We start from the raw sequence: 232,747 nt of genomic DNA, 5'->3' as shown, positions 1-232,747 counted from the left end.
CCCTGGATCCTGCACCCCTGGATCCTGCACGCCGGGGTGTCCCTGCACCCCTGGATCCTGCACCCCGGGGTCCCTGCACCCCTGAATCCTGCACCCCTGGGGTCCCTGCTCCCCTGGATCCTGCACCCCTGGATCCTGCACCCCGGGGTGTCCCTGCCCCCCTGGATCCTGCCCCAGCCGCGGCCGCTCTGTGCCACCCTGGCCCCCGCCGCGGCGCTGGGGCCGGGCCTCCCCCTGCGGCTTGTTTACCTGCTTTTTTTCCCTTTCCGCGAGGGAAGGGAGAGGGCGAGTCCTGGCAGCGCGGAGCCGCCAGCCCCGGCCAAGAATCCGCCGGGATGAGCTGGGGCTGCTGCTCTTCCCCTCGGAGCCACAAATCCGCAGGCTGCGCGGCCAGAGGATCTCCCGCCCCGGCCCCCGGCCCCCCGGGGCTCACCGGCGTGGGGGCACCCCGGCCCCCCACCCTGCCCCACTCCCCGGGGGCCGCGCCGGGCCCTTGGCCGCGGCTGCCTGCGGGGACGGTGGTCCCAGCCGAGGCTCCCGGCACGGCAGCGCGCTGGAGCCATTCTGCAGCTGGGGAAACTGAGGCACGGCCGCAGGGGGACGCCGAGCCCCCACCGAGCTGGGACAGACCCCTGCCCTCCGCACCGGGGGGGGGTCCCGACCCGGGGGGGGGGTGCCCTGAGCGGGGGGCTCGGCTGGGGCTGGCGGCCCCCCCGGGCAGGGCAGCGCGCCCAGGCGGGGGGGGGCGAAACCCGTTCCCGGAAAAGGCCCGGCGAGGAGGTAAACACCGGCCAGGCCGGGAGTAAAAATAAACCCTGGTGCGGGCGGGCGCCTGGGCACGTGGCCTGGCAGCGCGGCACCGCCTCGAGCGGGCCCGGGGCACCCCCCCCCCCCGCCACTGCTTCGGAGCTGCACCCCGGGGCCCGGCCGGGGCCGGGGGCTCTGATGCAGCCGGGGGCTGCAGCGGGGGGGGCACAGCCTGGCCCAGGGCCACGTGCAGCCCCCGCCGCTCCCAGGGCGACGCTGGCCCAAGGACGCGGGCACGTGACGGGCCCGAAGCGCCCCAGCCGCGCTGCATCGGCAAGCAGGCGCCGCGGGGACGTGGGCAGCGCTGTGCATGGGGGGGTCCCGCATCCGTGGGTCGCATCCCCACAAGCCCCGCTGCAGCGTGGCGTCCCTGCGGCACGGTGCCTCCCGCCCCCGGGAACCGCGGTGCCCACGTCCGCCGGGAGCAGCCGCGGAGGCCCAAGCGGCACCGGCGCGGTGCAATGGCCGGCGGTGCAGGGAGCGGTGCTGCCGCGGGGTGACGGGTGTCCCCGCGCCCCGGCATCCCCGCGTGCCCCGGCGGCACACTGCGCCCGTGCCGGCACCGCCCTGGCTGTGGTGGCTCTGCCGGGGCGGGAGCAGGGGATGCCCCGGCCCGGAACAGATCCGGCACGGCCCTGCCCGCAGGGAGCCCGGCGCTGAGCACCTCGGTGCCCCGGGCCACCTCCTCCCGCTTGGCCCCCACGGCGTGCGCCGCGCTGGCCTGGCACCGTGGGTGCCCACCCGGCACCGCGTCACCCCACAGCCAGTGGGGCAGGGTGTCCCCGGGGCTTTGCAGCGCCCGTGTCATGCCGAGTGCCCCCAGTGCCGGGCACCGTGCCGGGGTGTCCCTGGAGCTGCGCGGTGCCCTCCGCAGCTGCCGCCGGTGCCTGGGGACCCCCGGGGGCCATGCAATGCCCTCCCGGGTGTCCCTGGTCCTTGGGAACCACCGGGGACCGTGCAGTGCCGCCTGGGTGCCCCCGGTGACAGGCACGGTGCAGCGCCGGTGCACCCCGGGGACCGTGCAATGCCCTCCCGGGTGTCCCTGGTCCTTGGGGACCCCCGGGGACCGTGCAGTGCCCCCTCGGGTGCCCCCGGTGACAGGCACGGTGCAGCGCCGGTGCACCCCGGGGACCGTGCAATGCCCTCCCGGGTGTCCCTGGTCCTTGGGGACCCCCGGGGACCGTGCAGTGCCCTCCCGGAGCAACCCCGGTGCCGGGCACGGTGCAGCGCCGGTGCACCCCGGGGACCGTGCAGTGCCCTCCCGGAGCAACCCCGGTGCTTGGGGACCCCCGGGGACCGTGCAGTGCCCTCCCGGAGCAACCCCGCTGCTTGGGGACCCCCGGGGACCGTGCAGTGCCCTCCCGGAGCAACCCCGGTGCCAGGCACGGTGCAGCGCCGGTGCACCCCGGGGACCGTGCAATGCCCTCCCGCGTGTCCCCGGTGCTTGGGGACCCCCGGGGACCGTGCAATGCCCTCCGGGGCGCCCCCGGCGCCGGGCCCGGCGCAGCGCCGGGGCTGCCGGTGCGGCGGGGCGGCGGGCGGGGGGCGCGGCGCCGCGGGGCCGGGCGGCGGGGCCGCCGGCGGAAAGTGTGTCACTGGGGCACGAGGCTCTCCCCGGGCATCACATGGGGGAGGCGGCGGCGCCGCGTGCGGCCCAGTGCGCAGCCGCGGCCGGTGCCGGGCGGGCGGCGGGGCGGGCGGCGGGCGCACAACAGCCCTGCCGGGCGGCGGCGCGGACGGCACCGCTGCGCTGCGCTGCGCTGCCGGTTTTGCACGGCGCAGTTTTTGCACAGCCCGGTTTTTGCACGGCGCAGGTTTTGCACGACCCGTTTTTTTGCACGGTCCGGTTTTTGCACGGCGCGGCGTAGCACGGCGCGGCTCGGTGCCCGGTGCGCGGAGCCGCGGCAGCCGGCTGCCAGCCCCACGATGGCCGCCCCCGACACCGGCAGCACAGGTCAGTGCCCCGCCGCAGCCCCCCGCCCCCCCCGGGACGGTCCCCGCGCCGGCACCGGCCGCCGGCGCCCGCCGGAGCGCGGCCGCGGTCTGCGCGCCGGGGCCCGGGGGGGTGGAGGGGTCCGGAGAGCGGAGCGGGGAGGGCTGCGCGCCGGGCACGGAGCGCCCTCGCACCGGGACCGGGCGGTGCTGCACAGCGGGGTAAGGGTCCGCGCGCCGGGACCGGGGGTCGCGGACACCGGGGCGGGGGGGGGGGGGGTGAGCCCGGGCACGGGGGCGGGGAGGGATGCGCGGCGGGACACCGGGGAGCCCGGACACCGCGACGGAGGAGGGGATGCAGCCGGGACCGGGGAGTGCCGGACACCGGGGCAGGGCGGGGAGATGCACGGCGGAACCGGGGAGTCCCGGCACCGGGGTGAGCGCGGACACGGGGGCGGGGGGGGGGGGCTGCACCGGGGAGCCCCGGGCAGGGAGGGGGCTGTGTGCGGGCGCGCACCGCCGGGGGGGTCACGCGCGCCGGCCCCGACGGGGGGGGGAGGCCCGGGGGGGGCCCCGGGGCCGCCCCGGCGCGGCCCCCCCCGTCACGTGGCCCCTCCCCGGCGCTGCCACGTGCGGAGTTTGTTTTCCCCGCAGCCCCGCCCCGCCCCCGCCCATTGGTCGCCGGCGCCTCATTACCTCGTCGCTCCCCCCTCCCTCCCCGCGCGACGTCACACCCGGAAGCGGGGACGCCGCGTTCCACTCGCCCTTTTAAACAGCGGCGAGGGGGGGGGAGGGGGGCGGGGGAGAGGGGGCGGGGCGTGGTGACGCCATCGCCGCGGCAACGGGCCCCCGGGGCGGGGGGGGGCGAGGGCGGGCCCGGTCGGCCAATGGGGCGCGGGGGGCGGGGCAAAGCGTGCGGGGCGGGCCCGGGGGCGGCCACGTGCGGCCCGAGCACGTGGCGCGGCGGCGTGAGGCCGCGGAGCGGGGGGGGGCGACCCGAGCCGGGCCCGGCGCCTCCAGCGCTGCGTCGGGCGCCGGGGCCGCCGCTTCACGGGGCCCCCCGGGCTTCAGGGACCCTCCCGGGTCCCGGGGGGGCTGGGGCCGGGGATCCCCCCCCCAAGGGGGTCCCGGTGTTTCGGGGACCCCCTGGGGTTCCGGTGTACTGGGGCTGGGACCCCCCCCCCCGCCGGCTCCCGGTGTTTCAGGGACCCCCGGGGATCCTGGTGTGCTGGGGCCGAGACCCCCCCCCCGGGGTCCCGGTGTTTCGGGGATGTCCCGGGGCACTGGGGCCGGGGATCCCCCCCCCCCCCCGGCATCCCGGTGTTTCAGGGATCCCCCGGGCTCCCGGTGCGCTGGGCCTGGGGATTCCCCCCCCCCCCGGTTCCCGGTGCCTTGGACCCCTCCCGGGTGCTGCCGCTCTGGGGTCCCCCCGAAGTGCCGGTGCTTTGCCCAGGGTCCCCGGGAGCCGCTCGCCCTCCCTGGCACGGTCGGGGTCTGCTGCCCCCCCCAGCCCCCCCGGTGCAGGGGGGGTGACGTGCCCTGGCCCCGGGGGGGGTGCGGGACCCACTGCCCCCGTTCGGTGACCCCCGGGGAGGGTGAGGGTGACTCCCGGCTCCGCGGCAGCGGTGCCCCGTGGGGCGGCCGGCACATGGCCCTGGCCAGCCCGCCCGCGGGCCCGGCGCCCGGCACGTGTCCGGCGCTGAGTCAGCCGGCAGCCGCGGCCCGGGCGGCCCAGGCTCGGGGAGGGGGGGCCCACGGCGCCCTGACCCCCCCCCCCCCCGCGGCCTCGCTCCATCGCTCCGGGGTCGGGGACGCGGAGCCCCCTGCCCGCTCGGGGGGGGCCAGGCCGCGTGCGGGCGCATCCCGCCTCCGCGTCCCGCGTTCCTGCCCGGGGCGTGCCGGGGCCCGGTGCCACGCGGGGCCGCGTGCACGGGGGAGCTGAGGCCGGGCGCCGCTCGCCGCACGGGTGACCGTTGCCGTGCCCGCAGGCGGCGTGATCAGCTACGTGGGCTCCAGCGGCGCCTCGCCCAGCCGCGCCAGCCCCGTCTCCCTGGGCAGCGACAGCTCCGGCGGCGGCTCCCAGCCCTTCCCCACCTACTTCCCGCCGTCGCCCACCGGCTCGCTGCAGGACGCCCGCGGCTTCGGCGCCCTGGGCCCCCGCGAGGACGGCTCCCCTTCCTCCTCCTCCTCCTCCTCCTCCTCCTCCTCCTCCTCCTCCTCCTCGTACGGCTCCACGGGCGGCTTCCCCGCGGCACTGCCGGACGAGCGCCGCCGCGGCTCCCCCAGCAAGGCCGGCGGCTCCATCACAAGTGAGTGGGGGGGGTCGGGCGGGGGGGGCTGGGTCCCACCCCCCCCCGACCCCCCCTCACCGCCATCTCCCCGCAGAGCTCAACGGCATGGTGCTGCTGTGCAAGGTGTGCGGCGACATCGCCTCCGGCTTCCACTACGGCGTGCACGCCTGCGAGGGCTGCAAGGTAGCGGGGGTGCCGGGGGGGCGCGGGGGGGCCGCGGCGCCCCTCGGCCCCCCCCTCACCCCGGCCTCCCCGCAGGGCTTCTTCCGCCGCAGCATCCAGCAGAACATCCAGTACAAGAAGTGCCTCAAGAACGAGAACTGCTCCATCGTCCGCATCAACCGCAACCGCTGCCAGCAGTGCCGCTTCAAGAAGTGCCTGCTGGTGGGCATGTCCCGCGACGGTGAGCCTCCCCCGGCCCCCCCCCGCCGCCGGGGCCCCCGGCCGTGCTCGGTGCTGCACGTGCCCCAGGACCAGGCCCCCCGCTCGCACTCGCATGCTTGCATGCTGTGTGTGTTTCCTTGCACACTTGCATGCTGTGTGTGTTTCCTTGCACACTTGCATGCTGTGCATACTTCCTTGCACACTTGCATGCTGTGCACACATCCTTGCATGCTGTGCATGCTTGCACCCATCCTTGCACACTTGCACGCTATGCATGCTTGCTCACTTCCTTGCACACTTGCACACGTGCATGCTTGCTTGCCCACTTCCTTGCACACTGCGCACTTCCTTGCACACTCGCATGCTGTGCATGCTTGCTTGCACGCTGTGCACCCCCCCCCCAGACCCCTCCCTCGCGCTCGGGGCTGCACACACCCTCCCGGGCGGGATGGGGGATGCGGCCGCGCTCCGGGGACCCCCGGACCCGTGTCCCGCGGGCCCGGGGGGGCCGTCGCCCGGAGGCGCTGACGCCCGTGTCCCCCCCGCAGCGGTGCGCTTCGGGCGCATCCCCAAGCGGGAGAAGCAGCGGATGCTGGCGGAGATGCAGAGCGCCATGAGCGGCCTGGGCAGCGCCCCGCCGAGCGCCGGCGAGGGGCTGGGGCCCGCCGGGGGCCGCGCGCCGCCCCCCGGCCCCCCGCCGCCCGCCCCCCCCGCCTGCTTCTCCCAGTTCCCCCAGCAGCTGACGCCGCCGCGGTCGCCCAGCCCCGGGGGGGCCACCGAGGACGTCATCGCCCAGGTGGCCAGGGCGCACAAGGAGATCTTCGTCTACGCCCACGACAAGCTGGGCCCCCCCCCGGCCTGCGACGGCGGCCTCCCGCGCTGGGACGGGCCCCCCGCCGCCCCCCCGGCCTGGCCGCCCGGCCCCCCCGCGCCGCGGCTCTGCCCCGCCGCCGGCCCGCCGCCCCCGCCGCCCCCGCCGCCGGGCTGCCCCTGGCCCCGCCGCCCCGCCGCGCTGCTGCCGGTGAGCGCCAGCCCCCACCGCCTCATTACAGCCGCTCCTCGCCCCGCGGCGGGCGGCCGACGCGGCCCCCCCGGCTCGCGGCACCCCGGCTCACGGCCCCCCCCCCGGTCCCGCAGGCCTGCCCCATGAACACGCGCCCGCCCGGGCGCAGCGGGCGCACGGGGCAGGAGATCTGGGAGGACTTCTCCCTGAGCTTCACGCCGGCCGTCCGCGAGGTGGTGGAGTTCGCCAAGCACATTCCCGGCTTCCAGGCCCTCTCCCAGCACGACCAGGTCACCCTGCTCAAGGCCGGCACCTTCGAGGTGGGTCTGGGGGCGGCTGAGACGCGGGGGGGTGGCGGGGGGCTGCCAGGGTGGCACGGCGCGGTGCAGCCCAGCATTGCACGGTGCAACGCAGCACGGCACGGCACAGCATGGTGCACCACGGCATCACACAGCACGGCACAGCGTGGCACGGCGTGGCACGGCGCAGTGCAGTGCAGCACAGCGTGGCGTGGCGCAGCACAACGTGGCACTACGCAGCACAGCATGGCACCCTGTGGCATGGCACGGCCCGGTGCAGCACAGCACAGTACAGCATGGCACAGAGTGGCACAGCACAGTGCAGCATGGCACGGCACGGCACGGCACGGCATTGCACGATGCAGCGTGGCACAGTGCAGCGCAGCATTGCATGACATAGCCTGGCATGGCACAGCACAGTGCAGCGTTGTACAATGTAGCCTGGCACGGTGCAGCGCAGCGCTGCATGGCACAGCATTGCACAGCGCAGCCCGGCACGGTGCAACCCAGCGTGGCACGGTGTGTCATGGTGCAGCCCAGCACGGTGCAGCCCAGCGTGGCACGATGCAGCATTGCATGATGCAGCCCAGCACGGTGCAGCCCAGCGTGGCACGGAGCAGCATTGCACGGTGCAACATTGCACGGTGCAGCCCGGCGCAGCGCGGTGCAGCCCGGCCGGGACGGCAGCCCGTGACACGCCGTGTCGCGCAGGTGCTGATGGTGCGCTTCGCCTCGCTGTTCAACGTGAAGGAGCAGACGGTGACGTTCATGAGCCGCACGAAGTACAGCCTGGAGGAGCTCTGGGGCATGGGCATGGGCGACCTGCTCAGCTCCATGTTCGAGTTCAGCGAGAAGCTCAGCGCCCTGCAGCTCAGCGACGAGGAGCTGGGGCTCTTCACCGCCGTGGTGCTGGTGTCGGCAGGTGGGGCGGGCGCGGGGGCGCGGGGGGCCGGGGGGCCGGGGGCGGCCGCCTCACGGCCCCCTCCCCGCAGACCGCTCGGGCATGGAGGACGCGGCGTCGGTGGAGCAGCTGCAGGAGACGCTGATCCGCGCCCTGCGCGCGCTGGTGCTCAAGACGCGCCCGGCCGAGACATCGCGCTTCACCAAGCTGCTGCTCAAGCTGCCGGACCTGCGCACCCTCAACAACCTCCATTCCGAGAAGCTGCTCTCCTTCCGCATCGACGCCCAGTAGCCCCCGGACGCCGGGGCCCCCCGCACCACCCCCCCCCCAGGACCCTGCACGCAGCGCCGTGGCGCCCGGACACATGCACGGGGCACCCGGGCACCCACGGGGCGCCCGGACACATGCACGGGGCGCCCGGACACATGCACGGGGTGCCGCCGCGCTCGCGGGGCCGCCCGGACGCCTGGGCCCCTTGGCTCAGCTGGCGGCACCCGGGGGGGGGGACCCGGCGGCGCCCCCCCGACCAGCGGTGGAAAGCAGAGGCCGGAGGCCAGCCGAGCTGTGTGGGTGGGTTTGGTTTTTTTTTTTTCATCATATATTTATTACATAAATATATAGTAAAATAGACCAGCAACAATTACCATAAAAATATCTTTCTTTAAAATCCTGACCAAAACACAAAAGGGTTTAAAATCGCACGTCACAGACTTGTGATTGTCACGTAAATCAGCAGCGCCTGCCCCGGCCCCCCCCGGCCCCCCCCGGCCTCGTGGGGGCCCCGGCGGCCCCGGCCGGCTACATTCAGCGACTCCCTGCCAGGCCCCCGCGCGGGACGGGGGCGATGCATAGAACTGGGCCCCCCCGCGCCGTGCCGCGCCGCGCACCCCCGGCCCCCGCCGAGGCGGGAGCCGGCGCCGGGAGCCTTGAGGTATGTGCCGGGGGCGCGGGGCGGCCCCCCCCGGGGCCGGCGCTGGACGTGCGACGGCGAGACGGAGACGAGACGAGACGGAGCGGCGCCGGGCGCGCGGGCGAGCGGCGTGCGTGCGAGTGCGTGCTCACGAGCGCGGGGCGAGCGGGGACGCCAGCGGGGACACGGCGGGGGGGGGACCGGGCTGCGCCCCCCGGGACGAGCCGCCCCACGGCGCCGCGCTGCCCTGGGGGGGGCCGGGGGCACGTGCGCTGCTTAAGACACGTCCCGCGACGGCTCTCCTGCCCCGAGCCCCGGCACGGCCGCGGAGCCGCGAGCGCAGCCGGTGCACGGGCACTGCAAGTGCATTGCACCGGCACTGCACCAACACTGCACGTGCATTGCACCAGCACTGCACCGGCACTGCGCATGCACTGCACCGGCACTGCAGTAACATTGCAGGGCACTGCACCAGCTCTGCACCAGCAATACACACGCATTGCACCGGCACTGCACCAGCTTTGCACCGGCACTGCGCGTGCATTGCACAGGCATCACGCGCATCGCACGGGCATCGTGCACGCTGCCGGCTCCGGCCCCGCAGCCCCCAAGGCACCGTGTTAAGGCCTGGCGCGGGGCTCACGTGCAGCACCGAGCGCCGGGCCGGGGAGGCGCCGGGATGCGCGCGAGGGCGGGCGACGGTGCTGCCCGGTGCACGGCCCGCGGCGCCCGGGGCGAGAGCTTAAGACATTTTGCACCGCGCGGGAGCCGAGGGCACCGTCCCCCCCCCCAGGCCGCGGCGGCACCGGCTGCCACCACCCGCAGCCCCTGCGATGCCCCCCCGGCCCCCGACTGGCCCCGGGGCCGCGAGCGCCGCCGCCGCCAGGCGAGGAAGTGTTTCACGTTGGGATTTCTGCTTTTAAACGACCCGTAAAAAGATTTTTTTTAATTACAAAAATTATATATTTTATAGATATTTTTTATATATATATATATATGCATGTATATATATATATATATATATATTAGCTTAGATCGGCTCTGCCCGCCTGCCTCCTCGCCCGCCCGGTCGCGCCCGGCCCCCGCCCTCGGCCGCCCGCCTGAGGTAAGAAGAAAATTCACAAACCTAAATCGGGGGAGAAAGGTGACAACGGCGCGGCGGGGCCCCGGCAGCCCCCCGGTGCAGCCCCCCCGGTGCAGCCCCCGGCGCGGGGCAGTAGTGCAGTGCGGCCGGGGCGCCCGCCCGCCCGGCGCCTCGGGGCCATTGCAACTTTTGACGGAAAACAGAACAAATAAAACGACGACGACGAGAAGAAAAAAAAAAAAAACATAACGAAAAACAACGGAAAAAGGTGTGTGTTGGGGGGGGTTGGGGGGGGCGGCCGCAGCGGGGCCCCGCAGCCCCCGACGCGCCCCGGCCGCCGGCGCTTGGCACAAAATCGCCTCCTCTCAGCCCCAAAAACGACAGAGAAACCAAAGCCCCGAAACGCAGCGGCTTGCGGGGCAGCACCGCGCGGCCGAGAGGTAGAGGGCGAAGCGGAGACGCGGCGTGGGGGGGGTCCCGGTCCCCGCGGGACGGGGCCGCATCCCCCCACGCATGGCAGTGCCGGAGGTGCCCCGGCACCGTGCAACGCCCTGGCACGGTGCAACGGCACGGTGCAACACCCTGGCACAGTGCAACACCCCGGCACGGTGCAACACCCCGGCACGGTGCAACACCCCGGCACGGTGCAGCGGCATGATGCAATGGCACGGTGCAACGCTGCGGCACCCTGGCACAATGCAACGCCCCGGTGCAACCCCGCGGTACCCCGGCACAGTGCAACGCCCTGGCACTGTGCAACGCCCTGGCGCGATGCAACGGCACGGTGCAACCCCGGGGCGTCCCGGCACGCTGCAACGCCCTGGCACCCCACACGCTGCAACACTGGGGCGCCCGGCCCCGGCCCCCCGCGGCAGCCGGGCGCCCCTGCACCCCGGGTGCCCGGTCCCCGCCGCCGTGCCCCCCGCGCGCTGCCGCCGGGCCAAAAGTGCATGCGGCCGCAGCAGCGCCCGCCGCCCGGGCAGCATCTCCCTGTGCAGCCCCGGAGCCCCGTCCTCCTCTCTCCTCTCCTCTCTCCTTCCAAAGTGCAGTTAGTTTAATATTTTAGCCTCTCAGGGAGGGAAATAAATGCTTAAAAAATAATAATCTAAGAAGAGAAGAACAATAAAGGAAACGCTCGACCGTCGGGGCCCTTCCCTGTGCAAACAAACAAAATTCGTCAAGTCCTGGGGCGAGGGAGGTGCCGGCGCGGGGGGGGCCGGCGCAGGGGGGGCCGCGGGGATGCCGGGGCCCGGGCGCGCGAGGCGGCATCGGCGGCGGCGGCATCGTCCCCCCCCCGCGCAGCACCGCCCGCCGGGGCCGCGGGGAGGGGAGCGGGCAGCAAGCGCGGCGCGGGCGCCTACACCTCCTGGTCCTCGAAGACCTCGAGGAAGAGCGGGGGGAAGAGCTCGGTGGGGCACTCCACCTTCATGTGCAGGAAGCGGCTGGCGTGGCAGGCCCCGATCATGCGCAGATCCGTCACCTTCATCAGCAGCTTGGGCCAGAAGTGGGGAATGTTGTGTTTGCGGTAGTTGATGTAGTGCTCGAACGCCAGCAGGTAGGTCTCCTGGCACTTCTCGATCTTGTCCACGCAGATCAGCCCCGTGCGGTCTGCGGGCGCAGGCACGGGTGTCCGCGGGGGACGGGCCCCCCCGGCACCTCCTCGGTGGCCCCCGGCGCCGCGCGGCCGCCTGCGCAGCCGGGTGCCACCCTGGATGTCCCCGTCCATCTCCCCAGCCATGGGTATCCGGGTGCCACCCTGGATGTCCCCGTCCATCTCCCCAGCCATGGGCATCAGCATGTCACCCTGCATGTCCCCATCCATCTCCCCAGCCATGGGCATCAGCATGTCACCCTGGACGTCCCCATCCATCTCCCCAGCCATGGGTATCCGGGTGCCACCCTGCATGTCCCCGTCCATCTCCCCAGCCATGGGCATCAGCATGTCACCCTGGACGTCCCCATCCATCTCCCCAGCCATGGGTATCCGGGTGCCACCCTGGATGTCCCCGTCCATCTCCCCAGCCATGGGCATCAGCATGTCACCCTGGACGTCCCCGTCCATCTCCCCAGCCATGGGTATCCGGGTGCCACCCTGGATGTCCCCATCCATCTCCCCAGCCATGGGCATCAGCATGTCACCCTGGACGTCCCCATCCATCTCCCCAGCCATGGGTATCCGGGTGCCACCCTGGATGTCCCCATCCATCTCCCCAGCCATGGGCATCAGCATGTCACCCTGGACGTCCCCATCCATCTCCCCGGCCATGGGCATCAGCATGTCACCCTGGACGTCCCCGTCCATCTCCCCGGCCATGGGCATCAGCATGTCACCCTGCATGTCCCCATCCAGCTCCCCGGCCATGGACATCAGGGTGCCCACGCCGGGATCTCCCGCCCTCGCACAGCCCCCAGGGCCTGGAGCAGCAAAGCACCCGGCCCCACGTGTCCCAGGGCTCTGGGTGCCCGCCCCACATCCCCCACATCCCCCCCCCATACCCAGCACGGCTCCCCAGGGTGCCCACCCCACATCCCTGGCACGGCTCCCCAGGGATCCAGGCACTGGGGTGCCCGCCCCGTATCCCCCCATACCCAGCACAGCTCCCCAGGGATCCAGGCTCCAGGGTGCCCGCCCCACATCCCCCATAGCCCAGCACGGCTGCTCCAAGGTGCCTGCCCCACATCCCCCCCATCCCCAGCACGGCTCCCCAGGGCGCCCGTCCCACATCCCTGGTGCTACCCCTAACCCTAACCCCGGCGCCCGCCCCACATCCCCGGCACAGCTCCCCGTGCCCGGTGCCAGCCCGGTGCCCGGTGCCCGGTGCGCGGCGCGGTCACCTGAGGACATGAGCAGCACGGCCTGGAGCAGGGCCACCTCGGTGTCGTCCAGGTTGAAGGCAGAGAGGGACTTGCCCAGGTCGAAGATGGCGTCGGAGACGACGCCGAGGCCGCCGTTCTTGAGCTGCTCCCGCTTGACGGCCATCTCCCCGCTGAGCGTCAGCGTCTCGCTCTCGGGGTCGTAGCGCACGGCCGCCCGCAGCGACATGATCTCCATGCAGCAGCCCTTCAGCAGGATGATCTGGTCTTCGCAAGGCAGCTGCGGCACAGGCGTCAGGCGGCGGCCCCCCCGGCGGCCCCCCCGCCCCCGGGAGCCCCCCTACCTCCGAGAACATGGGCAGCTTTTTGGCAAAGTCCACCACGCGGGTGATGGCCGGGGTGATGATTTTTGTAAACTCGCTGAACGCCTCCAGGTCGACTTTGTCCCCGTCGGGCATGGAGGCCATGGGCGACTGGCCGATGTCCTCGGGCTGCCGTGCGCGGAGCGGGCGGCCGTGAGCCCCGGCGCGGGGAACCGAGGCACCGCGGCCCCAACGTGGGGGAAACCGAAGCATCGTGGTCCCAGGGCCCCCAGGGCAGGGGAAACCAAGGCACGGGGGAAACTGAGGCACGGCAGCCCCGTGCCGCCTGCCGCAGGGGACCCGGGCGTCCTGGGCACAGGGCAGCAGCCAGGAGAGGGAGCCGTGTGCCCGGCGGCGCAGCGGGCACGGACGGACGGACAACGCGGGGACAGCCGGACGCGACGGCGGCCACCCCACGGCACGGCAGTCCCCTTCGGTCACCGCTCGCCCCACACCCCTCGCCGGTGGGCAGCATCTCCGACGCGTGGGCAGAGCGGTGCCCCCCGCATGCACCGAGTGTGCCAGGGCTCAGCCCCGCCGGGACCCCCCCTTGCCCCCCGCCAGCCCCTCACCAGGAATTTCCGCTTCTGCTTCCAGTGGCTGCCCTGGGCGTTGGTGCTGCGGTGTGCCTCCGTCACCACGTGGATGAGCTCCCACTCCTCGGCGCTGGGCTCCGGCCGGTGCTGCAGCGACTTGATCATCTCCTCCTTGCGCCGCCGCTCCCGGTTCTCCTCGATCAGCTTCCGCTTGGCTACGCGCTTCGAGTCGTCCAGCACCACTGCGCCGCGCCGGGCTGGCTCTCAGCGCCACTGCCGCCCCACGGCACCGCCGGCCCCATGGCTCCCCACCGCCCCACGGCCCCCCGCCCCACGGCCCCCCGCCAGCCCCACGGCACCACTAGCCACCTCGATCGGCCCCATGGCACTGCTGGGCACCCCAGCTGGCCCCACGGCATCACTAGCCACCCTGGTCACCTCGATTGGCCCCATGGCACTGCTGGGCACCCCAGCTGGCCCCACAGCACCGCTAGCCACCCCAGCCACCCTGCCCAGCCCCATGGCACTGCTGGGCACCATGTCTACCCTGCCCAGCCCCATGGCACCACTAGCCACCACGTCCACCCCTCCCTGCCCCATGGCACCACTAGCCACCATGTCTACCCTGCCCAGCCCCATGGCACCACTAGCCACCATGTCCACCCCTCCCGGCCCCAATGCACCTCCAGCCACCCCGCCGGCCCCAGGGCTGTGCCGGCAGCCCCATCCCGTCCCATCCCGTCCCGCCCCGGGGCGCCGGGCACTCACGGTCCATGGCCATGCCCACGGAGATGCACTTCTTGAAGCGGCAGAGCTGGCACTGGTTGCGGGTGATCTTGTCGATGACGCAGCAGCCATCGTACTTGCAGGAGTAGGTGGGGTGCAGGTTCTTCTGGATGGTCCGCCGGAAAAAGCCCTGCGGAGCGGGGAGGGCGCCGAGCCCGGTGAGCCCCCAGCGAGCCCCCTCGGCCCCCCCGGCCCCCCCGGCGCGGCGCGCTCACCTTGCAGCCCTCGCAGGTGATGCAGCGGTAGTGGTAGCCCGTGGCCTTGTCCCCGCACACCACGCACTGTTCATCTTTGTCCAGGTAACTAGGGATGTACCCTGGGGGGCCAGCGCGTCAGGCCCCCGCGCCCCGGCTTCCCTCCGCCGAGGGGCCGCCCCGGCGCTGCCCCGCTGCCGGCACGCGAAGGGTTAACGCCCCGGGGCCGAGGGGGGGCCGCCCGGTGCCCCCCAGGGATAAAGCCCCCATTATCCGGGCCGGACCCGGCAGCGCCGGCCGCCGCCGCACAATGGCCCAGTGTCGCCGCCGCGGGGAAACCGAGGCACGGAGCGCCCGCGCGTGCCTGCACCCGGGGGCCCGGGCTCCCAGGCCCCCCCCGGCCACGGGGAGGGCCCAGGCGTCCGGGTTCCCATGCCCCCCCCCCCCCGGCACAGCCAGGAGCCCCGGGGTGCCGGATGCAGGGGGGGGGCCCGGACGCCTGGGCTCTCCCCCAGCCCTGGGAGGGGAGGGGAGCGGCCGGGGCGGGGGAGGGGAGGGGCCCGGACGCCGGGGTCCCACCAGCGGCCCCTCCTCCCGCCCGGCGCCGCCGCGGCCGCTCCCCGCCGGGGAATGGGGCAGGGCCGGGTGCCCGGCGCGGCGCTGGGGGCTGCGCGGGGTCCGCGCCCCACGGGACGGCGCGGCGTGGGTGCCTGGGTGCTGCCGGCACCCGCAGCCCCCCCGACCCACATGGGACCCAGGCGCCAGGCAGGGACGTGGGGTGCCCGGGGGACCCAGCAGGGACGTGGGGTGCCCGGGGGACCCCGGGGTGCCCAGCGGGGCGGGTGCGGGGCGCGTACCTGACATGCTGCTCTTCACCAAACATTGGCTGCTCTTTCTTTTGCGCTTGCCATCCAGCCACCTGCGGCAGACGCGCCGTGAGCCGGGGCCCCGCGGCCCCATGCGCCCCACGGCCCCATGCGCCCCACAGCCCCATGCGCCCCACGGCCCCATGCACCCCACGGCCCCATGCACCCCACGGCCCTGCACCCCATGTCCCTGTGCACCCCGCGTCCCGGTGTACTCCGTGTCCCCTCACCCTGTGCACCCCGGGTCCCCGTGCACCCATGGCACCCCGCGTCCCTGCAGCCCATTTCCCCGCGCACCCCATGCGACCAGGTCCCTGCACCCCGTGTCCCCGGGGCTCGTCAGTGGCCACGACCGGGCTCCCCCTGCCCTGTGTGTGCGGGGGTGTGCAGGGGTGCTGCATGGGTGCTGCAGGGGTGCAGGGGTGTGTGCAGGAATGCTGCAGGGGTGCTGCAGGGGTGCACAGAGGTGCTGCGGGGGTGCTGCAGGAATGCTGCAGGGGTGCACAGAGGTGCTGCAGGGCTGTGCAGGGGTGCATGGGGGTGTGCAGGAATGCTGCAGGGGTGCTGCAGGGGTGCACAGAGGTGCTGCAGGGGCGCTGCAGGGGTGCGCGGGCCCCCGGCCGGGGCTGGCAACACGTGTGCAGGGGACACGCGTGGCCCCCCCGGGATCGGGCCCCCCCCCCGACCGCCCCCGGCATCCGGGGGGGATGGGCGAGGGGTGGGGGAGGGGAGGGGAAGCGGTGGGGGAGGGGCGGCAGCGGGGGAGGGGCGGTGGGGGAGGGGACGGGAAGGCGGTGGGGGAGGGGCTCATTTGCAGTCAAAGACAAAATGTCCTTTTGGCTCACGGGGAAGTGACATCACGGGGGCTCGGCCAATGGGCGCGGGCGGGGGTCCGCGCCGCGTCGCACGGCACCGGCCCATTGGCGGCGGCGGCCGGCCCGGACGCCTGGGCCCCCCCGGGCCCCCGGGCGCCCAAGGTGACCCCGGCCGGGCCCCCGGGCACGTGCGTCGCCGGGCAGCGCTCCCGAAATAGCCCCGGCGCTGGCGGGGCGCCCGCGGGGCCGGGCAGGGGAGGCCCCGGCCGCCCGGCACCGCGGCGGGAGCCGGCGCTTGCACGGGCACGCACGGGGCACGCACGGGGCACGCACATGCACGGGGCATGCACACGCGTGCACGGGGCACACATGCATGGGCACGCACACACACGGGGCACGCGCATGCACGGGGCATGCACACGCGTGCACGGGGCATGGCCTTGCATGGGTTGCACACATGCACGGGGCACGCACACGCACGGGCCCGGCGCATGCACATGCACAGGGCGTGTACGCACATGCATGGGGCATGGGCTCGCATGGGGCACGCACATGTGTGCATGGGGCATGGGTGTGCACTGGCTGCAGGCCTGCCCGGGCCGCGAGCATGTGCGGGGCACGCAAGGGGCACGGGGCACACGCGGGGCACGGGCACGCTCGGGGCACGGGCACGCTTGGGGCAGGGGCTCGCATGGGGCGTGCGCAGGGCACCCGTGGAGCACAGGCAGGCGTGGGGCACGCACGGGGCACGCATGGGGCACGGGCTGCGGGCACGCATGGGGCATGCAGGGTTGCAGGTGTGCACGCAGCACCGCAGCACGCAGGGTTGCAGGTGTGCACGCAGCAATGCAGCGCGGCCGTGCACAGGACATGGGTGGCACGGGCCAGGAACACGCCGGGGGCTCGGCGGGGTGCGGGGGGGCTCAGGGGGGGGGGCTCGGCTCACCGGGTGTCCTCTGGCTCCGACAGCGGGTCCAGGGTGCTGGGCTTCTGTTCCATTCACCGCAAGTCCATCAAGGAGCGCCCAGCACCGTGCGGGGCTGCGCCGCCGGCGGGGGCCGCGGCGGGGGCTACGACGCGCGCCCCATGGCGCCCGCCTCAGTGCTCGGCTCCGCGCAGCATCCCGCGGCCCAGCCTGCGGGGGGGGGGGGGGGCGCGGGGGCCGCTCAGCGCCGCGGGCCCGGCCGAGACCCGGCGCGCTCGGTGCACGCGTGGCCGGCGGGGGGGTACTTACGGCGGCGGGGGGCGCCGGGGGGGCGCGGGCGGGCGGCGGTGCCGGCTGGCGGGGTCTCCTGCGGCAGAGAGGCGGCGGTGGGCTGGGGGAAACTGAGGCACGGGGCGGCCGCAGCCCATTTTGGGGGGGGGGGCCTGGTCCGTGGCGGGGGTGGCCGCAGCCCCCAGCCCCCCGCGCCGTGCCCGGCCCCCGGCTGCTCCGGCTGCGCGCGGGGCCGGGCAGAAAGTAGGTCACGTTTGTCTTGGCCGCGGCAGGAATTCCTCCGGCGGATTTAAAGCGCGGCGGCGGCGAGGGGCAGCGCTCGGCGGGCACCCCTGCCCGCGCCGGGCCCCACGGCACCGCACCGCGCCGCGGGGCTCCCCCCCCGCCCCCCCGCCCGCCCCCCTGGCCCCCCGCCAGGCAGGGAAGCCTGGCAGCACCATGGGGCTGCCCCAGGGCCGTGCCAGCACGGCTGCGCCAAGGCTGCAGCACCCGCCGGGGCACCGCCGTGCCCGTGCGACGCACGAGGGGTTTTGCACAAGGGGCTTTGCACAAGGGGCTTTGCACGAGGCTTTTTGCACAAGGGGCTTTGCACAAGGCCTTGCACGAGGGATTTTGCACAAGAGGATTTGCACGAGGCCTTGCACGAGGGGTTTTGCACGAGGGGTTTTGCACGAGGGCAATCCGCAGCGCAGCACCCCGCCGCCCGCCCGTGCCAGCGAGGCGCACCGTGCATGCACGTGCACGCCGGCAGCCCCGGCACCGCCCGGACGCCTGGGCCCCCTCCACAGGCCCCCCCCCCCCGCAGGCCCGTCCCCGGGGGCCGCGGCTCCCTGGGCGCGCTCCAGGCCGGGCTTTGGGGCCGGCCGCGGGCGGTACCTATAGCGGCGGCGCAGCGCGGCCGGGGGCTGCAGCAAATGTTTGTTCCATATGGGAACGGCGCGCGGAGACTTCCAAGTATAGGCACTGGCGGGGCGCCAGGGCCAAGCGCGGGCCCGCCGCCCCGCGGGCACCCAGCCCCTCCGGCGCCCCCCCACCCGGCCCTGCTCCCCCCCCCGCAGAGCCCCGACCCGCTCGGCACACGCGTGGGGCTGGCGGTGCCCGGGGAGGCGCAGCATGCCGCGAGAGCCCCGGGGGCCCGGCCGCCCCACGGCGCAGGCATGGTGTGGGGCACGGCGTGGGGCACGGCAGCACCGCGCCGGCGGCAGGACGGGGCGGCGGTGACGGCGGGCAGGTCACGGCGATCGAGGAATCCCGCGGGCGCAGGGCAGACGGACGCGGCGCCGCTCCCGCTCCTGCTCCTCCTCCTCCCCGGCACGCCGCCGGCCCCGTGCCACCCGCACCGTCTCCCGCTGCCTGCGGGCAGCAGAAGGGGCCACGTGCAATGAGTCCCATCGGGTCTCAGCCTCCACGGCGCTCCCCGAGCTGCCACCGTGCGCGGCGATGCCAGGCGCCACCAGCCCCGGCGCTCGGGGGGGTCGGTGTCACCGCGGCCCGGCTGCCCCAGGGCAGGAGCACAGCGGCCCGGTGCGGCACCGTGAGACCCCGGCCCCGCGCCCCCCCCGGCCCCGCTCCCAGCGCCCTTTCTGCTGAGTCGGGCGGTTGCAGGAGCTGCATAACAACCCGGGGGCAAAGTCCAGGGCCGGGCGGGTGGCGGGAGCCGGGCGGCGCGGGGGGCACGGCACGGCAGCACCCGCACGCCCGGCCCTGCGGCACCCCGGCCAGATGGGCTGCGGGGGTCCCGGCGTCCCCCCCCCGGCCCAGCTGCTCGCCAGGAGGGCGCTGAGGGCCTAAGCGCTTTAGCCAAGGTGCCAATTAGCGTGATTAGCGCGGGGCTGGGGGAAGGGCGCACGGCCAGGCCCTGCCGCCCGCCCGGGCACCACCGGGGCCGCCGGCTGCGGGGGGACGCGGGGCCGGGGCTGCACCCCCGGCTCGGCAGCTGCAGCTGCAACATCTGGCGGAGCAAAGGGCCGCGGGGGCCCGGCGGGACGGGCAAGGGGCACCCGCTGTGGCGCCCGGCCCAGGTCACCGAGCTGCACCACGTGCACCCTGCGTGCCCTGCTCTGCGCGGTGCAATGCACCCGGCAGCGCCTGGCGCTGGGCCTGCGTCCCCGTGCAGCGCGATGCACCCGGTAGCACCCGGCGCGGTGCATGCAGCCCGGTGCAATGCACCTCACAGTGCCTGGTGCCGTGTGCGTGTCCCGGCGCGGTGCAATGCACCAGTGGAGCCCGGCGCTGCGCCTCCGTCCCGGCGCGCTGCAACGTGCCTGCGTCCCGGCACAATGCACCCGTGCAGCCCGGCACGCTGCAACGTGCCTGCGCCCAACACAATGCACCCGTGCAGCCCGGCGCGCTGCAACGTGCCTGCGTCCCCGCACAATGCACCCGTGCAGTCCGGCGCGCTGCAACGTGCCTGCGTCCCCGCACAATGCACCCGTGCAGCCCGGCGCTGCGCCTGCGTCCCGGCACAATGCACCCGTGCAGCCTGGCACGCTGCAACATGCCTGCACCCCAGCACAATGCACCCATGCAGCCCGGCGTGCTGCAACATGCCTGCGTCCCGGCACAATGCACCCATGCAGCCCAGCACTGCGCCTGCGTCGCGGCACAATGCACCCATGCAGCCCGGCACTGCGCCTGCGTCCCGGCACAGTGCAATGCACTGGTGGTGCCTGGCGCAGTCTGCGCATCCCGGCGCGGTGCAGTGCACTCGGCTGCGCCCGGCACTGTGCACGCGTCCTGGCACGGTGCAATGCACCCGGCGCTGCCTGGCACCGAGCGCATGTCCCGGTGCAACGCACCGGCGGTGCCCAGCCCCATGCACGCGTCCTCGTGCAACGCACCAGCGGTGCCCGGCGCTGCACGTGCATCCCGGCGCGGTGCAACGCACTCGGCAGTGCCCAACGCAGCGCGTGCGTCCCGGCGCGGTGCCCGTGCCCGGCGGTGCCCGGCCGGCACCGGGGCACCCGTGGCCGCGGGGCCGCGCGGCTGCGCGTGACTCAAGGCCGCAGGAATCCCAGGCATGCGGCGGCAGCTGGGCAGCCCGCGCCGGGGGATGCCATGCGCCTGACATCAGGGCCGGGGCGACCCCGGGGCACCCCGCGCGCTGCCGGCACCCCACGGCCGGGGGCCCATCCTACCGCGAGCCCGGTGGCGCCGGCCAGAGCCATCGCGCCCGGCCGCTCCTGCGCGGTGCCGCAGCCGGACGCCAGGTCCCGCGCGCTGCCAGCCGCTCCGGGTCGGCCTCGGTTTCCCCATCCCGCCGGGCGCTGCCGGAGGCGCCGAGGGGAAGCGAGCGGCGCCGGGCGGGCGCAGGGGCGAGAGCCCCCCCGCCGTTGCCCTCCGACGCCGACGCAGCAGGATGCGGCCGGGCCCCGTGCCGGATGCCCGTGCCCTCCGCGGGCACCGCAGCCCGCGTCACCCCGCCGGCCGCAGCGGCGCCGCGCGGGACCCCGGCTCGGCCGGACGTGTCACGAGCGCGCGCAGGCTCGGCTCGGCTGGCCGGCGCACCCATGGGTGCCGGGGCCCCCGTGCCGGCGGGTGCCGGGAGCCGCAGGGCGCCAGGGAGCTATTCTCAGCGCGCCGGGGGGAGGGGGAGCCTGGCGAGCCGAGCGGGACGTTGCTAAATCGGGGAGAGGCGCGGGGGCTCCGGGCTGCGCGGGGGGGGGCCCAGCCCCGGGGGCCCCCGCTGCCCCGCTGCACCCGCCCCGGCGGCTCCCGGCTCCCTCGACCCCAGCGTCCCGCCTGCGCCCTCCCCGCAGCACCCTGCCCTCCTCCTCCTCCTCTTCCTCGCGCCCGCCGGAGGGCCCAGGCGTCCCGGCCCCGCCTCCCGCACTGACGGCATTAAACACACACCCCGCGCCCCACGGCGGCCGGGGGTCCCGGGGGGCCGGCCCCATCCCCGCGGCCGCCCCGTCCGTCCCGTCCCGTCCGGCGCGGGCGGCTCCGGGCTTTGCCGGCAGCCGCGGGGAAGCGCGTGGCGGAGCGGGGAGGGGGCCGCGGCCCCCCGGGCAGGGCCGGGCCCGGGCGCCCGCCGCCACGCAGCGCCCCGCGAGTGCACGCCGGGGACGCCGGCCGCGGTGGCACGGGGACGCCGGGCCTTGGCGTGAGTCCGGCCCTGCGCCGGGGCCTGGCCCGCGGTGCAGCCTCAGGGGTGCTGAGCGCCCCATAACCGGGCTGGGCACCCCATAACCGGGCTGGGCACCCCACAACCACGCCGGGTGCCCCATAACCACGCCGGGTGCCCCACAGCCGTGCCGGGCACCACCGGGGCCTCGCAGGCGCCATGCACGCTCCATGCACGCCCGGCACCGGGCTGCACCGCCGGCGCGCTGCAAAGGTCACGGCGGCAGCGGCGCGGGGGTCCGGCCGTGCCCCGGCAGGTGCCCGTGCCACGGTGCACGCGCGCGTGCGAGGCCCCGCGCCGGCCGCACATGCAGCCGCACGGGAGGGCTGCTCCGCGCGGTGCCAAGCCGTGCCGCGCCATGCCAAGCCGTGCCGTGCCGTGCCGTGCCACGCCGTGCCGGCGGCTCCTGCCGCGCTCCCCACCCTGCGCCCAGACCCCCGGGCGCAGCGGCAGGCGGCAGCGCCGGAGCCTCCCGCAAACTGGTTCCACCGGGGCCTGGCGGCGGCGGCGGCGGCGGGAGGGAGGTGGCGGCGAGGCCGGGCGCGCGGCTGGCACCGCCAAAGGTCGCGCTGGGTGAGGCGCCCGGTCCCCCCCCCCAGTGCCACCGCTGTGGGCCCCCGCGGGGGTCGCGGCACCGCCGCCGAGGGGCCGCCCGGCCCGGCCCGACGCTGCCCTGGTGCCGCCGTGCCGGGCACCTCGGGTGACCTTGGCGTCCCGCCGCCGCTGCCTCAGTTTCCCCCACCGGCGAGCGGGGTCCCGCCGCCGTCCGGGGCCTCGACGGGGCGGCGGTGACGCGGCCCCCCCGGGGGACACCGCTGTCCCCGTGGGGGGGCGGAGGGGGGGGGCCAGGCCGCGCCACACCCCTCGCCCGGTCGGCGGGGCCCCGCGGCGGGCAGCGAGCGCGGGCCCCCCCCCCCCGCCCCCGGGGATGCCCCCGGCCCGGCCTCGCCCCCGCCGCGGCCCGGAGCAGCAAAACAAACAAAAAAACCCGGCGCTTTCCTTCCAGGGCGCAAAAAAAAAAATAAAAAAAAAAAATTAAACGCATTCCTGGCGCCGCCTGCCAAGAGCGGGGCCGGGGCGGGGACGGCCACGGGGCACGGCCGCCGCTCCGCCGCCGCGCTGGGCCCCGCCGCGCCGCTCCCACGGCCCCGCCGCCCCCCGCCGCCGCCGCCGCGGCCCCCCCCGCCCCCCGCCCGCGTTTTTCCAGGAAAATATTCCCCCGTCTTTTTTCTTTTTTTTTTTTTTTTCCGCCCCCCCCCTCCTCCCGCCGCTCCGCACCCGGGACCCCCCTCCGCACCCCGGGGCCCCCCCGCGCCCGCCCCTGCACCGCGCCCCCCCCCCCCGCATTGCAAGCACCGAATTGCGCCCGGGCTCAGCGCCGCGCGCCCGTGGAGGCGGGGGGGGGGCCGGGCCCGCGGTAAACAACGGGGGCGGCGCGGGGGGGGCCGGGGGGGCCGCTCGGCCGTACCTGGGCGGCGGCGGCGGCGCGGGCCGGGGGGCGCGGAGCGGCGCGGAGCGGAGCGGGGCGCGGAGCCGAGCGGAGCCGAGCGGGGCGCAGCGGCGGCGGCGGCGGCGGCCGACGGCGCCTGGCTCCTCCCCCGGCCCCGCCGCCGCCCGCCCGCTCCGCCGCGCCCGCAGCCCCCTCCGCCGGCCGCCGCCGCTCCCTGCACCCGCCGCCGCCGCGCGCCCCCGCCCCGCGCGCCCCCGCGCCCCCCCCCACCCCCCGCCGCCGCCGCCGGGCGCGCCCTCGGGGCCCCGCCCCCCCCCCCCGCCGCCGCCGCTCCCGGACCCCCCCCCGGACCCCCCCGCGGAGGCAGCCGGGGGCAGCGCGCCGGGATGGGGCCCGTGGGGGGAAAGCGGTGGGGCGGGGGGCAACGAGGGGGGGGACCACGGGGGGACACGGGGGGACACGGGGGGGCGTGGACGGGGATCATGAGGGGACGGGGATGGTGCCCGTGGCGGGACAAGGATGGAGCCCGAGGAGGGATGGGGACAGTGGGCACGGGGGGACGGGGACAGTGGCCACGGGGGGACGGGGATGGTGGGGACGGTGACCATGGGGGGACGGTGACGGTGACCATGGGAGGACAAGCATGGAGCCCGAGGAGGGACGGGGACGGTGCCCAAGGAGGGAGGGGGACGGGGGCCATGGGGATGAGGACGGTGCCCACGGGAGGACAAGGGCAATGCTCCAGGGCGGATGGGGACGGTGCCCATGGGGGGACAAGGACGGTGCCCAAGGGAGGGACAAGGACGGTGCCCAAGGGGGGACAGGGATGGAGCCCGAGAGGAGACGAGGACGGTGCCCAAGGGAGGGACAAGGACGGTGCCCACGGGGGGACGGGGACGGTGCCCACGGGGGGATGAGGATGGTGCCCATGGGGGGACAAGGACTGAACCCCCGCAGGGACGGGGACGGTGCCCAACGGGGACGGAGCCGCAAGAAGCCGCGAGGCCGCGACGTCTGGGGCGGGTGGAGGTGCCGGGGCTGGGCCGCGCTGCCCCCCATGCCAGCCCCACGGCGTCCCCGGGGGACGGGGCGCGCGGCACCCGAGGCCGCGCAGGAACCCCGGGGACGTGGGCGAGCGAAGCGGGGCGAGCGCCTGGCCCCACGGCCGCGCACCCATGGGTGCCACCGGGGCAGGGCCCAGACCCACAGCGCCAGCTCCCCCCCAACCTGGCTCTGCCGGGGGACAGAGACCTCGCCATGGGGCAGGCGCCCCGCCGTGGGGCAGGGGGACATGAGGGTCCATGGGGCAGGCGCCCCGCCGTGGGGCAGGGGGACATGAGGGTCCATGGGGCCGGCGCCCCGCCGTGGGGCAGGCCATGGGGCCGGGGATGGTGGGGTGCTCTTGGGCCCGGGGGGGCCGGGGCTGGGGGGAGCCCTGGGGTGCAATAGGGGGCTGCCCCCCCGCAGCCCCCCAGCCGGCCTTTCCCACCCCACCTCTTTCCCAGCAGGCCTTGCGCTGCCCCCCCCACCCCCCCGGACTACAACTCCCATCATGCCCGGCTCTTAAAGGGCCAGCGCCCCGCTCCCGCGGCGGGGGCTGCGGCCGCCCCGGCGGGGATGCTCGGGGGCCGCGGCCCCGGCGGGACCCCTGGATCTCCGCGGGGTGCCGGGGGGGTGCCGGGGGATCCCGGGAGCCTCCCAGCGCCGCGGCCCGGCGCTTCCCGGCTTGCCAAGGCAGCGCGGTGGTACCCGCGGGACGGGTGTAGCCCTGCAGGGACGGGGACACCCAGGGACAGCCATAGCCGGGCATGGGGGCACTCAGGGGACGAGAGCACCCAGGGGGTGGGGGCGCCCAGGGGATGGCCGTACCCGCGGGAGGGGGCACCCAGGGGAGGGGGGCACCCAGGGGACAGCGGTACCCAGGGGGTGGCGGTATCCAAGGGACGGGGGGGCCCAGAGCATCGGGGTTCCCGTGGGACGGCGGTGTCTGGGGCACGGTGTTACCCAGGGGACGGCTGTACCCAAGGGATGGTGGTACCCAGGGGATGGCGGTACCCGGGGATGGTGGTACCCAGGGATGGTGGTACTCAAGGGACGGTGGTACCCAAGGGACGGTGGTACCCAGGCAGTGGCAGTACACGAGGGACGGTGGTACCCAGGGGATGGGGGTATCTGGGCACAGTGGTACCCAAGGCACGACGGTACCCAGGGCACGGGGTAACCAGGACATGGTAGTGCCCAGGAGAGGGTGGTACCCGGAGCGTGGTGGCACCCAGGGCACGGTGGTACCCAGGGGATGGTGGTACCCAGAGGAGGGTGGTACCCGGGTCACGGTGGTACCCAGGGGATGGTGGTACCCAGGGCCGGTGGTACCCGGGGGATGGGGTGCCAGGGCATGGCGGTGCCCAGGGCAGACCCCCGCACCCGGGGACACGCCGCCCCTGCCCGGGCTCGGTCCCGGCCCCCGGCGGGTGCCCATCACCGCGGCTCCTGGCCCCGGCCGCGGCCCCACCCCCGGCCGGCGGCGCGCGGAGCCAGCGTGGCAGGGGAAGGGGCGGCCGCGCGCCCGCCCGGCCCCGGCCCCCTGCCCTGCCTGTACTGTACACTTTATCCTCGGCAAACACGCGGCGGCGGCGGCCCTTCCCCGCCGTCTGCCCGCGATAAGGACGCGGCCAGGGCTGAGCTCATCCTGCCCCGGGGCCGGCCCGGCCCGGCCGCCTCAGCAGAACGCCGTGTCCCCGCGTCCCCCCGCCAACCGGGGGTCGCCAGGCCCCGCCACGGGGAAACTGAGGCAGGCGGGAGCCTGCGCTTCGCCCCGGCGCGGCGGAGCACCGGGCGCCCCGAGCCCCACGCGCGCCGCTCGCCCCACGCCGCGGGCCCGGTTGCAGCACCCGGGGGCGGCGGCGGGGGCCGGGGGGCCGCGGTGGGGCCGCGTCGCGCTCCCGGCGAGATGCAGTCGGCCGGAACGAGCTCATTAAGATTCATCCCGCCGCTCTGCGGCGCGGAGCCGCTATATATAGCCCGGGCCCGGCGGCGCGGCCGCGGGGATGGGGCAACGGGCCGCGGGCGCTACGAGCCCCGGGGCCCCCGCCGGGGCCCTGCCTCCCTCCCGCATCGCCCCGGGGTGCCGCCGCCTCCGGGGCCCGGCCGCCTCGGGAAGAGGCGATGCCGAAGGGATGCCGCGGTTTGCGGGAGCCGCGCGGGAACCGGGCTGGTGCCACCGCGAAGGGACCCGGGCCGGGCGCGGTGGCCCCCGGCGGGAGCGTCCCCCGTCTCCGGGCTGGCCGCCACCGCCGCCTTCCCGCTGGGAACTCATCATGGGAATAAAATCCTTCACACCCAATAAAATACCAGCAGGCAGACGCGGGCGGGTGGGAACCGGCCCTGGCTGCCCCCCCCGCTCGGAGCGGGGATGAGCGCGCCGCGGAGGGGGGCCGGGACGCCTGGGCCCCCGGCGGGCAGGGCGGCCCCCCCGGCCGCGGGGCGCTGGGAACGGCCGCGGCCCCTTCCGGCAGCCCCGGCCCCGGGGGGCTGGCGGCAGCTGGGCCGGGGCGCCCTGCCAAGCCGGGCCGCCGCGCCGGAGCTCGGCGAGGCCGCGGCGCCTTCCCGGGCGCCGGCCGCCCCCGCGCCGGGCGGGGGGCTCCGCTCCCAGCCGGGGGCCCATTGCGGGCCCCCCCCGCGCTGCCGCCCCATCGTGCTGCCCCCCGGAGCCCAGCGGGACGGTTCGGGGCAGCCGAGGGCGCGTCGCGGGCCTGCGGCCGGGGGTCTCGCCGCCGGGGGGGCCGGTGTCGGCCTCGCCGTGCCCCCGCTCCCCTCCCCGCCGGGGCCCGGGCCTCGAAGCGGCGGCCGCCGGTGTCCGGTTACCCCTCGCCAGCTGCCGGGGACCGTCCCCCCGCCGCGGCACAGGAAATCCGTCCTCATGAATAGGGGCCGGGCCCCCCCCGGCCGCGGCCCCCGCCGCCTGCCAGCGGCTCCCCGCTAATCCCGGCTGCGGCGCGGGGGATTTGCGCCGCCCGCGCCCCGGCCCCGGAACGATTAACGCGGGCATTAAGGGGCCTCGGAGACCCCCGGGGGAGCCGGGGGGGGGCGGCGGGGGGGCGCTGCCACGCCGCGGGGCTCCCACCCGCGCCGTCTCCCATGGGGCGCCCGCGTGCTCCCTCGTCCCGTGGGCCCCCCCGCCTTCCCTCCCGTGGGGGCTCCCCCCGCGGCCTCCCACGCCCCCCCCGCGGCCGCCCCGGCGCCCTTCAGCACCTCGGACAGCGGCGTGGGGCCGGGGGGGGGGCGGTGCCGCCCGTGGGCGGCCACGCGCGGCCGCGGCCCCGCGGGGGGGCGGGAGGGCGGGGGGAGCCGGGTCCTGCCGCGCCCCGCGGGGCCGCGCCGCCGGCAGCGCCCCGCCGCGTGCACGCGCCCCCCCCCCGCAGCCCCGCCCGCGCGCGCCCCCGCCCACGCGCGGCGACCCTGCGCATGCGCTGCCACGCGCGGGCACGCGCCTCCACACACCCCCCTCCCCGCCCCGCGCCCGGCCGTGCGCGCGCCTGCCCCGCCACGCACACGCGTGTCAGCACACGCGCGTGCACGCCCACGCTCCCCCCGGGGCGCGCACACACGCGGGTGCACACACGCGTTTGCACGCGTGTTTCTGCAAACGGGAGTCTGAGCGCACGCACTTGCACGCATTCGCGCGTAGGCGTTTGCACACACGTGTTTGCACGCGCGCACGTGCACGCGTATCTTTGCACCCGCATTTGCGCGCAGACCCGGCTTTGCGCGCACGTGTTGCACACTCGCCCCTGCACCGTATTTCCGCACGCCTTTTTGCACGCGTGTTTGCACGCGCGTGCTCGCGCACACGCATCTGCACGGCGCCCTTGGCGCGCACAGCCCCCCCCGCCCTCGAACTACACCTCCCGGCAGGCCCCGCGCCGCGCCGCGCCGCGCCGCCCAATCAGCGCGCGGCTTGCTGCCGAGTGCCAACATGGCGGTGCCCAGGCGCTGAGGGCCGCGCGGCGGGGCCGCGGCGTCGCTGGGCGCAGGGGAGGGGCGCCGGGGGGGCCGGAGCCGGGCCGGGGGGGCCCCGCGGGAGCCATGAAGGTGGTGAACCTGAAGCAGGCCATCCTGCAGGCCTGGAAGGAGCGCTGGAGCGACTTCCAGTGGGCCGTGAACATGAAGCGCTTCTTCCCGCGCGGCGCCACCTGGGACATCCTCAACCTGGCAGGTGAGGGGGGCCGCCCGCCTCGGCCCCCCCGCGGGCCTGAACACCCCCCCCCCATCAGACTCCCTTTTCCTGCCCCCCTTCAAGGGCGTTTGGCACGGACCTGCCCAGCGCCGGTGCCCGCTGCGCTGCGCCGGTTTAAAGATTTGCCAGGCTTTTGTGCCAATTATAGAAACTTGTTGCTAGGATGTTTTTTTTTTCCCCCTCCCCGTGCGGCGAGCGCGTGTTTGCGAGACCTGGGTAAATAAACACGAAGCGCTGCTCGGGGATTGCTGTCGCAGGGGATTTACAGGGAAACGGTCCGGAGGCAGGTGGGGACGTGCTTGCCCTGCACCGAGCGGACCTTGTCCCCGCTGACCCCTTTCCCTCGCTCTGTCCTACCGCCGCGTTTTCCAGCAGCCTCTGGCCCAGCCCCAGCTCCCGAGGGCAGGTTCAGCCCCCGCCGGGGGGGCTCCATGCAGGGCCCCGAGGCCCCCAGCGCTCGAGGAGGAGGCTGCGGGCACCCTGGGGAGGCAGCTCTGTCCGGGGCGGCTGGCGCGGGAGCGGGGCGCTGCGGGGAGGCTCGGGGCTGAGGGTGGTTCGGGGGCTGCTCCTGCTGCTGTCCGGCCGCTTCCTGGGCCCCCCCGGTGCCTGTTTCCAGCCCTTGGCCCGTCTTGCCCAGGCAGAATCGGCCCCTGCTCGGCTTGCTGAAGCGGCAGGGCCTGTGGGGCTCGGCGTGGGCCTGCCTGCGTGTCCCTGGGAGCAGGGCGGCTGCTTTCCGCCAACTAAAGCCCGGTCAAAGGGTTAGAGATAATCGGTACCTGTGTTCACAGAAACGGTAGCTTCTCCCAAGCAGCTATTAGCGCCTCGGCTGAAGGAAAGGCTCGTCAGCCCGGCCTGCGCTGGAGGGCAGCCGCCCCGCGAGGAGGAGGAGGAGGAGGGGGAGGGAGCCGGCTCTGCTGGGCCCCGCTGCTTCAGGCACTGCTCGCGGGGGGGTGTTGGCGCTGCTCGGCCTCGCTGGGCAGCGCGAGGGTTGCGTGAGGTTGTGAGCGTGCAGGGAGGCTGTTCCCGGAGTCTGCCACGGCTGTGACAGCCGCCGTGTTCATGGCGCTACCTCCTCTCCGAGCCCCTCTCGCCGCAGCCCTAGCGCGGAGCCGTTTCCAGCTCGCGCGTTTCGGGTTCAGACTACAAAGGAGACGAATCTGGCACGAGCTGCCAGAATCACGGCGGTGCCCAGCAAATCTGCGCTGACACGTCTGCAGTGGGTAGCAGCATGTGGCTGGCTCGTGTTGACACTGCCTGATTAGATGGGGATGGGAAGGGGGACGGCTGCCATCAGCCTGCTGTCTTGGAGCTGCGATGCTTTTGGACGGGGTCTGAGTCTCCGCTCGAGATCCCGGGCGCCTTTTGCCTCCGTGGCTGTGATCAGCCGCGGCCGCCCCTTGTTTCCTTCGGGGAGACGGTTCCCTAAGCGGCCGCTTCCCCTCTCGCGTCTGGGCGCGTTGACCTACTTGCAGCCCGTGCCGCAGCCCGGGGCCTGCTTTTGCGAGGTGGTTCCTGCGCTCTGCCATAGTTCAAATGGTCAATTAAAGGCTTGGCTGAGCAGATAGGCCGGGCAGAGCCCCTCCGGCTCCCGAGGCCGGCGCTGGCAGGCAGCCAGCGGGAGGGAGCACCCGCCGTGCCGAGCTGATCTCAGCAGAGGGGCTCTGCCTCCAGCTCAGCCCCAGGTGCCAGAGCAAAAGCCGCTCGGCGGTGGGTGCCAGAGCCTCCTGGGCAGCACGTGGGAGGAGGGGAACGTGTTTGGAGAGCATCAGGTGCCGTTTGGGGCCTGGGGGCCCTGGGAGAGCTAAGTTAGCAGGAGGCTGCTTGTGCTTCCTCAATTATTTAGTAGCTTTTGCCGCTGGGATGAGAAAGTTAGGGGATTCAGTTAATTTCGGGGAAGTTCTGTGCAAGGTCTTTGTGGTTAGCGCAATTTGCCTTTGCCACCTTCCCTGGGGGATGAGATAAAAAAATGAGAATGCTCTGTGTGTGTGCGTGTGTGTATTTGTGTGTTCATGTCCCCACGTCTTGTATTTGCTGACCTGGGACCTCCTGGCCCCTCTCCTTTGCTTGCAGAGGCTCTTCTCGAGCAGGCTATGATCGGGCCGTCGCCGAACCCTCTCATCTTGTCCTACCTGAAATACGCTATCAGTTCCCAGGTAATAACACTCGCTGCGGACGCTGCGGGGTGTCGCCTTGCGGCCCCGAGTAGCAGGTGGGCAATGAAACCGCGGTGTGGAGCTGGTGGCGGCCAGGCACCCCAAATCTCCGCCTGTGCCTCGGAGGCATCGTGTCTCCCCCCGGCCGGGGCGGGGGGTGGAGGGCTGCGGGCTTGGCGCGCACCCAAAGCAGGGATCTGTCCGTAAATGGTGTCCGTCCGCTGCCCGGCTGCACACGGGCAGGGCGGAAATCCTCTCCGCAGTCGCTGTGAGCCCCACGCTTTCTGAGCGTAGCGTTTAATACTGTTTAAAGTTTGTGTGAAACAAATCAGCGATCACCTAAAAATGTCCGTTTGGATCTGTGCCGGGTCAGTGCCCCGGCCCCGTCTGCGGTGACAGGCAGCGGGGCCGTGCCCTGACCTTGCCGCTCCTCAGCAGCGGGCGCCGCGCTTGCAAACATCACCTACTGACACGCTGCTCTGCCGGCTTTGTTTTGGTTTGTGTTTTGTTCTCAGATGGTGTCTTATTCCACGGTACTGACGGCCATCAGCAAGGTACGGCTCTGACAGCTGCTGCGCGAGGTTTTCTCTCTACCTGTGCTCCACATATCCGTTTCCCTCCCCAGAACTCTCTCTGAATATAGGTCAAGTGGAAAATGACGTCCTCTGCTGAGTCAGCAGCGGCTGGCCAGCGCAGATTAGCGATGAGCCCTTCCGCGTCCTGCTGGGGACGGGCTGCCGCCGTGCCGGACGGCGTCCCGCTCCCGTTCGGGGACGGTCACGCTCCGTGCCGTGCGTGCTGTGGGCGTGAAAGCCTCGTCCCCCCGTCGTGTGGGGCCCGGCAGGCTCCTACCCCGCAGCATCGCGCGTGTAAACCGCAGCCCGGCTGCCGGAAACCACATCCCTCCGCGGCCGGTGGCGCCGCGGGAATCCGGAGCTGGTTGTGGAAAAGCCGCCCTGCTCCCGCGGGAACGCTGCCAGTGCCGGGCCGTGTATCCGCGTCTGCCCGCCCAGCTCGACGGGCCGGATTCCCGCGGGCGCTCGGCATCCCTGCGTCTCCCCGGCTGGGGACGCGTCCTCCGTAGCCGGCGGCAGAGCTGCCCGCGTGTGCCACCGGGGCACGGCACGGGCGCTCTGAAGGGAGCGAGTGGCCCCTCGCGCGTTGCATCAGGCCCCCCGTCCTCCTCGGGCGATAGCTGTATCAGGGCGACCTCTGATTCGGAGCGAGAGGAATTCTTCCCTCCCACCTCCGTGTGTTTACCGGGGCTGGGAACGGAAGGGGGCCGGTAGCGCGGGGGACCAGCGCTGTTTCGGGGCGCTGCAGGCAGGCTGAGCGCGGCACGCCGGCCTCGGGCCCTCAGGGAGCCGTGCTGTGAGCTGCCGCTGAGCCCGCGGGGACGGGGAGCCTCAGCGCCGAGCCGGGGTGGTCGCCGAGCTCCCGGGGGGAAGAGCTAGTGCGGGGCTGGCTGCGGCGGGCACGCTCCGAACGGGGCGGATGGAGAGCTGACCTTGACAGCCGAGGTTTCCTCCTTCAGATCAGCGTGGGCCGCGAGGAGACCCGCGGGCTAGCTCCGGCCCGGCGGGGTGGCCCCATCTGCTCCGCAGCCCTCCCCGTCGAGGAGGCGGGCAGCGACGCTTCTGCTGCCCACCGCCCGCGGCCCCGCGGCCAGCCGGGCTGTCGGCGTGCGCGGCTGCTGCCAGCCTCGCCGAGCCGGGGGTGGGCACGCGGCCTGGCGCCCGGCCACCGCCCTGTCAACGCGGCCCGCGGGGCCGAGAGGGGCCCGAAAGCTGAGCTTTGGCCCCCGCGGCCGCCTCTCTGGTTCAGAGAACCCAGCCCTGTCCCCGCTGCCGTGGCCCGGTTGCCTGCCGCGACCCCGGGAGGGCCCGGCCCGGCCCTCGGACAGCCCCGACCTACTTCCCGCTCGAGTGGCTGCTGGGCGGCTGCCAGGGCAGTGGTGTCCTGCGGCCGGTAGTGCCTGGCCCAGCCCTTCGGGAAGGGGGTTTTGCTTGTTTTTGGAGCTGCCAGAGCCTGGTAACCCCCGTCTGAAACCCCTCCTTGTTCCCCTGCTGTAGTTTGACGACTTCTCCCGAGACCTGTGCGTCCAGTCGCTGCTGGAGATCATGGACATGTTCTGCGATCGCCTCAGGTACGGTGCGGCCCGCTCCAGCCCTGCCGCCTCGTCTCCGGGCTGCGTCGGTACCGGGAGACCAAAGCTCAGGCGGGGCGAGCAGGCGCTGCCGAGCCCGAGGTGCTCGCTCCGGCGGGGGGAGGCAGGTTCTCCCTCCGGCTCCGTGTTTGTTCCCGTGCCGCTGGGCCCCCTCCGGCTGCCCTGGGTGGGAGATGCCACGCGAGTGCCAGGACAGGCAAAGCAGAGGGCTGGGGAGCCCCAGACCCCGTCAGCTTCATTTGAAGCTGCAAAAAACGCAGCCGTTCTGCTGTACGAGCTTCCCGGGGGTATTCCCGCCAGCTCAGGTAGATAGCGGTGGGCATAAGCCCAGTGTCCTGAGGGTTTCTGTCCCCTCCGTGTGTTTCGGTTCTCGTGTGTGGCCTCTCCGGCTTCCCAGGACCGGGGCTACGTGTTCCCGTCTGCCAGCGCGCAGTCCTGCCCGGACTGCCCCAGGCGCTCCAAGCAGCTGCCTTGTTTTGCTTCGTGCTCTTCCGCTGGTGTCGCTGGACCCAGGGGAGCCCAGACAATTCAGGCCACAAAACCTTTTTTAGAAAGCCCAGAAATCTTCCTGTTAACCCCTGATGGCCTCCTCTGGAAGGCTGGAGCGGGGAGCACGCAGGGGGCAAGCAGGAGGAAGGCCGGAGGTAGCAGCTCTTCAATTACATGAAATGGAGCAGCAGCAATGAATATGTATCAGTCACAGATGTTGACAAGGAGCTGTTGCTGGCCAACTGCAGAGCCGGCCACTTAATCCAGTCCCTGCCTAATCTGATCCTGCGCTTAATTTGATCAAAACTTCTGGCCCCCATGATTTGTGCATCAGGAGGGGAAAGCATTCACCTCTCGCAGCACATTGATCAATGCTGAGCCTCTCTTAGCAAGATAATTTGATTAGAGGCTTGGAAAGTTTCCCTGTAGATGAGTGGCCAGAGAGGAGTCTGCGCTGGGAAGACTTGATTTGCGTTGGTGCTGGGGGGTGTTTGTGGGCTGAGCAGATTGAGGCATGCGGCAGAGGAGCCGGGAGCCGGCAGGCGCGCTTGGCGGGCGCGTGGGACGTGGGTTTGGTTCCCCGGGCTGCCGTCTCCGTGCCTCGGTTTCCCCTGCGTAAAACGGGGGCGATAGCCCAGCCCGTGGCGAGTGCAGTGCCGTCCTCTCCCCTCGCAGCTGCCACGGCAAGGCCGAGGAGTGCATCGGCCTCTGCCGCGCCCTGATGAGTGCCCTCAACTGGCTCCTGCGCTGCGCGGCCTTCTACGCCGAGAAGGTGAAGGAGACGCTGGAGCAGGTGGCAGCTGAGAGCCAGCTGAAGATGTGTCTGGAGCGACTGGAGAAGATGCTCAGCAGCACCAAGAACCGGGCCCTGATCCACATCGCGAAGCTGGAGGAGACGTGTATGTCGCTGCCCCTGCCCCGGCCTCGCGGCCGTGCCCTGTCCTTCAGCACGTGCAGCTCGTGGCAGCTGCCAGCGCCGCCTCCTAGTCGCTGCTGGCCTCGGGGAGATGTCACGGCCACCTCTCCCTTCCCCCTGCCCAGATCCTGCCGCATTGTTCCTGCGGCTCCAAGCCCATCCATCTTCCAGCCCCGTTGCTGTAACCATCTCCTCCTTGGCTCCGTGCCACCCTCTGCCCCCTCCCTTTCACGCTGCCCTTGGAAGAGGAGCAGAATTAATGCGAAGGCTGCGTGAGCTGTTCCTGGGCGCGGAGCGGAGCCTGCGCTCCACCAGCCTTCCTGGCACAGCCCCGCGCCCTCGGTCGGTCCGTGGGCCTCGCCAGAAGGCCGTGCCAGGCCGAGCCCGGAGCAGGAGCTGCTTGGTGGCGTGCACACCCTCGGTTGGGGTTGCAGAGGCGCCCTGGGAAGCTGGGCACCCCGCGGCTACGAAGATGCAACAGGAGCTGACGTCCTCTCGCTGCGAGGCCTGGCGAGGAGCCCCGGCCTCGGCAGGCGCTCTGTGCCGCTGCGGCCCTTTGAGCCAGCCGGCCTGGCCCTCGGCGTGTTGCTGTCCCCCCCCAAAAGCCTGTCCTCCCTCCCCAGCCTCGTGGAGTGCCGTGGAGCAGTCCCTCGTCAAGCTGGGGGAGAACCTGAGCGGCCTCAGCACCTCCCCGCTGCGAAGCCAGGCTGACGACTGCGTCTCCCTCATCAAGAGGTAGCTGCCCGCCACTGTCTTCGCGCGCTCCGAGGGTAGAGTGGGTCGGAGCCCTGCTCCGGGGCCCGAGAGTCTCCTGCTGCCTCCGCGCTGGCTCCCTGCTTTCCTGCCCTTCCCGGCTCTGCCCCCGGAGCTGGCTGTGGGGTGGGAGGGGGACAGGGCTGGCAGTGACCTGCTGCGAGGCGGTCTCACCCGGGGATTGCTCCGCCGGCGGCCCTGGGCCCTCGCTGTCCATCCCAGCCCTCGTCTGCAGGGACACGCTGGGCTGCTCTGGTGCGGCCAGAGCCGCCGTCCCTCTCCTGGGTCCCCCCGGGAGGCGCTTCCAGGGCCCAGGCGGGGACCCGGCCAGGCCCCAAAGACTGCGGAGCCCGAGGAGGACGATCCCTGGCTACGAGCTGTCCTGCCCGGGAGCGGCTGGCGGAGGCAGGACGGCAGAGATCTGGGGCCTGGCTGGGAAGGGAGGATGGGACGGGCGGAGCAAGAGTGCGTCCCTGCAACGCTCCCGTGACCCCGTGCTGTCGTCTCCTGCCCAGCATCCCCACCATGCTCTCAGTCCACACCGAGCAGCTGAACAAGACCGGCTTCCCCACTGTGCATGCCGTGGTGCTGCTGGAGGGCACCATGAACCTCACGGGAGAGACCCAGCCGCTGGTGGAGCAGCTGATGATGGTGAAGAGGATGCAGGTACAAAAGTGGCACCTTGTTGTCCTGCTCCGGGTGGCCTGGGGGATGTGGGACCAGGGCCTCGCTGCAGCTCTGCGCGTTGTGTGATCCTGGTTCGTGGATGTGGGCAGAGCCGCTGGGAGCAGCACAAGCCTGTTGGCACAGGGGAAACTTGTCCTTGTGGTTGGTCCTTGCAGGGGGTTCAGGGCTTGGCTGTGGTTGGGGGAGTCACTTTATTGCTCTTCTGGCACTTGGAGGCCGGGGAGGGTTGGACCCCGTGGTGCCCTCACGCAGGGTCCTCTCTGTGCCCTGCAGCGCATCCCCTCCCCGCTCTTCGTGCTGGAGATCTGGAAGGCCTGTTTCGTGGGCCTCATCGAGTCCCCCGAGGGCACGGAGGAGCTGAAGTGGACGGCCTTCACCTTCCTGAAGGTAGGCCCCGGCCCCCCGCGAGGTGGTGGTGCTCCAGCCCGGGGCCTCTCGCTGCCTTTTCCCCCATGCCCCGGTCCCCGCTGAGTGCCAGAGCCTGGCAGGGCAATTAGTTCTGCTCTGCTGCCGCGTGCCCCTCGGGGCCCTCCTCGCGCCCCATCTGGACGGCGTGTGAGATGGAGGAGCCTCCAGGCAGCCGTCCCGCAACCTGCTGAGCATCAGCTTTGCTGTCTGGGATGTCTTTTCAGCCCAGCCCCACTTTGTTCTGCAGAGTGGCTTTCCTGGGACGTCGTGGGGGGCATCATGGCCTTTGGAGGAAGCCACAGCAGCCTTTGGGCCTACGCTCACAACGGCTCAGCCGTGGGCAGCCCCGGAGCAGTCTGCTTTGCTGCTCGTCTCAGGCCTGAAATTACACCCAGACCCCTTTTGTCTGGCACAAAGACGTGCTCTGTCCTGAGCCGGGCTCTGCGGCTGTAGGCCCCTGCCCGGCTGTGCCTTGCTACTCCTTGCCGTGGTTGAAGGACCCTCCGGAGGGGAAGTGGTGGGACAAAGCACACGGTTGCTTGTGGAATGCTCCTTCCTCTGGGCTGGGAGCGCAACTGGTGACTGCAGGAGTTCTGCGCTTGGGCTCCCGCTGCCTGTGTTGCGGGGGGATCCCGACTGCAGAGGTGGGTCTGCCGGGTCAGTCACGTCTGTGCCCTGCTTCTTTCAGATCCCCCAGGTCCTGGTCAAGCTCAAGAAGTATCCCCAAGGGGAGAAGGTGAGCGGCAAGGGCTGCTGGCTGGAGCTGTTTGCAGTGTTGTAGGCACAAGTGAATCGTGTTTGTCACGGTGGTGCTGGTGTCTTGCCAAAGCTGCATGGGGGCGGCTGGGGCAGGGAATGGTCTGTGTCCCAGCAACCTTCTTTTAACGGGCGGGATGGAGCGGGAGGGAAAGGTGGGCTTGTGTCAGCTCCCGCAGCAGCTGCTCCCAGCTGAGTGCTCAGCTTTGTGCCCGGCAGGACTTCACCGAGGATGTGAACTGCGCCTTTGAGTTCCTGCTGAAGCTGACCCCGCTGCTCGACAAAGCAGATCAGCGATGCAAGTGAGCACCACCGTGCCCACGGCCGACCCGCCGCGCCACGAGCCCCCGGCGGCACCGCGGCCGGTCCGCGCCGCAGGGACCCCCGACCTCTGCGGAGAGCCGGCGCCGCTCGGGACGGGCGCTGTCCCTCGGCCTGACGCTCTCCCGTCTGTTCCAGCTGCGACTGCACGAGTCTGCTGCTGCAGGAGTGCGGCAAGCAGGGGCTGCTCTCGGAGGCCAACATGACCAACCTGATTGCCAAGCGGTACAGCCCCCTCGCCGGCCGGGTAACCGGGGGGGTTGGGGTGCCGCGTCTCGCTGCTGGGATGTGCTGGCCCGGAGGGACGAGGCTTTGCTTACAGTGATGAACGGAGTGTGGCAAAGTGTCCCCGGAGGGGCAGCCGGCGGTGCCCTACGGTGGCAGCCTGGGCTCTTGGGGAGGAAGAGGAGGCAGCGGGTGCTGGTTCCCTTGGGGATGGAGGTGCCGTGGCCCTGGTGGTGGAGGTTTGGGAGGTGGCCGAGCCCCGGGGGGGAGAGCGGAAGGGGTGAGGAGCCCCTGCTCACGGCACCCACCTCGCACATCCCCCAGGACGGCAGACAGAGAACACGCCCCGCGCTTGAAATCGGCGGAGAACGCCAACATCCAGCCCAACCCCGGGCTCATCCTGAGAGCCGAGCCGACTGTCACCAACATCCTAAAGGCGAGTCTCCCCGCGCCCCGGCGCTGGGCGGGCTGGCGGCTCCCTCCCTGTCCCCGAGCCGCGCGGGTCCGTGCTCGCAGGGGCCCCGTGGGATGTTGCTGGCAGCCGACCAGCACTGCCCCCGTGTCCGCAGTTTCGCTGCTGCTCTGTAATACGCGTTTCCTCTGATTTTCCTTCCCTGTTTTTTTGGTAGACCATGGATGCGGATCACTCCAAATCCCCCGAGGGCTTGCTGGGGGTCTTGGGCCACATGCTGTCTGGGAAGAGCCTGGATCTGCTGCTGGCAGCGGCAGCGGCAACGGGCAAGCTGAAATCCTTTGCTCGGAAATTCATCAAGTGAGTGTGCACCAGGTGATGCCGTCCCCGGGGGCCAGCGGGACCGGCGCGGGGCGGGTGCCGGTGCAGCACGGGATCCAGCAGAGCCCCGGGGCTGCACCCGCCGCAGCCTCCCCCGCGCTCCCGTGCGAGCGGCGCAGAGCATCCGAACGGATCGGGTTGCTTTTGAGGGTTGCGTGCCAAGCGCACCAGCACGGTCTCGGATCCGGGGCACTCGCTGTATGTGCGTGTGCGTGTGTGCGCGCCTGTAGTCCCCAGATGCCTGTGGCCTGGTTACGGCTCACGTACCAGCACGCACGGGAGCGGCGCGGTGTGCTGCTTCGAGCACGGAGGCCTGGGGCAGCTCACGCTGTGCGGGCCGAGCCGGGTGCCCGGCTGTGCGGCAGGCCATGGCGCGGCCTGGGGGTTTGCTCTGGGGGGGCTTTGCGCTGTGGCGGTACGAAGAGACGGTCACGCGAGAAAATCCCCGCACGGAGCTGGCCCTGCGAGAGGCCCGTGCTCGGCGCTGGAGCAGTTGGGTGAGGGGGAAAAGGAGTGTTGCTGGACCTGTTTTGCTGCCGGGGAGCAGAGGCCGAGGGGGGAGGCAGCTCGTTCCCGCTGTGCTGCAGGGCGTTGGCTGGGCCCGGTTCGGTCCCCTGCCCTCCCTGCTCCCTCCCTGCTGCCGGGCCTGCGCGGAGCTGGGACGGCGGTGCCCTGGGGGGAGGCAGGAGGGGGGGGCGTGGGCAGGGGCAGCTCCTCCGCTGTCTTGGGGATGGGAAGAGGCCTCTGTTTTGCCACGGCAGCGATGGTAATGCTTCACCGCGGCTCTCTCTGCTCCCTCCAGGCTGAACGAGTTCACGAAGCACATCAGCGGAGAAGGCTGTAAGTGCGCGCGGGTCTGCGCTGGCGGGTTTGAGCTGCGCCTCCCCCGCTGCCGCGGGCCGGGACGCTGCGCGGGGCCCCGAGGGCGGCTGGCGGCGGGGAGAGCCGGGCTGGCCGCGACGCCAGAGCGAGAGCTGCTCCGTGCTGCTCGAGGCCGGGGGCTACCCAGCGCGTGGGCACGTGGTGGGGGCCGGCAGGGATCTGGGCCCCCAGGGACCCGCTGCCGTCGTGCCTGGCGTGTGCACGTCCGTCCCCAGTGCCCCCCCCTGCCCAGCCCAGCCCAGCCCAGCCCGCGGGGCCTCTCAAGGGCGGCCCTGCCCCGGCTCCCTCCCCGGAGGGGGTGATGTGTCAGCACAGAGCCCGAGATAAGGATTCTGACGGCGGCGTTTGCGTGTGATTAAACATGCCAAGTGCTCTGACCTTCCGCAGCGCGGGGGGAGCCCCGGGCCGGGCCCAGGCTGCTGGACGGGAAGCCAAAGCCGCTTTGGGGGCCTGGGCTGGGGCAGACTGGGGTGAGGGAGGCCCTCGGCACGTCCCCTGCGCCCCTGGCTCGCACACAAGCACTTTTGGGGGGTTTGGGGTCAGGAAAACGCTCGTGAGCAAGCAGGGTCCCGGCCCCCAGCTCCCGGGGCTCCCGCCTGCCTCCCCTGGGCCAGGGCTGGGGGTCCCTGACGCCTTTGTTTCTCTTCCCCCAGCCAAAGCCGCCTCGGTGCGAGCCCTGCTCTTCGACATCTCTTTCCTCATGCTGTGCCACGTGGCCCAGACCTACGGCTCGGAGGTATGACGTGCCTTCCCCTGCGGCGGGCACAGGGCGGGAGCGAGACCCTGATCCCGGCTGCCGGGCAGGGAGGGGACTCTGACCTTGCAGAGCGGCGTGCTGCAGCCTGCCAGCCTCCTCTAGCGGCCGGACCGCCCCGCCGGCGGGGACCCTGCCGCTGCCACCGCTGCCGCTGGCCCTGGGCCCTGGCTCCGAGGCCTCACGGGCCCCGCAGCCGCCCCTCCAGCGGTGCTCTGCCACGTGGGGTGAAGCACCCCGCGTGTTTCCCCTGTACAGCTAGAAATGGGCCCCCGCAGGGCCTGTCCGCGCAAGGCGAGGGAGCAGGGATGGCTGCAGCCTTCCTGGGGGCTTTTGCTTGCTCTCCTACTTTCTCTGCCCCATTCGGGGCCGCGCACGGAGCGGTGTGCAGCGACATGGCGTTGGTGGGAACGCTGCTCACGTGCCCCCTCGGGGGCTGGCCTGGCCGGCTCCGATCTCCGCAGGCTCTTCCCAGCCTTGCGCTCCGGTCCCGCGCGGTTTGGGTGTAGGTAGAGGCCAGTGTTTGCTGGCCGGGGGGCCCACGCAGCCGGGGCTGAGCGTCGGCCCTCCCTCCCGAAAGGAGGAACTTGCAGCTCCGCTCAGGAAGAGGCACTTCAGCTGCATGAAAATTTTCCAGGTTTCGACATCTGTGTGTGTGCTGGGAGGCAAAACGATACCAAAACACCGGCAATGCCGAGAGGGAGCGAAACGTGGCGGGGACCTGCCCGCCCGGCCCGGGAGGTGGGAGGGGGGGGCTGGCGCGGCGTGGCTGGGGACGGCTCGGAGCCAGGCGTGCTCGGGGCTGTCTGGGGAGGTCTCGGCCCCCAGCCCGGCCCAGAGAGACTTTCCTGACCAGCTGTTGCTGAACAGATGTGCAAAACATTTCGCTTTTGACAAAAATAGCGTCCCTTGGGTCACGGGGGGCTGAAGGGAGGAAGCGGCGTGCGGGATTCCCAGCCCGTGTCCCCCTTGGGACCCTTCCCAGCTGGCTAGCAGCTGGGCTGCACGCCCCAGCCCCGGGCTGCACCCCATCCCCGCGGAGCTGTGGGCCGGCCGGCCCCGCTGCCGGGGAGCCTGGGCACGGCTCTGCCCCCCGCCACGGCGTCCGGCACGGGGCACGGCAGAGAAGGGCTTCCTGGCCCCACAGCGGCGGGCGAAGGGCGAGGGGCCCTTTCCGGGCAGGACACGGTGACCTGCTGGGCGCTCGCGGCCCCTCGGGGCTGGCCCTGTCCCCGCGTCCCCCGAGGGCGCCCGGTGCAGCCGGCCGAAGTCGGAGCGCTGCTCCGAGACAGGCTGTGCCCCCCCGGGGAGTCCCGGGGGAGAGGGGCAAACCACAGCCCTGGAGGCTGGAAACCAGTGCCTTACTGGGGAGGGACCAGTGCCTTACTGGGCGGCTGAGCAGGGCCGGGGATCGGCCTCCCCGCGCAGGCCACGGGGCGGCGCTGTTCCCCCAGCCATGAGCCCCCTTGGGTGGGGGGCAGGCGCGGGGGGTCCCCGGACAGGGCGCCCGTGGGTGCGGCGCCCACCCCGCCTCGGGCTCCCCCCCAGGTGATCCTGTCGGAGTCGAGCCCGGCGGGCGAGGTGCCCTTCTTCGAGACCTGGATGCTGACCTGCATGCCCGAGGAGGGCAAGATCCTCAACCCCGACCACCCCTGCTTCCGCCCCGACTCCACCAAGGTGGAGTCCCTGGTCGCCCTCCTCAACAACTCCTCCGAGATGAAGCTGGTGTAAGAGCCCGGGGGCTCCCTGCGCGCCTGGCCCTGCTGGGCCGGGGCCATCCCGGGGCTGGGGAGAGCAGCCATGCTGTCTCCCCGGGCCCGCGGCCGCTCTGAGCCACTGTCTGAGCCTCTCTGCCTCTCTTCTGTCCGGCAGGCAGATGAAGTGGCACGAGGCCTGTCTGAGCATCTCGGCTGCCATCCTGGAGATCCTCAACGCCTGGGAGAACAGCGTGCTCACCTTCGAGTCCATCCAGGTGGGCCTGCGGGAGGACGGCACGGGGCAGAGCGGGGCACTGGCGTGCGTTGTGCCCCGAGGAGGGGCCGCGCCGGCAGGGTCCAGGCTTGAACGGGGCTGGGGTCCCCCATCCTCCTGCCCCAAACGCCGCTGCAGAGCTTGCTGGCTGCTTCACAGCTTGCATTTCCCCTAGAAAATCACGGACAACATCAAGGGGAAGGTGTGCAGCATGGCGGTGTGCGCGGTGGCCTGGCTGGTGGCCCACGTCCGCATGCTGGGCTTGGACGAGCGGGAGAAGTCGCTGCAGATGATCCGGCAGCTGGCGACGCCCCTGTACGGCGAGAACACGCTGCAGTTCTACAACGAGCGGTGAGGCCCGGCGCCGCGGTGCCCCGTGCCGCGGCCTTTCCTGCCCTCCTCCGCCTCCCAGGGCCTGCGTGACCCCTTCCTCTCTGCCGCAGCGTGGTGATCATGAGCTCCATCCTGGAGCACATGTGCGCTGACGTCCTGCAGCAGACGGCCACGCAGATCAAGTTCCCCTCCACGGGCATGGACACCATCCCCTACTGGAACCTCCTGCCCCCCAAGAAGCCCATCAAGGAGGTGCTGACGAGCGTGTTCACCAAGGTGCTGGAGAAGGGCTGGGTCGACAGCCGCTCCATCCACATCTTCGACACCCTGCTGCACATGGGGGGCGTCTACTGGTTCTGCAACAACCTGGTCAAGGTACAGGGTGGAGGAGGCTGCGCTGGGCCGCGGAGGGAGGTGGCCGCGACCCCCCCGGCGCTGCAGCTGAGTCGAGCCCGTGAGTGCCGAGACTCGCCCAGGCTGTTAGTGCGTCCCTCCTGCCAGGGCTGGAGTGGGGCCCGGGAGCGCTGGCGGTGGCTAGGCTGGGTCCGCTGCGACGGTCCCAGGCGCTGGAGAGGAGCGGGGCAGGCCCAGCCGTGCCCGCGCGTCCCTCAGCCTGGCCCTGTGCCCCCCAGGAGCTGCTGAAGGAGACGCGGAAGGAGCACACGCTGCGGGCCGTGGAGCTGCTCTATGCCATCTTCTGCCTGGACATGCAGCAGCTGACGCTGACCCTGCTGGGCCACATCCTGCCCAACCTGCTCACCGATTCCTCCAAGTGGCACACGCTCATGGACCCGCCGGGCAAGGCCCTGGCCAAGTAAGGCCCCCGTCCTGCGGTACGTGGCCTTTGGGGCGGCGGTCCTGCTTGCGGAGCTGGGGGCTGAGGGGCGGCTGGGGCGTCCCGGGCCGGGGCCCGGCAGCCCGGCTCCTGCACAGCGGACGCGCTGGTGTCCCGGGCCCCGTTCCCTGCTGGCTGTCACCTCTCGCTGAGGAGGGACCTGCCACGTCCCGTCCCTGCGCGTGCTCCGGGCTTCGCCGCCTTTCCGCAAAGCCAGCTGAGCTCCCGCGCCACGGCCGCGATGCGGGTGGGCTGACGGCACCGCCGCAGCTCCCCTCCCTCACCGTCGCTAGGCTCTCCGTCTGGTGCGCCCTGAGCTCCTACTCCTCCCACAACAAGGGCCAGGCGTCTGCCAGGCAGAAGAAGAGGCACCGGGAGGACATCGAGGTGTGTCTGGCGCGGCGGGGGGGGCGGTCGGAGGTGCTCTGCCTGCCCAGATGGGCAGCGTTCGCGGGAGGCGGCAGGGTTGAACCGGCTGGCGGGGGGGGAGCTGAGGCCGGACTCCCCGCCCGGTCTCCCTGGGCTGCCCGGCGTGCGGTCCCTCAAACTCCCCCGGGGAAGAGGGAACGTAAGGAGAGGGAGCGCGGCGGGGGTGGCCCGGGCTGAGTCACCGTGGTGTGACCAGAGATCCCGGTCCTGGGCCGTGGCACCGCGCGGAGCCCGCGGCGGGCTGTGCGCCTCGGGGGCCCTGGGGCACCCTTGGAGGAGGCTGGTGGGGCTGATCCCCCTCTGCCCCCAGGACTACATCAGCCTCTTCCCGCTGGACGACACGCAGCCCTCCAAGCTCATGCGCCTGCTGAGCTCCAACGAGGAAGACGCCAACATCCTCTCCAGCCCCAGTAAGTGCAGGCGTGGAGGGCTGCTCCGGGGAAGGCGCAGTCCTGCTCGCCGCGCGCTTGTGGGTGTGAAACGTGTGTCAGCACAGAAAACACTTCTCTCCCTGAGCCGACCAAGTGCTGCTGGCTGTCGGGTGTAGCTGGAGGGCTCTCCGCTCCCCTCCGTGCGGCTTCGCCGTTCCAGGCCCGGGCGCGAGTGTCGCGTGTGGCACCGGCAGGCAGGCAGCGCTGGCGCGGAGCTCAGCGCTTGCTTTAGCAGCCCTGGGAAACGGCGCGTGTCCGACCATCCCTGTGCCGTGGGTGCTCGGAGACCCGCGGTGGCCTTTGACGGTGACAGGGTGTTTTGAGAAGACTTAGCTCAAGCGAGAGTGTTGCTGGGTTCTCGTGGAGCTTTTGCACTGAGAAAAAGGTGATTTTTTTTGTTTCCATGATGAAAAGGACTTTAGGAAGGGTGATGAGGTTACATCTCCCCTCCCTGGCGTTGCCACCTAAGGCAGTGCCTGGTGTACAAGGGGCTCGGGGAGGTTTTGTTCGAGCCCTGTCACTCACGGCCACTCCATGCGGGACCGGAGAGCTGTTGTGCCGTCACCAGCCCAGTCAGGGCTGGAGGTGACGATCCTGATGTATCTCTGATTAAATCCTGAAATTCCAGTGGTGTTAATAAGGCAGCAAACGGAGCTGATGAGTCTCTGAAGTCACGTCTCCGCGTTGCCAGAGCGCGGATGCTTCGGGTTGCAACAGCGCTGGCAGGAAGTGCGGCGTGGGGTGCTTGGCCCTCTCCTGCCATGGGGGATGCGATGCAGTGAGCTGTTGCAGCTCCAAAATATGTTTGGACTCCTGGGCAGTGAGTCAAGATGCTCCTTGGTCATCGTTTCTTCCAATACCCCTACTTGAACTTGTTCTTTATTAGACAGTTCTGAACATATCCATCAACCTGTGGTTTTTGTTGGTTTCATTACTGTTGAAATTTGGGGGTTTCCCTTTATTTCACTATCTTTTTTTAACTGTTGGTGCAGTTTCCACCTCTTTCCAGTGACATTCAGGACTTTTTTGGTTGGTCTGCTGAAGCGATTTGGAAATCCTGCTTCCTGCACTAGCCATGTAACTCAGTAATTCCATGAGAAAAAGTGGGGGAGGACTTTCTTTTTTTAGCGAGCATCCCCAGAGCGGCACAAGGTGGGTCCTGCTGATTTTAGTAGCTCTGTAGGGTGAGTCCGTACAGGAGGCCTCCCCGGCCCGTTGGATAGGAGATGGCACCAGCTCCTCTCCTCCGGGAGCTCCCGGGACAAGGCGGTGTCCCTCAGGCTAAGATATATTCCCCCTCCCGGCCTTCCCAAGGTCCGCTACTAGTCCCCTGGTCACGTCTTGGCTCTGGTAGCTAAATCCTTCCCCGAGAGTGACTTCCCAGTGCTGCTGTGCAGCTGTTGAACATCTGGCTCGCCCCGCCCGGCCGGCTCCGCTATAAGCAGCATGCATAGTGCATATAGACTGTGCGTTGCTTCAGCTTGGCGGAGCGCTATTCGCTTCCGCTCTCGATCGTGACATTGCGTTAGCCGCTCGTGCCCTTGCGGCATGTCAGTAACGAGTCACTGTTACAATTAAAGCCAAATGCAGAGTAGCAGGGAGATGTGCTCACAGTGTCTCACCGATGCCTGTCCCTCGGAGAAGTCATTAGACTTGGTCAGACTCATAGTTTTGTGCAAGAGCGAAGCCCAGTGACACATCCGCGGAGCAGCAGCGGCATGTGCAGCCCTCTCCGTCATGCCGCGGGCTGGCGTGCGTAGGCCTGTCCCGCGCTGCCAGGGCTGCTCGCTCGCGCCCCGGCTGAGAGGGACGGTGACAAATGCGGAGACTATTTGCATGCTGCGTGTGCCTGGCGTGTCCAAGCAGCGAGGATGGTGCTCGTTCGGGGTGGCTGGGCGTGGGGGGCGCCGGGGACCGTGCTCCAAACCTCTCCGTCCCCTCCTGGAGCCCGGGAGAGCTCCAAGGGCCGGCGTTGGCCAGGGTGGGCACGTTGGCGCGACTGAGGGGGGCCGTTGCAGCCTGGGCCAGCCTGATGCATGTTTTCCTCCCCGTCAGATCGCTCCATGAGCAGTTCGCTCTCCGCCTCCCAGCTGCACACCGTCAGCATGAGGGACCCGCTGAACAGAGTGCTAGGTAACGGCGGGGCCACCGGCTGCTCCCTCGTGGGCTGCGTGGGGTGACTGACCCCCATCCGTGGGCTCGCAGCCCTCGGCCAGCGTGGGGAGCTTGGCGTGGGTGATGGACGTGACTGGGGAAACGCAGACCCTCCAGCCCTGCAGAGCCACGGGTGGGGACTGCAGTCGCCAGGGCACCCTGCGCAGGGGCTTGGGCCGCCCTCAGCCCGGAGGGCTCACCCCAGCCTGCCCCGTCTTCCCTGAGCTGGCCTGGTTTCTCACGTTTCCCCGTCTCCGCAGCAAACCTCTTCCTGCTCATCTCCTCCATCCTGGGGGCCAAGACGGCCGGCACCCACACCCAGTTTGTGCAGTGGTTCATGGAGGAGTGCGTGGACTGCCTGGAGCAGGGCAGCCGCGGCAGCATCCTCCAGTTCATGCCCTTCACCATGGTGAGTCCCGCGGCTGAGCCGCAGCCGCAGCGAGACCCTTCTCCCCTTGCCGGCGCTGCTGGCGCAGGGTGGAGGCAGGGTGGAGGCAGGGTGGAGGCAGGCGTTGCAGGGGGACAACGGGACGGCCCCCCGGGAAGCTGCCCCTCTCACAACGGCAGCTTGGGGCTGGGGGAGCGTACGCGGTGCTCCGTTAACAGGACTAGCGCCGGGGCAGGGGAGCACTGGGGATAACTCGGAGATGCTGGTTTGGCGCGATGGGGTCCCGGAGCAGACCAGGGCTGCGCCGTTCCTCCTCTGGCTCCTTGGTTCTCCCGTGGTTCAGTGCTGGGTGCTGACTGAGTTTCAGCCCCAGCTCTGCCCCCAGCTCCCTGTGGCCCCGGGCCCTGCCTACGCCCAGGGATTGCCCCAGCGTTGCGGTCTGCGGGACGCTTGCAGCGAGGTGGTATTTCAGGCTCGGGTTGCTGTGGTCTCGCTTCCCAGCCCCCTCAGGCATCCTCCACCCCTGCTCCGTGTCCCGCTGCTGCCTCCGCTCTCTCCAGGGTTGCCGTGAGTCAGCCGTTTCCTCTCTCCGGGCAGGTTTCGGAGCTGGTGAAAGTATCCACCATGTCCAGTCCCAAAATTGTCCTGGCCATCACCGATCTCAGCCTGCCGCTGGGTCGCCGCGTCGCCGCGAAGGCCATCGCCGCCTTGTGAGCACGGCTCCTATCCCCCACCTCGTGCTGGGCACTCGGACGCTGAGACCAACCGGCTGCTTTCTTTTTTCTAATGAATTCAGTCCTTTCCTAGAGCCAGGCTTTGCCTCGTTTCTGTCAGACAGGCCTGAGCCAGAGCCCTGGTTTTCTGCTTTTCAGGGGTGCCTGGGGCACAGGGTCGAGGAGGGGACAGATGATTCACGGGCAGAGGCCGGAGCGGCGGATAAAACTTGTGATGATTCAGCTGCAGCCTCCGACTCTGGCGGTCCCGGCGCCGCCCCGGGCCAGGAGGGAGCGGGCAGGCCGGGACGATGGGTCCGGGATGCTCCCGCAGCAGCGCCGGCCCTCCTGCTTCCCGCGGTGAGCCGGGGCCTTTCGTTTAATCCAAGCTCCAGCAGGAAGGGAGATGGGGGCCTGGACGAGGGCAGGGGGCTGCAGCGCTCGCCCGAGGGCTCGAACCCACCCGCCCCGGCCCAGCGCGGGAGGGCGGCGCGGTGCCCGGAGCCGAGTGTGCCCGGGGGCAGCGGGGCTGCGCGGCTGGGTGGAGCAGCGATGCTTCCCTGCCCGGCTGTAAAATACAAGCGAATTCATGCTGGAAATTCCTCCACGTGAGCGTGAGCTCGCGCTGCGCCCCTGGCCGCAGGCACGGCACGGCACGGCACGGCGGCCGGTGAGTAACGGGCCCCGGCACCCTGCGCCGCGCCGGCCGCTGCTGGGAGCGGCTCCTCCGCGGGGCCGAGCCGGCGGCCGGTCAGCTGCTTCTGCGGTGAATCCGCCTGCCGCTGTCACGAACCCCTTCGCCGAGGGGGCGGCACCGCCGGGGCGGCTTCCCCTCCGCTCCTTTCATTTGCACTTTCGGCTTGACTCATGAGATGGGAAGCGGTGCCGGGCGCTGGGTAACGCCGTACCTGCCTTACGCTGCTGCGTCCCCGGAGCCGGGCTGTGGCTCCCGCCCCAGTGCGGGATGGCGGGACCCCGGCATGGGCCGGCGGGACCCCGGCGCTCTCCCCCGTGTCCGCAGCGGGGCCGGGCCAGCGGCGGCGGGGGGAAAGGTGGCAGGATGGTGACACGGGGCCCCCCTGCTCCCGTGTCCCCCGGTGCGAGCGGGGCCGGCCCCAGGCCCCGGCACCCAGGGGCGGCTCTTTCCCGTTAACTCGGAGCAAAGAGCAGCGCTGGGTGCCCGCGGCCTTCCCCGCTCTGTCAATATTTGCCTGCGGGGCCGCGCGGCTGCCCGGGGCTCGGCGGTGGCCCAGCGCTGGCGCCCGCCGCTTCGCCTTCCTGGAAGGGGCTGGAGCGGGAGCAGGGGGGTTCCTGTAAGCGCTGATAAGCCGGGGCAGGAAGGCACAGTGCTTCCCGCCGCCGGTTCTTGGGAAAGCCGGCACACGGAGGGAGCCCGTCAAAGCAAACACGGGCAGCGGCTTCCCCGCGGCGGCCCTATCCCGGGATGGGGCGGCGGGGGGGCTCCGGCCCCCTCCGGGCTCGGGAACCGGGACGGGGGGATGCGGGAGAAGGGGCCCGGCAGCACCCGCCGCGGTCACAGGACCCGCGAGCAGGACCGGCGGGAGGAAGCACAGGCTGCTGCAACCCCGGGAGCGCGGGGACAGGCCGCCGCGGCCAAACCACGCCGTTCCCGTGGCGCGGGCATGGGGAGGAGGCCGGGGGCCGCCCGCGTGGGCTCGCTGGGGGCTGGCACAGTGGCTGCCCGGGCACCTCCGTTCCTCCGCCTCGGTTTCCCCGCTGCCACGAGGCTCCGGGAGGTCCCGGGATGCGGCATCACCGGCCTCATCCCTGGGCAGCTCCGGGGCAAAATCCCCTTGCGGCGGGAGCGAAAGAGGAATTGCCGGGGCCGGCGGTGCTGGTGCGTCACTGCCCATCAGCTCATCACAGGTTGGGAAGCGGAGGAGGCCGGGGGCCGGGGCCGGCCTGCACCGAGCTCCGAGCGCTCGTCACCCCCGTGCTCCCGCTCCTGGCGCGGGATGGCTCCGCGGGCGAAGCCAGGCGCCCCGGGCGTGGAGCTGCCGCCGGCTCCGGCGCTTTCGAGGAACCGGCGCTTGCCCAAGCGACGCCGCGGGCGGGAGGAAGCTGCCGCCCCCGTGCCGCGGGCAGCCCCGGCCCTCGCAGGGCTCAGCCCCGGCGGCCCCTTCGCCCCCGGCCGCGCGCGCCAAGGCGACGGGAATGCAACCAGCCCAGGCTCTGGAGCAAAAATAGAGTTTATTTCCGTTTTTCTCGTGTATAAAAAAGACCGTGCGGTTGTCTGGGGCTAACCCAGCTGCAGTAATAAATACCAGTGCAAAACACACCGCGAGGCAGCCCCGGCGGGGGCGCGGGGCCGGGAGTGCGGGGCCCAGCTGCACCGGGCTCGGGGGGGCCGGGCAGCAGGGAGATGCCCCCCGGCCCCGGAGCCAGGTGCGAATAAGTTAAATGCAATAAATACCGGGAGTTTCGCTGCGGAGGGGGCCGGAGAGGCAGTGCCGGTGGGGCACCCCGGGAAGAGCCGCCGGCCTCCCCTCCCGCCTGCTCCGTACCTAGTGGCTAATAAATATTAATTAATGTAAATACGCATAATAGAAATAACACCCGTCAAATCCATCCCCGGAGGGCGGTAGCCGGGGCAGGGAGACGCTGCTCCGAAGCGCCGTCCTCCGCGGCCGGCGGTGGATCCCGGCGCGGCCGGGGGAAACTGAGGCACGCGCTGCCCACGGCGCCGCGCCTGAACCTCGTAGCAGAGATACGCTTTTGTTTAAATATTAAACAAGGCTGATGCTGCGCACGGGTACCCGCGCGCGGATGCCACCCCTTGCCGGACCCGGGCCACATTAAATAGCGATAAATATTAAATAAGCGGGCAGGCCGGGCGCTGCCGGGGCGGGCGGCGGGGGCTGCGGGCGTCAGCGCCGTGCCAGGTGCCGCAGCGCCCGGTACGCCGTCTCCAGGAACCGCTGGAAGTTGGCCAGGATGAAGAAGCCGCCGACCTGGTGGTGGAAGCGGGAGGAGAAGGCGGGCAGGGCGCCGCGGCCCTCGGCGGGGTACGTCACCGTGGCCAGGCCCAGGTCCTCCATCTAGAGCCGGGCAGAGGGGACGCGTCAGAGCGGTCCCGGGATGGAGGCGTCCGGGGAGCTGCTGAGAGCTGCCTGGGGATGCGGTGCCACCGGGCTGCAGAGCCCCGCGTCCTCCCCGCGGTGCCACCAAGCTGCAGAGCCCCACGTCCTCCCCATGGTGCCACCAAAGCTGCAGAGCCCTGCATCCTGCCCGTGGTGCCACCAAAGCTGCAGAGCCCCACGTCCTCCCCATGGTGCCACCAGGCTGCAGAGCCCTGCATCCTGCCCGTGGTGCCACCAAAGCTGCAGAGCCCCGCGTCCTTCCATGGTGCCACCAAGCTGCAGAGCCCCGTGTCCTCCCCGCGGTGCCACCAAGCTGCAGAGCCCCGCGTCCTCCCCGCGGTGCCACCAAAGCTGCAGAGCCCTGCGTCCTTCCATGGTGCCACCAAGCTGCAGAGCCCCACGTCCTCCCCGCGGTGCCACCAAGCTGCAGAGCCCCGTGTCCCCACCCTGGTGCCACCAAGCTGCAGAGCCCCGCGTCCCCCCCGCGGCTCCTCACCTGCTGCTGGATGTTGGAGGAGAGGTTGGCGGCGTCGAGCTGCAGCTGCTCCACGAGGCCGGTGTGGGCGGGCAGCAGCTCCAGGACGGAGGCCAGGGAGCCGTGGTAGTGCAGGAGCCCCGCGCAGATCTGGCTGAAGCAGGCTTCCTGCGGGGGCACGCGGGGTCAGCAGGGCCCGGCTGCGATGCCGGCCGGGGGCCGCGTTCGGCTCGGGGCGGCCGGCGGCAGCGGCGAAGCCGCTGGGCAGGGCTGAGCCCGGCCAGCTCGTGACACAGGTGGGCCCGGCGCACACTCACCGCCTGGAAGCTCCGGCTGTGGCACTGCTCCAGGGGGGCCTGGGCGATGCCCAGGTGCTGCCGCACCAGCAGCAGCTCTTCCTCCTCGCACAGCTGGAAGGTGTCGCACTGCGGACGGGGGGGACAGCGTCAGGGCGGCCGGCGCGTGCGGGACCCCCCGCGCCCCCCCTCGCCGCTCCGCCGCCCTCCCCTCCCAGATCAGCGTGGGCAGGGGAAGGTCACCTTATCTGTGCCCGCGTGGTGCCGGGCCCCGGCGTCCCCGCGCACGGGAGCCCCGCGGCCGCACTCACCACGGCGCGCTGCAGCGCGGCCACGTCGCCCCGGAGCTTGCGGGTGAACTCGAGGTTCTTGCGCAGGAAGAGCTGGAAGTCCTGGTCGCCCGAGAACTCGGGCAGAGGCGCCGCGCGCAGCGCCGGGCACAGCACCGCGCCCAGCACCACCGCCAGCACCGCTGCGGGCAGAGAGGAGGCTCAGCGCCCGCCCGGGCTCGGCCCCGCCGCGCGGCCCCCCGCCCCACTGCCCCCCGCCCCGCTCCGGGGCCTCCCCCGGGGCGGCAGCACCCGAGGGACAGGGCGGAGGTGCCCCGGGAGGGGGGTGAGTGCCATGGGCGGCAGAGCCCCGCGGGGCGCTGGGCTGGGCGCTGGGGTGCTGCCGGTGCGCTGGGTGCTTTGGACCCGGGGATGATTTGGGTGCAGGGGGTGCTCTGGGTGCAGGGTGCTGGGGTGCTCTGCAGTCCTGGGTGCAGGGTGCTGGGGTGCTCTGGGTGCAGGGTCCTCTGGGTCCTGGGTGCAGGGTGCTGGGTGCTGGGGTGCTTTGGGTGCAAGGTGCTGGGGTGCTCTGGGTCCTGGGTGCAGGGTACTGCGGTGCTCTGAGTGCAGGGTGCTCTGGGTGCTGGGGTGCTCTGAGTGCAGGGTGCTCTGGGTGCAGGGTGCTCAGGTGCTGGGTGCAGGGTGCTCTGGGTCCTGGGGTGCTCCGAGTGCAGGGTGCTGGGTGCAGGGTGCTCTGGGTGTGGGTGCTCTGGGTGCTCGGGGTGCCGGGTGCTCTGGGTGCAGGGGATACTCACGGGTGAGGGAGCACATGGCGGCGCAGGTCTCGGTGTCTCGTCCTCTCCGCAAGCGCCGCGGGCCCGGCACAGCTGGCTCCCGCCCTGGCTCTGCGCGGCCTCATCGATTAGGGCATTTTATAGACGGCGCCGGGGATTCACACGGATGTGGCAACAGTGCCGATTGCCTCATTGTCTTAATCACCGATATGCAAATCCGGGCGCTGGGCGCTCCCGGCTGCTGGCCCAAGGCACCGTGCGCGGGGGGCTTTCCTGGCGCCGTGGGCCGGGTGCCCCTCCGTGCCGCAGGCACCCGCCGGCAGAGCCCCGGTGCTCCGGGCCGCGGCCGGCCGGCGCTTGGTGACTGATTAACCCGCTCGCGGCGTCGCTGGCCCGCGGGAGCTGGAGCTGGAGCTGAGCCGGCGGCTTGGCACGGCCTCGCCACCTGCCTCGTGCAGCCCCTCGCCCGCGTGGCCGCTGCTCCGGCGCACCCGAGCCCCTCACCCTGGCGTCGGGGCGGGTGCAGCGCTGAGCACCGGCCGCGTGCCGGCCCGAGCCCCGCGCTGGCCCTGGAGGGGCCGTCCCCGCTGGCCCTTCGCGGAAGCGGCTGCCAGGGAAGCCCCGGGCGGGCGGCTGCGGCCCGGAGGGGACCCGGCTGCTCCCTGCCCTCTGCCGCCCCGGGGCTCTGACGTGGGATTTTGGCTCCGGCCGGGTCCCACAAGTGCTTCCAGTGTTATTTGCTGTCTCGGTGCCAGCTCGGAGCTGGCTGCCGCCCAGCACGGGCCAGCCGGGACGCGGGGAGGCACCGGCTCCGCGGCGGCCCGGGACCTGGGAAAGGGGCTGGCAGGGTCACGGCAGGATCGACCCGGGGTTTGGGGGGCCTCACTCCTGCGCCACTGACCCCCCGCAGGGCCCTCGGTCACATCACTTCCCTCCCAAAGGCCACGCGGGATGGGAAGCCCCGGCCTCACACGTCACAGCCCTCGCTGCCCACGCTGGGCTGGGCCGGCTCGTGGGCCCCCCTGCCACCAGCGTGCAGCCCCCGGGCCACTCCCGAGCCCCTGGAGCCGCTCCGGCCTCCGGCTGGGTGAAAGGAAACACCTGGAGATGCGCAGCTCAGCTGTGAGCACCACCTGGGGCCTTGCCAGGCACGAGACAGGTGTTAACTCTGAAACCTAATGATGACTTTCCCCTCCCAGGACCTGGAAGTACTACTCATTCTGCCCTCAGGCTGGGTGAAAGGACTGCAGCAGTGGAGCCTGTTTGTGGGATTTCCTGGGAGAAATTTTCCTCTCCTGGCACTGCCTTCACCCTCCCCGGAGCCAGGGGCAGGCAGGGCCCATCCAGACCAGGGCGGCCATGGAAGGGGGTTCGTGTGACCCGCTGGCGCGCTCCTGGGATCGCCCTTTTCTCCGGAGCTGAGCAGAGCTGCCGTCTCAGCAGGTTGGTGCTTTCAGGAATCGGGGCTGGTGCAGGAGGGGAGGGGGTGAATCAGTGCCGAGCGGGGCCGAAAGCCCGTGTCGGCTTTCTGAGGAAGGAAGTGGTGTCCGAACCCGAAACTTGTGGGCGGCGAGGCGCGGGCGGGAGCGCTGGGCCAGCACAATTCGCCCCGGGCCGGAGCTGCCGCGGCAGGGCCGTGGGGACTGCCCCGGGCACCCACCCTGCTGCGGTTCTGCCTCGTGGCCTCCTTCCTCCCGCGGCCTCGCCCTGGGGACCCTCCGGCCCTCCTGCCCATCCGCGTGGAGGCTGCCGCTTCCGGGGTGTCCCGCGCCCCGGAGCCGGCGGCCGCATCGGGCCGGGGCTGCCCCTTCTCTGCTCCGGCCCGGCGGCAGGGTCCGACCCGCGGCTCCGCCGACGTCCCCGGGGGACAGACGAGCCGTATCCGTCGCGCTGGGGCTGCCCCGCTCCCGACCCGTGTGGCCCTTGGCCGCCAGCCCAGCTCGGAGCTCGGGAAGATTCCCGGATTTCCCCAGAGGATGAGCCCAGCTGGGCCCAGGTGTCCCCAGCGCGGCGGGGCTGGATCAGGCACGTGGACGTGACCCCCTTGGAGGGACGGGGCAGGTCCTGGGGGTCTCTTGCCCTCGCGCCGGTGGCAGGGGCAGCCCCCGGGTCTTTCCCGGCAGGCCAGGAGGGGGATGCGGGGCTGAGCCCCTTCCCGCGGCCTTGCCATGTACGTGGGCCGCCGTAACGCTGCTGATCCCGGTAATTCCTGCCCCAGCCTTTGTTTGCAGCCGCAGAACAAAGCGGCTTTTGGGAAACAGGATCGCGGCGGTTGGTGTCTGTCAGCGCAGCGGTGGCACTCCCAGCACCAGCCCCGCTGCGGGCACCTCGGCTCAGCCCCGGGACTGGGCGCTGGGTGCCACCCGCGTGGGTCCCCGTCCCCACCTCCCCGGCCTGTCCCAGCACAGCCGGGACGTGTCCGCAGCAGGCGCTGCAGCCCCCGGGGTCGGATCCTGCTGGGCCCAGCTGCGCCTCGGCCGCACACCCCTCAGCTTAGCCCCGGGGTCGGTGCGGGTTGGAGCCGAGCCCAGCTCCTGCCTGGGGCCCTGGAGAGGGGAGCGGGGTCCCGGCGGAGCTCCAGGCTCCCTCCGTGCAGCCCAACACCGCTCTTCCAGGCCTCCAGCAGCTCCAGCCGGCCCCGTGCTCACTCACGGATGCGACAACGAACCCACACCAGAACAAGGGAGGGTGGTGTTTTTCCAACTTTTATTTTAAAAGTCATAATTGAAGCTTAACAAAGTCTGACCCCATTATTGTTGTGAGAGCCGGGGGTGACTGTGGTCCCCGTGGAGCCCTACCACCGACCCCCGCCCGCCCTGGCCCCGCTTCCCGTGGAGCTCCCAATTCATGGGCCCTCGCGTGCCTCGGTGTGGGGCTCAGCAACGACTTCGACCACAAGCAACCTTAAAAGAACAGTTGTTTACTGGGGAGGGGGGTCCCCTCCGTGGGTGGCGAGGGCGATGGGGGAGCAGGGCCTGTGGCTGCGGGCCGGGGAACCCTGTGTCCCCCTCCCCCGGTACAGACATGCAGGTATTTATAAAAGAAAGGCAGATCGGGGACCGGGGCCGTGTGAGGCAGCTCTGCTCAGACAGCATCTTCCCTAGGGACAAATAAAAAAGTACAGCCAGGCCAGAGGGTCACGGGAAACCATCATCATCATCCTCTGCCATCTCCTTCGCAAACTCCAGGTCCTGCTGCTCGCGCTCCCGGCGCTCCTGGAAAGCAAAGGCAGAAGTTGGTGGCAATCGAGGGACAGGATCCGGGTCCTTCCGGGGGCCTTGGTGCCTGCTGGGCTGCAGCACGAGCAAGCGTCCTGCCAGCACGCGGCCGGCTGAGCCGGAGCACAGCAGAGGCACGGGGGAGATCTCACCTCTGCAGATTCCAAGTCCTTGTTGTAAGATTTGGGTGGGAACCTCATGGCCTGGAAAAACAAGGGAGAGAAGAAGCTGTGAGCAGAGGCCTCGACTCTGTCCCCTGTTCCCTTCTGCCAGTCAGAAAGCCACCGTGTTCCAGCCAGCTCTGTCCCAGCCTTAGCTGGAACCACCTTCTCCATCAGGGCTGAACCCGGAAGGCAGTGAGACGCCCCGGCTGGTTCTGAGCGGCTGATGGAGACCTGTTCCCTCCAGCTCTGCAGAGAAGCCCCGTGGGTCCCCCTGAACACGCCTGCAGCCTCCCAGGGCGATTCCTCACTCGGCAGGACGATCCCAGCGGCACGCGCTGTCCCAGCCAGACCCCCCCCCCATGCGAGGTGCCCGTGCTGCCGCGCTCACCTTGACGGACATGTTGTGGATGTCGAGGCAGAAGGAGATGCGCTGGTGGAACGCCAGCTGGGGCTCCCGGGTCGAGTAGATGTCGATCATTTCCTTGGACTGGACGTAGCCCTTCTCGTGGTTAATGCTGGCCTCGATCACGCCGTCCCGGATGGCCTGCAAGCCGGAGGGCGTGTGGTCAGAGCACCCGCTGTCGCCAAGGGCTGAGGCAGCAGTTTAGTGAAGGGAGTTGGCTGCTGCGACAGGAGCGCTGGGCTCAGGACACAGCACTCAGTGACAGGATGTGGTGACCTAAGTGTCCCCAGGAAGGGAGCGCTGCAGAGACGGGGCAGAAGCAGCCTGGCAGCAGTGCGAGGCCAGCCGCGAGAACCAGGAGCTGCAGACAGGTGCCAGGACCCGCAAGCCGTATGGTCACATGAGATTTCACGTGCAGCTACCTTGGCAACGATGAACTCTGCATCCTCCGGGCTGTCTAGCTGCAGCTTCTGCGCAATATCAGCCAGGGAAATGCGAGAGTAGGAGAGGCTGATCATACGGACACCTGAGACGAGGACAACGAGAGCTGAGCCCTCTCTCGCCAGGCAGCCGCAGTCCCAGGTGCGCAAGGTGACACCCAGCTGCCTGCCAAGCCCGTGGCACCAGCCGCGACGCAGCCCCCAAACACCACAGCGGCGACCTCCTACCTGTCTTGATGACGTTGTGCCTCAAGCGAATGATCAGGGTGTAGGTGCCGTCGGCCTGGAACTTGTCCCCAAACTGATCAAGGACCTGGTTGAACTTGGCCAGGTTCCCAGTCCGGACGGCTGGAGCAGGCAGATGAGGGAGGAGAGAATGTGTAAATCAGGGAAGGATCTAGGGCCGAGGTGCCGGCGGGAATGCGAGACAGGGCCCAACTCCCAGGCCTGCCATCCATTCCTCCTCCGGGCTGAGGAGGACCCAGGTGTCCTGCGCCCGGCTGCTCAACAGCCTTTCGGGGACTGCGGACTCGCGCTTCAGACTGGCACCGAGAGGAGTCTGGCAGCTGGGTCCCTTTGAGGCAAGAGGGGAGAAACCCCCATTGCTCATCCCCCCCCCCCCCGAGGCGTCCCACTCCCCCGAAGCACAGGACATTGTGCCAGGACACGGCAGTGCCGCGGCTCCGCGAGGAACTGCGCGTGGGCAGGAACGGCCCGTCGTACCCTGAGTCAGGAGGAAGTAGGGCATGAGCGAGCGCTTGAGGGAGGGCTGTCTGAACTGGAGCCTGTCCGGGATCTCCCCCAGCAGCAGTTCCACCACGATGAGCAGCTTGTGCACCTTGAGCAGAAAGAGGCTGTGAGTCTCCGGAGAGACCAGGCCGGGGCTAAACCCCGCAGACAGCTTCTCCACAGGCGCAGAAGGGAGGAGGACCAGCAAGGTGCCGAGACCTGCCCTGCCGCAGCCCCGATCCAGAACGAAGGAGGAGCCGCCACCCCGAGCGCTTGCGCGCTTCCCGTGCTCACTCACCGTCTGTTTGAAGCCAACAGCCGTGTGCTGCGGTGCCTTCCGCAGGGCGTTCGTCATGGTCCTCCGCGCCTCCGAGTACTCCAGCTGAATGGCCTTGATGCGCCCTGGGAGAGGGAGAGGGTTCACATGGGGCAGGAGGCATTTGGAAAAGCCACTGAGTGAATCCAATCGGACCCACCTGGCCGGTCCTTCAAATCCAGACTTGAAGACCCAACGCCCACCGCTCAAACAGACTCCCCGGGGACTAAAGACCCGAATCTCAGACTGCCAGTGGCGTGCGGGACCCTCCGCGTCTCACCTGTGTAATAGAGGTACCGTGCCCACTCGTTGTTGTTGGCCTGCTCGGGAAACACGGACTTGGAGACGAGCTTTTCTGCTTGGTCGTAGAGGTTGTAGTGAAGGTAGTTCCTCAGCAGCAGGTTCAGGAGGGTGGCCTGCCCGTCCGCGTCGTGGCGCAGCGTGGCTGTCCGCAGCCGGGCGTGCAGGAAGCTTCAGGGAAGGGAAAGAGCGTGTCAGGGAGGGAAAAGAGCCAGGCTCAGGGAGAGCCTGCGCACAGGACCACCGTGGAGGGCCGATCCTACCTCCTGACCACGTCAAGTTTATTCAGGAACTCATAGATGCGTGAGTGGTAATAGTAACATTTAGCCACCACCAGGTCAAGGGCACGGCGATTTTGGGAACTGATCTTCTGCATCAGGTCGTCAGACACTTTCTGGGCCTGCAGGAGGGGAACAGAGACCAGAACAGATGAGCTGCTGCCCAGGAGAAGTGGGAGACGGACAGGGTTGTGGGACTGCCCTTGGCTGAGAGCCGCAGCGGTGAGGGCTAACGCTGGAGGCTGCCTTCTGGCAGAGCCCCCCAAATGAGGCTGAGAGGAGGGGGAAATTGTGGGGCAAGGAGGCAGGCCGGCCACCAAGGCTCTCCAGGCCTGGCCTGGCGCAGGAGTGCCACGCGAAGAGCTCAGGTTTAGAGCGGGCAGCAAGGCAGCCTGGGGCATCTCACCTCGGGGTATCGCTTGCTGTTCATCAGGTAGATTACAAGGAGCAGCTGGAGGTAGGTCTCCACTTCTGGCAAGAGAGGGGCTGAGGCCGCCTTCCCCGTCCGCGGGCGAAACTGCAGCTCTGCTTCCGTGTCCATGGACTGCGGAGAGAAACATGCTGGGCCCTGGCTCAGCCTGCCGCCACCCCCCTCACCAAGGAGGGGTCTCCTCGTGCCCCCGTCGGCGGGACGCGCCCCGAGCGAGGCCGGTCCCCGGGCCTGCGGTCCCCAGCGGCTCTGCGGAGGGTGCGACGCCGCGGCCGGCCAGGGCTGCTGGCAGCACAGCTCCATCCCTGCTTGGGCCTGTGGTGCCCCGTCCCATCTCACGCCTGCTCCTGACCAGCCAGGCTGCGTCTCAAACGCCCCCGAGCCCTCGCTGGTCCCGACAGCCTCTCGCCCCACAGCAGCACCCCGGACGCTCCCCACTGCAGCCCCTCTGCAGCCAGCTGCCTGCCCCGTCCCCATGGCCTTACCTCCTCCAGGAAGCCGAGGAGGAAGTCCCGCGTGGTGCTGTTGGAGGTGAAGAAGCCGTTGATGGCTTTGTGGAGCACGTTGGAGTTCAGTCGGCGGGAGGTGGAGGGCAGAGCCCGCAAGGCACGCAGGACGTAGCGCGGCTCCTTCCCTGACACCGCCTTCTCAAGCTGCTTCACGTGCTCTTTGATATCTGCAGGAGCAGAGCGGATGTGGCATTGGCACGCGGCCTCCCAGAGCAAAGCTGGATCCCAGGATCCCACCAGATCAGGGGGCTGCTCCATTCTGCTGCTACTGGCTCCATCCATCTCCGCTCTCTTTGGATGCGCTTCCGGGAGAGGCCCCGGGTGCGCAGCCTCTGTGTCCCGAGCAGCCTGGGCTGACTCTGCTCTGAGCAGGAGCCTGGACACCTCCAGAGGCCCCTTCCCACCTGAATCATCCTTTGATCCATGGGCTCCATCCCTGCTTTGCAGTCCACCCCCCCCCAGGCATCCACCACAGGTTTCCCCAACTTCTCCTGCCATTGTCTGTCTCTCATTGCAGCCCCTCATAGGGGACACCCCCCCCCCCAAAATCCTCCCTAGCTCCTTTTCCCTTACAGCGATCCCCTCACCTATTCCCCATAGCTCCCTTCCCCCACAGAGGCCCCTGGTTCCCCTCCCCTCATAGTAACCCCCCCCCACATGCACCCTGCCCCACGTCCCCTCCCTCACAAGCACTCCCCCACCATGCTTCCCTACACTGATCCCCCCCAGGACTCCCTAAAGCTCCTCCTAGTTCCCTTCCTCCCACCGGAGCCCCCCTACAACCGCCCTCTCCTACACAGACCTCTCCCCAACTACCTCTCCCTACGAGCACCCCCCACAGCTCCCCTGTCACCCAGGCAGACTCTCTCCAGCTACCTCCCCCCTCAGAAACCCTCCTAGTTATCCTCCTTCTCCCCAAAGGCCCCCCCCAGCTAGTTCCCCCCTTGGAGACTCTCCTAGTTATCCTCCTTCCCCACAGAGACCCCCCCAGCTACCTTCCCCCCTCAGATATCCCCCTGGTTTCCCCCCCCCAGCCACCTCTCCTCGCACAGACCCCCCCCCGTTCCTCTCCGCTGCACCGGGCCCCCCTCACAGCTGCCCCCCCCCTCACCCTCCAGCGTGACGGCGTCGAGCTCGCGCTGCGGCTGCCGGTCCCCGGCCGCCTCGGCCGTCGTCGTCGCCGCCGCCTCCTCCTGCATCTCCACGTCGGGGGGGGCGGGCGGCGGCCCGTCGGGGGGCGCCTTGGCCTTGTCGCCGCGGCGGCGGGACGCGCCCTCCTGCTTCATGGCCGGGCCGGCCGTGACACTGCAGCAACCGCGGGGCACGCCGGGAGTCGGCCAGGCGCGGCCAGCCGCGCGCCCACCGCCGCCGCCAGGCCCGCGCGGCCGAGCGCCGAGCAAGCGAACGCCCGCCTCGCTCAGGCGTTCCCGGCAGCCGCTCGCTCCGCTCCTTCCGCCCTCTCGCTCGGGTGTTTCCGGCAGCCGCTCGGGTATTTCCGGCAGCCGCTCGGGTGATTTACGCCCGCCATTTGGCGCATGCGCGCGTTTCCCGCCTGCCGCGCTGAGGCGAGGCGCGAGGATCGTTAGCTCCGGGCGGCGGCAGTTAGGCCCGGTCCGCCCGCCCGCGGCCTTCCCCCGCCCGGGAGACCCCTCTGTGCCCGTGCCTGTCCCTCTGAGTGGGCTCGGGGCCCGGAGCTTGGGCTCTGCTGCCTCGGCCCGGGCTCCTGTGAAGCGTGCGGCCTTGGCCCCCTTGGCCGCCCAGGTAAGAGTTCTGGCATAGCTGGGTTTCAGTCACCTTGAACGGTGTTACATATGTGAATAAAAAGCTGCCTTTAAGAATGTCTGGATACTCGATAAGAAATACTTCTCTTTATTTCTGTCACAGTAGGCAGAGCATTTGTTATGCCTGCTCTAAAAGAGTTAAAAACACAACCAATTTCACATTTGTTTTCTGAATTTTATAGCAAGGTGGGGGCAAGCCAGCTGTGCAGCCCACTGTTACTTATTGAGTTCTCTAATGACCGTATAAAAACAATTTTCTAGTTTCTCTAACATGGAGGTGGTGGATCATGATGGAGGAGGTTGTTCAAGAGCTGCATGGTCACAGCACATAACTACCTAATAGTGGTGGGAACTAGTTTTGTTTGCCCCAGAACTGTTTAGCAGGCCGGGTCTAGCCTGTGAGCTGTCCATTGCACAGCCCTTGCTTCAAGAATACATGTGATGACACTAAAAAGTGTGGTATTGGAGTAGTAGGAGAACACCCATTTTTGGGCAGAGATGGCATCTAAGATCTACTCTAGCACAAACTATCTGCTGGTAAAAGAAAATCTGTGACAGGCTATAATATATAGAAGGTTACATTGATATCTCTGTATTTAGAATATCTTTACTGCTAGGGAAAAAGGTTATCTGCATGATTGTGAAGAGAATTAGTGATGCAGTATTTGCTGAAGAAGATAGATTAAAGTGGCCTGCAGAATCTCTGCTGATACGATTAGAGGAGGAGGAATGGGACAGCATAACTTTACTATTGTACTTCTGGGATCTGTGACTTCTTTTTATCCTAAAGTGTTTAAAGTAGATGAATGGATCCTTCCTTTGTGGTGGTTGTAGAAACAAATATACTTTCTTTGATATCTGACCTGTCTAATGTTTTCTGATAACTTTAAAACTCATCCTATGAGTAGGTAACCATATCTGCTTGAATACTGGTCACAATTCTTTGCCTGATTTAGCCCAGGAGTTGTAGGGGGACTGCTGAATGTATTCTAAAACTGTCATAATCTATTCTTCTGCAGCACTCATGGGATGTGTGGTGAAGATATCATTTTAACAGATAGTGCAACTTTAAAATGCTTTGAGATCTTGCAATTCTCAAAGTTCTGTTGATTTTCTAATATCTACCACTTAGTGACTCACACGGGAATTGCAAGTGTGACCTGGATTTCACCTTCAAGTATAAGCAAACTGCTCCTGATGTATTCCTTTGCCTCTGGTTGATTGCATCAGAAGCTATGTGCTGATGTTTCCTAGTAAAACTAGGATCATATAATGTGCAACTGGCAGGTTTGAGAATCTTTAGCTAGTGAATTTTTTCAGTTGGCACTATGCAATCAATGGGAAATTAATTCTGAGATTTGGTTTTGGGCTTCTATAAGCAGATATGTTGCTTTAGGACTCTGCTTTTCCCACTCATTTATAAGCAGGACTGAGTGCTTATAAAGAATGTCTCACACAGATAGGAGTGAAGCTTGGAGAGAGAAAGTATCTTGCAGAAACAAACTTTCAAATATATCTTCAAGCCATTCCCTTTAAATCATTCCTAACCGGAAGAAAAGTGTAGTCTAGTCTAATTTACTCAGAAGATCTAGCACATACAAAGATGCATACAGGGCTGCTAGGGATGAGAAGGCTTCCTGCTTACATTCAGCAGATCCATTTTTCTGAATCTTCACTCCACTCATCTCTAACATTACAGTGGTTAATTTTTGTTCCTTCTCTTGTGAGAAAGAGAGCAGACTGGCATCCACGCTGAAACACCCTTCCGTATTTTGTATGTCGTATTCCAAGATGCTCTTGACCTTTACAACAACAAAATCAGCGAAGTCAGTATTTTAAAACTCCCGTCAGTGCTGCAGTAAGGCTGCGCCACCCCTCACTGGAAGTCACTAAGTGAATAAATGATGCTTTGACTTGTGAAGTGCTTTAACATCTTACAGGCTCACTGAATAATACACATTTATGCATAGCACTTTTCACCCGGAAAGAATATCATACTCATGTACTCAATTTTCAGTTTCTTGTGAATTAGTTATGTCCAAGAAATCAAAATGGTACTGTGCTTGTAAATCTGGAGCCTGAGAAACCAACAAATTCCGCAGCAGCATTCTCTCTCCCCTAACTGCTGGTCAAGGGGATGCTTACAACTCTGGTCAACTCAAATGACAAAGTACTTTTCTTTTCCAGAAAGAGAGAGAGAGTATACCAGAAAATGATACTCAGCTGCATCCAGTTGAGTATTTATTATATCTGCAAAATAGATGTTAGAAAACTTAGGCCTTCTTGTGTTGTGTGGTTTCTCTCAAAGTGAGTGTTTTGATCCCTGCCAAGTTTGAAGCCTGTAGTAATTCTTCCTTTCCTTCTTCCCAGTGTTACCTTAAGTTGTGATACTGCTACTTATACCATAATCTAAATGTTGCTTGAAATAAAGTTTAAAAAAAACAAAAAAACCCCAAACCCTTCATTTTGGGACAAGTAGATGATGTGTGGTTTCTCACCAGCTTAAGCTGTTGGGACACAATCTTCTCTTCCAAAGACTCCAGCAATAGCAGCAGCTGATCCTCTGTTAATTCTAGAGAATTAAAACAGGTTTATAGCCCCCCCCTCAAAAAAAAAAGAAAATCAAACAACCAAAAAAAAAAAACCTACCACCCCCCCACCAAACAACCAAAAAACAAGCAAAAAACCCCACTGATCTGTTTCAGAGACAATTGGCAAGATAATGAACATCAACTGTCAGCATGGAACACCTGTTTGATCAAAAGTTCTTCAGACATTTTATACTAAATTAATCATGCAGTCTCCCTGCAGACTGCATGAACATAGTATTTTAATTTACAGATTATGATAACATTGAGTAGTAGAGATCATGGGGATGAGAGAGTTGAGGGAGTGTTCAAACCATGTCTTGTGGCAACTGTAGGAAAAGAACCCTAGTATTGGTACTCTTGTTTCTCTAATGTAATCTTGCCACCTTTACCTACGTTTTAATTCAAATTTAAGTCCTCCTTTGTTTTGTTCAAGGATCCCTTTGTATACCCGATAATTCAGTATAATGCTCCTAGCAGTTACTGCACTGTGACCCTCAAACTGTTGCTAAACAGCAGCTGTGATGGAGAGGTCTGTGCCCTCATCAAAACCTTCTTCAGTTTCCAGAATCTAAGAAATGATTTTCGGTAGGTTCTCTGCAAGTTTTTCGTATTCTATTAGCCTTTCAGACAGGAATGCTTTCAGAATATTTTGATAATACTAGATTTCTCCACTAGAATGACCAGAAAACCTTACCGTCCAAAGCATAAAGGGTGTAGTTAATTGCTTTTGCAAGCTTAAGGAGGAGGTCTCTCGGAGAATCCTGTAAACTGTGCAGCAGGTCTTTTAAGTCTGGGCTCTCTGTTTTCAGTTCACAATTATCAGTTTCTTCAAGAACAGCTTCCATCTTGGCGGGGGGGGATCAGAGAAAGAAATTTCAGGATTTAAGAGAAGAGGCTGCTGACAGTGCATTGCAATGTAACTACAGAAGCAGACATATGAACAGTCAGGTAATACGGATTTCCTCTCCCGAAGCTGTTTATGAGGCTCTAATTGAGGCTTTAGTGAAGTATGGCATTCACACATTAAATACAGAATACTGTATTTAAATGATTTGTTGATACCTTCAGATAAAAAACTTTTGTGTTCTTAAAAAAAAAAAAAATCTGTAAAAGCTGAGATGAGAGGGGCTTGCTAAGCTATGTTGAGGACATATTTCCCCAGACCACTCTGTCCTGAGCACCTTCTCTCTCTCTTTGTGTGGTGATAAAGACCAGATGAACGTGCTGAGGAGTAATTTGGATTGATAGTCATGGCATAGGAGATGACCCTTGGGGCAGATGTATGACAGTGGAAGTCTTTATACCTATAAATTCTGTCAGTGAGATCAACTTTGCTTACTTTCTGGGTCAGTTCTTGAAAGAGGTTTCTGTTTCTCATCACAGCTTTGATGGATTTTAAAAATGTGTTGTACAGATCCACAGACAACATGGAGAAAATTTGGTATTTTGCTTTAACTTCCTTCTCTAGCGCTCCTAATTTTCCATGTAAGAAGCCTGAAAACCAGAAAAGAGTTAAAATATATCACTTTTAAGCTAAGGAATGCTACAGTAGGTCCACTGGCATCCCTAAAATTACAAATTGAAACATTTAGATTAATATTTTTGAAAGTAAATAATAGGTAACTTGAGTATACTTCCTTATGGACAGTTGTCATGGCCCACAGTAAATGCATTGCTTTTGGTGGTTTGTGTTTATCTTGAGAAATTTCAGCTTAGCCAAATAGGATAAAAGTAATGCAAATGAAAGTATTAAAATACATTGCTTGCCATCAGATACAAATGTTTGTACGTTATCTTCTGGGAAGTGGTAAATATCTGCAAGAGAATAAAAAGGGAATTGTTAATTTAGAAAATACTTAGTGGAATAGTTACTTTTTTTAAGTCTGAAGATGTTAGTATCTCAGTTATGAATTTTCCTGTGCTAATTGTAGGTCAGACAGTGATATTATTTCCACTGTTCTCCAATGCATGTGTCTTCTGTGCATTCATTTCAGAACTTGGTTAAATTTGTCATTCTCGGACCTCATTCTCTTTTTCCATGTGCTTTATGTCAGGATGTGTATCTGCCCAGATGTGTATTTAAAATATGAGCAAATTAAAATGACAACTTATATTCAGCAATTCAGAGGATAGGGGGCAAACCAAAATGTGAATCCTGCAGCAGGTTTCACGGATGTTCATCCTTTCTTTCTCTGCCTGTCCAGCACTAGCTGGTCTTCCTGTTGAAGGTTCAGCTACCCTGTTTTCTCCCAAGCTATTTTATCCTATAAGAAAAGAAGAACTTTTTCCCTCTACAGTCTTTCAGCAGGAGTTGTCTTTGCAGTTCATGAAATCTATAGTTGAGATTTTCTTACAAGTTTGTTTCCTTGCAAAAAAAGCATGACTGCACCTCTTTCCCAAGTAGCTCTTTTAACTTACTATGTAGTGTCTCTTCCCACTTGATTTCTGCAATTAATATTGCATATGCTCATTTTATTTCAAATGCACTAAGGGGGGCCATTAGGCTGAATAATATTTTAGGAAATGTTTTTGCTCTGCTGCATTGTTTCCTGGATGGAAGGGTTGGAAGTTCCTGAAAGCTACTTACCCCATGATCCATCATCAATAGTCAGCTGCATTGTTCTGAATGCTATGGTGCAGCCTTTGGGTATAGTTATGCTTTCTTTGCAGCTTCTGGTGCCCTGATCAACGAAAAATGTGTTACTAGACCTGAATGGCATGCGGATGGTCTAAAAGGACTGGCTCCAGAAGTTAGAGACAAATCAAACCTCTGCGCTGAACTTGGCATAAAGCTGGGCCATGAAGCTCCCTTCGGTCTTGTTGGTTTCCTTATAGTTGGTCTCCTCTGAGGTTTGTATTGATTCATAAACCAAATACAAATTCTGTTGCTTTTTCTTTAATTGTGCAATGAAGGAGTGATTCATATTGAATTTTCTGAAGGAGAAAAAGGATACAATATCTCTGCTAATTGCTCTTATTCTGTGAGTTATACCAAAAATATCTGTAGCTTGTTTAGAGACAAAGGCCTTGCTTGTGTCCATTCTCCCGTTATGTGAGTGTACATAAATGTCACAATGTGTAAGGGGCTTCTGGGGGGAAAAAAGGTGGCAGAAAATGGGCTGCAATTTCTGCTGTCCACAGTGCATTTCCCTTCTGCATCTGACAGGGATGCAGAGGGGAAGAAGTGGCAGAGGAGGCCATGTTCTGGCAGGCCACATAGGTGGCGTGTCCTGATTTGTATGTTCCTTTCCAGGTATAAAACATGGGAAAAGATGGCTTGACTCACATTGAGGTGTTTCCACTTTCTTAAGAACAAAAGAATCTATAAGCACTACAAACCTATGTAAGGAGTCTTTACCACCTCTTTCCAGTCCTCAAGAAGTATGCATAGTTAGGGAAAACGCGTGGTCTCAGGCTTTAATCTTGTTTTTGGCTGTTGAAAACAAATCGTGTGATCTGGCGTAAGGTAAAAGAGTATGACCAAAGCGTGCATTCTCCATTCCTGTCTGCCTTACCTTTCTGTTTTTAGTGACTCAAGTTTTGCTACTGGTATGTACTTTTTTTCCAGCTTGATGGACCCCTCTTTGGACCAGCGGGTAGATCCATATACTTCTGTGTTTGCAGATTTAACAGGGAGGTGAAGTTTCCCTTCAACTTTGCCATCAACGTGGTGTGTGAATGTAACTTGGCTTGAATCTTGAACATCTTCAGTGGGAATGAGGAACTCTGAAATAATTTGATGTGTTTGCTTAAACATAATTACACAGACTCAGTAGTATGACTCATGCACACAAGAAAGACGGAACATGGTAGCCACTGAGGGAAAACAGGATGATCCAAATGTTTTGTCTATGGAAATTGTAAACTTAAGAATGATGAATCTGGACATTACCTGCACTTGTTTTGTCTCCTCCAAGTAGCAACACATCATAGAGACTATACTCTGTTCTTCGGTAGCCTGGAGTTGGGTGGAATATGGTTTTTTCTTTTCTCCTAACAAGGCAGTAGGGTCTGAAATGTTCTTGGTCTAAGATACTGTAAACTGGAATCAGTTCTCCTTTTGAATCCATCTGCTTTGCTATGGATCGAGTAACTTTTTTAAACATTCTGCTGCAGCTTGATAAAACTTTGAACCGAAAGGAAGTGTGCTTGTGCCTTGGGGAAGAGGTAAAGACAAATTAAGCAATAGTACTTGAAATATGAATAGGAGGTTGTAGCAAGATATCTGCCACCTTTAATTATTGAGGACATTTCAGAAAGGATAATATCCCAAAAGCCCACATTTCTACAAGGACGCAATCTATCCAAGATTATTTACAGGGAAGTTCTTGGAGAACTAGGAATAGGAGTCATAGCTTACAAATTAAGCTTGTTCAGGCTTATCCCATTTTGCCTTTTAATTTCCAGTCTTCAGGTACGCCTGTTTGTAGACTGAGAACATAGTTACTAGTTTCTGAGGCTACTGATCTTCAGCACTGGAATCTGTTACTACAGTTTCAATTAAGACATGTTATTTGTTTCTTATACCAGCACACACCAGAGTAGTTTCCATTACTAGAACTAGACATGGCTACTTAGCCTAATATATCAATTACTGTTGTCTTAATGTGTTCACCTCATTTAACATTAAAAAAAGAAGTTTGAGCAATTTCCTGCCACAATGAACTAGCAGTTTGCAGTTCCTGTTCAAGTACTTCTTCTGCATTTTACCCCCTTATATCTTGAGGCCTGACAGATAAGTGGTTTATTTGGAAATGACAATGCTAAAGCAGTAGAAAAATGATTTTGTTGAAGTCTTGCAGTGAGAAAGTGAAAGCGTTGAGAGGAGAATAATGACTTACAAGGAAAGGTAGGACAGCTTGTTCTATGCCAAAACATTCCTCAGCATTTTGGGTGCATTTCATCTGTGTCTGCACCAACTCCTCCTCCCCCAGAACATATGCATTCCAGCACAGCTACTTGGATATGTTCTAGTTCTCTACCTATATTTCCCTCCCGCCCCTGAAAGTTGTATGTTTGAGAGGCAGAAAGGCAAACACCGCACGCCAGACAGGTACCGTTGCAGCTTGTTGTTACTCTAACCTTTCACTTTTGTTTCTTTATCCATCCAGCAATATCTGTAAGGCATGATGAAGAAAATCTTTGATTTACAAATTGAAAAGGTTATGGTGCTCACTGAGGAGAAAAGTGTGCAGGCTTTCCCCCCTCATCTGTACCCTATCAAATTTCCTTAGAGGAAGGAAGAGAAGCTGATCCCCGTTTATAGTTCAGATTAGCAATTCCTCCTATATTGGGGGGGGACAGAAATCATTCTTCCCTTTGCCTTGCTTAATGTCCCTCAGCGGTCTGAAAAAACAAACTTGCTAAGTTTGATTCTTTCAAATTTGTAAAGACTGACACATCACAAAGGATGGAATATTGTATGAAATGGAGGGGGGGAGAAATAGCCCTACACTATTCTGTGTTTAATGTGGGATCATTTTAGTAGCATGTAGAGGACTCATTCTCTTGGCAGACTTCAAAAAAGATAAAACTAAGAAGCTACTCTTAACAGACAGTTTGCTCTACCCCTCTCCCGCACTGAAAGCTCTTAAAAATTTACTTGCCTGTTTACAGTGTGAAGTGGCTTCTCTTCTCATCTACTGATCGGTGTGAATGTGTTTGCAATCTGTCGTGCTTCATAAGTGGTATTGCGTCTTTAAAGCAGCAGGGGTGGGGAAATACTTCAGACATCCGGAAGTATGAGCTGTAGTAGGGCAGTCGGCTATTGTTTACATAATTCTTTCTCCAGAAAGTTATTTGTCATCAATGTGTGGTGGTCTGTTGTGATCTGTTACAGTGGGTGTGGATAACCTTAAGTTGTTCTGCAGATTCATTCTTCTTATATTGTAAGATCAGTTTCATTTCTAATCTAGTTTTAATTTTCAGTTGTATTACACTTTTTTTTTTATCTGTTAGGATGAGGAATAGTGCATTATGGTTTTGGAGCATTTCACTGAAGCCATCAGAGGGAAATAACTAGGTGTGGTGTAGACAAGAGGGCAATGATTATTTTACTGGGAGCACTTTTATTAACTAGCTGCCTTATGTTGTTAATCACTGAATTTAAATCTGTGGACAGTGTATGTGTGTTACAGGTATGAGTGCTGTCATAAACTACTTCTTGGGATTTTCTGTAAGATTTTATATAACTTCCACAGTTTGCTTTTAAAAGCCTGAACAGCAGGTGTGCAAGAAGGGCACTGAGGCCAAAGCACTCTGCATGCGTGTCTTTTACGCTTGTCTGTGTTTCCAGGTGAGCAGTGGTGCACACACATCTCCACGCGTTGTGCTCCATTGCAGTAGGCAGAAGGTTTGTGCAGTTCCCTGGTGTAATACGCGGTTGGGGGATTCGTGCAGTGGGCTGCAAGCTTTCTGCTTTACTGCAGCCTAGGATTTGGTGGGCTTGCGGTTGCCACGTAGTGTTATTCATCTGCCGCTCCTGTTTAACAGCAGAACCTGTCCATACAAAATTCAGGGAACCAAATACAATTTTTACATGAATACTTACTTTATTAGTTTCTCTTAGAATACTGTACAAAGGAGTAATAAAAATATTCACACTTTATTTTAGAAAGTTCTCTAGATGAGACTTTTGTATACACAGCAAAAAGAAGGGCTACTGGAAAAAAACCCTAAAACTATGTACAATGTGAGAATGTTCCATAAAAAACTAATTTAGCTTGCTTAAATTGATCCAGGGAGGATACATACACACACACTCACATGCTTAAAATATATATTATGGGCAATGATAAAGCAATGTAAATTGCAACAGGAAATATTAACATGTTAACAATGGCAACCCAGCTGCTGTCCCTCTTTCAAGGGCCAGTACCATACTTTTATTAATTAAAAAAAAAAAAAAAGTTTTAAGTACTCTGGAATTAGGTAGCCCTGTATCTCAGGGTATTTTTTTTTTCCTCCTCTTTTAAAGGCTTTCTCCTGCAAAGAGTCGGGCTCCATGACATCCTGTTGGCTATATTAAATGAATTGCAAGACAGGATCCCTAATTCAGAAACATCAAGCTGGTAGTACTTGATTGTTTTGTGACTTTTCCTGGTGCAATGATTTCTGTACTTTTTGAGTAAGTACATGGTCTTAACAATGGCTTAGAGCAGTTTTTGCCCACAACAAGATCAGGCAAAGGGATGGCTTTTGCCAGTGCCTGTGAACTCATCTAGTGGTGCTTTTCAAAACCTTTTCCCCTTCTCCATCCACAGCAAAACAAAAATGAAAAGCATTTTAGGTACATACTTGTCCATTCTTTGTTTCTCAGTCACACAATGGAATCTACCTTTAATTCTCCAGCTGAAGTTTACCCTAGTCACTATGCAGGGAGCCAGTAAAAGGCTTAGAGGAAAATGTCACATGTGTTGTGATCAAAATCCTGTTTAAAATCAGTAACAATCAACTCTCTCCTTCATGCAGGTACTTGGAGAAAGTCCTGTGGTCTAAAAGAACTAATGGACTGTCTTCTCACTCACATTCTCGTTCTCTATGCAAAAGGTAGGCTTCACCCTTGTATCACTGCTATGCTAGCTGCAAATACACTGCTGTCTGAAAACCCCTCACCCTGTCTATGTTACCCTGATGTCCCTTTTCTCTGAAGTGACTTATCCCATAGGAGTTTTAGTGTTTTGATTATCTTCTTTAACTTTTTCGTGTCCAGGATTAGCCTTCCAGGACTAAACTCTTGCTTCTATAAAACAAACAGAAATAAAACAGAAGTTGCTTTGGTGCAGAGTTCCAGGAGACCCAAAACTCCATCCATTATTTTCACACTGTTGCAGTGGAGATGGTTAACAAGAAATTGGGTCAGGTACAACTTGCTCCTGTGACACTGACAGGGAGGAGCCAGCCACAAAACTTGTGTATGAAGGTGGCTCAACCAGCAGTACCAAAGCTGTTTGACTTAAACCTAGTTTAGGTACACCTAACAAGTAGCAATTGCAACTGTGGCTTAATTAAAATTAATCTGTGGCTTGTTTTATATTTTTTTATTAATTCTCATACTTACCCTGAAGATGGCATTTTAAGGAAGATACTATCAGATCAATAATTGTTCAAGTAACTATTAATCTTATCTAAATACTTAACATACTACATAATTAATATAAAATATTTCTTCAGTTTTTACTCACTTTTTTTCCATATTTCTCCTGTTTTCATTTATATTTCACTTGATTGGATTAACTGTATGAGTCCAAGTTAACTTTCAGATATTCCATGGCAAAAATGCTGTGCCTATGTTGTGAAGACTGTAATTTGCCATGTAACTCCAAATACATATGTGTAATGGCTATTTTAATTCATTTCAGTGTGAACAAAGTAAATCAGAAAAATTTGCTATTATAATTAAGGTTTTGTCTAACAAGAAATTTTAGGCTTTAAAAACTGCTCTTTTGAGAAGCTTGTAATGCCATTTTATTCTGTATTGTTTGGCAGTTAATCTTTAATTCAACAAAATGGAATCAAATGTCCATAGTGTCAGTTAAGAGTACAAATAATGTATGTTCAGATCGGCAGCTGCTGTAACATCAAGGCCTTCAATGAAGCTGTATTTCATTACGAAAATCTGACCCCTAACTTCTGTTTATATTTCTGCTAAAGATGTCAAAATTGCTCTGATTCTGTGTAATGTGCATGTACTTACAGAAATAGTCAATACATTTGTCTATTGGAATAATGTTTTTAAGCAAAAGCATCCTTGGTAAATCAACTGTATTTGTTGCAGATAAGTGGATGTTTTTTGCCCCCTCACATTCTACCTAAATAACTAAACTGTGCTCTTTCCTCTGGAGGAGACTCGCCAATAGCATGCGCATTCCGCGTGCCGTCAGACATTCAGGTTTGTTAAGCACCATACAGTCTACATCCTGTTAAGAGCAGGCCCTACAAATGTGAGGGTAGCAGTCCTTCTGCAGGCATTCAAGACATTAAAATGACTGAGAAATCAACAGTATCAAAGATACTCAGCTGATTGAAGAACTAGCTCTAATTTGAAAACTATTTTATTTCAAAAGTCATTGTCTAGTAGCTTAAAGAGTATATTAGCTTTAGGGTATATAGTACCTCAGCTAAAGCAGCAATCTCTATGTCATGGTGGTTAAAAGTTTTAAGAAAAAAACAAAAGAAAAATCAAATAAATTAGACATCTGTCAAACTCTGTTGCTGGAGAACAGCACTCAAGTATCAAGCCAGACTCTTTTCTGTCTATCTTCTCAAGAGCTTCCTTTTCACTTAGAATATTTCCATTTCAAACACATTAGATAATGCTTCTCTAGGCATTACCACAGCCCTCTGAGATACATTAAATGTTTTTTCCCCTTTCTCCGCAGCAGTCTGATAGTAAATCTGAGACAGAGAAATAAAACAGCTTGCCCAAAATTATGCATGGAGTATTACTAGACCGCTTATGCAAACTTGAGGTTCTTCTATCTCTGTCCTATGCTGAGACCATCAAACAGAAGTCATCAATATCCACTCTATTACCCACTGACCTCTAAGGCTATACTTGGCTAATGCAGGAACAAAAATACCATATTTAAAATGTTTATATTGTTGTCAAAAATGTGAGATAATATAAGCACTAAGACAACAAAAATACAGGCTTTCAGGGGAAGCATGAGGAAAAACACATTTCAACCAGCACACAACCCAAAATAAAAACCTACTGCTTTGTGAACAGCAGAAAGACCCCTCAACTAGGAGATCTAAACCTGCAAACCTATTTTATTTAGGTGGATAATTTTATGGGGAAAAAGCTCAATCCTGTTTCTATACTAAATCATCAGTTATCTTCAGTGACCCATTACATCCTTCTGTTGGTCAATTCGGTTAGCTGTCTGCTGCTGGTGCTGCTTGTTAGTACAGCTGTCTTACAGCTCCCTTACTCAGTTTCCAAGGTCATTCGAGGGCCAGGGGATGCTGCTGCAGTATTTGGGCAAGACACTACATAGAGGTGAGGGACAGACTTCCAGGCTAAGTCAGAAATCAAACACTTTTCCTGGTGTGAAGTGAGATGCAGAGTTAAGTCCACAGCTAACTGGAGAACAGGCAGATGTCAGCAGAATGTACACAGACTTGGGAGACCGAGTTGCTGGTTGGAGGAGAAAAATTCTAGTCACAGCCACTAACTGCCTGTATCCAGCAGCCGTCTGTCTCATTTGGCCTGTACCTGTCAGTCTTCACTTTCTTGCATCCTCATACGACCCCCATGTACCAAATAGCTCAGTGACATTTCTAGTCAATCATTAAAATAACTTGCACCCTGACTCTTGATCCAGATGCTCTACTGAGCACTGCCTGAGTGCTCAGTGTGTGCTTTAAAATGGGTTGTTTGGGGTGGGGAGCAAAGTTACTTGGATTCTGGTATGAGCTGAAAATAACTAGCATGATTTGGGATTTGATTAGGACTTTTCCCCTGAACCACCTGAATGGTACCATAGAGAGCTGAAAGCTCTGTCAAATTGCAGGTCACTCCTTCCTGTATTCTTTCCAGTAAAAGAATTTCCTTTCTCAGCGGGATAAAGGATTTAAAAATAAAAATCTGTCATTCTCTTCTCCCCCACTCCTCGTCCAATATGAAACCCATACCCTAAAACAATCAAGTATTGGGAAAGTCTGGCTGCATCCCTTTGAATGTTCCCAAATATCATTTAAAGCACCTAGCTTCAGAAAGGGAAATATATTTTAAAGTGCATTTACCACAGTAATAGTACCAGCACTAGAAGCTTTTCCCCCTCGTCCCCATGCTTTTCATTCTATGTCTGGGATAGATGAAAACCTCCCCAGGATTCATCCTCTTTGTACCTTGAAGTCTCAGTGTATCTGCATCTACTTAATGACACTGGAATAAGAGAAATCCAGCATCATGTATCCTGCTCCGCACTAAACTCTACTCTGGAGCTTGTTTAGATTTATTGGGCATGAGGATCCAGCATGCGGTATACGTCTATTGGATACTGCATTTAAATAGCCGCCGTGAAACTATATCCCAGTGTGCATGAGGGTGAAGGAACAGGACTAAAGAGAAGGAATTTCCCCCTCTTCCCTGCTCCTCTTCAATTCACTCCATCCAAGCAGTTCAGTACTTGTTGATCCCAAAGATCCGGACTCCATGAAACTGGGGCAGTTTGGGGATCAGGACACTCATAAGGGAGATGGTGTTGATTATGAAGTGTATCCGGTCATACTTTGTGTAAAAGCTGGTTAGAAAATACCTGGAAAGGAGGGGAACAAAAAGAGGACGTTGAATTACAGCACCTACAGTATCGGTCTTCCTCACGGCTCCCAGGAGCACAAAGATGCCTTCAAATAAATGATCAGTTACGGCTTCCCTCGCTCCTTGGATGAATCACCCTACAAAAGCTGACCGCCTATATGGATGCAATAACTAGCTTAGGAACAGGGAAAGAAGACCTTGGATTTGACAAACCACAAATTTGGGGGCAAAAACAGTGCTCGTTAATTTCCTTTCTCCTGTTTTCTCTCTCGAACATGGGAAGAATAGCTTCCAACTGTCCACCCAGCCTCTTCAGTACCCTTCTTTAAAAACAGCCTGATACTCTTTCCTGTGCTGTTGAGCCCAAAGAACAGACAGTATCATGTAGAAACCAGACAGGCCAAGATCACTTGTCATTGTAGTGATTGCATTTTTTTTTTCCTTCAGGTTCTCCATTCTTTCATATACCTGATTTCTTAAGCCTGTATCTGACCTCTTCTGGGACAAGACACATGTTTTTGTTCTGTTCCTGTTCAGCAGCTGTTATCGTAGGATCCTAGTCCACAACAGGCTCTTAACGATTATCATAGTCTATAAAAACAAGTTCACTAATAGCCCAGCAATGCACAGGATACTGGACCTTAGAACAGCATAGGTCTATACTGATCTATTTAGAAGTACTTTATGAGCATTAACTCAGGTTGCAGAGGACCCCAAAGCAAGCTGGAGACTGTTCTCCAAAACATTTAGCCTCAGACTGGCCAAGAGTAGTACTGGTGTAAGCATGTTTGCTACAGCCTACTGCTAAATACATCTGTTAGTATATTGCTTTAAAAGCAGAACTGGGGAAGGGAGCGGAAAAGAGTTGATTTTCTTTTGAGGGTGCTGGAGTGTTTTGTTTTCCCAAGACAGCGTCTTCAGTACAGGCATGTGAGACAGCTCAACCGCCCTGCAGTACTCACAGTACGATGGGCATGATGGTCAGGAACTTGCGCGACGCTGTGAACTGCACGCCGTAGTCCATCTGCTCCCAGTGCGTGAGCAGCCGCGCCTTCCCCTGGTCGGGCGTCTCGAAGGGCGTCCCTTTCACCGTGTGCAGGAAGATGTACATGCTCTGCGGCAGATACAAAGGCAGCCTGAAGCGCACCGCCAGCGAGAGTTCACCCTCAGCCAGAACAGCGCGGCCTTGGAGAGGGGTCAGGCTGGCAGCTTGCACCAGCGCGCGGGTCCGCTAGAGGGACGCGTCGCCGCCGCGGAAAGCGTCCTTCCCCCGAGAGCGGCTGCTGGAGCCCCAGGGCTGCGGGGAAGGACTGCTGGCTGCTCGCTCAGACCTAGCTGTTAGCACTGGAGGCCTCTCAGTCAGCTCCTGGGCATAAACCAAGAAGGTGGTTGCAGCATTACAGCGTTTGGGTCTCTGGGATCAGGGTATTAGCACACATTCGTTGTACCATGCAACAGCAATGCTAAAGGCTTTTTAAAAGTGCTGGTAGACCTGTAGGCAAGAAGGGTCTGTTCCTGCTCTGATTACAAGTTAACTTCTTCAACTGGAACATGAGTTACAGATAAGCAGCAAGTGTCTGGCTAAGTTAGGCAGGTCTTTTAAATGTAGTTATTGCTGGCCTTTTAAACTCCTTCCTGGTCCTAGGACAGGCACAAGGTGGGGGGAAGGAGGGGGCAGAGGAGAGAAGGGGAAGGGAGGAGAAGGGGATCTGCATGAAAAGCAGGCAGTATTTGTGCTGAACTCAGCCCCCAGCAGCTCCAGTTGGGTTTTTGTTTGTTTTTGTTTTTTGCTAGAGACCTGGATAACGTAAGCATGAGGGTCCCCAGTAAGGGAGGCATTTCTGACTCCTGAATAGTCTCAGCCTGAGATGCTGTTTAAAATAAAGGATACAAAATCGATTGCTGCATCTCTGTGAAGTAATCTGGCTCTCCTGCTGGAGGGCGAATCGCTGCCTAGAGGTCTGCTCTCGGCTCGGGGACACAAGCATGCTGAGACTTGCACAGGGGGATGGCAGAGGCATGGAAGTGAGCCATTAGTCAGATCGTGGTTTTCCTCTGCTCCCTAGGAAAGGTTTTACTGAGCGGCTGCAGCTTTTCCAGGGGACAGCAGAGGACATCACTGTATAAACAGAGCAGCTGCTGGCACCACGGATAGCCTTGGTACGCTGCGTCCTGGCTGCAGCACGCACATGCCAGGGTCTGCTGTGCATACCTGTGCACATCTGAATGTTCATTTAGCAGGTACCTGATCCTTAGAAGAAGTGAATCTGTTCCTGAACCAATCTCTTTCACTTTAAGATGAACAAATCGGTTTGGTTTTTAATTTTTTTTTTTTTACTCTAATGAGCCCAATTCAGTCTTATTGTATCAACCAAAGTGAAAACTGTCATGCTAGCTTCTGTGGCCTGTAAAATCTATTCCTCTGCTAAGGTGGACACAGCAAAGGGATCTACCCTGCAGGCAAATCAGTTCAGTGTCCCCTCTGAGCAGCCTCACCAGATGTTTGGTGTCTCATCAGCACCTGGGCTGATTTAAATATATGACAAAGGTGCAGTCTGAGGGCTGGAGGTTGAGTAAGTCACCCCACGTCTTTGGAAATGCAGAAAAAGGAATTGCTTCAACAGGAATCAGTCTTACTGGATCTCTCACAAGGACAGCTGGTGCTGAGAGACCCACCTCTGCCTGCCCCAGGAAATCGAGCCAACCGTGCTGTTCCTTACCATGTTGTGAATGATGTTCGTAAGAGTCCAAACCACAGGAACGCTGAAGAAGGGGATGCTCAGGAGTACGACGTGCAGCAGTCCAATTCCCAGGACGTAGGACAACCAGATGCCCCGGCTGTTCATGACACGGGTGTTGGGGTTTACCTCACTGTGCGCTGTTCCCACGTTCATGTTGGCTTTTAGGTTAATCAGGCACCCCTGAAACTAAACCAGAGCCAGGTTAGTACTCAGATTTCGGTAATCCTCTATCTACATTACTCAGCTAAGGGCAGCTTGGGTGGAGCTCTCTGTTGCTGTTAAACAAACCTGAGTTCTGTTGCGGTTGCTATAAAAATCACAAGTCAGTTCACTTCTCTGCAACTCATTATTTCCATTTGTAGAGCTGACATTTCTGAGGGGAAGCTAAATCCAGGAACAGCTGAGATTTGGGAATAATGTGTGGGAAGCCTGCCTGCGACAGGAGCTACTTGTGATCTGCTGAAATGTCTTCCTGGAACCAAGAGGTCAAGGTTCAGTCCCACGATTGCCTGAGAAGACTCAAATACTTGAAGCTCTTTCAAAGTCATCATGACAGTGTTAATCATGGAAGCACTTACACATGAAGCTACTTATATGTTTATGGGTTCAGCATACCTTAAACTCAGAAATAAAGCACCAGTCTTTGCAGAGGCACAACAGCTATATAATGACAGATCTCTGAATTGCTTCCACTGATTTATTAGGGTTCTGCATAGCTCTAGGGGCTTGCTGGCCTCCTCGTCTGGCTTACGTGTTTTGCCTTCCAATTTAAGACTTAAGAAAAGAGTAACAAAAAGTCCTGCATTGGGAAGGAGAGGGATTCTTCTTTAGCAACAGAAAATAAGTTGGAGATAACAAGGAAGACTCTATTGGGAGTATATTCCAGTAGCAAGAGCTGCAAAAGAGACAACTCTTGTCCTAACTGGCAGGAACAGATGCCATGTAGGAGAAACGCGCAGAGACATTTTTCCGAACAATCCCAGGAAGAAGAGGAAGCAAGACAACATTATCCTCTCAGATAGCAAAAGGATAGCAACACCAGTCTTTGGAATGGTGCCCTGGGACTATGGACAATGCAGATATCAGAATGGATTTTTATATTGCTGCCTTGATAACCAGCAGTAGCAGGTATCAGTCACGTTTTAGCACTACTGGAAAGACAAGGTGTCTGGCTTAGCAGTTTTCAGGGATTGCAAGAAATAGCACAATGGGGAAATAGCTGTAAAGCAGGATACTTTTACACTGAGATGAGGGAAAGCCTTGCATAAAATCGTCTTTGTCCGTGTCCCAAGGAAGAGCAGCATCATTAGATAATACACTGTTTTCCTTGTTGTGCAGAGGACCAGCAAGGCAAGGGCTTTTCACCCCGATGTCTGGCCTTGTGTTTTCGCTGCTTTGGTTCCCACAGCTGGAAGACTGAGTTGCTCTTCTCTCCAGCTCTCTCAGTCTTTGGTCTCTGGAGGCGAGTCCCAGCCAGATCTAACATTATGCTCTGTATGTCACTGCCAGCTGTTCTGAGTTTCCTTATGGAGTGCTGGGTCTGGCTTGTTTCAGAAGCTGGCGCTCTCTTCGCCGTCCCTGCCCAGGGCTAGGACACAAAGCAAACACTTGATTCTGCAGCTCCCGGTGTGCACAGCGTAACTTCCGAGCCTCTCGCAGCTGCACGTGCGGCTGCTGCGCGGTGTTGCGGGCAGCTGTTGCGAGGCAGGGCTGCTAGGTGAGCAGAACAGATGCTCGCCTGCCTCTGCTGCTCAGGCATCGGGTGGTTTATACCTGGAGAAGGCTTTTGTTTCGCTACCAGCACACAGGCTGCAGGTCTGCAGATTGCTTGGCTTCTTTTCACTCATCTCCTGGGTCAAAGGATATCAACTGCTGGAGACTGCAGACAAAGTTTGGAGCTTGCTCTGAAAGCAGGACTTGGAGCCAGAGTTCAGCACTCCAATCCTAGCTGAGAAACTAAACCCCATCCTTAATCTGCTGCAATTCCTAAAGGTTTTCAAAAGAAAATCTAGGGGTTGCAGTGAAGCATAACATGAGTGAAAAATGTCATGTTGTTGCAAAAAAAGGCAAACACCAGTGTGGAACGTATAAACAGGAGTACTGTTTGCCAGACATATGAAATAATTCTCCTAGATATTGTTAACGCCTCAACTAGAATACAGTCCAGTTCTAGGAGCAGCTGGAGAGAGTCCAGGGAGAGCAGTGCGAATGAACAGAGGTGTAGGAAAAACATGACCTGCAAGGACAGAGTGAAGGAAATGGGTTTGTTTAGTCTAGAGAACACTCGAGAGAGATGTGATGAATAGTTTTCAAATCCTTAAAAGATAGCTGCAAAGAGAAGGGGATAAATTGTTGTAGCAGAGTTAACTGCACAGTGGAGATTCAGAGCAGCTTTATAGAGCGAAAGGACAGCGTGACGTTGGAGTGGACTGCCCCGGGAAGTGATCAGTCTCCCTCATTGGACGTTTTAAAATCAAGTTTCATAAACAGTGCAAAAAATTATTAAAATTTCTCCTTGGAATTGGAGGTTGACTAGTTCATCTCTCAAGGGCCCTTCTGTCTCCCCTTCTTTTTTCAAAATCATGCTGTTATCCAAAGACTGCTGAAGTTAACAAACCTGATGCTTGGAGGTACGACGTGGATGTTTAGTAATAAAGCGGAATTTCCATTTGAGGACAATCACTAGTCTAATTTTCAAAAAGTGATGAGCAAGTTCTACTTGGTCCCGTCTACAAACTAGGGCAGTTGCAAGTCTGAAGCTTGGTGACAAAGAAGAATGGCCAAACTTAGAAGCTGTAGTTGAAGCAATTCCCCTCCCCATGCCTCAGTTTCCTTGCTTATACACAGGATTAGACAGATGAAACTGCAGTACATATAGTACAAGATGTTAATTTGTTCTTGCAAGGGAGCTTTGGGGGATGTCAAGCATTAGGTCATATGATTAGGATAATTTTTCATGTTTCTCTAATTCTGTCCTCCCCCACCTTAAAAATATTTCATCTGTGAATCTTCTCTATTTCTAGATTGATATTTGCAGCCCTTGCACAAGCTCTTTGCTCACACACTTCAGATTGCGCATAGAGCTCTGCACACGATTGCAAAAGCCTAGCTGGGCGAGACGGAGCTCTTAAGGCTCAGATCCCTACCCCCATCCCAGACCTCACGGTATTTGCTTTCTAATATTACACTGGGGATTTGTTCACCTGCAGGAAAAACAAGGCAAAACACAAAAGCAGGAGGAACTCCAACTCCACCCCTAGAGCAGATGGCTGCTAAGCTGTGCTTTCCCAGTTGTGCAGCAGCTTTTCAGGACAGAAAAGCTTTAATGTTTCATCAGAGCGAATGCAAAGGTCAGGCCTGTGCTGACGTTGGACAGTGTCCATCCAAGGAGGGGAAGAGTCGTGACTGTGGTCAGATACAAGCAGGACGTTGCCGTAGAGGAGCTGAACCCTTCCTGTCCGCCCAGTCCTTGCAGGCTCAGTGTACTGACTTGCGTTCCCACGCACCGCTGCGCAAGCTCCCTCCTGCTCCCAGGCTCTCCACAAGTTTGGGGGGCAGGAAGGCTTGTTCTGGGGCTCAGAGCAAGTGTTGGCAGGGCCGTCAGTTCAGCACCTGACGTGACAGCACCTCCTCACTTCTAAGAAGAGGAGAAACAAAACGGCACCAAGAGTTTACCACTCGCTTTGTCACCAAGCAGCTGCTGGAGAACCTCTGGCAAAAATTATGCTGCTAAAACCCCAAGGTACAGCTCCTTCCCCCTTTCCTTGCTCCCAGAGGCACATAACCACCGTCTGTTCCCGTCCCCTCGCGATTCAGCTGACCCGCGACCCCTGAAATGCCTGCCAGTGACACCGCTCTTCCCGCCGTCACATCCCGCTGGGCACCCCAGGGTGGCAGCTCACCGCGTGGCCCGGCACAGTGCCCCGAGCCCGCAGCCCGCCTGCGCGAGCCGTGCGGCTGCCTGCGTCCCCCTGCGCGCAGCCTCCGGCTCCTCCGCGCTCGCCGGGCCGAGGTGTGCCTGCGCAGGAACTTTCACCAGATGCAACTAGTGCAGTAGGTGCTTATCTTGGCCGATCTTTCTAATGTTCCCAGCGTGCAAGCGATTACGATCTGACTGAGCAGCTGAGGAGCCGAGATCGTTATCTCGGGCAGCATTGGCAATCGCCCTTTCCCAGGTAAATAAATATTTTAAACCCTTCTTTGCAAGACGGCATCGTTGTTTGAACCAGTCTCAAGTACACCAAAGGTTTTAGTGAACATGGCTGTGTTCAAAGGGAGCCGATGGGTGCAGGAACTGACTGATGCATTAGACGAGTGCAGCATTCCTTTGTTTCCCAGTCCTGCCGGGAGTCACGGATAGGATTTAGCAAGTGTGGGCCCCAAAGCTGCCAGCTCCCTCCTCGCAGAGCCGGGACGGCTCGCGGCGGCGGCGCGAGAGCCTGAGCAGAGAAGTGAGGCAGGGCTGCAAAGCGGGGGCCCAAGCTGAGGCACAGCTCTAGGACCGGAGCTGGAGAGGAGGCCGCAATTAATGCAGCCAGCGGAAACATGAGCAATCCCAGACGATAACGTTAGCAGCTGGATCTCTGTTTCCCTCTCAACCTTTTCTGCTAAATTTAGAAGGAAAGTTTAGACGTGCAGGGAACTCCACGAGCTGGATTTTTCTGGGCTCACACGGAGGTAGGCTCAGGACCCTGTCTAACCACAAACAAAGCCCTGGCCCCTGCCCAAGAGGAGCACAGAGCAGCGGTGACTGCGTGGAAGGACCTATGCCCCGAGCCCTTCCAGCGCTGCGCCGGGGCCGGCGAAAGGGTAACGAGCACGCGCTGCCCCAGCCGTCCCGCTCCGGGGCCTGCCCCAGCCGCAGCGGTTCCGAGCCCCGGCCTCACCCCCAGGCCTCCCGCAGCATCCCCGCGGCCCGGGGGGGGAGAAGCACCCGGGAAGCCGCTCCCCGCCCTCCGCTTTCCGAGCCTGCCGGCTGCGGGGGGCGTGTGCCCCGCTCGCCGGGGCCGGGAGCCCGGAACCCTCCCGCTGCAGGCCCTGGCGTGGGGGGGGGGGGGGGGGGGGGCTCGGCTCCGCCTGCTCCCGCTCCGCCGCCGCGGGAGGCGCCGAGGCCCGTAAGGCGCCGGTGCCCCGGCGGCGCGGCGCTGCAACCCGGGCCGGCGCCCAGCGGGCGGGGCGCCTCTCCCCCCCCTCCCCGGGCCGGCGGGGGGAGGCCCGGGACGCCGCGGCCGCCGGGCCCCGCTGCGGGCCGCACTCACCGCTGCAGGCTGGGCTCGGCGCGGTTGGGCTCGGCGGGCCGGGCTCTCCGGCGCGCACCCCGCCGCCCCGGCTGCGCTCCCGGCTGGCACCACGGCCCGGCCCGGCCCGCCCCGCCGCCGCGGCACGCCGGGAGCTGTAGTCCCGGGCGCGGCGCGCCCCGCCGGAGGCCCTGCGCGGGGACGGGGCCCCCGGTCACCCCCCGCCGTGGCCGCAGCCGGGACCGGGGCCCCTGGTACGGGGTGCTGCAGTCACCCAGGGGTGGGTGCCCTTCAGGAGCAGGGGTTTGGGCTGGGGTCTCCAAGGAAACCCTTCCAGGAGCAGGGGTTTGGGCTGGGGTCTCCAAGGAAACCCTTCCAGGAGCAGGGGTTTGATCTGGGGTCTCCAAGGAAACCCTTCCAGGAGCAGGGGTTTGGGCTGGGGTCTCCAAGGAAACCCTTCCAGGAGCAGGGGTTTGGGCTGGGGTCTCCAAGGAAACCCTTCCAGGAGCAGGTTATTTGATTTGGGGTCTCCAAGGAAACCCTTCCAGGAGCAGGGGCTTGATCTGGGGTCTCGAAGGAATCTGTTCTAGGAGAAGGTATTTGATCTGGGATCTCCAACGAAACCCTTCGGGGAGCAGGGGTTTGATCTTGGGGTCTCCAAGGAAACCCTTCGGGGAGCAGGGGTTTGGTTTGGGGTCTCCAAGGAAGCCCTTTGAGGAGCAGGGGTTTGGGCTGGGGTCTCCAAGGAAACCCTTCCAGGAGCAGGGGTTTGGGCTGGGGTCTCCAAGGAAACCCTTCCAGGAGCAGGGGCTTGATCTGGGGTCTCGAAGGAATCTGTTCTAGGAGAAGGTATTTGATCTGGGATCTCCAAGGAAACCCTTCGGGGAGCAGGGGTTTGATCTTGGGGTCTCCAAGGAAACCCTTCGGGGAGCAGGGGTTTGGTTTGGGGTCTCCAAGGAAACCCTTCCAGGAGCAGGAGGTCTCGGGGTCTTGAAGGGAAGTTCCTCTGTCCCCCCGCTGCGTGTCGTGGGCCCCTCGGCCCGTGGCTGCCCTGGCAGCAGTGTCTGGTCTGGCCCCTCGGGGTCCGTGAGCCGGGGGTGCCGAGATGCTCCGGGCAGCGGTAGCCATCCCGCTCGCAGCCGCGCGCACTGCGAGGGTCGCGTTCGGCGAGGCGCTTCCGCCGGCTCGGGGAGGGTCGCTCCCCCCCACGGGAGCCCTTCCTCGTGGAAAAGCTCAGCCCGCAGCAGCACGCGGCGTGAGCAGACGTGCGAGCAGGCAGCGCGCCCCGCCGGGACGCCGGGGCCGAGCTCAGGGCTGGGAGCTCCGGATTCCTCCGCTTGCGCGTTGAGGGAGACCATCTGGCCCCGTCTTTGTTTGCGCAGCCATCAAAGCTCGCAGCTCGGTGCTGCCGCGGCCCCTCGGTGCGCGCGGCCATCTGCGCAGGCCTTTGTGCGCGCCGGCAGCGGCCGGCTCTTCCTCCCAGCAGCCGCAGAGGGGGCAGCGCCGCTGCCGAGCGGGGAGGCGGCTCTGTGCTGCCAACCACCCGGCTGGGAGCCGCTCTGCTGCCGGCTCCCGGGGGTCCCAGAGCTGGGCCCGGCACGGGGACGTCGCCCGCTGCGGAGCCCGGGCCCCGCCGCCCCTCGCGCTGCCCTCCTGAACCGCCCTCTCCGTGCGCGCGTCGCGCGCGGCCCTGCCGGCACCGCCCGGGGGGTTCTGCAGGGCCGCTCACAGCGCTGGCGGTCCCCTCCGAGGCCACGCTTCAGCCCGGGTGGGTTCCCAGTGCCGACCCCACGTGCTCCCTTTCGGATGCGGAGCTGCTTGGCACCAGGCCCCAGCCTGAGCCGAGCCCTCCCGCTTTGGCCGGCGGGTGGTCGCGCACTGCCTGGGCACGGCTGGGGCCCTGCCGGCTGCCAGGGCCGGGGCCGCCGGCTCGTCCCCGCTGGCACCGCGCTGCCGGCCGGGCACCGGGGCTGCTTCCCGGAGCCAGGGATCCCCCCGGCAGCTGCTCGCGCAGGGCCTCGGCAGGGCCGGCGCGGCGGCCGTTAGAGCACCGCCGCTTTGGCCACCAGGCCCAGACCTGCCGCGGGGCCGGAGAGCCCGGTGCCCCCCGGGGCCGGCACACAGGCGGGGGATCCCGCGGGAGCGGGGGCGGCGGGCGGGGATGCCGGCGCGGAGGCGGGGGATCCCGCGGGAGCTGGCCCTGCTTTGCAGGAGCGGCACGCGCGCACGGCACGGTCTATTTTTATCCCCGCTGCTGCCTGAGTGAGCAGCTCCCTCTGCACGGTGACATCTAATTTAGCAGCTTCCCTGCGCCCCGCTGCCTCCGCACGTGAGGGGAAGCTCAATGCGGCAGCTATTTTTAAATCCCCATAAATATTAATCCCTTTCCGTGATGCAGCAGGCAGCCTCCCGCCGCCGGTGCGCCAGCGCGGTGGGGGCACCCGCTCCCCGGGCTCAGGGGAGTCGCCCACCGGGGAACCCCGGCATCCCGGGGCACGGGGGGGTTCCCCGGGGGGGACCCGGACCCCTGCCCCTCCCCAGGCCAGGCCTGCGCCGCCGTGCCCGCAGCCCCCCGCGCTCCGCAGCGCCGGCCCCGCGGCTCCCCAGGCCCCGCCGGCGCTCGGCCTCGCTCCGTGCCGCGCTCCCTCCGGCTCTCCCGCGCGGCCGGTCCCGCGGCCGGGTCGATCCCCGGTTATATTTAGCACCGCGGCGGCGGCGGGGAGCTGCCGCTGGCTATTTTTAGGCAGCCCTGCCGCAACCGCAGCTGGAGGCTCCCGGCGCGGGTCGCGTGGCCCTGCGGGTCCCGGCTCTCCGGCTGCAGGTGCCGTGGCTCCGGGGGCGGCTGGGGGCCCCCACCCCGGACCCCGCGCGCTGGCTGCCCGACGGCCCCGCGTGGGCACAGCCACACGAGCGGACCAGACTGCCCAGGACTCGCCGGGAACGCGCGGTCCCGCGGCCTCCTCCGCCTTGGCGCATCCCCGGCAGCGCTGGGGCCTCCGCGGGGCCTCGCGCTGCTCCGCTCCCCAGCGCGGGAGGATGGCGGGGGACGTTGCGTGGGGACCCCCGGCCTCGGAGCCCATCGGCGGCGGCCCCGGGGGCTAAGGCCGTGCGGGGCGGGGGCCCGGCCCCTCTGCAGCGCTGCTCCGAGGGCAGGCGGCTCCGCGGGGCCTGGGCCCGGCGGGCAGCGCGGGGGGCGTCTGGCGTCGCCGTCCCCAGGGCACGCCTGGCTCCAGCGCTGCCCGCGCCTCTCCGCCGTCACGTCTGGTTCTCCTGACGGAGCCGAGATCCAGGCCAGGCGCCTCCTGGACGGTTTATCCTCCCCGAGCAGCGGGCGATGCGAACGCGCCGGGCTGGGCCCTGCGGCCGCGGAGGGCCGCGGTACCGGGCGCGGGGGCTGCGCTCGGCCGGGCTCGGGGCCGGGGGTGGCGGGGCGGGCCTGGCCGGGCACCGGGCACCGGGCACCGGGCCGGTTCTGGCTCCGACCCTGCGCCGCCGGCCCCCGCCAGCCCGGGCGCACCGGGGAGCGGGGCCAGGCCCGGCCCGGTAACGGCGGCCGCTCTCCATGGTCCTGAGCGGGGCCCCGCCGGTGCCCCGGGGCGAGTCCCTGAGCCCCCCCGCAGCCCCCGGGCCCCAGGGCGCCGCCGAGGCCCGGGGCTGCGCCGGTGCCGCCGCAGCCGGGGGTCGCCCCGGGTGCCCGGCCGCGGCAGGGGGGTGCCGGCCGCCTGTCCCGGGCCCCGGGGCGCTCGGTCCGCCTCGCCGCCCGCGCTGCTCCCCGCCGCGGCTCGGGTTTCCCCGAGTAACCGATGCCGGTGCCGGGCGAGGCGGGGGCGGGCGGGCCCGCGGCAGCGCTGCGCTGAGCCCCCGGCCCGGGCCCGGGGGGACGGAGAGCTGCCCCCGCCCCGGGGCTCCGGGACAGCCGCTGCCCGCGGCAGGAGCCCGAGGGGGAGCGGCCGGGGGGCACAGGGCGGCCCCGGGCCGCGGGCACCGCGGGAGGGCAGAGCCCGGCGTTCGTGCAGCGCCGAGCACCGCGGCGGGGGCCGGGAGCGGGAGGCCGGCGGGCCGAGGCCGGTCCCGGGCGGGACGTGAGCCCTGGGCAGGCGCCGGGAGGGAGGCGGCGGTGCCCGGGCTGCGCTCGGCTCCCCGGGGGGGCCCCTCGCCCCGGCGGCCTCTGCCCCCCGCCCCGAGCCCGGGCGCGGGGTCGCGGCGGCCCCTCGCAGGCTCCCCGGGGGGGAGGGGGCGGCCGGCAAGGACCCGGCGGCAAGGAGGGGGTGCTCGGCGCTGCACGCCCCCCCCCGGCGCCCCCCCGGCGGGGCGGGCCGGGGGCGGGGAGCCCCGGGGAGGCCCGGGCGGCGGATCCCGCCCACCGGCCCCGCCGCCGCCGCCGCCGGCTCCGGGCCCGCCGCGCTGCGCGGGGCGCGGCCGCTCCGGCCCGGGGCGCGGGGCCGCTCCGCCGCCGCGGGGCTGCGCACGGCAGGTGAGTCCGCACCGGGACCCCCCCCGCCCCCGGGGCTCCGGTCCTCCCCCGGCGGCGGCGGCGGCGGCGGGCAGGGCGGGAGGGAGGCGGGGGGTCCCCGGCAGCGCCGCGCCGAGCCTCCCCCGGGGAATTACCGGGGCTTCCCTCGCCCCGCAACGCCGCCGCGCCGCCGAGCCGGGGGGAAGCCCGGGCATCCCCGGCCGCGCCCGGCGGCTCCCCGCGCCCCCCCGCCGCGGGCGGCCCTCGCCCCCCTCGAGGCCCGGGGGCCCCGGCGTCCCGGCTCGGGGCTGCGGGGGCCCGGCAGCTCCGGCCTCCCCGTGGCTCGCATCGGTGGCACCGGCGCCGGTGATCGTCCCAGCCCGTCCTGGGGCCTCCGAGAGCTGCAGCCCGCCCGGGGGGTCCCCCGGGGCCTGCGGACGGGGCACCCCCTCTCCTGGGCCAGCGGGTCCCGGCTCGGCCCGGTGCGGTTGCGGCGGTGCCAGGGTCCCTGTGGCACCGCGCGGCAGCCCGAGGGCCGGTGCCGAGGGGCAGCGTTCGCCCCGCGTCGCTGCTGGCAGAGCTGGGGGTCGGGTGCCCCGGCCGGGCGGCGGGAGCTGGCGTGGGGCAGGGTCCCTGCGGCCGCGCGGGGCAGAGATGGGACCCCGGCCGCAAGGGCGGGCGCCGCCGGGGCCTGGGCAGAGCTGGCCCCGCTGCTCCACCCCGGGTTCGCGGGGTGCCCTCGGGTGCCCCTTCGGTAGCGGGGGGGCCCGGGGCCACGCCGGGAGCCCAGCCGAGGTCCCTGGGGTGTCGGGGCGCGCGGAGGTCGGCCCGCGATGCTGCCGGCGTGACCTTGGAGCGAGCTGCGGCAGCGGGAGCCTGGCCTCCGCTCTGGGCCTCTGCCCCGCCGCGGCCCTGGGGCCTCCCCCGAGCGCCTCAGCCGCCCGCCGCCTCCGGGGAGCCCGGGGGGAGCCGCAACACCCCCGGGGCTGCCGGCAGGACCAGGCAGCTCTGGAGCCTTGCGCGCTGCTCGCAAACAGGCACAGGGCGATTCAAGCTGCCGGGGGGAGCAGCTGTGTGTCCCGGGGGCTGGAGCCTCCGTGCGAAGCGCAGGGGCTGGGCACAGGCGGCTGCGGGCAGGGGGACAGGCGCCGAGTGCCGGCACCCACGCGGGGGCCGGGCCGCTCTGCCCCGTGGGTCGCCCTCCGGGCAGCGGGGGGATTTGGGGGGTCTGGCCTGCTGGGAGGCTCCCCCGGGAGATTTCCGTGCACCGGGCGGATTTCCGCAGCCCGGTCGCAGGGGTCGCGCAGGGCTTTGCTTCCACCGGGTGCCGCGGGTTGCCCTTTCCTGCCCGTTTCTTTAATCGCGGGATGACCGGGGAGAGTCTCTGCCTCCTGCCGCGGCCGTGCCGGGATGGTCCTGGGCCCCGGGAGGTGGCCGGAGCGGCGGCTGGGAAAGCAGGGCAGCGTCTCGGCCGTGGCCCTTATCTGCTGCCGCCACCCTGGGAACTTGTTAAAAGCTCAGCTCAAGCGAATTTCCTTTTTCTGTTTTTGTTTCTTTCCTGGTGACGTTTTTCCCCTCCGGAATAACGGGCTGGATGGAGACCATGGTTACGAGGTGGTGCGGGCAGCCCGGCCGGGGCCGGAGCGGGACCCCGCAGGGGCAGGGGACGGCAGAGCCCACACGCGCCCGTCCGGGGTCAAAGCGGACAGAAACGGCACGTGTCTGCCCCTTCCCGGGGCACCGGCTGGAAACCGGAGCCGGGGAGCGGCAACCCGGGCTGGCGCACTGGCTTGCCCACTGCCCGGGCCGTGCCGCCCCGCCGCGTCCCCGAGGGTCTCCCCGCGGAGGCCGCTCGCTGGGGTCGGGGCGCTTGGGGCGGGTTGCACGCGCGGGTCGGCCCTGCCTTCGAGCTCCGCTCCTCGGCGCCTGCTCTGACGCTCTCCCCTTGCTGTCTCCGTCCCAGATGCAGCGCGCCCGGCCCGGGGGCCGCAGCTGACGGGCGGCAGCCGCGCGGCGGTGCGGATGCGGCACCGTGGCCCCGGTAGACCGGTTCCCCCTCCGCTCCGTGACCATGTGGCTGCTGCTGCCGAGCTTCCTGCTCGCAGCCTCCTGCCTCCGCCCGGCGGCCGCCTTCCCCAAGGGCTGCTACCCCGCGGAAGAGGAGGGCTTGAAGACCTTCCGGTGCAGCAACGCCCGGCTGACCGAGGTCCCCAAGGACATTCCCAATGACACCAACAAGCTCTACCTGGACTCCAACCGCATCCCCTTCCTGCCCCGCGACGCCTTCCGGGACCTGCCGCTCCTGCTGGAGCTGGACCTGTCCCACAACGCCATCGCCGGCGTCGAGAGCGGGGCTTTCCGGGGCCTGGCGGATCACCTGCGCTCTCTGGACCTGTCTTCCAACAAGCTGGTGTCGGTCAGCAAGGATGCCTTTAACCACCTGAAGGCCAAGGTCAACCTCTCCAACAACCCCTGGCTGTGCGACTGCCGGCTGCAGGAGCTGATCCGGGCGGTGGACCTGGCCGCCGGCTCGTCGGCCGGCATCGTGTGCGCCGCCGCCGTGCAGGAGGAGCACGTGGGCAAGGCCTTCCTGCAGGTCATCGCCGACACGGACTTCTGCAACGCCTACAGAAAGACCACGGACATCGCGATGCTGGTCACCATGTTCGGCTGGTTCGCCATGGTGATCTCCTACCTGGTCTACTACGTGCGGCAGAACCAGGAGGACGCCCGGCGGCACCTGGAGTATCTCAAGTCCTTGCCCAGCAAGCAGCGGAGGTCGGAGGAGTCGTCCACCATCAGCACGGTGGTGTGAGGGACGGGCGTCCCGGGGGCTCCGCGGACTCGCCATGGCTGTAGAAGCTGTTATTAACCATCGTCATCGCACAGAAATAGTAGTGGTTTTGTTCCGTTCTCCGCGGGGGAGCGACGCCTGGCCGCGCGGAGCAGGCGGGAGCGGCAGGGCCTGGATCCGGCACGGCGGGAGACGGAGCGGCTGCGGTTGGGAGCAGTTGGCTGTTGACGAGCACCCGCCCGCGGGGCTTCGACTGCCAAGGCCTGGAGAGACCCTGCGCGTCCCCTCGCACGCGCGGCGATTGCTCCGACTCGCCTGAACATTTACACTTCATTTCAGACTGTTTTATTTCTTTTGCAGAAATCCCTTGGGGCATTAAGGGAATGGGTGTTTCAGTCCCTGCCCGGCTTTCCCGCTGCTGCCGGCGGGATGCTCCCGGCTCCGCGCAGGCTGGGCTCGGCGCGGGCTCTCCGGCCCCGGGAGCGGTGGCGAGGGGCGGCGAGGCCGTGCCGCAGCGGGCCGCCGGACTTGGAGGAGCATCCGTCCGAGCCGCAACCAGCAGGAAAGCTGTAACTGGTGGGACTGGGGGACAGGGAGGAAAGCGGAGGTGCGTCGGTGGGAAAGGCGAGAGGCACGTCCAGGTGCTGCCGGGGCTTCGCCTCTCTCGCGCTGGGTGATGTTGTCGCACCTTGGCCCTCGCTGTCCCCTGGTCCCTTCCCCTCCGCCGCTGGGGCAGCCGGGGCGAGGGGTGAAATGGGGACCTTTCCCCGGCCGGGCGCTCCGGCTCCGCAAGGAGCAAACGGGAAGCGAGCCGCTCCGGCGCTGAGCTGCCGCCCGACGCGAGGTCTCACCTCTGCGCTCCCGGGCTCACCAGCCTGCCGACCGCTCACTGTGCCGGCGCGGGGCCGGGGCCGCCTGCTCTCCCGTCCTTCCCACCTCCTGCGCCGCCGGCAGCAGCCCGGCCCCCCCCGCCCGAACAGCCCCCAATGTCCCTTCTTGAAATCCCCAGTATTGGGCTGCAGGTTCCCGTGTTGGGGGGTTAGAGAGGGGCCGAAGCGCCGCGCGGTGCCCGTGCACCCGTTCGGGCCCGGGGGGCTGTTTCCACCCCCGGAGCCAAGCCGGACCGGACCCAGCGTCTCCCAGCCGAGCCCGAGCGCGCCGGTTTGGCTGGATTTGTCCTTTTTAAAACCAACTGAAGCTAAATTGCCTTAATTCACCGAGAGCACCAACCAAAGCTGCTTGAGCGTGCCGGGCCAGCCCCGGCGCGTCGGCGGGACCCCGGCGGGACCCCGGCGCCGCGCGGCTGCAGGGCAGCGCTCGGCCCCTCTCTAACTCTCTCCTCACCCCCCCGCGGCGCCGGCCGCCTGCTTGGCCCGGGGGGGACGGTGCCGGCGGGCGGCGAGGCAGGGCCGCGGCTCGCGCCCTTCCCCAAGTGCCTACTCTGCGGTGCAGACCCGCTGCGCTGCGACGCACAGACACCTTCCGCCGCCTGGGGCCCCTCCCGTGCGAGGGCCCCCCGGGACCAGCCGACCCAATACGTGTTTTGTTTAAGGGACCTTTTACGTTCTTTATACAATAAAGGTGGCTTTTACTTTGGCGTCTGTGCGGTGCGTGGCTGCGCGGCCCCTCCCGCGGCTCTGCCCGCTGCTGGGGGCTGATCCCGCCCGGAACAGGACACCTGGGTCCCGCCGGTAACTCTACCTTCGTCCTCAACTAACGAGCGCGCCGCGGCTCGGTTTCCGCGAGGGCGGCTCGGGTCGCCGGCCAGGCAGGAGCCCGGTTTTCCCGTGATGCTCCGGCGGTGGCCGGTGCCGGGACATTCCTGGGGACCGGCGCGTCCGTGGGGCAGGGAGCAGCGGGGATGGGGAGGGGGCTGCTCTGTCCATCCGTCCGTCCGTCTGTCCATCCACCGCAGCGGCCCCCGGGCAGGCGATGCCTCTCGGGGAGCCGGCGGGAGAGTCGGCGTCCGCTCCGCTCGCCGCGGAGGGCGAAATCCGGGGCCTAACGCGGCGCGACAGCTCCCGTGCGGGACCGTAACCGCCGTCGTCACTCGGCAGACGCGGCCGCGACAGCCCGCAGACCCCGGGCTCCCGACCAGATGGCCGCCGTCCCCCCCGGCCCCCGCTCGCGGCCCTGGGAGCAGCCGGGGAGCAGCCGGGGCGGCAGGTCCCCAGGCCACCGCCGATGTCCCCCTGGGGCTGGGGGACGCCGGGTCCCGACCCCGCGGGCTCGCTCCCGCCCGAGGTGTTACTGGGAGGGAAATCACCGGCTCGTTGCAGCTTACGCTAATTAGCGCCAGGAAGAGGAAGCGGGTTGCAGCGGCGGCGCAGCATCGTTTAGCCGTTGCTGGCGGGAGCAGAGCACGCGCGGTTCTCAGAGCACGCGCGGTTTTAGAGCTTCGTCAAGGGCATTTTTGGGTGTTCGAGGTTGCAATAACCCCCTGAGGCCGACGGAGCAGGCCGGGGGCACCGGCAGGCCCAGGGCATCGCTCGTGGCCCCTCCGACAGCCCGGGGGGTCTCGGCACCGGCAGGTTCCCCACCGGATTTTGCATTTGCGGCTGCGCAAACCCCGGCCGCCCTTCGCTGGGCGAAAGCGGCTGTTTCTTGTCCCTGTGGGTGCCGAGGAAAACGTGAAAACATGACCGACAGCCTCAGAAATCACGGATGGGGAGGAAAAAGATGCCCAAATGCACAGTTATTTAGTTTAATAGCATTTAAGGCGCTCACGTGGCTTTTGGGGGCAGGAGGCACCGCTGCAGCCCCGGGAAGGCGGCACGTGCGAGGGGCGTTTTTGGGGGCGTCGGGGTAACGAGGCCCTGCAGCACCCCGTGGAGCCTTGGCGAGGCCACGGAAACCCTCCGAAATCCTCTGCGCCTTTACGCACGGAAATATATGCATCCGTATACATTATATATGTTTAATCCATTTTAAAGCCGCGTCCTGCAGATTTATCTGCCGGAAGGGGCCGCAGGAGGACGGGCAGCACGACCTCGCCGTGCGCCGTTCCGTCGCGCAGCTAAATCTTCGTTATGGACTTCCGAGGGAGTCCGCGTCCCTCGGCCGCGCGGTGCTTAACCCGGCAAAGCCTTCGCCTTCCGCGCACGGAGGGAAACGTACTGCCGGGAGAAAATTTGGGAGCTGGAGGCGAGCCCCCGGGCTGGCGGCTTCCCGCGAGCGCGGCTGCCGCGCGCGGCTCCGGCGGGTTGAAACGCGCCCTCCCGGTAGCGGCGGCTGCAATTCCCGCCCGCACGCGGGAGCGGCGTTAATGCTTAATTTTGCACGGATTGTATGTTTTAGAGACAAGGTAAAGCAGTTTTTTTCCAGCCGGTAAATGAAATACGCTCGGCGTTCCTGGCCCCAGACTGCATCCTGGACTTCTAAATGATTAGATTTAGAAGAGGGCAGGAAGGATGTCTAATTGTTTAATTTCCACAATTATAAAAATATTTATAAATAATTAGAACCGATGGCAGCAATTACGCTGTGATTAAAGCTGGTCTACACTTCATCAACAGTCCTTCGGTTATGCAGGCTTATTTATTTATTTTCACCACAAAAAAATCCATTTACAGTGGCATCGCTGCCAATAATGAATCATAGTTATTCACCGCCTGCAAAGGACTCATTAATCCTGCAATGTTGCTGTTACGGGAGCGGAGTCGTCCATAAAATGTGGCCGCTGGAATTCTGCAGGGGAAACGCGGCTTTGGCGGGTGGGAAACCAAAGCAACGCCCAGAGCCGGGGCTGCCCGCGGTGCTTTCTGCGGAGAGCTGGGAGCCGGCGGGAGACGCGTCCCTCCGGCCGAGCTGCCGCTTTTCCGTCCCGTCCCTCACCCGCGCCGCGGTGCTAAGCAGAACCCCGATATCATTTCTGTGTCAGCTTTTTTTTAAGAAGAGATGGTGCCTGTTAATAAAAGCAGCAGGCAGCCCGGAGGGGGATTTGCAAAGCTTTCCGTGCCGGGGAGAAAAGCCGGTTTCTGGGCGCTTTTCCCGCCTCGGCAGCAGCCGCAGGGACGTCTGTGTCCGGCACTGCCGTCCCCCCCGCGGCCCCGTCCAGGCCGGGATTTGGATGCCGGAAAGCAGCACGGGCTTTTTATTTATTTTTGCGGTTCCAGTTCAGCAGAGCACTTGAAAATATGCTGAATTTTATATCGATGATGGGTCCCATCGAGGAGTTTACCGCGGCTGCTGTACCTAAGGGGACTTTGTGTTTCACACCAGCCCCTCGCTTCCCGGCCGCTGCCTTTGGCTCAGCGAAGGGAAAAATCCCCTTTTCCCTCGTTGCCGCCCGGCCGCTGCCCTGCTCCCGCGGGGACGTGCGGCAGCGCGCAGGACTTCGTCGCCCCGACCGTATCGTCTCCGCGGCCCAGAGCTGCATCTCGGGACGCCCAGGCGCGGGCAGCGCGCGGGGCTATTCGCACCCTGGAAAAGGAAAAAAAAGCGGCAGCACAGACTCCCGGCCTGCAAAGAGCCGCTCTTTGGGGTGCTGGGACCCCAAAACTGGGCTGGGTCCTTCGGAATCGCCCGCGCACGAGGCAGCCCGGGCTGCAGCAGCTGTTTCTTTGGTTGCTGCCGTCGCTGACGGGGCTGCTCGGCCCCTCCTGGGAGCCGGCTGGGGACCAGGTGTGATGAGTTGCCCCGGAGGCACCAATCCCCCCCCCCGCCCCCGGCTGCCCATTTACCTATAACCCGCTGGAAACAGCTGTGGTTTCTGGCACGTAGCAGTGAGCTGCAGGCTGCAACTCTGCTGTCCTGGAGAGCTGCGACCTCTTCCGCTCCGGCTTCGGATGACTGGCGTCTCGCGGAGTCGCTCCCTTGCAGGTTGATAGAGGCGCAGCGGTGAGTTGCAAGGAGAGGCTTCCCCCGAGGCCGGGACGTCAGCGTGACCCGCGGCAGCGGCGCGTCCCGGCCGTGGCACCGTGCTCTGACCCGCCGGCTGGTGCAGCAGCTCTGCGGTGAGTGCGTTAACACGTGTCTGCAAAGCGTTTCTGAGCTGCCGTGACCCAGGCTGGGGAAGTCCAGCTTTGGCACTAAAGCAATGGTCCATGGATTCCACTTGGCCGATTACTTATGTTGCTCCTATGCATTTAAAGGTACTTGAGTGCTGCTGGTAGCAGCCTGCGTGAGCGAGTGTGTTATCAAAGGAGCAAAGAAAGGGGCAGGAGGTTCTGAGTTTCAAATTCATTATTTGTGAGAGCTCGTCGCTGCTTTTGAGGTGTTACAACCAGCCTCCATAGGGACCGGGACCGGGGCCTCCCCGGCAGAGGCCGAGCGCGGCGGTGCTCGGGAGGCCCAGGCGTGCGGGAGCGCGTGCTCGGGGCCGTGGTGACAAGGTGAGGAGATCTGCGAGCTGATTATAGTGATTTGTAGAATCTGAACTATGGCAGTGATTCATCCTCTTGGAAAGAGGAAAGAGAGCAAACTTCGAGTGATGATGCATCATGAATAAAAGATTTAGCTGTGTTTTGGATGATTACAGGCAGCAGAAGAGTAGAAACTCAGACTGGATGGAGATTTTACATATGAGAGGTCAGAGCAGATCCCTTTCACATCAGTTTTTCACGACAGTCCAGGTAGAAGCCACGGCACACGTTCCTCCACAACATAATGCTGCTAGTGCTGGCACAATGCTGATGTTTGACCCATTTTTCTATTTCTTCTTAAGGTCCATTGAAAAACTTGGGGCACCAAAAGAGCTAGCTATAACTTCTTATTAAGGGAGGAAAGAGAGAAGGGAGAAGCAGATAAGTGTCCATTTGTACCTCACTAGCCATTACACTTAGTATCTACTTACTGCCTTTCTCCCCCCTGTCTCATCTATGCATGTGGCATTCCTCTGTGAGATATTCTGCTGTGAAATAGGCCAAGAAACGCACGGAGCAATTGCAGAGTGCCCTTCTGCTTAATCTGTATAAGCCTGACTGGTGCACAAAATGTCCAGTTGGCAGCTAAGATAATCAGCCTACAGGCAGTTTAAATGCTCCTGTTACAGTACATTTTATTCATTAGTATTTAATAAGTAATGAATATGAAAAGCTTGGAGCGTGGTCTGTGCCCATGCCATCTCCTGCTGTGTTCCTGTCAAACTAGATAAGTTAAACTGGGTAGAATCGGGTCGATTTTTGGATGACTACCCACCATATCTAGACGCAAGGCGTATCTAGATGCCTTAGGAAGTTGCAGTTATTTAATGGAGGAACTCCTTTTTGCTTGCTTAATGCTGCAGCAACATCCCAGTGCGAAAAGCAAGGGATCGCCCTGCGCGAGGGGAGCGGGTGCAGCTCGGTGCTCTGTGTGTGCGCGCACAGGCAGCGGGTGCAGAATCCCTTCCGCCAGGCAGGGATGGGTGCGACATGCAGCTTTGCGCCAGGGAAGGCCCTGGCCAGCTGCGCTTCGAAAGAGACAGAGGAGAGGGTGAGGGTGGCCTCATGTCCCTCCAAAAATGACCAAGCAGGAAGAGAACAGCTTACAAAGATTAAAAACAGAGTTCCAGGAGCCTGCACTCTGGTAACTCTGCTGTAGTTGCAGAAGACTGCTGCAGGCCAGCTGCTCTGACAGGCTTGCAGAGACTGTTCTCTGCCTGTTGTGGGAGTTAGTAGATGCCAGTGTTACTTGTGAGGCTCTGGAAGTAATAAAGCAGTATTAATCCAAACTTTATGTGCAAAATAGCCAAGTGCTATAGGTATACCGCCTCTGAGCTGCTCCTGGGGGTTGGCTTGGTCTGTTCCATGGAGAACTTCCCCGTTATCTCAGTGCTGTGGCAGTTTGTTTCTTGATTTGTTACTGATCTAGTAAACTTGTTGGGAGTTTAAAACTGGTGTAAGAGAATAATCTGCTTGTACAAACACAGCACCTGGGGCCAACAGAATTGTGCCATAAGTATTTAATGCAGATGAAGAAAAAGATGTGGAAGCGAGCAGATGGGGACGGCTCAGCAGCCTTGCCGTCTCCCCTCGCTCCCTCCTCCTTCCCTCCCTGTGACCTACCCGCTGCTTTGCTGGAAGCCACAAGCAAGAATGCCGTAAAGGCAGGCTCCGTAATTTCCTGACTATTGGACTGCAGGACTGAACTAAACCTACCTCTTAGACCTGCTCAGGAACCTAAGATTTCACTTTCCACTGTTAGGTGATCGTTAGCAGAGCTCCCACTGGTGGCAGCAGTACGGAAAGCTCTGTGTGGATCGGTACTGCGGCTTTATCCATCGAAGCGTCCAGCTTTGCACAGCGCAGGCTGCAACGTTTCCGACACAGAGGAATTGGTCTTTCTTTGTCAAAAATAGGCAAAACCAAAGGGAAGTGCAACTAATATTTTTAAATCATGAAGATTAAATACTTTCAACTGGCAAGAGCAACTTTTAGGAGATATACTAATATATAATTATATGTCATTACAGTACATAATTCCACTACAACTGCCTCCCATCTTCCCCTGAACTGTTTACAGTGCCTTAATGTTTTCTGAGCAAACTGTAGTGCACAGCTGTGGCTTGTCTGGTGTCACCACTGAGAACCAGGCTTTTTTCACTAAAAGCCACATGGCAAACTTCATAATTTTCTTTATTCCTTTTTTGCATTGAGTTACTTTACTTTGCACAAAGACTTTTTTGCACATTTTTTTTATAATCTAAGTGGTTTCTGATTACAGAAAATGTAAGGCTTTCTGAATGATGGGGTTTGGCTATTGTTCAACAGCAAATGTAGGTTTCCAGAACTGGTAACTAAAAAGGGACATCACAAAAAAGCTCTCACAGCTTCTCTTCAGTTTCAAATTTTATTTTCCAAGTTTACTAGCAAGACTTTGCTCCATACTGTTTGATTTGAGTTCTTACACAAGTTCGGCAGGTCACTTCATTGTTAGGACTGTATGTTCCAGGATCGCAAACCACTGCAAATAAAACACATTTACAGTATTTTTGTCAGCTTCCCTTTGCCTCAGACAGGGACCATGACCATTGGACAATACTACATGCCTACACGACTCTAAATGAGATGTTCTTCTAGACCTCTACTGAGAATGCCTTTCTTTCAATAATTCTAAATCCAGAACTAGGTACTGCTAAGCAGATCTCTTCTAAAATAACATTTTTTCAGCAGCACTACCATTAAGGTAAAGTTTTCCTATTTATCCTATATCCCGAATACTGTCACTGACCAATGATCTGGAAGAAGACACTTCACTGCTTCCACTTACTCTGTTTGGAAATACAGTTACCTCCTAATGCACCAACAAAAGTTTCAAAACTACCAGCTTGCTTTTTCATTTCTATCAGGTCTTTACCAGTCATTTGAATGTCTTTCCAAAAGATGAATGGAAATGTACTTCTGTGTGAAAGTGTTATTTAAAAAATATTCCTCAGAGGAAGCTGTGATTGGGGCTAATACCCAACCCAATACCCATCTTATATTTACCACAGCAACTAGCGCAGTCATTGTGGGTGATATCGTTTTTCCCAAAACCTGGTCGACAGCTGTCAATGCGAGTAACTTCAAAACTGTGGTCCACATAGTGTATTGTAGGAAGAGTTTGAAAATCATGCTTCAAAGCATATGTCTGTCTATTAAAAAACTCTTCAATACGATCTCTTGCCTAAAATTTAGAGACATTGGAAGAAGAATAAAAAGATATTCTTAATCAAGAAAAAATAAAATCTGACTATCAGCAAGTACTTTATATTCCTGATCCCATATACGCTGACCTGGCACCTTAACTGGAGTCTTCCCTGGGCTTCAGAGGGCCTAAAATCAGACCCAGTATGCAGTGCGATGACACACATAAACATTAAGAAGCTAGAGATGATAGATCTTTAGAAATCAGCTACAGCAGATTTATATTAAACTAATATTCCATTTACCAAATCATAATGCAAATATTTAGTTTATAGGACTTGAAGTACAGTATATTAATACACCAGTCTTATCTTAATCTTTCTTCTTTTATGAAGTAAATACAAAAGAGAGATTAAGTCTTTTTTTCTTCAACAAATTTTGGATCAACTTGACTTTTAAAAACAATTTTCCATCTTGGATTGAATTATTAGAAATCCATGAACCATCATTTACAGTGCCATTCCAAAAAACTGGGGGGGAAGCTGGGTTATTATGAGTCAAATCTGTAGATGCTAAAGTAGAAATTCATGTTTAATATGCAGAGAAGACAAAAGGCAGCCGACACAACCTCTTGAACTCTCATGTTTGTTGCATCTTCACAATCATGAGGAAGCTGGTTGCAAACTTCTTGCCATCCTGGTGCAAAAGGATTTACTATGGGGGGAGAAAAAGATATGTTCACGTACATATCTTGAACATGTTACAATGAATGTATCTGTAATACGTATCTTCAAGGTTAATCTTGGAAAACACTGGCAAACAAGTATTTATTATTGTTTTTAGCATGGTATGGTACTCATTTTACCTTACTGTAGCCTCTCAGTTTTGCCTCTAATTTGTGCAGAATGGTAACCTTCTTACATCTATCACTGTCCCTAGTCCAGATAGTGTTCACATTTTGAAACTTCCTTTAATTGGATGCATTTGAACTTGAAAAATAAGAGCCACTGATAAAGAACACAAAAATAGTTCTGGTCATTTCTATCCATTTACTTAATTGCATTTTTCCAGTAAAAGTCACTGAGGTTTACCAATAAAAATAATGGAGAAAAATATGAGAAGGCAGGGAGAATGGAATTATATTCTCACATAGTACCCTCAGATTTCAGAAAGGACTAAAGTCTTATCTGAACTTTAAAGCTTTTCGGTCTTTGATTTGTGCTGAACACTTATTTCCTTTGATGTAAAACGGCCATGAAACTGTTCCATAACCCGTTGGGATGGGTTCCTCTTGGCACATGATGAGATTAGACAGGAGAAAATGTGGTCAAAATACTCATGAACAATTTCCTTTCCTCAGTGACACAATATCTCTAAATTAGGGCAGCCATCAGGGTTGATTTAACCTGTTTTGCAAGGCAGCACAGCCACACTGGTATTACCATAAGGGAACTGTGAAGCTCTTGCTTTTAATCTCTCTGCAATTTCCTAGAATCAAGCAAAACCACAGAGGTCACAGACTTATTAAAAATCAAATAATGAAAAATGACTATGCAACTGTAAAAAGAAAATCTTCATTAGTGAAGAATCATGACACATGTTATCAATTATCTCCTTTCAACAATCTTTTCAAACTATACACCTTGGTAACATTAGTTACTAAGGTAAAGTAGTACAATATTACAAGCTCAACATATTCTGCATTTTAGCTCCATCTGTGGGCTACTAAGAAAAAATACAGGGAGTCCAAAAGAAAGCAGGGAAACAACTTTGGAAGGTATATTTGACTAATATAATTACAGATGTTTATACTACTCCCTGGTTGCTTTTAAAATAAAAGGATCCCTCCCAAACAAACACTGAAATTTGTTACCTTGAAAAGAAACAAATAGCTCATGCAGGAGGCTGTGTTTTGGTCTCTTGACAGAATGGCATTTATATGATGGATCTATGACATGGCATGCCAGGTCAGAGATTATATTATCCAAGATTTTCTTCAGTTCCTCAAAGAACTGGTCATTAGCTACTAGCTTGCATTCCTTCGTAGTAAAACGAACAGATATCTTGTATGTGTAGTCAGGTTCCCTGTATGCTTAAAAAAAAGTTTGCAAATGGTACAGCAATGTAATCACAGACTGTATCTTACACAGTGTCTTATCTATATCAATGCACTCTGCATATTAAATATGAGCTTTTATTTAGAAGTAAACAAAGTTTACTCATTAACCATAACAGAATAAATTTATCCTTTAGCTGACTTGTATAGTAAGAGACATTTAGTTTGAAATATACAGAAATCTTATGTGCTTAGCTTGTGAGGCTCTGCTCCCAAATATTAAAAGAGAAAAACAGTAAATACTAAGATAAATGCAGAACTAGCAAGGCTATTTTAGAGTCTATAAACTTAGTTGCTAAAATGTATTGGAATTATGAAAAAACATCCTATGCAATTGCAGCTGGGGAGTGAATGTTTTAAAAATGACTGAAAAAAGGAATATTTCCTCTTTAATCATTTTTGGAAATGTTATTTAGTGGGTAGGGAAGTGATTGATATTCATGAACCATTGTTACAAATGGTGGAAGAATGCCTAAGTGTACAGCTCAAACAATTGGGTCAGAAGGCTCCCTCTGCACAAGCATATGTTCAATTCCTTCCTTTCTCTGGAAGGAGACTGTGCTTAGACCTGAGTTTCCTTTTCTGATCTTGGGTATCACTGGAATTACTGTAGTTCACCTTGTTCTTGTCAAGGATAGAGATTACTTCATTCTTCAGGTCACCATGTTCTTTGTAGCTGTTATTTAAACTTCTTCCAAAACTTGCAAGGTATTTGACAGAATACTTTTCTCTGGGATAAACTGCTAACTAATTCTGTTTATCAGACCTTGAAATAAATGCACACTTCATAAAACCACCAAACTACAAAAGCTTACAAAAGCTATGTGTATTAGCTCACTATACTGGTGATCTTACCATATACCATAAATTTGTATGCCTCAAGCATTTCTGTCTCGTCCTGTGTATCAGTTTCAATGATCTTGTGAGAAAGAGTGCAAGTGTAGGCTCCAGACATAGACTCCTTAAAACCCATCACCATCAGCTTTCCTGTTTCTGTAAGATTGGTATATATTTGCCCTAGAACAGAAACAGGAAATACTCGATTACTGGAAATATTTGGTTTCTGATGCTCTACTCATTTAGAACACATAAGATGATATATGTACATATGATATACTGATTCATGTTGCTCTAAAACAGCCTATAATTAGTGAACTTTAGGACTTCTAATAAGTTTCCTTTTATCTCAAGCATTGGAAGACTTAGAGAGAGAAAGGAAACAGTCATGTGGTCATTTGTCAATTTTTTTCCAGAAGCACTGACATTTAGACTATTTGGACCCACCAGCTGGGCTGATGCAGGATGGCATCAGCAGAAACAAAGGAAAATATATGGTTTAACATACAGAAATCTATTTAGCCATTTGTGGTTGAGTTTTTTCCCTTGTAAATAGTGGAGAAAGTTTGTTTTCCATTCCAGCATATTTTCCTGATTCCCACCCTCTACCCCCACAAGGCAGAGGCTGTTTCTAAGCATGTGAAAAAGCACTGTAAAAAACTCATGAGTGACTGGAAAAAATGGCTAAGGTAGGAAAAGTGAAAATAAGTTGTAGTCAGGACAAAGTAACTAACCTTCTAAATTTTTTCCATCTGGACCAATCCACAAATAGTTGGGATCTATTACCTCTTCTTGAGAAAGGGCTAAATCCATACATACTAGAAATGGGCTATTTGTGAATATTTTAACATACACATTAACTGCAATACAAGAGAATAAGGTAAATGACCTGACATGTTTATCTTGAATTACATTAACAAAATACCTGTTTCAAAGATGTATTTAATTGTATAAAGTCCCAACAAGGAAAATGAATTCAGCAGTATATTAATCTTTGATCTGTATTTGCTATTACTGCTCCTCTGGAACTGTCCACGACGTGGCTGGTGCTGACTATGTGCAGAAGAACAGCTAGTCCCACACACCACGTTTCGAGATCACAAATCCCAGACTTTGAGCCTGCAGCTGAGCTGCTGACTGGACAGCCCTTGGTCTGATCTTAAATGCTCACAGGTGCTTGAAGTAGCACCACAGGAAAAATGTATTTTCAAAACCATAACCTCAATTGCTGTATACCATTGGAATCATATTCCGGAGTCTCCAGCACCATATTTAGTGAAACTAGGTTGTATTAAGAATTGCCATTATGACACTACTTATAAATGGCATAAATCGCCCATTACTACTTAGATTTATTATTCTTGAAAAAGAGATTAACAATTTAGGATTCAATATTTCTATTATGAGGTATTTAATGTCACATGAAAAACTCAATTTGCTCACCTAAATCTATTCATCTAACTTTAACAGGTAGATGAAACATGAGAGTAAACTTCTTGTGGAACAAACGTTATATTAATTCAGTTATGCTGACAACTCGGTTGGAAGAAAGAACTGGAATAAAATAGGAAAATTACATGCTTACCCACTTCATCTGAGATATGCTTTCTCTGGCTGATCACATACATACTTGTACATAATGATGACTAAAAAGGTCTGGTATAACAGATCTTGTATCACTTCCACATGTAGCATTGTTTACATGCATTATCACTGTACTTAAATTCCATTTAAAAAGTCTAGTAAGGCTAACATATAAAAACAAATTTACCTTCTTGTTTGATGTTGCCATAAATATGATTCTTTTTAAACATATCGACAGCATATTCTTTCTCAGTTACAGCTCTCACTGTAGAGAAAAGGACTTACAAAATTATAAAGAGAAATCTAAGCATGTAAGTTGTTAGCCCTCTGATTCTGTTCTAGGAAGTTTCCTCCTCCTGTCTTGCATTCCTTCCCCTTTTCTTAAAAAGAGGGCTCCCATGTGTTGCTGACTTATCAGTTTTAGTTGCTTTAGGTTTGCAACCCTGGCACTATCTTGAATATAGCAGATTCCAAGTTAGCTGAGGCTTTCTCTTTCCAGAAAAGTGGAAAAAGTAGCTGTAAAAGCTAGCTAAAAGCTGTCTTTGCGAGGACTCCTGAGGAGATCCTTGAGAAGCGGTGTGTGCAACGTGGTTGTCACAGAGGGGGCAGGTTTTTAAGCCTCTGAGAGGCTAAGAGCCAGACTTTGCCCTTTGGGACCTGGTGGGGAGTTGTCTAAGTACGTGGGTTTCTGTCAAGAGAGCCCCGGAGGTGTGAAAATCGTTACGCTGGTATTTCTGCGCTGGCTTCGGAGGCCTTCTCAGGCCGGGCTGGCAGGCGAGGAGAGCCCCTTCCCACCGCCGCCTTCCTGGAGCCATGTCCAGAGGGGAGAGCAGCGCTGCCAGGGTCCGCACCTCCCAGGACCGCTGTGACAACCGCTCTGCGCTGACCCCGGGCCAAGAGGCGTCAGCCCCGCGGGGGACCGCTGAGGGGAGAGCGGAGGGGCGCCCCTGAAAGGCCCCCCCCCCCGGGTCCTTCCGCTCCCTCCCGCGTTACCTCGAGCCAAGGCAGGCGCTACCACCACCGCCATCCCCAGGAGGCCCCAGGCGGGGAAGCGCAGCGGCTCGGGCATGGCGAGAGGGCCGGGGAGCCGCCTGCTCTGCCTCCCTCCCTCCCCGCCGCCGCCCCCGCGCCAACGGCCGCCGCGCGACGCCAACCGCCCTTCCCGCCTCCCCCGGCGCCGCGCGGGGGCGGGGGGGGCGGGGGGTTTAACGGCCCTTCCCGCCCTTTCCGCGCGCCCGCCGCCTTCCCGCCCTTTCCTGACAGGGCGCAGGCAGCCGCCGGCGAGGCGGGCGGTTTGGCCCCGGCCCGAGCCCTCCTGGTAGGAAACCAAAGCACCTGGGGGGTCCCCGGCTTGCTCCGACGCCGCTTTCCTTTTCCACACACCTCACCCACACCTTCTCCCTGCCTTTTTATTTATTTTTATTTTTTTGCCTCGCACCCTGCAGGTGTGCTCCGCTCGTGAAGGGTGACCTCACTTCGTGGGCGCCAGCTGCCCTCCCGGGGGTCCCGCGTGGTAGGAAAACTTCCACGTCGCTCTTCCAGAGCGTGCAGTGAAATCTATTTTTGTGTGCAAGCGCTCAGAAGTGCTGTTTCCTTTCCTAGCCCACACAGCTGGAAACTGGGGTGGGGTGGGGGGTGGGGAAATAGGTGCAGGTATTGGCTGTGGCCTGCATCTCCGCTCCACACACAGAAACTGCCCCGTAACCACAGTGACGTCCTGGCTGGTGTCTCCACGCTGTGAATACTGCTAACTTTGAAAAGGTAACTGCAAGCTTTGCACACCAGCATATTCTTAAAGTGCTGGTTTCTGGAGCAGGTTGTTATGGGAGATCTGCTTTCAGCTTAAAAACAAAAAACATTCCTACCGCTTGCTGTGAAAAAAGACTGAAAATAAGACCTGGGCATATCCTGTTGGCTCAAAAACAGAACAGAATGCCGCGTTTATTCAAGTACTTTGTGGTTTCTAAGCCAGTTGCCTGTTTTGGAAGACTTGCTTACAAATTTTAAACTCCTGAAAGTAGAAATATTGTGCTTCTAGAATTTGTGTTATGATAGCATATAGAAAACGTACCTGAACATGGTGTTAAAGGTGCTTATATTTGACCGCAGTGGAAATTGAGATGCTCAAGGTCAGAAACTGTAGTCAAGCCTTTGGTAATTGGCTACATCATATTTACATTATAGCCTCAGATCATGCCAGTGTCCAAGAATGAACTAATAGTATTTGCATTAGCAATATGGACTCAGCCAATGTGGGAATTACAGTTATTTTTATACATAGTGGTAAAAGCTATAATTCAATGCTTTCATGTCAAAGTTATTAAAGAAAATCTATAACTTCATTTCATAAGATGTATAAAAAGTATAAAAAGGAAGGTCTCAAAGATATTAAATTATTGAAGGAGAATACTCGGATAGAGAACAGTTTTACTCAAGCCTGTTGGTATTTTTAACTAGTCACCCTCCCGTTTTGTCTTTTGTAGCTCCTTGCCCTGCTGAGTGGGTGCACCGCCTCATTATTTCACTTGCCTCTCTTTGTAGGGGAGCAGTATCCCACACTTCATTCTTCATTAGACCAAGACACTATGTCTCAACTGGCTGGTTAAGGTGCAAGAAATATGTCAGAGTTCTCATTTTTAATATCCTTGAGTTGTTGAATAGTTTGTAGTTAGGACCACCTCAAGAAGGTCCAGCATTCCCCTGTGTTGAGCGTTTTCAGTTTTACTCAAAGTTAACATTTTACGAGTATGCCATGTAGGCAAAATGATTCAGTTCTTAACGTGTCTGCTATAAACTAGTCATATCTAAGTCTGAACATCCTCTGTTCTGAAGGATGTTTGTACCCTACTGTAATTTAACTGTCCTACACAGCCCTTCATTACCCAAATTGTTAATTATTGTAAAATAGTATCTTTATGAAGCTTTGTCTGCAGTTTTGGATCTCTATGTACTTAGGCTCCACGTCTGTGGTGTTAGTCAAATGACTCATTCCTTTCAAAGTGTATGATATTTCTAAGTTACGGGTTGTTAAATTGTCACTATAGATTTGTGAACCTCAGACAAAAAGTGGGTAGCTTAAAGAATAGAGTAATAGAAATGTGTGTGTATGTGTGGGGAGGAGAGAAGGTTAATAAGGCAAAATGTGAAGTCATGTATTTATGAATTACCAGGAATTTTTGCCAGCAACTAGAAGCCCTATTAGTTGAAAATGATATAAGAGGAAAAAATCTATTGTAAACTTGTTGATCATGGCGTGACTAGGTATTATGCAGAGATATTTCCAGCAGTACCGGGCCATAGGAATGACACTGTACATGACTCTGGAAAGGCATTATCTGGAATGCAAAGCATAAATTTTGTCTCGAAGTTGAATGATCTGAAGCAGGGACGATGCAAGGGAAGGCTGCTGTGAATGCAGTGCCAATTTTGATGGGCTAACCAATCCATGCTCTTTTTATTTCTGTTTCCAAAATAAAGGCAGAGAAAAGATATGATCAATTCTCTAATTATATGGTAGTAAATATGTGAGGGAAAATAACCATTTAAATGAGAGGACAAATCTGGCTATAAGAACAAATGGCTATGAATAATTGTGGGCTGGAAAACAGAAGGTTTCTAATCATCAAGGCAGTAGGTTCCAGAGCTTCTGGTAGGTTTCATGAGAGCAAGAAACCTTCTCCTTACTTTAAAAAAAGGACATGACTAGTTCAGGAAGAGGAAATACAAAATTGTCCAGAATAGCAGAGACCTGGGCTTGTTTATTGTTTATCCTGGATGTCTTTTTTTTAACATTGCATTCACAGAATCTTTTTAGATGTGATGGAAAAGCACCAACTTAAGGAGCAGTCTTTGAGATGGCACAGAAAGTATGAGAATCATGTCTCCATGTTGTCTAGTTATCGCACAGCAGAGCCATGGTAATGGGCATTCACACCATTCAGTTTTATATCTTCCAAATGATCAGGTAAGATCAATATTTAATTTCCCACTTTATTAACATCTAGATTTTGCAGCTGCATGAGTGTTCTTACTGATTTCTCTAGGACCCCTTTGTGGAAATGTATGTATTCAAGGAACAATATGCATTAAATCTCCATCGATCTTCTTACCCCAAAACATTCATTTCTTAGTTTAAAAACATAAATGAGTTGCAAGTCAAAAAACCCCCAAAACCAAAAACCCCAAACCCGATATAATGAAATAAATAGAAAACTGTAATAAACAGATGCAGAAATAACTCCAAGGGTCCAGAAGTACACCTGACTAAAGTCATAATGAAAACCATTAGTGAGCCTTTCATATAAAGTATTTTGCTTTTGATTCCCCCCCCCGTGTGTCTCTGGCTCATCAGAGTCTGAAGCTGTAGGCACAAATACATGTTGATGTCAAAGCGTGCCAGGTACTGACTGTTCTGTGCTGATGTTCTCTGCTGATTTGCGCTCATTTGGTATCTAGGCCAACTAGAATCTTTTTAGGCCTTTTCTTGGTAAATATCTCTGGGCTTTGGTTTAAAAAAAAATAGACTATTTCTTAGCTATCATATAAATTAAAGACTACATTAGTCTGGTACACCTCAAACTTCCTACGGTAGATGGAGCTTCCTTTCAGACTTTTTATATTAGATGTGCAAAAATGATCGTTTAACAAGCTTCAAAATCTTTTTTTAGTGAAATTCATCTTTGCTTGAATTTATTAAAATCAATTTACAAAAGCTATTTTAAGAAAAGCAGCTAACTTTATAAGATTAAAATAAAACCTATTGTTATCTCAGTCATCTAATTTTAATGTACAGTTCAAGCAGTGTCATTTATGAAAGAATAATGCAAAGAAAGCAGCATTTGTGTAACAGTTGAGACTACATTACCATATTTACATGATGTGTAAACAGAACCAGGACAAATTACACACAAAGGAAATTAGATACATAGAAAAGACATTGTTCTTTTATGTGTGTGGGCATCATAGCACGCTATCGCCACACAAATTCAAATAAAGTCTTAAACTACTGTGCTCTACATTGTATTAAAAAAAAAAATCAGAAATCTGCCAACACAAAATGCTTGTGTCACCCTGTTAAACTCTTTATATGACTAGCTATTGTCCTTTGAATGACCTGAACTAAGTTGTCATATATGGCTTTCAAGCAGTATTTTGGGTATTAGCTCTTGTTATGGACTTTGAAGATGAAAAACTCCCTAAAATGCTAAGCAATATTTTTGAGTGGACTTCTGCAATGCATTATGGATCCATTTATGTCACTGGCAACCCCTTCGCGGAAAGGCTTGTCAAATGGCTTCCCGCAGGAGAGTGCTCAGGGAAGTTGGAAGTGGAGGACACTTCTTGTCTGATCCATATACAAGTGGAGATGTGTGTTGGAGGCAGCTGCTCACCTGGGACGTGCTTCTGGGAGCCTATGGGATCCTCCAACTTCCTTGGCAATGAACGTGAGAGCGTGTCTGAACCACACGGTGGGGGGAAATCCTTGCGAGGCTGTCCAGGCAGCCCTTTAAAGAACTGCTGTTGGTTCCCACCCCTGTGGCAGGGAAGGGACCTCTCAGCCCCCGAAAATAGGACACACTCGGCGGTGCTGAGACACAGAACAGCCTGAGACTATGTATTTTTGGTTCTTTGTAGAAGCCTCAGCGTGTTACAGCTCTGAGAGCCTGAACGCTCAAACCTCTGTCCTCTCTTGTTGATGCAGCCCCTGAAGAAGTGTCACCCTCACTTCATGATTTCTCCCTGTGCGTTCTGCCTGGTCCCTAGTCCTGGTTGTGCCTGTTTGGAGACATCTTATGGCTTCTTTACGAGGGCATGTCATGAAGCCATCTCTAATGGGGCCCATGAAGCTTGTTGGGATGTTTTTTCCAAAGACCGGGGTTTCAATTTTTTCCCCTCCTTCAGTGTTTTGTGCAAGAATAGGTGTATGCTCTACTCTCCCTCCCCGACATTCACCTTCTGCCCACACTGTTTTTCAGCGCTGTGCACTGAAACCACCTGGGGATTTCTGCTGGAGGTGTCTTGGCTGCAGGTAGGGCACAGGGGGCTTTGCCATGCAGGTGCTAGAGGGGAATGCCACGCCTGGAGCGGTGTACACCTCATGTTCTGAAGGCGTTCTTCAGCATCTGATGGCATTTGCACTACTTACGAGATGGCTGGGCGTTCTTCACCCCACAAAAACGCACCCATCGCCCTCCACCACCGGTTCCCCACCGCTTTCCCTCCCGCGGGGCAGCGCAGCTCGCGCGTGTGTGCGAGGCGAAGCGCCGCCAGCCGAGCCCGCCGCGAAGCCCCGCTCGGCCTTGGCGAGCGCTGCCGAGGAAGGTCTCCTGCCGCCGCCGGAGCGCGGCCGCGGGGGCCCGGCGGCGGCGCCGCTCTCCGCCGCCCGGCGCCGCTCTCCGCCCGCCGAGCGCCGGCGCCGCGCGGGGCCGGATGTCACGGTGCCCGCGGCGGGCGGGAGGCGAGGTCGCGGAGCTCCCGCCGCCCGCACTGACAGTCCCCGAGCCCGGGCGGGCACGTGGAGCCGGGAGCCGCGGCCGGAGCATGGAAGGTGAGAAACGACCGCGCTCCTTCCCCGGGGGGAAGGAGCCGCCGCTCGCGGAGCCCCCGCTCCTCCCCGCTGCCCCTCTTCGGTGCTCTGGTAGCGTCTGCACCGTGCTCCACCTTGCCTTTAGTCCCAAACTGCTCCTTCTTCAACGCTTTTTGCAAACAGATTGCAGCCTCTGGAGGAGAAATCTAATTGCGTGTTGCAATTAAACAGGAAACGAACGACGCTTGCTTTTTTTTCTTCTGTGTTTAATTTCAGAAACATCACAACATGTATGATGAAGTTGGGTTTAGAGCCTGCTTTATCTACTGTTTGTATTCTAGATTTTAACGAATTAAAGGGCGTGTTGGTTTCTTTTGCTAGTAGAAACTGCATGCAACTTTCAGAGCCAGTAAAAAGTGCATTGCAAGTTAATCTTGGGCTACAGGATAATTAGCTTTTGAAGAAAGGTAAAATTACTATAACTTTTAACATGCCTTATAAAAAGCTTCGCATAGTGGCACTCATTTATTACTTCAGAGGTGGATATTCTTACTATACTATTTTAAATCATTTTAAAGGCTCGAGTTTAGATTCTGCCTTGTCTTGCTAACTTGAAAGTGTTTTTTTTATTTTAAGCTATATTCAGTTGTCTGTTTTTTTAAAAAAGTCATCTCTTTGCTAAAGGATTTTAAAGAGTTTGTTTCTATAGAATTAATTATTTAAATACAGTCTGACTTAATTTAGAGTATCACAGCTTGAGAGCTGTAAAGAATGTTCTGAAATAATGGGTCTGGTAGCAGTTTGGCACTTAAAAATGCAATTAAATTTTCTTAGTCGATCAAGTCAGGACCCATGTACATCTTTTGTGGGAGATGAAAGCTCTTTAGGTGTGTCAGTAACTTTAGTCTCCATTGAGAAAATGAGCATTTTTCTGCCATTCTAACTGTAATTATTTTTTTTTTTAAATCACCCTTTTGACTTCCTATTTCTTGTGCACTTAAAAATTAATGTGGAAATTATCCTTCAAGTTTTAGTGCTGCGTGTGGGGCTTATAAAGTGCAGTTAATATGTCTGAAGTGTAATAAAGCTTGTTATGTTTGGGGATGAAGTTAATGTAAAAAGTGGTGTTATACTGTATCATCTCTGGATACAGTAACTGCTATATGTCCCTGTTTTCATAGGTCTTGGATAAAATCGTAGTTCCACTGAAGTAAAGGGGAAATTTGCCATTGAGAAAAAGGAGCAAGATTTTCTTTTCTTGATTTTTTTTCCACTGTGTTCAGCACGAGGAGTCTCAGGTTACTGATTGGATAATGGGTACTTGCAAGAGTAGGTGTTTGAGAGCTGGGTCCAGTACGCCAGAATGTGCAATCTTTACTTGATCCCATCTCTGCATGACTAGTTTTTTTTTGCCAAAGATCACAGGAATCTGACCACTTTTTATACTGGCATGAATATGTGAAGTTACTAAAAGATATTCCACTTTTTTTTTTGAAGATCATATCCTACAACATAAGCTGAGTAGATTATGCCATTTTGTTATAGCGAAAATCAAAATGTTACCCTTAGTTACATATTGTCGATCAGTGTTTCTTCTGCAAATGGTGTGTGCGCTTTGAATGCCTATACCATTTAAAATGATATGTGGTACATAAGAGTAGTGGAGTATTAGAGGCCCTATTACTAAAAGCACAAAATACTTATTTCTGAAATATATTGGCTGAAAGAATATCTGGATATTGCTATACTTAGAATTTTCAAGTCTTTTTCAAAATGTATCTTGCATTTTAGAATGAGCAAGAATGGAAAAAGTAGGAAACGGTCAGTTTATTCTGCTTTTTTAATGATAAACTACTCAAACTTGAAATATTTCAGTCATTAAAAAGAAACTGAATTGTAACAGAAACAATGCTTTAAAATGAAATAATGAAAACTAGTAACAGTTCTCTGAGATTATGAGAAAATTATTATTAGGAAAAATGATATAATCTGAAAGGTGAAAAAATCTCCATTTCATAAAAGATGAAGCAGGCCTGGATACTTTCTTCAGCAAGCTATTGAGATTGTAAATGCTGAAGAAAGCCATTGAGTCAGAAAATTAGATACTCTTTCTCATGTTAAGAGTACAACATAGTTTGAAGGTGAAAAATGTGCCAGGGCAAAAGAGGTTGACCACTGCACATAACAAAGACATTGGTTCTGCTGTGGGGATTTAGTGATAAGGCTGTGGGAGTCTGACTGTAGGGCAGAGGTGCAGATTATTGTATTTTTATTTTGGCTTAAGACCATGTGAAGACAAGGAAACTAGCTTATTTGCTCTGCGTGCAATGATAGCAGGGCTAATTGTGAATGGAATTTGAAAAGATTTGACCTTTGGAATGCTGTTGGATCGAAAAAATACAGCTGGTAATACAATAGCAATGTTCTGATTTTTGCTTTGGAGGCAAACAGGTAAGACCATAATTCAAGTTTTGCCTCCTGCTCCACTGCCTTCCACTGTATGGATATTAGAAGGATATTAGTAGTATAACTTATTTGAAAAATGCCCTTGTTTTGTTAAAATGCAGTTAGACAGTTTTATTGCTTCTATTAACTGATCAAATGCCAGAATAAAACATTAATACAATTATGTATTAAAATGCTATAACACTTCTTTAATAAGCTATTTGAATATTTTTGCTCACTTTGGCTATTGGTGTAGAACACAGGATGGTTAAGGATAGGTTTCAAAGCATATGAATTTTACTTCTGCTTTGTAAATGACCATCGTGCGTCAGCTGCAATATACACAGGAGACAAGTAGATTCTTTCCATGCACCCTAGTCAGTGGATCTCTTTGAAGTTTGGGAAGACTAACGTATTATGTAAGTGATTTCCCTGTTTGTGCTTTTCTGAACATTAGGTAAAAATATGGTCTTATTATTTGTATAGAATTGGAGATGGAAACTTCCCAGACTTTCTCGTTCTAGCGCATTTACATGACAGATTTTGGTTTTGGCTTAAAATACTTTTCTTAGTAAAGAGACCTGAGGTTAAATACTAAGAGACCACTAAGGTTGTAAGAAGCTTTCTTTAAAGAAGCTTTCTTTAAAGAAAAAAGAAAAAAAGACTAATATCATAAAGAAGCCAGGTACAGATGAGTGGATATTATGTGTTTAGAAGTGATATGAAGACTGGAATGTTTGTCAATGGGGAAATGTTACACGTTATGTCATTATTCTTGTCTTTGTAGAGGATTTGTACTGCCCAGAAGCCCATCATGGATAGAAATTGATAATACTCAAAGAAATATAAGTAAATATGCAGAGACAAGCTCTACATTGGATAGATCTGTGTCTGAGAACTGGCTAAACAAGTCCCGTTGTGGCATTGCGTGGTTTATGCAGTACTGTTCTATAGCAGTTATGCTGCAGTTATCGTTCAAAGAGGTACTCGTGAAAGAACAGTTTACTGACTAGTAATGGTGTTGCTTGGAGTCCTAAAATACAGTAGCTTGTGCTGATGCAGCTTACTGAGTAAGCTATAGGAATGTATGCACCTGTAATGGAATGACTACGTTCTGGGGAGAGGTCCTGGTTCAAATGCAATGGTTTCTAAAACAACGTGCTGATACAGAAATGGATGCAAATTTATCTTAATTTAAAACAGCATCCGTGGGACTTTAATTTTTCTTTTCAAGACCTCCCGACAACTCTTGGAAGCACAGAATTGTGATGGGATTGTGAAACCACACCTGCACACATGTGGAATGCATCCTTTTTACCAAGTCCTGGAGCTTTGACTGGTTAACGGTCCTTTATCAGTCAAATGGGGCCCCTGCACAAAACTTTTGCATGTAAATAAAATCGAGTTCAAGTATTTCAGAATAATGAGTATTGGATTCTCTTGCCCAAAGATTAATCATTTGCGTAATCACAAGGATTTGTGTAACTTTAATATCTATTTATTGATGTGAAATAAAATCAGTACTAAAGAGATTTTTGCTCATTTACCATATACTGACTAGTGTTCTCCTGTCAGTATTTGTAGTATAAATTGGTCCATTTGCTTCTTTGTACCTCATTTTTCACCCTATGATAAAATGAAACAAAGACAAATTAAAAGCCGTAACTGTGGAGTTCTTTGGGTTTTTGTTTTGTTTTTTAGATACAGACTTAGTAAATATTTGAACTTTTTTGTTATTTAACTCCATGGCTCTGTTTATGACACAAGTTAATGTGACATGCTTAGTTCTAATAAAAGAGACATAATGCAAAACTTCGTTCATGCTAAATGTGCATGAAAGGATAGGAACTCTGATTTAATTTTAGGATACACTTCCTAAGTGCTAATGATAGCTTAACAACTCCTCTGTAGTCAGGAGTTATACCCTGAAGAGTTTAGACTGCTGCTGGATGGGCTGAATCATTAATAAGCACATCCTTAAATGCATTTTTTTTTCTTGCTGCTCTTTGCTAATAGCTAGTTAAGAGTAATGGGAACTACATACATAATGTAACTCTTAGCCCTGTTATCGAAAAGTAGAAGACAAACACTTGCATTTTGGAGACTATAAAACCAGACATTTAAACAACCTTTGTTGAACAGATCTGTTGCTTTTTTCTTTTCTGAGCTTGCTTTTATTTTGTTGGATTAGCCCAGGTTCTATTCAGGCAGAATTTGGGGGATAGCATCATCTGATACTAGGCTCTTAGTTTATAGTTAATAGAGCTTTATATTTTGATGTTGCAGAGACCACAGAAATGTTCCATATGAAGTGGTGGTAAAGATAGATAATTATAGGGTAAATGTCACCAGTGGTTAACACCTCATGGCCACTGTATGTGTATTTCTGTTATGTAACTGTCAGGAATGAGTTTGAGTCCTGGAGCTATTACTTATCTGCAAAGATGATAACAGATTTTCTGATAGGTTAAATGAAGAAAAAAGGTGGGGGGAGGGGGAAGGAAGAAGGAAGCAGGTAGCTGTGACACTGTTAAGAAAATTAACCCCACTCTCAGTGAAATTTCATGACAGCAAGGCATCAAGTAAAGACTTATCTGGACAGGCCAGATCTGTACCTCCATTAGATTCGACACCCTAAACTTAGGCAGTGGAGTAGAAGACGTAAATGTCTGCAGCTTATGTTGACTAAGAGATCTACTGAGTGCTCAGCACTTTTAGAAACAAGGCTACTTAGGCAGTCCTCTACAAATTTTTTAAAATTCTCGCTGTATGATCCCTATCAGAATTTCTAAATGGGAATTAGATTTGCATCCCCCTTAAAATCAGGCAGCCTTAATAAAGACAATAGGGTCTTTCCCTTTTTATTTGAAAAGGAATTTAAAAATATCTTTATGCTCTATAGAAGTTTACATCATATAGACTTACTATCCCTATGCTGTGCTTACAGGGTGGAAGATGAGGTATTAAATAGAAAATGTAAGTTATTTTCTTCTCTAGCTTTCAGAAGATAGAAAATAACATTGGTTCCTTTTTCTGGACATGTGACTGCTCAAGATATAAAGAAGTTGTACAATTAAATGTAACAATTATTTAGTATGTATTTCTTTTAGAATTTTGCTCTTTCAGTTTTACTTGACGTCAGGAAAACAGGAATATATAAGATTAGAATACTGTTATATCATGAATGGTTTTAAATGTTAAGCAATTCAGACTACTTTTCTCTCTTTTGCAGACTCACAGGCAGGTATGGACCTAAGTAATTCTCAGGAACAGCCAATGGCTGCAGGTACTATGCTTTTCAAGTTCTGTTTTTTTAATCCTATCCTGAAAAGAATAATTTTAAATGGAGAAAAATACAAGAATTGCAGCTTGTTCAGACTGCCATGAAACTGAATAACAGTCATAAATGTGAAGATGGACATTAAAGGAAAAAAGTATATTCCAGAATGGAAATAAAAGAATGCAAGCTCAACATAAGGTTGAAAAACAATACTAAAGAAAACAAGACTGTATAGTAGGAAAGGAATGTTTTCAGAATAAAGATGTAAGATTTTAGGGATGCAAGAATAACTGATTCTTTTGGTTGACTGCATTTTTGAGAAGCTGAAAACAGACCTTTCTGTGAGCTGGACAAGTGATTTACTTTTTAGCTAATCAAAAATAAGTCCCATCCCCTCCCCCCTCCCCATTTCAATATAATATTTCGCTTGAGAAGAAATGTATATTTTACTATCCAAGTGTTCATAAAGCTAAAGCTAAAAACTTTAAATGTTGCTTAGAATTTTAAAAGTTTACAGAATTGTTTGAAGAAAACGTTGTCAGTTTGATTTTTTTAAACAATAGCTGAAACTTACAGGAATATGCAAAATGTTGAGTTGATCAGTATAGTATTTCATGAAAGGAGTTTTGGTTGAAAAATTTCACTCAAATTTTATTATATCTGCAACTATGGTTTTCCTTCAGATAAGAGTCTTGGAATACTGGGACATACTGCTGCCGTAGTGATGAGTAGAAAACTTTCTGATAATGTTGATGTTTAAAAACACATGTGTGAAATAAGCCTAAAAGTCCAGTTGCATTCAAAGAGGCTTCAAATTAAACACGTGCTTCAGCAGGTTCTTGGACTGGGGCCAGAGCGATTAATGTTTTGCTCCAAATGAACAAAGTTAAGTTGTGATTCCTTTTCCATGCTTTGATGAGCTTGCTTGCTTACCTGTTATCAGCAGTTATTGGAATAAATAAGACATATACAGTTATGTATACTGAATTCATTCCTGTTTTGTTCTCAGTTAGAACAATCGCCAGAATAGTTAAATCTAAGCAAAAGCTGAAGAGTTATTTAAAGATGCATACTCTGTGTAAGAGTTTTTATACACTTTTTGGAGATCTAAGCAAATCCCTTCAGCCAAATTGCAATCTAATGCATTTATAAAAAGATCATTATGAGCATTGTGAACAATATTGGGAGTTTGCAGATACTTTGAGGTAATTGCCTGGAAATGTTCTTGGAGCATAAATTGTTAATTGTTTTCAATAATTCCCTTTTTTCAGAAGGACAGGAGGTTTTGAAAGACTGTAATTTGAACAAATCCCAGGAAATGGCAAGTATGGATAATGTGGAGGAGATGAAGGAACACAATGAGTCTAATCAAGAAGCAGCAGGTAAAGTGGGGATTGAATGATGAAAATTAATAGTTACATTTTGTCCTCTTACTCATCTGATTATGCTATGGTAATGATCAAAAAGTTTATTCTGGATCATGGCTCCCTTTTGCCTGCATGCCTGTGAAAGGAATAAAGATGCAGTTACAGTTTAGAGCATTTTAACATTTAGTCCTTGATAACAGAGAGGAGCAGCTATTTTCTGTCAGGGAACCTCACATGCATTGGATAAAGGTCACTTATACAGGATCTATGAAATATAGATGTAAAAAAAAGTGTGCATGTATGATGATCTCTTTTAATGTGCATTGTAGCATACAGACTCTCTAAGAAAAGTGTTTCTTCCCATTAGAGTTTTTAACATACTATTTACCTATTGGATCATAATAGGGAGGAGAAAGTATGTTTTATGTCATGAATATAATGTCTGGAGGAATGAAAAAGCTTCAGATAGTGAGATGTGGAATAAACCAATTTATCTGATAGGTGGGTAATTAACTGCATGTGGACTCATTCTCCCAAAAATAATCTCTTATTACTGAAACTAACTCATGGAAATTTTTCTTGGAGAAGTAGTAGTTTGCCTATGACAAATGCACATGTTAGGACAGCACTTGTTTATCAATATTATGAAGCTACTCTGCCATCTAAAAATAATCAGACAAATTTCTTTCTTGGAAAGAGTACAGGTTATTTCAAATTCATAGAACAACTCAGCCTTGTACAATTAAAAATGTAGAGGCAATCCCCTACTTCAAACTATGGGGAAAGAAAAGGTTGGTCAGCTCCCCATGTTTATGGTTTAATTCAAAGTAAACACTTTCTATTCTTAAGGAAGATAAAGATGCAAGTAAAACATTAAAGCAGTATGTACTCTTTTTATTTTAAAAGAGAACCTACATGAATGTATCTTTCTGTGCATCTTTAAAAACTGTTAGGACCTCTTCAGTGAATAGATAAAAGAAGCAGATCCTGCGCTCCTAGCAGCCTTGCAGGACCTTGGAGTCCGGAGTTTGTATAGGTATATTGCAGATATGCAGAGCAAGAGGCCTTCAATTTCTTTCTTGATGTAGAAGCTCATAACTGAAATCACAGCATTAATAAACATTCCTGCCAGTGAGCAGAGTGTGTTCATTTATGCCAGTTCTCAACCACAAACAGTGAAAAATGCTGCCTGGTAGAGGATGTGGTATATATACTGAGGAAAAGACAGACATGGTTTTACCAGTTTCATGTTGCCTCTCAAGTACAGCATGTCCATGGAGCTATACTAGTGTCAAGGCAAATTATGTCTGTGGCTTTGGTTAGTAGTTTTCTGAGGTAGGGTTTACATATCGCATAAATCAAGTAAATCGCTAAAGGATTGCCTCTGTTTTGGTCAGCCAGCTAGCCTTGTTTGTTTCCATAACATAAATGTGGTGATTTAATTTTGGATTAAAACAAAAGATTCAGATTTTGAAATTCTGAATTATTAAAAATAAAACTTTTATCTATTTAACAAAGCATAAAATGATTCAAAAGCTGGAGAAAGTGCTGCACTAGTGAAAGAGATCATGCTAAGGGTTAAATTCATCTCACTTAGACACCACTGCTGTAGGTACCTATAACTGAACTAGTATCCGGCCTTCCTTTACAGTCAATGGAGAGAAACAGTGTGCACTAATTTGGATGCCTGGCTTAGGATGAACTGTCTTGTGTCCCCAAAGTAGCTGCTGCTTATGAGGACTCCTTTTTTTGCCAGTGGAGAGTAGCTCAGTATAGATGTCCACATTGTAGAATCTTAACTTGGGCGGATGAATTCCACTTTGTTTATCCTCAAAATCAAACTAACCCTCATAAAAGTGAATACATAGCATTCTCCAGAATCAGAGAATAGAAATATCAGTATCAATGAAGGCTATTTGAAAGTTAATTGCCTTCTGCCTACATGTGAAAAGTGTGGCTGTTAAAAAAAATTTTGACATTTGGCACTTTGCCAGATGAACTGTTTTGTAAATTTGTGTATATCTTGCTATGATCCATTAATATGCTCATTATATATTAAATGTGAAGAGAGAAAGAAACAAGCAGAAAAGCTTATATGAATTTCTCATTAATCATAGTATCCACAATCCCTTCTTTTCGAGAGTGAGCAATTCCACTTCATTATCTGTACTTTCACAATTTATCACTGATGATAGCATACTACACAGAAAATTCTCCTTTTTTATCCCAAAGCCATGCATGATCCATGCCCACAGGGTTTGTTCCATCTGCTGAGGGCCATCCTAAGAGCAGGATGCCACTGTCTTGAATAGTGAGATCAAGCATTTGACAGTCTGCTTTCCCTTGCCTTAATATGTATCTATAACAGTATCTTTCATCAATATGATTATGTCTGATTTTTCCATGTTTCATGGTTAAGCATTCATACTAAGTGGTAATCATCTAGATTCTTAGCTACACTGTTTTTTCTTGTGGCTCTTGCATTATTAATGGGTGTCACTGAATACATCCTGGGAACTCACTCTGAGACTTTGAACAGAAGATGGAGACTGGTCAAGTCTAGATGCTGTCTAACTCTGGTTTGGTGGAGCCTTTTATGTTAGGTCTGCAGAAAGGGTTACTGCAATCCTGTCAAAAGGCTATAGAAATTTCATAAAGGTAGTGACTAAACCGGTGTGTAACATCAAAATATCATTAGGACTGGTGCTCTTTTGATGAAAAAAATGCACTTTCGCAGCTAACGATTTCAAATTTGTACTTCTCCGTGCATGTGCAAACACACTGGCTGTTTTGTTCATTCTGTCTGTGTTATAACCAACAGAGTAAGATTCCTTTTAACGAGCACAATTCAACCTGTCGTATCATACACCCCTTCTAAAAGGGCTTCAACTATGATGATTGCTAAGTATAGGGCAAACAGAAGACTGTAGTAATATGTTAATTAAAAGCTTGATGGAGAATAAAAAAAGCAAAAACCTTTTTTTGCCCCAAGGGAATTAAGCTGCATGCTGTGGTGCACATGGTGTATGTCTGTGCACAACCATAAAGATGCACTGTTCCCATGATGCTTCCTGTATCTAGTCAGAAAAGAGACAAATAATGAGACAGATACCTGGGGAAGGATTTCAATTTCCCTTGCTTCTTTATGCACACCCACCACTGCAACCTTGAGTGGCCAAAGTTGAAGAGTCCTTAATTTAAAAATGAAATAAAAAAAAATTCTTTCCCAGGGGAGTCAGTCAAGTACAAGTGTTTAATTATGTCTTAATTCCCTCATCTGTTGAGGCCGACAACTTTTTCAGTGTTATGAATGTTAGCTAGCTTTCATGGTTGTGAAATAAAAAGAAATAGAAGCCACATTTGTGGTTTATGGATGCTAATTGCTGCTGCATTTAGGTGTGTGAAAGGGGGCGGTTAAAAGGCTGGAGTGAGACAGGAGAGGCTGACAAACCCTCGCTTCGGCGCACACTGAGGTTCCAGTGGTGCTGTTAGCACACGCACTTATCTGCTTGAAAAGGAAGTGCCGTTTTTTATCAGAATATTACATCTCCCAAGCCCAGATCGAGCCCTACCGCTCATGGGACTCAGGGGTTATCTCACAACATCAGCAGTACTTTGCTGCAGAAGTTCACTCACCAGGGGATTTCTGTAAGTGTTAAAACCAGGCAAGGAGTCTGTACTGCTTAACTGTGTCAAGTCTCTGTGCTTTGGTGGCTATGTATGAACTGAAGGTCGTATCTTAATGTTATCAACAAAAGATCCTCTTGACTTTGTTTTAGCTCTACAGTACTGTACTGTCAACAGCAGGAATGCTGCCAAGCACGTTCAATGACATCAACATGAGTTAGTGTCACTACAGCTTGTAAATGATTGACATCACCTTGGATTATCCTGCGCAGTCAGTAGCCCAGAGCACCTAGGGCTGAGAGATACGGAAACTCAGATATTCTGACTGCCTTGAAATAGTCGGAAAAGTGCAGTTATTTCCTTATTCTGTATAAGCCATCATAGTTAGCAGGAAAATAGAATGGTTTGCTTTTGAGACATCTGACTATCAGTGTCAGCTATCAAACAAGACAAAGCTCAAAAAGGGAATGGATACACAGTGACATTCAATAGATTACAGACTTCTTTCCATACCTTTTTAAAGCATGTTTTTTCACTTGTTCTCCAATGTATAACTTGCAGATTCATACAAAATAATTCCTTGAAATAAAAGGAGGGAGAAATATTTATTCCTTTGGCATTGAAGTAAAATCTAGACCAGGGTAACTAAGCTGATTTTTTTTTTTTCCCCTCCCTCCTGTACAGCATACAGCAGTAAATGAAGGGAGGTGAGAAAATGGCCCTAGGAAGTCAGATCACATGTCACTGTAGAAAATAGTCCCTTTTTGGAAACACGGGCTGATGGAAAGGAGAAATTAAGATGACTCGCGTTTTGCCTCCAGACTAGTCCACACATTTGGCACAAAAGGTGTGAGTTTAAGGGGAAGGTCTGCTATTGTATGTGCTTCTGGAAAAGTGTTGGAAAGCAGAAGTAAATCCACAAGAGTCAAAACTCAGTTAAAATGCAACAAGTGGTTCCATGAGCTTTGGAACTAACGAAGCTTGGTTTTCAGAGTTGTATCTTGTGGCTGGTTGACTTTGAATTATGCAGAATTACAGTGTGAGCTCAACACCATATTTTACTTCTGGTACTTCAAGCTGGCTTTTCCATATTCTCAGCACCAATTTACATCACGCTACATTCACATGCTCCAGTTCTTATTCCTATTTTTGTTCCCTTTGCTGCTATGCAGGAGCCGTTATGAACTTTGTTTAATTCAGAGCTGTAAGTGTGCTGAGCAGCCAGCTGGCTAGCCTGGAATTGCATGTATTGTTGTTGAACAGTATGTTTTTGTCTCACCTGCCAAATGCACCAAGCACAATTGACTGTTTCTCCTGAGGCTGGAGCACCACCTCCAGGAGTGGTTTCAAGAGGTGCACGTACTCCTGGGCCATCTGTTGAGCAGGCCAGTTGTCAAAACTGAGTAATTTTGAGAAACCTTCTCCTCTGCCAAATAGGACTGAATTTAGCATTTCTGTCCAAATGTTATTAAAAGAACAGAGCGTGAATGGATAAGCCTCCATGGAAGACCAGGCTAAAAATAATAAATAGGTATTTAATTATAAAAATATAAAGTTGGAGAGGGTGGATTTGTGACCTAAAATTCAAGCCTCTAAATCTGGAATATTTAGTACTAGAAATTCTTTCATAGTTGAGTGAAATGGATACATTTATTTTTATGAAGATTGTGATGTTTTAGTTTTTAAGCAACATCTTAAAACAAGCTCCTGGCTTCACCTTGTGGGTGTTAAAATTCCACTGATATTTATGACGAACAGATTTCTTCGTTGGGTTTTTTGTTCAAAATTTTCTCTTCACTCCGTATTTGTTTTCTAGTATGAAACGCATGACAACAGTGTATCCTGTTGTAATGAAGGCTTTTGGAAAATGAATTCAAAAAGGCTACATAAAGCTATACTTTCAACTTCTCAGATTTGAAGCTCATTTGAAAAAGCAGTTGACCAGAGATGATCATGCCTGAGTGGTCATATTAGTAATAGGTCCCTTGATATAACTAATGAAGGCTATTATCTGAATTTAACATGTGGCCTTTTTCAGTCTGACTGTTAGGTCCAGATGTTCTCTGATTAACTGTCTAATTGAAGTCTGATTTAACGGTTGTGACTGTATCAGGCTTTCTGGACTTTAGGAATTGTGATTTTAGAAATGTTTTCTATGACTGATGTCATCTTAACTGTAACAGAAGGGAACTCATACAGTTTCATCTTGTGCTATATATGTTTTTTAAGAGGGAGACTTTAAAGATAAGATACTAAGGTTTGAAAGGATAATGTTAGCAGGTGTCATCAATGAAGCAAAATTCATCTGGGAGGGTGTATGGAAAAACCTGGGCACTGCAGGCCGTGGAACATGGGATGCCCTTCCGTCTGATTCAGTATTATCCTGTGTAATACTAAAGGTTATGGGCAGTTGAGGAAAAAAAGGCAAAGCAATTGACACTTTTTGTAATAATAAAAAAAAATCCCATGATAACTTTAGCATAGTACTAACCATAGTTTTCTAGTCTGCGGTCACATTCTGTCTCAGGTAAGAACATTCAGCTTCTCCAAATTCTTTTTGTAGTGTCAGTTAGATGCATTGTTTTTCATTTCCTTCCCTAAAACATGGCCTAGTGCTGCTTGGTGCTGCTGTACAATTGTCCTGTCTGAGTGCTACCAGAACTGGAATTAGTTTTGGATAACATCTTTCCTTTATCAGTGTTTCTGTTAAGTATCGTTTTAACATATTTTAAGAGGAAGCCCTAAAAAAGGCTAGGTTGTTATTAATGGGCAAACAGTTGACGATAGATGGGAAATATCAGATATGAAATTGCAGATCTGTATAGGAAAGAAAACTGTGTGCCTTTGAATAAAATGCTTTAGGAAGCAGTTAGTTTTAATTCAAGTTTTCTGGTTCGCATGAATTTGGAGCACATGATATGTGACACTTTTTTGTAATTAATTGTATAACGAATTATATTCTGTTTTGATGATAAAAAGACACTGGTATTAATGAAGTAGAAGATACACATCCTAATGCTTGGAAAATGATGCCTGTTTTTTTGCAGTTCTCAGTGCTGCATTTCAATGTGGTTTGTTTCTATTTCTGTTTGAAGTAACAATAAAAACAAGGGAGACTTAATTATCATAGAGCATGCATTCCACGAAGGGGAATTATGAGAGTTTCTCTCCTATTTTTAGAAGTGAAATTTCCACCAGGTGCATACTGCACTGGTTCACTTAGGAATTACCCTTCAAGTATGCTTTATACAGTGTCTAAACAAAATAGATATTTGTTTTTGTAGAACATGGATACGGACCAATCATGCTAAGAAGTTAAAAATACTGGAAGGGACAAAGCTAAATATAAAATAAAAACAAAGAGCCAGTACTTCTAAGTAATTATTTCTGGTGAGTCAAGGACATGAAATCTGTGGATTTCCAGTGCCATGTAGAACAAACCTGCTGAGTGCAGTACTTGAGATTTTCACTGCAGAAGAACCTGCTTTGGCCTGTAATGAATGGCACAAGAAGGGTATTTCAACTGTGAGGATGCCGGAGCGTGACAAGCTCCAGTCTCATCCACTCTGTACTTGTAATAGCAGGGAATACATGTGTATTTTTAGCTATGAAGAGGAACATGCCACTATCTTTGGTACTATTGTTACCACTGCTGTCTAAGTTAAAGCTGGTAGTTGGAGGTTGCTTCTTCCTTTCTTAGCAAACAAATGATCTCATAAAAGCATCTCTGCCACTGTCATAAACTGATCTTGTCACTGTAATCAGTGGAAGAAACAAGGCCCGACTGGGCTAAAAGTCTTGAACTCCTTTCTCTTCCTTAGAATTGATGTCTGCAGTGGTATTAGAAGAATGATAAAGAGAAAAGTTGCTTTCCCCTGACAGTATTGCCTCTCTCTCTTTCAAAAAAAAAAAATCTCATGTTGCTCTTGTGGCACTGCACATTTTATAACCTTAATGCTTTTACATCTCCATTACTTAGTCTCCAAATTTTCAATATAGATAGGTCATGTAAAATTGTTCTCCTTCCTATTTAAGAAAAAAAAGGTAACTTAGGTATAGCATTGATTTTCAACTTAGTGATGTTTGCAGTTCATCCAACCAAAACTCTAAGTAGTCATTAGGGATTTTTTCTTTTTTCATGACATCTCTCCCACACATTGTGTTAATTCCATTGTATATGTTGTGTTTCTCATAAATATGCAGGATTCTGACTTTAGTTTGGAAACTCCGCTGACTTTTTCAGTTTTGCAGTGTATGGCACTTCTATTTCGAGCTGATTTTGGTAAAGGAATCTCACATTCTGTGAGGGGACAAAAACTAGTATGTGTATGTTAATACTTTTTTACTTGTACTACTATTCCTGGGGACAGTTTGTGGAGATAAGCTGTGATGATTCATCAATTAATACCTGTCAAATACAGGTAGTCACAAGAATTCTTCAGTACACACACATATGAGACTCTCTTGTTCTTCAGTAGTCTAAGCATCTGAATCCTATTAACAGCTGTCAAAACCTGGTAAACTATTTATATGCTTTCACAATTTGTTTAATTGGATAGTTAGGAAATGGCATACAAGAAAAGCTTTTCTTTTTTTCCCTTTTTTTCCTTTAGTCTGGCTGAACATCTGTAGCATTAGGGGCTCATTATCTCTGAATTGGCATAGCAAATCAGCAGCATCATTAAAATGCCACATTAAGATGATTAAGTTTCTTTGTTATCCAGTTGACTTTTTGCATGTGCTGAGGATTTCATGATTATGACCCCACTCCTTGTAAAACACTTAAGCAACATCACCCTTTTGTGCTGTTGTCTTTAATGGCTTCTGGTTTTTATTCTTTGTGCTTTTCATAGCACTACCAGCAAACTTTGCTTAACAACAGCACAAAACTTACATTCTTTTCTTTATATTCAATGACAAGGTCTTGGATTAAATATAGCAACTGGGGGTTTTTCCTTCTGAGATTTCCTCTTAGAATCGCTAAGATAACACTCCAGCTTCTTTTAATCGTTTGCTGTTATTGACTTCTTTTTTTATTCTTGCATTTTATAGAACATAAACATGCACTGTTAGTGTGGTGACTCAGTCTGAAGTTGCCACCACAGCTTTATTTTGGATCTTTTCCAGAACCCATTGTTTTTACAGTGTTTCAGGTGAAACAAAAATATTACTCTGGAGTATGTCTTTCATCTTAAAATCATCTCCCCAGGAAATGAAACCATGTGCATCAGCCTTAATGCATCAAGCTAGTACTTTGTAAAATCTACAGTTTTTTTCTGCAGTGTATATTACCTTCATGAACTGCTTCAAGAAAAATAGTTACCTGTGTTGGACACATGAATGATTTTTTGTCTTTTAACTTCTTTACTTTCCTAAGCACAGGAGAGATGATAACATTTCTCTTTTCAACCCAGGGAGCCTTGCTAGTACTGTTAGGGATAATTGTGGTGCTCTTCACTTAAATTTCCCTTTTCAAGTTGATACGACAGCCACCTTCCCCTGGGTTAAGGAGGACCAGCCTGGTAACTCACTAATCTCATCAGAATATGCTGATGTGCTTTTTAAGCACATTAATACAAACTTTTCCACACCCCTGCCATTCTCTTGATCTCAAAGTGTTCCCTGTGCATGCCAGTATGCAAAGCAAAAGTCTGGGACTAAAAATGGAATTGGATTGCTTCAGACCTTTGCACTTGGTTAATTATAGACTGATGGTACTGAGCCATCTTCTCTTTGGACTGCCTTGTACCAGAGCTTTCTTCTGTGTCGTTGTCTTCTCTCAACAGGTCAGAAAGGCCCAGTAGAAGCACTAGGCTCTGAACTATAACCAGCGTGCTGGGTTAGAAGAATTCCAGCATTTCTAGTCTACCACTTACTCAGTGAAAAAGCCTCTTCCTTAATGGCTTCTGCTGTCTGTTGTTTTCAGTCATCAGAAGTTGAATTTTTCCGTTGAGGTTCTTTAAACGCCTACATGCAAACTGAAAAGCACTCAAGCTTTGGTGGGATATCACCGACAGCTGGAGTGGTGGTGATGGTTGTTGGGGGGAGGCAGTGGTGGAAAAGCCTTGATCAGAACTCAGGTGCATCCTTCTCATTTGCTGTAAGAAAATAAAAACATTGCCAGCAGTCAGAATACAATATGGAAAATGCAAAGGTAGTTATTTTCCACAGCGGAACCGTAGGATGGCTTCCCCGTTTTATGCCAGTCAGCAAGTGCTTGCCAGGTGGAAATCAAGATGACATTCATACTGTACTACATGAACACTGACATAACTCTGTAAAAGAGTGAAAAGTTGTGAACCATGAACTTGTGGTGAGAAACAGTAGAAAACGGTAGAGAAGTCCTCTCAACTGGAGGTTACAGCTACTCCTTCACTGTTAAGCAATTGTGCTTAATACAGATGAAAGGTGAGACGTTAAATAGAAAGTGGGAATTGAAATCATTTCTGAAAGTACCAACAAGGTGCAGCTGCAAAGTGTACTTCCTTTTAACATTCTGTGCAGGATGAGACAAATTATTTTGGAACTGCCTCCTTTTTTAAAAAAAAAACAAAAAACACATTATTTTGGAAAAGAGATTCTGTCGAAAGCTTCTTTCAGTAACTGGCAATAAATTTTCCTTAAAATGATAGAAGTGGATGCTTAAATTAACTTTAGAAAGAGTTTTGAGAGTAGGATCACCCTAACATCTGAGAGACGAAGTTGGCAGCAGATGCTGCATGCAGAGGAAACCCTGTTTCAGTGGAAATAGGAGTCAGGATGTGAAGCAAGGCTAGTACTGAAGCAGGTGCAGAGAAAAATGGCACATCTATAGGTGAATCTAGGTGTCCATGTGACTCTGAGCAAACATCAAAGCCTGTGCAAGTCCTTCTGGGATCTGGACAGCCAACCCTAATGCTGAGCTATTTATTTAAAAAAAAAAAATCTATGATGGGAGGTAAACCCCACAAAATTTGGAGAAAAAAACAGCTGCCTTTGGACAACATCATCTGGGGAAAACACTAAAAGGAGTTTCTTGGAGTTTTCCGTATTACCATGGTTTCTTCTACAGAATAAAATAATTATCAGCCTGTTGTTTCTTCCACCCCACTTTAGCCCAAGGTAAGATAGATTGGCTGGACTTGGTGCAAGCACTGAGGAAGGAGGAGTGATTTTTATCCCCAGACTATAGCTGAAAATTTTGATTTCATGAAAGTGTTGGTTGCCAGATTTTTATTTTTCAGTGCTGCTTTTATGTTGCCACCTCATTTTCGCTATCACCCATTGTTTGTTCTCTGCATTTGATGTGGTTTATTACTCAGAACCAGAGCTAATACATATTCAGTAGTCCATGTTCTGTACTTTGGAGAAAGGACAAGTGATTAAGTGCCATATTTAACTGTCTAACCCTCAGTTTGAGAGAAGAGCAGGTGGCCATGAGAACAATACTTTCAAACAGGAAACTATGTATTTTATCTCTTAGTACTTTTCTTCACTTGGTAGCTTGAGGCATAACTCAAGTTTCAAGCATAACCCAGCTCCTGTCCTCACAGAAAAATCAGCTTTAAGCTGAAAATATCTGTCCTGTCAATTGGTAAGGTTTTAATGCAAGTGCTAGTAATGGTAGAGTTAATAGTGGAAAGGAAATTCAGCCATGTAAGTCAGGAATCATCAGCTGTTTATATAGTGTGACCAACTTGCTTATATTTTTACACGGGAGCATTATTGTTAGTAAATTATTAGCTACTTGTTCCATTCCCATCTTGTTGTGAAATTGCATTAATCCAAGAGAACGTCTTTGATTTCCATTTTTCCCTGGAAGCTGCTACAGGTCTGGGAACCTACTCGGAGGTATTTACTAGAAGGAGATCCAGCAGGCCTTGCATGCTGCTCTTCAAGTTTCTTGGGGTTCTTTGCCACACGCTCGAAATGTGACTTTGGACAAATCTTTTAACATTTTTGGGACAAATTTATCTATTAGGAAATCTTTACCCTGCCTTTGCCTTGTTTTATTCAAATAGTAATCTTACAATACCAGTATCAGTATTATTCAGTACTCCTCAAACATTTGAAATCTTTGGATAAAAATTGCAATTGAAAATGAAAATTAGATTATTGATTAGGATTAGGGATGACAATCAAAGTAAAAGGGGCTCTTTTGCTATGCAATACCTTGGGAACACTGGAAGTCTTATACTGGATCAGACATTTTTATATACATGCTTCAAGCACCACAGGTTTCACATGAACGCATAAGAATCCTTTTTAATTTGCGGCCTTCTGTATTTTGAATTTACAGAAGCATTCCATGACACTAATTCCTATAGGCTAATTGTGAATTGTGTGAGTATTTTCTTTTGAATCCTGAACAGTACCCTGCAATTGCAAGAGCAGAGCTACATACTGCATTATACTTTTAGAATCTAATTTTGATGGATAATTTCCTTCTAATCAACAGGCAGGTCAACATTTTTAAAGGTTATCTCATTACAACTATTACCAAATAGACATGACCTTGAAGATTCATGTCTCAACTGCATTTCTGAAACTCTCAGAGATAAAGTAAAAAATGTAGGGTGATTTTTTAATGTAATATTGTGTAATTTGCTGTGTTGTTTTTTTTCTTCCTAAGATACTTCATGGTGTCTAAGATTAGCTTTTTTTTCACTTTTGTGCTTTGTTTTACCTGCAGATGATGTGGTTAAAGTGAAAGGTGAATACAATGAAAGAGAGGAGAGTGCTTTAAATTCAGAGCCTATGGAAAATGCAGAAGAATCTGAAATACCTTACACCTATCCCAGAGAATATAATGAATATGAAAGCATTAAACTGGAAAGACATTCTGGTTCATACGACAACATCAGGCAAGCTAGTGGAAAAATGAATTGTGATATCTGTGGATTAGCCTGCATTAGCCTCAATGTCTTGATGGTTCACAAGCGTAGCCACACTGGTAAATATCTCTATATTATTCTTGCAAGAACTAAATACTGAAAGGGTGGTTTGTAATATAGACCATTTCCTTAAAAGAAGGATACCAAAGTCAAGATTTCTTCATTTAGTCCTTGACTCCACCTGTGCTCTTTAAGCAAGTTACTAATTTTTCTGTGCCTTGCTTTACCCACCTGCAGAATAATACCTTTTCTCTTATCAAGGTAGAATACAAGTAAAAGCATGTTTGTGAGGCATTTTAAGAATTTTGGATGAAAGGCACTATGTCTCTTAAGTATGTCAGTCACAAAGCAAAAGTTAGGTTGTTTTTGTGCTGCCATTTCCAGTCTGTGTTGTATTTCTTCGTGCTATAATTTGGCAACAAATGCGTGAGCATCTTAGGTTTAGACCTTCAGTAAGATGAGGCCTTTTTTTTTTAATTGCTAGCATGTTTGAATCAGCCTCCTGCAGAACACTTATTTCCATGGAAAATCTGTATGGTGTTTTCCATAGTTGAACAGATATTATGAGATGCTCTGACACCAGAGCTGCATGTAACTCCCACTGAAGTCAGCGGAAGGGCTGTGTATGTTCCTATAGGAAGAAATTGATCCAGTATCTCATTTTTTCCTCTTCCAAAAAGAAAAGGGTGTGAGGATAGTGTGATACCCACATAACCATTAAATGTCCTTTTTTGTATGTCATTTTAAGGTGAACGGCCATTCCAGTGTAATCAGTGCGGAGCTTCCTTTACTCAGAAGGGTAACCTCCTCCGCCACATTAAACTACATACAGGGGAAAAACCTTTTAAATGTCATCTTTGCAGTTATGCCTGCCAAAGGAGGGATGCGCTAACAGGTCACTTAAGGACACATTCTGGTAAGTGACTTCAAAGACACTTCATGTGTTTCAAATGTGTGTCACTAGGACACTAGGTGTGGAAGATGAAAGGTCAATCGGCAAAGTCTGATGAGCCAGTCTAGTTCCGAAGAGTTGACAAGTATCAGTGATCCCTCATTCTACCTGTTGTATTGACGCAACTGTCTTGGGACTCGGCTCTGCTCTTTGATGTTAATGAAGATAGAGGGCATAGGGAAACCTCCTGTGGCAGCTGAGTGCTGTGAGAAAAGGCCTAGCCTCAATACTTGCTTGCACAACATAACTCTTGGGTGTTTGTAGATGAGTGGAGATAGCTAAGCTAGCAACCTCTGAATTTGTGCAGTAGCTAGGACGTGCTTTGCTGGGGCTTTCTTCCATTCCAATCCTGAGCCATTAGGATAGCTTGAGGAACGTAATCAAGGACAGCATTGCTCTATTGCCTGTTAATACCTTGCTGTTGTGTAGTGCCTTTCATCCGAATATCTTAACATGCTTAACCAATGCTAACTTTTTTCAAGACTGTTAGGGTATTGCATCCATTTTGCAGATAGAAGTGGAGGCATAGAGCTGAGGTGACCTGAGTAACAAGCCAGGTGTAAATTGACTCATCACAGTTAATCCTGTTCTTTAATAGCCAGATTGCACGTACTTTTTGTGTATGTCCTGTTCTATACAGAGGCTTAGAAAGAAAGCATTTATTCTAAATTATAGATATTATCTCTGCACTGCACTTCACAGAAAAAAAAAAAGTTTAACCTCACAAAGAATCAAAGTTAAAAGTGAGATTATCTGACATGGATAAATGAGATTCTGATTTGACCAAGACCCAGCACAGCAGTGGTAACTGTCCCCCATCGACACTGAGATAAAAACATCGTGCTTCAAACACGTCAGGTGGTTACTGTGACTGAAGCTTTTAGGAGCTGGCCTATTAAAAGCTGTAAAGAAAATCTCCTTAAGTATATAATAAATGAGCAATTGCACTAGCAGTAGGGAGTATGGTCTTTTGCACAGTATACAATGTAAGGATAGCCATATTTGCACTGTACTGATTTGGGAATGATAATGTGTGTGGGAATGTCTGTGCGCAAAAGAATAATGAGATAATTTAGGGAGTGTTTTGGTCTTTTTATGTAAGGCACTGGGAAAGGCTGTGGATATCTTTAGTTTAAAACAGGTTTGTTTTAGCTTAAAGTAATTGGGAATATATTTGCTTTACAATAAATGACTTTGGAAATGAAATGAGAACATTCACAAAAGGTCTTGGTTTGGTTTAACTTGATCAATTTCATGAAATCCTTAAAAAATCCTGTATAGACAGACCTTGGTCAGGCAGTTATGAGAGCTGCCATCCCTGTTTAGCAGTGTTACAGTTAGCCTTCCCTAGGGAAGCTATACCAGGAAAAGTAGTCAACTGGAGTAGGGCTCTAGGAACCTGAGCTCCTGGGAACAGTGTCTAATTCTAAGTCCTCTTCTTTTGTGGTGCTGAGCTTAGAGAATGAAGAGGATCTTGCAGGAACCCTACATGTCTGGTGGATTTCATCCTTATGTAACCTAATTTTGTGATAATTACAGTGCTCATAAACTTTATAGAAATTTAAAGCGTTCTCCAAGAGCCGAATGTTATGTTATCAGTAACTATACACTCGAGTGTCAGAAAGACATTGTTTTATTAGTCTCTTGTGGTTATTTTATTCTGCTCTCTTGTTTTTCTAGTGGAAAAGCCATACAAATGTGAGTTTTGTGGAAGAAGCTACAAACAAAGAAGCTCGTTAGAGGAGCACAAGGAGCGGTGTCGTACTTATTTGCAGAATGCTGGCATGTGTGAGACTGGTAAGTTTATCATGTTACAGTGCTTTTTTTTTTGTGTGTGTGTGTGTGTGCTTACATTACAGTGCTTAAAAAAGGGCATCTGGTAAGCTGTTAATTTATAGCTTGAGAACAGTTTTTATTACAGTCATTTACAGTAACCTAAGGGGCTGCAATGCCTTATAAAGGGGTCTAGTTTAAGGCATCCCTCAGGCAGCTAGCTAAAGAATGCTTTTATTTTAATCACACTTTTATTTCACAATTATTTTGAATAAAACATCTGAAATACCTTGTATGCAGCATTTCTGTAGGTGACACTCACCACAGGCTAAATTATTCCTATATTAATGCTATTACGAGGTTTATTTTATTGGATGAGTTGATGTGCATAATTGTTATCAGCAGTTGTTCACATGTCAGTCCACTCGATGCTTCCTTTTCTTTAGAGTAAGAACTGTTGGTCAGAATCAGTTAGAATTTACAGAAGTATTAGCGGCATGGAAATGGAATATTATCCTGAAGATCTTTGATCAGAGGGAAAGGGCTTCTTGGGTGTAGGGCTGCTTTTGAAAAAGGATGAAGGTAAGATGGATCAAAACACACAGTCTTCATGCTTTATTTTCTTTCCATGATCTAAATGCTGGATTTCTGAAAACACTTCAGTGAAAAAATAACTGCTGTCCTCTTCGAGCCTTCTTCACTGGAATATTTCAAATCCTAAAATGAACTTGTTTGATTTAAGTCTCACAATATGCCAGTGAGTCAGGAAAGAATGACTTTTCCCATTCAGAGAGTCAGGGAAAGGTTGTGACTTGCCCAATAGTTATACAACTGATCCATAACAGAGCTAAAACTGCAACATCAGAATTCAAGTTCCTATTCTTCTGCTGTGTAGCCTTAGAAAACCCTGTAAAGTGTCAAGCTTCCTACTTTTGATTCTGAATTTCAAGTAGAATTTTCTTCTCAAGCAAAAAGTTAGACTGAAATTTCCAAGAAGAAAACATGTAAAATTAATTTTAGACAGATGGCAGTGTTAAGTAAGGCCCTTTTAATAAGAACAAAATTGTATTTAGTGATCTTGTTATCAAGCAAAAAATCTGCAGGCATCATCACAAGCCAGGCCCAAAAAACAATATGAAGATCCATTGATACATGATAACTATGCGGGTGCAAGAGTTGTTACCCTGTGCCGAGTAGGTTGAGGTATCAGACTTTGACACATGCACATACAAAAATTGCCAAAAAATCAATGATTTAATGAAGTTAGGTTTTTTTAGTTTTTCATGGAGGGTCGTCTTTTCAGCAAGTAATGTTTTTTAGAGCATTAGTAAAAGTCAGTGGTTATCTGAGTGTCAGCAAGTTTTGATTTTCATGAGAACCCCTACATACTGTAACTGTGGTTTTATGTTACAGTATAAACTCCCATGATGGCAATCATTTTGAGATGTCCACCACGTGAAAATGGAAAACATGATACCTAATATAGATTTCTGCTTTTAAATGATTCTCATAGTTTATATTCATTTCAGAATAGTAACATTTCACTTATCCAGAATCTGCAATATAGTACTTACTTACTAAAGTAGTACGATATGCCTTAAATTGGTCACAAAGGAAATGTAAATTTCCAGTTCAGCACGATGCGATTATGCCCTATGCCTTTAAGACCTTCACACTTTAAAAATACTGCAGTGTTGTTAGTGGAGTAGTAAGTTTTATTAAAAACAGGAACTCCAATCTTGCTGAGGCATTTCCATTCAATTCTCTGGTATCAGCACTATATTACATCACAGAATCATAGAAAAGTAAGGCTGGAAAGGATCTCAAGAGCTCATTTGGTGCATTTGGTTTGTTTTTTTCCTCTAAGTGTAGCACTTTGCTCTTGTCTTTAGTGAACATCATTTTTTGATTTTTTTTGACCGCTTTCCTACCTGCCTACCTCATTTTGAACTTCAGTCCTCTTTTCTGAAGTCCTTGCAACCTTCCCATATGGGGTCATCTTTAAATGTATGCTCTGCATGCCATCCAATGATTAATTAAAATATTGAAAAGTATCAGGACCATAGTTACCATTCTGATTGCTTTTTAGCATGAGGTCTGCATGTTCCAAATGTAACAGGATGGAAATATTTCTGAAAAAAAAGAATTTGATGTGACAATATTGTTAGAACGTTGCTCCATCCCTGATAACAATCTCTGGTCACGTTGTTCTCATTGCACAATAACCCACCTCTGTGTTCCACTCTCCATTATTTGATGACCACACATAGATGCTACAGGAAGCAATGCCTCTAATTTGAGCTCTGCTTTGTACTTTAGGGTTTTGTTAACGATGCCCGCACGCTCTAAAAATTATACTCACAGTTACGGTGTGACAGAAACCACACTGTGGAAACAATTTAGTATAGGCTAAATGATGGTCTATTAGCATTCTGGGCTGGAAGAAAAGTACCCACTTTCTGTACATCTGCAGCCTGACATTATGGCTAGTTGACAACATTGTTTTATGAAGAGGTGGCTTGTCATCTAATGATTACAACAAAACACAAGTAGTCATTCATTATAGATAAATCACACTTGCATAAAAATTTTCTTCCGCAAATGTTCTATACACAAAAGATTGCAACCGAAATGTGCACACTACTGAGGGGGGCAGCAAGACTCAGATGCGCTGCAGAGAAATCTCAGATGGTAATCACAGTAAAAACCATAAGCAGCCGCGATTGTGAGGTAAGTAGGAGACAGTGGCCGAAGTTTGAAAGTGGTCAGGGCATCGGAACTGAACCCCATCCTAATGTTGTGTAAAATACCATGGTTAGGAGCTTGACTTTTCATATAATTTCCAGTGGCCCATGTAAGACCATTCATCAGGTCTGATCAAGAGGAAAGAGGGTAATTTCTTCAGTTAGCAGTGCTTCTTTCAGCATCCTTAGAGTTTTTGTTGTGTTTTGACCATGCAGCTTTTTGACCACTTTCTTTTGACCATGCAACGCTTGTGACTGTCAGAAGTGTTTAGCTTGTAGGGGATTTCAAGATCACAGGCTGAAACAGATTAAATGCTTTGGAAGTTTAGATTTCCTTTATCACTATTCAGTTATTCTAAGTGTAACTTTGGGCAAAGCACTTGACCATTTCTATCAGGCCAGCCTGAAATTTATTTTTAGATGGTTGCCGTTTTAAAATCAGATGTTTCTGAGCTGTCGTATGCCCAATGCATGATATATTTAGGTAATCAGTTCTTTAACTTAAATGGCATAGTATATAGTGAAATCTTCCAGTGGGTGAAGTAATTGAAGAGAGAGATAGGACTTAAGTATTTCTTTCTTTCTTCAAGAAGTCTTTAGTGAATTTTGGGTGATGAAAAGTGCTTCCTAATTACTAAATATTATTCTTGGATTGTTTAATAAATGGTCTAGAAGAAGAAGGTGGAGGAGATCATTTTAAGTTAGCTTCTGGATAGGGAGAGCAGTATTGTGGGAGAGAGCACTGTTCAACTCTGTCTCAATAGAAGTAGATTGTGTTTTCCTAAAGCTGTATTAGGAAGACATCATCAAAGGTCTTTTGTGATCCATAAATAGAGATGATTTATTTCTTTGGGAAAAAATGGCCATTGACAAGCAGTAGAAAATCTTAATGTGAAAGAAAAGACCCTTAGCTTTAAAATAAAATGGCAGACAGACATCAAGCTAGGAGATTGATATTTACAGATGTCTCAGAATGTATTATGTAGGTCAATAATCTTTGCTCAGAAGAGATTGCTGAAGAGACAGTAACTATTGTTACCTCTGCAGGAAGCCACTTGTCTGCCCTTTTGACACTAATGTAATAAAGTTCCCTCGGTGGCACATAAATAACGTTGACAAGACAAGTAGGACACTGAGATGCTACATGTAACTTCCAGTGTGTTTCTAAGGCTGGCTAAGATGACTTGCAGAAACTCCACTCTTTGAGTTCTGTCAGAAGATAAAGATTCTGAGCATGTGAAATGAAAACGAAGTTTTAATAGTACAATGGCTCTTGAAGTTAAAGATGGGGGGGAAAGAGGAACTAGAAGGAAAAAATAAGAAAAGCAAAGAAAGAAATGGCAGGGACCAGGGTATTTCTATTTTGACAGGGATGTACTGTGTTCTTCTTTGCTTTGCTTTTTCTTTTACAGTAAAAGGTTTTGGATATATAACACTGTTTATATTATTATCTTGTTCTGGGTAGTTGTGGGTTGTCAATTTTTTAAGTTACTACTATTAATGGCTTGTACAAGGATCCTGCCAAAATTACAAGCTTACTGGGTTTGGGATCTAGTTCAAACCTTGAACTAGAGTTATCTAAAGATAATTCAAAGTATTCAGAAGTAGTACTGGGTATTCAGGGTAGATGTCTTTGCCTTTGAATTAGTACCAGACTCATTTGTATTGTGAAATGTTGAATATTTCAGTTTTTGGAGTATGAAATTTAAATAGAGGTCCTGCAGTTAAAAACCTCAGAATGTTATTTGCTAGAGCTAGGTAGGCAGAACTTTGGATTTTGTCTAGAAACTTTCCCTTATAGTTTCAACTGACTGTGATATTTTGCCTCAGTTTGTGTAAACTATTAGGTAGTGTCTTGGTACTATTTCAGGCTGGAAGCAATTGCATTTTAGCAGTTGGTGAAATTGTTGTCTTTTTATATATGTTTCTCTATATATGTATGTATGTACGTATATGTATGTTTCTAAACATATTGGAATAATTTGGAATAAAAATCATAATAGAAAAGCAAGATACTGTTATCTTTAAGGCATTGAGTTTGCCTGCTCTCTGAGAGTCAGGTTATTATGTATATCATGGGGTTACAGTCTCGTGAAACCAGATTAACATAGTACTGAACTGAGCCCTGTTATCCCATCCATCCTGAGTCATATTCATAGCTGGTTTTTGTGACATTGAGCACTTATGAAGCACTTTACATTTTCAAAATACTCTACAAACATTAACAAATAGTTATGGCTGAGGTTTGGTGAGTCATGGTTTGTACTGACTGAAACTCATCTGATATCAATAACAGTAATAATAAACAAGTAAGGTGTAATTTACGTTGAAATGATAGGGCAATGCTGCACAGTAAGCTATGGAAGGATGATGCTACATTTTTATCACCTGCTGTACTTAGCAAACTTAAAGTCCAATACTTTATAAAGCTGTACTTAGCAGGTCTGCAGTGATGCCAAAGTGTTTGTATCATTTTCCTCTGGTATTACTTCTCTGTTATACAGACTATGTTTCATGTAGCTAAAGTATCCATGTGCAATAGTACAATAGCACAGCAGCCAGGATTCTTTTGCCATGAAATTCAACCTTCTACGTGTTACTTTGGGAAGGTAAACTTCCCTTCCTCACCCTCATTTACCTCTACTTAGATAGCAAACTCTTAACGATACGTGCAGTCTCCTAATGTCTGTACAGTTTTCAGCACAGTGGTCCCTAATCCTGCAATTTTTAGTGCTACTTTAATATAAAAGGCTGCTGCCACTACTACTACTGATACTTGTTCTCGAGGGGAGAGCAAGTTTGGGGTGGGGGGGAGCTGCAGCGGTTATATTCGGTATTAGTCTGGCAGTTGTGAGATGAGGTGGCAGCCCTTTTCAGCTTGGCTGATCCAGCTCAAAAGCCTGTGCAGCCTCCATGAGATTGAGAGCATGCAGTAATTTCCGTGAGATGATGGGCACTGGCTAACAGAGCTGAAGGAGAACTCTGGAAAATGGTAAGGTGCTTAAAACAGTTGATGGCCTAGCCTAAGTGAGAGATCCTAGAGCACATACAGTATTTCTAAAGTTAGAAATTTCGGATCTTCTAATGAGCTTTAGAACACCTAATAAGAATGCTTACAAGTGTGCCAAAGGGAAAATATTCTCAATTTGCTTCAGCTGTAGCAATTAGGAAATGACTGAAGAAGTGATAATGAGACTTGAAAAAATGAGTTAGTGAATACTGAAAGGTTATGGTTTTATTTTAATGGAATATTGATATATTTTTGTATGAGTTTCTTAGTGCTCAGATAAGACGACATCTATGTATGACTGATGTTAAGTATAACAAAGGGACTGCATGTCTCATACTGAAGTTTTGGAGAACTGTGTCAGCCTGCAGGTGTCACACAGTGTTACTCGGAATCAAAAAGAAAGGCTAACAGAGGTTGTATCTCCATCTACGTTTTGTAACCAACCCGTCCAGCCTGTTTATTTTACACTTCCTCTTGCTAATGAACATACTGGTTTTGTATGGTTTATGCTCTCCTTGCATGAGCTCAGGACTGCAAGATTAGTGTGTGTTTCTATGCTTGGTTCCACTGACCGCAACTGGTGCCCAAGACGCAAAAAGCAAGAACAACAGAAAAAGCAACAAAACAAGTTTACATCAGATCTCCAAACTGTTTCCTCCCAGTTAGTGTGGCAAACTCCGGAGATTAAACCATTCATTTCTTCCTTTTTTTTTTCTTTCTTTTTTTTTCCTTTTCACCTACGTATTTTTTTTTCTTTTCACGTTTTCCAAACTAGCAAACGTGGAGGCAAGGCACATCAAGGCAGAGATGGGGAGTGAAAGAGCCCTTGTGCTGGACAGGCTAGCAAGCAACGTGGCAAAGCGAAAAAGCTCAATGCCTCAGAAATTTATTGGTAAGAACAAAAAGCCTTTTCTTGTGCAACAGTTAAATATGTCAGAGTTGGTAACCTACAGTACAATGCCACTACTTATTTAAAATATCCTTTTCAAGTTTATAATCCAGTCTAATACAAAAGAATGTAAATAAAGTAACTTTAATTTTCTGATTTTTTGCTGATTTGTTGTAGGTATTCAGTTAAAACAAAAAATAGATTAGATACTTGAGAACTGGGTATAAGCTACTACTCTTTATACAGACAATATATACATACATTTTGTAAGCATTCATGCATTGTTTTCTGTAGTTATGTATTTGAATTGTTCTCTGCTAGGTTCTTTACAGGAAAAGAACAGAAAGGCTTAGTGCTGTTAAGTGCTGTGTGCTATCACTACCCTTTCTAGTCAGCAGGAGCTGAAGGTACTTGTAGGACGCATATGCAGAATTAGGCCTAAAGACAGAAAAGTACTGGAGTTTTGTTAGTCATCTGCTGACTTTGAATATGATGAAAAATATCAAATCCTTTCTTGTGGTAATTTGAGCTACGAGATGCTTCCAGAGCATTTTCCTTGCATTTAATTTCATACAATCAGTGTTGCATGTTGTGGATCTTGCATAGTAGTTTAGCAAACTTGCTACTTTCTAAAACTAATTTGTGTATTTTCTTTTATTTCACTTCAGTGTCAAAGTGTTTAAAATTATACCTAGTAATTTATCAGAAAAAAATGACCTCTGATATGATTGAGATTTCCAGTATTCCTATAAAAATTAGAATATTTGGAACTTATTTTATTTTTGCCAAGAAGCTGTTTGACATGGGTATACTAATCCATAGTCTTATGTAACTAAATCTGTTGCGCGTCATAATAGGAAAATAAAGGGGCTTTATTTTAATTAAAAGAGCTCATCAGTTTTTTATGTAATCTTGAGCTTATTGGCAGGTTCTATATTTCAGTGGATGACTGATCCTGTTGGCTAGTTGTATTTCATTATCTTGCCCTTTATGAAAAGAAAATGCAACTACTGTTTTGGACTTTATTGTCTTCTAAGTAAAGACTTTACTTAGCAGTTATATAATATTAGTACTAATAATGCCTTATTTGAAATATTCTGGCTGGGTATACATGGTCCTGGACACTTTTCTTAATATAAATTTTGTCTTCAGAAAAGCAGCCTCTGTGGTAACTATGTTCACACGCATGACTGGGGAGGGGAGAAGTGTGGGGCTGAGTGTGCGGGCAGGGATCAGCTGCTTGTTGGACTGGCCCACCCTGGCAGAGGGAGGTTCTGAGGCTCGCTCTTGAACTTCTGGGGCTAAGGTTCAAACCTAGGTAAAGGTATGCTGCTAAAGTTGTATATACATAAGAAAGACTGACTTTTTTAAAGGTAATGTAGATCTTACTGGCTTTGGGTAGTACTGGACTTTCATCTATGAAAACTGATAATTTTTATTTAGATGTTGTAATATAGATTTTAAAAGGTCACCTTTTTACACAGGTATGAAGTAACACCAGCACACTCCATATTAGTACCTTTGGGTACCTAATATTGAAACTGTTGACTGTGTGACTTAGACCTTACATGTCATGCTGTGATTCAAAAAGTAATACTAATGCAAATGTTTTTGAAAATCTTTAGCTTCCTTTTTCTTAGTGCTGAGAGCAGCTTCATAAATCTTGTTTTACAGTGGCTACCCATTTGATCTTTATACATTTATTAAACACATCTGCAGCAGGGCAAAACTACTTAGCATATGCTTTAAGTTAAGTGTAAGTACTAGTGTTTTGCTTAATTGTTTTACCAGTGTACTCCTTACTGTATGGAATAGATCCCTTTTTTGATTTGTGACAGTGCTTAGTAATATTGTCTGTAGTTAGCACGAACTGATACTGTGTCATGCAAAACTTTGGGGGGGAAAAGTTGGAGGAACTGTGACCATTTACTTAAAGGCACAAAATAACTGATTTCCGAAACTTGCTGTTTTTCTAAAACCTATGTTATTGGCATGTTCTTGTTAGGTAACGTGAAAAAATGACTCACTTGGTCCCTTTTATCCTGGGAAGCATGTTTGTGACAGCAGTCTGTCCGACCTTGATTTGACTTTTGTGACTTTCTGAACTGTATGTGTGGGAGTGAAAATCTGCCAGGAGAGCTTTGTGATTTCTTGGGAAATGGAGTTCTCAGAATGGGTGCTATTTTTTCATTATGTCAGGAAGAAGGGATAAAGAAACATATACTGACAGGCCATCTTTGGCTTATTGTGATGGAAGTGTATTGATCAGAAAAAAAATAACTTTATTTCATGGTTCTACAGAGATTCATACGTGCATGAAAACACTTGCCCACTTTATTTCTCACATACTCATCTTCAGTAGCTACCTTTCTGTAAATAATGTTTTCATAGTATGCACATATATAACTCTCAAATAAGGACACAGATGAGCAGAACGTATACTTGGCTTTCAACCTCTGTGGTAGGCCCTTCTTCGAGGGCTTCCCTTGCAAAGGTTTTACACTCAGCTTTCTGTGCGGTAAGAGAGAACAAGGATTTGAATGGAAGTTTACCATTTGTGTTTGTATTTTGCTGTGGATTCCTATTCTGTATGTATATAGACGAAATGCACAAAGCCTGGCTCTTTGCGCTTCCCAGCTCAAGCAAGGAACAGATACAAAAAACAGTCCAGCAGAATGGATACCCTCTGATGTAGACGCAGCTTGGCAAGCACTCCTTTCAGTTAAACTGGTTCTTGCCGGTGGGTGTGCTGGTGCGGCTTCCCTGCTGCATAAAGCGTTCTGGGGCCAGGTCTTCAGCTGATGCAAGTCAACGTGACCGTTGCAGTCAATGTGTTCCTGCCACTTTACACTAGCTGAGCATCTGGCCCATAGGCTTCTATTACTTTCCTTTCAAAAACAAGTCCTCTCTGAGAGCAATATTAAAAATCTATTTCTCATAGCAGTAAAAATGCTAGGGCAGTTCTGACACCTTAGCAAACACCATTCTCTCCCTATGCGGAGAGTCTAATGAGAAATCGTCTGCTTTGGTTAGCACAGCAACAGGAAGTAGGTTCACTCCCTGTTTCCAGTGTCCACACCTCATCAGGTTGCAAAACTCTGCGTGCATTTTAGCGTAAGTGAAGCATCACTGAGCAGCACATGAGAATGTGTCATACGCTAGGGCTCGTGTGAATTTTGAAAGGGAGAGCTTTTGCATTGCACTGAGACCAAAAAAAGAAACCGGAGAAAAAAGATGTTTTAGCTAACCAGTGGACTGCTTTATAAATGAGCAGTAGAAGACCCAGTAAATTAAGTTCTTAATTTAGTGTTTTGCAATAACTTTGTGGCGCTTCCTGTGGTACAGATAGCAGCTTAACTGTGAAGGATCTATTACACTGTCCTGCTGGCTACAAAGATAAAACATCAACTGCTTTGGGCACAGTCCATCTTATTCATTCCCCAGTCCCCATATACTGCTCTCCCTTTCTCTGAATCATTGATTGCTGTGTTTGAGTGAAGTACTGATCTGACTTTTAATCTTTTTCCATGGAAAAGTTTGCTGTGTTTGACTCGGGGGAGGGGGTCAAAAGTGGCCCCCCTTCCACCTGATGTGATACCACACTAGTTAGACATTCTGCTCTTACGCTTAGCACGTTTTGTGACACTTGCATGCAGGTACCTTCTACCTAAATATAGGCATCTTGCTGAGGTACCTAAACTGGAAGTGTACTTACCCTGGGCTCTCTGCTGAGACAGTGGAGAGAGAAAGATGTCACTCTTTGTGTAATACTTTTTTCCTCCCAAAGTATCTTAGACATTTCAGTCTGCTTTACAACATGATTACTTGCCCTCTCTTAAAATGAGTCTGCTTCTGATGTGCAATGTAGTGGCCTTTTAAAAGTATACAGCAATGCGACACATTAATGTATGTCAGGAGAGTGAAAATGAGTATTTGCATTTAATTTGATACAGCTGGTAATTTAAGGGAGACAGCATAAGCTATAGTGGGGATTTTAAAAAGCCACTAAGATAGTGGAAAAATAGTTTGAGAGCCTCAGTGATCACAGATTGTGGTTTTTGTGTCTTAGCTTAATGACTCCTGAGTTTTAACCCCAAATTTACAGGGCATCCTGTATATTTTTGCTTTGGTTACATTTTTTAAAATTTCAAATTTGATTACATCTTTCACTTGCCTGGAGCTGGTTTTATGAGTCATTCAAATGTGCTATATCGTTTTGTTTCCTTCTGTGTAAAGTTGGATCACAAGTTTTGTTGAGGGTTGGAAGCAGTTACACTCTTGTGGTTCACTAACCTTTTTGACTGTTTTATAAAAGAAACGTGAGCTCCTGGTTTTCTGCCTCTGCAGTGAAACTTGATGAGTTTCATATACATTGAGTCATGGTGTTGACAGGTGACTGATAAACATCTGCACTACTCAAGTTACCGTAACTAAAAGATTAGTGGATCTGATGTTTGCAAGTCACTTGCACGTGAAACACTTGGTCTGATCCATGTTTTTAAGCTATGAACAATTTTAAGTTTTGTGTAACCACAGGATTCAGTTACTTATTTCTAGACTTTCGCAAAAAAAGTGACTTTAGCCCTTTTGGGGTGCAGTTTTCTTTCCTCCTTGCACCTGGCATGTAGAAAACTAGTTCCAGTGTGCTACCCACACTACCCTTCCTTGTCTTATACCTCGTTTGAAGAGACTTGAGCAGAATTTCAGGTGTGCAGTTTCTGAGCTCTCCTCCCACTGTCTAGTCTAGAATATTCAGTCCTGGCACACTCAGAAATATGTTTTGTTCCTCTTTTGTTAGCCCCCATAAAGTTACCGTAAATGTTCTGCACATATATACATATTTGCCAATGTTAGATTATCTGAAAATCTATGTAAAATTCAAAGAAAGCAGTCCTGGTGCAGAGGAAGCTGTATTATGTCATGGCTGGGAATATGCATAATTTTGTTGTTACTTTTAATTGACAAAATACAGTGAGGAAAATTCTCCACAATGTAATTCCAGCTTTATACTCTGAAATCAAACAGAGATATACATGAAATATGAGAGCGAGGAACTGGGCAAAATAAGGACAAAAGATCTGTAGCCAGAAAATAGAATCTTCAATAAAAAGGAAAAGGCTAGGCACAAACTTTTTTCTCTGGCTGCAGCCACGTATTCAAGGACCTTCCTCCTACCTAGATTCTTCTTTGATATGTCCCTCTAAACTATGAGGTATGTATAAAGCAATGCAAAGTGCACCAAATGTCAGCCAGCGCATGTCTTCACATTTTCAAGAGGGATACGCTTTCCAGGAGGCGATTCAAGAAGTCAAAGTTGCAGTCTGGGTACCTAAAATGGAGTTTGTTAGTTAATGCTTGATTAGCTCTTTTACAAGTTTTTTCATTAATGATCATTCATCTTGTTCTAGAAAAAAAGAGAGAAATAATCTATGGAAGCTTTTCTTGATGATATTCTTTGCCTTAGATCCCAGAATAAGAAAAAAAAATCAATGATGGTTTGGCCAATAAGTATCGCCACTACCTTATCTATTAGATTTTTGCTTCCAGCAGTTTTGGGCTTTAAAAAAAGTCTACTTGTTTTATATAAATGGCTTCTTTCCCACAGAGAATATTTAATGCCTTTTTACTTTCCAGAAACTACCACCAGACTACTGGAAGGGCATCATAGAGTTTAAATAACTCTTTAACCAACCTGATAATTTAATACCTTTGCTCTCTTGCAGGTGAGAAACGACATAGTTTTGATGTTAATTATAATTCAAGTTTCATGTATGAAAAGGAAAGTGACATAATGCAAGGACGTATGATGGACCAGGCCATAAATAATGCCATCACCTACCTTGGGGCCGAAGCCTTGCGCCCTCTTGTGCAGACACCGCCAGCTCCCACTTCTGAAATGGTCCCTGTCATAAGCAGTTTGTATCCCATACCGCTGACCCGCTCCGAAATGCCAAACGGCACCTCACAAGATGCAGAAAAGAGCCATACCCACCTGAGAGACAAAAGCTTGTCTTCCGATAGAGGCCTTTCCCCAAACAACAGTGGCCAAGACTCCACAGACACTGACAGCAACCATGAGGAACGGCAGAATCATGCCTTCCATCAAAGCCAAATGATCCCCCCTCAGGCCCGTAACGGCCTCCAATCCTTGAAGGATTTCCCAAGGCCATATGACATAATCAAGCCACCTGCCATATGCCCACGTGATGCCTTTAAGGTCATCAATAAGGAAGGGGAAGCTATCGGGGTCTACCGGTGTGACCATTGCCGCGTCCTCTTTCTGGATTATGTGATGTTCACCATCCATATGGGCTGCCATGGATTCCGTGATCCTTTCGAGTGCAACATGTGTGGGTACAGAAGCCATGACCGATATGAATTCTCCTCACATATAGCACGAGGGGAGCACAGAGTAATACTGAAATAAAAGGATTGATTTTCTGATATCAAAGGATTTGTTTTAGACTGGCGGGAGGGTTGTTTGTTTGTTTTTAATTAGTATAAAGAAATTTCTTGAATATTTTTCTATGCCAGTTTTTAAATGATCAATGTCAGAGGGATGGTTTTGTTGTTGGTTTTTTGTTTTGGGGTTTTTTTTAACAAGTAATTCATTGTTCTGTAGCATCTGTGCCTAGCTGCTGTGGTGAGTGGTACTGTATAAATACCAGAAGTAGAGAGAGAGATTTTATATGAACTTTATTTTTGTGAAAATTAATAGCAACTTAAGATGTTTTTTAATTTTTAACGTGTATTTGTTTTTATAGTGTTTGCTTTAACTCTGCACGGAAGTGTTTTATTCTCTACTGCCATTTTGTCTGGTTGGGCAGATGTATAGTCAGAAGTACATAGGAAGAGCATTTTCTCGCTGTTTCGATTCCTATGGTCTTAAAATGGCTAATCACTGAAACACAGAAAACATGTATTTGGGGAGGGAGTATTAATTCATTTTTAATGGTTTTCCCCTGAGCCTTAAAGAGCATGTGGTCCCACCACACTTTCATTTTTCTTACCTCTCTGTTCACTTTCTTTAAAGTCACTCCCCACGTACATCTTAGTAATAGCAAAATAAGAAATAAGACTTATTTGGGGGTTGGGGTTTTTAAATTGTATACATTTGGAATATCCAGTGAGCTCATTGGTTGGCTTGTCCCAGCAGCCTGGGGAAAATCCTGATTTTTGCTGATGGGAAGTGCTTCTTTCTAGTGGGTGCTCAGTAAGAGAACGAGACTGTGCTGTGACTTGTGTCCCTGCCTTGCTCCTGCTCAAGTCTAGCAGCAGAACTTGCAGTTGTTCCATCTGGTCCATGCTCAGCTCTAAAAGGGCAACGGGAAGGCAAAGTCCCTGCTGGCAGAGTGGAGCGTGTGTTGGACTCGGAGCAGGAGTCCCCGTGTCCTGGCAGTAGATACCGTGAGAATCTTCACGTATGAATGTGTGGGAGCTGACAGTTCAATCACGCTGTCTGGTTTTACACGGGGATATCCCTCTGAGTGAAATGTGCTGTTTTGCAAAATGAGTATTTACAATTACTTTGAAGCTGGTTTTAAAAATAGTTCTTTTAATCTAATCATTGTTCTGCAGCTGTATTATTAGTCACTGTGCTGAAGATATGAATTTGATAACAGGTTTGCTGAGTGTATGTTTATTCTTTACAAGTTTTTTTTTATAATGTAGAGTTAGATGTATTCTGATGGACTTTTTGCATCCATTGTATATTTTGGTATCAACGTTCCTTTTGTACTTTTTCAATGTTACTGCGCCGGCCAATATCCATGGTGTTTCATCTGTTTCCTTGAAGCAAGGCTGGGGCGTAGAGAGCTGAATGAGGTGCCAAGGGATGCTGCGTTCCATTTCTGCCGCAGACCTGGGCTCTTTCTCTTACCTTAGGCCAGACACTTTCTTTCTCCCTGATTTTTAAGGTAGAAAAAAGGAAATTACATTCATTTTTTTCTGATAGGAATATGTCTGAAGAAGGATAAATTAGTTTGCAAGAGTGCTTTGATATCTAAAGTACCATAGAAGTGCTAGATTCTGCTTATCTTTGGGGGGGAGTAAGGAAAAATATTTTGCTAACATGTTCGATATTATGTGCATAGTTATAAAATAGCTTTAAGATCTTTTCCAGTGGCCATTTTCTCACGATAAGGCACATATTAGTTAGCAGGACAGATGTTTGTTCTTCTCCCTAATAAATATCCATTGTCGCAGCATGACAAAAAAACCCTTCTTTTGAGTGACTTCTGAGGTCGCAGTTTCACAAATGGTTTAACCAGCCATCTGAGGACTGCCTTTTGGGCAAAAGTCTAGACTTGGAGTGGCTTAAGCCAGTTTCCTGTTTCATTTAGTGTAAATTGTTAAATAATTCCATGTCTAATGCTGAAGAGGGTTGCATTTTCATGGGGAAAGCAACCGAGTTATATGCGTCGTGACTGGTGAAAATGCTCCTCATGGTTCAACAGAAATGAATAAGATTGCACATAGTAAAACGTAACTTTGTCGTTTGCACAGGAAGCTCCTCAGATTGCTGAATCTGTGTTGTGCAACACCACCAGTTTCTTTCTCACACCGCTACCGAATCCTTGAAAATACTCTTCAGAGCTTACTCTCCCACTCTTCACTTACCGCCAGGCAGGGCTTCAGCCACCTACCATTGCTTTCCAGATAAGGTGAGCAATCAACCACTGAGCCTCCGAAAAGTTCAACATGAGCAATACTGCCAGGTTTTTGAAAGGAAAGGCAGAGGTTTTCACAGCATCTGCCCTAGAAGGCACCATTTTCCCACCGCGACTCGGGCAGGGTAATGTTTTCAAGACATGCTGAACCAAAAGCAGTTCCTTGTACTGTCTGCAGTTAATGAGTGATAACGTTGTTGCAGCTCTGCTGTTGAATAATCGCATGTTGTTGAATCTCAACCCAGTCGTTTATTAAAACAATGTGTTTTTATGAGTGCTGTTTATCTGCTGTGTAATGCTCACAAAACATTTCACGAGTGTGTGCCAGCAGCTACCAAACCGGGGCCAAGGACTGTCTTAATTCTGTCTCGGGAGCGGGGGTGGAGGGTCGGACTTGCCAGCCCCCGGCACTGGGATCTCGTGGGCCGGGACCAGCCTCTTTCACGCTGGCAGCACTCGCCTCCCTTTGAGGCCGGGGGAGCAGGCTGGAGGCCGCAGCGCTCCTCGGGGGCCAGCAGCCTTCCTCCGGGACCGAACCCCGGCGGCGCTGGGGGGGGAGGCAGGGGGCCCGCCTTCGTCTAACGTGCACCGTGCGCGGTCTGGGGCACGCCAGGCCCGCGAGGTCCGAGGGCCCGGACGAAGGGTTTTGCAAATCGTCTGATCGGGGAAAAAGGAAAACGAAGCGCGTTGCTAATTGTTGTTGGCCTGATTTATTCTGCCTCTGGTTCAGTTGATTTTCGGTATGGAACAAATTTCTGCTTAGATCTTTTTCTTAAATGCACTCTAGCCACCTGTTTCTTCTGTTTCACTTCATTTATTTATTTACTGATGAATTGTATCCAGACTGTGCAACACAGATGACGCTTAGGAGACTGGGTTTTACCATTAAGAAACGAGTCCTTTGTGTTTAAAAGCTTATTGAAATTTGTTTCCTTTGAAATTCCTTTGGAATCCTTATTGAAATTCTTTGAATTTCAGTAAATTCTTTCATGCACATAATTGTTAAAGGAATCTCAGCTGCTGTATTGATGTACTGTGCTTCACTGCTCTTGCAAGGCCGAAGCTTGTTCCTTAAAGCTATAAACACAGATGCTAATAATGCTCAGATCTAGGAAGTGAAGGGCAAGTTCTGTTTGTTTAGTAGAAACAAGTTCAGAGAAGCCCCTGAATTCCAGGGGTTGGGAGCTGCTCTTTTATTAGGCTTGAATCTATCACTTTTTAGCTCTGTAAATCAAAAAGATGTGATGAGACCTGTGACCAGCATGTAGCTGTTGATTGTGCTCAGAGCTGCCGAGCTGATCACGATGGCTGTGGTTAGCACAACATCAAGCAGTTTCTTAGTGTAGTGCTGATACACTCTGAGATTTAAGATAATGGAGTCTCTTCTAACTGCTGAAAAATGGTATCGGTCTTCAGCTTTAGTTAATAGATGAATGATACGGTCCAAAGAAACGTGTCCCCCTTCGAGCTGGGGGCCGTAGGTGCCCTCCTCGTCTCCGCTGCCAGCTCGGGGTATGCGTTCAAGGGAGGGTGGCAGCTCGTGTTTGCTCCGGAAAAGGCAGAGGTGATTCCCGCTGGATTCCCTGGGATTCTGCGCAGCCGTGTCGGGAGGCAGCGAGGTCAGACCGCGGCGCTTGCTCGTTGCAGCGCAGCGTTAAGCGCCATCCTTTCCGGCTTGGTGTTGCTGAGAGCAGTAATAGCGAAACCAGGCCTTGGCAGAGGCGCAGAGGAGCGAGGAGCCCTGAAGCGCGAGCTGGTGGGGGCCGGGCTGGGCGCTGAGACGCAGCGGTGGAAAATGCTGGTGGCTGCGTTTGCAGCTGGGATCCCCGGTGTCTGTGGGTGATGCCTGGCACGTTCAAACGACACTGCGCTCTTAGGGGCATGCGGGTTGTCCTCTCTCGCCGCGGCCGCAGGCGCTCGGGGAGAGCAGCGCTGGCGTTCAGGAGGGGAACAGGCGCCTGCTCCTCGGGTCCACCCGGGAGGACCGGCATGGCCGCTTGCTGCTCCTCAGGCAAGGCCTGTAGGAACGGCTGGTGCCCCGTAACCCGCCCGGGGCAGGTGGGTTGTCGGCAGGGGTTTGTGTGTGCTGCCCTGGGCCTCTGCTCTGGCGCGAGGTGCAGCCTGCCCCAGGCTCCCCGCTCCGTGCCCTGCCCTCCGTTTCAGGTGGCAGCCATCGGCTCTGCTCTCCTCCTCCAGCACTTGCTTTAACAGGCTGATGTCGCTTGCACTTATTTCATGCTCTCCTGACACCTTCTACCACACTAAACTGGACATGCTGAAAACAAAGAAAGAAAAAAAGAAAGTAGATCCTCTTTTTTATTTATTTTTTACCTTCACTTCCTTCCTAGCCTCTCAACAAAAGACAAGGAGCCAAAATTATTTTTCCCCTTGCTGTGAAACTTGGTGGAGTTTTAAACGCTTTCCTGTGTTTCCGCTTCCAGCGCTGGGAGGTGTTTCCAGCCCGCGGTGCCGAGGGAGGGTGCGGAGCGGCCGGGGGGCGAGCGCTGCAGCCCGCTCCCCCTTGGCCTTGGCGCCGCAGGGAGTTAGCGCTCAGGCTTGGAAGCAGAAACCCTTCGAGCATCGGGCTTGTACACGCGTTCGGTTGGTGCAATGAGAGATCCTTATCTCCTGTAATTGTGCTAGAGCACAGGGGAACTCGCTTCCCCTGCCGCGCTGAAACACGCTTTATAGGCATGAAAAATCCCACCGAATGTGCGGCGTCGGCCGAGCGTCTCGGGCCGAAGAGCGGCGGGGCCGGGATGGAGCCGCTCGTCTTCAGCGCAAGAAGCAGGTGAGGGAGATGTGAGTCACCGCCGCCACCTCCATCTCGTCCCACTTCTCCAGCCGGTGACTGAGTCACGCTCCTGCGCGCCGTCCCCCCGGGGTGGTCCTGGCGCTCGGCTGCCGCTCGCCCTCCGCGTGGGCTGAGCCGCGGGACGGTGGTGGCGGGGAGCAGGGCTGGTCCCGGGGGGGCTCCCGAGCCCCAGGCAACCCCCCGCCAAGGGAACCCCGGCCCCTCCAGCCCGGCCTCCTTCGCCTCCCCCCGTGGCTTCCCAAGCGTGGCCTGGGGGACCCAAAGCGGAGCCATCTGGGGGCCATCGCCTACGTGGGGACGGCAGTGCGGCCACTCGAGGCACAGCATGGCCCCGCCCCGGGCACGGTGCCCCGGCACGGCCCCGTGGGCAACGCAGCTTGCAAAGCCGGGACAGACACCGGCGACGTGGCTCGAGGCCTGGGCTCGCAGGCTGCCGCGGGGGCAGCGGGTTCGCGTCATGCCTGGTGCCCCCCGCGCCCCGCTTGGCCGCGCGGAAGCGAGCACCCCGGGGAGCGGGGCCCGGCCGCGCCAGCGAGCCCTCCCCGCGGGCAGGGTTATATCTGGCCTCCCATTTGCATAGCAGCGAGCCGCGCACCTGGGCAGCTAGCGAAACCCTCCGGGGAGCGAGAGTGCGGAGCCGGCTGCCGCGTCACGCGCGGCCTCGCCGGCAAAAGGAAAGTCCCTGCAGAGAATTGTTTTTAGAGGAACCTGCTGCTGGCGCCAGCCGGCACCTTCGGCCCCGGGGGCAGAGCCTCCGCCCCGGCGCCCGGCTGCGCTGCGGCAGGGAGGGATCCAGCGGCCGGGGACGACGCTCCTCAGCCGGAGATGATGCTCCTTGGCCAGGGATGATGCTCCTCGGCCAGAGACAAGGCTCCCGGGCTGGAGACGGTGCTCCCGGGCCGTGCAGTGATGCTCCTCGGCCAGAAACGACCTTGGCCAGGGACGCTGCTGCTCAGCCGTGCAGTGGTGCTTTTCAGCCTGGGACGATGTCCGTGGCCCAGCTGGAGCCCCGCAGGTGGGGGCCCAGGAGTCCTGCAGCCGGCCCGGGCCGCTTGGCCTCTCCGCTTGCCCCCGGTGCTGCCGCGGGGCCCGTTCCCGTGGCCGGCGCAGGAGGGACGGGGCGTTCGCGGAGCCGAGGCTCCCGCAGGACCCCCGGGGGCTGCAGGGCTGCCCGACACCCCCGGCCCGGTGCATCCCCCCGGCTCTGCTTTGCCGCTGCCCCTGTGGGGCTGGGGGTGTCCCGGGGGGCTTCACCCCTCCCGGGACCCCTTTCCCGTGGCGGTGGCCCCGTGCGGGGGGCCGGCTGGCGTCAGGGACCCCCCCTTCGCCGGCGGCTCCCCGGGCCCGCCGCCCCCTCGCCTGCCCCCCGGAGCGGAGAAAGTTAGTCAAATCGGCAGAAACCGCAGCGGGGGGAGGCTGCGTCTGCGCCGCCGCCGCTTTGATGTCACCCCTGCGCGCTGCGTCCGCAGGTGCCGCGCCGTTGCCATGGCCACGGGGGCCGTTGTCCCCACTTGTCACCGCCTCGTGCGAGGGGGGGGGAAATTGTGCAAGAAAATTCCTCCTGCCCGGAGCCACGTGCGCGGCGGCCGGTGCCCGGCGGTGCGGCCCCGCAGCCCCCCCGGCTCCCCCTGCTCCGGCGCCGCCGCCCCGGGAAGGGTGCCGGGAGCCAGGAAGGCTTCTGAGAAACGGCGCCGGGCGCTGAATCATCCCGGGCCTCCCTGCGGTTTCTCTCTCTTATATCATCTCCCGGGTTCAGTCACGCCAGGCGCCCACGCGAGGCCCGCGAGGCCGGCGGCGGCGGCGGGCACGGCCCCACGTGCTGCACGGGGCAGCCCCGGGCGGTGCCGGACCCCCGGCCACGCCGCCGCGCCACGGGCCCTGCTGCGGGCACCACCGAGCGTCCTGCAGCCGTGCCGGCACCCGGCATCCTGCATCCTGCACCCACCCGGCATCCTGCACCCGTCCCTGCACCCTGCACCCGGCATCCTGCATCCTGCACCCACCCTGCATCCTGCACCCATCCCTGCACCCAGCCACCTGCATCCTGCACCTGGCACCGAGCACCCACCGTGCATCCTGCAGCCCGTCCCTGCACCCAGCCCCCTGCACCCGTTGATCCCTGCACCCTGCGTCAGTCCCTGCACTGAGCACCCACCCTGCATCCTGCCCCCACCCTGCACCCTGCAGCCGGCTGGTACCCTGCACTCGTCCTTGCACCCAGCACCCTGCGCTTAGCGCTCGCCGTGCGTCCTGCACCCACCCTGCACCCTGCTCCAGGCCCTGCACCCAGCGCTGCAGCACCCTGCGTGGATCCCCGCTCCCGGTGCCCCCATGCACCACCCTGCAGCTGTCCCTGCACCCAGCACCCCCCCGCACCCGCCTCCCCCGCATCCTGCCGCTCTCCCTACACCCAGCGCTCGCCATGCGGGCAGCACCCGCCTTCCCCCCGCAGCCATCCCCCTGCCCACCGTGCCCTCTGCACCCATCCCGCGCCGGTCCCCGCGCCCTGCACCCCTCTGCACCCACCGTGCATCCGTCCCAGCACCCAGCGCCCTCCCCGCACCCGCTGTGCACCCTCTGAACCCGCCGCGCACCCTTTGCACCCTGCCCCCGCGCCGGCGCTGCCCCCTCGCACCTGCCCTGCCGCCCCCCTTCCCGCCCGCTGCCGTGGGGCTCAGTGCTGGGGGGCTGCATCCCCCCGGCCCCCCCCCGGCCCCCCGGCATGTCGCCCACCCCAGAGCTGAGGCCAGGGGTGAGGAGGCCACCGCCACCGCTGCAGCCGGGGGGGCCACTGCGTGCCACGGTGCAGGGGACGTGGGGACCTGCAGGGGACGTGGAGGCACACGGGGGGGGGCATCCCCGGGGACCGGGGGGCCGGCGGGGGCAGCTGCCAGCGCTTCCCAGCCCCGTCACGGCCGCTGCACTCTCGGAGGAAGCCGCTGCACCTCTTCACCCGGGGCTGGTTAAAAATACCGCTCCCGATTTTAATACGGCCGCCGCCGCCGCTATTTGGGGCCGGGAGCAGGAAGCGAAACCCCGCGCGGGTCCCGGCCCCGCTCGCCCCACGCCGGGCGCCTCCGAGCGCCCGCTCCCGCCCCGGCCTCCCCGGGCCCCGGCCTCCCCCCGCTGCCCCCCCCCGCCGCGGGGCTGCGGGGGCCCAGGCGTCCGGCGGCGCTAGGCGAAGCCGAGCAGCCGGGCGCCCTGGCGCAGCTTGCGGGCCTTCCAGCGGAGCAGGCGGATGGCGCGCAGGCCGAGCCGCAGCACCGCGTCGCGCTTGAACAGCAGCTGGTAGAAGGCGTCGGTGAGGAGGGTGCCGCTGGGGTCGGCGTGCTTCAGGGCCGCCATCGGCGTGTACGCCGCGTTGGTCTGGTGCCGGAAGGGCGGCTGGGGCGCCTCGATCACCCGCAGCGTGTGCTGCCAGCGGGGCCGTCACCGCCCCCGTCTCCGTCCCAAGCCCGAGCCCCATCCCGGCTCCATCCCCATTGCCGTCGCCATCCTCATCCTCATCCTCATCCCCATCCCCATCCCCATCCCCTTCCCCATCCCCATCCCCATCTCCCTCCCTGTGCCCATCCCCATCCCCTTCCCCATCCCCTTCCTCATCCCCATCCTCATCCCCATCCTCATCCCCATCCCCATCCCCATCCCCATCCCTGTGCCCATCCCCATCCTCATCCCCTTCCCCATCCCCTTCCCCATCCCCATCCCCATCTCCCTCCCTGTGCCCATCCTCATCCCCTTCCCCATCCCCTTCCCCATCCCCATCCCCATCCCCATCCCGTCCCAGCCTCCAGCCTCAGCCCCATTCCCAGCTCCCAGCCCTGTCCCCAGCCCTCCAGTCCCTTCTCCATCCCTGTCCCCATTCCCAGCCCCATCCCTGACCCTGTCCCCCCCCGTCCCCTTTGCCATCCTTGTCTCTGGCCTTGTCCGCATCCCCGTCCCCCATCCCCGTCCCATCCCAATCTCCATCCCTCATCCCCATCCCAGTCCCCATCCCTTTCCTTGTCCCTCCAACCCCTTCTCCATCCCAGTCCCCATCCCATCCCAGTCCCCATCCCTGTCCCCTTCTCCATCCCCATTCCATCCCAGTCTCCTCTCCCATCCCCATCCCATTCCCAGCCCCATTCCCGGCCCGGGCAGGGCTCAGCGGAGTTTGGGAGCGCCGAGAGGAAGGAGGGAGCGGGGAGGGGAGGGGACCCGCAGCCAGGTGCAGCTGGGCACTTGCACCCCTCATTGGGGCTAATTGCGCCCCTCGTTGGGGCTGAACAGGGCGGGGGGGCCGGGGGGGCTGCGGCGGGGCTGGGCCCGGGGGGGCCCCGCACCTCGGCCACCTCCTCGGGGCTCTGGCCCAGGCTGGCGAAGACGTCGCGGCTGCTGCGCAGGTAGAGCTTGGCGAAGATGTCGGCCGTCTCGGGGTCCGTCCGCGAGTAGTCGGCGCGCTCGGCCTCCTCGTAGACCTTCGCCTCGAACGCCGTCGTCACCGGCCCCGGCTCCACCAGGCTGATCCTGCCGGGGCGGGGGGGGGAACACGATGGGGCCCTGGCGTCCGGGAGCCGGGGGGGGCGCCGGGGCCGCGGGACTCACGCGATGTTGAACCGCAGGGCTTGGACCACCAGGCTCTCGCAGAAACCCTCCACGGCGAACTTGGAGGCCGCGTAGACGTCGTTGAAGACGATGCCTGGGCGGGGGGGGGGGCGGTGAAGCAGCAGGGCCAGCCCCGAGCAGCGCCGGGGAAACCGAGGCACGGAGCCGGGGGGGGGGGGGGGGGACACCGCCGTACCCTGCAGCCCCATGATGCTGCTGATGACCACGATGTGGCCGCCGCGGCGCCGCTTCATGTCGGGCAGCACCTCCTTGACCAGGCGGACGAGGCCGAAGAAGTTGGTGTCCATGAGGCGCTGCATGTCGGCCAGGCTCTGGCACTCGACGGGGCCGATCATGCCCACGCCGGCGTTGCTGACTGCGCGGTGGGACGGGATGGAACGGGATGGAACGGGATGCGGTGGGATGCGATGGGACGGGATGGATAGGAGGAGCGGGGCGCTCACCCAGCACGTCCACGCGGCGCCCGGGGAGGCTGTCGACGCAGGCGCGGATGGAGCGCTCGTCGCCCACGTCCAGCTGCTTCACGGCCAGCGTGTGCCCCAGCGCCGGCCCCGCCGCCGCCTCCAGCGCCTCGCGCTTGCCCACGTCCCGCATGGTGGCAACGACTGCGGGCGAGAGGCGGCTCAGCCCCGCGGCCGTGCCGTGCCGTGCCGCGCCGTGCTGCACCGTGGTGCATTGTGCTGCACCGTGCCGTGCCGTGCTGCACCGTGCTGCGCCGTGCTGCACCGTGCCGTGCCGTGCTGCACCGTGGTGCATTGTGCTGCACCGTGCCGTGCCGTGCTGCACCGTGCTGTGCCGTGCTGCACCGTGCCGTGCCGTGCCGCGCCGTGCTGCATCGTGCTGCACCGTGCCGTGCCGTGCTGCACCGCGCCGCGTCTCACCCCGGCCCCGCTCACCCTGGAAGCGCTGCTGCTTGTCCCGCGCCAGCTTCACGGCCAGCGCCAGGCCGATGCCGGAGGAGCAGCCGGTGATCAGCACCGTCTTGGGAGCCATGGCGCGGCCAGCCGTGTCCCCGCGTCCCTCCTGGCCCCGCGGCTTTAATGCCCCCGGCCGCGGCCCGTAATCCCCCCCCCGCTAATCCCCCGGGATTTGCCGGCTGCCACGGGGCTGAGCCGCACGTGGTGCCCGGGGCGGCGGTGGCAGCGGCGCGGGGTGCACAGAGGGGCCTTTGTGCGGGGACGCGGTGGGGACACGGGGACGCTGCCACGTGCCCCCCGGCTCGGGGGGGGGGGAACTGGGGGAAACTGAGGCCGGAGCGAAGCCAGGCAGAGCCGGGGGTCTCGCTCGGGCCTGGCGCCGGGGGAGCCCAGGCGTCCGGGCGCCGTTGGGGGTCTCGGTCCGGCTTTTCCCCGGCTTCGCTTAGGACAGCGCGAAACCGGGAGCTCTGGAAAAATAACCTTTATTGTCACTTGTATAAAACATGTCACAGTTCGACCGGCCTCGCGGGGACGCACGGGATGGGGAGGGGACGCGGTGGCGGGTGCCCCTCGCCCTCCGCCAAGCCGGGGCCAGGGCTGGGTCCCCCCAGGACCCCATCCGTGGGGCTGGGCCCCCCCAGTGCTGGGTGAGGAGTGTGGGGGCCGTCACCGCGGGCCCTGGGTGGAAAGTGCAGGAGTGTGGGGGGCACCGGGGGCCCCGGCCCCACGGCAGGGCCGGCACGTGGGAAGGGACGTGGTGGCTGCCTCGCGCTGGGGGGGGTCCGGGTGGCCCGGGGGCTCCCTCCCTCAGCCCTGTGCCGGCTCCTCCGGAGCCACCCCCGAGGGGCCGCGCCGGGCAGGGCTGTGCCAGCCCGCGACGGCTGTGCCGCGACGGCTGTGCCAGGCTGTGCCGGCTGTGCCCGGTCATGCTGTGCAGGACCGTGCAGGACCACGCCAGGCCGTGCCGTGCAGGACTGTGCCCAGCCATGCTGTGCAGGACCGTGCCATGCTGGCCATGCCATGCCGTGCCGTGCAGGACCGTGCCGTGCTGGGCACACCGTGCAGGACCGTGCCATGCCGTGCCGTGCAGGACCGTGTGGTACTGGCCATGCCACGCAGGACAATGCCATGCTGTGCACGCTGTGCAGGACCGTGCATGCCGTGCAGGACCGTGCGGTACTGGCCATGCCACGCAGGACGATGCCATGCTGCGCACGCCGTGCAGGACCGTGCATGCCGTGCAGGACCGTGCATGCCGTGCCGCGCAGGACCGTGCGGTGCCGGCGGTGCCGGCCGGGCTCAGAGGGCCACGCAGGTGCAGTAGTGCCGCAGCTTGCAGGGCAGGATGCCCCGGTTGATCTGGTGAAACTCCACCAGCTGGATGAGGTCGGCGAAGCGGGTCTGCCCGTCGTCCATGGTGAAGTAGAGCCGGCCCTCCTCCTCGCTCTGCGGGGACGGCGGCGTCAGGCCGCGGCCCCCCCCGGTCCCCCCGGCCCCCCCGGTCCCCCCCCCCGGCCGCGGCCACTCACCGGCAGGATGAGATAGTGCTTGACCTTCTGCAGGTGGCACAGGGACAGCACGAAGCCCTTGGGGTTGCGCTGGCTCTCCCGCACCAGGAAGACGCTGCGAGTCCCGGAGCGGTGTCACCGCGCGCCCCCAGCCCTGGGCGCCTGCCGAGCCCCCCGCCGGGGGTCCTGTATCCCCCCAGGGTCCCCTATGTCCTGGGGGTCCCATATCCCCTGGGGGTCCTGTATGTCCTGGGGGTCCCGTATCCCCCAAGAGTCCCATATCCCCACGGGGGTCCCGTATCCCCCTGTGAGCCCCAGGGCCCCGTATTCCCCCAGGGGTCCTGTATGTCCTGGGGGTCCCACATCCCCCGGGGGTCCCGCATCCCCCCGCCAGCCCCAGGGCCCCGTAGCCCCCCGGGCTCGTACCCATCCACCAGGCCCTGCCGGCCGATGAGCCGCTGAGTGTCCTCGCGGGAGAGGCGCCCGTGGAACCAGGGCTGGGTGCGGTGGATGGCTGCGGGGAGATGAGCTTTACGCGGGGGGGGCCTCGGCCCGTGTCCCGCAGCCGCCGGGGCTGCGTCCCCCCTGTGCCGGGCTGCGGGAGGGGAGCCGGGGCCGGGCTGCTCACCGGCGCTGAGCGGGGAGCTCTGGCAGGCCGCGGGCAGGCTGTACCGGTGCGTCGTCTTCTTCTGGCCGCGCAAAGCAAGGCGGGGGCGTCAGCGGGGGGCACGTGGCCGGGGGGGGGTCCCCCGATGCCCCCCGGCGCCCGCACTCACCCTCCAGGCCTGTGCCTCCTCCAGGGCGGCCGTCAGCGCCTCGCCGGGGTTCTCGAGCACCCGGCCCGTGCACCCCGAGAAGTCCATGGCCACCAGCGCGTTGTCCGACACGCTCCGCTGCGGGGGGGCGGCGAGAGCTGGGGCGGCGGCGGGGGGGCCGGGAGCCCCCGCATGGGGCAGCCGGGGGGCCGGGAGCCCCCGTGGGGGGCACCTGGGGGGCTGGGCACTCACCAGGGGTGTGGGGCCGATCCAGGGGGGCTGGCTGAGCCGGGCCTGCGCCTGCTGGTAGTTGCGGTAGAGCTGCATGCCGTACTGGGGGGGGAGAGTGCTGTGAGCGGGGGTGTCCCCGTGGGGGTGTGTGCCCGGCACGGGGACAGGGACATCTGCCCAGCATCCCTCGGGGATGGGGCATCCATCCAGCATCCCTCCAAAACAGGGATGGGGACCTTTGTCCAGCACGGGGATGGGGACATCCGCCCAGCATCCCTCCATGGGGATGGGGACATCCGCCCAGCGTCCCTCCATGGGGATGGGGACATCTGCCCAGCGTCCTTCCATGGGGATGGGGACATTGCCCAGCGTCCCTCCATGGGGATGGGGACATCTGCCCAGCATCCTTCCATGGGGATGGGGACGTCCGCCCAGCGTCCCTCCATGGGGACAAGGACAGGGACCTCCATCCAGCACCCCTTGGGGACAGGGACCGCATCCAGCTCACCTTGAAGAGGCGGAAAGCCGCCATCCAGCACGCCCGGCTCTGCTCGTCATCGCTGCACAGCAGCTTCAGGCCCTTCGTGCCGCTCCGCACCTTGCAGGGCTGCCGGGAGAGGCACCGTCACGGGGCAGCCCCGGACGGGGTCCCCGTCCCCCTGCTTGGGGGGACCCAGGGCCGAGACCCCCCCCCGGCAGAGCTGGGGCAAAACCCAGGAGTGCCAGCGCCGAGTCCCAGACTCGGGAAGGGGGCCCAGGCGTCCGGGTGCTCCCTGTGCCCCCCAGCGCGCTCCGACGGGCAGGAGGAGCCCCGGGGGGGTCTGCAGCGGGCAGCGCCCTCCCCACCTTGATGCAGAAGCCGAACTCGGTGGGCGTCCCGTAGTGCTTCTTGCCCTGCGTCACGTAGTAGATGTTGGACTCGGTGAGGTCGGCGAAATACTGCAGGTGCCAGGGGTCCTGGGGGCCGGGGGGGCGTCAGACGGGGGCCGGGACGTCTCGCAGCCCCGGGGGGGGCCCAGCCCACCGCCTCGCGCCCCACCTTGGAGGTGCCCTTGGTGGAGTAGTAGAGCCCCGAGCGGCGCAGGGAGAAGTAGAAGCGCTTCCAGACCTTGCGGCCGGCCTCCCGCAGGTGCAGGAAGCCCTGGACCTCGGGGCAGCTCCCGGAGTTGAGGAAGTTCTGGGGGGGGGGACGAGGGGTGACGGTGTGGCCGGCGGTGTCCCGCGGCTCGGCGGGGTCCCGCGGCTCGGCGGCCCCGTACCTGGATGAGCTCCGAGTGTGCCATGCTCTTGTTCGCCTCCAGGCAGCCGGACACCATCACCTCGGGGAAGAGGGACTGCTGGGGGGGGGGAGGGCAGGGGCGTCAGTGGAGACGGACGGGGGATTTGGGGTCCCCCTGGGGTGCCCACGTCCCTGTGGGGCACCCTGGGATGCCCAGGTGCCTGGGGGTTGTCCAGGTCCCCATGGGGCGTCCTGGTCCCTATGGGGTGTCCTAGCTCCCACGGGGCATCAAGGTCCCCATGGGTTGTCCAGGTCCTCATGGGGCACCCAGGTCTCCGTGGGGCATCCCGGGCCCCATCGGTTATCCAGCTCCCCTTGGATGCCCAGGTGCCCATGGGGTGTCCAGGTCATCCTGGTTCCCGTGGGGCATCCTGGTCCCCATGGGGTGCCCGGGTGCCCGTGGGGTGTCCAGGTGCCCATGGGTCATCCTGGTTCTTGTGGTGTGACTGGATCCCTGTGGAGCATCCTGGTCCCCGTGGGGTGCCAGTGGGGTGTCCAGGTGCCCATGGGTCATCCTGGTCCCCGTGGGGCATCCTGGTCCCCATGGGGTGCCCGGGTGCCGATGGGACGTCCAGGTCCCCACGGATCATCCTGGTCCCCATGGAGCATCCTGGTCCCTGCAGGGTGTCCAGGTGCCCATGGATCATCCTGGTCCCTGTGGAGCATCCTGGTCCCCATGGGGTGCCCGGGTGCCCATGGGGTGTCTTGGTCCCCATGGGTCATCCTGGTCCCCATGGAGCATCCTGGTCCCCGTGGGGTGTCCAGGTGCCCATGGATCATCCTGGTTCCCGTGGGGCATCCTGGTCCCCGTGGGGTGCCCAGGTGCCCACGGGGTGTCCAGGTCCCCATGGGTCATCCTGGTCCCTGTGGAGCATCCTGGTCCCCGTGGGGTGCCCAGGTGCCCACGGGGTGTCCAGGTCCCCATGGGTCATCCTGGTCCCCATGGAGCATCCTGGTCCCCGTGGGGTGCCCGGGTGCCGATGGGGTGTCTTGGTCCCCATGGGTCATCCTGGTCCCCGTGGGGTGTCCGGATCCCTGTGGGGTGTCCAGGTGCCCATGGATCATCCTGGTCCCCATGGATCATCCTGGTCCCCGTGGGGTGCCCAGGTGCCCACGGGGTGTCCAGGTCCCCATGGGTCATCCTGGTTCTTGTGGGGTGTCCGGATCCCTGTGGATCATCCTGGTCCCCGTGGGGCGCCCGGGTGCCGGTGGCGTCTGCTCCCGCGGCCGCTTACCCCGTTGCTCTTGAAGAGCTCGTACTTGGCGAAGTTCTTGCGGAAGACGAAGCGGCTGTCGGCGCCCGGGGGCCAGGCGCCCTGCACCTCCACCACCGACTCGTGGTCCTCCAGGCACCGCTCTGCGGGACGCGGGGCTCAGCGGCGGCGGCGGCGGGGGGGCCCGGCCGTGGGGCACAGTGGGGCCCGGCCCCCCCGCCCCGCGCCCCACCGCCCCGCCGGCTCACCCAGCGCCAGGTGCTGGTGCAGCTCCACCAGGGCCCAGCTGTGGTCGTGCAGCGCCTGCGCCCGCTGCGCCAGCGTCTCGCAGAGCTGCCGCGCCGTGGTGGCCGCCGCCGCCGCCAGCGATCGGCACGCGCCGTCCTCGCCGAACACCTTCACCACCTGCGGCACGCGCCGGGCACGGCGGAGCGGGGGGGTCCCCGGCGTGGGGGGCACCTGGAGGGTTTCGCCCGCCCCGGACGCCTGGGGCCCCCCCACCCTTCCCCATTTCCCACCCTTCCCCATTTCCCACCCTTTCCAGGGGATGGAAACGGGAGCAGGGATGTGCCCGGGGGCAGCGGCACTGTGGGGGGCCCAGCCCCCCCCCCACGACCCCCCCATGGTCCATCCCCGCCACGGCAAGCCCTGGGACCCCCTGTGATGAGTGCGTCAGGCCTCAGCCCCAGCCCCGCCTCCCCCAAGCCACAGCCAGGAGGGGACCCAGGTGTCCCCAGGGGACGCAGCCACCTCCCCCCCCCCCGTCTGCGGGGTGCCCGGGAGACTCACGTGGGAGGCGCCATCGCGGGGGGGCCCCTGCCCAGCGGGGGGGCTGCTGAGGATGGGCGAGTTGGAGGGGCTGCAGAGCTCGGGGAAGGGGTTGGGGATGCAGGGCAGCGACGAGGCGCGCAGCTCCTCCGGCCTCCGGCTGCGGGCACAGAGCGGCTGAGCGCGCCGGGCTGCCGTGGCCCCCGGCCCCCCACCCCACTTCTGCCCCCTCCACCTGCTAAACCCCCCCCAACCCCCCCGGGTGGACCCAGGCGTCCGGGACCCCCCACCCACCTGCCGGCGTGGATGAAGAGGGGCTGGGAGCGCTTGACGTCGGCGGCGGGCGGCCCCTCGCCCGCGTCCCGCTCGCCGGGGCCGAGGCCGTGCCCGTGGGGCGGGCTGGCAGCCCCCTCCTGCTCCGCGCCACCGTCCCCGGGGGGCTCCGGGGGGCCGCTCGGCTGAGCCCCCCCGTCCATGGCATCATCTGGGGGCAGAGAGAGGGGGGTCCTGCAGCCGAACGCTGCGCCCGGACGCCGGGCTCCTCGTGCCAGCTCGCGGGGAGCAGGCGCCGGGGTTTGGGGCTGCGAGCACGGAGGCACGCGGCACCCCGGGGACCCGGCCACTGCGCTGCGTGGGCCATGCACCCCGCCGGCCCCCGCGCCGGCCCCACCGCTGCCCGGGGCAGCCCACCCCTGGCACCGCCTGGGCAGTGTTTCCCTGCGCCCAGACAAGCGGTGAGTCAGCGCGTGGCGGGGTGACTCAGCATGGCACCTCCTGCCCCCGCGGCTCGCTCCTGCCCGGCTGCGACGGGCACCCGGGGTGCTACCAGCCCCCGTGGGCCAGTGTCCCCGGCCCCGAGCCGGGCAGGCCGGGGGTGTCGCAGGAGGGCTGAGGCTGGGGGTGTCCGTGGGGCCCTGCCCTGCGTTCACGGCAGGTTGCTGGGCTCGGTCCGAAACAGATGCTCAGCCTGCCACCTCCGACGCCTCCGACGCCTCTCACCGTCCCCGGGGACCAGCCCCCCGGTAGCGAGTGGGGGAGCAGAGGGGCAAGGAGACAGCCCCCCTCCCTCACCCAGCACATCCCGCCAGGCTCTCCCCAGCCAAGCTGAGACCCAGCCAGCTCGTGGCAGGAGTGGGCCTGGCCCCGGGGAGCCCGCTCCCCCCCGTGCTGCAGGAATCCAGTCCGGCTCTTGCGGGCTGCAGGTGCCCTGTGCCCAGGTGCCTGGGTGAAAGCAAAGGCACCTGGCTGGGTCTCCAGGAAACCCCGGTCTGGATCAGGGTGCTGGGAATGGAGCGTGGCAGGTCCCATGGGACCCTGGCAAGGCGTCACCAGCAGCGGGACACCAGCCAGCTCTGCACGTCGGCCCTTGGGATGCTGGCCAGGGGGACATGTCCGGCCGCCATCCCCTGTCACAGCTCACGAGTGCCATCGAGAGCCAGGCCAGGCCTCCTGCTGTGCCCCGGGGTGGTGGCATTTCCGCTGGGTCTCCCGCTGTCCCTCCTGCCCCAGCCCTGATCACTTCAGGGCCCAAATCAGCCTCAAACACCCACGTGTTTCCGGGAAGAGGCAGCTGGGGAGACGGGGAGCATGTGCCCTGCTGCGAGCACAACCTCATACGAGACGCCAGAGAATCCCTGACCCGCCCACGCATCGCCCCACCCCGGGAACTGCTTCCTGGCAGCGGCAGCCAACCGCAGCCCCCCAGGACGAATCCCCCCAAATCGCCACCAAGAGCCCCGGCACCCCCAGCTCCGGCGCTGGGCTTTGCAGGAAGGCCATGGTGAGCCAAGCCAAACTGGGCCGGCTGAGCTGAACCAGGCCGAGCTGAGCTGAGCCAGGCTGAGCCAAGCTGAACTGGGCTGAGCTAAATTGAGCTGGGCCAAGCAAGGCTGAGCAGCGCGGAGCCAGACCGAGCTAAGCCGAGCAGCACTGGGCTGAGCTGAGCCGTGCTGGGCTGAGCCAAGCTGCGCTGGGCCGAGGCTGAGCCAAACTGGGCAAAGCTGAACTGGGCTGAGCTGAGCCAAGCTGAACCGAGCTGAGCCAAGCTGTGCCAGGCTGACCAGAGCCGTGCCAGGCTGAGCCGAGCAGCGCGGTGCCAGGTGGAGCTGAGCCAGGCTGAGCTGAGCGGAGCCGAACCAAGCCAAGTTGGGCCAAGCAGAGTGGAGCAGTGCTAAGCTGAGCGGGGCTGAGCGGAGCCATGCCGGGCTGAGCCGAGCTGAGCGGTGCCAGGCAGAGCTGAGCCGTGCCGAGCGGAGCCGTGCCAGGCTGAGCGGAGCCATGCCAGGCGGGCAGCGGCGGGAGGAGGAAGCGGAGCGTCTCGGAGCCCGGCCCAGACACCTCCTCGCGTCTGGCCAAACCAGTTCTGGCGGCCGCTCCCAGCTCCACCTCACCGCGCTGGCATCCGGGCCGGGGCCGGCAGCGCCGCGGGGCTGGGGGCGAGGAGCCGGCGCCCGCCCGCCCGCCGTGGGAACGGCCCCGAGCTGGCTGGGCCACCGTGCCAGCCCCGCGGGGCGCAGACCTCCCGCGGTGTGCCGTGCCGCGCTGCACCGTGCCATGCTGCACCGTGCCGTGCCGCGCTGCACCGTGCCACGGCAGCACCCTCGCCCGCGGGTGCCTGCTGTGCCGGCCGCTTGCACCCGGTGCCGGCCACCCACGCGTCCCCTGCCTGGGCTGGCTGCTGGGGCCACGCGGCTCCGTCCCGACATTCTCATCGTTTTGGCCCAAAACCGGGGAGACGATTTCCAGCAGCGGGTGCAGGCGCAGACGTCGGCACCCAGCCACTGCCGGGCCGCGGTGCCGGGCGTGCATGGGCCCCCTGTGCCATCCCGTCCCGTCCCGTGCCGTGGGTCCCTCCGGCCCCTGCCCGGGCACCGCCAGCCCGGCCGCCGGTTTAATCATTCACGCCCGCGGCAGCCCGGTGCCCCCGCCTCCCGCGGGCCCCGCGGCCGGGCGAGCGCAGGGTCCAAGTCCACGGCCACCGGCGCGGCCCGGGCTGCTGCCCGCACTCTGCCCGCGGCAGGGCCGCGCTGGGGACGCCGCGGCCGGGGTAGCAGCGAGCACCGGCCCCGTGGCGCCGGGGGTGCCCTGGCCGTGCCGGGGGGCCGGGGGACCCCGCAGGGAGCGGCACAGTCCAGCTGCCGACCCGCCAGCCCCTCACCGTGGCCTCAGGCCACTGCAATGCCGGCCCTGGCCCCGCGGCTCAGCACCCCTGGCTGCGACGGTGGCAACGGTGGGGGGTAAACAGGGTGTCCTGGGGTGGGCGTGGCTATGGGGCAGGGGTCCAGGGCTATGGGGCAGAGGTCCAGGCCATCAGAGCTATGGGGTGGGGGACCAAGCCATGGGGTTATCAGGTTGATGACGGCCCAGGGGCCATCAGGTTTATGGGGCAGGGGACCAGGGCCACCAGGGCCATGGGGCAGGGGAGCAGGCCATGGGGATATGGGGCAGGGGACCAAGGGCACCATGGTTATGGGGCAGGAGACCAGGGCTGTTAGGACTATGGGGCAGGGGACCAGGCCATGGGGTTATGGGGCAGGGGACCAGGCTGTGGGGCTATGGGGAAGGGTCCAGGGGCCGGTGAGGCCCCACGCCGGGGGTCCGGGACCACAGGGGTGACGGGGCCAGGGGCGTCAAGGCGCCGGGGCAGGGCAGTGGTGAGGCCAAGCCTGGCGGGAGAGGAGGAGGAGGAGGAGGAGGAAGAGTGGGGAGCAAGGAGGGCTGGGGAGGGCAGGCCGGTGGAGCGGGGCCCCAGCGTCCTGGGCGTCGGGGCCCCAGCCTGGCTCCTACCTGCAGGCATTGCCGTCCCGCCGCCACTGCCGCCGCGCCGGGGATTCCTGTTTTCCCCAGCCTTTATCTACCTGCGCCAGCTCCCGCCCCCGCCTGACATCACCGCCCGGCCGCCGCGCCGTGGGGCGCCTGCCGTGGGGCGCCGCACCCGGGCCCCCGCCCGCCTGCCCCGGCCCCATGGCCTCGCTGCCTGCCTGGCGATGGGGAGTTTCCCACAATGCCCTGGGGCGGCCCCCAGGGCCGGCAGGGCCCCCGGGAAGCCGAGGTGGGGACCCACACATCCGGGCCCCCCCGGGGTGCTGGGCTGGCCGGAGGGGGGGGCATGTGGGTCCTGGGGGCAGGCCGGGGCTGGGGCAGGCCCCATGGCGTGTGGGGTGCCACGGAGCGGGGAGGCCAGGGATGTGGGGGGCCCATTGGGGAGGGTCCATGGGTGGAGGTGTGGGGCTGCCTCTGGGGGTCCCACCAGGGCCGTGGGGGCCCCGTAAGGTCCCCATGGGGGCTGTGGGGGTCTCCATGGGTGCTGTGGGGCTCCTGTGGTGCTATAGGGTTCCCATGGGGCCATAGGCCCCCAACATGTTCTATAGGTCTCCCATGGGTACTGTAGAGCTCCCATAGGTGCTATGGGGCTCTCATGGGTGCTGTGGGGCTCCCACGGGTGGAAGGGGCCCCCATGAGTGCTGTGGGGCTCCCACAGGTGCTATGGGGCTCCCATGGGTGTACAGGGCTCCCACGGGTGCTGTGGGGCTCCCATGGGTGTGTAGGTCTCCCACGGGTGCTGTGGGGCTCCCACGGGTGTGCAGGTCTCCCATGGGCGCTGTGCAGCTCCCACGGGCGTCGCGGGGCTCCCGCGGGGCCCCCGTCGGTGCGGGGCAGCGGCGCCGCTGCTGCGCGCTCCTCCCGCCGGCAGAGGGCGGGCGCGGCGGGCGCCGAGCAGACGAGGGGGCGGGGCAGCGGGGCCGGAAGCGCCGCGCTCACGTGAGCGGCACCCGGAACCGCGCGGCAGCCGGCAGCGGGCGGCGATGAGCGCCGGGGCTGGGGACGAGGCGGCGGCGGCGGCGGCGGCGGCGGCCGGGTCTGAGCCCGAGCGCCGGGTCCGCATCGTGGTGGAGTACTGGTGAGTGCCGGGCCCTGCCCTGCGTCCGGCCCGGGCCCGCGGCCGCCTTCCCCCGGGGCTGGGGCCGGCGGCGGGGCCTCCCGGGGGCGGCGGGAACCGGGTGATTTGGGGGAGCTGGGCGGGGAGGGGGACGCAGGGGGCTGCGGGGCTTTTCGGGGGGTTGGAGGGTGCGGAGGAGCCGGAGGGGGGCAGGTAGCCGGGGTTGGGGGGTTGGGGCAGGAGGGGGGGCCGCGCGGGGCTGAGGGGGTGGGGGAGCGCGGCGGGGGGGCAGAGGGGTGTGGAGGGAGTGTGAGGTGGCGGCAGCGCTGGGGGGCTGGAAGGGGGCTGTGGGGCTGGGGGTGGTGGGGTGAGGGGGGCTGTCGGGGGCCCCTGGCCCCCCACCCCCCTGCCCCCGTTGCTGACCGGCTTCTCCCCCGGTGCCCAGCGAGCCCTGCGGGTTCGAGCCCACGTACCAGGAGCTGGCGAGCGCCGTGAAGGAGGAGTACCCCGACATCGAGATCGAGTCCCGACTTGGCGGCACAGGTAAGGCCCCGCGCTGGCCCCACCGCGCTGCCTGTTTGTCCACCGCTGCCGTCGGGGCAGCCCTGGCCTGGCCCTGTCCTAGACTGCGGTCTCTCAGCCCTGTTCCCCAGTAACGTGCGGGGCGGGTGGAGGGGCTGAGTGGGTTTAAAGCTTATGGTGGAGGTGAGTCTGTGATTTTGGGCTCTGCGTCGAGGCTCCTGGGGTGGTTTGTGCATTGCATGTGTGATAGCTGCACATCACGGGGGCTGTTGCTGCCCCTCACCAGCGTCTCGGGGGATGCAGAGGCTTTCGGGAGCCTGGGGGTCTGCCAGGAGCAGGGCAGAAGCCATCACATCTCTGTGTGCCTGCTGGCCCAGTCGTGCCGCACGGGGAATGTTCTGGCGGGTCTGGGGATAACCTGGACCCAGCCACCGTGTTTCTGCCTCTCAGATGCTCGTTGCCACCACAGGAACGATTGTGGAACTGCTCTGGGGTTTAACAGCATGGCGCAGGGCAGCGGCACGGCTTAAGCTTGGCTCTGCGTGTTTTTAAGGTGCCTTTGAGATTGAAATCAACGGGCAGCTGGTCTTCTCCAAGCTGGAGAACGGAGGCTTTCCCTACGAGAAGGATGTAAGTACCGGGCCCAGCGAGGTCCTTGCGTCAGCCGTGTTCGACGGGCCCTAGAGGGAGGCTTGTTTTTGCAGCGAGGTCTCCGGTGACCGTTTTTTCCCTCGGTGTCTCCGTTTCATCACCCGTGAGTTCTGCAGAGCTCGGAGGGTGAGGAAGCCTCGTGGTCCCACCACGCTCTGATCCCACCTGCCTCCCCCGGCAGCTGCCACTCGCACAGGGGAAGCGGGCCAGGTTCCTGGAGCTCTTCTCCCGTCCCTTCAGCCCCGCTGTTAGCGCTCCGGGCCCAGGGTGCTGTCTCACCTTCACCCTTGTCGCGTTTGAGTGCCGGAGACCGGCATGTCGCCCTGCGAGCTGCTGCTCGAGGCCGGCTGCTCAGCGCCACCCCTTCCCCTCTGTCTCCTCAGCTGATCGAAGCGATTCGCAGAGCGAGGAATGGGGAGCCGCTCGAGAAAATCACCAACAGCCGCCCGCCGTGCGTCATCCTGTAGCCCCGGCTGCGTCCCCGTGCTGAGCCGGGGTCTCCCGGCGCCCGCCGGCCGGCCCGTGCCCCCTCGGCACCCCCGTGCTTCGCTCCGCTCTGCCCCCGTTGGCTCCCTGCGCGGCCGGGGACGTCGGGGGAGCGCAGGCGCGTGAGGAGACCCTGGGAAGGCCACCGCCCGGCGCGGCCGGGCCAGCCCTGCCGCGATAGCCCCGGGGGGAGCGTGCCGGCCCGGCCCCTCAGGCCGCGCAGCCGAGATCCCGGCTCTTGCGGACTCCGGATCCAGGCTGCTCGACGCGCCGGGGGCAGCTGAGGTGGCCGCGTGGCTGTGCCGTCCCCGTCGGTCCCGGCCCGCTGAAGGGTGTAACCGTGGTACCGCCCAGCTTCCCCGAGGCAGGGCGAGCGCTTCCCCGCCTGCCTTCGCCGTCCCCTTGCCTCTCTCCGGGCTCGGGCTCCTCCGAGGGCCCAGCAGGGCAGGGTGGCGCGGGGAAGGGCTTTCCTCCCCTACCCGCTGCGGTTCTGGGGCAGTGCCACGAACCCTCGGTGCCTCCCGTGCCGTGGGGCCCGTGAACGTGCTGCCCAGCGCGGGAGCCAAGCCCAGCGTACGCAGGGGACTTTGCAGGTTCAGACTTCCCAGGAGGTTAAAGCAGAGGAAAACCACTTTCTGTAAACTTTGGCATGGTTCGTTAATGATTAAAGTCCCTCCTGTCACTGTTTAAACTGGTGCGAAGGCAGCGGGGACTGGCTGCCCGCTCTGGGCATGGGAACCCCTGCTTGGCTCTGTCCCCAGAGCCAAGAGGGTTATTTAACGGCCGCGAGCTTCCCCCTCCTCCCCTTTCTCAGGCTCCTGCGCTTGGCTCTCGCTTTCTGCCTGTCATGACTCTGCCCTTCGCCACGGGGCAGCCGAGCCCGGGGGGAGCGTGGCCGCGCCAGGGGAGTGCCGGTGCGGGGGGCCGGCGGCACCCGCGGCGCCGCTCCCCTGGCGCAGAGCCTGCATGCCGAGCCGAGGGTGGGGCGCCCTATTTATTCTATACTGTGTATAAACCCGACGGCCTGGTGCTGAATAAAGGAGAGAGGAGAACGTGGCCCTCCTTCGTGTGCCTCCCTCGAGGCGGGGGTGGGACGCGGTACCACGGCGCGAAAGCAGGGTTAGCTCGGGCCCTGTCTCCCACCTGCCCTGTCCTCGGCCAGCGGCCAGGCGGGTTTAGGGCTTTCACCTCGCAGGTAAGTGGGTCCTGCCCTCTCTCACCCCCTTGGGTGTGAGCTGAGCCCAGCAGGGCCAGGAGGGGAGGGAAACGCTGGTCCCTGGGAGACGGAGGCGGCTCCCTGGCCCCGTGTCAGCTGCCGAAGGGCGAGGGCGGACGCTGGAGAACGCGGGGAACCAGGCAGACGAGTGGAGTAGAAAAACAATGTACAATTATCAAATATACATCTAGGTGTGATACAGTCGGCTTCAAAACAATCCAGCAGGTGCCTGGGCCGACGCAGAGGCCTGGCGGCTGCGTCACCCTGGTCTCAGTGCAAGTCTGTGTGTCCCGGCTCGGGGTCCGGGGTGGGGAGGGTGACGTGAGCGAGGGTCCCGGCAGGGACCGGACTGGGCCAGGACAGGTCCGGAGATGCAGGGGGTAACGGAGAAGTCCTCGGGCCACAGCTGGGGCAGGGGACGAGGGCTGTGCGCCGTTAGCTTGATTTGGAGCCCAGCAGGGCTGGGGAGGGAAGCAGCGGCAGCGGGTGTAGAAAACAGCAATAAATAGCACGGCGGCGAGGAGGTGTGCGAATCCGGCCGGCTCCTGCCGCGTCTCCGCTCCCCGGCTGTCGGTGCTGGCAGAGGCGTCTCCGGAGCCCGGGCGGAGGGCGGCTCAGCTGGGCGGTGAGCAGCTCCGGGGGCGTCGCTGCCTCTGGCTTCCCTCATCCTTCTCCGGGAGGGTCTGCGGCTTTTGAGCCCGGCGCTCGCAGGCGGCAAGGAGAGGCTCGCGGGGGGCATTCGGGTCACCCCTGCCGGCTCCGCAGGGGCTCAGGAGCAGCAGCTGGCCCTGCCTGCGCTGCCGCGCTCTGTCCCACGGTCCTGGGCTCTGCCAGCCCCTCTGCAGATGCCCCCGGGGCCAGGGGACGGCCGCCAGCCCCAGCCCAGCCCCACGTCCGCCGGCCGCCGCGCGCCGGCCCTCCCCGAGCTGCCTCAGTGAAGGGGTGTCTCCGCGGCCCGGCCCTACACGGCCGCGTCCGTGGGCCGCGCCACGGGCTCGGCGAGGCCCAAGTACTCGGGGTTCTCGGCCGTGGGCGTCGCGCCGGCCTCGGGGCCGCCGGCCTTGGAGGGGTCCTGGTTCCAGTAGTAGGGGTTGTCGAAGGCCTGGCTGAAGGGGCCGGGGGGGCCGGGGGGCGCCAGGTACTCGGGGTTCTCCACGGCGTGGCCCAAGGACCCCGCGAAGGGGTGCTTTGGTTCCTTGATGAGCCCGTTCTTGCCCTGGTGGCCCTTGGGCTTGTCCGGCGGGGACGGCGGTGCTCGGGGGTGCCGGGAAGGGGAGCGGGGCTCCCCAGCCTGGTTCACGTACTCTGTGGGGACAAGGGGCGCGTTAGGGGCCGGCCCAAACCGTGTGCAGCCCCCGGAGGTGGTGGGGGCTGCCAGAGGGCTGCAAGCTGCCCCCTCCCACCCCTTCCTACCTGGCACAGCGGCGAGGGGGGCTGGGGCGGCGAAGCCGTCGGTCTCCAGGCCCTCGTTCTCGTCGCTCGACAGCCCCGTGGGGTCCTCGCTGTACCGCTGCGGGGTGCCGGGCTCCCGCGCCGGCGGGCTCTGCGAGGCCCCCTTGGCCGCGGCATCCCCCTCCAGCGCCTCCGGAGCGGGGCCCTCCGGCCCCTCTGCCAGGCCCTGGGGCGGGAAGGGGAAGGCGGCCGCGTCCTCGCTCCCTGCGTCCGCCGGGCTCTCCGCGGTGCTCTGGGTGCGGGACGGGATACGGCGGTCAGGCACGGCGCGAAGGCCAGGGCTGCTGCAGGCCAGGGGTCTTCCTGGGGTCTGCAGACCCCAGGCAGCGTGAGGGACTTCGCACCCGATGTCCCCCCAGCCTGGGCACGGCTGCAGCCTTGCCCGGCCCCAGAGGTGCCCGGCAGCGTTGGCACCGGGTGACCCAGACCCTCTGCCAGGGACAAGGGCTCCGGGCGGCCCGTGCCGACGCCTGGCCCTGCCCCGCGAGGGAGCCGCGTACCCGCGTGGAGGAGATGCGGCTGCGGTAGGTGGTGGAGGTCTCGGCGCTGAAGAAGCCTTGGTGAGGGACCAGGTACTCCTCGGCGTCCACCAGGTCGTTCATGTCCTCCTCCTCGAGCAGGGCGCGGTAGAAGGTGCTGTCGATGGAGCCGGGCAGCCCGATCATGTCGTTCTGGGGACGAGGGAGGTGTCAGTACCCGCATCCAGCCCCGAGGCCCCGGTGAGGGGCAGGGCCCCTGGGGACCCGCATACCTGGATGACCACGAAGCGCTGGGGGTCCCGGGCCATGCGGGAGAACTCGGTGACCAGCTCCCGAAACTTGGGCCGGCACTCGGAGTCGATCATCCAGCCTAGGGCAGAACCAGGCGCCGTGAGGGCCAGGGGCACCCTGGGGCTGTCCCCTCCCCGCGGGACGAGCGTCCCCATGGCGCCTCGTCCCGTGTCCCCGGGCCGTGTGTCCCCGCCGTACATTTCACCATGATCATGTAGACGTCGATGGTGCAGATGGGTGGCTGCGGCAGCCTCTCGCCCTTCTCCAGCAGGTCGGGGATCTCCCGGGCCGGGATGCCGTCGTACGGCTTCGCCCCGAACGTCATCAGCTCCCACACGGTGACACCTGCGGGGGAAGGTCGGGGGTGAGCGATGCCCTCGGTCCCCGCTGCGCCGCCCTCGGCCCCGCGCCCCGGGCTGGGGCCACCCCGGCGTACCGTAGCTCCAGACGTCGCTCTGGTGCGTGAACCGCCGGCGGAGGATGGACTCCAGCGCCATCCACTTGATGGGGACCTGGGTGGTCAAGGCGAGGTGAGCAGCCGGTCTGGCCCTCCCCGGGGGTGACGCGGTCCCTGGTCCCCACCACTTTGCTCCCCTTGGTGCGGTGGCAGCCTGGGGCCGCCCCGGGGCAGGGTCCCCGCGTCCCCAGGCCCCACCTTGCCGCCGTCGGCGTGGTACTCGGTCTCGTCGATGTCGAGCAGCCGGGCCAGCCCGAAGTCGGTGATTTTGACGTGGTTGGGGCTCTTGACGAGGACGTTGCGAGCGGCCAGGTCCCGGTGCACCAGCCGCACCTCCTCCAGGTAGCTCATGCCCTGGGGGCGGCAGGCGTCAGGCTGGGCCAGGCCCCCGGCGCCCCCCCCGCCGCGTCCCCCGCGCCGGCTCCCTCCGGATGCCCCGTCCTACCTTGGCGATCTGCACACACCAGTTGAGCAGGTCCTGGGAGCCGATGCGGTCCTTGTTCTCCCGCACGTAGTCCAGGAGGCAGCCGTAGGGCATCAGCTGCGTCACCAGCTGCACCGTGGAGGTGAGGCAGATGCCCAGCAGCCGGGACACGTAGGGGCTGCCCACCCCCGCCATCACGTAGGCCTCCTGCGGGCAGCGAGGGGACCGGGCTGGGTGGGGGCCGCGAGGACGTCGCCGTCGCACCGGCCCCCGCCTCGCACCGGCCGCCCCTGCCCGCCTGCACCGCTTGCCGGCTGCGCACTCACATCCAGGATCTCCTTGTTGGCCTTGGGCGACGTGTTCTCCCGCAACACCTTGATGGCCACGGGGATCTTCACGCTCTCCCCGTCGGGGATCCAGATGCCCTACGGGGGGGAGGTGGTGAGGGGGCGCAGAGCGGGGACGGGGTGGGGACGGTCCCAGCCCGCCGGGCGATGCCACCTGCCCCTCACCTTGTAGACGGTGCCGAAGGCGCCGGAGCCCAAAACCTTCACTTTCTTGAGCTCCGTCTCCTTGAGGATGCGCATCTGGGCCTGGTTGGGCAGGGCCCCGCTGGGCGTCAGCGGCTCCACCAGCTGCGGGACACAGGCGGGTGAGGGACGCCGGCGCCGGGCTCCCCGCGGTGCTCGGCTCCGGCCGTCCCGGGTCAGGCCACCGTGCCGCGGGGAGAGCCGCGGGTGCCGGCTCCGCGCCGCCCACCTCGGTCTCCTGCAGCAGCCGCCGCATGGTGTGCTTCCGCTCCTGCTGCCGCCGGCGCTTGACGCAGACGACGGTGATGAGCAGGAGGACGACGACCAGCAGGGCCCCCACCACGCCGGCGATGATGGACGTCACCTGGCTGCAGGACAGCAGGTGACGGGGGGGACGGGGACACGGGGGCAGCCGAGGCAGAGGAGCCCCCTCGCACCCAAAAAGCGGGGGGATGTGGGGTTCCTGGGCGCGTACCTTGGCTTCTGGTCCACGGGGCAGCCGTCCTCGTCCCGGATCGTGCACCTGGGGACACAGAGCGCCCGTGAGCTGCCGCCGGTGCCCCCTCCCTCCCTCCCCGCGCCCGGCGCCCGGCCGGCCCCGGACTCACGAGTGGGTGCAGTTGGTGGGGCAGAGCTGGCAGACGCCGTCCTCGTCCGGGTACTTCCAGACGGGCACGAAGGAGGCGTCGGCCTTCACCCCGCTCGGGCACTTGCGCACGCAGTTCTGGCCGTCCTTGTAGTGGGCGCAGGCCACGCACTGGTCCGCCTCCTGCGCGACGGGGGGGGGGGGGGTGAGGGGCCCTGGCGTCCGGGGGGGGGGGGCCGGTGCCGCCCCTCCCTGCCCAGGGGATACCCCCAGGGGATACCCGTCCTCACCGATCCGAAGCAGGTCTCGGTGCCGTTCTGGGGCTGGCACTCGGGGTGGCAGGGCAGGCACCGCGTCCCGTTGGCGTGTTCCCGGACGGCTCTGGGGGGAGGCGGGGGTGAGCGCCGGGGGTCCGCGCCGGGGGGGGGGGGGGGGGGAAGGTGCCCTGCCGAGCTGCGCTCACCCGTCCAGGAGGTTGCAGGAGGCGACGCACTCCTGGCCGCGCAGGAACCGCTCGCAGGCGACGCACTGGGTCGGGCCGGGGCCCCAGCAGTACCCGTTGGCGCAGAGCTGGAAGCAAACCAGCCCCTCGCTCTCTGGAGGGGGGGGCACCGTTACCGCCGGGGCTGGGTGCCAAGACGGGGGGCCGGCGGCGCGGAGGGGCAGCGCGTGGGGCCGCGGGGCGGGAGGGCAGCCCCTTACCGCACTGCTCCGGGGGCTTGTTGTGGGTCTGGAAGAGGCGCTGGCGGGGGTTGCGGAAGATGCTGTCCCAGGGCACCTTCTGGAGGAAGCAGAGCTGGGGGTTGTGGTGGACGAGCACCATGCCGCTGCTGATCTCCCGCAGCGAGCGCAGCCCCAGCGCCGTCACGGCCAGGTCCCGCAGCGTCAGCGAGTAGGCGCCGCTGCAAGGCAGGGCCAGGTGAGCGCGGGGGACGGGCACGGGGCCGGGCACGGCCGCCCTCGTCCCCCCCCCCCCCCCCCCCCCCCGCGGCCCCCCGCCCGCTCACTTGTGCAGCACGCGGCCCCGGATGACGCGCAGGTTCTGGAAGACGCGCAGGTCCGGCAGGCTCGGGGGCCAGGCCGCGATGTACAGGAACCCTGCGGGCAGCGGAGCGGCGTCACGGCACGGCGGGGCGTCCCTGAGCCCCCCCGGGCACCCCCCCGTCCCCGGCACCCCCCCGTCCCCAGCGCCGTGGCTCACCCGTCAGCTCCTCCAGGCTCTCGAAGGTCCAGAGCAGCTTGGGGTCCAAGGGTGCCGTGTTGGTGCTGGGGTCCCTGGCAGCGGGGAGGGCGGTTGGAGGGGGGCAGGCCCGGCGCGGGGACCCTCCCCGCGGGGGGGCACGGCGCGGCGCGGCGCGGGCGCTTACCCGGCGAAGGTCTCGGGCAGGAAGGCCAGGCTGCCGAAGATCTTGGTGCAGCCGGCGAAGTGCTGGATGTTGGAGGCGTTCACGGCGCGGACGCCCTTGAGGAAATCCACGCCCAGCCCGTAGCACACTGCGGGCAGAGCAGGGGGGGGGACATCGCGCGGGGACCCCCCAGCGCCGAATCCCTGCCCCGGGGCACCTCCCCGGCACTGCCGGGGCCCCCGGGGAGCCTGCAGCCCCCCGGTTAACGCAGGGAGCCGCCGGGGCCGTTTTACCTTCCGGGCAGGGCTTGCTGCACTTCTCGCACTTCTGCACGCTGTTGACGCTCACCTCCTGGCTGTTGTGGGGGCACACGAGGGTGCAGGAGCCCACCTCCGTCGCCAGGTAGTTATCTGGGGCAGGGCGGGGGGGTCAGGGCCGGCGGGGGGGGCCAGCGCGGCGGCCCGCGCGCCCGGGCGGCGCGGTACTCACAGGGGCACTGGCTCACGCAGCTGGCGCCGAAGGTGTAGCGCCCGTCGCGGTTGGGCACCGACTCGAAGGTGTCCGAGTTGTAGATGACGAGCGGGGGGCAGTGCAGCTCGCAGATCCCGCTCCGGTTGAAGTTCAGGCAAGCCTGGGGCGCGAGCGGCCGCCGTGAGCCCTCTGCGGCATCCCCGCGCCCCCGGGGCCCCCCCCGGGCCCCCCCCCGGCCCCCCCACGCACCAGGCAGTCGGAGTGCTTGGGGCCGGTGCAGCCCGCGGCGCACTGCTCGTGGCAGCAGTCCGTCGGCTTCGTGCCCTTGCACCGGGGGCACCCGTGGCAGATGCTGTTTGTCACTAGGGGGGAGGAGGAGTACACGGTGGGGACGGGGACCCCCCCCCGGGCTGCCCCCAGCGAGGGGGGGGGGCGTTGGGGGCCCCACCCCAGGCTCGACCTGGGTGCTGGCCTGCCGGAGCCCCGGTGCCAGACCCACCCTGGGACCCCCCTGCCCCGCCACATCGCAGCTGGGGGGACAGGGACCGGGGGGGACAGGGACCGGGGGGGGTCCCTGAAGGCTTTGGGGGACAGATGGGGCATTCATGGGGCAGGGATTCGTGGGGGGGCCAGGGCAGGGAATTTGGGGGTCTCTGGGGCAGGGATTCATGGGGGCAAGTGGGGATCCCCAAGGCAGCGGTTTTGGGGGTGCCCAGGGCAGGGATTTGGGTCAGCTAAGTGGGGGGGTCCCTAGGGCAGGGATTTTGGGGGTGCCCAGGGCAGGGATTCAGGGGTCTCTAGGGCAGGGATTTGGGTCAGCCGAGGGGGGGGTCCCGGGGCAGGGATTCTGGGGGTCCCCGCGGCCAGGGTCGGCGCGGGGTGCCGTACTCACGCGTCTGGCAGTCCTGCGGCCCGTCGCCCCAGCAGTGCCCCTCCGCGCACACCTTCCGGCAGTCGGGACCTAGCCGAGGCGGGGGAGCGTGAGCGGCCCCCCCATGTCCCCCCCCCCCGCCCCCCCCGGCGCCCCCCGCGCGGGCTCACAGCTGCGGCTGCGGGCGCTCTCCACGCGGGTCTCGGCGCGGAGCTCGTTGTGCCGGTGCAGGATGTCGGCCCAGAGGATGGTCTCCTGGAAGCAGAGCTGGGGGTTCCTCTCGATGCGCACCCCGCCCTTCAGGATCTCTGCGGGCCCCGGCGCCGGCGTCACCGCCCGGCCCCGGCAGCCGGCCCGCGGGGACACCTGGCCCCGGCAGGGACCAGAGGGGACACCCGGCCCCGTGGGGACACCCAGCCCCGTGGGGACACCCGGCCCCGGCAGGGACCAGAGGGGACACCCGGCCCCGTGGGGACACCCGGCCCCGCCAGGGACCAGAGGGGACACCCAGCCCCATGGGGACAGCCGGCCTCGGCAGGGACCAGAGGGGACACCCGGCCCCATGGGGACACCCAGCCCCGCAGGGACACCCGGCCCTGGCAGGGACCAGAGGGGACACCCAGCCCCATGGGGACACCCAGCCCCGCGGGGACACCCGGCCCTGGCAGGGACCAGAGGGGACACCCAGCCCCATGGGGACACCCAGCCCCACGGGGACACCCGGCCCCGGGCAGGGACCAGTGGGGACCATCATCTTTGTGGGGACACCCAGTCCCGGGCAGGGAACACTGGGGGACTGGCAGCCCCATGGGGACACCTGGCCCTGGGCAGGGGCCAAGAGGGGACACCCAGCCCCATGGGGACACCCAGCCCCAGGCAGGGACCAGAGGGGACACCCAGCCCCAGATGGGGACCAGCAGCTTCAAGGGGACACCCAGAACCAGGCAGGGACCAGAGGGGACACACAGCTCCATGGGGACACCCAGCCCCACGGGGACACTGAGACCTCGGCAGGGACCAGAGGGGACTGGCAGCCCCACGGGGACACCCAGCCCCACAGGGACACCCATCCCGCTCGTCCAGCCCCGAGCGGGGCCCGGCCCCCCGAGCACCCCTCCGCGGGGGCCGTCGCCCACCTGTGAGGTGCCTCATGCCGAGCTGGCGCAGCCCGGGGGGGCCGCCGGGGCCGCCGTTGCCCAGCACGGCCAGGGCGTAGCGCTCCTCGAAGAGCTGCGTGCCGCGGATGATGCGCAGGCTCCGCAGCTCCAGGCCGCTCACCCGGTTCTCGGCGATGAGCACGTAGCCCTGCACCTCCTCGATGTCCTGGGGACGGGGAGGGGGGGGGGACGCGTGAGGCCCCCGGCGGGCGCCCAAGGCCTCGCCCGGGCCCCCCCGGCCCGCTCACCCGCAGGAAGGCGGTGTCGGCGCCGGCGGGCAGGTGGGTGAGCTCCAGGTTGCCCTGCACCACGCGGCAGCCGCGGTAGAGGTGCCGCAGCGTCTCGTAGTGGCTCTCGGGGCTGGAGGGACGCAGCAGCTTCATGTCGGTGCCGGTGCACACTGCGGGGACAGAGCGGGACGGCGGCGCTGGCTCGGTGGCCGGGGGGGGGGACACCCCGCCGTGGCCCCGCGGGAACCCGAGCCGGAGCGCCGGCCTCCGCAGGAAATGCCGCCGAGGCCGCCGCCGCCGCCAGGGATCTCCGGAGCCGCTTCCAACAGCTTCCGATGGGCTTCCGGCACCGCCGCTGCCCCGGCCCCGGGGACACGCGGCTGAGTGACCTCGCGCCTCCGGCCCTGTCCCCGCGCGGGGCGGCCCGGCCCTGGGGACATCACCCCGGGGTGGCCCCCGCCACCGCCCCGGGGCCGGGCGTCGCACGGGCCGAGCCGGGCTGGGAAACCGGCTCGGGGAGGTGGGAGCGGCGAGGCAGGGCGGGGGGGGGGGCACCCCGGCATGCGCCCCAGCCCCGGCGGGGGCCGGGCTGGCGTCGGGGAGCCCCCCGGGCACTGCGTGCCGGCGTTCCCGCGAATCCCGGGATCCGCCGGGGCCGGGCGGGAGCGGGAGGCTCTGCCCACGCCGGCGGGAGGGGGAGCGCCGAGACAAGACCCGATTGTTGCGCGGCGGCGGATGCCGGGAGCCTCCTCGAGCACGCGGGGGAGACTTGGGGGGGGGGGGGGAACGGCTTGGGGGACCCCCCACCCACCGCCACCACCCAAACCAGCGGCGCCGGGGGCGAGCTGAGACCTGGCGCCGTCGTGCCACGGGTGCCCGCCCTGGGCCGGGCGGGTGAGTCACGGCCGGCGGGGTGGCACGGGGCCCCCGGCCGCGGCCGCCCGGCAGGAACCGCCTTTTCAGGTCGGGCGTGTTTGGGGAGCGAGCGGCTGACGCAGGGGCCGCCACCGCCACCACCGCCGCCGCCGGGCCTCGGTTTCCCTGGCGGGAGAGGCCGCCCGGCCCGGCCAGGCCCCGACGGCCGCCGCCATCTCCTAGCGACCGCCCGGCCGGCCCGGGGGGCCCGTCCCCGCCGCCGTCCCCGTGCCCGCCGGGCCGCCGCCACCGCGGGGAAACCGAGGCACGGCGGTGGCGGCCGTCCCGCCGCCGTCCCCGCGGCTGAGTGACAGCGCCCGGCAGCTGCCCGCCGCGGCCACCTGCCCCGTCCGCCCGCCGCCGCCGCGGGCCGAAGCTCAAGGCCACCAGCGGCACCGCCGGGGGCGAAGGGCGTCCGCGGGGCCCGGTGCCGCCCGGCAGCTCCCGCCCGCGGCCCTCGACGCCCGGCCGCCCCGGGGGGGCCACGTGCCCGGTGGCGTCGAGGGGGCGGCCGAGCCCGGGCCGGGCCCCCCCCCCCCCCCCCCGCACGGAGCCACTGCGGGGGGGCCCATCGCCCCCGATTGGGGATGGGGGCAGGGAGCGGTGCGCGGGGAATGCTCCGCGCCCCGGGACCCCCCCGACGGGTGCAGCCCCCCCCCCGGGGTGGATCCCCCGCTCCCTTCGCGGCCGGGCCGGGCCGATGGCAACCGGCGGGGTTGGAAGGGGGGTGGGGGTGTCCCCGACCCCCCCCCCCGGGCTTGGCGGCCCCCCCTGCCCGCGCCCCCCCCCCCCGCACAAAGCGAGCGGCGCCCGGTGCCGCGATCCCTCCCCCGCGCTCAACTTTGCGGCAAGTCCCGCCGGGGGGGGGGAGGAGGGGGGGGGCGGTGTCCCCGGTGTCCCCGGCGTCCCCGGGACCCACCTTCGGTGGCGGCGGCGGGGCCGAGGGCGGCGAGGAGCAGCGCGGCGCCGAGGCAGCGGCCGGCGGCGGCGGCGATCATGGTGCTCAGCGCGGGCCGCGGCCCACGGCCCCGCCGCGACCGCGCCGGCCGCTCCGCCGAAGTTTGCGGCGCGGAGCCGCCGCCGACTCCCGCCGCGCTCCCGGGCTCCGCCTCGCGGGGCCGCGCCGCGCTCCCGGCCCGGGCCAGGCCGCGCCGCTCGCTCCCGCCGCCGCCCCCGCGCGCGCTCCCGCCGCCGGACCCCCCCCCCCCCCCCCGCCCCGTCCCCGTCCCGCCCGGTCCCGCCCCGCCCCGTCCCGCCGGGCTCGGCTCTGCCCCGGCCGCGGAGGGGCCCCGGGTGCGGGGCAGGGCGGGGGGCCGGGCCGGGCCGGGAGCGCTGCTGCGGGGACGGCGCTGCGGGACAGCCCGGGGCACGGCGCGGCCGGGGGGACCTGTCCCGGGGGACGGGGGCAGCCCTGGGGTACGGGACGGTGCTGGGCTGCGGGGACAGGGGGACAGTGCTGGGGTTTGGGGACAGCCCTGGGGTTTGGGGACAGCCCTGGGGTACGGGGACAGGGGATAATGCTGGGGTACGGGGACAGGGGGACAGTGCTGGGGATTGGGGACAGCCCTGGGGTATGGGGACAGGGGGGCAGCCCTGGGGTTTGGGGACAGCCCTGGGGTATGGGGACAGGGGGACAGCCCTGGGATCGGGGGACAGTCTTGGGGTACAGGGACAGGAGGATAATCCTGGGGTATGGGGACAGCGCTGGGGTACAGGGACAGTGCTGGGGTATGGGGATGGGGGACAGTCCTGGGTTATGGGGACAGTCCTGAAGTAGGGGACAGTCCTAGTGAATAGGGACAGTGCTGGGGTATGGGGACAGGGGGACAGCCCTGGGGTGCAGGGATAGACCTGGGATATGGGGATAGTTCTGGGGTATGGGGACAGTCCTGGGGTACAGGGGACAGTCCTGCAGCATGGGGTGGATGGGGGACAGCCCTGGGGTACAGGGACAGCCCTGGGGTACAGGGACAGTCCTGGGACATGGGGGATAGTTTTGGGCTTTGGGGACAGTCCTGGGGTACAGGGACAGTCCTGGGACATGGGGGATAGTTCTGGGCTTTGGGGACAGCCCTGGGATACAGGGACAGCCCTGGGATATGGGGACAGGGGGCAGCCCCGAGGTAGGGGACAGGGGGCAGCCCCGGGGTAGGGGACAGCCCCCGGAGCACCCTCTCTGCCAACAGCCTGGCAGCGGACAGCAGGGCGCTGCCGAGGTGGCCCGGGGCTGGCGTTTGTCCCCACGCCGGGACCATCCCGGGCACGGGGGGGACCTGGCTCCGCTGCGCGGGGGGGAAGCGGGGCTCCGGGCTCCCGGCGGGGCCGGGGGGCGGCTCGGGCCGCGCTCCCGCGCGCCGCCATGGCCGGCCGCATTCCCGCGGCCCCTGGGGAGCGCGGCGCAGGGAGGGAGGGAGGGAGGAGCCGGCCTGGCAGGGCCGCCGCGGGGCGGGCGCGCTGGGCCGCGGCCCCGCCGGAGAATGGGCCCCATTCACGGCCGAGCCCCCGGAGCCGCGCCGGGGGGGCCTCCAGCTGCCGCCGCCGGCTGCCTCGCCGCTCCGGCTCGCCGCCGGCACCTGGTGACCGCCGGCCCCGGCTGCCCGGGGCCCCGCGCGACTGCAAGGCGCCGGCAGCGCAGGGGCGACGGCGGCCCCCGGGCCCGGGGCGGCGGGAGCCCCCAGGCCCTGGGCCGCCCCGACCCCCGGGCCGTGTCCCATGAGCCTCTGGGTGGGGCGCTGTATCCCGTGATCCTCCCCGGCCACAGCGGGGCGCTATATCCCGTGGTGCTCCTCGGCCATTGGGGCGCTGTATCCCTTATGCCTCCAGCCATCGGGGGGAGCTATATCCCGTGATGCTCCATGGCCATTGGGGGCGCTATATCCCGTCATGCTCCCCGGCCACAGGGGGACGCTATATCCCGTTATGTTCCTCGGCCATGGGGGGCGCTGTGTCGCTTATGCTCCCCGGCCATCGAGGGGAGCTATATCCCGTGATGCTTCCCGGCCATTGGGGGCGCTATATCCCGTCATGCTCCTCGGCCACGGGGGGCGCTGTGTCCCTTGTGCAGCCCGGCCTGCGGGGGCGCTATATCCCGTGGTGCTCCGCGGCGCCGCAGCGTTTCCGGGGCAGCGGCCGGAAGCGGCGGGACCGGGCGGCGATGGCGGCTCGGGGCGCCGCTCGGGCCGCGCTCCTGCTGCTGCTGGGGGCGGCGGCGGCGCCGGGCCCGGCTCGCGGCTCGCAGGGCGACCGGGAGCCGCTGTACCGGGACTGCCTGGCCCGCTGCGAGCAGCGCAACTGCTCGGGGGCGGCGCTGCGGCACTTCCGCGCCCGCCAGCCGCTCTACATGAGCCTCACAGGTACGGCCGGGCCCGCCCCGCGCACCCATTGGCTGGGCGCGGCGAGGCCACGCCTCCTGGGGAGGTCCCGCCCCTCGGAAGCCCCGCCCCCTCCCCCGCATGGGGCGGGCGAGTGGCCCAGGGGCTGCGGGGACGGGCTGGACCGTACTGGCGGACACTGCGTCGTGCTGGGGTCATACTGGGTCATTCTGGGGGACACTGGGCCATGCTGGGGACACTGGGCCTTCCTGGGGGCATGCTGGGGGTCACTGGGCCATCCTGGGGGTCACTGGGTCATATGGGGGGACACCGGGCCATTCTGGGGCCATCCTGGGGGTCATTGGGCCATCCTGGGGGCATGCTGGGGGTCACTGGGCCATCCTGGGGGTCACTGGGTCATATTGGGGGACACCGGGCCATTCCGGGGCCATCCTGGTGGTCACTGGGTCATATTGGGGGACACCGGGCCATTCTGGGGCCATCCTGGGGGTCATTGGGCCATCCTGGGGGCATGCTGGGGGTCACTGGGCCATACCGGGGCCATCCTGGAAGTCACAGGGCCATACTGGGGCTATACTGGGGGTCACTGGGCCATCTTGGGGGACACAGGACCATTCTGAGGCCATCCTGGGGGTCACTGGGCCACGCTGGGGGATATTAGGCCACCCTGGGGGCGTGCTGGGGGTCACTGGGCCATACTGGGGCCATGCTGGGGAGTGCTGTGTCACGGTAGGCGTCATTGGGCCACACTGAGGCTGTGCTGGGGGGTGCTGGGCTGTGATGAACCACTCTGGAAGGACGCTGAGCCGTACTGGGGGGTGCAGGGCCATGCTGGGGGACACTGGGCTATACTGAGGGTGCACTGGGGCCTGCTGTGGGGCACTGGGGAAGGCTGGAGCCCAGGCTTTGCCCATGCCTGAGCCCAGCGCACTGGGGATCCCGCCAGTTGGGCAGGGCCAACCCCCGTGGGCTCCTGCTTGCCCTGAGCTGGGCCCAGCACCCCCAGCTGCCGTGGTGTTCAGGCTGCACTGCCTAATGGCCACACCAGTGTCTGCACTGGGATTGACTGGAAGGGGCTCTGTGGCTGGGGACGGGGCCCCCAGGAAGGGCTGAGCCCCCGAGGGACCCTGCCCCATCCTCGGAGGCCTGTGCTGGCCACTGGCTCCTCTCCCCCCGCTGCAGGCTGGACCTGCCGAGACGACTGCAAGTACGAGTGCATGTGGCTCACGGTGCGGGTCTACGTCCAGGGCGGCTACAAAGTGCCTCAGTTCCACGGCAAGGTGAGCGGGTTGGTGCCGGCGCCATGCACGCAGGGGGGACGAGCCCCCGGGGCCCCCCCCCCGCTCCGCGCTGTCCTCCCCTGCCCCAGGGAGAGCCCCCACGATGGGGGTGCCAACGCCCGACCAGGGCCCGGTCCCGCCTCGGCTGTGCCCAGCAGCTGCTGGGGACCGCGTCCGGCAGAACAGCGCGATCCGCACCGCTAACGTCTCTATCGTCCGTCTCCCTCTTGTTTTCTGTTCCAGTGGCCCTTCTCTCGCTTCCTGTTCTTCCAGGAGCCCGCGTCTGCCTTCGCCTCCTTCCTCAACGGAGTCGCCAGCTTTGTGATGCTGCACCGCTACAAAGCCTCCGTCCCGCCTTCCTCGCCCATGTACCACACGTGCATCACCTTCGCCTGGGTGAGCCGCGCGCCCTTCCCCGCCGCCGCCGGCACCGCTGCCGGGGAGGGCAGGGCTGCAGCGGGGAGCCGTCCCCTGCTTCCCCACGGCCCCGTTCAGCCTGTGCCGTCCCCCCCTTCTCACGGGGACCCTGAATCCCCCTGAATCCCCCTGGCACCGTCCCCGCGCCCCACAGCCGTCCTTCTCGGGGACGCGCGCCCTCCTCTGCCGCCCGCGCCGGCTCTGCCAGGCCGAGGGACGGGCTTTGTGCAGCGGCTTCTCACCGGGCCGCGAGCGTTCGGTGCCTCTCGCCGCGGTTGTCTGCCTGCGCCAGGGCGGGGGGACGTTGCCGCCGGTGAACACAGACCTGCGCGTGGGCGGGAGCCGCTTTCCTCGCCCCGCGGGGGCCGTCTGGGGCCCTGGGACGCGGGGGCTTGGCCGCTCGCCGCCCGGGTCGCTGCCGGGGCTGTCGCTGCTTATAAAACCATCCGGGCACAGGACGAGCCCTGCGGTCCCGCCGCAGCACGGTGTCTTCCTGCGTGGGAGAGCCGACGCCGGTTCCCGGCGGTGCCGCTGCCCGGGCAGCCACGGCCAGCGCGTGAGCGGCAGCGGAGGAGGTTCTGCGCTCAGAGCAGCGCTGGGCAGGCAGCGCTTGCCTGGGCATCCTCTGCCAGAGAGCAGAGTCTCGAGGGCTTTTAAATAAACAGCTGATCAGCAAACGCTGCACAGCTCCATTAGCTGCCGCCTGCCCCGGCAGCTCGCGTCTCCAGATCCAATTTTCGGGGCACTCTTGTTTGATAATGAGACTGACAAGCTGGTTAGGGGGAACGTGATTGAAACTAGTAATTGGCACTTAGCTAATAGCGATGGCTGTTTAATCTCTTCCCATCCGGCGTGCCGCGGTTAACAAGGCGATTAAGTGTAGCCGCACCGGTTCTCGCGGCTCTGCAGACGGGGTTTGGCGTCGGAGCGGTCCCGGTCTCATGGATGCCGTGGGCCGCGGCCCTCTCGCCGGCCGAGCCTGGCGTTTGCTGGTCGGGCTGGGACGCAGAGCTGTCGGCTCCCGCCACCCCCAGGGTCGCGATTGCCCCCCCCCGAGGTTTCACGTCTAACCGGCCGCCTCCTCCCTAGGTCTCCTTAAACGCCTGGTTCTGGTCCACCGTTTTCCACACGAAGGACACAGCTGTGACGGAGGTGAGTGTCCCCCCGCGAAGCTGGCGTGTCGGTGGCCGCGGGACTGCCCCTTCCCGACACGCCGCAGCGTGTCCCGTGGCTGCGTCACCCTCTGTCCCCACACCTGCCCGGGGGTCCGGCTGTTCCTGCCTGTGTCCGGAGGAACTCTCCTGCCTCCGGACCGTGCCGGGTTTGTCCCGAGAGCTCCTGAACCCCGGTCTGTGCCGACCCGGCCCTCTGCGCTTCCAACCCGCAGAAACTGGATTACTTCTGCGCGTCGGCCGTCGTCCTGCACTCCATCTACCTGTGCTGCGTCAGGTGAGCCGCGGCGCCGGGCTCCCGCCGGCCTCCGCTCGCCCTCTCCGGCCCCGGCTCCTGGGCACGCCGGCGGGGCCGGCACGACCCCCTCCCTCCTCGCCCCCCAGGACGCTGGGGCTGAGACGGCCAGCCTTAATCGGCATCTTCAGGGCCTTCCTCCTCCTCTTCCTCACCTGCCACGTCTCCTACCTGACGCTCGTCCGCTTTGACTACGGCTACAACATGGCCGCGAACGTGGCGATCGGTGAGGCCGTGACGCGCGCCCGTCCGCCCGCGGGCGGGGGGAGACGGTGGTGGCCGTGGGGGGGGGGGGGGTCCGTGCCGCGCCGAGGGGGTGCTCCCGTCTCCCCGGTGCCCCCCAGGCCTCCTGAACCTCGGCTGGTGGCTGTGGTGGTGCGTGCGGAACCGCCCGCGCCTGCCGCACGTCTGGAAGTGTGCCGCGGTGGTGCTGCTGCTGCAGGCGCTCGCCCTGCTCGAGCTCCTCGACTTCCCCCCGCTCTTCTGGGTGCTGGACGCCCACGCGCTGTGGCACCTCAGCACCGTGCCCCTCACCGTGCTCTTCTACAGGTGAGCGCCCGGGGGGGGCCCGCTCCCCCCGCGGGCACCCGCCGCCGCTCCCGGGGAGCCGGGGAGCCCCGAGCTTCGGCCCCGGCGGCCCCGCAGCGCCCGCGTCTCCTCCTCCTCCGCAGCTTCCTCGTGGACGACAGCCTCTACCTCCTGAAGGCCAACTCGGACCTCTTCAAGGTGGACTAGTGCCGCCGGGGCAGAGCGGGCCCCTCGCCGCCGCCCCCCCGGGGGCTGCCACGCCGCGTGCCAAGCCGAGCCCCGCCGCCCGGCCCCCCCGGGCCCCCCACGCCGCGGGCGCCCGCCGCCGGTGCCTTCCGAGGTTTGCTTCGCTCCCGCTGCTCGGCGCGGGGGCTTCGCCGTGCCGTGCCATGCCGTGCCGCGCCGTGCCGCGCCGTGCCGCGAGGTGGCAACGGCAGCCGGTGCCGGTGGCGCGGGGGGGGGACGCGGGCGGCACGGAGCCGGGGATGGGGCAGGGGTGGGGGGCGCACGGTGCCTGTGCACCGCGGTGCCTGGCGTGAGCGTGAGCGTGTGCGTGTGCGTGTGCGTGTGCGTGTGCACGCTGCGCCGGGGTGCCGCTCCGCTCGCGCGGGCTCCTGGTGTCGTGTGGGGCCAGGGCGGTGCCTTGGGGTGGGGGGCGCCTGCCCCATAGCGGCCCTGGGGAGCCCTGGAGAGGGGCTGCGCCCCCCGCGCCCCCCCCGCGCCCCCGTGTTGTGTCCTGGCCTCCCAATAAAGCTGGAGTTCGACCTGTGTCTGTGGTTGGTGTCGCCCTGCTGCCGCCCTCGCCCGGCCCCACGGCGCCCGCTGCGCCCCACACCCCGCCGTCACCCCCGGCCTGCCCCACGGTGCGCCCACGTCCACCCTGCGCTGCCCCACTGGCTGCCCCATAGCCGCCCCGTGCTGCAGCCCATGCCCATGGTGCCCACCTTGGTGTGCCCCCCACCCTCTCTGCGTGCACCCCGTGCCTGCCCCATTGCACACCCCCTGCCCGCCCCATAGCGTGCCCCATGCCTGTCGCATGCCTGCCCCTTTGCACACCCCATGCCTGCCCCATTGCGCAACCCATGCCCGCCCCATTGCATGCCCCATGCCTGCCCCATTGCGCACCCCATGCCTGCCCCATAGCATGCCCCATGCCTGCCCTGCTGTGCACCCCATGCCTGCCCCATTGCACACCCCATGCCTGCCCCATTGCGTGCCCCATGCCTGCCCCGCTGTGCACCCCATGCCTGCCCCATTGCACACCCCGTGCCTGCCCCATAGCATGCCCCATGCCTGTCGCATGCCTGCCCCTTTGCACACCCCATGCCCGCCCCATTGCGCAACCCATGCCCGCCCCATTGCATGCCCCATGCCTGCCCCATTGTGTGCCCCATGCCTGCCGCATGCCCGTCCTATTGCACACCCCATGCCCACCACACTGTGCACCCCATGCCCACCCCATGCCTGCCCCATTGCGCGCCCCATACCCGCCCCCACCCCGGGACGCAGCAGCTCGCCGCTCCCCACCGCGGTGCCCGCAGCCACCTCACACCGTGCTCTGCAGCTCAAGGTTTATTGGGGGCAGCGCGGGGAGCACCGGCGACGCGGGGGGGGGCTCAGGAGCATCCTTCCGAAATCCGGCTTTGGCAGGGAGCCGGGGGGGCCGGCCGGGGGCTCAGGGCCGGGCCGGGGGGGGCTCAGGCCTCCGGCGGCTTCTGCGCGTGGGCGAAGAAGACGCCGGCGACGTCGTCCACACCGGTCTTGAGGGCGGGCGGCATGAGGTAGGAGCGGAAATCGCGGAGGGCGAAGCCGGCCCCGGCCAGGGCGCCGCGGACGTCGTCCTCAGCCAGCGGCACCACGGGCAGGCGCGCGGCGCCCGCCAGGTAGAAGGACTCGCCGAGGGCGCCCAGCAGCAGCGCGTGGCCGCCCGGGCGCAGCAGCGAGCCCACGTGGGCCAGTGCCCGGGCGAAGCTGGCCCGGTCGGGGCTCACGGCCTCCAGGCAGAAGGCGGAGAGCAGGGCGTCGGCGGGCGGGCGCAGCGGGGCGCCCAGCGGGTCGGGCTGGTGCACGTCGATGGGCAGGATGCGCCGGAGCCGGCCCCGCAGCCGCCGCTCCTTGTCCTGCCAGTGCTCCCTGCGGGGAGCCGGCGTCAGCCCGGAGCTCGGCCCAGCGCCCGCGGGATCGCCGTCCCGCCCGGGGGGGGGGGACGCGGGGCTGGGAGCCCCTGGGGAGCAGCCGGGGGACGTGGGGCCCTGATCCTGCAGGGATGTGGGACAGCGATCCCGTGCGGATCAGCCTGGCAGCTGTGGGATGTGGGGCTGGGATCCCATGGGATCAGCCCTGTGCCCACAGGATTCGGGCTGGCATCCCACAGGGATGTGGCGCTGGGATCCCACAGGGATGTGGGGCTGGGATCCCATGGAATAAGCCCAGCACCTATGAGGATGTGGGGCTGGGATCCTGCAGGGATGTGGGGCTGGGATCCCATGGGATCAGTCTGGCAGCTGTGGGATGTGGGGCTGGGATCCTACAGGGACATGGGGCTGGGATCCTGCAGGGATCAGCCCTGTGCAGGTGGGATTTGGGCTGGGATCCCACAGGGATGTGGGTCTGGGCTCTTGCAGGGATCAGCTCAGCACCTGTGAGGATGTGGGGCTGGGCTCGCACAGGGATGTGGGGCTGGGATCCTTCAGGGACGTGGGGTCGGGATCCCCGGGATCAGCCCAGCACTCGTGGGGATGTGGGAGCAGCCGTGCTCCGAGTGCCAGGCTCGGGCTGGGCTCGGCATCCAGTGCCAGGGGCCGGCCTGGGGGTCCCCGGGTCCCCAACCAGCACCGTGCCTGTCCCCACCCCATCCCTGTGCCAGTGCTGTGCCCACGCCCATCCCATCCCCGTGCTCGTCCTGTCCCCATGCCAGCGCCGTGCCCGTGCCCATCCCCGTGCCAGCACCGTACCTGTGCCCATCCCGTCCCTGTGCCCCTGCCCATCCCATGCCAAGGCTGTGCCCATCCCCGTGCCAGCACCGTGCCTGTGCTCATCCCGTGCCCATGCCCATCCCATCCCTGTGCCAGCACCGTGCCCATCCCGTCCCTGTGCCAGCCCTGTGCCCGTGCCCATCCTGTGCCAAGGCTGTGCCCATCCCCGTGCCAGCACCGTGCCTGTGCCCATGCCCAACCCATCCCTGTGCCAGCACCGTGCCCATCCCATTCCCGTCCCCATGCCAGCACCGTGCCCATCCCCACGCCAGCCCCATGCCCGTGCCCATCCCATCTCTATGCCCATCCCGTCCCCGTGCCCGTCCCGTCCCATGCCCATCCCATTCCCATGCCCGTCCCGTGCCCACCCTCGGCCCTCGATCTTGCAGACGTGCTGGATGAAGGGGCTCCAGTCGAAGGTGCCGGGCTCCCCCCGCGCCCAGCGCCGCAGCTCCTCCCGGTTCACCGCCAGGTAGTCGGTGGCCACGATCTCCTCGAAGTGGTCGCAGGCGCTGAGCAGCTGGTAGATGGTGGGGCCCGAGCCCACGTCGATGAGGGTGCGCCCGCGGATCTCACCTGGGGGGGGGGGCAGGACGCCGGGGTCCCTCACCGGGCTGGGCACATTGGGGGGGGGGGGGGGGGGGGTCTCTCCCACCCAGCCGTGCCTCAGTTTCCCCCGCGGCCGCCTCACCGCTGGCGAAGGTCTCGGCCAGGCACCGCAGCTTCCAGGGCACCACGCAGTCCTCGGAGGAGAAGTCGGCCCGGGGGGGCACGTAGTTGTTCTGCAGGTAGGCGCGGGGGTCGAAGCCCTCGTAGCCCGCGCGCACGGCGGCCAGGCTGCTCATGGCGAGGGGCTGCGGGTCCCGCGCCCGCCCGCCGCCGCCGCCGCCTTATATCCGCGACCGGCCCGGGGGGGGCCGCGGGGAGCCGTGGCCGTGCCCGGCGCCGCCGTGATTGCGGCCATCCATCCCGGCTAACCTGGTTAGCGGCAGCCCCGGGGCCGGGGGCGCGGGCTGAGCTCCGGCGGTGCTGGATCCGGCCCCGTGCGGCTGCGCTGCGCCAGCCCCTGGCCGGCGGGGCCCAGGCGTCCGGGCCCGCGAGGCTGTTCGGCTCCCCAGGACCGTGGGTCTGGCCCCATGGATGGGGGGGGTGAGTCCCCAAGGGGTGGGGATGGGGCATGACCCCTCCCCCCCAACCGCAGCCCATCAGTGCTGCCTCGTGCACATGTCACCAGTGAGCTGAGCGTGCTGGGCCTCAGCCCGCGGCAGGGCCTGGCACCACCTGCCAGAGCAGGATGGGACCCACGGGGCTGGGCACAGGGACAGGGTTTAAGGTCCCCTCCCCAAAAAAATCCCTGGCCACCTCTGATGCCAGTGGTGGTGCAGGATGGATCGAGCCCCTGACGCCAGGATAAAGGTGCCAAAGCCCCGTGGGCGGCATGTGGGGACGGGGCTGGGATGGGGATGAGGATGCGGATGAGGATGGGGATGAGGATGGGGACCAGGACAGGGACGGGGATGGGACAGGCACAGGGAGGGGACGGGGCTGGCGGGGGCCCAGGGACAGCAGGATCCGGCCGGGAGGGAACAGCTAATCTAGGCGCTGGCACTGGGGCCCTCCCGGGCACAGGGACAGGCCGGGCTGGCAAAGGGGGGGGACGTTATATAAGCACCCCCCCCCCCCAGGCAAATAGCAGCCCCCCCGCCCCAAATCCCCACAGGATCCTGGGTCCCTGCAGCTGCAGGCAACAGGCTGTGCCTCAGTTTCCCCGGTTCGAAGCCCAGTGGGCTGCATGGGGGGGGGGGTCAAACCCATCCTTGTGCCCTAAATCTTGCACACCGCCCCCCCCCCCCCGAAGGCCCCCCCGCCCCGAGCAGCGGCGCTGCCAGACGAGGCTGGACGTTTTATTGCAGTACAAAGTCAACTCGGTAAAAAAAAAGCCGCGCACAGAAAGCCGCAGCACAGCTCGCTGCGGGCCGGGGGGGCTCGGATCCCCCCGGCCCCCCCAGGGGAACCGCGGCGCGGCCGGGCCCGGCTCTGCCCCGGGCGCCGCAGCCCCCCCGGCCCCCGCGCTCCCCGCTCCGCCGTGGGGACCCGCGAGTCCGGGCCCCCCTCCACGCCGCCGCCGTCCATCCGCCCACGCTGCTTCTCCAGGGCTGCAGAGCGGGCCCAGGCGTCCGGGCCCCCTCTGCCCCCCGCCGCCGCCGACCTGCTCAGCCCCCCACTAGCAAACTAGCGCCCAGCCCAGCGCCTGCTGCAGCCCCCCGCCCGCGGCCCGGACGCCGGGGCCCCTCAGCCCCGCTGGGCCTCGTGCGAGAGGGAGCGGGAGAGGGCGCGGGGGACGGCGGCCTTGGCGCCGCGCAGGTCGGGGGGCTCGAAGAGGGGCAGGGGCAGCGTGCGGGCGTAGGGCAGCAGGTGCTGGGCCAGCGGCTGCCCCAGGTGCCCGCAGCGCACCAGCCCCCAGGGCGAGCGCTGCTCCAGCACCCGCGTCTCCCCGCGCCGCTCCAGCGTCTCCCGGCGCTGCTCGTCCACCTCCCGCAGGCACCACCTGGGCACCGGCAGCTCGGGGGGTGCTCGGGGGGGCCGGAGCCCCCTGAGCCCCCCCTGTGTCCCGCACCGCCCCACGGGGACCCCAGAGACTCCCGTGTCCTGCACCGCCCCACGGGGACCCAGCGATCCCCCCACGTCCCCCGCTGCCCCATGGGGACCCCAGAGACCCCCATGTCCCGCACCGCCCCAAGGGGACCCAGCAATCCCCCCATGTCCCCCACTGCCCCATGGGGACCCCAGAGACCCCTGTGTCCCGCACCGCCCCACGGGGACCCAGCGATCCCCCCACGTCCCCCGCTGCCCCATGGGGACCCCAGAGACCCCTGTGTCCCGCACCGCCCCACGGGGACCCAGCGATCCCCCCATGTCCCCCACTGCCCCATGGGGACCCCAGAGACCCCTGTGTCCTGCACCGCCCCACGGGGACCCCACAGCCCCATGGGGACCCCGGAGACCCCCCCACATCCCGCACCGCCCCACGGGCATCCCGGACACCCCCCACATCCTGCACAGCCCCATAGGGATCCCACAGCCCCATGGGGACCCCGGAGACCCCCATGTCCTGCACCACCCCATGGGGACTGTGGAGATCTCCCCCCCCATCTCCCTCACTGCCCCACAGGGACCCCAGAGATCCCCCCCAATCTTTCATTGACCCGTGGGGACCCCCCACATCCCACACTGCCCCATAGGGACCGCAAAACGCCCCCCCCATCCTGCAAACACCCCACGGGGACCCACAGCCCCACAGGGACCCTGGAGACCCCCCACATCCCGCACAGCCCCACAGGGACCCCCACGGGAGCCCCAGAGATCCCCCCAGCCCCCCCAGCCCCATGGGACCCCTGGAGACCGTCCACGACCCCCAGCCCCATGGGGACCCCCCACATCCCCAGAGCCCCGTGGGACCCTTGGACGAGCCCCAGAGCCCCCCCAGCCTGCCAGCCCCACGGGGACCCTCGGACACCTCTGGGGACCCCCCCAAACACATCCCCAGACCCCCCCCGCCGCCGCTCACCCGTCCTCGGGCCGGGTGCTGAGCACCAGGTCGAGCCACTCGGCGCTGAAGGACTCGCGGCGCCCCACGTCCTCCTCCCGCAAGCGGCAGCCCAGGCGGGCGCCCGAGAGCAGCCCCCCGCTGCGCACCACCGCGCTGGGCCCCCACATGCCCCCGCCGCCGCTCGCCTCCGCCGGCGCCTGCCCGCGCCCGCCGCCCCCCGCTTTTATGGCCTCCGCCGCCGCTATTTTTGGGACGCGCTGCTGGCACCGCCGGGTGCCAAGGGCCCTCTCGGGGCTGGCGGGGGCGGGGGGGACACGTGCGTCCCCCCGTGTGTGTGCCCGGCCCCAGCCCCGCGGGGACGGGGCGCTCGGGGCCTTCTGGCAGCACCGGCCCCGACAGATGGGGGCTGCGGACAGACGGGCGCCCGCGGGGCCGGCGCTCGCTCACGCGGCCCCCGAGCTTGGGCGCCCGGCGCCCACCCCACGTCCCCGTCCCGTGGCACCCGCATCCGCGGGGATGCACGGGGAAACCGAGGCGGGAAGCTTTGGCCCCGGCGGCCAGCGAGGGGGATGCTGCGGGCAGCTGCCAGGAGCCGCAGGACGATGACCCCGACGGCCACCGGAGGCCGGGGGCCCCGTCCTTGCAGCTGCCGAGCTCTGGGCTCGCGCCCCGCTTCTGCGAGCCGGCGGTCTTGGGGCCAGCTCCCGGCGCTGACGGATGCTTCGGAGCCAGCCCCGAGGCCGGAGCGGGGCCCCCGGCCAGCGCCCGTGGCCCCGCTCTCCTCCCCACCTTTCTTCGATCGATCGGGTTACAAAGGTCGCACGCGGAAAGCAACGGGCTGCAAATAGTGCAAGGCTTTTTATTTTGACAGGTGCCGGCCGGGGGGGGCTCCGGGACCCCAGGGCGGCCGGGCGCAGGGGCCGGGACCCCCGCATGGCACGGGCCCCAGGCACGGGCGCTCCCCCGGCTCCCGGCAGCGCTGCCGGCGCGGGCCCCCGCGTGCGGGCGGCTCCGCGCTGTTTCCCTTTATAGCGCAGAACACGGCACCGGCGCACGCAGGTAGAAAGCAGCCGCAGTCGCCCCCGCAGCCCCCTTCCCCCCCCGAAAAAAAAAGGAGAAAAGTCTCTGCGTAAGGCGAATCGCGCTCTGCCTCCGCGGGGAGCTGCTGTCCCCCTGTGCCGGGCAGCCGGGGGGCTCGGGGGGGGCATCAGCCCCAGCACAGGGGCCCGCGAGCAGCTGCCGGCCCAGGGACTCGGTGCGCTGGGGCTGCAGAAGTGCCAGGTCCCAAGGACGTGGGGAGGGGCAGGAGCCCCCCCCCTTGGGGACACCAGTGCATCTGTGACCCCCCAGGACAGACTGACAGGGGGACGGAGGCCCCCCCTCACCTGCTCTTCGGCCTCGTCCTCCAGCCCCTCTGTCCCCGGGGCGGGGAGGCGGCAGCGCCGGGAGCTCGGCGCCGGGTTCACTGGTCCGGCCCGAAGCCCGTGCGCGGGGAAGGGGGAGGCCGGCGCCGAGGGGGGGGCCGAGCCCGGCCCTCGCAGCGCGGGTTTGGCACGCAGCACAGTGTCGGGGGGTCGGGGCCCCGGTTAGGCGGAGCAGCAGCAGGAGAGGGAGCCGGGCACCCGCGGGCGCCGCGGCCTCGGCTCGGTTAGTGGGGGCAGCCGCCGCGGGGGCTCGGCGCGGCTCCCCCCGGCCCGCGCGAGGCTCTGCCCCGTCTCCGGCCGCAGAGGAATGTCCGGCGAGGGCGGCTCCCCGCTGCTCAGGGTTTGCTCGCGAGCTCGGCGACCCGCTGGCGCAGGTGGAAGGCGAACTCGAACATGGTGGCCGCCAGGCTCTGGTGGATTAGGTAGCGGGGAAGGCGACCCTGCGGAGAGACACAGAGACGTAGGAGGAGGGAGCGTGCATCGCACCGCGGCGGCGGGTGCGTGTAGCCCCCCGGCGTCACGCACCCAAGCCCAGCGAGCCGCTGCCGCGCGCCCCGGGCGAGCTAACGCCTTCACCTGCAACGGGGCAGGCTGGCACCCACGTGCGGCTGCCCCATGGCTGCTTCCAACCCACCGTCCCCGCATCTCCCCGCACCGCCCCGGGCCGGGGGGCTCCTCCAACGCAGCTGCGTCGAGGCCGTGCGCGAAGGCACGCGGGAGCCGGGGCAGCCTGCCCAGGGCTGCTCGGCTTTCGCTGCCGGAGCCGGGCCCTTCGCTCCCCGGCCGGGCTGCCGTGGGTTCGGTGCAAACGGCACGGGGTCGGCCGCCTTCCTGACCCCGCGGTGCCCGTGCGGGGGGAACGGCCCGGCCCAGGGACAGGAGAGCGGTGGCTTTCGCTGAGCTTCCACCTGCTCTGGGGGAGTAGCTGAAACACGCTTTGATTTCTCTAGAAAACCCTGCACGACTCAACCTGAACCACCTCATCCCGTGCTCTATTGTATGAGAGGCATAAAAGCCCACTTCTTCCCTCCGCGGGGGAGAGCGCGCGGGCAGGGCCGCGAGCGCGTCCCCGGGCTTTGCACAGGGGCCGGGGGCAGGAGCAGGTTCCCAGGTCACAGCATTAAGCGCAGGCAGGGAGGGCCGGGGCAGGCAGCTGCCCCTTCCCTAGGGCACAGGGGGACTGGTAGGCAGAGGAGAAAATCCCCCTTGGACTCGGGGCGGGAGGAGATCGGTCCCGGCTGTCGCAGGGAAGCGCTGCAGGGGAGCAGGGCCCCGGGTCCGAGCCCAGGGCCTCCCCGGCAAAGGCCTCTGCCGCGCGGGCTCTGCTCCGCAGCGCGGGGGCGGGAGACGGGGAAGCTGCTGCTCCAGGGGCCATTTCAGACGTCTCTGAGGCGAGCCCGGGGCGAGGCTGCAGCACAGACACAAACACACACACACGAGCGCAAGTCTCGCCTTTCGGTGCGGGAAGGGATGAGCCATGTGCTATAAATATTTCTCCGGGGCAGAGGAAATAGCAGGACAGCGGAGAAGAGGGGCCCGGGCACTAGCAGAGCACCAGGAAGATGGTGGAAGCAGCGAAGAGGCAGGTTATTAATAGCTCGCCCGCTACAGCGTTTCTCCCAGCAGCAGCGGGCAAGCGCTCTCGGCCCGGGAAGCGGAGGGAACGCGGTGCCTTTCCGAGCCCCATCCAGCACAGCCAAAGGGGATCCTTATCCCTCCGAACCAGGCGGTTAGCGGAGGGGCGGAAGAGGCATCGGAGCCAGATCCACAAAGGAAAAACACCTCTGCCGCAAAGCCCCGTGCCAAGCGGTGCAAGGGGCAGCGAGGCCGAGGTGCGGCTGCTCTCTGCCCTTCCCCTGCTTTCGCTTCCCAGCCAAGGGGCTGCCAAGGCAAGAGCTTTTGCAAATCCTTTTCAAACCATTTTACAAGCAACGCAGTAGCTTGATCTACTTGGTGGGAGGGGAGGGCCGTGGGAGGGGAGGGGGCCGTGCAGCGCTGCAGGCACAGGGCTGATGAATGGAGCCTTTGTGCTCGCTGCTGCAGCGCCGTTTCCACGTCAACCCCAGCGCGATTCAGCGGGGGAAGAAAACAGGCCAGCTCTACCCAGCACCTCTCCCCCCGATCCGATCGGATCCGAGCCGCCTGACCCCGGCTCCCGTCGTACACGGCCTTTTGTCTAGGCCACCAGCAAGGACTCGACACGCAGCTCCACAAATAACTCCGGATCTGGGTCATCTCACACAGCCTTTCCCTGCGAGCGGCCACCAGCCCCGCGCTCCACGGGCGGCTGTTTGCACGGAGGTGTCTGGGAGCGGGACGTGCAAGGGCGAGTGAATCATCCCTTCAGCAGGTTCCTGGGAGCAGCAAGCAGCCAGACAACACCTCACATGCCCAGCTATTTTTGGTCCCCAGAGAGAATAAAAATCACCTCTCCCCCAGCCCTGCACACAGAGATGTGAAACCCATAACCAAGATCTCTGTCAGGTAAGGAACGGTTTCCAGACCTCAAACTGGGGTAACTTCACAGGGAACGAGGGTGATTTCAGGTGCTGCTTAACGTCTACCAGCAGAACTCAGGTCCCTTTAGGGCTGCTTTTGATAATGACCATGACTAATCGCTGGCTGCTTTCGAAAGTGGCCAACAGGATTGCAGCCCCCGTATTGCCCACCCGGGGGTACGGAGCAGGCCCTCAGCACGCGTCCTGCGCTACGCGGGGGCCCTCGGAGCCTGCTGATTAACTCTGCCTGTGCTGCGAGCAGCTCTGCTGCGGGCAGGATGCAGCCACGGCGCTCACACACCGGCAAGGAACTCGCTTTACCTTCAGGTCCGTGTTGAGAATCCATATGAACGTGCAGACCCTGGGGTTGCTTGGACACTTCAGCACGATGAATCCTCCAGGCCCGTTCTCACCCCTGGGGAGAAAGAGCAGCACAGAGTCAGTCTGGGGGCTGGCAGGCTGGCTGAAAACGCAATTCTCTAACGCTTTGGGGTGCAGCGCACCGATCCCGCGTTGGCTCCTGTAACAGCCGCCCCCTCCGCCTGGCAGCGAGGGCTGGAGCCCAGCAGGGCAGGAACAGATGTGCAGAGGGCCCGGGAAGGCGTCTGGTTTGGCTGCAGACACGCGAGCAAACACGGCAGGCAGGTTTCCCACAGGTGCCTTGGCAATGGAGGTGCCAGGGCTGCCGCAGGGCGCGGAGCAGCCCCCGCCTCCGAATTGTGCCAGTCCGGCCAACGCCAGCTCCTCACCGAGGGGGGCTTCCACGGCCCAGCCTGGTAGAAGTGGGTGCAAACAAACAGGTCCCGGGAAAGCCGAGTGCCCAAGCAAAGCTTTGGCAGTCAGGACTGGCTCAGCGCGGAGAGCCTTGTCCTCACATCCCCCAGATCCTTCCTGGCACCATCTGATGTGTCTCAGAGACAAAAGCTCTGCTCACACACACAGCCCAAATACAGATTTCCCTTCCCTGTTCAGGAACACAAACTATTTTTGCTGCGTACATTTGTAAAAAGATTTTCTAAACCCTGAAGTCCCCAGCTCCTAAATAGACTGAGGCAGCTATAACGGCTCTGAGTTAAAATGTCAATTACTTTAACCAGATTATTAGGAAAAACAAAGTCAGCGAGAGAAGTGGCACAGCCGAGCCCCAGGCACCGGAGCAGACAGTAACAAGGAGTCCTTGTTTGATGAGACTAATGCCCCCGAGATCCATCACCAGCTGATTGTCCCTTTGGAGGGGGAGAGGCCAAAGACCTGGCAACACTTTGGGACTCAGTCCATCTTTAAGTTGCTTGTTTCACCCATGGGACCATCTCTCCATGTCCTCAGCCTTTAAAATCAGTGACTGGCTTACGAGAAGCAAAAGGCATCTGAGAGGCTCAAAGAAAGACACAGTCAGCTGTTTACTGCCCCTCAGAAATGGCAACTGTCCCTGTTCGGGAATTAGCTGTTACATAAACAGGATGCGGATTCGGTTAGGGTTTGTGCTGTTATTGGTTGGCACCTCCACTCCTCGGAGCAGAGAGCTGGGAAACGCCCAAGCAACACTTAACAGCACGGAGAGTTTCTCGAACAAAGGAAGAAGAACAAGGGAAGCAAGGTTTAGTTCCACAAATAGATCAGCTTCCTCCAAACGGTGCCAGAAAGACAGCAGGGTTTTCATTTAAGTGGCTCTTTGCCCTAAGCTTAAGCAAAGTGTGTGTGTCAAATACCAGCTAAAAAGTAGAATCTACCTCTTACCTGACGTATTTGGAGAGCGGAGGCTTCAGGTTGTGCGTGGTCGATATCCCTGAGGAAATGTACCTGTCTCTTCTTCTCTCGATACGACGCACGTTCACAAAGTCCCTAAGCAAAGGAAGGGCACTGACTGCTTTAAAACGCGCGCAGGACTTTGATGGAGCAGATCAGACACTCCGGACCGCTGGGAGAGGCTGTAGCGGAGGTGTGTCAACACGTGGACAAAACGGAGCCTAGCACTGCCGTCGGGGAGATGGGCTAAGGGACCCCGGCAGATTCTGAGCTCCGAGATTCCTGACGGAAACCTCTGGAGGTCACTTTGGGGGCTCCTTGCCTTTGGGAGCGTCACCCGCCCCGCCAGCCCACCCCGCCTCTGACACTGGGGCAGCCCCCACGGCACAGTGGCACCGCTGGGGCAGAGCGCTCTCACGACCGTCAGATGCTTCTCTCCGTATTTTAGGATGATGCTCAGGGGCTCAGTACAAAACAGAGGAATAAACCGACCTGGGAGAAACAACACCGCCTGCGGCCCCAGCTGCTACGTCGTACGAGACGATCGTATTGTCTTCAACCTGCTGCAGGATCTGAAAGAAAAGAGATTTCCTCAGACTGTACCTGCAGCTCAGCACGGAGATAAAGACCCTCCCTCAAAACAGCACCAGGGCTCAAAGCAGCCAGAGCACCTTTAATAGCTGATCTGAGGCTCCGGGGCCGGAGGGAGAGCTCTCTGCGGGCGCACGCTGCGTTTGTCCCCCGGCCCAGGGCTGGCCCCTCCGAGGAGGGCACAGGCGCTGCCTTCGGATCCCTGCCACGCCAACAGCACGAAACGCCCAAACCGTACCGAGCACGAGCAGCCTTGGCGCAGCCGCTGGCCCGTCTCCCTGCCCACCTCATGGGCTTTTGGATGGGCACATCCATGCAGCTGGCTACCGCAGAGCGTTCGGATCGTACGGATGAACGGCAGAGATTTAACGCCTCAGCGACTCAGATCCAGCTAAGCTCCAGTAGGGCCTGGGCACCACCGACAGCCGGTGTTGGACTGGGAAGCTCCAGCTCTCCGCTCCAAGGAGCTCCTGTGATTAAGCCATCTTTGTCCGGCACGCTCACCTGGCAAGCTGCCACTGTTCTGTTCCACAGGATCATCTTCTCAGGCTGGAGAATAACCTCCTGGTAAACTGTTTCAGCAGAGCACTGCAGGAAAGCCTGAGGACAGAGCCAGAGCAGTTAGCCAGTCCCCTGCTCCCCTTCGTTAAGATTATTTTTAAGGAGCGCAGGACAGATCACAAAGAACTGGGATAAAAGAGGCGGGGAGCAGCGAGCCTGGCCTGGCTCGAGCATGTACAGAGCCAAGGTTGCTTCCTCAGCTCCTCTTTACCCCGAGCTGGGCTGCCCCACTGCCACAGTGCTCGTATTCCCAGGGACCTCAGCTTTAGGCAAACGATAAACTGCTGCCTGCCGCGACCTGTGCAGCGTGCTGGGTGGAAGGGCTGTTACGGCAGGTACAAGAAGGAGCAAGCACTGGTCTGTAACGTGCCGAGCCAGACAGACCTTGGGGCCGACCCAGGCTGGCTCTTCTCCTACCCTCATCCCAGTTTATCAGCAATTCTGGTGTGTGCAATCGCTCTGGCAAGTTGTTGGAAAGCTACCCTGAGCTTCAGCATAGGCAACGTTCATTCCTCCACATCCCCGTGGGACAGAGGATCTTCAGAGGCGAATGGTTAATGCAGTAAAGTGGGACCATCCAGCTTTTCCTCTCGAATAGAGCTGCTCCACTGGCAGCTCCTGCCAGCAAGGCAACATATGCACTGGAACAAAGAAAAGCCACCGCAGCACCGATGCTTCATTAAAGCATGGTTTACAGCCAAGCCACTCCAGCGAGAGGGCACGGAGCGAGGCACTTCCGAGCAGCTCTTCTCAATGCCAGGCAGCAGCAGACGCACTCTCAGCCCTGGTCTTGCTGGCAATTAGTTGCAATTAGCCTCCTTGGTCAGATTAGTCCTAGATGCTGGGGTTGGAAGCGAGTCTCACAGTCACCTGCTCCCACTTCTACCAGCAGAGACGGGGGCCCAGCATATTTGCTGGGGAGGTTGTCTGCCAGCCAAAGGGTTTTCCTGGAGAGAGTCCCTAGAGCGTGCAGTGTCGTTCATCTGCTTCGAGCACAGAGAATGTGCTTTGCAGACTGACCTGTCCTGCCAGAGCCAGGACAGAGCGTGAAGCCTCAACTGAATTGTGGTTCCAAGCAGAGCAGTCAGTTTTTGCCTGTACCGCACAGATTAAGGAATTGATTCAGAAAGGTTCTTACCTTTAAAATAAAGGTCTTGCCATGGAAAGGTATTTCAAAAGTGTAAACAACATCACCAAACTCCTGTGCAAGAAATGAGAGGGTTACATTTATGCTGGCAAGAGAAAATTAATTGCTCCCCTCCAGGGTAAAGTCTGCTAGTCTCCAAACACTGTGCTGTGGCTCCAGGAGCCAGACTGCCTCACGCGTCGTGCTGAAGGACCATCTTCAGCCCTGAACTGTTCCCAGTTCCCCCACACAAGGCAGCAAGCCCCAGTCCTGGAGCTGCACTGAACACATTTCAGATGCACATACACAAATTTCCATAAACAAAACAACACCCAGGGAGGCAGCAGTGTGATGAGACAGGGAAAGAATCCATCTCATGCCAGCCTGCAAACTCCATCTCAAGGTCAAACTCTCTTTGTAGCAAGCTACCAACACCACCATAAGAGAGAGGGGATAGTTTGCCAACACTGCTGTTGTTACCTACATCTGAGAGGAGACTCCCTGGAGGGGTTAGGGATGGACAGATGATAACCTTTCATCATTAGCCCTGTGTTAAACTCTGATTAGTCTATTTAAATCCATCCCCCTTTGGATAAAGAAAACAATCTGCCCAGCTAGTTTGGCATCAAACAATGGATCACTTGACAGGGGAATTTTAAACACCAGATGAGACTGCAGTTTGCAGGACTCTCACCTCAGTCATGTTGTGAGCCCACAAACAGAAAGCAAGGTTGGTTCTAGGGGGCAGAGAGACTGCCCCTCTCTCTCCACCCTTCAGAGAGAGAAGGGAGCCCCAGGCCCCCCCCCCGAAAACTCTGCTGCAGCTCCGGGAACGGGCAGTGGGGTGAGGAGACAGGCAGGGCAGGGCCTGCTTTGCTTTGTGCACCTCTATGCTTTTTGAAGGTGCCACTTGCAAAATGACAGCCAGAGGATGTAATGCAGGGACATGTCCCCATTTACACTCCGCCACCCACAAGGTCCCTTTCCTGGGAAAGGGGACACACGAGCAGCTTTGTGGGATGGGACGGGATGGAAGGAGCAGTCTGTGCCCTGCACGCTCCTGCTCCCACGTGGCCCAAAGCAGGCCAAGAAGGCCAGACCCCAACCCGGCCGGAGTCTCCCAGACCTCAGCACACTCTAAAGCTTCTCGCTGGGGAGCAGGGGCAAAAGCTGCGGCAGCGGGGCTCTCCCACGCTGCCGCCCTGGCCAGCACGCCTCCGCTCCTCCCCACGCCAGCAGACACAGCTCCGCATCCTAACAGCTGCCCAAGGTGAGCTGTCCACCCCTGCCCGCCTGCCGTCGAGAGGGAGGAGCGACGGGCTCTCTCCTGTCAAACAGGAAGGTAATTAAACGTCTAATTAAATAAGAGGGGATTTTACATTTAACTGAACTGGAATAGATTCCTAATTCAATCAGGTAATTGTAACGCTTGTTAATTTTTCATGTCGCAAGGAGGTTTCAAAAGCCCCATTTGTCCTCCAGTTTTTGCTAAGCCATCCGTGCTTTCTGCGGGCAGCGCTGACGGCAAGGTGGGGTGGGGGGACACTTGCATTGTTTTTCTCGAACTTCCAGTTCTCTTCCTGGGCTAGGATTTGGTCCACAACTTCCATCGCTTCTTTGCCTTGGCGGACATATTCTTTCTCCTAGAAGAGAAGGGAGCATTTCACTAGCTGGATTCGCTGTAAGCCTAAGTGTGCAAGACTTGCTCCCCCGCCCAGGGCTGGCAGAGGGAAAAGGGATATCTCCCATCACCACGCTGCAGAAACCTCTTAATTCAGGTCACAGAGGCCTCATTTTGGAGCTTGAAGTCACGCTCCCCGCCCTGGCTTGTATCCACACACCAGCTGTGTCTACCAGTGAGTCTCCTGCCTTCGCGTAAGGGTTTCCAGCAGGGAAGGGCTATGAGATGTGCTGAGCTCCTTTCTGCTGAAGCGCCAGGTCTGGAGCTGCACCGCAACAGAACCACTTGGAAAACAGCACAAAGCAGCCTGTGCCCGGCCAGACCCCAGGGCGGTGGAAGCCTGCCTCGCCTGCCAGAATTCGGCTAGGATGGTTGAGACGATGCCCCTTTAGGCAGCGACCACATAACCAGGGACCGAAGAGGGAAGGGGAGGAAGAGACAGGCAGGGGATGGAGCCAGAATCAGACCCCTGTGGGATGCTGCAGAGGAGGGTCCAAGACCCGGGGAAGTAGATTCAGGCCCCCAAAGGGCCCCCTCCCGCTGCAGCCACAACTAGCCTGGTCCCAGGACGTGTGGGGCACAGGCTGGTGCTGAGGAGCGAGGCAGAGCGCATCAGCCAGATTCCCTCAGAACAAAAGGCTGTGAAACAAGGGACAAGGACTCCTGGCCCTTGGCAGATACAACACCCTAACGGGGCCACGGGGTTGTCAGGTGCCCTCACAGCCTGCAGCCCTGGATCAGCCAGATGGGGCCGGGTTGTGCTGTTTACCTGTGCTGTCAGTGCTTTCCTTCCTGCGCCTTCCTCATCCGACTCGTCCGACCCTAGGGGAAGCATACAATTAACGGGGAGAACTGAGATCCTACTTGTCCTTTCTCTCTTTGACCTTTCCGTGGGGGACAGACAGCATCAGACCCCTGCACCTTATCTGATGGGAAGGGCTGTCAGCAGGGGCAACTCCAACCCGCCACCCTAAACACTGCCCCGGACCCCTCTGCTCCCCGGCGGGCTGACACGCTGCTCTGCTCCCCAGCTGGGCACGAACTGGGTGCCAGCTCCTCCAGCACAACTGCTCCAGCTGACGCCTCCCCGCTCCCGAGCCGGGGAGACCTCCGGAGCACGCGGGAGCAGTATCGCAGCGCAGCGGCACACTGCCAACTCTTATCCTCACCCGCTCGTGGTGACTTGTCCCTGGACCCTCAGCCAACGGCAACATTTTTCAAGTACTTCAGCCACAGCTAAGAGCTTTTAATCTTAACACCACAAAATGCTCCAGTTTCCCCATCGGGCCGAAGCTGGACACGCAGAGCTAAGTTTGACTCCACTCTGCAGACGGCACAGAAGCGGTGAGACAGCACAGCCTCGTCTCCTCTGCCCGGGCACACGCGCCGCGCAAGGAGCAGGGAGCTCGTTTTGCAGTGTCAGCTCTTGGAGGCCCTGCCACCGGCTGCTGCCAAGGGCTGGGCTAACGAGACAGGGCTCGGAGAGGAGGCAATAATAGGGGTGAGGAGACCCTGCAGGAATGTCGCAAGGGGAACAAGCTCAGCAAACAACTCAGCCCGGCTCCCAGAAAGGTTATGGCAGAACGGGAAGCAAAAGCTCGTTACCTGCGAAGGACTCCGGAGGGGAGTAAAACTGCCCATCCGAGAGGGCTCCAGGGTAGAGCAGGGGGCCTCGAGCGGCCGCGGCCTGGGCTGCCAGGTACCCTGGGAACCAAAACACGAGCGTTTCACACATGCAATGTCCAACACCTCCACGCCATGGGGTCCTGGGGTCCCTGTCCCTCCCTCCACCAAATCCACCCCAATTTAACCACCCTCCCAGCCACTTTCTTCCAGACGCAGCTAGTCTTTCCGCACTGACACCAGCCAGCCCACAAGCTTTTCAGCTCCTATTGCCTCATCTTTTGTTTGAGACATTTTATCTGCATGGAGATCAATGGGCTCTTTTGCCTGTCAAATCCAAAGGCGATTAAGCATCTAATTAAATAAGAGCTTCCCCTGGAAGCAATTTGGAACCTGAGCCTAATCCAATAGAGGCATTAAACACTTGATCATTTTTCATCTTAAAGCCTCCCTGCAAGACCCAAACATCCTCTGGTGTTTTCCAGTCAGTCAATGCATTTCTGATCAAGTCTCACTTGATGAATACTTCTTAGTTTATGTGCCATTTCCCAGTCGTCTTTCGTCAGTTAAGACTGGGAGAAAGACAAACTCCTTTGCCTGTAATAAGCACTGCTGCTTCAGGAATGGGCAGCTGTGTTAGTCCAGGCTGGACTGCCCAGAAGGATCCTTGGAAGTTACAGGTGCTCAGAAATTCACTGTAATTCGTAAAGCATTAGGTCAGAAAGACTCAACAACCAGGGACTGTAAAATTTCACCCACCATAACCCATACTGAGCCCCTGTAATATGCTTTGGACTAAAGCACCCTTTTCTTAAAGGTTTCCAACCCAAATCCGAAGACAAGTATCAAGAGATGGAGAGTCCAACAGTCCTGTTGGCATTTGTCCCAATGTTTCAAATTTTCGCTGATGCGAAGGTGAGCTCTATTTCCAATACATCTGGCTTCAGTATTCAGACATTGGGGAATTTGGCATGCTTTTCTCCACCCAATTAAAAGATGCTTTTTATAATCTGGTATTTTCTTCCCCTGAAGGGACTTATATACCATAACAAAATTGAGTCAGGCACTTACCGTCGCAGCCAGCCTGGAGATCGCTTCCCCATAAATGTCATATCTGTCAAGGTGCTGCCAAAGCAGCAGAAACCCCAGGCCTGGTAGTTTAATTTGCCAACTCCTACCAGAGAGGAGCAAAGTACTTACATCGTTCCTCTTCTGCTTCCTGAGTTAGGACTTTAAAATCCAGGAACCAAGTCTCTAGCCAAGCAATGACAAACGAGACGATAGGAAGTAAATAGCCGAAAGCCCCTTTGGTCAGAAGCTGAGTGGAAGAGAGCAAAAACCACAGGGAGTTTATACAAAATGGAAAATAGCAGCATCAAGTAATCACAAAGCAATCCCCTGCGAGCCCAAGGAAACCAACCTCGGAGAGGATGACCTTCACAATCAGGAAGGCACTGGATACCAATGTAGTGACCTGAAAAATAAAATTACACATCTCAGACCCCGCAAATTCTAGGCAGAGAGAGAAAACCGAAAACTGAAAGCAGAAAATTGCCTTCTTACCGCTATGACCCACCAGTGGCGCAGTTTCACGATTGCATAGGCCAGCAGCAACACAAAAAATCGAAAGAAAGCCAAGACCTTTAAAAACAAGAAGCCATTGATACTAGTCACTGCGCTTGCCCCTGCGCCAGGTGCTGTGTGAACAGGGACACGAGACCTCGCCACCCAGACAGAGGAGGTCAACCGTGCAACAGCACGGGGCTGTGACCTGCCCAGTTGCACGGAGCCAGGCCAGCAGCAAGGCTGCAGGGAGAACCCGGCTCCCTGGTGCGCTGATCCTCCCTGCACCGCTATTGCTGCACCACTCCTTGCTTAAGGGCTATTTCCTCACCTGTGGCAATCTGGGATACTCACAAATATGTCAAAGAAAGAAGTCTTAAAACTGTACTCGATGATTTCATTCTTCAAGTTCTTCTGAATGCCATCCTTGGTCTGAATGGAAGACATAAAACGAGAAAATGCTATTGAGTGCAATGATAAGAAACTAATGATAGGAAAAATCCAACCAAGCAGCGTCCAGAGGTTACTCTCAGGTCAGGTTACGCATCAGGCATATAAATGCCTGCTGCAAGCATGACGTGGGCTCATCTGCAAACACAGGGCCATGGGAGGAGACCACAGTCCATTTCACCCTCTGTTTCACACAAAGGAGTATGAATCAGGAATGTTAGGTACATTAAACACCTCTACGTGGAGGCTTTCTAACACTGACAACCAGCTCCTTTGGCCTGGCACACCCACTGCCACTGGATCGCAGCCCTCACAGCCCGAGGCCCTTGATTCCTTGCAGGCCGTTGGACAACATCTCCCACTTGTTCCCACCACTTTCACACGTGGTTTCAGGTGTCAGACTGGAGCTATGTGGGAGCAAACACAGCAAGCGAAAAGCCATAGGAACCAGCTTCTCTAGCGACCTCAGTAACGCAGCCACCGGGCAAAGCTTCTCCCAGAGCTGGACATTCACAACATCTCTCCCGTGCGGGCTCTCGGGGTCACTCCACAACGTGGTGGAATTTAAGCTGCAATCGTCCTCTTTGCACAGAGCACTAAGGGGTCCCCTCCCCTTTCCTCCACGCCAGCTGGCTTCCGACTGCTAGCAGGAACACAGCAGTACCGAATCGCCCTCCGGGAAATCCCACAGAGGAAGTCAACCAGCAGGTTTGAACGGATTGGCAAAGGGGAACGGGGAGGAGAGGAGGACTGGAGACAGGCACACACACACAGAGATTGCAAGGAAATCTAAAAGAGGCAAAGTCACGCACTGTATGGGAGTGCGGAAAGGGCTCACAGAAGCACTCTCCTGCCTCACCCCTAAACAACGTGGGGTCTGACAGCCCTGGTACTTCTGACACCATAAATCCTGTTCTCAGGAGCTTGGAACTGCTGTTTATGAGGAAGTGAATGGCTCAGGTAACTGGAACAAATGTTTCACCTTTAGGCTATTGGTTTGAACACAGCCCAGCTGGCCTGGAAGCTGGTATATGCTGACAGCTGTTTGATGATCTGTGAGAAACAAGTTGGTGGATCTCAGGCCAGTTCTTGGCAGCCTGGTGTCCTGGCACCCTCTTGTCAGACAGTCCAAGGACAGAAGAGGCAGCCATCGGGAAGTGGTCCCTCTAGGTCAGGGCTGGTGCTTAATATTCAGGGGAAGGGGGGCAAAGCAGTTCTGCACTATTGCTTTATCTGATCTGTAGCTTCAGGACTCAAGCCAGCCAGCTTTGCTGAGCTGCCACTGAAAACGTCTTCCCAACACTATTAGACCTCCAATACGAGATGCTACCCGAGGAACGAGCACAACGAGGGCTTTGGATTAAAATTTCTGGGCTGCATTTCAGTTTAAACAAACGCCATTACCTTGAATGAGCAAGAACTGTCTGAGGCATCTCTATCTCTGAGAGGGGCAAGCTCGCAGAATTACAGTTTGCAGGCAGCAGGCATTTAACGAGGGCTGATTTGCTCAGCTTATCTTGCAGCAAAGGGAACCATTTGATAAAAAAAGCATTAGTCACGACATAAACTTGTCGCTCTTCACAACTAGGCAAATAAGCTGTCCTAATAGCCTTAAATATGCAGCATCTCCGCTCAGGGCCCAAATATCACCACTTAGTCACTCATTAATGGTTACCTGCAAGACCTACGCTCAAAATTACCCTGGTGACCAAGCTACCACGTTATTCCTCCAGGGCTGGATTTTTTGATTTGCAGACAAGCACCCTGCCAGAGAACAACAGAGACAAGAGCGTGAGGCCGGGGTCCAAGCCGGGCGCGCGATACCATCGGCACCGCTGGAATGCTGGCCGAGAGCTGCTTTCTCCTAGCTGCGAGGGGGCAGGGGTCTCTCCCGGCTCTCCGCACTGCGCTGCTGTTTGCAGCGGGCAGGGCAAGTGAACTGCTGGCCGAGACAATCTGTTAAGTGCAGACACTGCATGAGATAAACAGGACAGAGATAAGAGCCGCTAAAGCGAGCGCAGGATCCGGTGCTGATAAATAAAGGCCAGACACCACGAGAGCCGCATGCAGAAGCGGTGGGGTCTATCTGTTCATCTTGCCTTTCTGCTCAGGCTTTTTCCGTAGTAGGACACGCAGTACCTGCAGCCCGAAACCTGTCACCAACACGGCTGAAACTAGTCAGGACCAGTTCCAAAAAAATAAAATATAATAAAATAAAAATACAGCCCAGGGACTAACTTCAACCTGACGGGACAGAAGTGAATAAACTGGATTTCCCTGTTCACTGGAACAGTTCACACAGTGAGCAAACACAGCACCCCGGCGCGGGTGTGACGGCAGCGTCGGAGAGGACCAAAACCACTTGTGGTGCCCTTCGCTAGTCCACCCCGACGGCTGAGCTGCATCACCGGTTTTCAGAAGCTGAGATTAGTAACAGTATGTGGGGACCACAGCTCAAAGCCGTTTCTGGTTTTGCCCAGCAGCTGGGTGGGTGAGAGGAAGGTCTGTCCACACATCCCACCTCGCTCCACCAATGCTTCGAGAGCAAGAAGCTCCAGCAAAGCTGGCAGCTGCTTGGCAAACGCAGAAGGAAGCTTCACTTAAGGCAAGGGGAGCAGGAGGGAAATCTGACCAACTGCTCAACCTGGCGATTCCACCAGCCACGGATCTCGTTACACTATTGACACAGAGCGTTACATGCGATGCCGTTAACGACTCTGGACAGCCACAACAGAGCCTGGCTGCAGGAAATGAGCCGGACTTCAGTCTATAACTAACCGCACACTGATTCCTCAGCTGGTGCAAAGCAGCAGAGCACTAGCAAGAACAGACGAGGACTGGGCCCAAGACTTCCGAAACAGAGCAATTAATGCAGATGGACTTGAATTAAAAAAGCGTAATGTTGAGAGGAGAAAGACTCCCTGCATTTGCTTCCCCCGACTTACATTCAGTTCAATTATCCACAGCAGAGAGATGAAGAGCAGATCAAAGGTGACGAAGAGGCAGAAGGTCCTCCTCACGTCTGAGATGGCTTTCCTCTTCTCCGGAGAGAAATAACAGTATGGAGAAAAGCCTGGGCTTTGGGAAAACGAAGTGCTGATGGACGCTATGGCTGGGAGGCTTCGTTCCAGGTCGTGCTGCAAGTCTGTCGGCTTGCTCATCCTTGGCCCAAGCAACTTGGGGCCTACGTCAGTTGGGGCAACATCTGCGAGCTGGTCAGTGCATCACCTGTGGGGAGACACGACGGGGACCCTCAGACCTCAAAATGAGCAGGGACAAGTTCTTAGGTCTTGCAGTCTTGACTGAGACACCCAACCCAGCCTGATCACTGCTCTTGTCAGCTAGAAGCATGTAAGTGCAAAAAGGAAGCATGCGCTCACCACCCCTTCTCCTCCTTTCCCCCTTTGAGGGCAAATATTCCTATTACCAAATCTGCCAGATCCTGTCCGTTCTGAATAACCGCTGGGGGAAGCGGCTAACACCGGCTCTCAGGTTACTGGAGAGCCTCCTCTCAGAAGCGAGCACATCCAGGGCTCTCCCTCCTGCCCCACGTCCCCCCTGTACGCCGTGCTCGTCCGCACAGGCGCAGACCCCCTTCCCCACGCTTGCTGCAGGCAGAAAAGAGCGGCCACAAAAGGCTGAGGGGGCAGGAGGGTCCATGGAGTCGCTCGAAAGTGTCATTTCAATCCAGAGTCAGTCACCCAGAACATGCTCTCAGCATGGGAAGCCAAGCTGGCAGCTACAGCCAGCGGTCAAAGCAGCAGATGGCAAACCCCACGGAGATGCCATGGCAGCAGGGAAAGGGGCCTCGGGGTGTTTTCGCAGAGGTCCGAGCACCGAAAGGAGCCGTTCCTGGGACCCCCGGAGCCACCCGGCACTTCCCCCCCCGCTGCAACAGCCTCGTCCATAGGGATGGACGCGACGTGCACAGGGGCTGGACACTCTGCGCCACGCAAACGTCGTTCAAACCGCAAAGCTCCAGGATCTGATCACCGTGTGGCTGCAGATCGGCCCCTTCTCCGCCCCCGCAGTCGAGAGCGGCGTCTGCTCCCGTCGCCGAGAGGGAGCTGGTTTTTACACCCCTCCGAGCTGCCCGGCTCTGGCCAAGCGCCGAGCGGTGCAACAGGAAAGCAGAAAGGGAAACGGCTGCCTGTTGTCGCAGCCGCCGGGGGCTGGCAGTGCCGGGCGCTGGGACAGCCACGTGAGCAGGTCGGGTGCGCACGAGGTGGGGAGCTCTGCAGCCTGTTTTCGGGCAGCCTCGCCAGCCATTGTATTCAAATTTTCCCCTCCATCAGCAACGCACACGGAGGCGACCGCGCTAATGGACCGTGCAGCCAGGCAAGACAAACAAGGGAGGAGGATGCCAGAACAGGTCAAACCAGGCATCCGCCGGTCCCGGCTTTGCCATCTCCGAGCCACCCACAGCAAAGGCACAATTATGAACATGTTCTTTCCAAAATACCCATGCTCGAGGACATATTGCTTTCCAGGAGCTGGACTCATTGCTGCATTAACCGCTGCCACCGTCCCAGCAGTTCTGCTCTCTCCAGGATCCGAATGGGATCAGGTTTGTCTAAGGCAAATCGCACTTGGGAGCAGGAGGCTGCGGCCAGGCCCTGCCTGAGCAGAAAAGCCCCGAGACGGCAGCCAGACCCGCGGGAAGGGGGAAGCCACGGACCCGGGCGAGGCCAGAGATGCTGCCGAGCCCCTTCCAGGATGGAACAACCGCGAGAGCCGGCCCTGACCGCAGCTCGATCCGTCACCGCAGTCGCGGCTCCCCGTGCAAGCAGCTCTGCGTCCCAGCCCCCGGGGAAAGGGAACGAAGCTGGACTCCTGTCAAGTCGCTGCTCCTCTTGCGCAGAGGCGCTTCGGAAGGAGCTGGAAGACATGTCACTTCGGATAAGCAGCGACGACCGCGGCCCTTCGCTGCTCCGCGCGAGCGGCCCGTCTCAAACTGAGAAAAGTTGGAGACATCTGTGAGCGCTGAATAATGCATCGCCTCACGCACGGGCTGCCTCCCTCTCTCCGGCAGAGTGTCACCGCGGTCTCCGCTCAAACACCGCTTTGCACTTACGCAGCCCCCCCAACTTCAGAGCGCTTTAAGATCACCCTGCGAGACGGCCCGGCCCCGGCCCCAGACGGGCGCCGAGCGGCACCGACGCTGCTCCGCGGCGGCAGGGACGCGGGATGGGACGCAGCCGGCCGGGGCGCCCGGCACGAGCGTCGGGAAGTCCGCAGCTCCCGCAGCACAGCTGAACAATCGGTTATTAAAATGCAACTTTCCGGAGGAGATTTGACGCTGCTTCAGAAGCGTGCCTGTCCTGGAAGTAACACGTTGATGACCAGCTTCTGGGAAAGAAGCAGGGACAAGGGTTTTACCTTCAGAGCAGTAAAAGCGAGGTACAGCGGGACAGGGCAGCACTGTGCCGAAACATTTTAAGCCCAGATGGAGAGAGATATGGAGAGACTGGTTTGCTTCATGCCTTGGGAACGACCTGGACATTAATTCTGAAGCATGAAATGCCCAACCTTGCTCAGCTCCTTTTAAAAAGGAAATCTCAAATCCTTACCAGCGAGGAGGCCCAGCAGCCCCGCGGGCAGGCAGGGTTCAGAGCAGAAAGAGCAGCGCTGGACCCGAGCATGCTTCAATGTGCCTTTTTCTGGGTGACAGATAAATTATTGAGCATCCTGGTGTTGTATTATGCATTCAGACATCCTCTGCGCTGGAATTGCAGCTGAGCCGCCGCTCTGCTTTCGGGGGCCCTCGAGTGCTGCTCCGACGCCGGACCCGGCCGACCGGGGAAGCCGAGCTCAGCAGGGACGGCAGCAGCGGCTCACGCTGCCTGGGGGACCCCGGGACAGCAACGACACTGTCCGGGGGGCACCGTACCAGGGACCCCCCAGGGCTCTGCTGAGTGAAAAGGGAGCTCTAAAGTCCCTAAGGAAACACTCGGTTTCCTCTCGCTGCCCAGGCTCCCTGTTTTGAGCACGAGCTGGTCACTGCCTCTCCCTTAACCTCGTCTCCTAGCGAGGACGAATCTAGGAGCCGGAGTCAGGAGGCTCCGTATCAGCAGACGATGTGTCTGTGCTCTCCCCGCCCGGCCTCCCCTTCGCTACCGGGACACCGGCATCACCGTGCCCCCAAAGCGGTTCTCGTGCTGGGCGTGCTGCGGGGCAGGAGGTGGCCTTGGAGCGCCCGCGGAGCGGGACCGTCCCCGCAGGGCTGCTCGGAGCCGCGTATCAGCTCCAGGAGGGACGGCGGAGACAGACGGACCGCCGGGAGAAGAGGCGGCGTTTCGCCCAGCCCTCGGTGACCGCTGCTCCGGCTCCCGAGCTCGCCCGGCCCGGCGCAGGAGCGGCTGCCGTGCCCGGGAGACACGAGGCAGAGCACCGCGCTCCCGCCTCGCTCTCCCCCCGGCAGCGAGTGGGCCGAGGAGCTGAGTGGGAAGCAAACACGCAGAGCAGCAGCCTAAGTATCGGATGAAATCCCGAGAGAACGCCAAGTGCGAATACCGGCGAGTGCCGCCGCAGAGGCCCGCGCCGCGCAGCCCCATCCCAACGGGACGCCGGCCCCGGAGCACACCGGGGACCCGCACCGGGGCACGGGCCACCCCCGGGAAAGGCCAGGGCACCCACACAGCGCCAGCACCGCCAGCCCCTTCCACTTGTTCTTTTACAGATTCAAATCACAGGCTCCTCATTAGCACACGTTTGCATGTTAATGACATGTCTTACAGTAAGAAGCTTTTCCATCTTGTGACATAGCTTCTCCTTGCCTCCTGCGCCCCCGACTTCCTATTAATGTGTCTTCTCAGATCATATGATTACTTTAACAGTTAATTCTCATGTCACCTCTTTTGATAGTTACAGGCTTTGCACCAAATGCCGCATCAGAAGACAAAACGCCTGGAGAATATTAGAGAAGGATCCTTTTAAAGGCACCCGCTGCAGATGCTTTGCCAGCTGCTAGCACGTGTCCGAGTTTCCTAGAGGGGAGAGGTGCCTTTAGAGCAAAAAGGTAAACATGAAATTAGATGCTAGACCTCGCTAAAAATATGAAGTAATCCCAACTTCTCCAGCAAGGGCTCAACAGGCTCCATAACGTTCACAACTGGCATCGTTCAGCACCGTGCTAAGGCAGTTTTGTCAGCGCACGGCAATCGCGTTTCCGATCGTTACGAGCGGCGCAGCGCCCCACAAACGCGCTGCAAGCCGCAGGCCGCGGTACACAGGCATGGCGCAGCCCTCCGCAGCGTGATTTTCTCCCTGCACGGTCTGGGGGCGATTTTTAAGAGTGCCAATTCGTAGCTTTCCTTAAAGCACCTTCCAGGGCTAATTCGAGCCCATGCCTACGCTGGGAAAGGTCACCGTCCTGGGCACGGTACCCGCCGGCTCCTGGCAGCGCCCACGGCACGGCTGGCCTTGCCCCCACGTGGCACAGCGGACGGACGAGGGGGGCTGCGAGGCAGAGGCCCTTAGGAAACAGCAACGAGGCAGATGAGCTCTTAGCGCCAGGCTGTTCACGCAGTGCTGCTCTTCCAAGCGGTCTCGGGGAGGCTGGCCGGGAACAACCCGCCGCCCAAACGCCGCGTCCCGGCGGGAGCGGTTACAAGGTGCGTCCGTGCAAAGCCCGGGCAAGCTCATCCCCCTCTCCACTTCCCAAGGCAGAAAGGGGAAAATTCCGCTTCTCGGACCGCTGCGTGAAAAGGGCAACGTGTCACTTGGAGGCGGGATTTCGGCTGGGGGAGAGGGGGCTTCTCCCCCAGCAGCTCCCCTCTCGCTGCCCGGCTCCCGCAGCCTACGGGACGCGCTCACGGTGCCCTTTGGACGCCTGCTCGCTCCCCCGCGCTGGGCAGGGCTGTCTGCGTCAGCCGCTCTCGCCGTGGCTGGAGGCAGGAGCTTCCGCCACGGAAGAGGGGTACAGACCGCCGCAGGACCCCGTCAGCGTGCCCAGATCACACACACGCGCCCGGCTCGACCGTGTTTCCACTCATCCCTGCCTCCTCGCACGGCGGCGAGAGGCAGCGTGCCGCTGCTTTGTCGCACCGCTCGCTCCGAGCGGCACGCGGGCTCTCCCCCAGCCCCAGCCGCTCCTGCACGGACCGCTCCCGGCCAGGCGGCTATTTTCACTGCAATCCCTTTGCCCCCTCCACTCTTTCCATTTGCAGAGCACGCCCTGGGGAGCTGGCGGGAGGCAGGCTCCTGGCCTCGGAGCAACCTGACCTTTGGTACGCCGAGGGCAGGAGCAGCTCAGCTGCGGGCTCCCTGCATCCCGGGAAGCAGGCGGCGTTAAGCCTGCTCTGCTCCGAGCCGCGCTCCCGCGCGATGTGTCAGGCTGGAGGAAGCGCTCCCGAGGGACCGCGGAGCCGCGTGCTCCCACTCCCTGTCAGAGGGCGTTCGAAAAAATCCGGCTGCGGTCGGGTCACGTGTCAACTCAGCTGCTCCTCTGAGCAACGCTGCCACGGAGGGGTCACTTCCCCGTCCCCGCGCCCGGCTTCCCCGCCGTGGAGCCCAGGCGACGAAGCAGAGCAGCGCGGGCGCTCCCGGCAGCGCTGGCGTCGTCCCGCCCGGGACCGATCCAAACTCGGGCGCGGTGGGACCCTGCCAGCCCCGCTCGCCCCGAGGAGCAGCCCCTGCAGCGAGCAGCCTGGGCACAGGGGCTGCAGCCCCACGGCCGGCGGAGCGTGCCCCACCCCGCAGACCCGGGCACCGTCTCCCCGCAGCCGCCTGCCTCTCCGCATCCCGTTCACAGCCGCGGCCGCCCGGGGTGACACCCCACCGAAACACCCGCCTTGCTAGCGCTTCGCACCACCAAAACAATTCCCAGAACGCTTCGGCAACGACCCAGTCACCCAAACCCCTGATTCACCCCGTCTTCCAGCTCCTGCCCCACAGCCACGTGGCCTCTCTGGGCCTGGCCCCTCTCCCCCCCGCCCCTCTTTTCCGCCCCGCCGTGGGGCCCACGGCTGGTGTCCGACGCCCTCCGCCGTCCCCGCGCCTGGGAAGCCGGCGAGACGCGCGGCCTGCCTGGACGTCCGGGAAGGCTCCTGCCGCCGAGAGCAGCTGCGAGGCTCCGGCACGCGGGCTGGCACCGCGGGGCCTCGCAAGCGCGCGAGGAAGGCTCGAGGCCTGACGTAATTAGTCACTGTTTTTATTAGCAGCCGCCAGCAGCTGCCAGCTCCGGTTTATAGAGCAGCCGTAACGAGGAGACTCTCAGGGCCTCACACAAAGATTAGAAGGAAAGTTTGTCCCGAGCGAGGCGTAGGAAACGTCACCCCAGAAAGCTCTGGCCTTAACACCACGTGCTGCCAGGGCACGATGGTTTCCCCACCCTGGTCCGCTGCCGGCCCCGAGGAGCTGGGGCAGAGAAAGGGACCCGGCAGGTGCCACAACACCGCAAGGATCAGGCGGGGATCAGGGAAAGAGAGGATCTGATGCCCGGTGCCAGGGACTGTGCGTGCCCCGGCCGGATCCCACACCGTGCACGCTCCCATCTCCTTTCATCCAGCCGTAACCACCAATTCCTGCTCGCCGCCCAGCCGGGACTGCGGTTCGCTCTGTGCCCTGCTCGTCAGAGAGCCTTTGATCTCTCTGCCGCCATCAGAAGTGCGTTAATAAAGCACTAAACTGCGGCCAGATCTCATTGTACTGCGACTCAAATCTCAGCAAATTCTCACTCAGTTCCTGCACGGCAAGTGCCGGGGTTTTCCGAGGTGCCGCGGGGAGGGACAGGGCAGACGTGCTCCAGACAACGCAGATTTATGACCGCATGAAAAACCTCACGCCGCTTTTATCGCAGCGGAGATAACGGCTGGCAGAGGGCAGCGACTGCTGCCAGCGCCGCGGTTCGGGGAGCGTCCTGCCTCGCGCCCCTCCGCAGAGGGCAGGGCCGGCCTCCGCTCGAGCCGCCGGCTCCTCCGCGCAGCACACCGGGCAGGCGGCCCGCCCAAAGCCAGGGAACAAAGCTCGAGGTCTCGGCAGAGACCCCAGAAGCGGAGCGGCGGGGGTGTTTCCGCGACAGTCACACGCACGGAAAAGCGCAGGTAGGACGAGGAGGGCGGGCGGGGGCAAGGCCGGGGCCTGGGATCTCGTCGCTCAAGTCGCAGCCTGGAAGACGACAGTTACCTGCAGCGCGGGGGAGAGGAAGGCGAGATCCCGCAGCTAAGAGCATCCTCGGACGCGACGCACGTGACTCCTCGGGGACCGAGCGCTCGGCACGGGCAGGGCAGGGCAGGGCAGGGCGCGCCAGCCCCAACCGCAGCGCCTGCCATCGCCAGCCCCACACACACCTCCGCCACCCCCCAAGAGCAGCAGCTCTCGCGCCGCCACCGCCCAGGAAGACGGAGAGCGAGGAAGAGCGGCCAGGCCTCGGCGCTCGGCCCCGCGGAGCAGCACTCGGCCCCGCGCGCGTCCTCTCCCCCGTCTGCATAGTTCAGGGTCTCAAAATGTTTTGCAACATGAGCCTCTAAAAATAGCAAATCCCGTGACCGTGCAAGGCCGCGCGGGCAGCAGCCCTCCGGGTTATAAAGGGATGTTGACGGCATAGCGCTGCGCGGGCTGCAAACCACGGCGGGCCCCCACGATATTCCCGGCTCGGCCGCTCGGGTCGGCGCCTGCGAGCGGGGAGCTGGTCCCGGGCCCCACTGCGGCCTCGAGCGAACCGCTCCGTCTCCGGTGCCTTCGTGCTCCCGGCTACGAAGGGGCGTCGCCTCCCCCCCGGGCGGGCCGCGAGGCTGGATCAGCCGATATTCGTGAAAGCGCCTCGAGGTCCCCGGAGCGAGGAGGGTCATTACCGCTATTAAACCGCGGCGAAGCTTCCAGCCGCGCGTCCGGCCCGTTGGCGGTTACCGGCAGCCGCTTCCCGCCCTTCCCCGGCGGCGAACGGCACCGCCGGGCCAAGCTGACGGCGAGGACGCCCGAGGGGCCGCGCACCGGGCCCCGCGCGGCCCCCCCCGCCGCGGCCCCCCCGGAGACCCCGGGACCCAGCCGGCCCTGGGGGGGGGGCCTCGCCGGGGAGCGACCCCGCCGGCAGCCGGGGCACCGCCGCGATCCTCCCCCCCGCCCCGGTTCCCACGGGGACTCGGCGACCGGGCGCCCTCGGGCCCGCACCCAGGCCGCCGCCGCCCCCCCGGCCCCGGCGCGGCCCGCGGTACCTGCTGGCGGCGCCGGTGCCAGGTCCCCGCCGGAAGTAGACCCCGGCGCGAGCCGCTTCCGGCCCCGCGCGGCGCCGCCGCCACCTCTGACCCCGGAAGCGAAACGCCGGAGCGAGGCTGCGCCGGCACCGACCATTGGGGAGCGGAGGGGGGGGCGGACGGGTCCAACCGGGGGGGGCGAGGGGAGAAACCACTGCTGGGGAGGGAAATGTGGGGCCGGGAGGGACCATTCCCCACCGGGGGGGGAAATGTGGGGCTGGAAGAGACCATTCCCCACCGGGGGGGGGGAATGTGGGGCTGGAGAGACCATTCCCCACCGGGGGGGGAAATGTGGGGCTGGGAGGGACCATCCCCCACTGGGGGGGTGATGTATGGGTGCTACCCCACAACCCGCTGCCCCACATCTCCCCAGCTGTCACCTCCTGGACATGTGGGTCCCACCCCGCACCCCCCTGCCCCACATCTCCCCGGCTGTTACACCTCGATGCCTAGCTCTGACCGCCAGCCCCCTGCCCCACAGGTGCCTCCTGGACGCCTGGGCTGCCCCAACCCTCTGCCCCATAGATGCCCCCTGGACGCCTGGCCCCCCGCCCCACATGTGTCCCCGGACGCCTGGGCCCCCTGCCCCATAGATGCCCCTGGACGTCCAGCCCCCCGCCCCACATGTGTCCCCGGACGCCTGGGCCCCCTGCCCCATAGATGCCCCTGGACGTCCAGCCCCCTGTCCCACACGTGTCCCCGGACGCCTGGGCCCCCTGGCCCCCTGCCCCATGGATACCCCCTGGACATCCGCCCCCCCGCCCCACACGTGCCCCCCGGACGCCTGGGCCCCCGCCCCCCCGACAGCAGCCGAGCCTCTCTGTACAGCGGTTTATTGCGCAGGCGATGCTGGATGCGGGGCGGGGGGACCCGCGGGGGCCCCGGGGGTCCGGGGGGCCCCGGCGGGTCCGGGGGGGTCCGGGGGGGCCATGCACAGCGCCCGGGGCCGGGCGGGGCGGGCGCGGGGCCGTCGCGGCTAGCTGGCGCCCCGCGGGGGGGGCGGCGGCGGGCGCTCGGCGGCGGCGGGCTCCTCGCTGCGCCCTGCGGACGGACGGACGGACGCGCTCAGCGGCGGCGGACACCCGGGACCCCCCCCCGCCCCCGGCCGTCGGGGCGGCCCGAGCCGAGGCGAGCCCCTACCGCCGCCGCCGCCGCCCCCGGCCCGCTCCGGGCCCGGCTCCTCCTCGTCGCTGCCGCCGCCCTCGGGGTCCTCGGGGATCTCGGGCACCGCCCGCGCCTGCAGCTCCTCGGCTCTGCCCGCGGCGAAGGAGACCTTCTGCCCGCCTGGCGACGCACAGCCCCGTGGGGACGGGCCCGCGGCGCCCCGCGCCCCCCCGCGCCGCCCCCGCCGTTACCTTTCCGCCGGTGCGCCTTGGCGGCGGGCGGCAGCCGCGGCTCGGCCCGGGCCCGGCGCCCCGGGGCTTCGCGGGAGGCGGCGGTGAGCCGGCGGCGCGGCGTCGGCGTCGGGGGGGGCCGCGGCCGGAGCTGGTGGCCCCGGCCCCCCCCCCGCCGCCGCCGCCGCCGCCGCGGCCCCGCCGGCCCCGGCCCCGGCGAGCCCCGCTGCTGCTGCGCCGGGGGGGCCCGGGGCCGCGGGCACCCGCCGCTGCGCCCCTCCCAGCCGGCAGCCCATCCCCGGGGCCACCGGGCTGCGGCGACCCGTCCCCACGTCCCCCCACGCGTCCCCCCAGCTCCGGCAGCCCTGGCCCCGTGTCCCCACGTCCCCTGCGCTCCGGTGGCCCTATCCCCGTGTCCCCACGTCCCCCAGGCTCCGGCAGCCCATCCCCGTGTCCTCTGGGCTGCAGCGGCCTGTCCCGATGTTCCCACATCTCCCGCGCTCCGGCAGCCCCAGCCCCGTCTCCCCGCGTCCCCCGTGCTCCGGTAGCGCCATTCCCACATCCATCGTGCTCCAGCAGCTCCAGCCCCGTGTCCCCGTGTCCCCCAGGCTCTGGCGGCCAGTTCCCACATCCCCACATCCCCTGGGCTCCAGCAGCCCCGTCCCTGTGTCCCCGTGTCCCCCCAGCTCCGGCAGCCCCATCCTCATGTCCCCGTGTCCCTTGGGCTCCCAGGCAGCCCTGTCCCCCAAGGCCCCGTGTCCCCCATGCCCTGAGGCAGCCTGTCCTGATGTCCTCGCGTCCCCCTCCACTCCGGCAGCCCCGTCCCCACGTCCCCACATCCCCCAGGCTCTGGTGGCCCCATCCCCGTGTCCCCATGTCCCCTGGGCTCCGGGGGCCCATTCCCACATCCCCATGTCCCCTGGGCTCCAGCAGCCCAGTCTCAATGTCCCCATGTCCCCCGTGCTCCGGCAGCCCCGTCCCCATGTCCCCGCGTCCCTTGTGCTCCAGCAGCCCATCCTCGTGTCCCCACGTCCCCCCAGCTCCGGCAGCCCCAGCCCCATGTCCCCATGTCCCCCAGGCTCCCAGGCAGCCCCATCCCCACGTCCCCACGTCCCTTGGGCTCCAGCAGCTCTGTCCCCCAAGGGCCCCGTCCCGATGTCCCCGTGTCCCCATGCCCCGAGGCAGCCCCGTCCCCGTGTCCCCGCGTCCCCCGGGCTCCGGCGGCCCCGGCCCCGGCGCTCACCAGGCTCGAGGGCGCTGTCGGGCTCCCCGGCGCGGCCCGGCTCCCGCTCGCCGTCGTCACCCTCGCCCTCGCCCTCGGAGCTGTCGCCGCCGGCCAGGCCGCCCTCCAGGTGCGACTGCACGATGCGCTGCACGGCTGTGCCGGGGGGTGACCTCAGCACCGCGGCCCCCCCGGCCCCCCCCGGCCCCCCCCCCCGGGCCCCCCCGGCCCGCGGTACCTTTGAGCGAGGGCGGCGTGTAGGCGCACGGGTTGCTCCTCTTCGGCTTGAGCAGGCAGCCCTCGCCGGAGGCGCGCTGCGGGGGGGGGGGGGCACAGGTCGGCCCTGCCCGCGGCCCCCCCCCAGGCACCGCAGCTGGGGGCCCAGGCGTCCCCCCGCCCACCGCGGCCCCCGGGGCGGCCTGGCCCGGCTCTGCGGCGGCGGGCAGAGGTCTGGGAACGGGGGGTCGCGATGGGGACGCCGGGATGGGGACGCCAGGATGGGGACAATGGGATGGGGACGCCAGGATGGGGACGCCGGGATGGGGACGCCGGGATGGGGATGCCGGGATGGGGACACTGGGATGGGGACGCCAGGATGGGGACGCCGGGATGGGGACGCCGGGATAGGGACACTGGGATGGGGACGCTGGGATGGGGACCCTGTGTGATGGGGACACTGGGATGGGGACCCTGGGATGGGGATGCCAGGATGGGGACCCTGTGTGATGGGGACCCCAGGATGGGGACACTGGGATGGGGACCCTGGGATGAGAAAGCTGCATAGGGGACCCTGGGAAGAGGACCCTGCCATGGGGACCCCTCTGAGGATGTCCATGTGATGGGGACCCTGCCATGGGGACCCCCCCGAGGACATCCCCGTGATGGGGACCCTGCCACAGGGACCCCGCAGGGCTGGGGCCGGTTCGGGGCCAGGGCGCTGAGGCCGAGCCCCCACCCACGGTCGCCTGCGAGGGCCCGAGGGGGTCTGCACCGCCGCTGAATCCCGCCGCCTGGCCCTGTCCCCATCCCCGTCCCCGTCCCCGTCCCCCCGGAGCCGGCGCCTGCCGCCGTGTCCCGTCCCCGGGCCGGGAGGAGGCAGGGAACACCGATAAGCGCCGGGGCCAGGCCGGGACGGGGCCGCCCGATAACTCGGGACCGCGTGCGGCGGCCGTGCCGCCCCGGCACCCATCACTGTGACTGTCCCCGCGCCCGTCCCCGCGCCCGTCCCCGCGCCGATGGCCGCTCACCTGGCAGGGCAGGGACTCCTCCTCTGCAGCCGCCGCGCCGGGGAGAGCCCGTGAGCGGGACGCGGCCCCAAGGCACCCGCGGGCGCCCAAGGGCCGGGCAGACCCCCGGCAACCCCGTCCCCACCCTCCGGGGGCTGCCACCGTGTCCTGGCCCTGCCACCGCATCCCGTCCCTGCCGCCACGTCCCGTCCCTGCCACCGCATCCCGTCCCTGCCGCCACGTCCTGTCCCTGCCACTGCATCCCGTCCTTGACACCATGTCCCGTCCATGCCACCACGTCCCTGACACCGTGTCCCCTCCCTGCCACCACGTCCCGTCCTTGACACCGTGTCCCGTCCCTGCCACCGCATCCCATCCCTGCCACCGCATCCCGTCCCTGCCACCGTGTCCCATCCCTGCCACCACGTCCCTGACACCGTGTCCCCTCCCTGCCACCACATCCCGTCCCTGCCACCGTGTCCCCTCCCTGCCACCGCATCCCGTCCCTGCCACCGTGTCCCCTCCCTGCCACCACATCCCGTCCCTGCCACCATGTCCCGTCCCTGCCACCGCATCCCGTCCCTGCCACCATGTCCTGTCCCTGCCACCACGTCCCTGACACCGTGTCCCGTCCCTGCCAGCACGTCCCGTCCTTGACGCCGTGTCCCGTCCTTGCCACCACGTCTCGTCCTTGACACTGTGTCCCATCCCTGCTGTGACTTCCTGTCCCTGCCACCACACCCTGTCCCTGCCACCATGTCCCGTCCTTGCTGTGACCTCCCGTCCCTGCCACCCTGTCCCGTATGTGACACCAAATCCCGTCCCTGCCACCAAATCCCATCCCTGCCACCATGTCCCATCCCTGGCACGTCCCCATCACCATGTCCCATCCCAGCGTCAAGTGCCATCCCCAGCACGTCCCCCGCCACCGCGTCCCGTCCCGTCCCGTCCCGTCCCCGCCCGCCGCGGCGGCTCACCTGGGGACGAGTGCTCGGAGAGCTGGAAGAGCATGGCCGGCGTGGGCCTCCGCCGGCGGATCTGCGCCAGCGGGACGTCACCGCGCGGCGGGCGCCGGGCTGCCCCTGCCCTTCCCGGGCCCCGGCACGTGCGGGCGCGGGCGCTGGTGCCGGCGGGCGCCGGCCGGGAGGGCTGCACGGTGCAGCGCCCCGCGGGAGGCCGTGCCCGGCGCGGTGCCCACGGCCGACCCACGGGACCCCGGTGCCCCTGGCACCCCCGGCCCCACCGCGGCAGCCGTGTCCCGGCGGCGGCCCCCGGGCAGGGGCAGCCCGGCTGCGGTCGTCGGCACCGTCCCGCCGTCCCGCGCCGTCCCCGCTGCCCCATCCCGTCCCCTGCGCCCCCGTCCTGCCCCCCCAGTGCTTCTCCCTCCTGTCCCCTCCGTCCCCCTGTCCCGGCCCCTCCTGTCCCTCTGTCCTGCACAGCTCAGCTCTGCCGTGGGACCGCGGCTCGCCCGGGGACCTGGAGCGCTCGTGTCCTGCCCCTGTGCCCCCGTCCAGCCCCGTCCCCTCTGTCCCCTGTCCCCTCTGTCCCCCAACCCATCCGGCCTCGTCCCCTCCATCCCCTGTCCCGTCCAGCCCTGTCCCCTCCGTCCCCCGTCCTGTCCATCCCCGTCCCCTCCAGCCCCCAACCCGTCCAGCCTCGTCCCCTCCGTCCCCCTCGTCCCGTCCCGTGCCGCGTCCCGTCCCTCCTGTCCCCCCGGCCTGTCCCCGGTGGCACCCGGCCGGCGCGGTCCCCGGGGCGCGGGGGGGGACCAGTGCCGGGGGTCCGGGGCCACCCCACCCCGACGGCCGCCTCACCATCTCCACGGCGCGGGGGTCCAGCTGGCTGGGGGGCGCCGGCACCGAGAACTGGATCTTCTTGCGGTCCTTGGGGTCCATGGCGGGGGCTCGCGGGCCACCGCTGCCACCGCTGCCACCGCCGCTGCCACCACCACCGCCACGCGCCCTGCGGAGTTCGGCAGCGCCCGGCTCGCGCGGCACCGACTGAGCGCAGCGAGCCGGGAAGGCAGAGCCGCGAGGAGGAGGAGGAGGAGGAGGAGGAGGAGGAGGAGGAAGGAGAGGGAGGGAGGACGCTCTCCTACGAGCGCGCTGAATTATTCATCCCGCGGGCAGGGGGGCCGCCGCTAATGAGCCCTCGGGGAGCTGCCGGGGGGGCAGGCGAACCCGCCGGGGCCCCCGTTAACCCCTCGGCGGCCGGGCGGGCGAGGGCCCCCGCGGCACGGCGGCGGTGACACGCGGGACGGCGGGGACATGGGGCGCTCGCTGCCCCGGCAGCCTCCGTGCCTCGGTTTCCCCGGGGGGGCAGGCGGGGGTGACGTGTGGGACCCGCGCGGGGACGCGGGGGACGTCCGTGGGGACCGACCCGCGGGGTCCCCGGAGCGAGCTGCTGTCCCCAGGCCGGGCACCCTGGGACGCGCGCGGCTCTCCGTGGTTTTTCCCCGTGGAAATTTCCACCGAGAGTGGGCTTTGCCGTGGGAGGGGCGCGCGGGACCCCCCCGCCAGCGGCACCGCCGGCTCCGCTTGTGAAACTTTGCAACTTGGGCAGAGCCGCGGAGCGAAGCGAGCGTCCGCCCCGTCCCGTGCCGAGGCGGCCCCGGTGCACGGCGCTGCACGTGCCGCCGGCGGGAGGAAGCCGGGCCCTGCCGGGGCCCCGCCAGCTCGTCCCGGCCGGAGGGGACGCCGAGCCCGGCGCTGCCGTTGGGCCTCCGCAAGGCGACTCGGGACACGGCGCCCGGATCCGCAGGTGCCCCAACGGCCGCGGGTGGCCCCGGGCCAGCAGCCGCCGCTCCCGCAAAATATTTACCCGCGTGGCACCGTGCCACCGGCCGCCTGCTTGGCCCGGCAGGGCAAAGCGCGGCGAAGCACGGCTCTGCACGGGGAAACACGGCTCCGCACGGAGAAACACGGCTCTGCACGGAGAAACACGGCTCCGCACGGAGAAACACGGCTCTGCACAGAGAAACACGGCTCTGCACGGGGAAACACGGCTCTGCACGGCTCTGCGTGGCTTTGCACAGCTGCGCACGGCAAAGCACCCCGTGCACGGCAAAATGTGGCTCCGCACGGCAAAGCAAGGCACCGCGTGGGCTCTGCATGGCAAGGCACAGCAAAGCACGGCTGTGCACGGCAGAGCACGGTGGTGCACGGCTCTGCACGGCTCTGCACGGCTCTGCACAGCTCCATGGGGCCGTGCACAGCTCCCCACGGCTCTGCCCAGCCCCACACGGCTCTGCACGACTCCATGGGGCCATGCACAGCCCTGCCCAGCCCCACACAGCCCCACACGGCCCCACACGGCTCCTGGCAGCAAGGCGCAGCAAGGGGAGCCCCCGGCCTCGCGGGCCACGGGGCAGCGGGGGGGTCCCGGCGGGGGCGCGGGGCTCCCGGCACCATCCCCGCCGTTGGTATGGCAACGCAACGGGTTCCCGGGCCGGCTGGCGCTGCCGGGCGCCTCGCTCGGCTTCTCGCGGCGGCACCGTGCGAGGGGGCGGCCGCGGCCCCCTCCCGCGCTGCGGCACCCAGCACCCCGCGGCCCCCGCCCGCCTGCACCCCCGCCAGCTGCTGCCGCCCCGCGGGACCCCGCAGCCCCCCGCGGCGCGGGCAGATGCGCCGAGTCCCCCCCCCCGGCGCACGCCTGTTGCACGCCCGCTGCACACGTGTTGCACGCTGCGCCCACGCGCACCGGCGTGTCACCGGCATGCACCGGTGTGTCACCGGCATGTGCCGCGCATGGCAATGCACCGTGGCAGGTCACCGCGGCCTGCCCGTGCCCGTGCCCCGCTGGGGACCGGCCCGCCGTGGGGCCCCGCGTGCCCCCCGGCCGTGCCGCGCGTGCGGGGGCCGAGGCGCCCGTGCCCGTGCCCGTGCCCGTGCCGCGGGGGCTGCAGCTCCGCGCAGCAGCGAATCCTCCCGCGGAGAGAGTAAAAATAGCAGCGCGGTTCGGGGGAGCGGCGCGCACCGCCTCGTCCCCCCCCAGCGAGCGCCGCGCCGAGCCGGAGCCCACTCCCCGCCGCCGGAGAGGACGGGGCACCGCGGGCACCGGGCACCGTGGGGACGGGGCAGCACGGGGACGGGGCTGCGTGGGGACAGGGCAGCGTGGGCATGGGGCAGCGTGGGGACGGGGCAGCGTGGGGACGGGGTACCATGGGGATGGGGCACTGGGGACATGGGGCAGCGTGGGGACGGGGTACCATGGGGACAGGTCGCCATGGGGATGGGGCACGGCAGGGATGCAGCACCGTGGGGCCAGGGCGCCATGGTGACAAAGCACCGTGGGGACGGGGCACCGTGGGGATGGGGCACCGGGGACATGGGGCAGCGTGGGGACAGGGCATCGTGGGGATGGGGCACTGGGGACATGGGGCATCGTGGGGACAGGGCACCGTGGGGATGGGGCATCGTGGGGATGGGGCATCGTGGGGACAGGGCATCGTGGGGACGACGGATGCTGGGACACGATGGCCTGGTGCAAGAGGTAAGTGCTGGGTGGGCGGGGCCTGGGGCAGGGGGAGGGGCCTGTGCAGAGGTGGGTGGGGCCATGTGGGGGCGTGGCTTGGGGGGGTCTTAGCAAGGGGGGGGGCACAGGCCCCCAGGTGGCCCCTGCCCCGGGCATCACCTTCCTCCCAGCCATCACCCTCCTCCCCGGTGGGGATGGTGCAGGGGGGACCCGGACGCCTGGGTCCCCTGCCCCGGGGTGGGGGGCGCACGGTGGTCACCCGGGCTCCGGGGGGGTCTCGCGGGGGCGACGCTCGGCAGGGCTGGCTGCGGAGACCCCCCCCCGGTCCCCCCGGTCCCCAGGCCCCGGTGCTGGCGGGGGCGGCAGGCCCGGGGGCGGTCGCTCCCCCGGGTGCCGAGGCGGTGCTGCGGGGGACGCGCGGGGGATGCGGGGGGGGCAGGTTTAACCCCTTCCCAGCCGGGAGCCCCCTCCAGCGACAAGCCCAGGGCGCTGCACGGGGAAGGGGGGTCTGGGGGCTACCCCCTCCCCCCAAAGCACCGAATGGGGCGGTTGGGGGGGCCTTGACCCCCCCCCGGTGGGTGCAGTGCCCGCACAGCCCTGCTGCCGGCACCGGCGGCGGGGCCCCCACCACCCTGCTCACCCTGCGGTGGGGAAACCGAGGCACTGAGCGGTGCGGGGGGGCCGGGCCCGATCCCACGGGATGGGGGGGCCGTGAGCCCAAGTCCCAGCAGGATGCGGGGGCGGGGGGGGGGCTCCAGCCCTGGCACGATGTGGGGAGGGGCTGTGTGCCCGTTTCCCCAGCAAGGTGGGGGGCTGTGACCCCCTGCAGGATGGGGGGGGCTTTTTCCCTGTCCCTGGACCAACCTGGGGGCCTGTCCCTGTGCCCCCCACGTGTCCCTGTGCCCCTGGAGAATGGAGGGGGGGGTCGATGTCCCCATGTCCCTTGCAGCATGGGGGGGGCCACATCCCCATGTCCCTGGCAGGATGGGGGGGGTCTGTATCTCCATGTGCCTGGCAGCATGGCGGGGGGGGTCCACGTCCCCATGTCCCTGCAGAACAGGGTGGGGGGGCCCTGTCTCTGCCCCCCAGCACGGTGGGGGTCCACATCTCCCCATCCCCAGCACGGGGGGGGTCCACGTCCTCTCGTCCCCAGCACGGGGGGGTCAATGTCCCCGGGGCACCGGGGGGTCTCCGGCCCCGCGACGCGGCGGGACGGGCCGGGGACGCCAGGCCTGGCAGCACCGGTGCCCGGTGCCCGGCGGCGGTGGCGGTGGTCGGTCGGCGCTGCGGCGCGCTGCCGGCAGATGTCCCCCCCGGCGCGGCTGGCACCGCGGTGGCGGCTGGCACGGCCCGGTCGCGGCGCCCGCCCTTGGCACCGGCGACGGCTGGGCCTGGAGCCGCCGCGGCTGGAAGCACCGGGCCGAGCGCGCGGCACCGGCGTGGGGGCTGCGACCCCCGGGACGACGCGACCGTCCCGGCCCCACGGGGACCCGGGGGCTCCCGGACGCCTGGGCCCACCCTGGCCATGGGGAGGGTGCAAGGGGTAACAACTGGGGTGCGGGCGGCCCTGGGGGGCAACCCCCCCGCCCGGGTCCCCAGGAGGGAGGGGCGCAGGGGAGGCGAGGGGACCCCTTTGCTGGGGGGTGGCACCGGCTGCCGGCCGTGCCTCAGTTTACCCAGCGGCAGCAGGTGCCCTGCCACGGCCCGAGCCCCGTGTGCCGCCCGCCGGGGGCTGCGATCCCGGGGGACCCACCGCGGGGTCCGGTCCCCCCCCCCGGCACACGAGGGGCCCCGCGGCCGCACGTCCCCGCCGCCCCGTCCCTCGACGCCGAAGCCTCCCCGGGGCGGGTGGGTGTCCCCGTGCCCGGCCCGCGCCGAGCCGCCAGCGCAGACCAGTTTGCCGCCTCCATTCCCAGAAGAAAGAATAAAGTTAAAACATCTGTTAATTTATAAACCAATTTAACCATGACTGGTTAATAAATAGCTAACAGCTGCCAGCCCCCGGCCCCTGCGCGGGAGCGGGGCGGCTGGGAGCGCGCAGCCTCCGCCGGTGCCCGCCGCTCCGGGGCTGCCGCTGCGGCTCGTCCCGCGCCACGGGCAGCACCCGGGGCTGTCACCGGGCCAGGGGACGCGGGTGGCCGTGCGGGGCGGCCCCGGCTGCGTGTGGGGCACGTGGTGGCCGTGGCGCGAGGCCGGGCCCCGGCGCGGTGCTGAGCTGGGCATGGGCGAGGGGAGGGGTCTGCCACGCTGTCCCTGTGTCCCCGTCCCTGCCGGAGGAGGTGGCACCTTCCTTGGTGGCGGGAGGGATCCCACGAGGGGAATTCCAGATGCAAATCCATAAAGCGGGGAGCATACGGGCTGCCGGCGCCCGGGAAGGTGCCCGGGCTGGGGGCTCGGTGCCCGCGGGGTGCCGGGGGGTCCCGCGGCCCTGAACCGGGCTGCGTCCCCGAGCGGGCCCGGCCGCCGCGGGACACGGGGGCACGACCGCCGCGGTGGGAACCTGCGTGTGTGCGGGGGGGCCGTGTGCGTGCCGGAGGGGCGTGCGGTGCGTGCGTGCACGGGGCGTGCGCAGGCGTGCCGGAGGGGTGTGCGGTGCGTACGTGCGCCCGGAGCCGTGCGTGGTGCGTGCATGCCCTCGGTGCGTGCTCACGTGCGCAGCAGGGACAGGCGTGTCCGGGGCGTGTGCGTGGGGGCCGGGGGGGGGGCACGGTGCCTGCATGCGCAGGCTGCACGCGTCCCCGTCGCCGTGGGGCTGGCAGGACCCGGTGCCCGTGGCCCGCGCAGGGCCCCGCTGCCTCCCCCAACGGGGACCGGGGCGACGCTGGGACGGGGCCAAGGCCAGGCCGCGATGTCGCCGTTCCTCGGGGACGGGGACGGGGACAGGACGGGTGCTGCCAGCGGTCCTGCCCGGCGGAGCATCCTCGGGGCAGCGCGGCCCCGGGGCGACGCAGAGGAGCTGGGCCAGCGCTGCGAGGGGACGCGGAGAGGGCAGAGCCGGGGGGGGGATCCCCTCTCCCCGCTGCCGGGGGTCCCGGCCCCCGAGGCGGCCACGGCCCTGGGCTGCGCCCCTGCCGCCGGCGGTGCGCCGACACATGTCGCAATAGTAATGTAATTTGTAAGTTAACAATGGGCAGCTTGAGGTTTATATTTAATTACAACGTTTGCACCAACCTGAACTCACCCTTATTCATCAATAATGCATGGGTTTGTGTTTATCGCTGCTTAATTAATCCGTGCTTACGACAATTAAAGGCTTGCAAAATCCCCAAAGGTGGCGGTGGGGAACGGCTGCGGCGGGGCCGGGGGCCGCGGGCAGGGCCTGGCCTGGCCGGGAAACCGAGGCAGCATTGGCGGCGGGGCGGCCGGGCCGGCGGCCGGTGCCTCGGTTTCCCCGCGGGGGCTGCAACGGGGGCCACCAGCACCCGCCGGCTTCTCCCCCTTTGCCCCGTCTAAATCCCATCTCCCCCGTTCTCTGCTGCCCGCCGATGCCGGTGCCGATGCCAGTGCTGGTGCTGATGCCGGTGCTGATGCCGGGGCCGGTGCCGGTGGCGTGGCCAGGCCGTGCGGTGCCGCACTGGCCCTTTAAGCGCGGCGCGGCGCGGCTGTCCCGGATCAGCCGGAGCGCCTATTAAAATTTTATGCGAAGTGTAAATGGGCCAGGTCTCCAGCTTCCCGCTCCCTCCGAATGATTTATTACTCGCAAATACCACAGAACTAATTAGTATAGTAATTAATTAATACGAATTTGCATATTTGCATGTGCAATTAGTGCAGTGGAGTGATTACTCTGAAAATGAGAAGTTGGGCTTGTCAGATGTTGGTGTGAACTGGAGTGGAAAAGCCTCGTGCAAATGAACCTCCGCGGCGCGGCGGCGGCGGGCACGCGGCGGGCACGCGGCGGCGGCGGCGGCGGCGGTGGCGGTGGCGGTGGCGGCGGCTGGGCCACCGCGGCCACCCGGGCCTGCCCGCCGCGTGCCCGCCGTGGGGACCGCTCCAACCACGGGCCATCTCCATGGCGACTCGCCGTGCCAGGCGCATCGCCATGGCAACGGGCCGGGCCACGCAGCCTCGCCATGGCGACTGTCGTCACCGGCGCCGTGTCGCCATGGCGACTCCCCCTCCATCCTCACCCCCTCCACCCCAAAGCGGGGTGCCCCTCGAAGGCGTGGGGAGCCCCCCGTGTGCCTGGGGTCGGGGGTCCCCCAAGCAGCCCTCCGTGTTGGACGGGGGTCCCCAAAGCACCTGGGCACGGGGGTCCCCAAAGCCCCCTGGCACGGGGGGCAGGACCCCCAAGGCACCCCAGGATGGGGGTCCCCAAAGCACCCTGGCATGGGGGGCAGGACCCCCCGGAACCCCCATCCTGCCCTTCCCCTTCCTCCCCCCGTGGCCAGGCGCTCTATGACGTCACAGCCCAGCCGCTGTGACGCCACACTGTGACGTCACAGGGCACCTTGTGACGTCACAAGCGCCGGCAACGTGCCCTCCGGCAGCTCCCGCTCCGCAGAGGGAGCCACCCCCGCGCCTTGGGGAAGGGAAGAGGGTTTGCTGGGAGCCCCCAGCCCCCGGTCGAGCCCCGGCCCCGCTCGGCGCTGCCCTCCGGGCCTCAGTTTCCCTCCGCCGTCGGCGGCCTCCTCCTGGGCTCCCCAGCCGTGGCGGGGCCCCGCCACCCCCCCGGGCCAGGCAGAGCGGGACCCCACGTCCCGCCAGCCCCCCCGCAGACGGGCACCCGCTCACCCAGATTTCGGGGGCGGCCGGGGCCGGCGGGGGGAGCGGGCGGGGGGCCGTGCGGCGGGCCGGGTGCTCACCGCGGGGCCGGGGCCGCGCTCGCCGCCGCTCCCCGGCACGCTCCTCCCGCCGCTGACATTTTCCCTGGCGGCGGCTCCGGCGCGCTGCCGCATCCATCTCTTCCCAGCCTTCACCTCCCAGAAATATTGCAGCACGGCGCCGGCTCCATCTGGCAGCGCGGCCCCCGCCTTCCCCCCCTGCCGCTCGCCGGGGATGCGGGGGGCAGGCCCCGAGCCCCCTCCGCCCGGTCCCTGGGGGGCTGTGGGGCTCGGTGACCCATGCGCCGTGACCCCCCCCAAACCGGGGTGCTGCGACCCCCCCAAACCGGGGCTCCGTGACCCCCCCCCCCAAAACGGGGCGCCGTGCGGCCTCTCCCAGGCACCGCGCTGGGGACCCGGCCGCCGGCTGAGCCCCAGCAAACTCAGCTCACGCAGGCCCCCCCGGCAGTGGCTCCAAGCCCAGCTGGCCCCCAGGCGCTGGCGTGGCCCTGCGCCCGCCCCCACCTCCCGCTCACCTCCAGCCCCCACCCCATTTCGGTGGGGTCCCTCCTGCTCCCCCCGCAGCCCCCCATCACCGGCCGGCCGAGCGGCGGTGCCCACCCGCGGAGGGGGCCGGCTGCCGGGGGCAGGAGCAGGGACGCGGAGCTGCATTTTGGAGGAGGAAAGACCCCATTCAGCAGCGAACTGCCCTGCTGCCGGGCTGCCGGCCCTGGCGGGGATGCGGCTGGGCTCAGCCAGGGCCACCGCGGACTGGCCGTGCCGCGGTGGCCGAGGGACCAGCTCAGCGGGCAGGGAGGGGCCCAGCCGCAGCATCAGCCCTGCAGAGCACCAGCTGGACAGAGAAACACCCCCAAAGCACCCACCTGCACCCAGGACCCCCACCCCCCCACCCCACCTGCGCCTGCTGCTTTCTCCCGCTCGGGCTCAGCCCCAGCTGCGGCCGGAGCAGCACCAGGCTGAACCCCCCCGGCCATCCCGGGCCGGATCCTGCTCGTGCCGCTCCGGCATTGTGGCCGCACCGCAGAGCCTTCGGGAACCTGCTGGGTGTCGGGCACCGGCCCTGCCACCTTGGCCCGCCTCGGTGCCGGGGATCCCTCCTGCTCCGCCGCATCACTGGCACGAGGGCCGCATCCCGGTGTAGCCGGGCCCCAGGTCCCCGGCACCGCCCCGGCCCCGGCACAATGAAGCAAGCGGGTTTGGTTTTCATCTCCCTGCTCCGCTTTCATCTGCTCTCCCTGTTTCATGTCTCCACTTTCTTCTCTCTCCAAGCGGCTGTGCATGCTGATGAGGCGCCGGCTCCGCGCCCGGCCCTGCCGCCCGCCCGCTGCTCATCAGGCTTCGGAAGATGCCCCCGTCCGCGGGTGCGCGGGGTCCCCCGGTCCCCGTCCTCTCGCCCCCGGGGGTCTCGCTGCCCGGCCGGGGTGGCCACGATGCCCCGCGGCAGCTCCCGGCTCCGGCTCCCCGGTGCCCACGTGCCTGGGCCTCGCGGTGCCCTGCATCCCGCCGGGCTGGTGGCTTCCTTCTCCCCTCTCCAGGGATTTTCCTGCTGCTCTGAGGCCGCCCGGGCCATCGCCGCCCCGTCGGGGTCCAAACCAGGGGTTTTGCTTCCCCCGATGCCGCCGGCAGTGCCGCCTGGCCGGGCCACCCCGCCACGCCGGGCCATCCTCGCCGCGAGGGGCTCGTGCTCCCGGCGCCGGCACGGGCCCGGCTGGGAGAGGGGACTTACCGGAGCGCTGGCAGGGGACGCGGCTCCCCCGGGCTGGATGAATCCGGGCGCGGGCCCATCGGCAGGGCGCCCGGCCTCGCCGGCTCCACGGGCACCGCGCTGCCCGCAGACGGAGCCGCCTGCAAAATGACGACGGTGACAACAGAGGGAGCTGAATTCATGCTGCCGGGGAAGGGCTGCGCCGAGCCGGGCGCTTTCCGGGGAAACGACGCCCCAGCGGGGCCCCGGCGGCGGTGGCAGCGGCGGCGGCGGGCGCGGGGAGAGGCCGGGGCTCCCGGGCGCGCGGGGCTGCCAGGCTGGGCCCTGCCTCCCGCGGCCCCGCGCCAGCCCAGGTGCCATCTGCTCGGCCGCGGGCTTGAGTGACAGCCTGCGATTTCGGTGGTGGGAGCGCGCGCGGGGGGGGGGGGGGGCAGCTCGCCGGCGGCGGAGGTCCCTCCGTCACGCGCCGGCCCCGTCGCCCGCACCCGGGGAGCGGGAGCCGCGGCCGCTGGTGAGCGACCCGGCGGCGGGGCGAGACGAGCCCTTTGTCTGCAGAGCCTTCGACGGAGGGGCCCCGCCGCCACCGCCACCGCCACCGCCACCGCCACCGCCACCGCCGCTGCGTCTCCGTCGCGGAGCCAGGGCGCCGGTGGCAGCCGGGAGCGGGGCACGGGGCCGCCCGGGCGGGATGCAGCGCTCCCAGCTCCCAGGGCTCTCCCGGGATGCGCCGAGTGCGGCTCATGCCGGGGGGGTGGGAGGAGGCACTGGCTGCTCCCAGTTCACCCAGTGGCACCAGCTGGGCTGCTGCCCACGCTTGGCGCAGGGGGAAGGGGCAGCTCCGGGCCCAAAGGGGACACGCGGCCCCAGGTGAAACGTGGGGAGGGCCCGCGAGCCCCCGCCCGCGTGAGGACCGAGCCCCATCCGGGCACCCAGTGACACCGCGGCCCTGTCCCCACCGGCGGCTGGGCCCGGGGCTCTTCGCCGTGGCGGGGCGGGGCGGGAGGTGGCCGCGTGCGATGCGGCCCCGTCCCGGGCTTCCCGCTACCCTGCTATTACCCGCTGCACGTTTGCAAACACGACCCACATTGCGGCCGCAGCGCGTCCGGCCGGCGCAGCCGGGAGCAGGGAGCCGGACGGGGACGGGGACGGGGACAGGGATGGGGACGGGGCGATGGCGGCTTGCGGGGCCGGCGGGCGCCGCACGCGCCCGGCAGACAAAGGCCTCGGGTGGTGGAGCAGAGGGGGTGGCGCATCGAAGCCCTGGCGTCACCCGGCCTCTTCCTCAGGGACAAAACCACCGCCGGACCCGGGTGCCCGGGGTGCCGGCCTGGCCCGCGGCGTGCGCAGGGAGAGGACACGCGCGTGCCCGCTGCAGCGTGCCGAGGGCTGGGACACGCGTGTGCCTGCAGGGCTGCGCTGGGGGGTTGCAGAGAGGGGCTGGCGCGGCTGTGCCGGCGGGGGGGAGCGGGCGAGGGGCCGCGGGCCCGGGAACCGCAGCTCCGGGAGGCCGAGGGGGCCCCGCCGGCCTCGCCGTGTGGACGGGGGCCCCGCAGCCGCCCGCCCTTCCCTGCACCGCCGGCGACCCTGCGCGCGCGAACGCAGCCCCACGGGCTCTGCCGCAGCCCCCGCTGCCCCCCAGACCCCCGCCAGCCCCTGCCCCGGCTGCACCCCGGCCCGCGCCAGGCCCTCGGCGCTGCGGCCAGCCCCGCTCAGCCGGTGGCGGAGGGCGGGGAGGGAGCCGGGCGAGCCGCCGTGCCATTTTGCGGCGAGGCGCAGATGCCAGCTCGCGGCGAGGTCCCCGCGGCGTCCCCCCCGCGCCCCGGCGCCCGCCCGGCCGCCCCCGGCACGCGCGGGCCGGCCCGCGGTGGCACGGCTCCCCCGCCGCCCTGCCGCGCGCTCCATTGTTCAGCCCCAGCCCTGCTATCGTGTTCATCTCGCCCAGGTCCCATTTTGCGGCGTGTAGGCAGATCTGTAGATTTGGAAGGGTTTTTTTTTTGAGTACAGAGTGACAGATGGCGAGTCCTCCTTCCCCAGAGAGACAAATCTCCCTGAATGCAAGCGCATGTCAATCATTAGCTCTCATGTGATAGCTCTCGCGCATGACGTGCCAACCATATGGCACTGGCAGCAGAGCTGGTACCCCCTTTGCTGGGTAGAGATGCCACTCTCGCCTCCTTTTGGATAGAGGACTGCAGGAGGCTGGAGCACCTCAAGGAGCCGCGTCCTGGTCCCAGAAGATGCTGGGAACAATGAAATAAGAATTCCTCCAGTCAGCGCCGAAGGTGAGTTATGTAAGAAGTGGAGGGCTGGGGAGGGCAGCGGAGGAAACTTGAATGGAGAAAAAGCAACTTCCATGTTGATTTTGTTTCTCCTCCGCGTCTCGCCCTTTTTTCCCCTGCTCCCGCTCCTCTCCCCGCCCGGCTGCCCCCGATGCCGCCCGGCCCCGCGCAGCGCTCTGCCCCGCGAAGCCCCGCGGCGCTGGCGGCCGCGGCCCCCCCGCTGCCGGCCGTGCCGGGGCCCCCGCCGAGTCGCGGTCCCGGCGGGCCGCGGCGGG

At 60.7% G+C, this 232,747-nt stretch overlaps 20 protein-coding genes and 1 long non-coding RNA gene across 35 annotated transcripts in view; 8 read left to right on the top strand and 13 right to left on the bottom strand.

Annotated features, from left to right (window-relative positions):
* Positions 1 to 2,415: 2,415 nt before the first annotated feature.
* NR1D1 (nuclear receptor subfamily 1 group D member 1) lies at positions 2,416 to 8,046 on the top strand. Its single transcript, XM_064524732.1, has 8 exons — positions 2,416 to 2,761; positions 4,728 to 5,048; positions 5,125 to 5,213; positions 5,289 to 5,433; positions 5,963 to 6,435; positions 6,552 to 6,737; positions 7,428 to 7,638; positions 7,709 to 8,046. The coding sequence occupies exons 1-8, from the start codon at positions 2,734 to 2,736 to the stop codon at positions 7,906 to 7,908; spliced, it is 1,653 nt and encodes a 550-aa protein (XP_064380802.1). The 5' UTR covers positions 2,416 to 2,733; the 3' UTR covers positions 7,909 to 8,046.
* Positions 8,047 to 8,180: 134 nt separating this feature from the next.
* On the bottom strand, positions 8,181 to 22,929 carry THRA (thyroid hormone receptor alpha). The gene is made up of 10 exons (XM_064524737.1): positions 22,792 to 22,929; positions 17,219 to 17,276; positions 16,931 to 17,119; positions 15,161 to 15,222; positions 14,325 to 14,425; positions 14,092 to 14,239; positions 13,360 to 13,565; positions 12,770 to 12,916; positions 12,447 to 12,705; positions 8,181 to 11,219 (listed from the first exon to the last, which is right to left on the bottom strand). The coding sequence occupies exons 3-10, from the start codon at positions 16,981 to 16,983 to the stop codon at positions 10,969 to 10,971; spliced, it is 1,227 nt and encodes a 408-aa protein (XP_064380807.1). The 5' UTR covers positions 16,984 to 17,119; positions 17,219 to 17,276; positions 22,792 to 22,929; the 3' UTR covers positions 8,181 to 10,968.
* A 4,786-nt stretch (positions 22,930 to 27,715) lies between these two features.
* On the top strand, positions 27,716 to 46,662 carry MED24 (mediator complex subunit 24). Its single transcript, XM_026117847.2, has 25 exons — positions 27,716 to 27,988; positions 30,080 to 30,162; positions 30,678 to 30,716; positions 32,235 to 32,308; positions 33,494 to 33,717; positions 34,358 to 34,469; positions 35,003 to 35,153; positions 35,448 to 35,561; positions 36,271 to 36,318; positions 36,558 to 36,640; positions 36,798 to 36,884; positions 37,209 to 37,320; positions 37,514 to 37,656; positions 38,480 to 38,517; positions 39,213 to 39,295; positions 40,862 to 41,040; positions 41,186 to 41,285; positions 41,460 to 41,635; positions 41,728 to 41,992; positions 42,250 to 42,431; positions 42,746 to 42,839; positions 43,192 to 43,291; positions 45,368 to 45,445; positions 45,727 to 45,875; positions 46,452 to 46,662. The coding sequence occupies exons 1-25, from the start codon at positions 27,859 to 27,861 to the stop codon at positions 46,566 to 46,568; spliced, it is 2,961 nt and encodes a 986-aa protein (XP_025973632.2). The 5' UTR covers positions 27,716 to 27,858; the 3' UTR covers positions 46,569 to 46,662.
* Positions 46,663 to 48,766: 2,104 nt separating this feature from the next.
* On the bottom strand, positions 48,767 to 51,539 carry CSF3 (colony stimulating factor 3). Its single transcript, XM_026117843.2, has 5 exons — positions 51,524 to 51,539; positions 50,751 to 50,911; positions 50,461 to 50,568; positions 50,165 to 50,311; positions 48,767 to 49,626 (listed from the first exon to the last, which is right to left on the bottom strand). Exons 1-5 carry the CDS (start codon positions 51,537 to 51,539, stop codon positions 49,456 to 49,458), a joined length of 603 nt encoding a protein of 200 aa, XP_025973628.2. The 3' UTR covers positions 48,767 to 49,455.
* Positions 51,540 to 54,191: 2,652 nt separating this feature from the next.
* PSMD3 (proteasome 26S subunit, non-ATPase 3) lies at positions 54,192 to 59,656 on the bottom strand. Its single transcript, XM_064524735.1, has 12 exons — positions 59,401 to 59,656; positions 58,266 to 58,456; positions 57,757 to 57,894; positions 57,336 to 57,472; positions 57,053 to 57,243; positions 56,755 to 56,858; positions 56,451 to 56,565; positions 55,956 to 56,075; positions 55,710 to 55,813; positions 55,273 to 55,428; positions 54,873 to 54,923; positions 54,192 to 54,717 (listed from the first exon to the last, which is right to left on the bottom strand). Exons 1-12 carry the CDS (start codon positions 59,573 to 59,575, stop codon positions 54,640 to 54,642), a joined length of 1,560 nt encoding a protein of 519 aa, XP_064380805.1. The 5' UTR covers positions 59,576 to 59,656; the 3' UTR covers positions 54,192 to 54,639.
* Positions 59,657 to 60,137: 481 nt separating this feature from the next.
* Positions 60,138 to 68,385, bottom strand: GSDMA (gasdermin A). Of its 3 annotated transcripts, XM_064524736.1 has the most exons (11): positions 68,268 to 68,385; positions 67,744 to 67,778; positions 66,554 to 66,816; positions 66,177 to 66,387; positions 65,430 to 65,595; positions 65,249 to 65,342; positions 64,420 to 64,476; positions 64,001 to 64,155; positions 63,356 to 63,506; positions 62,569 to 62,642; positions 60,138 to 61,872 (listed from the first exon to the last, which is right to left on the bottom strand). In XM_064524736.1, exons 3-11 carry the CDS (start codon positions 66,765 to 66,767, stop codon positions 61,636 to 61,638), a joined length of 1,359 nt encoding a protein of 452 aa, XP_064380806.1. In that variant the 5' UTR covers positions 66,768 to 66,816; positions 67,744 to 67,778; positions 68,268 to 68,385; the 3' UTR covers positions 60,138 to 61,635. The 3 variants fall into 3 exon arrangements, with proteins under 3 accessions (XP_064380806.1, XP_025973621.1, XP_025973623.1); XM_026117836.2 differs by lacking the exon at positions 67,744 to 67,778; XM_026117838.2 differs by lacking the exon at positions 67,744 to 67,778 and having other exon boundaries at positions 64,429 to 64,476.
* Positions 68,386 to 69,189: 804 nt separating this feature from the next.
* Positions 69,190 to 82,057, bottom strand: ORMDL3 (ORMDL sphingolipid biosynthesis regulator 3). Of its 2 annotated transcripts, none has more exons than XM_064524743.1 (4): positions 81,927 to 82,057; positions 76,648 to 76,854; positions 74,890 to 75,041; positions 69,190 to 73,925 (listed from the first exon to the last, which is right to left on the bottom strand). In XM_064524743.1, exons 2-4 carry the CDS (start codon positions 76,819 to 76,821, stop codon positions 73,790 to 73,792), a joined length of 462 nt encoding a protein of 153 aa, XP_064380813.1. In that variant the 5' UTR covers positions 76,822 to 76,854; positions 81,927 to 82,057; the 3' UTR covers positions 69,190 to 73,789. The 2 variants fall into 2 exon arrangements, with proteins under 2 accessions (XP_064380813.1, XP_064380812.1); XM_064524742.1 differs by having other exon boundaries at positions 76,648 to 76,848; positions 81,927 to 82,033.
* Positions 80,940 to 90,749, top strand: LRRC3C (leucine rich repeat containing 3C). Of its 3 annotated transcripts, none has more exons than XM_064524739.1 (2): positions 80,940 to 81,345; positions 88,322 to 90,749. In XM_064524739.1, the coding sequence occupies exon 2, from the start codon at positions 88,430 to 88,432 to the stop codon at positions 89,171 to 89,173; it is 744 nt and encodes a 247-aa protein (XP_064380809.1). In that variant the 5' UTR covers positions 80,940 to 81,345; positions 88,322 to 88,429; the 3' UTR covers positions 89,174 to 90,749. The 3 variants fall into 3 exon arrangements, with proteins under 3 accessions (XP_064380809.1, XP_025973629.1, XP_064380810.1); XM_026117844.2 differs by having other exon boundaries at positions 80,940 to 81,477; XM_064524740.1 differs by lacking the exon at positions 80,940 to 81,345 and adding an exon at positions 86,278 to 86,379.
* A 6,081-nt stretch (positions 90,750 to 96,830) lies between these two features.
* ZPBP2 (zona pellucida binding protein 2) lies at positions 96,831 to 102,489 on the bottom strand. The gene is made up of 7 exons (XM_026117841.2): positions 102,423 to 102,489; positions 101,386 to 101,511; positions 100,670 to 100,831; positions 99,572 to 99,790; positions 98,327 to 98,412; positions 97,561 to 97,738; positions 96,831 to 97,036 (listed from the first exon to the last, which is right to left on the bottom strand). The coding sequence occupies exons 1-7, from the start codon at positions 102,463 to 102,465 to the stop codon at positions 96,939 to 96,941; spliced, it is 912 nt and encodes a 303-aa protein (XP_025973626.2). The 5' UTR covers positions 102,466 to 102,489; the 3' UTR covers positions 96,831 to 96,938.
* Positions 102,490 to 108,179: 5,690 nt separating this feature from the next.
* On the top strand, positions 108,180 to 146,661 carry IKZF3 (IKAROS family zinc finger 3). 5 transcript variants are annotated; one of them, XM_026117852.2, is made up of 8 exons: positions 108,180 to 108,263; positions 114,439 to 114,492; positions 115,758 to 115,868; positions 128,152 to 128,412; positions 129,102 to 129,269; positions 130,986 to 131,102; positions 137,608 to 137,724; positions 143,445 to 146,661. In XM_026117852.2, the coding sequence occupies exons 2-8, from the start codon at positions 114,453 to 114,455 to the stop codon at positions 144,146 to 144,148; spliced, it is 1,518 nt and encodes a 505-aa protein (XP_025973637.1). In that variant the 5' UTR covers positions 108,180 to 108,263; positions 114,439 to 114,452; the 3' UTR covers positions 144,149 to 146,661. The 5 variants fall into 5 exon arrangements, with proteins under 5 accessions (XP_025973637.1, XP_025973636.2, XP_064380804.1 ...); XM_026117851.2 differs by lacking the exon at positions 108,180 to 108,263 and adding an exon at positions 108,662 to 108,782; XM_026117849.2 differs by lacking the exon at positions 108,180 to 108,263 and adding an exon at positions 111,426 to 111,625.
* Positions 146,662 to 152,322: 5,661 nt separating this feature from the next.
* Positions 152,323 to 155,130, bottom strand: LOC135330617 (retinol dehydrogenase 8-like). The gene is made up of 6 exons (XM_064524717.1): positions 154,707 to 155,130; positions 154,254 to 154,415; positions 153,986 to 154,165; positions 153,790 to 153,883; positions 153,528 to 153,711; positions 152,323 to 152,619 (listed from the first exon to the last, which is right to left on the bottom strand). Exons 1-6 carry the CDS (start codon positions 154,801 to 154,803, stop codon positions 152,380 to 152,382), a joined length of 957 nt encoding a protein of 318 aa, XP_064380787.1. The 5' UTR covers positions 154,804 to 155,130; the 3' UTR covers positions 152,323 to 152,379.
* A 63-nt stretch (positions 155,131 to 155,193) lies between these two features.
* Positions 155,194 to 164,343, bottom strand: GRB7 (growth factor receptor bound protein 7). Of its 3 annotated transcripts, none has more exons than XM_064524713.1 (15): positions 164,269 to 164,343; positions 160,777 to 160,966; positions 160,504 to 160,642; positions 159,963 to 160,119; positions 159,736 to 159,857; positions 158,481 to 158,558; positions 158,261 to 158,398; positions 158,068 to 158,178; positions 157,730 to 157,828; positions 157,243 to 157,323; positions 157,012 to 157,128; positions 156,864 to 156,924; positions 156,662 to 156,749; positions 156,257 to 156,350; positions 155,194 to 156,173 (listed from the first exon to the last, which is right to left on the bottom strand). In XM_064524713.1, exons 1-15 carry the CDS (start codon positions 164,276 to 164,278, stop codon positions 156,027 to 156,029), a joined length of 1,632 nt encoding a protein of 543 aa, XP_064380783.1. In that variant the 5' UTR covers positions 164,279 to 164,343; the 3' UTR covers positions 155,194 to 156,026. The 3 variants fall into 3 exon arrangements, with proteins under 3 accessions (XP_064380783.1, XP_064380785.1, XP_064380784.1); XM_064524715.1 differs by having other exon boundaries at positions 156,864 to 156,921; XM_064524714.1 differs by having other exon boundaries at positions 158,481 to 158,555.
* An 869-nt stretch (positions 164,344 to 165,212) lies between these two features.
* On the top strand, positions 165,213 to 168,076 carry MIEN1 (migration and invasion enhancer 1). The gene is made up of 4 exons (XM_064524716.1): positions 165,213 to 165,382; positions 165,807 to 165,904; positions 166,437 to 166,513; positions 166,918 to 168,076. Exons 1-4 carry the CDS (start codon positions 165,288 to 165,290, stop codon positions 166,999 to 167,001), a joined length of 354 nt encoding a protein of 117 aa, XP_064380786.1. The 5' UTR covers positions 165,213 to 165,287; the 3' UTR covers positions 167,002 to 168,076.
* A 309-nt stretch (positions 168,077 to 168,385) lies between these two features.
* Positions 168,386 to 178,606, bottom strand: ERBB2 (erb-b2 receptor tyrosine kinase 2). The gene is made up of 27 exons (XM_064524712.1): positions 178,365 to 178,606; positions 176,549 to 176,700; positions 176,280 to 176,466; positions 175,314 to 175,451; positions 175,165 to 175,233; positions 174,522 to 174,634; positions 174,291 to 174,432; positions 174,095 to 174,211; positions 173,823 to 173,949; positions 173,657 to 173,730; positions 173,463 to 173,553; positions 173,158 to 173,357; positions 172,919 to 173,051; positions 172,746 to 172,836; positions 172,478 to 172,638; positions 172,345 to 172,392; positions 172,099 to 172,237; positions 171,852 to 171,974; positions 171,666 to 171,764; positions 171,361 to 171,546; positions 171,114 to 171,269; positions 170,895 to 170,970; positions 170,657 to 170,803; positions 170,440 to 170,537; positions 170,189 to 170,359; positions 169,650 to 169,920; positions 168,386 to 169,541 (listed from the first exon to the last, which is right to left on the bottom strand). The coding sequence occupies exons 1-27, from the start codon at positions 178,441 to 178,443 to the stop codon at positions 169,198 to 169,200; spliced, it is 3,732 nt and encodes a 1,243-aa protein (XP_064380782.1). The 5' UTR covers positions 178,444 to 178,606; the 3' UTR covers positions 168,386 to 169,197.
* A 1,756-nt stretch (positions 178,607 to 180,362) lies between these two features.
* Positions 180,363 to 185,238, top strand: PGAP3 (post-GPI attachment to proteins phospholipase 3). Of its 3 annotated transcripts, none has more exons than XM_064524709.1 (8): positions 180,363 to 180,798; positions 181,960 to 182,057; positions 182,331 to 182,453; positions 183,564 to 183,626; positions 183,862 to 183,923; positions 184,031 to 184,167; positions 184,286 to 184,490; positions 184,613 to 185,238. In XM_064524709.1, the coding sequence occupies exons 1-8, from the start codon at positions 180,378 to 180,380 to the stop codon at positions 184,674 to 184,676; spliced, it is 1,173 nt and encodes a 390-aa protein (XP_064380779.1). In that variant the 5' UTR covers positions 180,363 to 180,377; the 3' UTR covers positions 184,677 to 185,238. The 3 variants fall into 3 exon arrangements, with proteins under 3 accessions (XP_064380779.1, XP_064380780.1, XP_064380778.1); XM_064524710.1 differs by having other exon boundaries at positions 182,301 to 182,453; positions 184,073 to 184,167; XM_064524708.1 differs by having other exon boundaries at positions 182,301 to 182,453.
* Positions 185,239 to 186,166: 928 nt separating this feature from the next.
* Positions 186,167 to 188,289, bottom strand: PNMT (phenylethanolamine N-methyltransferase). The gene is made up of 3 exons (XM_064524507.1): positions 188,136 to 188,289; positions 187,813 to 188,020; positions 186,167 to 186,602 (listed from the first exon to the last, which is right to left on the bottom strand). The coding sequence occupies exons 1-3, from the start codon at positions 188,287 to 188,289 to the stop codon at positions 186,167 to 186,169; spliced, it is 798 nt and encodes a 265-aa protein (XP_064380577.1).
* Positions 188,290 to 189,532: 1,243 nt separating this feature from the next.
* On the bottom strand, positions 189,533 to 191,161 carry TCAP (titin-cap). The gene is made up of 2 exons (XM_064524866.1): positions 191,013 to 191,161; positions 189,533 to 189,992 (listed from the first exon to the last, which is right to left on the bottom strand). Exons 1-2 carry the CDS (start codon positions 191,159 to 191,161, stop codon positions 189,737 to 189,739), a joined length of 405 nt encoding a protein of 134 aa, XP_064380936.1. The 3' UTR covers positions 189,533 to 189,736.
* A 678-nt stretch (positions 191,162 to 191,839) lies between these two features.
* On the bottom strand, positions 191,840 to 215,546 carry STARD3 (StAR related lipid transfer domain containing 3). Its single transcript, XM_064524707.1, has 15 exons — positions 215,411 to 215,546; positions 207,203 to 207,485; positions 204,162 to 204,239; positions 203,808 to 203,885; positions 203,665 to 203,718; positions 203,445 to 203,562; positions 202,227 to 202,325; positions 201,391 to 201,443; positions 200,491 to 200,583; positions 198,953 to 199,015; positions 197,758 to 197,853; positions 197,155 to 197,234; positions 196,654 to 196,758; positions 195,238 to 195,331; positions 191,840 to 192,858 (listed from the first exon to the last, which is right to left on the bottom strand). The coding sequence occupies exons 2-15, from the start codon at positions 207,416 to 207,418 to the stop codon at positions 192,754 to 192,756; spliced, it is 1,332 nt and encodes a 443-aa protein (XP_064380777.1). The 5' UTR covers positions 207,419 to 207,485; positions 215,411 to 215,546; the 3' UTR covers positions 191,840 to 192,753.
* LOC135330616 (uncharacterized) lies at positions 194,462 to 198,980 on the top strand. The gene is made up of 2 exons (XR_010392594.1): positions 194,462 to 194,902; positions 196,014 to 198,980. It is a non-coding gene; the product is annotated as an uncharacterized LOC135330616 (long non-coding RNA).
* Positions 215,547 to 216,266: 720 nt separating the features above from the next.
* PPP1R1B (protein phosphatase 1 regulatory inhibitor subunit 1B) lies at positions 216,267 to 221,707 on the bottom strand. Of its 2 annotated transcripts, XM_064524705.1 has the most exons (8): positions 221,046 to 221,707; positions 220,209 to 220,269; positions 219,253 to 219,275; positions 218,244 to 218,319; positions 218,027 to 218,161; positions 216,805 to 216,870; positions 216,590 to 216,733; positions 216,267 to 216,490 (listed from the first exon to the last, which is right to left on the bottom strand). In XM_064524705.1, exons 1-8 carry the CDS (start codon positions 221,124 to 221,126, stop codon positions 216,426 to 216,428), a joined length of 651 nt encoding a protein of 216 aa, XP_064380775.1. In that variant the 5' UTR covers positions 221,127 to 221,707; the 3' UTR covers positions 216,267 to 216,425. The 2 variants fall into 2 exon arrangements, with proteins under 2 accessions (XP_064380775.1, XP_064380776.1); XM_064524706.1 differs by lacking the exon at positions 216,805 to 216,870 and having other exon boundaries at positions 221,046 to 221,705.
* A 10,530-nt stretch (positions 221,708 to 232,237) lies between these two features.
* NEUROD2 (neuronal differentiation 2) overlaps positions 232,238 to 232,747 on the top strand; it is a 4,076-nt gene continuing 3,566 nt past the window's right edge. The window contains exon 1 of the mRNA XM_064524703.1: positions 232,238 to 232,475. The gene's annotated coding sequence lies outside the window, so the exon portion shown is untranslated. The remainder of the gene's footprint in view (positions 232,476 to 232,747) is intronic.

Source organism: Dromaius novaehollandiae, chromosome 22 (genome assembly GCF_036370855.1).
Source record: "Dromaius novaehollandiae isolate bDroNov1 chromosome 22, bDroNov1.hap1, whole genome shotgun sequence".
In the NCBI taxonomy this organism is placed as follows: domain Eukaryota; kingdom Metazoa; phylum Chordata; class Aves; order Casuariiformes; family Dromaiidae; genus Dromaius; species Dromaius novaehollandiae.
This window is presented reverse-complemented; position numbering and strand designations above follow the sequence as displayed.

What these genes read in the sequence shown, in the direction of transcription:
- NR1D1 (XM_064524732.1), top strand. Translation starts at nt 2,734, where the DNA reads ATGGCCGCCCCCGACACCGGCAGCACAG. An exon ending in TCAAGGCCGGCACCTTCGAG is followed by an intron (nt 6,738 to 7,427) that starts GTGGGTCTGGGG and finishes CGTGTCGCGCAG; the next exon opens with GTGCTGATGGTGCGCTTCGC. An exon ending in CGTGGTGCTGGTGTCGGCAG is followed by an intron (nt 7,639 to 7,708) that starts GTGGGGCGGGCG and finishes CCCTCCCCGCAG; the next exon opens with ACCGCTCGGGCATGGAGGAC.
- THRA (XM_064524737.1), bottom strand. Translation starts at nt 16,983, where the DNA reads ATGGAACAGAAGCCCAGCACCCTGGACCCGCTGTCGGAGCCAGAGGAC. An exon ending in TCACCTGCGAGGGCTGCAAG is followed by an intron (nt 14,240 to 14,324) that starts GTGAGCGCGCCG and finishes CCCGCTCCGCAG; the next exon opens with GGCTTTTTCCGGCGGACCAT. An exon ending in AGCAGAAGCGGAAATTCCTG is followed by an intron (nt 12,917 to 13,359) that starts GTGAGGGGCTGG and finishes CGCGCACGGCAG; the next exon opens with CCCGAGGACATCGGCCAGTC.
- MED24 (XM_026117847.2), top strand. Translation starts at nt 27,859, where the DNA reads ATGAAGGTGGTGAACCTGAAGCAGGCCATCCTGCAGGCCTGGAAGGAG. An exon ending in ATGTTCTGCGATCGCCTCAG is followed by an intron (nt 32,309 to 33,493) that starts GTACGGTGCGGC and finishes CTCCCCTCGCAG; the next exon opens with CTGCCACGGCAAGGCCGAGG. An exon ending in ACCAACCTGATTGCCAAGCG is followed by an intron (nt 36,885 to 37,208) that starts GTACAGCCCCCT and finishes CACATCCCCCAG; the next exon opens with GACGGCAGACAGAGAACACG.
- CSF3 (XM_026117843.2), bottom strand. An exon ending in CCGCGCTGCAGCGCGCCGTG is followed by an intron (nt 50,569 to 50,750) that starts GTGAGTGCGGCC and finishes CCCCGTCCGCAG; the next exon opens with TGCGACACCTTCCAGCTGTG. An exon ending in CCTCCAACATCCAGCAGCAG is followed by an intron (nt 49,627 to 50,164) that starts GTGAGGAGCCGC and finishes GCCCGGCTCTAG; the next exon opens with ATGGAGGACCTGGGCCTGGC.
- PSMD3 (XM_064524735.1), bottom strand. Translation starts at nt 59,575, where the DNA reads ATGAAGCAGGAGGGCGCGTCCCGCCGCCGCGGCGACAAGGCCAAGGCG. An exon ending in TCCTCGGCTTCCTGGAGGAG is followed by an intron (nt 57,895 to 58,265) that starts GTAAGGCCATGG and finishes TTCTCTCCGCAG; the next exon opens with TCCATGGACACGGAAGCAGA. An exon ending in CAGAGTTCATCGTTGCCAAG is followed by an intron (nt 55,429 to 55,709) that starts GTAGCTGCACGT and finishes TCCGGCTTGCAG; the next exon opens with GCCATCCGGGACGGCGTGAT.
- GSDMA (XM_064524736.1), bottom strand. Translation starts at nt 66,767, where the DNA reads ATGTTTAAAAAAGTTACTCGATCCATAGCAAAGCAGATGGATTCAAAA. An exon ending in ATGCCAAGTTCAGCGCAGAG is followed by an intron (nt 65,343 to 65,429) that starts GTTTGATTTGTC and finishes TTCGTTGATCAG; the next exon opens with GGCACCAGAAGCTGCAAAGA. An exon ending in TGTCCCAACAGCTTAAGCTG is followed by an intron (nt 61,873 to 62,568) that starts GTGAGAAACCAC and finishes GTTGTTGTAAAG; the next exon opens with GTCAAGAGCATCTTGGAATA.
- ORMDL3 (XM_064524743.1), bottom strand. Translation starts at nt 76,821, where the DNA reads ATGAACGTGGGAACAGCGCACAGTGAGGTAAACCCCAACACCCGTGTC. An exon ending in CGAACATCATTCACAACATG is followed by an intron (nt 75,042 to 76,647) that starts GTAAGGAACAGC and finishes TATCTGCCGCAG; the next exon opens with AGCATGTACATCTTCCTGCA. An exon ending in ACCATCATGCCCATCGTACT is followed by an intron (nt 73,926 to 74,889) that starts GTGAGTACTGCA and finishes CCTCCTTTCCAG; the next exon opens with GTATTTTCTAACCAGCTTTT.
- LRRC3C (XM_064524739.1), top strand. Translation starts at nt 88,430, where the DNA reads ATGTGGCTGCTGCTGCCGAGCTTCCTGCTCGCAGCCTCCTGCCTCCGC.
- ZPBP2 (XM_026117841.2), bottom strand. Translation starts at nt 102,465, where the DNA reads ATGTTTAAAAAGAATCATATTTATGGCAACATCAAACAAGAAG. An exon ending in TGGCAACATCAAACAAGAAG is followed by an intron (nt 101,512 to 102,422) that starts GTAAATTTGTTT and finishes CTTGTATTGCAG; the next exon opens with TTAATGTGTATGTTAAAATA. An exon ending in CAAACATGAGAGTTCAAGAG is followed by an intron (nt 97,739 to 98,326) that starts GTTGTGTCGGCT and finishes TCTAAATTTTAG; the next exon opens with GCAAGAGATCGTATTGAAGA.
- IKZF3 (XM_026117851.2), top strand. Translation starts at nt 108,665, where the DNA reads ATGTCACGGTGCCCGCGGCGGGCGGGAGGCGAGGTCGCGGAGCTCCCG. An exon ending in TCACAAGCGTAGCCACACTG is followed by an intron (nt 128,413 to 129,101) that starts GTAAATATCTCT and finishes TGTCATTTTAAG; the next exon opens with GTGAACGGCCATTCCAGTGT. An exon ending in TGCTGGCATGTGTGAGACTG is followed by an intron (nt 131,103 to 137,607) that starts GTAAGTTTATCA and finishes TTTCCAAACTAG; the next exon opens with CAAACGTGGAGGCAAGGCAC.
- LOC135330617 (XM_064524717.1), bottom strand. Translation starts at nt 154,803, where the DNA reads ATGGCTCCCAAGACGGTGCTGATCACCGGCTGCTCCTCCGGCATCGGC. An exon ending in CAAGCAGCAGCGCTTCCAGG is followed by an intron (nt 154,416 to 154,706) that starts GTGAGCGGGGCC and finishes TCTCGCCCGCAG; the next exon opens with TCGTTGCCACCATGCGGGAC. An exon ending in GCGCCGCGTGGACGTGCTGG is followed by an intron (nt 154,166 to 154,253) that starts GTGAGCGCCCCG and finishes CCCACCGCGCAG; the next exon opens with TCAGCAACGCCGGCGTGGGC.
- GRB7 (XM_064524713.1), bottom strand. An exon ending in GCACCAGCACCTGGCGCTGG is followed by an intron (nt 159,858 to 159,962) that starts GTGAGCCGGCGG and finishes CGCGTCCCGCAG; the next exon opens with AGCGGTGCCTGGAGGACCAC. An exon ending in AGCACTATCTCATCCTGCCG is followed by an intron (nt 156,174 to 156,256) that starts GTGAGTGGCCGC and finishes CCGTCCCCGCAG; the next exon opens with AGCGAGGAGGAGGGCCGGCT.
- MIEN1 (XM_064524716.1), top strand. Translation starts at nt 165,288, where the DNA reads ATGAGCGCCGGGGCTGGGGACGAGGCGGCGGCGGCGGCGGCGGCGGCG. An exon ending in CGCATCGTGGTGGAGTACTG is followed by an intron (nt 165,383 to 165,806) that starts GTGAGTGCCGGG and finishes CCCGGTGCCCAG; the next exon opens with CGAGCCCTGCGGGTTCGAGC. An exon ending in GTCCCGACTTGGCGGCACAG is followed by an intron (nt 165,905 to 166,436) that starts GTAAGGCCCCGC and finishes CGTGTTTTTAAG; the next exon opens with GTGCCTTTGAGATTGAAATC.
- ERBB2 (XM_064524712.1), bottom strand. Translation starts at nt 178,443, where the DNA reads ATGATCGCCGCCGCCGCCGGCCGCTGCCTCGGCGCCGCGCTGCTCCTC. An exon ending in CGGCATGAGGCACCTCACAG is followed by an intron (nt 175,452 to 176,279) that starts GTGGGCGACGGC and finishes CGGGGCCCGCAG; the next exon opens with AGATCCTGAAGGGCGGGGTG. An exon ending in CCCCCTCGCCGCTGTGCCAG is followed by an intron (nt 169,542 to 169,649) that starts GTAGGAAGGGGT and finishes TTGTCCCCACAG; the next exon opens with AGTACGTGAACCAGGCTGGG.
- PGAP3 (XM_064524708.1), top strand. Translation starts at nt 180,378, where the DNA reads ATGGGGGGCGCTGTGTCGCTTATGCTCCCCGGCCATCGAGGGGAGCTA. An exon ending in GCTCTACATGAGCCTCACAG is followed by an intron (nt 180,799 to 181,959) that starts GTACGGCCGGGC and finishes CCCCCGCTGCAG; the next exon opens with GCTGGACCTGCCGAGACGAC. An exon ending in TGCCTCAGTTCCACGGCAAG is followed by an intron (nt 182,058 to 182,300) that starts GTGAGCGGGTTG and finishes TTTCTGTTCCAG; the next exon opens with TGGCCCTTCTCTCGCTTCCT.
- PNMT (XM_064524507.1), bottom strand. Translation starts at nt 188,289, where the DNA reads ATGAGCAGCCTGGCCGCCGTGCGCGCGGGCTACGAGGGCTTCGACCCC. An exon ending in GGCCGAGACCTTCGCCAGCG is followed by an intron (nt 188,021 to 188,135) that starts GTGAGGCGGCCG and finishes CCCCCCCCCCAG; the next exon opens with GTGAGATCCGCGGGCGCACC. An exon ending in TGCAAGATCGAGGGCCGAGG is followed by an intron (nt 186,603 to 187,812) that starts GTGGGCACGGGA and finishes GGCTCCCCGCAG; the next exon opens with GGAGCACTGGCAGGACAAGG.
- TCAP (XM_064524866.1), bottom strand. Translation starts at nt 191,161, where the DNA reads ATGTGGGGGCCCAGCGCGGTGGTGCGCAGCGGGGGGCTGCTCTCGGGC. An exon ending in AGCACCCGGCCCGAGGACGG is followed by an intron (nt 189,993 to 191,012) that starts GTGAGCGGCGGC and finishes GCCGGTGCCCAG; the next exon opens with GTGGTGCCTGCGGGAGGTGG.
- STARD3 (XM_064524707.1), bottom strand. Translation starts at nt 207,418, where the DNA reads ATGAGCAAGCCGACAGACTTGCAGCACGACCTGGAACGAAGCCTCCCA. An exon ending in GGAAGCAGAAGAGGAACGAT is followed by an intron (nt 202,326 to 203,444) that starts GTAAGTACTTTG and finishes TTTGGTTCCCAG; the next exon opens with GGTACCTGGCAGCCCAGGCC. An exon ending in GCAAGACCTTTATTTTAAAG is followed by an intron (nt 197,854 to 198,952) that starts GTAAGAACCTTT and finishes CTCTGTCCTCAG; the next exon opens with GCTTTCCTGCAGTGCTCTGC.
- PPP1R1B (XM_064524705.1), bottom strand. Translation starts at nt 221,126, where the DNA reads ATGGACCCCAAGGACCGCAAGAAGATCCAGTTCTCGGTGCCGGCGCCC. An exon ending in CTCCGAGCACTCGTCCCCAG is followed by an intron (nt 219,276 to 220,208) that starts GTGAGCCGCCGC and finishes CGGCGGCTGCAG; the next exon opens with AGGAGGAGTCCCTGCCCTGC. An exon ending in CGACAGCGCCCTCGAGCCTG is followed by an intron (nt 216,871 to 218,026) that starts GTGAGCGCCGGG and finishes CCTCCCGCGAAG; the next exon opens with CCCCGGGGCGCCGGGCCCGG.